General features: G+C 39.0%; 7 protein-coding genes and 1 long non-coding RNA gene across 16 annotated transcripts; 3 read left to right on the forward strand and 5 right to left on the reverse strand.

Moving 5' to 3' along the window:
* The first annotated feature begins 1,642 nt into the window (after positions 1–1,642).
* Positions 1,643–31,712, forward strand: gfra1b (gdnf family receptor alpha 1b). Its single transcript, XM_044338015.1, has 10 exons — positions 1,643–2,847; positions 3,161–3,469; positions 4,480–4,563; positions 15,108–15,286; positions 17,685–17,857; positions 19,955–20,064; positions 22,158–22,292; positions 23,152–23,351; positions 27,277–27,324; positions 28,461–31,712. Exons 1-10 carry the CDS (start codon positions 2,808–2,810, stop codon positions 28,611–28,613), a joined length of 1,431 nt encoding a protein of 476 aa, XP_044193950.1. The 5' UTR covers positions 1,643–2,807; the 3' UTR covers positions 28,614–31,712.
* Positions 31,713–44,217: 12,505 nt separating this feature from the next.
* Positions 44,218–125,425, reverse strand: atrnl1b (attractin-like 1b). Of its 3 annotated transcripts, XM_044337138.1 has the most exons (29): positions 124,240–125,423; positions 120,153–120,236; positions 119,290–119,403; positions 118,790–118,918; positions 118,086–118,294; positions 115,776–115,950; positions 114,885–114,972; positions 114,243–114,504; positions 113,332–113,515; positions 113,052–113,206; positions 112,391–112,475; positions 111,737–111,951; positions 111,052–111,170; positions 110,542–110,674; positions 107,645–107,832; positions 105,774–105,987; positions 105,488–105,679; positions 100,449–100,682; positions 98,344–98,481; positions 95,413–95,506; positions 85,520–85,572; positions 83,788–83,882; positions 82,974–83,052; positions 80,492–80,649; positions 76,552–76,613; positions 65,006–65,084; positions 54,687–54,794; positions 47,231–47,345; positions 44,218–46,295 (listed from the first exon to the last, which is right to left on the reverse strand). In XM_044337138.1, exons 1-29 carry the CDS (start codon positions 124,488–124,490, stop codon positions 46,171–46,173), a joined length of 4,137 nt encoding a protein of 1,378 aa, XP_044193073.1. In that variant the 5' UTR covers positions 124,491–125,423; the 3' UTR covers positions 44,218–46,170. The 3 variants fall into 3 exon arrangements, with proteins under 3 accessions (XP_044193073.1, XP_044193074.1, XP_044193075.1); XM_044337139.1 differs by lacking the exons at positions 44,218–46,295; positions 47,231–47,345; positions 54,687–54,794; ... (6 more) ...; positions 95,413–95,506; positions 98,344–98,481 and adding an exon at positions 101,255–101,374 and having other exon boundaries at positions 100,596–100,682; positions 124,240–125,425; XM_044337140.1 differs by lacking the exons at positions 44,218–46,295; positions 47,231–47,345; positions 54,687–54,794; ... (7 more) ...; positions 98,344–98,481; positions 100,449–100,682 and adding an exon at positions 101,262–101,360 and having other exon boundaries at positions 124,240–125,425.
* Positions 125,426–133,640: 8,215 nt separating this feature from the next.
* On the forward strand, positions 133,641–174,786 carry afap1l2 (actin filament associated protein 1-like 2). Of its 2 annotated transcripts, XM_044337913.1 has the most exons (20): positions 133,641–133,832; positions 149,928–150,056; positions 153,580–153,645; positions 156,493–156,584; positions 165,011–165,122; positions 166,268–166,351; positions 166,840–167,051; positions 168,183–168,362; positions 168,476–168,562; positions 168,712–168,796; positions 168,921–169,025; positions 169,500–169,711; positions 171,285–171,430; positions 171,525–171,636; positions 172,007–172,261; positions 172,472–172,730; positions 173,196–173,369; positions 173,453–173,640; positions 173,820–174,023; positions 174,177–174,786. In XM_044337913.1, the coding sequence occupies exons 1-20, from the start codon at positions 133,817–133,819 to the stop codon at positions 174,201–174,203; spliced, it is 2,745 nt and encodes a 914-aa protein (XP_044193848.1). In that variant the 5' UTR covers positions 133,641–133,816; the 3' UTR covers positions 174,204–174,786. The 2 variants fall into 2 exon arrangements, with proteins under 2 accessions (XP_044193848.1, XP_044193849.1); XM_044337914.1 differs by lacking the exon at positions 166,268–166,351 and having other exon boundaries at positions 133,648–133,832.
* Positions 156,619–164,090, reverse strand: LOC122971323 (kelch repeat and BTB domain-containing protein 13). The gene has a single exon (XM_044337920.1). It carries the CDS (start codon positions 158,998–159,000, stop codon positions 157,483–157,485), a length of 1,518 nt encoding a protein of 505 aa, XP_044193855.1. The 5' UTR covers positions 159,001–164,090; the 3' UTR covers positions 156,619–157,482.
* Positions 174,787–175,291: 505 nt separating the features above from the next.
* vwa2 (von Willebrand factor A domain containing 2) lies at positions 175,292–191,956 on the reverse strand. 4 transcript variants are annotated; one of them, XM_044337917.1, is made up of 15 exons: positions 191,124–191,719; positions 190,191–190,338; positions 188,059–188,123; positions 183,980–184,054; positions 182,901–183,034; positions 182,694–182,803; positions 180,255–180,452; positions 179,955–180,088; positions 179,552–179,681; positions 178,329–178,384; positions 178,130–178,237; positions 177,380–177,961; positions 176,613–177,164; positions 176,217–176,339; positions 175,292–175,976 (listed from the first exon to the last, which is right to left on the reverse strand). In XM_044337917.1, the coding sequence occupies exons 3-15, from the start codon at positions 188,111–188,113 to the stop codon at positions 175,846–175,848; spliced, it is 2,388 nt and encodes a 795-aa protein (XP_044193852.1). In that variant the 5' UTR covers positions 188,114–188,123; positions 190,191–190,338; positions 191,124–191,719; the 3' UTR covers positions 175,292–175,845. The 4 variants fall into 4 exon arrangements, with proteins under 4 accessions (XP_044193852.1, XP_044193851.1, XP_044193850.1 ...); XM_044337916.1 differs by lacking the exons at positions 190,191–190,338; positions 191,124–191,719 and adding an exon at positions 191,733–191,956; XM_044337915.1 differs by lacking the exon at positions 190,191–190,338.
* Positions 191,957–192,152: 196 nt separating this feature from the next.
* Positions 192,153–202,882, reverse strand: tdrd1 (tudor domain containing 1). Of its 2 annotated transcripts, none has more exons than XM_044337909.1 (26): positions 202,773–202,882; positions 202,259–202,423; positions 202,048–202,085; positions 201,894–201,954; positions 201,222–201,336; positions 201,033–201,093; positions 200,824–200,904; positions 200,544–200,723; positions 200,297–200,440; positions 199,992–200,157; positions 199,759–199,842; positions 199,503–199,679; positions 199,069–199,176; positions 198,680–198,850; positions 198,233–198,493; positions 197,713–197,844; positions 197,153–197,260; positions 196,776–196,943; positions 196,030–196,362; positions 195,822–195,938; positions 195,581–195,712; positions 193,800–193,967; positions 193,296–193,703; positions 193,041–193,103; positions 192,865–192,908; positions 192,153–192,692 (listed from the first exon to the last, which is right to left on the reverse strand). In XM_044337909.1, the coding sequence occupies exons 2-26, from the start codon at positions 202,413–202,415 to the stop codon at positions 192,621–192,623; spliced, it is 3,549 nt and encodes a 1,182-aa protein (XP_044193844.1). In that variant the 5' UTR covers positions 202,416–202,423; positions 202,773–202,882; the 3' UTR covers positions 192,153–192,620. The 2 variants fall into 2 exon arrangements, with proteins under 2 accessions (XP_044193844.1, XP_044193843.1); XM_044337908.1 differs by having other exon boundaries at positions 193,041–193,106.
* Positions 202,883–204,368: 1,486 nt separating this feature from the next.
* Positions 204,369–239,055, forward strand: ccdc186 (coiled-coil domain-containing protein 186). 2 transcript variants are annotated; one of them, XM_044337911.1, is made up of 17 exons: positions 204,369–204,574; positions 206,199–207,222; positions 207,662–207,788; positions 209,346–209,474; positions 211,701–211,913; positions 214,108–214,227; positions 214,942–215,046; positions 215,762–215,860; positions 217,757–217,843; positions 217,939–218,081; positions 220,015–220,270; positions 220,726–220,915; positions 224,262–224,342; positions 224,614–224,842; positions 230,815–231,034; positions 234,709–234,738; positions 235,961–239,055. In XM_044337911.1, the coding sequence occupies exons 2-17, from the start codon at positions 206,219–206,221 to the stop codon at positions 236,042–236,044; spliced, it is 3,117 nt and encodes a 1,038-aa protein (XP_044193846.1). In that variant the 5' UTR covers positions 204,369–204,574; positions 206,199–206,218; the 3' UTR covers positions 236,045–239,055. The 2 variants fall into 2 exon arrangements, with proteins under 2 accessions (XP_044193846.1, XP_044193847.1); XM_044337912.1 differs by lacking the exon at positions 234,709–234,738 and having other exon boundaries at positions 204,370–204,574.
* On the reverse strand, positions 224,726–230,970 carry LOC122971324. Its single transcript, XR_006399446.1, has 3 exons — positions 230,891–230,970; positions 227,924–227,985; positions 224,726–224,813 (listed from the first exon to the last, which is right to left on the reverse strand). It is a non-coding gene; the product is annotated as an uncharacterized LOC122971324 (long non-coding RNA).
* Positions 239,056–253,310: the final 14,255 nt, after the last annotated feature.

Below are 253,310 nucleotides of genomic sequence, written 5' to 3' on the forward strand. Positions count from 1 at the left end.
TCCCTGATGAGGTTACCCTTAATTTTTTGCCTTTTTTATATTCTGGGCCATTGAGTCTTTCCAAAATGTTGCTGCTGTTGCTTTTTCACTCACTTTTTGACTTCCGCATGTCATGTGTATCACCTAATCAAAGTTGAGTGGCTAGGAGCAGCAAAGCAAACTAAACAGGCTAAAGAGGATAGTAAATGAAACGTGCTTTGACACTTAAAGGGCTTTGTTCCATAAATTTAACAGCTGGTACATTGTTGTATCAATATTTTCTCCTGAGCAGGATTTCCCCCAGGAAATTATTTAGCAGAGGTGTCAAGTCAGATCCTGACACATTTCATCATGTAAACAATTTAGCTATTTGATGAGTGCTTTAACAAAAGCCACACTCATTAAATGCAGTATATGGTATTTGCTGTGTGAAATGCACCCCTGGTCTTTTCCTTAAGGTTCATGTTTTATTTAATTAGTGTATTAACTAGTTGAGATGTTAGCAGAGGTTTCCCAACACCAATATAAAATATAGTGTGAAATCCTGCAGAGGTGTCTTTAAGCAAGCGCCTGTAACAGCTGGACTAAATTAACTCCTGTATAGACAGACATGAATAGACAGAGTCATGCAAATATAAAAAAAAAAAAAGAAGGAGCTCCCCGGTAGCCGGATAGTTACTGTGCATGCCATCCCAAAAAGATAAAAAAGAAAATGTAGGTATGCATTGAGGGAAGTTCTGTTACAGTAATGTGTTTTCATTGTTTCCTCCCTGCTCGTCACAGACAAAATATACTTATAAATCTTTTCCTATAGATTTTAGGGGTAACTCAGCACAAAAACTGGCACAGTTAAAGTTCTACTTAATGTAAGCATTTGAAAGTAAGCACGACATTTAATCACAGCAGCATAATGTAAGAACATCAGCTTTTAATGTAGAAATCGAACATAATGCAGCACATTTATTACAGCATCCGAACTCAGTTGTAAGGACAGATGTTTCAGGTGGCTCCTAAACAGTTTCTGTTGTTGTGCACACAGTCTCGTCTGCAAAACCAGCTGCAAGGTCCCAAAATTTTCTGTCTCATTTTTCGCTCATTCTCTAAATCTGCATTTTTTTTTTCAGTGCAGAAAAACAATCTTTGATAGAAAAAGTTCTTTCAACAGTTATCAAAATTTATATGGTAACTGCAATTTCAGATAAAGCAATATGATTTTTCTCTCTCCCCCCAATTCCACTTACCATTGTGCTATTCAGTTTGAGGGATTAAAATACCTTGAAACTTTTGAACATCTTACAAAAAACAATTATAGGTTATCCACTCTGTCAAATGTTAGCTGTAAAGAGTTTAAGTCATACCCAAGAGCTGAGCTAAGAGGACAAATTAAGAATTTAATGACCTTCAGTGAGTTATTGAGACACACTGTGACAACTTAGCTGTTCAACATTTTAAATCTATTAGGTTCTCTTGTTGAGCAAGCCTGCAGGTTACATAAATATATAATTAGCTATTATAAATGTTGATTTTACACTGAGTTAAAGGGGACGTATTATGCTCACTTCCAGCTATATATTTTTTATTCTGGGACTCCACTAGATTAGCTTTGCTTGATTCAAAAAACTCCTTATTTATCTTATTCTGGCCCTTTATGCAGCCCCTCAGTTCAGCCTCTGTTATTTTACTTTGCAGTGCTGTGTAATGGAAAACACTTACAGCGTGCCAGCACGACGAGGAAGAGGAAGAGGAGCAGAGCAGTGAACTTGCGCACTGTGCAGATGACCATATAAAGAAATCCGTCACAAGCCGACATCAGTTCGGGCTGAAAGAAGAAAAACCTGAAACTGAGCATTCAGAGCAATCTGAAGCCTGAGCTTTTTGCTAACGGGGATTACTTCTATATACATATACCTCATTGTTTGACACTTTGGCCACGTTTGATATGAATATCTGACTCTGTAACATTATATATATGACAGAAAATAAGGAAAAGCATAACAGGTCCCCTTTAATGAGTGAGCTCAATCCAGCTGAAATATTCTTACAGATGCAACCTGCTCGCCGCTGGCCATCAATTTGTTTCCACCGTCATAATAACTGGATGTAAATTGAGGCTGTTAATGGATTTATTAAGGTTATCGTGCGCACAGTCGCATGACGTCACGCCCTCGCGCGCTACATCCAGAGCCTCGCGATTTCTCATCAGAGCAGTCCGGATCAAACGGCGTTGTTGTCTCTCCATCTGCCAAGCGGGATGTAATTTTTATTTTTCCAGCTTTTGGGATGTATAATTTAAACATGCTTTCAACCCATGACGGGCAGTGAAGGACAATTAAAGTTATATTAATTGTTTCAATCACTTTAACCACTGACTCTTCTTGGTCGTGCCTGTAAAGTTTTGTCCTCAAACCTACTGACAGCTCCTGTGCCGCGCTGTCTGTGTGTGTTTGTGCGTGTGTCTGTTTATCTGTGTGTGCGTGTGTGTGTGTGTGTGTGTGTGTGTGTGTGTGTGTGTGTGTGTGTGTGTTTGGCAGAGCGGCGGACAGACAGAGAGGAGCTGATGGCAGCAGAGTGAAGTGGAAATGCTCCGCCGTCAGCGCGTCTCTGCAAGTCTCACTTTTGTTTACCGAAACTCCGGCAGGTTTGCACGATGTGGTTTTAGCTGTTGGACTCCAGAGTTTGGATTCTCCGTGTTGGATCTACAGGATGCACCACAACACATGATGTGCAACAGGAAGAAAAGCGGATCAGTCTGACAAGTTCTCTTGACACTTTATTATAATCCCCGAAACATCTCTTTAACCCAAACACACGTAACATCCTCAAGCGCGATGATTTTAACAACTTTTGTCATTATATTGTCCTTCCTGGGTAAGTGACATATTCATCTGTTGAATTTCTATAAGGTGTAAATTATAATAGGCTACATGCTATGATATAATTTGAAACATGCACCTGTTCTTTTACTGCTAGCAGCAAAACAATGTGCATTTGTGTGATTTGTTCTGGCACGATTGTGAACATTCATGGCGCAAAAAGTTTGTTAAATGCTCAGTGCATTTAGTATAGGCTATTATTTGTGCTCTCCAATTAAACAGACTACTCTTAGATGACGTTTAATGTCGAAAAATGAGCGTACGCCGACAACACAGCTCGTTTCTGACTGATTTCTTGTGACTCCTAGATTCAGTGTTCACCTTGAAGGGTGACAGCGGCTCAGCCTCCCGGCCCGCCCGCCTGGACTGTGTAAAGGCCAGTGAGCAATGTCTAAAAGAGTACAGCTGCAGCACAAAGTACCGGACGATGAGGCAGTGCGTGGCGGGGAGGGAGAGCAACTTCAGCGCGGTCACCGGTCCCGAGGCGCAGGGCGAGTGCCGCAGCGCTATAGAAGCCATGAAGCAGAGCCCGCTGTATAACTGCAGGTGTAGAAGAGGCATGAAGAAGGAGAAAAACTGTCTCCGGATCTTCTGGAGCATATTTCAGAGTTTACAGGGTAATGCACTGATTCAGGGAAATATTATTGATTATTCGTTGATTGATTAATGAGCTCACAATTAAAATAACTAACATTCAGTGGTGAAAGAAGTATATGCAGATCCCTTACTTGAGTGAAAGTTGCTCCACCATGTACAAAAATTCTCCATTACGAGTAAAAGTAATGCATTTGAAATTGTACTCAAAGAAAAGGTAGTGAAATAATCATCAACAAAATGTACTTAAAATGTCAAATATAAAATTACAGTGCTTATTATGCAGGCTGTCATTGTTAGATCATATTATGAAACTGGATTAATATCACTGATGCATTAATGTGCATTAAGCAGCATTTCAGTGTTGTAGCTGGTCGAGGTGGAGCGAATTTTACCACTTAATAGGTATAGTTTAATTTAAAAATGCATATATTTTATAAAATTATATATTGTGTGTATAAGCTGTAACAGCAAAGCACTTGAGACATTTGTCAGATAAGTGTAAAGGAGTAAAAAGTACAATATTTGTCTGAGAAATGTAGTGGAGCATAAAAATGGGAATAGTCATGTAAAGTACAAGTACCTCAAATTTGTAATCAAGTACAGTACTTTGAACTCATTCTCTTCTTACTGTACATCTTGGACATGCAAATTTAACAGCCTACCATAAAGTCAAGCTGGTAATATGCTCTATGCATGTCATTTATAATCCCCGTAGTGCCCGAAATTAATTAGTGATGCAACCTGTTTCCAAATTGCATATTTGTTCACTGGAACAGTGTAAAACCAATGTTAGACAAGATAACTTGATACAGAGTGAACCTGTAGTACTGTAAGGTTAACCTTCTATTGTGTAATTATATGAAAACGTCATATTACTGATAAAATAAGCACTATGAGTAATTATCAGGGATTACCCAAATATCCATTTAGTATACTTGATATTATGTTAAAGAGAATCACATAGCATCCACCCACACCACATACACACTTTCAAGCACACATTGGTGACAATCATTTTTTCCCCATGCAGGTAATGATTTACTGGAATACTCTCCGTATGAACCAGTCAACAGTCGGCTCTCGGATATCTTCCGCCTGGCCCCCATCATAGCTGGTAAGATGCTGCTTTTACATCCTTGACATTCCTGTAGGTTTAAGTTTGGACACTGCACAGTTGAGTAATTGTACATAGAGCCATTACTTCTCAGATGTGTTTAAACCCAGCTTAAGTCACCACATCGCCCCTACATATCTGTCACTACTTGACAACCACTCCTTTCTATTGCTGTCTGGTTTCAGGCTGCAGCTTTCAACGCCCATTATCCACCACAAAAGCTTTTATCTGCCACTGTGACCCAGCGTACACAAAGCAGAGTAATTTACTATATTTCACATTCAGCTCTCAAAGCAATGATGAGAGGTCTGCATGTTTTTCCACTGTCACAGTACTAATGCTGGAAGAAGCATTTATGTTTGAATTAATCATCCTTTTAGAGTTGAACGTGTGTTGTTTGAGCTGTTTGAGTGTGTTGTTAGCTTGCTGGGGGCTGAATGCCTGCATTAAAAAAGGAAAACTCTAACAGAAATGTTGCTTGCTGAATCTAAATGCCATATACAGTGCATACGGAAAATTTTCAGACCCTTTCAAGTTTTCCACATTTTGTTATTATTCAGACTCATCTTAAAATGGATTGAATTCATTTTTTCTCATCAGTCTACACTCAATACTCCACAATGACAAAGCAAAAACAGGTTTTTGGAGTGTTATGTTAATTTATTGAAAATAAAAGACTGAAATATCCAGTTTACATGAGTATTCAGACCCTTTGTTATGACAGTCGCAATTGACCTCTGGTGCATCCTACTTCTGTCAATGGTCCTTGAGATGCTTCTACAACTTGATTGGAGTCCATCTGCGCCTAACTGAATTCACTGGACATAATTAGGAAAGGCACACACCTATCTATATAAGGTCTCACAGTTGATGGTGTATGTCAGAGTGAAAAGCAAGCCATGAGCCAGAGAATTGTCTGTAGACCTGTGAGACAGGTTTTTGTCAAGTACAGATCTGGGCAAGGATACAAGAACATTTCTGCAGCATTGAAAGTGCCCGAGAGCATGGCAGCCTCCATTACTCTAAAGTGGAAGTTTGAAACCACTAACAGTCTTCCCAGATCTGGCCGCCCAGCCAAACTGTGCGATCGAGGACGAAAGGCCTCAGTCAGACAGGTAATCAAGAACCCAATGGTCACTATGAATGAGATCCAGAGTTCCTTTGTGGAGATGGGCGAACCTTACAGAAGAACGACCGTCAGTGCAGCACTTCACCAATCAGGCCTTTATCATTTTATTGATTTTCGGAGGAGGCCCCTTCCCCCTGCCCCTGCACCATGTGTGATTAAGGGTGAACCACTGGCAGCAGTGCAACAATATAAGTATTTAGGCACTGTCCTAGATGAGAAGCTTAAATTTGATGCAAATACAGATGCTATACGTAAAAGGGCAAATCACCAGTAGTTCTTTTTACGGAAGTTGCAAAGTTTTAATGTGGACATGACATTGATGAAAATGTTTTATTCTTCTTTTATCTGTCTGTCCTTTCTTGTTCTATGATTTGCCAGTTTGGCAGTTTTAGTCTTAAAAATAGGAACAAACTGGAGAAAACTGTCAAGCTGTGCCAAAAGATTACTGGTGCTACCCTTAATGACCTTAAACAACTGTATGAATTGAGGGTTGTCTCAAAGGCACAGACTATTGTTTTGGACCCTCAACATCCTTTAGGCCTACATGTTGAATTCCAGATGCTTCCATCAGGGCAGAGGTTTAGTCTCCCCAAAGGTAGCACTAATAGATACAGATTGTCCTTTGTTCCATCTGCTATTGGTTTCTTAAACAAACTGTAACATAGGATGTCATCGCGTCTTTCTTTCTTTTTCCCATGATTCGTGGTGACAGTGTACGAGATACGGATCTTGTGCTGTGTTGTGTGTGATATATGTATTTCTGTTGGATTATTGTCCGTAAAGCAAATTGCCCCTCTGGGACATTGTGAATCTTGAATCTTTATTGTAGAGTGGCCAGACGGAAGCCATTTCTCACTAATAGGCACATGATAGCCCGCTGGGAGTTTGCCAAAAGGCACCTGAATGACTCTCAGACCATGAGAAGCAAAATCCTCTGGTCTGATGAAGCGAAGATTGAACTATTTGGCCACAATTCCCAATGGCGTGTGTGGAGGAAACTAGGCACGGAGTATCACCTCATTAATGCATCCCTACAGTCAAACATGGTGGTGGCAGCATCATGCTGTAGGGATGTTTTTCTATGACAGGGACAGGGAGACAAGTCAGGATAGAGGGAAAGATGGATGCAGAAAAATATAGAGCAATCCTGAGTGAAAACCTTTTCCAGAGTGCTCAGAGTGCCGGGGCAAAAGTTTACATTTCAACAAGACAACGACCCGAAGCATCCCACCAAGAAAACAAAGGAGTGGCTACGGGAAAAGTCTGTGAAAGTCCTGGAGTGATTTTGGTTCGTCATTGTTTCAGATTCAGATTCAACAAAATGTGGAAAACTTGAAAGGGTCCGAAAACTTTCTGTATGCTCTGTATGTGCTCAAATGTCAATGGGAGTGCAGGTGGATTTGGAAACATACACCTAGACAGGCCCGTATTTAGATCTGCTGAGATCACACACACATGCACAGAGGAGCAATTAACCATCTGTCTGCGTTCTATGGCTCTGACAGAACAAGAGCTGTGTCTGTGACAAGTGCAGCACTCTCTGGCACCCTTCAATGTTGGACTTTCTGGCTGGAGGAGGGCGCCTGCTGCACTGGCCAACTACCATTTCAGTGAAAAAAAATGGTCATTTGATTCTCTTGCTCCCTCTCGTACTCTCTCTCTCTCTCTCTCTGGCTCTCGCTTTGATTGAATCCACATAGTGTATCACAGTGGCTCTGCTCCACATGCAATGACATAATGGTTAACTGTGTTTCAAACATATACAAAAGAGTTGTACTGTTCCAGCAGAGTAAAGAATCATTTCTTGGAATTTGCTCTGGAGTTGTGCAAATGTAGTGCAGACAGATAGGTCTGGCAATCCGAGACTAAGGAGAATTGAAAGAAAATAAATTGAAACTGAAAAAGTGGTTAGGATTTGTGAGGCTTTCAGATAATGGGACTAGCAATAAAACAAACAACAAAACAGAGATTATTAAAAGGCAGAGAAGAAAAAGCTGCTTAAAATACAAAATCATTAGTTTGATGTTGCTAAGATGACCCCCCCCCAAAAAAATCAGAGGAATCCACCTGATCAAATGTTTAAATCTTGATAAGCCATATTTAAAAATCTGATCTGCTAATGTGCTCTTCTATCAAAGTCAGTAACTAAGAATATGGAAGACACGGCAGCTTAACTTGTGTTTTTTTTTTTTTATCATTATCAGGTGCTATTACTGTGTAAGAAATCAGTATGAGAGTATGTGAGCAAGATAAATCGGGATGCAGAGGTAGAGCTGGAGCTCTGTAGCCAGTTTAATATATAGCGCTGGGTAAACAGCCAAAGGCAGTCTAAGAAAAAAATAAATCACTTAATGGGTTAGATATCAGGAATCCATTTGCCATAAGTGACCTCATTCCTGTCTGCAACTAAGCCGGGCCTGAGGCGATCCGCAGGGTAAAATAATGCACATGTGAGCCAGCGTAGAATGATCCATACTGCATCCCAAGGGTCAACTACTAAGACATGATGCTTACTATGGTATAATGGCTGAAAACAGATACCTATTATACACATTTTATCCAATTTTAATCTAAATATGTTTAAGCATATATTTTATAAGACACCTTCCTTTTGCCTAAAACTCTTTATTTAGAAACAACAATCAAAGACACCACAAATTGTATATTTGCAATGAGTTTTGAGTACTACCTTCATTAATTCACTTTTCTTTTCCCGGTTCTGCACAAAGCTTGACTTATGATGTATTTATCACAGTATCCATTCAAATTGAAAGGCATGACCTCCAAGCAAGCAATTGCTAGACTGTAGTCTCCTGGAAAGGCTGAAATTAAATGCTGTGTCACTTATAAATAGATGAATAAGTGGCTTTCAGAGATGTAACACAATGCTGTTGTGCAGACTGGGGGAATGATGGGACCAAATAACTGCCCTTAACAAGAGAAAAAGAGAGCTTCTGTACAACACACCATGTTTATGTCTGTAAAAATAATCTACTGGTGTACTTGAGGGCATCAATAAGTAAAATTCCAAAGAACAATGAGTGTAAGACAACTTTGTGGTGGTGATTCCGGATGCAGCTTCTTTGCAATCCCACAGAGAGAGTTGAGAAAAGCAAGTATTACTGCAGGGCATATCTGCTTGTACGATCACATTCCCAACTCATTATAAGTACGATACTTTTGAAGACAAGATGAACTGATTCTGTATTTCCATAAAAAGTCTGACACCAGTGGTATAAACACAGATTTCTTTCCAACAAGATTTTTGGCATATCACATACTGTACATAAGAATGAGCAAAGGTTTAAAAAAAAAAAACCCTCAAGCCAGTTCCTCAATTAACAAGTAAGCAGCCAATCACAGGGAGGGATTTTCACTAGTACTGGTCATACCACTGAGCCTAGCATCTATCCTCATAGCTCATCAACAGTCTTACTGACAATCGAGTCTGTGAACAAGAGATGAAGCTTAGCACGATGGTTTTCCATTGCAAAGTGCAGATCTCAAGAATAATTGAGTGGGTCTAGTTGCCTGAAGCAACAGATTAATCCTCAGTAGTGTTTGTCCTCTGCCGCCGGCCCAGCATGCCTGTGAACTGTGCATAATATATGAGCAAACATGGCCATCAGCAGAAGAAACGTTTTAAATCTGTTGATCCTTTTTACACAAGACGTATCAGCGAATCATCCAAAGGCATTTCCTTTCACACGCTTCTCCTTTGTTTTCGTTCTGCCCCTCTGTAACCGCAGAATAACACAATTTATTCCAACTGAATTAACAAGATGGAGCTCAAATCCCAATAACAGACTCAAGTTGTGGATTAGAAGTTCACTTATATGCTGTGTAATCAAATATTCAAACTTAGGCATGAAGTGAAAGAAACAAAAAACAAGCATACTTTGTTTTCATTGTAACAGAGAGCCTGATTGTTTAACATGAGATATCTGTACACTGCATAAAGCACAGAGGAGGACACAATAACACCAAAATCTGTGCAATAAAAAGTAATCTAAGATGTTCGAAGGGACAACTCCAACCTGCCACGTGTCTTTAATCAGTTTAGCCACTATAGTCATAAGACTGATATGCTTAAAACTATAGATGATTGGTGATTTATACTAATAAAAGGTCCAGCCATATTCTAGCCTGAATTATTTAGCATGGTAAAACATATTGTAAGTATTCAGTTGTGTTGCGGGCACATGATTTAAAAGGGGACATATCATACTTTTTGTGATTTTCTGTTATTTTTATAGTGTTGTGATGCCAGATGTCTATTTTAAACATGTTCCAAAACTTGAGGTGAACGTTTTTTGCAATGTTACCTCTACTTCCTCCTCATGATGATGTCAGATTGTTCACACATGTCCTTTGTTGATAAGGTTGTTCCATGTACAGATGTATTTGAGAAGTTTCAATTTCAAGTAAAGAGTGCAAACAAGAAGGGGAATCTTACTGCTACTGTGTATTAACCTAGCCTCCCAAGTAACTGGAAGTGGGCCAAGCCACAGCTCCCAGAAACTGGCCAATCAGAACAGAGTGGGCTCATCGGGCGGATGGCCTTAAAGAGACAGGAGCGAAAATAGCCTGTTTCAGACTGGCTGAACTGAGGGGCTGCATAAAGAGCCAGTATAAGTGGTTACATAGTTTTTTGAAATGTAAATCATGCAAAGATAGGCTATACCAGTGAAGCCTCAGAATAAAAATATAGACCTGGAAACATGCATGATACATCCCCTTTAAAATGTTGAAGCGTAACATACCCAGGGGAATGTTATTTTACTTTATTTTACTTTGCCACCAAGTTTTGACACTTTGCCACATCATGCAAATCAAAAATAATACTTGATAACATGCATCATGCCAAGAATGTCAATGAGCAAGTACTATCAGACACATTATCAGTCATCAAAGCCGAGAACACACACACACACATGCACGTCATTCACATACTGACTAACACACTCCCCTCAATGTTCTTTGCCACTCTGACACATATGAGTGTTATTGAATGATGGCGGCTCTGTAAAGCAGCTTGGAGAATAGACATTCCTCACCAAGATGAGTGTACCTGATGGCTTAGCCATGACAAGCTGTGTGCAGGGAGCCAAGTGGATACGCAAGTGATGCAGGCAATGGCTAATCATGGCTTTGAGATAAGAAAATAAAACGCTGTAGGCTACAGGTGACACAGGATAATGTTTTCAGTCAGGCATGGAATTATTTGATGTGAGCTAACCACACCCTACACCCACACGCGCAAACATACATGTACACAAACACACGTTCAGACAAATCTGTGTACGCATTTTTACAGTTTTGTGTGCATACTGTTGTATAGAAACATGCATCATCTACATGCAAAGCACCCTGCACATATACCCATACGCTGACAGTGACATACACAAAACTCAAAATCATCGCAGTGCCCCAGGCTTTTCTTACATATCCCACATTGACATGTACAATAAATATGTAAATATACAGTAAGCTCATGGTTTTAACAACTAATGCTTGACGTAGGAAGATCAAGTGAAGGGAAGGAATTAAGTCCCCTACGGTATTCTTTGGCAACTGCTGCTGATGAGACAATAAATGGACAGCACTTCTAATTAGCCAAGTTGAATCTGAATATAAAACAGATTTCTTGAAAACAGAAAGCAGAAGTGTGACTGGTTCCCTCCATATCTGACTCACTCATTGCATGGACAGGTGCAACCACAATGTTGTGCCCTTGCACTTGATTTCCCTCCACTATCCCACAGTGACAGTGGCGCCATATGTTCAGTCTTCTTACTTAACGTCATTTCCAAAACCAGTGAGTCATATCCACAAGAGACATATCACTTTCATTCCCAACATATAATTTGGTGAACACGTACTGAGTCCTCATGGTCCACATGAGTCTCACAGTCCAACAATATCATCCTTATGAGCTTATATCATAATCATACTGAATATAGCAGATATCTGCAATGCTGAGGGCTTTGCACTCTTTCTGAATGAAAACAGGCTGAATGACTGAGCAGGGGATTATATAAAGGGAAGGAATAGCTGGTGCAGTAGGAACTAAGTGAGATTTTGCTAATTACATGGGTGCACTTAATAAATGGGTCTTGGGTCTGGTCATAAATGCAGAGACACTGGCATGGATTTAGTGATGTTGGCAGGATGCCTGAAGGCAGGGTGCCATGAAGGAGAAGGCTGTGACCACTGCTGTTTTCTTTCCATTACGGGAGATGACAAAGAGTTCCACTAAATGGACAGTTAGGTTAAGAAGGATTAAGTAAAGCAGCGATACTTTGTGAAGGAGTTTGATTTTGAAGTATTATCCGGATTGCAAATGGAGGCTCTGTAATACAATTATTGGTTGGAGTATTTGGACTAGTGAATGAAGTAGAATCAGGTATTGAAAGCAAGTGTTTCCATTCAGCTTTGACCTCTGAGAAACTAAACTCAGGATTTTTTAGCCGCGCTGAGAGCTGCATGAAATTATGTATTATCTGCATAAAAAAGGGTGGCTTATTCATACTTGGAGAAAATGTTACAGAAAGGGAAGATATGAGACTAAACATTTCAAAGACTATGTTTTAGGGAATGCTTAACTGGACCTTATTAAAACCATTTTCATGTGCCAGCAGGCTCTTGAGGTTTGTTTTGGGGGTCACACACTTATGCTTGAGCTCACAGATGTATAAGAACATCTCTGAAAAGGTGTTTTTGTAATTGCATTTCAGAAATGTGTCAAATGGACATTTTGGCAGCTGTACAATAGAGACTTTTGGTTCTCATATTCTCACATTCACTGTATTAGTGAAGACAGCCCCCCCAGGACACCATAATTAACCTCTACTTTGAAATTCCTAGTTTAACTCTACCTGACTGGCAGTCTGTCAGAAGGTATTTTGTATCAACCTATGAGGGGTCAAAGGGTCAGGTTCCAGTGTTTGCTCCATTGGCTTGTCATTTGGTCTACATCAATGGCAACATGGTGGCCTTGCTCAGGGGGTGAAACTTAAGAAGGCTAAGTGAGATTTATATATTTTTTTTTTTCTTAAGACAGCCTTTTAACAAGATAGGATGTTTTATTTTAGGCGGACATTTAGGAGTTCTTGTTGCACTGCAAGGTCAATAGACAAATGATACAAGGACCTAGAACAATGCTTAGTGAAATTAATGAATGTATAGTCTAAGAATACATGCGCACAAAATGTATTTTTCAATAATATGTTACAACAGTATTGTAAGAATCCAGTTTTAAGCGTGCTCACAAATCCCCTTTGTTGTTGATGGACTTTTCGTGTGAAAGATATGAATACAGTACATTTAACATATCATTGCCTTTTACGGTGAAATGTGACAATAGAGACATTGAGACAGTAAGAGGATTACAAAACCAAGCAAAGATTGTTTTTTTATGATTAAAATCACACTGCAGCACACAATTAAATGGCACAAGGAGCATAGAACGAACTGTAGACAACTAATAAAAAACAATCTTCACCATTTTATCCGTTGCCCTGTTTATAGAGCTCATTGGTAATGACATACTGTATGACTTAGTACAAAACCTTGTTGCAGCAATCATTTCTGATGAAAATAATGCTCTTCATGTGCTCTTGTGGCTGAAATTCACAATATCAACGTCATGATTCTCCATTAACTTGAATGTTTTCTTACGGACAATAAAATATGGTGTGCAGTGGAATTACTCTGGAAACAGAGAAAATATGACCTCAAAATTAGCTTATTAAATGCAGAAATGCTCCTGATTGGAAAGGTTTTTTCCTGCTGTGGGGTGTTATATCTATATGAATTCACACTGTGACCTACAGCTTCACCTTCTTACTCACACTTAGCTCGAGCCATTGCGCTACATGAACACAAACACACACATATACACACAGAACCATATTTTAATCTAACTTCTCAAAGTAAGAACTTTTTTAAAAAGTGTGTTTTTAATACAACTAAGGTAAGTGTTTCCCCCTCTGGGTAACAGTAATTGAGGTAAAACTGTCACACCTACGGCCCAAGAGCTACAAACAGCCACTAAAGGATCACATCCCACATCTCTAGGCACTTGTCAGCTATAAGTAATGGGTTTTCTAATATGTGATTAACCCAAGGTTCAAGAATGTATTCGGATTTAATCATGGTTCATTCTGTGGTGCATGAAAGAGTGCAGTGAGCTTCAATTCCACCTCAAAAGGCAGAATTACAGAATTCATTCTTCCGTGCAGAAGCTGAGGATACAGTTTGTGTTACTGTGCAAAGTCAGTCGGGCAGGAAGGAATTTAACTACAACAAATGAGAAAAATGAGATGGGAGAGTGATGATGTTGGCCACATAGGGCTTTAGCTTGGGTTGAAGGAGAAGCATAGTGGGATGGAAGCAAAGATAGGCAGTATGACTTCATGTAACTGAAGGCAGGGGAAAATGCATTGTGTCTGAGCAGGTGTGTGTATCTTAAAAGGCACACATTTCTGTTTTCCGAGGACAACAAAATTACCCTCGAGCTACATGGATGAGATGAGAGAAACAGCAGCAATCACACAAACACAAAATGGGAGATACCACTAAGAGTAGGGTACTTTTTGGTAAAATAAGGGTTTAAGCTTTTGCCCAAATGTCACCTTGGAATGAAAGTGTGGCTGTCTATTGTTAATATGTCTGACAGGGGAATCTGATAACAACCTAGGGGTACACCATTTAGCCAGAGTCCAAACAAGTATGTAACAAAGCAATTGCAAAAATGGAGCAACTCGAGCAACAAATTGGTGCAATGATTTATAATGCGTACCCTGTAAAAGATTTCTCTGTCCATGCTTTTTGTATAATGTGTTTGCAAATACAAGCATGATTTAGTTTAACAAGGCTTGAAGCTCTCATACAGCTTGGTGTAAAATTGTAAAACAACAACGATATACAGTTTTAAATACTTGAAAGATACCTAAGCAACATTATGACAACTTTGGTTTGGCAACAGCTCTGGGAAGGATGCTAACTTGGATAATTAATGTCATTATTGACGTAATAGCTTTTATTTTACCTTCCATATTCATACTATATACAGTAAGATCCCCTCATCCTACGAGGTACTTTGAATTTTCCTCAGGACTATGGATTGAAATGGAGATGTTTAATTTCTCAGGTAAAATATTTAAATAAAATAGATGCAAAATAATACCTTACTTGAAAAAAAATTAGGGACACATGCGTACTGTAGTGGAAATGATGATGGAAATAAGAATTATGAGTGTACATCCCATATGACTCTTTTTTTTTTCTTTCTTCTTTGTTCATTGTTTGAAGTATTGATAATCATTGATGATTAAACAGCAATGTAACCAACAGGCGAAGCAGTAATTCTAAAATGTGGAATATGAATTTATGTGTCCCCCCTCTCTGTCAGTTGAGCCTGCATCCACGAAGGAGAACAACTGTCTGAATGCTGCCAAGGCCTGTAATCTGAACGACACATGTAAGAAATACCGCTCGGCTTACATCAACCCCTGTACTAGCAGGGTGTCTGCTTCTGAGGTCTGCAACAAGCGCAAATGCCACAAAGCCCTACGACAGTTCTTTGACAAGGTAATTAAGCATGTTATTCTTGGGAGCGATCTGCAGCTCTTTTTCTGTTCGTTTGATTTTGTAGTTGGCACTCCAACCAACGCCCAAAACAGGTGTCAAATGCTTTTCTAGATGCAATTCTACAAGGATATGGAGCAGCCAGCCAGTGGGAAAAAGCGCCCCTGGAGAAAAATTTTGACCCTAAATCCCAAATCTTGTGGCCTCTGGCACATTCTACTGCCACTATTCCATCATATACACTGATCTCAATTATTGCATATTTTAATGAGTTTACATACCTGATTGTAAACATGTAGTGAAGTATTGTAAAGGAGAATTAGGCTTCTTGTGCATTTTAGCCCACACACTCTGCAAACAGCTATTAATATTTAAAACCACACCTATTCCTGACTGATCAGAACTTTTTAATTAAGAATCATTAGACCATATTTATTAGTTTTTATTATTTATTGACACCTTCACTGTTAGGTTTATCAAGACATGACACAGTGATGGTTAATTTATTGTTTTACTAGAAACATAAATACAGTCTTATTCTTTGAGAATAAAGTTATTTTAAGGGGGGACATGTCTTATCTAGCCTATGTATTGGTTTTAAATTAAATTATAAAATAAACCTCTGCCAAAAATAACTCTAAAATAACAAAACATGTGAATCACTTGACTCAATTTGATTCAGTAGAATCAGGTGATTCTACTGAATCAACTCAACTATTCATTTTCATCTTCTCTATCATCCAAATCCCTGCCCAGCTCAAAAAGTGCCCTGCTTAGCTTCTTATTGTCTCCTCTGAGTAAGAAATGTCCTTTTTAGAGAGCCAACCATGTTTGAAACTGGTCTTGTCTTTCCCTTACTTAATTCTGGATTCCTCAGTATTTGAAAGGGCAGAGCACACACCTGACCAGGTGTAAGATGAGTGGAAAGTCTTACTCTTCATTGCTTCTAGAAAATACTCTCAACAGCGAGAGGGCTCTTGATGTAGGGACAATGTTCTTTAATCTGCCTGGCTCTGTGGACCTGTCTGGGTCGGCTCAGGACCTTCATGCTTCTAATGTTACTGTCTGGTTCCTCTACCTACTCTATAAAACAAAAACACGTTTGTCTAATTCATGTAGCAAATTATCTGGGATCGAAACTAAATCACATGCAACAGTAAAATGATCAACATTACACATTTCCATTTACGAAGTATCAGTTCTAAATTGAAATATTCTTCACAACAATTAAAATTAAAACCAATTCAAAACTTTGATTAGTAATGTATTCATTCTAATATACTTGATGAACTGACCAACAATTTTCTTCTTTAATGATGTGGAAAAACATTTATACTTGATCACATATATTACTGCAGGAAGTTCCACTACATCATATTTTATTTTTAAAACATGATTTGGCACATCTGACATTAGTTTGCATAATTGGTCAATGACAAAAAATACAAAAATGTTCTACATTTTAAACTGTAAAATTACGGTGTAAGGCTGAGACATAGGCCTCTGTCATTCTCCTCATATGACACAGGCCTGTTACTTTGACAACATTGCCTGTTTCTGTGTGTGTCTGCAATGCATCTTAGAGATGGTTCTGCTGTAAAAAGCACAATGTAAATAAAGATAATTTATTCATTCATTAAGCCAATAAACGTCTGTGTGGTGTATATGGAAAATGCAACACTTTCAGTGGACTTTTTAATACTTAATGCGCAGTCATCAAGTTGCTGCCACCAGCGTTTTCCAAAGCAGGTAATAAGGATGTCCCCTGTCTGTGCAGTCAATGCAATTCTTAATGTCTTTTGTCATCAATTACTTTGATAATATTTGACAAACAGTGAAGACAACTCTCCGCTCTCTATAGCAGGACACAACACATCATGCTCACATTGTTTTGAAGCAGAGGCTAGTGGTTATAAATGTACACGCATAGCGTATCACAACTTGTCAATCAAAACTATTTTACTAGAATCAAAAATGAATATAATAAAGTAGCCGGCTGGACTTAAATGAGTAGTCAGCTGTTTGGCTGGCAGCCGGTGCTTATGGAAAGCTCAGTTTTAAATTGATTTTCACATTAAGCTGGCTTTCTATCCAACTCCTCATTAAAAGTCTCTTTAGTTACTTAGCATGGCACTTAATACATCACTAAAAGCTACTGTTCATGTTGGGTTGCAGCCATAGTGGTTCGGAGGTACCTATGTTCAAATTTTGCCACCATTTAACTATATACAGGAGGAGGCTGCATTAAAAGTTGAAAATGCCATGTGTTTTCTGAGAGAAAATCTTAGCTTTGGTGACATCAATGGATACCTGGAAAGAATGGAAAGTTTTTTGTCCTACAGGTCACAACACTACCTGCATCAACATGTGCTCTTTTTGTCCTTTTCTTCCCAAAATTAAGGTTCCAACTAAATACAGCTATGGGATGCTATTTTGTTCCTGTCCATCGGGGGATCAGACAGCATGCGCAGAACGCCGAAGACAAACCATTGTACCAGTCTGCTCCTATGAGGATAAAGATAAACCTAACTGTCTGTCGCTTCAGAACACATGCAAGACCAACTATATCTGCAGGTAAGAGGGCACAGAGGAATCCTTGAGGTCACCTTTTTTCCAACATACTTTTCTTCAAATGTACAATTGAATGTTCTTTATAGTACTGTGTAGTTATTATAGAAAGCATAATTTCACAACCAAGATTTTTCATTTGGTTGTTAATGTAACTGACCATTTACTTTGCCTGTCCTTATTTCTATGCATTGAAAACCCAAGGCATCTAGTTTCTAAGAGGCAACCATAACCTACAGAGAGCATTTCAGGAGTAATTCAGATGGATTTAAGAGAAGATAACTATTGTTATAGTCTTAACAACAAGGTGAAAACTGAACAGTGGTAATGTTAATGGACAGAAGATTGCAAGCCTGAGTCAGTTTAATTCATTTCTATTATCAAAGGGTGATTACTTAAATGTTTTTCTTCTTGTTCCTACAATTGAATGTTTGAGATTTACTGTACAGAATGATGTATATGTGCAGAATTTGACACTATAAAGTTGTTTTCACATTCATCTGCGGTGGAAACTTTCTCTGTGCTAAATGAAAATCAGATTTTAAGGGAGGAGCCTACAAGCATGATTTGTGACATCACATATACTGTGGAAGCCAATGCTGGTCCAATATTCAACTTACACAAGTGTGATGTGAAAACTTAAAGCCTCCAGTGTTAAAGAAATAATTTAACTTTTCTTGTGGAAAAACCATATTAGACACAAATTTTATACTATGTGACCCAAACAATTACTATCAAAATAGTAATTCACGTTCCACCAGGAACATTTTGGCAGCACACCACTTAGCTGTAACAAGCTCATGGGTGTATGCTAGCCATGGATGTATAAAGAGAACTGGATAAAGCGTCGGAGGCGGGGCCCCGTTCATTCCTATGAAAGTTGCTCAGAGGCGCATTAAGCCAAAAAAAAAAAAAATCGACTTCCCGGTATGAAAGTACCCGAATCTTCCGCATTGTGCGACCCATAGAGCATGCGCACTAGTGACTTTCACTGGCCGAGTCGGCTACTTCCGGTTTAGCCCTCCGGCTAACTTCAATGGGGATAAAACAATTCAATCATGCGGCTCCTCTAGGCTTTTGAAATGTGATCGGACCGAATAGATTTAATTCTGATAGTGAGACAAGTCATTTCGCGGGGGTTGTGACGCTCAGAAAAATTTATCCGCTGATTTACAGACATCTCTTTCACAATGTAAGTCTATGGGAAAAAGTCTTTTTGGGCCAGTGAGCATCACGTGACGTTGTAATTACACGGTTTGGCCGCTATGTCAAATTTGCTTCAAAGCCTGGTGCTCTTCCTGTATCCAGTTCTCTTTATACATCCATGATGCTAGCCAGCACAGCCAAGGTAGCTTGGTTACCCTGTAGTGTCGCTGCTGTCAGAATGACAAACTAGAGACCCATAACACTGACTGAGTGCAACACTATTATTAAAATACGCTGTTATTTCCATAGTAAAATGATACCGTGTTTACCCGCCACCCTCCCCTCTCTGCAGCAGTCGGCTTTTCACTCCACCTTTGAGTGAAGCCTTTCAGAACAACGATAAAAACATTTGATTTTTGACGTGGTCAGACAGCACGTCATAAGAACCAGTTCTGAGAGAGAAAAATGTAGTTAAAAAGCATGAAAGTTAAAGTAGTGGTTTGGTCCCTCTGACTGATATATTATTAATATGACATCATTAGATTATTAATATTGAAGCATCAGTGTGTAAGCAGCATGTTACTGTTGTAGCTGTTGGAAGTGGAGCTAGTTTAAACTACTTTATATACAGTTAGACCATAAATCAGCTTAAAACAGCTGTCAGCAGGTGTCCTGACTCCTTGCAAGAAACAGAAAAGTTGTTTACCTCATCCACTGCAGCAGAACTGTTTCAGTAAGTTTCCACGGCAGCACAACTCAACTGTTTCTTTAATAGTTTTCACTGCAGCACAACTAAACCGTTTCACTGAAAACAGATTTTTAATCATGCTAGTTAAGACTGGCTTGAAATCAGTAAAGGATTTATTGCCTATGAAGCACCTCACCCAGTATAAGCTCGATATCTAATACCAGCTTCAGGAAATTAGCATCTGTTATTTGTATCTCTATTGTTTATAGATCAAGACTGGCAGACTTTATTAGCAACTGTCAGCCAGAGGCTCGCTCCATATCAGGCTGTCTGAGGGAGAACTATGCTGACTGTCTGCTTTCTTACTCAGGACTTATTGGTAAGTTATTTAAAGTATTTTAACAATGAATTTAGTTAGTTATAACTCTGCTTGTTACTGAACCTTAAGCTGTACGTAAACTTATACTCGTCATGTATGTATAATGCCCAGTTGACTTATGTTCTCCTATTTTATCGCATTGTTTCTAAAACCTCTACCTGAAGGTTTTGTACAGTTGTTTTTTGTAATTATGAAGGTGCTTTAATGATTTATGAAAGGTAAGACTGGGCGCTGCTCATGTGGTGACCTGTGGCCTACAGGAGCAAACAAGCTGAACTCTTTATCAATTAATCAGTTTATTACCATTTTAATTAACTATTTTATATACTAGCCCATCCCAAGGTGATACCTTAAAATAGCTTACTTGGTCCAACCAGCAGTCCAAACCTCAAAGGTTTTCAATTTACAGTGATATCAAACACAGTAAAGCAACAAATCATCACACTGAAGAATCTGGAAGACTGATTCTGGAGACGGTTATATATAATAATATTCAAAGTTACGGCATTGGATTTTCTTTTTAACTGAATCTTTGCTTTACAACAGATGAAATCTATTCAGATGCAGCAGAGAGAGAAAATAAGAAGATTTCCTAATAGAAGTAGCACACAAGGCATACATAACCAAGTTCATGGCAGTTTTTATAGATCATAAACATACAGTATTTTGACAGTTTGTCAATCAGTCTTTAAGCTGTAAATTTCCTTTATTACCCTACTGTGCAGCATATAAATAACCTCCAGCCAGCTGTGAAAGTAGGGCTGCAATTAACAACTATTTATATTATTGATTTTTTTCTGTACATTATTTTCACAATAAATTCAAGGTGTTTTATGATGTCTGGTTTTATCCGAACAGTCCAAAAGCCCTAAAATAGTGAATTCACATTATTCACATTGTAGAAGCTAGAAACAGGGAATTTTTGACATTTTTGCTTAAACAATTAATAAAATGATTAATCAGTTATCTAAATAGTTGTCAATTAATGTAAACATGCAATGTTGCAAGCTGTTTAGCAGTCTATTTATAGTCTACTGACTACTCCTGTATTTTCCACAGAAGAGATTAAGGCACAGTCAATATGTAGGGTGTAAATCATCACAGTTCATACACCACAGCATTGTGTAGAAATAGTACTTGTTTTCCTTTGTTCTGTCTTCCATCAGCAAGTTTCATTATGCAGAAAGGAAAAATGATGTCCCACTGAGTTTTAGTAATGAGATTTGAACAGTGACCAATTGCAAACTCAACAGGCAGACATTTTAATCTACACCATTCACATCCTACTTCACACAGGTTACACCCTCTAATGGGGCCCCCCTGGCTTAACCACTCATCTCTGTCTCTGCAAACAGAAATTTGCATGTACTTCCACAGCTAATAAGTATGAGCATAATCAACCCTATGCTCCCTGAAAAAGGACAGTTTTATTCAGTCGAGATGACACCATAGCAAAGAATGGTTTCATTTTACTTTGTGCTCATTGAAGTACAATGTGCCCCAGCTTGGTCACCACGGTTGACTCTCGATCGGCTGTGTTTAAATGCCTCAGCAACAAAGATGTAGCTTCTGAGATAGTGTAACTGCAGTGGTATGCAGATTGCCATGCCTTACTGGTGGTAAGCACCAGCAGTCCTGAATACACTCTTCAGAGCTACAGTTTGCCACCTTTGTTGACATCAGCATTTCTATGAATAATGTACATGTTGTTGAAGAGGCAAGACCACTGGCCACACATAATTACAAGTCAGTGAGGTGAAGTGAGCTTACAGTATAATCACAATGCAGCAGGTTGTTGTGACAGTGTAAAGGCTGAGAGTAGAGTCATTGGGCTCCACTCTTTTAGTTCAATAGAGCCCTATAAAAAGGTTGAAGCCTTTGTGAAACAGAATAATAGTCAAGCATCATACAGTAACACTGCTCCATAAAGAGGTACCTTGCAATTCATGTTTAGTTCTGAAATCTTTGTAAAAGGGGTATATGCTTGTCCTGAATGGTTGAACTGAAGATTAAAACTTCAGTGCACAGTGAATGAAAGAGTAAAATTAGTTTGGTGTGATGGGTTACTAGTTTTCTTCTCTTGTGTTCTGCAGGTACAGTGATGACACCCAATTACGTGCGATCTCTTGGTATTAGCCTGTCACCATGGTGTGACTGCAGCAGTAGTGGGAACAGCAAGACAGACTGTGATAAATTTGCTGAGTTTTTCACCAACAATCGATGCCTTCGTGAGTTCCCATATTCAGCCATCCTGGCTTTTTGAGATAGTCGAATGGGGGATAATGGCTTGAAACAGGAATTTTATGTGATGGTGCAATTTCTCTGAATTTGACACTTAAGCAACAATCTCTTAAGCATGTCTTTTGTTACTTCACTCATATGTAATGAGGGGCATTTTTATGATCAAACTCCAATGAAGAACATATTGTGGTTTACTAGAGGAAGTTTTTTTTTTTTTTTTTGAATTGCAGTATACTAAATTGCCTTGACAATAATGGATTTTACTATGATTAGGAATAGATCAAGAAATCTTCTTGATCAATATAAAACCACATTTTTGCTCATGGAAAAATATCTTAGATTGTGCTTAATGAGTAAATTACACTGCATAAATTATTATGAAGTACATTTTTGTACAGCTTTGTGAATCATTGCTATTAAAGGCACACACTGCTTTTAAAAATGCTCTTGAGAAAGGTCAAGTCATTTCTTTTTCTGAACAATTATCTAAAGTATCAATTATAAGAAGCTTTTAGTTGGACATGAACAAAATGTTTTGGGCCATGCCACTTGCACTTTTTCCCAAGGCAGTGATGGAAGGCACCTGCTAACTTGTTGGTTATGCAGCCTGTATTTTTAAATACGAGGCCTTAGAGGGCACTCTAGTTGATAATACTCATTAAATGAAATTCAAACATTCAATTTAATCTTAGTCATGACATTTGATGCATATTTTCACATATTTACATTAAGTATTTTCTCACTTGTGCTAATTACTCCTGTCAATTTACATTGTCTACTAAAGCATAGATTCTGCATGTGAACAGGATCAATAATGCCACCAATGAATACACTATATCCCTGCAGGTAACGCCATCCAGGCATTTGGCAACGGTACTGATGTTGGAGTTTGGCAACCCCAACCCCCAATTCAGCCTACTGTACTCGAGCCTAGCGTCACTCGGAGGGGTAAAGAGCGAAACAGTAACGCACTGGACACACTGACGGACATGACCAAATTGGATCTTGATACTGACTCACTATATCACATCTGTGGGACCTTACAGGTGAGTTTTTAAAAGTAGAGTGTGTTTCTGTAAGTGTTTCTGCAGATGCAGTTGTCAAGATATTGTTTTCAGAGTAGTCACGCCGAGCCATGACTCGAGTTGGGCTGGCATGCTGTGAGTGTTTTTCCATTACACAGCAGGGCAAAGTAAAATAAGTTGTTTACCTGTTGGTAGACTCATAGGTCAGTCTCTTAATGTTTCACTCATAGAGACTGAGGACTATCTCCTAGGTTTTGTTGTTAAAACTGGGTGGAAACAATTACAGAGTTTAAAAAAAAAAACCCTGCATTGCTACAGAGGAGAATGGGGAGAGAGTAACATTTTCGGTAAGGTGTGTCCTTGACAAATGTTAGTGGCGTAGGTTTGTTAGCGACTATTCTTGCCACCGTTCAAGCAACTACTATGTATTAAGAAATCCCCAGACTTCAGTAGGCAGAGATCTCCAATGTCTGGTATCACTAGACTAACTTGTTGGAGGTGTGCTGGTCATCGCAGCTCCTCATCAAACATCATCATCACTATTCCTTGTACACTGTACTATTCCTCCCGGCATTATTTCTAACCAATCCACTGAACAAGGAGCTCCAAATAGCTCCATATCTTGTTGTTCCAGTTTTTAGTGTCACTAACAAATCTTGGCTAATTCGGTGATTTCCTGTAAATTCATTCATAAATCATTTAAAAGCTTTTAATTTGAAGCAGTAAAACATGGGGTTTTCATTGGCGGTAACTTAACATGACTCTGATACGGCTGCCCCTTGGCAGGCTTCCGGAAAGCTAGCCAATCAGGACAGAGAGGGCTCATCGGGAGAGGGGCCTTAAAGAGACAGAAGCTAAGACTGCCTGTTAAGAGACAGTGGCTGAACTAAAGGCAGCATGAAGGGCCAGTATAAGATAAAAAAGGAGTTTTTTGAACTGTGAATCATCCAAAACTACCCTAGTGGAGTCCAAAAATAAGAATACATAGCTTAAATGAGCATAATAGGTCCACAAATTGTTCATTTTAACCCATTATGCCTCAATATAACCAAACAAGCAACACTCTAATGCCACATCGTGGTCTGCTTAGTATAGGATATTTTATTTGTCTGCATAGTTTACACATGCTTACAGACAATATAAAGTTTTCAGTGTTATAAATCTTCAAATAATGGAGCTAGCCAATTACATTCTATCTGACTCAGAGGGATGACAGTCGGTTTATACCTCCACTGATCTCATTAACTGAGAAACTTTATTGGCCTGCTGAGGAATTCCTCTCTGAAACAAAAGGGCACTGCTACATGGAGAGGCAATTAGTTTCAATTTTCATAATAACCTCTTATCTCAATACAGTAGTTGTTTATGGCAGCACTGCTGCTTGTCAAAACTAAAAGAAAACACTTCTACCAAGCTGTTTATTTACTTCTACCAAGCAGTTTTTCAGGAAAAATAATGAACAAAATCTTTCCACACAAAAACAAATGTCTGGATACATTTCTGCCTTGTTGACTATGGAGTGATGAGAAATCTTTTAAAACTTCTGAGAGAGAGTGCCTGAATCCATTTTGACCTAAACATCAGGTATCCAGAGCTTCTGTCTGAGTGTCAGGCGTCTGGCTCTGTCACCTTGATGGATCAGGGATGGTTTTATGATGGCATGCACAGAATCCCCCCTCCTGGGCAGAAAGATGAGACGTCAGTGTGGAGTCAGAGTTTCCAAAGCTGTCATGTCAAAGCTAATTGGTTGCCACAGTAACATCAGAAATGGCCCACAGGGGTAGTTTGTCTGTGACTGTCTGTGTGTGCACAGGGACACAGTGTCATTGGAAGGATGTACCAAATGTTTTGTCCCCCAATACTAGTTGGATAAGGGTAGGGAAAGATTGAGATTTGTTTATGTATTTCCCTGTTAGCTCTGTTACAACAATGGTTAAATAATAGACATGTTGATTGCTGCCTAGTTCACACTACCTCCTGCACTGGCGTTGAATGTTGCCACTGCACATAAAGTACTCATTTAAAATGGTTGCATATGAATTGTTAAGATTTTATTGATACCAATGCCATTATCAATTCTGCTTATTGGTCAGATTCTTTATTGATTCCTGATAAATTTTCTGTGTGGAAAAAAAGTAGGGCTACACAGGGTTTCAGTGTCAACGCAACTATTTTATTATCTCTGCTGTTTATCAATGACCTTGCATGCTGATGAATATATGAAACATAACTGGTAGATGAAAGAAATGGTCTACAACCAAAAGTTAACTGCATTAATTAATGAATTAACTGTTTGAAAGCATCATGCAGTCTCCTGTCTGTATGAGAATGACAAAATGAGGGGGAGGAGGAGTGCTCCACTGTGTGTGTTGGTCAGCTGGTCTCATTTGTTACTTCTGATCGCTGCTCTGCCCTGCTAATTTTTTACGTTCTCACGTTCATCTGGCAAAGGTAATTATTTGCAACCACTGCCTTTTTAAAGATTACAAGATACCCAAAGATAACTCTACGTATGTGAGCTGTAGAGAGTCCAGAGGCTGCACTGCCCTCGCAGTTTAGTTCTGCCTTTTTCATTCCATCAACATCACATGCCTGGGCATCAATAAGAGGAAATGATAAGCTCAGAGGCATACCATTTCGATGGATTGGACAATTTGGAACTGATTCTCAACTGGAACCAGTTCTCAATTCCCATCCCTAGTAATTACTAGGAAACTCTCATCAAAAATTGAAGTTTTACAACAATAGCCATTTTCCATTGCAGACCAATATTTGATCTCACTCATTTAATCCAACATGTGTCTAACCATGTGCACGGGCGTACAAATCTTAGATATTTCATTTACAAAAATTTCTCTAACTGAAATAAATGCTGTGTAAATTTCCATAATGGTCACAGATAATGATATGCAAATTACTTTTAAAATATCAAATGCAATTGTAGGAAATCAATTAAGTGTGCTGATTTTGACATTTTACATCATACACTACATGTTTTGCTTAAATTTGCTTATGCTGTAGGCACTCGAGCTCCTTTGGAACTTTTTGGCTTCACAAACACATTTCAGACCTCTGCTATTCTCCTCTGATAAATACTATGGGGCTATATTTTTAAATGAGATAATATCACATACTTTAAGTGTGACAATTTATCATATTGGCTTTTAATAGCGATAATATGATTTATCACCAGTAAAAACATCCTCCAGGAGGAAAGACCTCCTATAGAGCAATTAATCATTCTTCTCCCGAATCCTGCTTCTTAGCCTTCTTTCTACTTAAGAACCAATGCATGGAGTGTTTATTATGTTCCCAAACTACTATAGAGTCACTTTACCATTTGCTGTACTCCATCTCTGTATCTACGAGTGTGTATTTGTTTGTGTGTGGCTATGTGCAAATGCATGTGGGTATTTTTATGTGTGGCTAAAAAGGTTTAGAGCAGTCTGGAAAAGAGTTTCAATGTATTGAACTGTCATAACCTTAAGCTGGCACAAACAGGACCGCAGACAAACTTTTACACAAACATACACTCAAATCTTACGCATCTTGCTTGAGGAGGATGATTATACAAAGAGGTCCCTGCAGGTCTAAACTATGGGAATTGGTGTGAACTGAAAGTATTATCATAAATTTTGTTGCTGTGAGTATTTTGCTTCACAACTGTGGCAGTGGGAGTTAGGCTTGATGCAGTAATGGTTTTGCTTGACCTTGTCATACTTTGAAGACTATGCCCGGCCCCTCCCTTAACTGCAGTTCCAACTTCCAGGCCAAGACAATTTCTTCAAGACTGGCTAAATGAATAATATTGTCAGAGAAGCCGGCTGTTGTATATCTCATAGCATTTTTGCACCACCATCAGCCAGTCTGTGATCTTGAAAGATAGGGAAACCCAATTAAAAGAGAATGAAAGTTAATGTTTCTCTGACTTTTTTCTTCCTTCTAGGCTCAAAAACTGGTGTCAAACCTAACAGTGGATACTGCTCAGTGTGTGGTAAGAAACACTATTCTATACATTTCATGCAAGGTCCTACTAGAGCCCAAACAATGATATTTGAGAGTTACAAAAAAATCAGGCAAAACATATTTATTTTTTAACATATACACATAACATATTCAAATATTTTGAAAAGGAAACCTTAAATTGGTTGTTAAAGAACAAAGATATGCTCTGAGCTTGACATTTTTTTAGCCTTTCTGCTCTCTGGTAGACTCACTCTGTAATTGGGACACTGCAAACACACATATCTTTATAGCATTTCTGTACTGCCATTTCATGTTATTTAACAGTTGAATAATATGGCAACACTTAACTGATGTATCTGTGTTTCAAGTTTTAACCAAATTTTTAGAAAAAAGTAGATTCTAATTAGTGTGCCTTTCCGTCCACTATAGTCATTAGGAGATTCAATTAAAGTCAAACCTTAAATGATGGAAAACATGATGGAAATATGGCATTTACCTTTGTTTCATGTATTAATTTGAGGAATGTTACAGTCTCCTCATCGGTCTACACAGATCTGATGTTTTCATCTGCCGTCATTTTCTGTCTCCTCGGTGGAGGGGAAGGTTGAGTGACATTTAATTCAAATGCTTCATGTGCGTCATAATTTAAATTAAATTTATTTCACTAAAGGCGCCTTTAACCCTCTGGGGTCTGAGCCATTTTTTCCAATTACTAGTGCCTCTACTTTCTTAATATATAAACATTTATATAAATTCAATTTATCTTTTTTCTACAGCACAACGGAATTTGAATTTTTCAACATTTTATCCATTTTCCACAAAAAACAACTAAGTGCAAATGAACACTGTGTTAACATTTGCAGCCCAAAGATTTTACCACATTGCTCTGACAACTGTCAACTTTCATCTCAAACAGCCCAAAATGGCAGTGTAAAGGGGCCTTAGGTCAGTTTATCGCATTTTGTTTTTGTTAATACACCAATTATTCCACCTCAGCTGAGTGTAAAACCGATTTTTGCAATATTTCAACTTCTTTTCAAATATCCAGTGTTTCCAATCAGGTTTTTTTTATGCGCAAACTAAATATACACATAAAAACAGGTGGATGGAAATATTTTTTGTCAACTTTCCACTCAACACTAACACTGTGGTCTTTCCCCCCAGAATCATCAACTGGATGAGTCCAGTGACTCAAATGCCATTGCTAGAAGTTCACCAGCTGAACTCACCTGCTTACACCCTTCAAGTTTGCTGCTTGCACTAGCCTTTGCTTTTACACCAACAGCTTTACCACTTGAAGGTTTCCAGCTTTTGTAGAATCTATGGACTGTGGATCAACACACCTCTGCCCTTATCAAGACGTGATTCGACTCATTTTAATTTAGACATTTGCCAAAGTGTGACACCTACATTTTTTCTTGAAGTGGAAAAGAAATGAGACAAAGCAATGTAAAGGCACAGAAATCAGAGACAAAAGTGGATTATATCCGAGGATTCCATGTTGGCTTGTCTGGCTTGGACTGTGCTGCTGCTGGGTTGAAAACAGACCTGCTGAAACTGCTGCAGAGATATCAGCTCACTTGCCTTCCATGCCTTGGAGGGAAATTTGGTGACTTCAAAAAAAAATCAGTTCACACATACTGTAGGATTTCTCAGTTTGTTGGAGTTAAACCCTGTGATCTGATAACCATGTGAATAAATTCACGTCTTTGGAATGTGTGCAAACGCTGCACATTTGACTCAATGGACTGCCAATGTGTGGAACCGTGTTTTGAGGATAGAGTGGATTATTTTCTGCATAACTGTGCTTTGATTCGCCCTGTCAATAAACTTGCTTTAGTTCAACTAAAGGAAATCTAAAAGTGTTGATCTAAAAGAGTTGATCTGTCTCCTGTCATAATGGACAACTAACACTCTTAATAGAATATAATTCATGTAACATTTTTAACATAATTCATGACATTTTGTTAAGAGTATCCTCAAAGGAAGAAAACATATCAGCCGGAAGAAAGTAACACTTTTCTCTTCTATATGTTCAGTACTAGGTATAGCTCCGTTTTGTAGATTCACTTGATCGTTATGGTGGTTTGTGGTTTTCTCACATCGCCTCTAAAAGAACATTTTGTAAATAGGATACATGAAGTGTACACTCTATTGCAGTATGCTGCTGTTAGCTTGTAACATATTGTCTGTAATGTTTTTGAGAGTCTATGTTAGTGACTGATGACTGGGGCCTCTTAGCTTTATCCAGTGTTGCTATGATTTATAAAATGTGACTGGGTATGGTTCTCATGTGGTTACAGATCTGACTTTTGTGTGATTATATTTTGATGGCAAAGTGCATAATGTTATCTTAGACGGTATTTTTTCTTAAGGAATATCAAACGTTATCTGTAACAGCAACAAGAACATAAAGAATTTTAAAAAAATGTCTTTAATGGATAAAATGAAGTGTTATTCTTCTGTTGCTACTGACAGTGAATATGTTTTGCTGGTTTGATCCAGACTCTTCAGATTGCCCCTATTTTGTTTTTTTTTATCACATTATTGTGTCTTGGTAGAGAGCAAGAGGACAGCAATTTGATAAATAAAGAATGTGGACATACCCCACTAGTAGAGCAAATGCCAAAAGACAAAAGCCAGTAGACGTTAAGTGCTAGCAATTACTGCTGATGCAAATGGAGGAAAAGATGAAAACACATACATATTATATATTTAATTACACCCTAATTATCAAAGACACTGAAAGAATGTACAACATAATGACAAGGAACATTGAAACTTGTTTTTAAACATTCCTTACCTTTTCTGAAATGTGTCAATTCACTTCCATGTTATGGTCCCTGTCAACATCTAAACTAAAGCCTGTAATAATGCACTTCTTTATAGATGGTGTATCAGATGTTGTTTTTAAAAGGATCACAAAAAGGTTTTGGTTAGTAACTGCTACATAACTGTTAATCTAATTGGAACTATTGATATTACCAGGAAGACATCTCATTTTCTGTATAATTAGCCATACAACATTTGATCTGTTCAGTTTGCCAAACAGCTGAAATAAAAATGATGAACAGTGACTCATGCTGGTTTCTGCAGTCAATATGCCAATGCTAGTTTATTTGTTCTTTCATATAAAGCAGGGTTATAAGATAGTACCTGGCAGACAAACCGCCATTGTCAGTCAGATCACATCAGTCCCTGTGGGGAGTGACACAGGCAGACAAGGACGCAGCCCTTAAAGGACAGACTGCTCAGTGGACGGGGTGGGGGTGGGGGGGGCACGTCTCGCCAAGAATATGGCCCACCTGTTTTGGCACAGTGATGGAATACTTGACCAAGAGAGACAGTGTAAGATTTATTAGACGTGTCATAGAACCCAAAGGGCCAAAATATCCTCCTCATGTTATGCATGAGATGGAAATGACAACTTTCTGACTGATACAGAAGGGAAGTGAATGAACAGACTCTAACAATGTGTTAATTCTGACTAATTAGAGCTGCAATTTGATACTATACAAAACATGTTTTCAGGAAACATGAGTGCAATTTATCATTTCACCTTTAATGTGAATGCCTGCATGTTAATGTGAAAGTGATTACTTTCCCAAAGGGTCATTAAAGCAATGACTGCAGTCTAATCTAACTACAATCTAAAATGTTAATATCGCCACTGAGTGATGTGTCAGAGACATATTATGCATCTCCAACATCTAATGTGCTCAAACTTGCAAAGAGGAGAACATTGAGGAGAATTTTAGGAGGATCTAGGACTGAAACAATTTGTCAATTAATCGATTAGCTGACAGAAAATTCATCACAAACAATTTCATTTAGGGACCAAACAGGTAAATTGTCACATAAGAAGAAGCGATGCAACCGATGTTGTCACATTAAAACAGCTAAACAAATAAGTGACAGAGTACATGTGTATGGTCTATGAATGTGTGTATGAGTGTATGTATTGTACTTGACTGTACAATCGATAATCGATTAATCATTAAAGCCATTTATCGAGGAAAATATTTAACATTTGATGTGTCTAGCCTCTCAGAATGTGAAGATTCGCTGCTCTAATATAACTACAAATGTAATACCTTTGGGCTTTGGAGTGTTGCTCCGACAAAACTACTTACAGAAGTCAGCTTGGGTTCTGACAAATTATTTTACTGACTATTTTTGGACAAAACAACTCACCAATAATAAAAATAAGCATTAGTTGCAGCCCTAGATACATCCACAGTTTGACATGTGGCACTAATCAAGCAGAGCGATTATCAACAAGGAGTATTACAAAAATAACAGTTTAACAATAATTTCTGTGTCTAGTTTTAGTTTTGCTTGATGTTTATTTATGCCCACATTTGTTTTGTTTCTGTTACTAAAATATGAATTTTAGACATTTTGGAAAGAAAGAAACTCTTGAGCTACCACAGTATATTCAGTTTACCTTGTTCTCCGTCATGGGATTTGACTGTGGTACTGTTACATCCTGAGATGGGAATAACATTACAATTTTAACTGCTAAGGTTTTAAGAATGCAACACTCAGAGCGGATGACTGAAGCCTTGAGACACAAATAGCTGTCATTAAACCTATGATAAATATTATTGCTCTCCAGGTTTACTGTTCCCTTGCCATAAAGCCCTGAGGACTTGGAGATAGTGTTTTGAGACTCCCCCCCCCCCCCCCTCCTACGACTCTATAAAACCACTGCAGGTCTATTCAATCCAAAATGTTCACCCTTGGCATAGATTAAACAGGATACTGATAAAACAGTCCAATCGTTGCAGCACTGCCTGGTAGGGATCACATCTAATTACTGCAACTTTGACCTCCCCAGCAACACTGTTTCAGCACCTTGAAACAACTCCAAGGATTTCACCTTTTCCATTAACCAGGAGAGCAGCAGCAATTTCTCTTTATTACTGTCTTTTTTTGTTGTTGTTGTGCCCAAATGTCAGGGTACGCCTGACTTTTCACGGTAAACACTCCACGGCATCAGTTATTTTGAGATGCTTCCCCTCACATCTTCTCGGGTGCAGTGCAGGGGCAAAGATAAGAGATAATAATGCAGCTGCTTGATTGCGCAGTGAAGCCACAACCATAAGCTCTACTTGACTGAAAAGATGGAAGACTCTGAAAACTTTTTAAATTCCTCAATGGATTGAGAAAATACAAGTAGATGTGAGGGAGCTGAAGATGACCTTTTAGGGGACAAGCTGGAGAGAGATCTATTTCTCTGCTTTGTTCAGATTTGTCAATTAAGTCATCATCTCATTTTAAAAAACGTAGAGGACAAAGTGTTGAGCAATGTGATATGATTAGCTCTTGACATGGCAGATAAACTGTGGCTTTAATACACTACAGTAAGCCTGCATGAACAACTACAACGGCAAAGGAATTTTAGATGAAGAAATGTGTTATTCATAACATTATATAACAGTGATGTAACCTACTGAGACTTCATAGTGCGGTAAACTGATGACGTAGGGTTGCAACTAAGAATTATTTTCCTTATCAATTTTTCTGTCAATTATTTTCTCAATCAATCGATTAGCTGTTTGGACTATAAAATGTCAGAGGCGAATTACCCACTGTAATTACTACTAAGTCTAGAACAAGACTGTGTAAAAAGATTTCCAAATGTCTGTAGAAATGCTAAACACAGCATAGTTTTATCCCAATACAAGTGGTTCTGGACTTCTACAAGCTCTACCACATGCTGTATGAGAGTTACCCGTCATTCCATGTTTTATTGTGCTTGATCTATACTGAAAGAAGGACTTCAAAAAGGTCTGTAGAATAAAATACATACTAAGGGAACTTGGGTCTTTTTCTGAGTAACACTAAGCTCAAAACTGTGGTGCGTCATGCCACTGAACCAGTAGTTCAGCACCATGGAGAGCACCATTTCCACAATGGGCAACCTGGGGTGAAACCGGGTGAAACTAGAGTATCGTACCAGCTGTTCTCAATCAAAGTAATGACTCTCCCGCATGAGAATTTACTCCAGCTTCCCTTTAAATTACTGAGGTTCATTCATTTTCCATGAAAGGGTGATAGTCTCTTTCCTGCCTGTGTGGCTAACCTCGTAGTGGTGTGTTTAGTAAGGCACTGTCTTCACTGTCTAGTCACAAATGGCTGGTTTTATGTCTACATCATCATCAACTTTCTGCTGTTCTCCTTTTCCTCTACTGTGAATGGGTTCAGTCAACAATACATTTGAGGATATTTTTCCAAATGTTTGTTCCCACATTATTTTTTTTGTTTTTTTTAAGTGACATAGATTTAATTTTGAGTGGAGTGTTGCTTATAGCAAGTTCCTCAGAGACCTTGACATAGCAGCTATGTCCTTCATGGCAAGTGGTGTAAAGCCAGCTGATGGCTAATTGTTACAGAAACCTGATACCGTAAATGACAAGTTGGGTAAACCAGGCTAGTTTATATCAGCAGGGTAGTTCAGGCAGCAAACTCACACGCAACATAAAGGCTCAGACACTAGCATGAACTAAACTCAGCATAGCAGAAACTGGGAAATAACAATAAACATAACATAAACATCCTCCTCAAAAACAAATACAGTACATAGTCAGACAGCAGCTATTATGTGGAATGTATGTCTCCTGGCTATGTGACTGACCACAAGTGGAACATACTGTAGGCTACAACTGAGATGGATGAAAAAATGTCAGATATGTAGCAGATAATAATTATTAACTCAAACATATTAAACTCACAAAAAAATAATTGTTTGGAGCAGAGGAACTCATCCTTTGAAATGTTATGTAGCACTGATAAGCAGCAGATGGCCATCAGTACATGGATATAAGCTTAAGGGTGGCAGTGAATGCAGCAGCATGCGGTAATCCCTAGAACAGTTTAGATGTAATTATGATATGAAGAATGGTAAAGCAAGCTGTCATATAAACCCATGAGTTGAAGTATTTTTTTCTAATACTTAGCAGATAGAGTAAGTGTGAGGAGAAATTGTGTGACAATAATAAAATGTAGACTATACCATGAAGGCAATATTAAAAGGAAATAATTATGTGTGTGTGCGCTATATGAAAGACAACAGACATGTTTACATCCCTAAACCCACTTTACACTATTACCCCTTAGGCCTCTACCTCATATCTGAGTTTGCAGTTAAGCCAACAGACATCCAAAAACTATAGCAACAGCCTGGTGAAAATATGCTGCAGTTCAGCCAGCAACACTCATGATACTTTAATAATAGTGCTCATATTTCACTATAATGTAAACCAAAATCCAGTTGCCAAACAACCAAATAAATGAGGTCAGACATAAAAAGAAATGAATTAGCAATTACCAAGCAAATAATAAACATACATACAGTACCAGTCAAAAGTTTGGACATACCTTCCCATTCACTTGAATGAGAAAGTGTGTCCTAACAATTGACTGGTACTGTATATAGGCAGCAGATTAAGGTCAGAAATTGCAAACAGCAGATGCCAAGGCACATATGGCAGACATGAGCAGCTTAACCTGGTATTGCCAAGCACACAAACAATAGCTGAACAAAGCCAGCCATCAAAACACTGCACACATATTAGCATGACCAGGAAGAACTCACCTTGTTGAAGGGAAGCACAGATCCCAGTCATCTCAGCAGGGTAACCCACAGGATTTGCTGTAGTCCCAAGAAAACTCGCCTTCTTAAAAGCAAGTTTGTGGCAAGAGGTCACAGGGAGCATGGTGAGACATGTTTATTCCACAAAGCTGTCCTGAAGTGACATTAACACTAGTCGGTGAACTGTCCTAAATACTAAATGACAGCAAAGTTATTAAAAGGTTAGCTAGCAGCAGCTAATGCAGTAGCCAACAGAACTAGCTAAATACCGGGCATGACAAGTTTAAATAGCCCGCCTTATTGCTGGGAAAATATAAACGAAAGACTTTAAAAGTGAGAGAGAGAGTTGTGCTATGTGATGAACTTAAGACAGCCGCCTTTATCACTTCTCCGCCATTTTGAAACGAAAACGAGGTTCGGCCAGGTAAACCCTATGGGTAAACTGCGTCCTCAACCTGGCGATCGCGGGTAGTTCAATGAAAATAAAATATGATATAAGACTAACAATCGATCATGCAGCTATTTAAAATGGGCTGTGTGGCCAGGTCAGTGTAGTTTCTTTATATCTAGTTAAAAATTGTTAAATTCTACAAATACGTACCACAATAAAATAAAAATAAAAAATAAAAATCCTAAAGGCTATATTTAGCCTTGTGTGTGCAGGTAATAGCGATATTTCCCCTTCTGCTGACATGCCATGAATGCAGCATTAGTTTAACTTGGTGTTTTGACCTGTGGGAAACAGCAATATTTTAGTGCTTTAATAAACACTACACTGGGCAATGTACTGTGCTATATTAATAAGGCACTGAAATAAAGGGAATAGTTTTTAGCTTCACCACACACACATTAGCATAACATCAAGGCTATCTTCTAGAGAGGCTATGACATGATGTCATTAAGACAAAGTCTTTAACAGTGGCAATTAATTTAAAAACAATAACAAGAATAGCAGCAGATGCTTTTACATCTTCCACTACACTTACGAACCTCACACCTTTTACAAAATCGACTCACAGTCTGTCAAATTAGACATGTAGATTGATTGTTAACATGAGAATTTGCTTGTCACCATGAAATTAAATTTAGGCTACTGTAAGATATGTTATTCGTAGATCATTTTTTGCAGCCATTTTTTTCATAAACTTTTGCCATTCTTCATAGACGAAGAAAAGAGCAACAAGGTACAGTAGGCTCTATGTACACAATAGAGCTCTCTGAAGCAGTATTGTGAGAGTTTTTTTGTGAGGCCTCTGCTGAAACACAAGAAGGCGGAAAAGCAAGAACAGTCCCTTTGTGATTGGATGATCTGAGTTATTTCTTCATTATGATATCAAATTTCTCCTTTTTAAATAAATTTGTATAAAAAAGCAAGAATCACTAAATTACAGCAGGATCATCTTGACATTTCCCTGTCATGTATCATGCACTTAACCTGGCTGACACCCTTGATGCAATAGTGGTTTTGCAATAATACAGTACAGTGTATTGTACACACTACAATACACTGTGCCTTACATGTGAGAATGAGACTTTAAATCATTTGCTTCATTATATCATGGCAGATGCATGAAGGACTCTCCTATGCCTCATTAGAGGGTCATATTCTTTGGAGTGAAATAAAAGCATCCCTCTGTGTTATGGAGAAGCTTTGAAATAAAGTTTAATATTTGACAGACTAATGAGAAAATGCAAAGTGGGATCTAAAATACTGAAGGAAATTTGCTTTGCTTCCAAAACCTTTAGGTAAGAACACATGCAGACACACGTCACATCCTACAAGATGTGAATTTCAGTGGCAATGATGATGTGACAGTCATGATCCTCAATAAATAATATACAGTACCTCACAGATATTCATCAATCCATTTCTTTTACCCTCCCCATTATATGTAAATCACACTAACATTAATATCTCCTGCAGTCAAGGCCTGGACAGTTTGATTTACAATGTGCACTGGCATCCAAGAAAAGCCATTAAATTACATGGCATCTCTCAAATACTTCCAGCAAAGGGAGGGAAAAAATCCAACAGGATTATATTGGATGGTGTGGCGAGTTTGTCATCTGACACACCCTCATGAATTATATTGCTGTAAGTGGCAGATTAATCACCATCTCTTGGTAATACTGGATAAGTACCAGGACAAACAGACGTAAAAATCCATACTCTTCCATCATAAAGTGAATCAGGGAACTCATGAGCCTTCATTTCTGCGCTGTCTGACCCAAGATTTGCCCTGAGGCAATCCACCCAATCACATGTTTGTTAACTCTTAACCAGATACATTTGGTGTCATTTACCAAAATCAGACTTTTACAATTAGTACAATCAGATATTTTATGTAGATTTTTTTAATGTAGTGCCCTCTGGTGGTTAAATTAAGTCTATTGTGACAATTTGTAAAGTCAAGGTCTGCCTTATTTTATCCAATTAATTACAGAAACATTTTGACAAGTAGTTAAATAACAAAGACAGAAATAGATCAAATTTTTAAGACATAAGAAACACATATTGACACTGATACATAATTTGTTTTTGTCAGTAGAAGAGAAACAAGTTTTGATGGAGCAAATACATTTGCTAAAAGCAGTCATGAAGAAAAATTAAGTTAAAAAAACAGAATGATTTCAGTTTTGAATGATGTGTTCAAGTAATTCATTCATTCAGGAGGTGTTAGCTAGGAAGGTGAATATATTTTTAAGTCAAATAATGAAACATTTTCAGCCTAAAAAATGTGAATATTCTAAAATGCCGTCATTTCAATTTACCCCTGAATTTGTTTAGTATATTAATTCTGAAAGAAAGCCTCAAGACAAAGATTGTGGATGTGACAATAATGACTATCTCCCAAAAAAGGAAGTTCAATGTAGTATCCAGTATTTACATAAATAATTTTTACATATTTTATGTGGGAGCTGTACTCATAATTTCACATTCCCCTTCCAGTGCTGCACCTGTGGGCATCATGCCATCCTACTTAAACACACCAGGTAGCTGAAATGAAAAGGGCATGTTACACTCTTACATTATTGCATCATGATCAAAAAAACAAAATATAATTGGTAATCTGCCCAAAATGTGAAGAAAAAACAATAAAATGTAAACTAAACGTTAGATTACCAAGTATCGATGGCCTTTGAACATCATCAAAGAGCAGTCTAGGTGAATTAAAAATACAAACCAGTCGTTGCAAAATACACAATACGACCATGAGGGTTGGATCAGACTGGACATCAGTTTGCCAACAGTGACTCGGGTTCAGCACTCAGAATATTTTCAGCACAACCCTCTCCAGTACTTAGCAATGACCTCTATTCACTTAACTGTCATTTTGAAAAATAACAAGCCTGTAACACCTTGGACACAGCCACCAGCATGTTTGGTCAAAAGCCCTCAGGTTTGTCCTCCTGGATCTTTTTCAGACACAATTAGCCTACCAGGGTGTTCTCAAGCAGCTATTATCATCAGTGCATGCATTTAAAACCTTACCAATGTCTACAATACCAAATGTAAATTATATTACAATGGGCTGCATTAAATGCGCATTTTCTTTGAAACATAGGGCCCACTCTATCTGGATGTCAAGGAAACCTCAGCTGATTTACATCATATAGTATGGGGCAACACCCACTCACAATTTGAAATGGAACAAAGACATCTCCTATCTAATTAAAAAGAACAAAAAGAGTATGTTCTTTGTGTGGAAACCTCTCAATATCTGAACCAATCAGCTCTCAGCTTTCCTGAATCAGTAATAAATGCACACTTTCTCAAGCTCCAGCATGTTATCTGCACTGTTGTCGGCACTCCATCTTTTTCAAAAATCTGGTAACACTACGTTAAGTTTTCTTACATTATATTGTCCCATGTTGGATCTTTTACATATATTTTAACTACTGGAACAAGAATGAATCTATTCAAATGCATGACCTCCTCTGTAACCAGGCTTTTCTCCACTACAGGGACTTACCTACCCAGTAACTGAACTTATACATCAGTAAGGACTTCTAAAAATGAAGAACAATGAGAGAATACTAATCGAATTGAATAAATGAGAATACTGACTGGAATAAAAAATGTAAAAAACTTTGTCATTAACATATAAATTCTGTATACCCAATAAGGCTAGATAAATACAGTACATTTAAAAATCCTACATAATATACCCCACAATTTTTTTTTGTATAAAAGAAAATGAATCACTCACTCAATACTTGCTCAATTGTAACCTTACAGCCAAATTTCAGTCAGATTTTAGTTTCCAACATAAACACAATTTTAAACTTTATATTAAAGATGATGTAGCATATTTTAAAGGCAGAGACTGTACGACTGGTTTTATTGTGAATGTAATGGTTATAATGAAAAATCTTAAATTCACAAATTTTGTTTTTCAAAAAGATTACCAACTTTTTCCAATTTTTTCTTAATGATTTTACGTATTTCACAAAACTCTCTAAAATGTCTTCAAAATAAAGAGTGTATGCACAATTAATTATTTTTGAAAAGATAGAACTTACTTTATTTTTTTAATGTATTATTTTATCTACTGTTTTTTTCTGCCTCTTCTTCTTAATGTCATTGATTTTTGTATTTGTCTTTAATTTATAATGTCTAACTTGGACATCCTCCAGGTTCATACAAACACACTGCACAAACAGAAAATATATTGTAGTGAATAGACATACTGTGCATATCGTATACAAAGTACAGAAAATGTATATATTGGGAATTACCTTTTGTAGTCTGTCCCCTTAGCAGGATGGAGGGTGGTCTTTCCTCAGGCCTCATCACTAGCATTTAGTGAGAATTGGACCATACGGCACAGAGAAAATATTCCTTAAATACTACATTGATTGTAATAATGTCAGCCTGACATAAAGCCTCAGTCATGTGCTGAAGACTTTGAACAGTATCCATCAATTATAGTTGGGGAGTTATGTCTGTATCCTGATGTTTTATATAAGGTTTCATTTATTCATCATTTATTAGTCATTATGTGACTAAATTGGGTGGCGCACAAATGGCAAGAAATGTACTAATGTAGCTAGTTTGAAAACAGTGAGTTTTGTGTCTTTTGTCAACATCACTAAAACAGCATGGGAGGATTCATGGGAGTCATACAGCTCTTGACATGTAGCGCTGCTTGCCACAAGCTCCACAAAAATTGCAAATAATGGAGCTTTAAGACTACCTGTCACCTCCAGAGCTGTCACCCTGACTTTAACATGCTGTAAGTGCACACAGGCCATGTAGGTTTTATTTTGTACCTAACATCAACCTAAAAAACCTGTTTATAACCTTAAGTCAAAAGCAACAACTGCAAATGACTGGTTTGAACTGGATAATTTGTAGGAAATCTTCATAAGGGACATTATATATTATACATGATTATACATATGCCCTTCATATGCACAGATCAACCACAACATTAAAACCAATGACAGGTGAAGTGAATAACATTGATTATCTCATTACAATGGCACCTATCAAGGGGTGGGATATATTAGGCAGCAAGTGAACAGTCAGTTCTTGAAGTTGATGTGTTGGAAGCAGGAAAAATGGGCAAGTGTAAGGATCTGAGTGACTTTGACAAGGGCCAAATTGTGATGGCTAAACGACCAGGTCAGATCATCTTCCACAATGGCAGGTCTTGTGGGGTGTTCCTAGTATGCAATGGTCAGTGCTTACCAAAAGTGGTCCAAAGAAGGACAACCAGTGAACCGGCAACAGGGTTATGGGCACCCAAGGCTCATTGATGCACATGGGGAGCAAAGGCTAGTCCATCTGGTCCAATCTCACAGAAGAGCTACTGTAGCACAAATTGCTGACAAAGTTAATGCTGGCTATGATAGACAGGTGTCAGAACACACAATGCATTGGGTCCACTGCCAAAAGCACATGGGCATGGGCACATGAGCATCAGAACTGGACCATGGAATAATAGAAGAAGGTGGCTTGGTCTGATGAATCACATTTTCTTTTACATCATGTGGTCCACCAGGTGTGTGTGCGTCGTTTACCTGGGGAAGAGATGGCACTAGGATGCACTACGGGAAGAAGGCAGGTGGCAGAGGCAGTGTGATGCTCTGGGCAATGTTCTGCTAGGAAACCTTGGGTCCTGGCATCCGTATGGATGTTACTTTGACACTTACCACCTACCTAAACATTGTTGCAGACCAAGTACACCCTGTCATGGCAACAGTATTCCCTGATGGCAGAGGCCTCTTTTGGTAGGATAGTGCACCCTGCCACACTACAAAAATTGTTCAGGAATGGTTTGAGGAACATGACAAAGAGTTCAAGGTGTTGTCTTGGCCTCCAAATTCCCCAGATATAAATCTGATCGAGTATCTGTGGGATGTTCTGGAAAAACAAGTCCAATCCATGGCAATTTACAGGACTTAAAGGATCTGCTGTAAATGTCTTGGTGCCAGATACCAGAGGACACCTTCAGAGGTCCTGTGGAGTCCATGCCTCGACAGGTCAGAACTGTTCTGGTGGCACGAGGGGGACCTACATGATATTAGGCAGGTGGTTTTAATGTTGTGGCTGATTGATGTATACTGTAAAGCAGCACTAAATGGGTTTATCTTGTCAAGTTTGTTGGCATCAAAAGCATTCTAATGTGCTCACATAGTGAAGACTCCTTTAGGGTTCGAGTAGCTTTGCTCCAAGAGTGTGTGAGTGTGTGAATGTGAAGTGCTTGCAGCTAATAAGTATACACTGAGGGTATAAGCGAGGATTATCCAGACTAGCACTGTAGCAGGCCCCATTTATTTTTTCTTTACATCCTTGTTCAAATGCACACTATTGATGTACATTTGAACAAGGATGTAACAAGGATGCATTTGCACAAGCACTCTGAAAACTATTTACACACTGAAAATACAGGTACAAGACAAAATGCAGATATGTGAAATGGTACACCCTATTAAACTATCTTAAGCTTGAGAATAGGGGCCCAGAAACTAAGTAGATAGTATTTAAAATACAGTGCTGCTTGAAAGTTTGTGAACCCTTTAGACTTTACTCTATTTCTGCATAAATATGACCTAAAACATGATCAGATCAGATCAGACCATGCAAGTCCTAAAATTAGATTAAGATTTAGACATCAATTAAACAAATGAGACAAAAACATTATGCTTGTTTGTCTATTTATTGAGGAAAGTGATCCAATGTTACATATTTGTGCATGGCAAAAGTATGTGAACCTCTAGGATTATCAATTCATTTGAAGGGGAAATTAGAGTTCGATGTTTCAGTCAATGGGATGACAATCAAGTGTGAGTCTGGGAGGCCCTGCCTTATTAAAAGAAGGGATATCTGAGTCTTCACTATCAAGGTCTGAGCTTCACAACACAGGTTTGTGGAAGTGTGTCATGGCTCAAACAAAGTAGATGTCCAAGGACCTTGGAAGAAGAGTTGCTGATACTCACCAAGCTGGAAAGGGTTAAGATACCATTTCTAAAGAGTTTGGACTCCAGTTGACTGTCAGGCAGACTGTGTTTAAATGGAGGACATCCAACACCATTGTTACCCTACCCAGGAGTGGTCAAACAACAAAGATCACACCAAGAGCAAGGTGTGTAATAGTCTGGGAGGCCACAAGGGACCCCAGGATAATATCTAGGAAACTAAAGTCCTCTCTTGCAGTGGCTACAGTCAATGTTCATGAGTCCACCGTCAGGAGAACATTGAACATCAATAGTGTACATGGCAGAGTTGCAAGGAGAAAGCCACTACTCTCTAACAAGAACATTGCTGCTGTCTACGGTTTGCTCAAGACCCCATGGATAAGCAAGAGGGTGATTGGAAAAATGTCCTGTGGATGGATAAGACCAAAATCGAACTTTTCAGCTTGAATGAGAAGCGTTATATTTGGTGATGAGCAAACACAGCATTCCAGCATAAGGCCCTTAATATCCCATCTGTGAAACACGGTGGTGGTAGTATCATGGTTTGGGCCTGCTTTACTGTCTGTAATCATTGATGGAGCTATGAATTCTGACTTGTACCAGTAAATTCTATAGGAAAATGTCAAGGTATCCGTCTGTGAACTGAAGCTCAACAGAAAGTGGGTCATGCAGCAAGACAACAACCCTAAACACACAAGTTGTTCTACCAAAGAATGGTTAAAGCAGAAGAAAGTTAATGTTTTGGAATGGCAGAGTCAAAGTCCTGACCTTAATCCAATAGAAATGCTGTGGAAGGACCTGAAGCAGGCAGTTCATGCAAAGAAACTCACCAACATCCCCGAGTTGCTGAGTTATTGCTGCAAAAGGGGGTCACACCAGTTACTGAAAGAAAGGTTCACATACTTTTGCCTCACACAAATATGTAAGATTGGATAATTTTCCTCAATAAATTAATGAATAAGTTTAACATTTCTGTCTCCTTTGTTTAATTTTGTTCCCTTGATCTAGTTCTAGGACTTATGTAGAAAACTGATCACATTTTAGGTCATATTTATGCAGAAATAGAGAAAATTCTAAAGGATTCACAAACGTTCAAGTGGCACTGTATACAACATTATACATTTTACAAGCATTGTGAAAGATATTACATTCAGTAAGATTCAGAAGACTGTAGCTGTGGAAAATAGGGTCAATGGGAACATTTACCTTGGACTTTCTTCTGTAAAATCTGTAGTTTCTCAAGATAACTAGGAAAAATATTGCACCATATAACATTACAGTAATTTATGAGGCTCAAATAAAGACTATCAGATATGTAACCTGATAGAAGATTAAAAGTGCTTTAAGTAGAAGAAAAAGCCACTACACGTACTATGAAGGATTTTCCTAAAAAAAACAATGTATATACTCATACAACAGTAATCCCTCTCAATTATTACTTAAGACTCACTAGAAGTGTGGCGGTGCATTTATCTGCAGAGACCCTGCCCCTTTGTCAGTATTTTATTTTCTTAAGAAATGTAAATAAAATAAAGCTGTTAAGATTCATCCATTTCAACAAAAATGTATACATGTAAAAAGAACCTGTTGTACCATATACATTTATACAGATTTTAAAAATAGTAGACAGTTTATCTTACATAGAAAGACACAAAATACATCGAGATTCAGGTTTGAGTTTTCTCTTTCAGTCCCTTTCAAGAGAGAATAATTATCTTTAGCTCAGACTATCAGCTGGTGCTGAGTAGTGGGCACCAGAATGCAATTACACATTGAAGGTTCAAGCTTAAGAGACAATAACACTAGACAGACAGACAGAAGGAGAGGAACATCAGGAGATATAAAAGAGTTCAATGCTTGTATCAAAACCACATGAAAAAACACCAGTGCACAAAAGAATTTCAGGTCTATTTTTTTATTTTCTGGCATGTTGTCCATCTTTAAAATACACTGAAGATTACTGATATGCAGTTTCTCATCTTTTTTTTCATGTTACAGTGAGACCCTGATTCCTGTGTAATGACACTGTCATAGGATCACTTTACAAACACAAAATAAGAAACATATTAGCTGGCATACTATCCTTATGAAATGCATCATAATGACCACTTTGCAACACAAAGCAAGACAATGCCCATACAGTCCTTAAAGATGCACAATTCAAAAATAGTTGACGTCAAAACAACTGGTTTGAGCCAACGATAAAATCAAGTTAAATGCGCTATTACACAGGAATCTGTTAAATATCAAAACAAAACATATTAACAGAAATGCTCTTTTCACAAGTGTAGCAAAAGACTTACAATTGATCATAGATATAATAGTAACAGGTGACAAGGCCTAAAATAAATGATAATCTCTCGCCATTCTGTCATAAAAACCTGACAAACACATGAAATCTCAAGAGATAAAGAGTGACAAAGACTCACACATTTGTTCCAACAAGACACTGTACAGCTGAGGGGTGGAGTCGGGGCTAAAAATGGTCGACAGCTTTTAAAACTCTGCAGATCAACACGCCCCCTCCTTAAGTTGATGGAAAGCGTCAAGGCATTATAAAAAGGTAACATAACTCCTTGTACTCAAAGATGGAAATAAGGTCATAGCTTCAGAGGACTCTTTAAAAAACTTACAAAACAAACTAGTAAACAGCCAGAGGAGCGTGATGTCCCTGGTCTAATTTTATTACGCAGACGTCTTTTCTCCTAAGCAGCTTCCACCCACCAAACTGATCCAAGGACAAGTTCAAAAAAGCCTAATGTCAAAGTTGCACAGCAAAATGATAAAATAAGAAACTACAGTAAAAGAACTGACCAGAACTTCAGTGTTTCTCCGCGTTATGCAACTACTTCTACAGCTGAGCACGCTGAAAAATTCTGGTTTCTTATAACAAATTAATCTTCCAGTTTGTTAATAAAATGAATCGTACTTTTCTTAGGCTTTGGAGACTTCCATGCTTTCAGTTTTATGATTTGTTCGTGCCTCCTCCGGTTCGCAAGTCTTTACCCACATGCCGCTGGTAGTGATTGCAGTCTCATGTCTCTGCAGCATTTAAATATGTATTTCACAGAAAATACAGACTTTAGCTTCAGCTGGGTGGATGATACATACAGTATGTACAGCAAATGCTAAAACAGATCATTGATGGTAATTGGCAAAGTGGTGTGTCAGAACACTTTCATGTGGTCACGGGGCATTAAAAAGAGTCCTGGCCTAGCGCATAGCTTTTCCCACAAAAAAGGCAGAGTTCATTCAATCCGTAAGAGTCAGGCTTGTCATAAAAACTAAATGCTTTAGCACCATAGAATACCACTTGCTGGCAAGCAAAAAAGAAGGACAAAACCCATAGGCAGCATGTACTGGATGTCTACCAGCAATTTTCAACTGTATGACCTTTGCTTTTCCCTTGTGCTGAGCAAATGGATGATGAGGTGCCACGAAACATTTACGACTGAAGCTTCAATAGGTGCAGATCCTCCCAATTAATCTGTCTCTGATTCACTGCTAGCCACTCATCAGGCAGGTTTCCTCTTAGGGTAGACACTAGACTTTGCCATGAGGTTTGTAGCCCAGAATGTGAATATGTTGTTGCGGAGCTTGGAGAAGGATTTCTGATCACCAGAGGTTGATATATGCGGATTACAGTACAAGGGCAGGAAACGTAAGAATAGTTGTGCTCCTGGGACTTGGCAAGTTTCAGTGAGAACTTGAGTAGTAGCAGCCAAATGAAATCTTTTACATGTAGCCATCTCTTCGTCTCTGAAACGGCTTCCAACCGGGACCTGCGACAGGTTGGAACAATATGACCTCAGATGGTATAAAAAGGGACCCAATGGACTCATGTGTTGAGACTCAGACGCAGGTGCCTTGGTGTGCCGGAGGAAGGGCCTTTCGGTTCTTTAAAGCCTGGGACTTCTCCTTAAAATCAGTTGGTTTCTGCTGTGAAATGTCTATCAGTGCACTGGCAACGATGAGTCCTAAGGAAGAGGAAAAAAGACAAGATAAATATGTGAGGGTGGTGAAAAAGATGAAGCTCCTACAAATTGTCTCTGTCAATTAGAATACCAAATATATCAGGTATGTTGATGTTTTCAATTGAGGCATGAAATCAGCTTTCAAGAGCAAATGTTCCTTTTTCTTGGGATTGTAACCACATTTCTAGCAGCAACATCAGGGATAAAAGGAGAAACTCTTCCACTGTACAAGATAATAATATTTTATTGTAATGTAAATTAATGTTTATGATTTTATGTGTGCTGTACAGTATGTGATGTGTGCTCTGTGTCATATTGTGGGGTGTTTTTATTTTTAAATGTTTGTTATGGATTTCAACAATAATTGACATCCATGCATGTTTAAAATGAAATGGATTGTTAGAAATTTAATGACTCACTGTGTCCTGCTCACTTAGATTTACACAGACAGACCTGTGGTTATGGGGATGTGAGAAATTTGTAGTGTTGGAAGGTTGTGCTCTAATGTTGGTATGTAGTGAAATATAATTGACTAACCAGTGTTCATAGACTTATTTATTTAAGTGATTAAATTAGACACATTTGGCATTGTCAGATAAACAATAGACAACAGCCTGATTAGACATTAATATGAAGAGATGATGAGTATCTTCATCTACAATGTTGTATTATTGGCTTTAAAAAGAATCATGAATCAGATGTACCCACTTAAAAACAAATCATTTAAATTAAAATCTTCAAAATTCAGACATAATATACAATGTTTTTCATTAAACCAACATTTTTTTGCTAATGGTGCTTACTCTAAGACTCACTCACAATACTGTATAGCTGATAAATGTGCGACACTCGTTTCAAATTCATAATGAAAAATCAAAACATGTGAACCACAATAACAAAAACTGGTGACACTGGTTACAGTTTGCGTAGTTTGTTACCTGACTGGCCTGGTGGAGGCAAGCCTGAGGGCCCAGATGGCAGTCGCATGAGGACAGTCAACACAGCAGCTTTCCCTCCTGAACACGGCTCCATCGCAACTGGTTTAGGCGCACCCTGAGAAAAGAGATGGAATAAACAAAAATCACAAATGATTATCTCGACACTATTTAAGGACAACGATGAAAGAATATTTTTAAAATTGCTTTCCAAAAAAAGAAAAATGCTCAGTGGTTGGTTCGTTAGATTGTACAGTAAAAATATTGGACTGTGAAATCCATCAAGAACAGATGAATGCCTTGGGAAATGAACCACTGAAAAACTACAGTATGTATCTGGCATTGAAAAACTGCTACTACTACTACTACTAATAATAATAATAATCTGTGATAAACTGCAACATACAGAAAGCATGAGAACGTATTTAAATGACTTAATAGATGAAGAATTCAGGATTTCTCGAGTGCTTTACCAACCAAGCTTAAAAATGATGCTTAGTCGTGTTTACAGTTTTCTGTAGCAGCCATTTAATTCTACTTTTTGGGGACCAACAGACCAACAGTCACTTATATTAGCTGCATGAGTTGCCGCAGTTAAGATGCGACACCCTCCTCCTGAGACAAATGGTTTGATTGGTCACACAACAAAAACACTTGTGTGTGTGTCCCTGTCAGACAGTCCACGTGTTGAGGCAATGACCTACCCTCTGAGTTAATGGCCAAAACTGCTTGTCTCAAGCGTGAAAAACATGTCATCCTGATAATGAATGTCAAGGGTTTCACAGCATGTTTTGGATGAGGGGGTCGAAATTGGGGAATAATAACATGTCTGAATAGAACTGACTTTTTTCTGCCTGGATTTAAAATGGAGATGAGAGAGACGGCAGAGGCAAAATTGAAGAAAAACAGGGATTCACATGCATATGCATTAAAACATGAGAGTCAGTGAGTGCGATATACAGTTCATATCAACATGTTCCACTGGAATTTGCTGTACATTTATCCCTGTGTTAACAGCAAAAGCAAAACATTATTGCTAATTTGTGTATTTGGAACAAGCACTGACTCTAAAAGCCTTGATATATCACTGAATATATACAGTATATTAAGTACACAAGACACAGCGAGGGTCAAATGTTACATGCAGATTTGTTTTAGCTATCAAGTGAAAAAAAATACTTGACATAAAATTGTGATGTAAATTAACGTCAAAGTACTGTTTCACCTACTCTTTGAAGTGTGGAGTCCTTCAATCAAGAGTAAGTGCAATCTCCCTTCCTATGAAGCATGCAGTGTAATTTCTCTTGCTACTGCCAATTAAGTTTGGCATTTCAAATGCCACAGTTCACAACTATGTTTCTAAGTTAGGGGGTTGTCATATGCATCAGGCTTTTTCTTTGTATTTGCAACCTCAAAGCAGGGCTTTAAAAGCAGTTCATCATGATGAACCTCATAATACAGACAATATGGATAACCATGTCACAGCACACAATGGATAAGTAGAGAAAATTCTGAGCTAAGAAATGGTAAGCAGTTGTGTGACAACAGGCAGCTAGAAACCTTTAAACATGAACTGAAATGAATAACCAGTGCCAAAAGAGACAAGTAGACAGCTAACTACAGTATTTATAAGTAATACTATGTTATGTACTAATATAACATTTGACATGGTTACAATTTCTTAACTAGCTGCTAATAGTAGCTAGTTAGCATTGTTCAGCCAAACCCTCCCCAAATATACTGAATACATGCATTGGCTATTGTATTAGCATGTTTGTTAGCAGGCAAAAAATAGGTGTTAGTTTGTTCAAAAATGGTTTGGGATCTTTAGCTTACTGGTATTTTACTTTTTTTTATTTGGGAATTTAGCTAATTAACACTGAAAAAGGAGGGAAAAGGTATGTGGACAATTTTTTGGGGCACATTTTACTGGAAATTATTTATAGTCCAGATAGAGGGGCTAATTAATGAAGCTAATGATTAGTTAGCTTAACAATGAGTTGATATTAATGTTTAAGACCACTATGTCAAACTTTGCTGAAATGCTAAAAAGTAATAACTATATATTTTGAGAGGTACTGGGTTTGTCCATCAAAAGAGAGCCCTCTTTTGCAGAAGACGAATAATTTGCTGAGGTTATGGATGCTGTCAACATTTGCCCTGGTTGTTTTGCATCTGCTGTACTACTAATCAGCTGGAACTAATAGAGAGAGATGGAAAGATAATGGGAATGGAGAGCAGGACAAAAGTAAGTTTTTTTTGTTCTTTTTAAAGGAAGATAAGACCAAAGAAAATAACATTAACTGTTACTGACACAAACTTTTAATTGTTAATGAATGGTTAAACTATTCTATGAAGACCAACATTTATAGTTTTTACCCTTCATAATGTAATGAGTGCACACATTACGAAGCCTGATGTTCCCTTTCACTGTATTTTTCATTTAAGTATTATGTATATTTAGCTTTAAAACTAATTAACATGCAACCCTGAGTGAACTATAAGGACCTAAATACATTCATTAGTGCAGGGGGCCTCAAGTATCTAGACTACACATCAAGTCTAGTTGTCTCTAACCTACAACTACTAGATACTACATCTAATGCTCTGAATGACTCAAAACCTTGTGTAAACAAAAACAAAGAGGCTAAAATTCCATTTTAAACATGTGAGTCATACTGTACATAAAATACATGTTTCTGTATTACAGGCAGGATGGCATCACAGAATATGACTGTGTGCATTGCTGCTCAACCTAATTAAGCCACATGATCAGAACACAATATTCTCATGCATCTGCCCAGGTACATTCATGATCAAGAGGCACATATTATATCTACCGCTGACATACAAGGGCAATTAAATTGCCAGCCATTTCAAGACCATTCAAGTGATTCTGCTAATGAATAGCTGCTGTATATAAACCACATTCATGCAAGAAAGCTGATATAACCTACGCTGACTTTTGATTAAAGCAGATTCCACTGCGAGCTACATTTACAGTGCACGGATCACTGGGTCAAACATCATTACAGCTGTTCCAAACAAATCAGTAACACTTAGGCGAAACTCTGGTTTGTAAAACCTGTAACAGCAGCAGGATCACTCCTGTATGGCATATTAATTAGAAATACTGTTTCAATCTTTACATTAGCCACTCCAAGGTCATCATGAGATACTCAAATCTCTTCATCTCTGCTCTGCCTTGAACCATGTCCAAATAGTAACCTATAAATTATCTCTTGAATTTACAATATCACTATTATCAGCTCAGTTTTGCTGCTGCTGGGCTGTTTACACTGCCTTAGTACACTGCTAATTTACATATTATATATAAAGTTAACTTAAGGCTGGGCGATATCTTGAATTAATTTGATTAATTAACATTTTTGTTTTTGCATGATGTGTAAAATGTCTAAATTGAAAAAAATCGAGTTATTACAATATGCACAAAAAGATTATTTTTAGTAACATAGCAGTGTATGCACTGTTGGGCCTATTGAAGATGTACAAAGGAAAACATTACAGTGATGGAAACAAACAATGCCTTCTTGCAATGCTGGCTTTAAATGAAATGGCCAAAAGATGGCTATGCTGAGAATTCCACACTACATGGCAATTGTACATTTTTTGGAACTAAACTGAACCAAGCATTGTGCACCAATGTTGTGATTCTTGCAAATAAAGCATAAATAACACTGTTTGTGTAAAAGGGGGCAATAATGGCAACAACCTCCTTTCCATTTGCTCTGTACAGTGCTCATATTAATCTGGGATAAAAGTAGTACTTCATTCCTTTTCAATCATAGGGTTTTGTTTTCTCTCACAGCTTTTTAAAATTGCTCTGTCCATTTTGATATCTTCCAAAGAAGGTTGACACACACACACACACACACTGCATTTCTACTAAGCCTTAATAAAGAGCAAGGACCACATTACGGTCATTCATAAGCATCCAGGCACATAAACATGCATTCACACATTCCCGCATATGTGTATACAGACACATAAAAGCACACACACACACACACACACACACACACATACACACACACACACACACACACACACAATGTATCTGCTTTCTTTTCTCCTGCTGACAGGTGTCATCCATCATACTAGCTGTTCGTTAGTGGTTCCATATGTTAAACGCCGGCCATAGTGAACAGAGACATCTGTGACATCGAGGCCTAGGCCGGCAGTGTTTGGGTCTGATTGGCTCTTTGGCCAACAGCTGCTGACATCTTGGTCACTAAAAGCGATGTCCATCTCTAGGGGGTTTAAGCCTACCAAAGATGGAGGAAACATGCACGATCGCTGTTGTGATCCCCCCCCCCCTCAGTCCAGATGGAGAGTCTACAAACATCTTGTCTCAGGGAGCTGCTACCGACTAATGCAGCGAGATCAGTGCTGACAGTACAGTCAGAGAATCTGTTCTTAAATGTTTTCATGTGTTAAAATGGGAGCATGGGGTTATAATTGTACTGCAAGCCATCTTTGTCATTTTTTTCTGTACACACTGTATCATTACATACTGTATGTATATTTTGTTTTTGGAGTAGTTATGATACTAAAACTTATTTTTAAAGTTGTCCCTTAAATACATTGTCCCTCAGTCATGGACACTGACTTGGAGACTATCACAGTGAGCAAAATGAACAGAGAATGTGTTGATGCACAATATAATCTGTCTCATTTTGTCATCAAATCTAATGTGTGATTTTTAAGATGAATTACTATCTAACCAGCATCTCCTTCCATTATGTACATCATCAATGTTTTGGTATGTTGTTTGTCTTGTCTGCATTGAGTCAGTGACAGAGTGGTCTGAGATAAAAGTAACAACAGAGCCGGTGACACAAATAGGAAGCCACTAATGCTAGCCTGTCATCAGTGTCCTCTTTGACATCAACAAATATTTCGAATAGCTAAGTGATGCCAGATGCTGACCAATTAACGTTTATAAAAGAGAATTAGGTTCGTTTCATATGGTTCACCTTCAGCTGGTCCTATGATGGTATGTGGTATGTGATGGAGCTGTATGTGCTCCGACATATGCATTTGTAGATTTGAAACCATGTAGATTGGATTTTTTCTCTCAAAGAATAAGTCCAAAATACACTGTTACATATTTAAACACCTGGCAAAGGCTATGATGTGCTATAGCTGAATTATGATAATGTGCTTCCACTTTTGTTGTGTTTGAATTTCTATTTTTCTGTGATGTAACTGTTTCATTAGACTAACTAATAAACAGTCAGAGAGATAGCTCCTTAATATGATTAATTTTAATACCTGGGGACTTAAATTAAGAAGAATTTTAGTATATTATAGTAACAAACACTTTAAGAACTTGCATGTGCATATAAATGATACAAAACACATATTTTCAATTTAGAAATATACGTTTTGTAAAGTTATTCCTACAAGGTATATGTTCAGGAAGTGTATTCATGTTATATTTGGCTATTACAGTTCTGGAACTGACATCTCATCAGATGGTGATGCTGCTATCGTTGAATGTCATTTGAGACCATTTTTGTGCCACCAGAAGCTGCTGGTACTGAAGTGGTAAACCAAGCAACACTTGACTAAGTGCTGTTTGATTAATTAGGTTTAAATTAGATTTACCACTAAAACCCTCATCACTCATACGTGTTTTTAAAATACATTTAGGCAATGTACATATATGAGTATTGGACAAGAAAGTTGCTTACTTGTACTTTTGTATGCTGAATTTACCCTGTACTGTATGTTTTGCTAGGTGTCACTGAAAAATGCAGTGTTTTTGTGAAATAAATTTAGGAAACAGGGATGTGAATATTTCTAACACAAAGTTCTCAAGTGCTTTCTGCAACAATATGTTCAAAGGAACTTCCTTAAAAGCTGCACAGACATCTAAGTAAAAGAAAGTCGAGCCTTCATATGTTCATTCAGCATTTTGAAAGGGTCAAGAAACAGAAGACTGAGGATGTGTTTTTTTCCAGTTATCATTTCCAAAACAGCTTGGGACATTGTTTACGGCGATACTCTCCAGTGGGCGCAAAATCTCTACCATAATGCGCTCTATAACAAATACAGCCTCTTTGGTCTTTAGGAAAGGGAGGAACGCTCCTGGAATTAATTATTCGGATAGACACTACGCACATGTCCCACAGACAAGCACCTAATTAACAGTTTACTTAGATCAAGGCTGGTAATATTAAAGCAGTGGTTTCCGACACCATTCAGACTGAGACTGTATCTCACAGGTTTAAAAGTGCGACAGTAAAGTGCACTCTGAAAGCAAAGAAGCATTGTTTTCCTCCTCTTCTGCTCTTTACATTGCCCTTCACAATACCATAATGCATGGTGAGTACCACTCAGCACTACACTAATAACTAATGTAGTGCCTCTTTGCTGGTTGCCACAGTGATTTTATTTCTCTCAGCGGCAGGTGACACTGAGCTGGCGTTGGGTGAGGAAACACTGTTGGTCCTCTGATGTCAATTTGAGGATGTAGCACTCCATATTGCTTTAACCTATGCTTTTATCCCATGTGGCATTGAGCCCTAGACTGTGCTTAGTGCCAGACTTCTTTTTTTACTTTCTATATGTATGGGAGGTATTTACATCATAGGAATAAAGAGGAGAAGCGGCAACTGGATGGTACAGAAAATACTCAAGACATGCAAAAGTGTATGAGCATCTGAGGTATAATAACAAATGAATCAATCAGATTTTAAGTGCAAAAACACCACGCAGCATGATCCCAGTAAAAGAAACCCCAGAAGAATTAGACAAAATGAAAACATGCAACAAAGTTCAGACTGGAGAAGAAAGAACAATAGTACAAGTAAACCATCAATGTTCCAAAAACCGTCCTGACGTCACCATTTTAATATCAAACCTAACATTCTCCAATTCGGATCGTGATCGTCTTTTCTTTGTGAGAAGATAAAAAAAAAACATGAATAAAACTTTTGGCTTCATGACATCACTTCTCATAAAAGATTTGTTTCTCTCTCTCTCTCTCTCTTTTTTTTTTTTTTTTTTTAAATCGATTGAAAATTTTCAGCAAGCCCACAGCAATGATTGCAGCGGACAATTCATCTAAAAGGAGAGGGACATGGGAAGAAAGACCATCACTGGCAGCTTTCTTATTGACGTGGGGAGTGGATAAAAGGCAGACATATTGCGAGTAAAGGACATAAGCTTTTCGAGAACAGTACAATAAGGTCTAATTAATGTAGCAGTACAAAACTATGCAACATTCTGTATACCAGTAGAGGAACTTGCTTGTATCACAAATACAGATTCAAACCTTTGAAAGACTCTAGCAACTGCAAACAGTTCAACCTGAAGACTTTGGCTGGTGAAATATGAGAGCTGCATTTTACAATAATAAAAATGAAAGAAATGTGTTTAAAGACATATTTTTGTCTGTATGTGTGTGTAAACAAGCAAACATAGGACTCACATCAACCATAGGCTGCAACATTTCTGTTTGTTCTCCCCTGGCGTCCAGTGCAACAGCAACTGAGGCGAATGGACGACTGGCCATCTGTTGACGCTCTCTCATCAGTTGCTGTAAAATCAAACACAGGTGAAAGATGAGCACAACATAGAATGTTAGTCTAATTAAACAATACACAATTACATGAAGGAATTTTGAGAAAAATGCTACGTTGAAATAATAACAAAGATACATTTAGTATACATTATTTACATTGAATATACATCATAAATATTAAAAAAAATCAAAGGAAGCAAAAATCATCCAAAGCGTTCCTATTGATGCATAAAAAACAACAAAAAAATGACTAATAGTGAGCTATGCAATGAGATCCAACTCATTATTGTGAGAAATATGTAAGTTTCTCAACACATACAAAAAATAATTGTTTTCAATAAAATTGACGGTCACTAATCCAAATGTCATCAGTATTGTAATCATAATACTGTGCTGAAGATGCCATGAAACATTTTACAAGAATACACTTCAAAGGGTTTGAGGGTGAGAAAGAAAGAGAAATTGAAAATGAACAACTGCGGACCGTCACAGTGTTCCTGCACAGTAATCTACACCCTCTGGGCTATTACAGTATGAAGCTAAAAATCAATAGCAAATATCAATGGGGAAATGCTGAAAGACTATCCATAAACATCCATGCCCTATGAACATGGGGATTTATTTTGTGGCCCACATTTCTCAATGATCCCCAACATAAACTGATAATTTCCAGTTGTGTGATCTTTAATTTTGTGATATAATATTACAAAATTGCAGTAACCCATCCCATTCTCATAAATAAGGTACCATAATATTTCAAACATTTCTTAATATAATGGGAATACTAAGAATCAAGGTGAACCATGACATGTAAAATGTATATATCAACATTAAAAACCTGTAAATGATCAATCCATTGACTACATTCAATCAATCTGATGAGGGCAACCTCTTAAGTGATATTTACTGTAATTTCTTTTTCACACACGGTATACCATCACAGAGAAACTTATAAAAGATTGTCCCAAAGGTTCTGCATAGAAATGCTGTGGTTAGGTTACTGCCTAATGGTTGACACCATTTCTGCTGCTCAGACTGAGCAGAAAATAGCTTCTCTTGTTCCCCACTAATCAATATTGTAAAACAACTAGCGCCACACTTTCATCAACAGCGCAGTGTCTGATCGATATCTAAACGGGCCGCCATTTTAGCGCCAAGGACATCACTGATTGGTATTGGATTTGTGATGAGCTTAAGTGTGCTGCATTAAGATCTAATTGTACTTCAGATTACGAAGCACATCAGGTTGCTGTGATGATCGGCCTCATAACATGCCCTTCCTCTGCACTTTGCCAACGTTCAATAAATGTGTCTCTACATGTGCACAAACATACAAGCAATATCATGAAAAGTAATACCAAAAGTAATACAGTAAATATACACTTAATATAGCACATATATAGTAGGAAAAACCTAAGAATTATAATAATTTTGCTTTCAGATGAGTAAAGCTATTCTTCTCATCATACAAAAGAATAAGAAAATCTATACTTTCTTTTTTGTACACTAGACTGCTTCAGCACTTTCAAATTACCTCACATTGTGCCTTTAATAAAACTGCATGTCTTTTTGGATCAGTTGTATGAGAGTGTTGAGTTTCCTGGTGGTCTCGTTCCTGAATAGGAGTTTGTCCTTGGTGTAGTAATGAACCCTGAGATTCTTGTGTCCAGGACCCCACCCTCACTCACTCAGAATATAATTAAGTATTCATTAGTCCGGCTATTAATTGGCAAAATTCAGATGAGGTCTGGAGAGGTTGATAGCATTGTGAAAGCATAAATGAACAAAATAAAACAAAAAAAAAGTAAAAGATGCTTTGAATCAACGTCTTGTGGTATCACGGACTCCATCTATGTGACAGGTTTATGCATGTCATAACAGTGAATGTACTGTTGGGCCTATTGAAGATGTACACAGGAAAACATTAAAGCGATGGAAACGGTGGTATTCAATTATATGTCAAAAACGTTGATTGGATATTTAGGATCTACCAGTGACTCATCACAGATACTCGCACAGACAGTTCTTCAAAATAATTCTTATACATTTTCCCTTCAATTGACTGTGGCATCGAATTACAAAAAGACTTCACACAAGGAAGCAACAGATCACAACATTACTCTCTCAAGTATTTCTTATGCAAGGGTTAAGGGTTTTAATAAATTTTTAAAAAGTAATCTAACTTGTCTGAAGCACCAGAAATGACTAACAATAACTGAATAAAATTCATGAAATTTTCAATTTTCCCCAACATTTAAGTGATATTAATTTTAACAGTTAGAGTTGAAGAGGGCTGCAACTAACAATTATTTTCATTATCAATTAATCTCTTGATTATTTTCTATATTAATAGTCGTTTGGTCTATAAAATATCAGAGAATGGTTTAAGCCCAAGATGTAACCCAAAATGTCTTCTTCTTTTGTCCCAATCAAAAGTCCATAGCCCAAAAATATTCAGTTTACTATCACAGAGGACTGAAGACATCAGACAATATTCACATTTTAAAAAATAACTAAAAACAATAAATCGATGATCACAATAGTTGCTGATTAATTTTCTGTGTATCGACTACTAGACTAATTTGTTACAGCTGTAGAGCTGACAATGATTTTGGACAAATCCTTAGATATTTTGTCAAATTCAACTGGCAGATTCAACACTGATCATCATTGTGACATCATGCGATAACTGCTGCCTAATGAGTTCTTTGTAAATCATGTTCAAAGTTGTAAATGTTACAAATGTTAAAAAGATTTTTTTACTTTCGGACACGACAGAAGTAGTCAGTATGTGGTCTTTATGAGTGTTCTTCTCAGGCATGCTTTATAAATGCTTGGGTTGTGAAATATCTAATATTTGTTTGATGTGTGTCTTTCAAATGAAGGCAAGTTAAAAGGTTCATAGCATTTGTAGGTTCTGTGTATCATAAATAATGCATTATTTGTTTAGAAGCTGCCCATGTTGAAACATGAACATTAAGCCATTTATTTACTGACTGGCCTTCACTGTTGTACATCAACAGACTCACTGGTGGGGAGTGAATGAGGCGAAAGTTCAGATCTCTTCCATGTAAGCACTGCTGTGTTGAGTCACTGTGAAAAAATCCCCCCGGGGAGGTACAGCTGAGAGAAAAAAAAACAACGGCCATATGAAATTGAGATTGATCACCTGATTGATTTTTCTTGGTCTGTTTTTTGTAGCCCTGATTTTTATACTTGAAATCTGAGGCTCTGTATTAGATTGTTGTACATCTCTACTATTAAACATCTTACAGCAACACCAAACCTATAGATTTGAGCTGCAGGGCCAGCGCAGGTCAAAATGAGAATTTTGCCCTTTTCCAAAAGATAAAAGCAGGATGGAGGTGCCTGGTGGGGTTGTTGCAAAACAAGAAAACAGCTCAGGGCTTATTATGGTTTTCAACAGAAAAACTTCAAAATCCAACAACATTCATCCTAAATGTCAGATAGCAGTAATGTTATTTATCATGTTGCAGAATTCATTTAAAGCACCAAAGCATAAGAAGAGAGCAGAAGCAAAGTCAGGGAATGCTCTGCTCTGTGTCCAGCACATGCATCTAAAATGTGCTGGGAATACAATCATCAAGGGGCCGGCACAATACCAGAGAGATTTTAGAAATGAATACCAAGTTAATGACAAAAGGCAAGAGTGAATTCCGTAAAACCAATTAACGTTTGTGCAATGACAGACTGATTTTGTCAAGAATACAAGCTGGAGCCATTCACTGTTGTGATAAGGTTGGGCATGGGGTGCATTGCTATGCAACTTGATTAATTTAGCAAGTGAGAGCATGAATTATCTGTCTTGTGAATACAGCATTTTGTTCCCTTCATTGGATTCTATAAAAGGGTAGGTGTCATCCCGCCTCTGAGCATATTCTACACCTAAGCAGGTCACTTTGTCCTTTTCAAAGATCACTGGCTGTACCAGCAGGCAAAAAATAAAACTTAAAAATTAGACAAATGCAAAAAAAAAATCAAAGACTTTATGTCAAGTATGACGTAGTCTGTTTCTGGATTTCCTTCTATTGACATTAACATTAAATTCTCCATGTTGATACATACTTTCAAACTCTACATACATACTGTGATTAATGGACTGAAGATATCCAGTCTAATAAACTGCCAGTGCATACCACATTGATGTGATTTCGGTGCAGTTGAGTGGTTGTGTGTAGGCTGAAGAACTCATTAGAAAATATGAATACCATGTATTATCGCAGTTGCATGATTACAAGCATAACATGTTACCTTACTATATTTCTATAATTTGGTTTTGCTTATTACCAGGACAGCTTCTAAGCTTACGAGTTACAACCTAAAGTGAACTCCTAATCACAGTAACACTCCATCCTCTTTAACTTTAGAGGAAGTTATTAGAGTGCAAACTTCAAACTGAACAAGGGACAATCAAGGTGACCAGGGGCTTAAGAGTAGGATAATCTTATTATAGCAATCGATGATTGCTGATTGAGTTCTTCAGTGGAAGAGCACTGGTGTGAAACTATGCCATGTGAGAAGAGGGACATGTGAGAATTATGTGGTTAGTAATGTATTCCTTTCACTTTTATCGATGCAAACTTAATGGCAAATAGCAAATAGCAAATTAGACCACCGAGCTATTTCATTGAAAATGGGTACAAGTATCTTAATAAGTAAGCTTTCGGTAAAGGTGGCTGCAGCCAATGTGTAAAAATGATATTTTGTGCCACAGGAGGTCATCTTTAAAGGAATAGTTTAACATTTTGGGAAACACGTTTATTCACTTTCTTGATGAGTTAGATGAGAAGATTGTTACCACTGTGATGTCTTTACACTAAATATGACACTACAGCCAGCAGCCAGTTAGCTTAGCATAAAGAAAGCTAGCCTGACTCTATCTGAAGGTAACAAAAGCCACTTTCCAGCACCTCTAAAGCTCTAATTAACACTTTACATCTCATTTGTTTCATCAGTACAAGAAATGGAACCCTTCCTTTTACAGTCCCCTAATTAAATATTAATTAATTAAATATTTAACCGGTAAATATATGGTAAATTATATTATATTATTGGGTAATTACCACTGGTAATAAATGGGTAAATACAGAGAAACTACAGCTGAAATACTAAGAAAAACCTCCACTACTACTCATCAACGCAACTAAGTATCGTGTAGTTGTAAACAATTTAGGTTGGTAATAACTCAGATATAATTGTGTACTTCCTAGGAAGTAACCAATTCTTAGGCAACCCATTCTTACAAACACCTCCTCTATTACCCATCAATTCAAGTTACAATTGTAGTTATCCAAGGCATATGTTGGTAACAGCCACCATAATAGTTGATGAGTAATAGTGGAGGTTTTTCTTAGTATTTTAGCTGTAGTTTCACTTTATTTACGTACTTATTACCAGTAGTAATTACTCAATAATATACTATAATTTACCATATATTTACCATATATAAATACAAAGTCATTAGGGGACTGTAAAAGGAAATGTTACCCAAAAAACAAAGTGTAAAAAACAACACGTGTGTTTACGGGGAGTGATGTGTTGGACTATAGTAATCAGATTTTGTTACCTTTGCACAGAGCCAGGCTAGCTGTTTCCAACTGTTTCCAGTCTTTATGCTAAGCTAAGCTAACAGGCTGCTAGCTGTAGCTTCATATTTACTGTACAAACATGAGTGTGGTATCAATCTTGTCATCTAACTCCCAGCAAGAAAGCAAATATGTGTATTTCCCAAAATGTCAAAACTATTCCTTTAATGTGACAGGGAAAAAAAGAATCCACGAATACTCAGAAGAAAATAGGAACTAAACTACATCAGTGACACACCACATGCAACACGTCATTGCCCTTGCACTTAGCCTTTGCAGCCATCACTTTCCTGTCCTTAGCTGACACAACAGTCATCAGCTATAGTCTGGCCACATCCATTACCAACGTCACTGCAATCACAATGTCTATGGGCTGATGATAGCTTTTAATAAACAGATGCTAATTAGTTACTGGTGAATTTAGTAAATGGTACGCTTAAATGTGCTGAGAGAAATAATGGTCCTTTTAGTGGTAACCACTGCTCAATGACAGTTTTGAGTGCTTTTAGAGTGCCAGTAAAATATCACCGCTTCACACCATGGTCAGTATATGTCTCCTGTTTGGATGATGTTTTGCTATAGCAGGGCATATGTTATGTGAGGTGTGTGCTTGTATGAGTGTGTGAGAGAGAGAGATAGCGAGGGGGGCTGCATTAGATACAGCCACATGTTTGTGTGTAAAACATCTCTGTGTTGCAGTCTCGTGAAATGTCAGTGCCCCCTCCCTCCCATTTCCCCCCACAGGTAGCTTCAAAGAGGTCAGCCCTCATCCTCCTCGGTGGCATTTACAGCTGTTGTCTTTTCATGCCTTTGTCTCCGGGCGGGATCCAAGTCTCATCTCCAGCCCTCAACTAAAATTATTCAAATACAACAGCTGCATATTTGTTTATGAGGTCCTTTCAGCTCCCGACAAAAAAGAAAGGCCTTATCCAATTAGCGCATTAGTGTGGTAAAAGATCAGCCTAGTAAGATTAAGTCAATGCCAGGAATTACATGTTTTCAAGTCTGTGAAGCTGTTAGTGATTACCGCTTTTCAACATTACATGTAGACAATGCTTACTTGGTAATATACAAGTATTTATTTTCAGTGTGTTTCTGGTAAAATATACATACACAGTTTTGTAAATCAAGCCCAGAAATACTACCACAGATTTCACATTTAAAAGCCAATAAAAAAAGAGTTCAATCAGGATCATCCATATGCCACTTGGCTGGATCAGTGTCTCATTATTGTCTCTGCCATCTCTGGAAGCCTCATTAAGACTCATTCATTCCATGTCCTTATGTCAGATGGGGGCTTGTGAGCATTAAATGGCCTCCAGCCCAATTCTTCCATCCTGTATTTGGACACGCGCAATAAGTGCATGGGCTGTTCACAAACCCCTTTAAATTAAAAGGACACAATGTTCAGTAAAGAGCCAATCAGTTCACCAATGAGACGAGATTAGCGGAACAGATTTAGTTTCACTAATATCATACAAGTTTTGGCAATGTCTCAACACAAGTCAGCAAACACCAATTCCACTGAAACTCTTGTTATTAGAGATTGTTTAAAGGGTGAGATGGTGATTCTACTGTGGTAAGGAAAATTACTATCACATCATTCATTACATACACCCTCACACTATTAGGAGGGACTATTTCTTTACATTTGGATCAGTTATCACTTTATCAACGGGAGCTATGGTTTTATTATTCAAAGTATCCAAAGAGGACCAATTTAAAACACAGACTCATATTTTTAACGTCCAATATCACCAGTCTGTTTGCAGTCCCAGGGCGTCAAATACCGACGCTTTGTCACACTCCTCAGCGTCTGATACCAACACAAAAGGCGCCCTTTAGAGTCTGTATGAGACGTACCTGGCTTTCAACTAGACTCACAGGTCAGTCTCTTAACGCTTCGCATCATTTCCAGTAAGGCGTGTCCTTGACAAAATGTAAGGGTATGTAAGGCGTAGATTTGTTAGCGGCTGTTCTCGCTGCCATTCAAGCAACTACTCTGTCTGGTATCGCGAGATTAGCTTTCAACTAACTCCAATGTAAACCCCTCTGCATCATTATTGGACGTTTATATAAGGTGACATTTTCCTTTTTAGGAAGAGGTGGGTTGTTGGATGGCTAGATAGTTAGATGGCAGAAAGTGGACTTTGCTGCAGGAGATTTAGGGGGTTGTTCAGTTGATATAAATAATTCAATGTATAGTTATACAACATAAATTAATTTATGTTTAATTTAAATGTGTATGTTTCATTAACTGCAGTATGTGATGTGCAAACTCTGAAATAGCTTTCCTGAAAGAAAGTACTAATGTTAGATCATAAAGATAAAACATGTATTCTTGGTACAGTGATTTCCATGACTGATACACATGATGCCACACTACAAATGATTCTGCTAATTTGGGTATTATTGTGGGCCAGAGTTAACGACTACTTGCATAGCTGGACCACCCAAACAGCACTGAAGAACATCCTCTAGGCGATTACAGCGTTCAACAAAAGGTTACCAGCACAGTTTCTCTTTACGGCTTTTCTTCAAAAGTAGGGCACCTGAAAAATGGCACAGGAACCTTGAGGTATTACCAGTATTTTGGTAATACAAAATACTGGTAATACAGGTTTGTATTCTTTTAAATTGGTAAGGCTGATAAAATCCAAGGACCAGATATCTAAATATTCCACAAAACATTTTTTAGTATGATGGTAGTAAAAGTAACATAAATTATGTGCAAAAACCTTTTCTGCTAACAAGACTCAACTGTATTCAGTGAGGAATATTCAATCAAAATTGTATATTATAGGCTGCTATCATCAAATCCTTAATAATTTTGCTTTTGCAGCTAATAAAAGCTGGTAACAAATCCTAACAGAACCCCAGTGGATTTTAGGGAGTAGAATGGATTAAAAATATTAGCACAATGAGGAATGTAAGGGTCACTTATGGATTGGATCATGTTTCAAAGAAGAAATCTGATCACGTCTTGTTGCTTATGTAATAAAAATGTTCGGCTGGCACTTAAACCGAACTTTACACTGAAGACTCCAACTGAACCTGCACTTGCACACATAGCAATATCAGTATACTGTAGATATACAGCACTAGTCAAACATTTGGACACACTTTCTCATTCTAGTGAATGGGAAGGTGTGTCCAAATTTTTGAGTGGTACTGTATAAAAACTGAGAGATCAATTATTTCCTATATATGAACTGATCTGTCATCTGCGACTAAATATCCCAGTCCCTCTCATAAGTTCTTCTCACAGTGACAAAACTTTTCAATCACCTGAAATTAAGAGATGAAGGTTTTTATTTAACGATTTATTTATTATCATCTGGCAGCTGAAGGGCAATGACAAACAGATGATACGAATGCCAAGAGCAGACCAAAAAAGTGAGCAGAATTTCAATGACGAGAGCCCATCTGCCTGCATTAATTTTCATTGACTTTAATTCTTTGGATAGGCATGATTCTGAGTCACGGTAGCTATCATTCTTGTTTATTTTCAGATATCAATTAGAGGATATAAAATCCAGATCCTATGATTATCATTGTCAACCCCAAAGGGGAAATAAAGTGGGAGCTTTATTAGTCGACTGCAGGTCATAAGGCTGGATGTGCACCAAATTAATCTTCCTGCTATTGAGTATCATATGGCATCTACGAGAATATAGGATTCACTCTGAGGAAATGGAAATGATGCTTGCTCTTATAAACACCAGTAACCACTCCAAGCAGTTCCAGTTAAGGGCAGTGAAGTGAATTTGCATACATTTGCTTTCTTCCTCAGTTTCCTGCAGAGTATCTTTCTGGCCCTCTTCTTTAATTTCTACTGCCAATCATCTCATCTTTTACCCCTTTTTATCCCCATCTTTTCTCAACCCTATATTTCATAGCAACACTGAATATTAATATTTTTTTTCCATCCCCTTTTCCTTAAGTCATTCACAGCATCTTTACTGGCTTTCTTCACCCCCTTTTCCACCGGTCCACTTTAAAATGAATTGTCTTTATTCTTTTCAGCCATTTTCACCATTTTTCTAATAAAAAATTCATCAAGTACTGGAACATCTTTATTTTTTGAAGAAACATTTGAGAGGTGCAGATACAAACCTTCTCTTAATAGTGGTCTAAAAGCTCCTAAAGAACTCAAGTTGGTGTTAAGATATGTGCTGATGTTCCAACTCAGGCATGTGACATCATCAGCCTAATTGAAGCAACTGAGCAATCAGCTGGCGTATCTGGTATGTATTAGCTGTTGTTTCCCCAACAACTCTACATGCTCCCGATGATGGTTTTAAAGTTAAACCAAAAGACTGAAACTGCAAATATGCCTCCGTCCTTCTCAGAGTAACTCTGCCTTTTATAAATGTTCACTGTATTTTATATTCATTTATCAAGATTACGTCAAGTCCATCTTCCTGTAATTATTTCTGGATGCATACTATAAAAAAAGGTGGTGCCAATTGTGCTCTTCTGGTCTTTGTCTCTATCTGTTAAATGCAGTTTGCTGTAGTTTTCAACAGTGTTTCAGAAGAATTGGGGCACCATCATGTTGAGGAAAATAACATATGTCAAGCGTATCTCATGTAAACAGAGTGTATTTCATGGACTTACTTCTCTTCGCCGTGAAGCCCAGCAGGTCTGTTTGATCTTCCACACCACTGCTGCCACCAGGAGAAGCGACAGAAAGCAACTGGGATGACAGAGAAAAAATACTGTCAAACATGATGATGTCAAGAAGACTTTTACTATAACAGCTGTCGTTGGAAAACTGCCCATATTCTTTACACACAGGGAGCAGTCTACCCTTGGGTATTTTAAGTATTTATGGCCCGTAAAGGTAGTTACTGAGAACAAAAAAAGGCTGCCAGCCCTGTTGAGTTTAATTTTACCATGTTGCAAGTTTGACTCTATTAACTCACGGCATATGCTACCACAAAACTAGTTAATTTGGTTTAAAGGAATACCAATAAAATGCTTCCCTGAAACATGACAAGTTCTCTTATCTAAGCAAGAAGATGGTTAAACAACATAAGATTAGCTTGATTTAAAATTTTAAAAGACATAAAGGTGTTATGCCGAGGGCATATGGGGGGTTATGTATGACTATTTCTTGGCCTTTTATTTTAAAATAATTTTCAATGGCTGAAACAGGATGGACTTGAAAATTCAAAGTTTCTGTCTAACTTAAAAAGACAAAACCTGGGAGATGATTTGAGGAGGTAACATATTCATTTTTCAGTAGACTGAATATTTTGGCCGATTACTTCAATTAATAACCCAATGGTAAAACCATTAGTCTTAGGGAAATTCTGCAAGGTCCAAATGATACTGGGATAGAAAAATATGACTGATTGAGAGCTTCCACTTCATTATCCTGCTGACAGATGAGAATGTAAAGATTATTATGTGCTAAAGAGACATTCTGCACTTTTTATTGGCTTGTCTGAGCGACATGTGGGACACTGAATTCTTAACGAACAAATTCTTGCAGATGGCTGATTCTTGATCTCTCTGTGAGCACTATTTAGTATCAAAGAGTGCATATATGGATGCCTTAGATGTTTGTTAAGCTAGCTTGCACTGCATGCACTGTGGTTATGATTAAATATATGGGAAATTAGTGGTTAGCGGCAGAGGTGGGAGTAAGTCACACATGTGCAAGTCACAAGCAAGTCTCAAGTCTTAACCTTCAAGTCTCAAGCAGGTCCCAAGTTAATGCGGTGAGAATCAAGGAAGTCAAGTCAAGTTGAGTCCCTGCTATAAGTCAAGCAAGAAAAGTCAAGTCATTGCTCAGGTCAAGCAAGCCACAAGTCAAGTCATACGAAATTCTGATGATCTACCAGTTTCCACATTTAAATCAGTTAAAAGACTGTAGTCATGAAAAGCTGAGTTTTATTTTCAACATTAATGAAAACTGTTGCAGCCTGCTTACACCTTATAAATCTTACTGATATTTGATATTTTGTGGCAATCAATAACAAGCCTCCTAAATGCATAACAATGTAGAGTGAGGCTAATATAGCCCCATACCTCTAAAGGGCTCTAAAGTGAAAATAGAAGTATGACACAAAAAATTTACATCATAGTGTTAAGCCTCCTGCCCTAGCACCTCTTCAGAAGGGTCACACCGTTTCTCCTTGGCATCATCTTAATATTATATCCTATTATCATTATATTATCAGCATCTGTCTAAGGTGCTTCTCATTGGACTTTTAGCTACTTAAAATAAAAAAGTCCTAACAGCTCTGATGAAGCCCAGGATTTATCCATAAGGGCTGTTTAATAACATTCTGTTTCACTGTATACTGTACACAGTGTACTGTGCAGCAGAACACAGAACATTAATTACCGTCCTGTTAGCGTGCTGCTGAAGTTACCACTGATGTGACACTTGCCATGTGCGTACATGCGCACATCACTCTCTCAATTTAAAGACAGACTTACTGTTTCTGCTGCCTTGTGATGCTGCAGGTATTTGATAAAGTCAAAGGAAAGAATCTGACACACAGCAGCTGTGAGCAACAAACATCAGTACTGATGTTTCTGATACACCTTGGATACAGACACGTGAATGACATTATTTTAAGATTCAGACATTTATCTAACACTTTTCAGACCTGTCTCACAGAAATAGCAGTATTCTGATGGACATTTCAGTAGGTTATGTTATTGATGTGAAATACTAGAAGTAAAAGAAGCTAAATAAATGAAAGTTGATTTGTGATGTTGGAGAGCTCTGTGTGTACGCATCTCTGCTGACTAAAGACACACAAACTGTGGCGTTTGCACTTTCTGCACTTTTCATTATGGACTCTGTGCTGAAATGTGGAGAAAAGCCTGAAACACTGGAAACTACTCAGCTCACTGCAGTGAGCACCGTATTTCTCCCCCTCCCTCCGACACACTTTTATATAAAAATACCAGTTTTGAGGACCAGAAATATGCAGACTTTGGCTCAAAACATTCAGGGCTGGAGCAGTGGCAGCACTCAGGACCTCCAGGATGGAACCAGAGCTTTAGCACCACGTTCACAGCTGTTGTGTTCACTGTTGCTGCTGACATGAACACAAACGAGACTCAGGAGGTTTTCTGTGAATGATAAACATCCAGTATGTTTGGTGTCAGTTGTACACCGAATATTTGGGAACAAATTAGCTTTCTTTCAGCTTCTGGGCGAATATTATTTTTGGACTGGCCCCCTCCATGATAGCTGCCTCCTGCGTTGGCTTCTGCTGGTCTGCCACATCCTAGTGGGTTGCCAGGTTTGCATGCATTACACTAGAAATCACCCTATCATGTTTCAAAAACAATAAGTAACTTCTCATTATCTAGAAAAATGCAAATATTTTACAAAAAAGTCAAGTCCTTTCGAGCAATCTGTCACAAGTCAAAGTCGAGTCTTTTATCAATGTTTGTCATGTAAGTCTCAGGTCCTCAAATTTGCAACTTGAGTGAGGTCATTTGACTCGAGTCCCCCACCTCTGGTTTGTGTCAACTGTATATCTAATAGACTAAGAGTTAATTTACTTTCAGTGCAAGCATTTCAAGAGGGTAATATTTTTCAAATATCCTCATATTAAAAAAACATTAAATGGCTGCATTTATATAGCGCTTTTATCCAAAGCACTTTATAATGTTTCTGCTTCTCAATCACCCATTCACACACACACTCACACACCAATGGAGGCAAGCTACCACGCAGGGTGCTGACAGAAACATCGGGAGCAATTTGGGGTTCAGTCTCTTGCAAACCAAATCAAACCACCAACCTTCTGATTGGTGGACGACCTGCTCTATCTCCTAAGCCACAGCCACCCCACATCCATAAAAATATTAGTGTGTACTAAAAATAAAGAAGGGAAATTCTGAATCATTAACACGTAATTTATCATTTTCTTATATTCGTTATCAACTCACTGAATTACAAGGGAACATGACCCTGTTCCTGATGTCTGGCAACAAGGATAATCATATTTGGATTTGAAACACATGGGGTAATATGAGAATAAATCATTAGGGGCCAGCCATAATCTAAAATAGGCAGTCTTAAACACATGACTAGCTCTAATATCATGAGATTATTTGTTTAATTTTTAAAACTTTTGCAACTGATGCAATTAGCCCACTAGTTTTCAGAGAAAGAGGATAGGAAAGAAGATAAATTCATAAAAAGAGGAAGAAGGGAATTTTAATTCAATTCAGTCCAATTTTTATGAGTTGGGATTCACTCTGTAAGTTAATCAATCCCTCTGTAGTAAGTCTGAAATTTTATATGGTAAATGAACTAAAACTGGTTACTAGATTTTTAAGATATACGTGTTGTTCCCCTTATAAGTAGCAGAGAGGCTTTCCATTGGTAAAACTGTATAATTCTCCCTACCACTGTGTTACTGTTGGGGGTTTGTCTTTAATCCACCGGAACACAGTAGATCCACAAGCTAGCCACAACAGTTTTGTTACAAGAATATACATATGTATACATATATATATGTGAGGGGTTAAGATCAAAACCTTCTGGCAAGAATCCCAACAAAAACAATGCAGGTTCCAATTTAATTTCTATGTGCAAGATTGTGCAAAGCTCTTTTTAAAATATCTTTCCAGAAACTTGCAATCACAGGGCCATATTAATAGGGCTGTAGTTTGCTGGTCGACTGGTCGATTAGTTGGTCGATATGCTCTCGTCCGACTAAATTCTCATTGGTGGAATAATCTCTGTGTTATTTTCATAAGGAGAAAAGTGCTACATCAATAGCTTTCCAAGAGTAATCCAATATTTCCTGCAGCGGGAGGGACAGACTAACAAATTACCTGTGAAAACACCACCAAACACCCCCGTTGTTTTCACAACTTTGAACTCGCCCAACTTAATGGAGAATGCTGGGTCTAACTGTATTTAACATTTACTGAACTTACTGAACGTTTACTGAATCTGTGTTTCTCCATAATGACATAACGAGAACCCCCGCCCGGCCAAAAAAAATATTTTTTAATATTTGATATCCGAATGAATATCCATTCAACGAATGAATATCCATTCAAACGTGCAAAAAAGTGCAAAAAAAGTATGTGGAAGATATTCCCTATATAGCATGGAGTGAGAGGAGGAAGTCTCTGCTTCAAAAAGGTCTCTTTGTTTTAACACCTTTTGCAAACTAATTTTCAATAACACCTTGCCTATGTCCAGGTAGAAAGAAGTTGTTATTAAGTATTGGTTGAAGGGGTGATGAAAAATTTCCATAGCCAGACCATTTAGAAATATCATACTATGATTTTAATGTGTTTGAATACAATTATATTTTTAATATCTGTAGAGAGTTGGACTTTGTTTGACAAATACCTTAGTGAGGAATGTGGGTGACAGCACCAGGAGTCAATGTGGGTTTTTTTGGCTTCTAAGAAATGATGTATCCAATTATAAACTGTTTGAGCATGGAAAGCCAAATTATAATAGAGAAGGTTGGGTAGGGCTATCCCCCCTCTGTCTATGGGAGTCGCAGTGTTTTCGTTTTCACTCTTGCTTTCCTCTCATGCCACAAGTATCTAGAAATAGACTTTTCAATATCATAAACTGTGGTTTTTGTAATACAGAAAGGGCATTTGCATTGGGTCAAGAAGCCTTGGTAGTATGTTCATTTATCTCAAGCTCGGTCTGCCCATTCAAGAAAGGGGTAAGCCCAGCCAGCAATTCAGACCTGTTTTAATTCATGTGATGTTTGTAAAATTTTGTTTATAAAGATGACTGATATTTGCAGATATTCTAATTCCAAGGTAAGTAAATCTAGATGGTGACCACTAAGGGAAATCGGCAGGCTCGTTAAAATTCTCTAAGGGGAGAGCTTCACAAAATCTATTTTGTAATCTGAAATTTTAGAGAATTCATTTATGATGGAGAAGATTATGGGAATTGAAGATTCAGGGGTTTTAACAAAAAGCAAAACATCTGTGTAGAGTGCAATTCTGTGATCCAATCTGGCCAATTCAACTCCATTATTCTTCATGCTTCCTTATCATTTCTTCCAAGGGCTCAAGAGCTAGTGCAAAAAGGAGGGGCTACAGGGGGCAAGCTTTGCACATTCCTCTCTGGAGGTAGAATGGGTCTGAGCAGCATCCATTAACAAGGACCTTAGCCATCTGTGATTTCTACAATATTTTCACCAAATTGATAAATGTGTCCCCTAGCTTAAATCTCTTCATTGCATTGAATAAGTTCTCCCATTGCACCCTGCCTTTTCAACATCTAGTGAAATGGCAAGAATTTTGGTTCTGGTGATCTGAGAGTACTGGATAATATTTAATAATTGTTGCATGTTTGTATGGGAGTTAATATGTTAATAATAAATCTTGTTTGGTTGGGATTGGTCAGGTTTGGAAGAAATCTCTCCAACCTGGTAGCAAGTACCTTGGCCAGTATCTTACAGTCTACTCCTATCAGACTGATCAGTCTATATGAGGAACAGCTCTCAGGTTGTTTGTTCTTTTTAAGTATTAAAGATACATGAGCCTGATTAAGGGTAGGAGAGAGACAGACATTTAGGAATGACTCAGAAAACATTGGTTAAAGGTTCCACTAAGTTAACAAATTGCTTGTAGAACTCTGAATTAGGTCCTGGTGCTTTCCCCCCTTGTAAGTTCCCAATAGCCTCACGTACTTCCTTTTCAGTAATTGGAGAGCATAAGGTCACCCTTGCATCGACAGGCAGAGTTGGCAGTGCTATTTTGTCAAAGAACTATTACTCAGGGTAGAACTGTATTTAAATTCCAATGTGTATAGTTTTCCATAAAAATCCTCCGTAATTTGGATAATATGTTTTGTTTCAAAGTGTCTTACACCATTTTTCTCTAAGAGTAAAGGTATTATATTATCTTCCTTTCGGCCTTTGACTAAACGTGCGAGTAGCTTTTCTGGTTTGTTGCCATACTCCAAAAAAAAATATGTTTTGCATAGAAAATTGCCTTTTCTGCTTTTCCAGTAAGAAGCTGGTCAAGGGAAGAGGGAGCAGTTTCAAGTTTGTGTCGGGTTTTCTTAGTAGGTGGGAATTTAAATTCAATTCCAAATGTACCTTTAAGGTTTTTTTTCTCAGGTAAGCTTTGGCTGTTTCCCATAAAGTTGATGCAGATGTGTCTGGAGTGTGGTTAGCAGATAAAAAAAATACCCCACTGTTCCTTCAGGTATAATATTAATGAGGAATCACTGAGCAAAATAGGATTTAGACGCCAATGTCTGGACAGAGGGTCATAATATGGAGGGTCCAATTCTAGATAAACTGAAAAGTGATCAGAAAGGACACATGAATTAATCCTGCATATGTGGGAACAATCTAAGATAGATCTTGACACAAATAAGTAATCAATTCTTGAATAACTTTTATGTGGATATGAAAAGAATTTATAATCCCTTTCTTTGTGGTTTATTGTCCTCTATGCATCCAGCAATCCTAGTTCACAACATAGTTATTTTTGTTGCCTTTGACACTTTCAGTGGTGCCAGTTGTTTGGGAGGATTATAATCGATTACCATTTTCAGGCCACAGTTGAAGTCATCCCCAGGATTATATTATTAGTGGGTATGGATGAGACAACTGCCAAGAGTCTAGAGTAAAAGGCCCTGTCAAATACATTTGGAGCATAAACAGATCCTATTAACATGAAGTCCCCAAAAATGACTATTAAGGACTAGGCTATTAAAATATATCTTCCATTTTTATCTGATAAGAGTTTTATCAAAGGTGATGTTGAGCTTTTCATGAATTAATATTGCTACTCCCTTACTCTTAAGAGTTATATGAGGAATAAAAGACCTGTCCAATCCATTCCCTCATAGGTTTTAAGTGTTCTGTGTTCGTGAGATGTGTCTCTTGTAACATAGCTATTCCAATGTTAACTTTCTTTATCTCTGACAGAATCTTGTGCCTTTACACTGTACTGTTGATACCCCTAATACTGAGTGTGGTAACTTTGGTAGCACTCATTCTATTCAGTCTTTAGTACATCTGGCTGTGCCTTCAGAGTTTGCTGTGCTCCGCATTGGTCCCATCTAGTCTGCATTGAAACACTGATAGAGCAACCGTGTATCTAATCTAGAACTGGATGTTCTTGCTGACGAGTTGTTGGCGCACTCTGTTGAATTCACAGAATTTCTTCCTCACAGCTGCAGAGAGATCTTGCTGTATAAAGAAAGATTGCCCCTTTTAGTGAAGACTGCATTTAACCTTGATTGCGTCCATTATTTTCAGTTTGTCTCTTGAGTTATGGAGTTTAATTATGATGGATGATTTCGTTGCTCCCTTGGTGCCAGGCTTCTATGGGCTCTGTCGATCTTTATGTGGCCTTTCTCCATCTCCAGACCAAGGACCCTTGGGAGCCAAGCTTCAAAGAATTGCATGGGTTGTCTTCCTTCTATACCCTACTTAAGGTTGGTGATGTGTATATTGTCTCATCTGTTCCTGTTCTCCATATTATCTGCAAGCTCAGTTAGTACTTGTATCTGTATTTGGGATTCTTTGAGTTGTTCTAGATTTGTCACTTTGTCTTCCATGGTGGATACTTTCTCTTCAGCCTCAGTGATACAGTTTGCTTGAGTGTCCAGCTTGTTGCATTAAGACAAACAAATTTCTCATTCATTACTTTGCTGATATTTTTGTATATTCCACTGTGAGTGACTCACTGCTAACCGTAGCCCTGTTAGTTTCAAGTGAAGTTGCTTCTTCTATTAGTTGTTGTCTCATTGTTTTTGGAACTCTTTGTTTCTGAGGCATATTCACATTGCCACTATGCCGTAGCGTGGTGATATATTGCTTGTAATCTTCAGTAAGGAAGAGATTGTTGGTGCAGTGGCAGGAGTTCAATTGAAACTCGTTTACACAGCAGCCATCACGGTGACGTTTGATATTTAAACTTGAGTATGCTTTCTATTTGCTTTGGCACACCTGCCAAATCCATTGGCGGGGATCTCTGAAGAAAGTGATATTGCCTGCCTGTGAGGAACGTAACATTGAAAGTACGGTGGAAGCAAAGAGGAAAAAAGGAAGAAAAGTGGGATTTAAGTGATGAGTAATGGAAAACTCTGTACTTCAAACATCTTGTAATCGCATGTGGAATTTATTTTAGGAGGTAAGCAAGCTGGGATCCCTTTCATTCTTTTAGAAGTACTTGCACCATCTTAGACACCTTTGAAGATAATGGTGGATGGAGAGGGGAGTTGTGAAGGCTTGAATGAGATTTTTTTCATGTAGCAGAAGTGACAAAAATCCCCAGACAGATGTTTGGCTTTCATCATCTGTATTTTAGACAGTAAAGAAGCTTAAATCCCCTTTGCTGTTCCTTCTGCTTCTGCTGTTAATAAAAAGGAGTTCTGCAATCATTCATGTTCTCACTGCCAATACTGAAGAACAAAAATACATTTCTTAACACAAGGAGCTGCTCTGAAGTTTTCCACAAGTAGTTATGGATATGGGATTGGTTGATTTGTAGATCTAGTAACAGTACAGGTAGGTGTGAAATTTCACTCACCCAAGCAGCGCACATTAACTTTAAAAAAAAATGACAGGAAGCTGTCCCACATTATAATAAATTTCCCGTCTCACTATTGAACTGTGTCTTTATCCCATTTTACATTATTATCACCATGTGTTTTTCATTGTATAAAGCCAAACTATTTCTCCCTTTAGATAGTGAATTGTGCAGTGCCCATTTAAAGCATACCTGTTCAGAATGAGCTGACTGATTGGGTTCCAATATGGCTGCTTGCAGCTTTCTCGAGAACTGCTCATCCAAACAACTTCACACTTGACACTGTACTTCCTCGGGTCTTCAGCTATACACCCGCCAAGTGTATATCGGAGTCTATCGGATGAACAGTTGTCGAGAAAAGAGAAGGACAGACAGACCCCTGTCTTTATAGTTAGATAATGAAACACAACGTGTAATGTAAATGCTTTGGACTTTTTCTCGACTCTGATCTTTTTTTTTTTTTGATCTTACACTGAACTCAGCTTTACTCTCTTTTACTTACATGCTCATTTCTGTAACCTCAAGGCTACAGTTACCACGAGGGAAAACAATCAATAAGATCTATACCCACTTTTTAAAGACTTTTCTGAATGCTGAAGTCTATGAGGCCTCAAGAGATGACTGGAGTAGTTTTGCAAATAGCATCTTTAAAATAGCTGTTTTATGAATTAAGTTGGTATTACACAGATGTATTTTTCTTAAAAAGTCTATTGCTTGCACATATATGGTGTAAACACATACTGACGCTAATGTGGACATGTAATTCTGCACGCAAACACACACATACACACACATATATATATATATTATATATATATACACACACACAAATACATGTGACTCGAATGAGGATGATTTTGTTAATTAGTATCAATCAGACCCAGAGGTGCCACTGCTAGTATAGTGGAGCATCCTATTAGAGAATTTCTTCAGCATCTATTCAAAATGCATAAAACAATCAGACTCTAACTAGATTTCAACTCAGGCAGCATTGTGGTGGTAAATATTGTCTATGAAGTCATGAAATCATAAGATGAGGGAGAAAGGAAATTGTCTAAAAGGTTTGTAGTGAAAAAGGTGAACAATATTTGAATAAACAGAGAAACAGTAGGAGAAAATAGAGCTTGCTCCCAGTCATGCCGTCATTTCCTCACTCTCCATCTCATAAAAGGAGGGCTAGAAACCCTGTGGGGCGATTTGACATTTTGTCATCAGGCTGATTATGTTTCCTGCAGGTTCACCCCTCCAAACCTCCCACACACACACACCACTGCTTGAGACTGTATAACAGCCTTTTTGCTGAGTTTATGGGTCAGCAAGAACTGGACAACAAGAATGCAAACAAAGACTTGAGAGAATTAGTATAACCTGCATAGTGATGTAAAAAAACAGAGGCTTAAAAAAAATTCAATTTTGTTGGATTCAAAATGCACCAACCAGTATGAGAATTCAACTACCTTTTAAATTTAAATGCAATTCAACATTCAAAAGAAGTGCATTGCTGATTGAAATATGCTTAACATATTTCATATATGTCATAATTAACTATGAATGCAAATGTTATGGATGTGTTTGCTTAAATGATTGTACGGAATGAAAAGCATTTCAATAAATATGCTGTTCAGATGTAGAGGATGTACTGTAGATCGTTAGAAATCTGTCTCACCATGACTTTCCCCTGCACAGGTGGAAAGTACTCACTCACTTCTTATTTCGAAAAGACTAAAACTTTAGCTTGTTTTGTCCAGTTTTTTCTTTTTTTCTCCATGTCTGTTTTATGACCCTATTCAAAATGGTTACAAATGATGCAAGCGGCAGTCACAGGTATTTCAAATAAAATAAGCCTTGCCTCTCTCTTGCCTTTCCTCCCAAGAATCCCTGAATTTGGCTGTTCAACTGTAATTTGATCGGATGGAGGAAGACGATAACCGATTGTGTGACAGTTTTTCAGGAAAGTTATTGTGGACTGGGCAGTGATGGGCAGGTGCCTTGGGCAATAGCTGTCTTCTATTCCCACCCTGACAGCTACACAGATAATGTGTTACTCTGTCAGCTACTTCGGGCAGCATACCTTCAACTGAAATGAACACACGCATATACAGAAGCTGCACGAAGGTTTATGTCAGCGTCTATCACAGTGTGTATGAAAATGACTGTCCCCGTCATAGACACTGACCTAATGATTAAAACAAACTTACAGGCTGGAAGAAATGTTATTATACTCATTGGCTGTTAATTTATGCAGACTTTGCTGTGCTTTTGAGACAACTCCATTCATTTCAAACATTTCATTGAGGAAAGACTTTCACTGCAGCTTTCTGAAAAATCATTAAGAGCCCTCATATCTTGATCGCCCACGCCTTCTCTTTTGATGGCACTTGCAGAGCAATATACCCCTATTTAAATGGTTACCGTCAGTCCATTTGCCACTTGAAAAAGGAAATTGCTGCCTTGAAGACACAAGAAGCATTTACCGCACATGTACTCTGTTAACATAACTGGGCCAACAAGTTCAAGTAAGTCAATAAGCCCTGGAGGTAAAGTGGAACTTGAAAAGGTGGTGGGTCGAAATCTGGATAATGCTCCTTGACTGCTGAACTGCTAAAACAAATGACTGAGTGGGTGTATTTGAATATTTTCCTTACCTGAAAAATGTCACAAAGAACTGGACAAGGTCCATGATACTGTTGTGTTGGGAAAAGGCAATCTATTTGAGAAAAAGAAAGAAACAAGAAATGACTTAGGACAACAGTTAGTGTAACTACATGATATGAAAACACGCATTCTTTTCAAAAAGGAAATCTGTTGTTCAAATCTAGATGAGGCTTTTGCAGCACTCTGTTGGTCAAAATTCATCTGTAAACTTAACAATAATTTAATTTCAAGGGTCAAAACACTCAGTCTGGCCCTCGAGAACCGTTAGTGTACTCTAGCTGAGCTTTCCCGGTTGATCTGTGACATCGCGAAGGGGTTAACGTGATATGGTGTTGATAGGTCAAGTCCGCATTAAGAGCAGAATGGACCCGCTAAAAGGTCACTGACAAGATTCTCTTGCAGGCTGTGAGAGCTCCTGCTTGTGAAAAATGTCTCTTTGAATGCAGTGAAACAAGATAGAAAAAGGGTAGAAAGATTTTGAAAAATTGCTTTCTGAAAACATATCTGGATAAAAGTGTATCCTACTGTATTCTAAACTAAAGAAAGGCTCTTCTATATAAACCCAAAACCACAGATTAAAAAAATGATTTGGTTTATTTAGATTTTTTAATGGTTTCCTTCCTGCTGCTCCAGTTGCGAAGATAAAAAACAATAAATACAATTCAATATTTTTTTTTAAATGCAGATAAAACAGTACACTTTCATTGTGCTTCAATTCAAAAAGTCAGTCTTCAATCAAGCTAAAGGACAACACGCCAACCAATCTGCTGTTGAGGTGAATTTCATACAGATATTGTATGTCTACATGACCAGTCAAAAGTTTGGACAGACTTTCTAATTCGAGGGAATGGGAAGGTGTGTCCAAACTTTTGACTGGTACTGTATATGTCTAAAAGGCAACATGGCCAATGAATAATGGGTCAGAAATATGTTTTGGCTTCATTAAAAAGAGGGATTACACACACACACTCCTGGCAGCTAAAATATATCAGACAGGCCACATCATTATCTACTGTAGACGCTTTGAAGACATTGTGCCCTGAAAGCATTTAGATACACAGACACAATGTCATCTGCAGCAGGATTGAGCCCCTGGATGATAGCACGTAGGGTTAGGCAATGGGGCACAAATTGTGCTTTTAGAGGTTGATGATTTGCATCGTGTTTGTTGCTTTGAATGCTGATGAGGCACAAATTCAAAAAGGTATTTATTTCGGTAAAAAGTCTATCAGTCAAGATTCAGTCTATCACAGATTAGGCTATTCCCCATTCCCCCATCCCTAATGGCCAGGCAAAGCCTTCACAAGACTTATTGACAACTTCAACACCCTCACAAACCTTGGCCTCCTTTGAGTTTTTCAATCTTTTTAAGTAGAAAATGAGCACCACTGATCTGAAATGAGATGCTCAGTGACATGGCTAACATGACTCAAAAGCACACAATATAGAGATGTTTTGCTGCCTTTGTAATAAGTAGGACAGCAACACTCCTGCACTTTCACATAAGAAGGGGTCAAAGTAATACGTTGAGGGTTAATTTCATTTCAATTCATCAATCCCGGGCTGATCAGTGGAATAAGAACATTCTGTCTATTCTATTGCAGGTGGACTTTTATTGAATTGAACAGTCTGCTAGATAACAATTATACTGACACATGATGTTGCCACAGAAGCTCAAAATAAGGTGTTAAAATGTGCCCATCTTTATCCACTTTCAAATGCTTATTTTATGGGTTAAATACAAAGGCTCATAACTAGATTCTGCTTTATCTCAGCCAGGTCTACTCTCTCACCCCTGCATTATAAAAGGCAAGCAAGGAAAGAGAGACCTTATCCAGTTACAGAAGCTGTTTGCCTTAACAGCTCAGGCTAGTCCATAATAAATAAGTGACTGTTGGCCAGGAAATCTAATAGAAAACTATTACCGGGCCACCTCCACAGATTGGCTGACCCCAAAGATATTATTACCCCACCGTCGTCCACTCATCTACCATGTGAGAGAGAGAGAGGGCCAGAACAAATATAAAAATCGATACTTTGGAAGTGGTCTAATTTGCAAAAAGGATGTTGTATGTTGTCATTAGTAATGATAATTGTATCTATCACATTTCTCGTAAAAGTTTATGCTTTAGAACACCAGCTGACTTTTATTCATTTATAAAAGATAAAATATTATGGAATATTATATAATATATAACATCAGTACTTATTAACATGTGAATTTACAGTCATAGTATGGAGATTAGGACTGCAACTAATGATAATTTTCATTTTCCATTAATCTGACTGTTACTTTCTCAATTAAATGATTCATTATTTGCTCTAAAAAATATCAGAAAATACTGAAGACCAAGTTGACATATTTAGAAAGCTTGTTTTGTCTCACTAACAGTCCAAAACACAAAGATATTCAGTTTACTGTCATAGAAAACTAAGATAGTAGCTCTAACAGAGATGTAATTTATGCATTTCCCTACGCACAATGAACCAGTGACCACTTCAACAGAGATGATGCTATGCAACCACTTCAACCAGTTTTACCTTCAAAATCTGTGAATAAAAACAAGTACCATTGTGCATTAGTTCTGACTTTTGTTTTATAAAATATCAAATATATTTAAAACTTAATGTAACCCTCATTTCAGATTTAATTGGACCACAAACAAACTGACATGAAATCGTTGTTTTACTTTATTTATGGAATTCAACTGCAGTGAAGCATATCTAACAGAACTTTTCTAAGCAAAAGGCCGATGATTTAAAGCATACATTCCTCACAGTTAGAGATTTGTTTAAATTAACAATTTAAATAGATGTAAAATAAAGTAAAATCAACTTAATTGTAACCAGTAATAGTCTACAGTCAATTTGTCTTCATGTGTAGAGATCATATTCGTTTGTCAGCTCAAACAGATAATGACCTGGTGTTTTTCAATGTTTTCATGAACTCACTGCACATCACTTTCAATCTGTCATTTTCTAGCTGTCACTCACATTAGTGCTACATGGCCTTGAGCCCATTTCAATTTCACTGTCTGTAAGGCTAAACCATGAATATTTTGACAATAGCTTAATAGTTATTTTCCTGCAAACTCAAAATAACTAATAGCAAATGGCATTTTTCATGGTGTTGTCCACAACACCAAAGCCTCAATCCCCTCCATTCAGAGGGAGGGCTAGAAAAGGTTAAATGGTGCTTTGCTTTTGCCTGCTAACAAAAAACAGCTGTGCACCTACGCGCGCTAACCATCGCTCATTAAATCTTTAATTAGAATTAAGTGCACTTGAAATCACCCTGAGCAACGATGGAGCTCTGCGTCTGCTAAGATGGCTGCTCCTGCTTGCTTTATGTATGTAGGACTGAGACCTACTGTTTGTAAATGGGTTGTTTTTAGATGATTACACACATACTTTATATCTAATGAGCAATTTGAAAACAAGTACAACATACCATATTTCCTCAAATAGCCTTTATTTACGTGAACTGCAGAGGGTACCAGGCCTTTATTGGAAACAGGCTTATATTAGAAAGAAGCCTTTATTTCTGTTTTCTGCTTATTTCCTTCTGTTTGATAATCATATTTTAGTACAAAGCCTCCTTGTTTTCTTCTATTTAAACAATATTATATCTCCTCCGTCCCCCTCCCCTCTCTGTGACGGCTGGCTGGAGGGCTACACATGTACTCACAGAACTGGAGTTACATCCAGGTAACTACTATTCATGCTTAACTGACATGCACATTATATAACAGGCACCAGGAGTTTATCCACCCTTGTTTTTTCCCCCAGCCTGTTTTTGTGACTGGCCTTTTGTTTGTTCGTGTCAACCATGCCCCCCGCCATTATCGAAGACCCAGCTTTTAATTGACTACTGTCTTTTATTTGAGGAAATACAGTAACTCAATCCAAGGTCACAGGAACAGTCCTTACCTGGATCTTGATGGGCCATGAGAAGTTACTAACGTAGACATAAAAGGTGATATTGGGGTTGCTTCTGAAGGTGAACTTCTCACAGGAGAAGCTGTCTCTGTATTCCTTGATGTTAGTTTTGGAAACAATGGGCACCTCCTCTCCAGAGATGGTTCCAGCTGTTGGAGCAAAGAGTTCACGTTCAGTGCATTGGCATTTGGCATTCAGAGAGCTAACCTACACACATAGATGGCTGCAACATATTATTATGTATCCATTAATGGGTTTACCAAGCCATTTATGACAACAGGAAAGCTGTCATAAGCAATTATTTGTATGTCTTCAGTGCATTAAACTTATTTTTTGGTTGGCCTAAAACAGAGTGGAGCTTTATTGTGTAATTATACGTGCCGGCCATATTTTATTGTTAAATGGACAGACGTGGGAGAAAAGCACAGTTTGAAAGAGGGACTAAAATGCTACTGTCCAAAGGTCATGACTGAGTCATGTTAGAACATATTTATCATTTGAATCCATATCACCACTATCAGCTAATGCATTTGGTATATTTGAAATACAGAGTTTGACATTTTATGCTCTCAGGGTGGATGGTATCCACATGAGGTCAACACAAGTCTGCACAAAGCAGCATTTATCATAAGTACTTGTTTGTGTCCATTTATGTTCAGTGTTCACAAATGGAATTTCTGTTTTCTACTATTTCTGTTTCATTTCTGGGTGAATATTGCAACAGCTCAAAAGCTATTGCTGAAACTTAACGGCTGTTACTATTTAGATTTCATTTGAGTGAATAGTTATGTTACATTTGATGGACAAGAATTCAAGTCAAGATGATGCGATTTTCATAAATTTCCAAAACTTTAGAGAACACATTGTTTTATTTATTATTCTTAATGTCTATCATGAAATAACAATAAATCCATTTCCAATAGAAATGCTTGAAAAATAAGTATTTAACATTTATCTAAAATGTCTCAAGTCATTTTTTATTCTTCCTCATGTCAGCGGCTCCCCAACATTGACATTCCAACCCACAGCTCTGAAACAAAAGAACTGAAAATGACAGCTTGAGTGTGGCTACGTGAGCATGTTTATCTTAATTGAAATCACCCTCCTCCCCCCACCCAAAGGCGATTCACGCTCTTGACGATTGTGAAGAGGCTCCCGTTCCTTCTGAGACACAGTATCTTTGCGGTGGAAAGGGGACCCGACTTCAAATATTAATGACAGTGCTCCGAAAAGGTTAAGGTGGCGGGAGAGGAGCGCGGGAGGTTAACGTGTTTTAGTGGTTGGAAAATGTCAGTGTTTTGTGGGGATAGAGAAAGTGGCAGATGACTTGAGAGGAGGGGAGGGCAGGAGATAAACAGTGGCACTGGACGACTGCAGTGTCCTTGGGTGTCTTTCCTCAGGGGACCTATAATATCCACTCAACGGTGACACAGTACACACTAACAAGAGACGGTGCGTTACTGTTTGTTATATCTGTTGTCACTAGATGATTACTTTAATAAAAAAAAACAGTAAAGAGAAAGCTAAAGCAAATCTTATATATCAAAAACTAAATTTCTGAAGCCTGAGACAACTAAAATAAATGTGTTAACAACCAAACTATATGATATTATTGATGTTTTTTGACTGAGACTGAGAGTATGTGTGTGATTATAGAATATTATATCAATCTGAATGGCGTAGTAATTCAAGTAGAGGGGCAGGGGATGATTTAAGTTCCAGCAGGCACCTTTTTTAGAATTTAAATGATAACAACTAAAGATAGTACATCTTATCAGCCTGAGTTTGTGTTTGATCTGTTTGTATAAATTGATGACTGTGGTAAATTGGGTGTCTGTCATTTTGTATGGGAGTGGCAAACTCTGCAGTAGGAGGGCAGGTCTAAACATCTTTTGAGATTTTAATTAAGTGCTTGGCTGACCTTTCAGTGCTAAAAATGATTATGGATATTTTTGTGTAAATGTTTAACATCGACAAAAACAACATCACTCTCGAGATCCTCAGTTTTACAATTCTGATACATTTTGACCTGAACCACTAATAGCATTTGTGACCTAAGCCATTTGTCAGGGGTGGAATAAAACACTCTGTAAAACTCTCCACATAATTATTTTGCTCTTTTTGACAAGTCCATGCAGAAGACAGTGTTTCAACTGGGAATATGTATTTTCACAGACTAATAGGTGAATTTATAACAGTGAGAAGAGGGAAAGAAAACTCATTAACCAGTGGCCTGTGGACAGTAGCAGGGTTTGGAAAATCCATCTACTTGGTTAACTATGAAACTTGCTTTCAAATGGACTGGATATTTAATTTGCACTCTTGTGATTGGAGCCAACATATCAATTACATGAACAGATGGGCTTTGTACTTAGTGTTGCACTCATCAAGTTGTCTATCAAATAGAAAAACACAAATAAAGTGAGGCATTTACTACACAATAATTTCAAACTAAAGATTTAAGCACAAGTACCTGTTGAGCCCACCGACCAGGTGATGTTGAGGTTAAAGTTGTTGGATGCGTTAATAGACATGTCCAAGTTCTTGTTGGCCTTCAGAAGAAGAACATAAAAACACAAAAATTAATTACTTAAAGAAGTTAAAGGATAAACCGATGATACCACACAAAAACAACCACATTATAGTAATACACATAATAACAGTTGAGATTTTATAGCAAAGTTATGAAACTCAGCAAGGATTCAGGAAGTCTTGACTAATCTGGGGTAATTTGTTTTTAGCAATGGCCATTCAATGTGTTTATTTTCTAAAATGACCTGCATCTGTTATTACCTCTGTAATTATAAGGAAAAACAATGTATTTGTCACCAAGGTTTGCACTGACTGCAACTGTTCATGAAAATTTTTTCCTTAGCGGATCATTTTTAATTTTCGCAAAAGAGTAATCAAACAAGAAGGAACAGTGAGCGAGCTGTTAGATAAAGTCCTGCAGGCGACAGTCTACACATAATTTTTCAGCAAGGTAACTAACTACTGTCACTGTGTCCTGCTATTGCGTGAAAAACTACCAGCGCCATGCATGCCACGAAACAAGGTCACAATTGCAGTTGTTACTGAGTGACTTTTTAAAACAATGTTTGTTTGGCTGCGCTGTAAACAGATACACCTGTTACTCCTCTTCTATTTCTGACAAAGCGGCTGCTCAAGGAGTGTTTGCTGTAGTAAGAAACAGTCACCACAGATGGTGCCAATTTACTGCACCTGAAATCTTCAGCATTACAACTTTAAAGGTGTCAAATTCTGTTGCACGACTGACAACTAATTACCTGCTCAGGTGAGGCCATAAAGTTGATGGCAGTGTAGTGATTATCATCTTCTTGGATGAGACTGAAGGTGAACTGGTAGTCGATCAGCAGATTGTCTGTTTAGAAAATCAGACAGAAAAGAGAGGTGTGTGTTAATGCAAAATTCAGTTTTAACAAGGTTTTATTGTGACTTTATGGAAGGATTTTATTTATTTATTAAACTTTTTCTTTTTAACAAATGACTTCTGGTAAAGGCCTTGTATTTCACTGCTTATTATATGTCTTCTCAACATTATACAGCATGTAGAAATAATTTCCTGAGTTGCCAGCTGTTACTTACACTACTATAGCCTACTATTACAGCATAAATATACTGTATAGGGAGGTGTAGCCTCCCTATACAGATCAAATCAAATTTCCAAGCAAAGAGCCTGACTGATTAAGACAAGTGAAATCAAAATGTCTGTAATCAAATCAATGGCTGCAATCAGGGTGTACAATTTTCTCATGAAGCAGAGTAGGAGTACCTGACCCTGACAGCAAGCTCAAAAACATTCTCCTACAGTGATTAATGAAGTATTTAATTATGTGTTAATTTTGTATTGCCACATGTTAAAATCATTCCTATTTTTATTTTATACCGAAACATATACACAATTTTCAATGCAGTATGTATGCACACAAACTTTAGATAGTTTCTTCAATCCATTTTGTAGCATGGATGTTTATCTTTGCTGTCATGTATCAACTGTGTTCATGTGATTTTTAAGCAGTAAAATCAAAGTTCTAGTCTCAGTTTTTGTTTAATAGCTTCAGTGTCAATGTATGCACTGATAGAAAAAATTGAAAACTCAACTAATAAACTCTGTAAAGTGGCTGAATAACATCACCATGAGTGCAGCATGTTAATCCATGCTCAATGGCCTTTTAGACAGTCATGTTTACAATACATAACCAAGCTCAAGAACAAGTCCCCGTAGTGTGCAGAGGTTAAAACAAGCTTCAGGCTTTAAGTTTCTGTCTTCCCCTCATTGAACTTGGTGTCAGGCTATGGCATTTCAAAAAGGGACAGAACCTTGGCAAAAGCTCTGTTGTGTGTAGCAGAGTAGTGAAAGAGAGATAACAAATCACTAAGTGCTGCGGCACCGTGAAGGACACCACATCATGCAAGTAAATAAGCAAAGCACAAACACCAACATGTACAGTATACACAAGAATACAGGCACATATGTGCTGCTGCTCACCTGCACTGGGTGTCAACTCTTTTTTTTTAATAATGGAGGTTTTGTTTCTTTTTTTTTTCTTTTTGCATCGCTCACCTTGATATACTTTCCTTTTACTTCACACTCAAGTTAAACTAACATTTAGCTAACTTTCTAAATGAATGAATGAGTTGGTGGGTGATTGAGTGAGTAAATGAGTAGACAAGTGGAGAATTTTTACTCCTCCGTCTCCTTCATTAGCTCAATCACTCACTCCTTCTGATGCACTTGACATTTTCACGACAAGCCATTCTGTCACTGAACAAGCGCCCCTGGTGCCAAAGTGCTAAAATGCTCCATCTGCCCTGAGCGGAAGAGTGGAAGTGGAGAAGTAGAGAGAGAGAGAGAGAGAGAGAGAGAGAGAGAGAGAGAGAGAGAACGCAAAGCAGGGAGCGAATAGCCAAGAATAATCAAGGGTGTGTGTTTGTGTATGTGTGAGTGTATACGAGCTGCCTCTCCAGCAAGTAGCTGTCCAGTAGAGAATTACTCACAGTAACAGGTTCCCCTGAGTGGATTGCCAAGGTAACGGTTTTCTGAGTCACATCTGCAGTGAAGAAAACAGAAGAGGAGAGAACAAGATGAAGACGAGTGCTAACAGATGGAGAGCAAGAATGTCTCTTATCAGCCAAGTGCCAGCGCATTAGCTCCTGCTGTTGGCACCTCATCAAGTCGCTTACTTCTGACAAAGAGGAAATAATCTGATAGTTTGTTAAAGTTAATTAGATTTCTTTTTTTAACTTTTGTTTATCAAACCAACGCAGTAACATGCAACAAACTTTATGTACCACCTGATCACAGAGCACAGAGTGTGGCATCTGAAAGTAATGCGCAAAATTAAATCCCTTAAATTCCTTGGAGCAAACAACAGAATTTATGTAAATAATAACAACAATAACTTTATTTATATAGTACTTTTCAAGAACAAGTTACAAAGTGCTTCACAAAGACATAAAAACAAGAGAAATTACCAGATAAATAACAAATAAAAGTAGAATTGATAAAGTAATAATGACTAGTGAAGTATGAATTACAAAAACACAGTAAAAACAAAGTAAAAACAGAAGAATAACCAATTCAAGAGAAAGCAGTTCTAAAAAAGTGCGTTTTTAAGAAACATTTAAAAGAAGACACAGAGTTAGCCTGCCTGATCTCCTCTAGAACAGCCCAGTATCACACCAAAGTGTGTAATACATGAGCCGATCCACTAGAGGATACCGTGTCAGTGTTACGTTTTGCCTTGTCTATGTGTGAAAAGTACCATTTGAGTGACAGATGCCATCTAGTGGCTGTAGTAATTATAACCCAGAGAAGTGAAGCAGTTCAGATGACGTCTACATAACGTGTCAAATGTCCTTATTAGGAGGAGGCGGGTTGCGTGGGTGGCTAGCTGCAGGGGACCATTGTTCGCTTTCCGCCTCCAACCATGAGTGTCACGTTTCTAATTGCGAGTCGGGACCATGATCTTTCCCTAAACCTAACCAAACATCATTATTTTCACTCTTAATGCAGCACAGGCATTCTAAACTGAAATGTTGAGCCAAATCAAAGATAACCACCAACCACAATTAAATTTTTAAGGCATACATCAGATAAGACGATCATGTTTCAGAGATATACAACTAGTGAGTGGAGAATGCAAAGTTCAAAACAGGCTAGACAAAGCCCAGGGTTAAGTTACCCTTGTTTCTCACTCATGGTTATTAACTCAGAGCATTCAGACTTGATCACAGCACATGATTTGCTTACCTTTGATTGGAAAACAATCACTTTTTGACTTGACTCACACTAGTATTCCCAACACGAAAAGGTTGGGAATAACCCTGTTCTTGACTGGAGTTCAGTACCCATTGGGCTACGAAAAGAATATCTAACCAGTGTTAAAATTGTTTTTAAACATAGCATGAAAACAAAACCTAAAAACTACAAAACCCTCAAAATGTTGACTAAAATGAACTGGAATAAAAAGAAAATTGCATGATTTCAAAGGAACAAAACCTCAGGCAACCTTAGGCAAGCATGTGAGCCACAAAACATGCAAGTACTAGTAAGTAAACACATCCTGGATTTTCATTGTGTTGCTAAGCCATGAGTTGTCAAGGTATTTTTAAAAAATCCAGATCAAAGTCAAGACTTTGACCACATTTGGTCAATAAAATCTTTACAAAGCTGATCATAGGTAAGCTCTATTAGTTGTAAACATCCACATGGACCAAGCCTGACCAACAGAAGCCTTGTACGGTAGCAAGTGATCAAGATAATGATCAAGACAATCTACTCTGTAGTACTTTCTTTTTTTGCAATTATGAATTTCCAATTTGAATTCCATTTCTATTCTATGCTATTCAGTCTGTTAGAGGATTACAAGCTGTTGTTTACAGGACTACTAATATTGTACTTCTGTGCTTTGTCAAAGTTCACAGCATTTTCATAAAACTGCTGCCAAGATTGAAGCACAGAAAAAGTCAAAACTTTTTTTCTGTCAAGTATTAAAACCTTGAACACTTGTTTCTGATTTTTTTTTATTATAATCAAACGTGTGTACAGGACTTACACCAACAGTCTTTATGAGGGGAAAAAACAAAAACTGACCATCCTTTTAATCCCATTACAGTGAAACAAACAACTATAAAACTGTAACAAAATAGGACACTAAAACAATTAAAAATAAGATCCTAAAACTGAAGTAGAGATTCAAAATGATTTTAAAAAAAAGCAATAAAACTATAATTATCCTGTACTTAACACGTTGCTTGTGTTTGTTTCAAGTGTGAAATGAGTAAGCGCAGGGCAAATTAATCTATAAACTAATGAGGCTCCTAACTCCGGGCTAAACATGGTGTGAAAAGCCTTCTGGGTGGACAATTACTAGGTTCTATTTGCCTCTAATCCATTGTTGTCATGGACTCTTTCCTTTTAAAGCCTCCGGCGTCTTCACATCAACTCAAATGCATAACAGACAATGGGAAGTTGCGCAACATTACCTTGGTTCACTGCTGCACATACTGTATGAATCAGATTGCCTCAAGGATATAACCACTGGAGATGCAGTTACAGTACTTTTAAAGATGTACTGATTTCAGAGAACATCAGATAACTTTAATGAGGTGATAAAGTACATTAGATCAAATGTTGACACTGGTCTACTAGCAGTTAAATACTATGAAACAAAATCTAGATACAGTTGCACAATGTATGAAACAAGATGCTGAGCTTATATTATGGACAGCACAAAATGTGTTGATATTGACGTTTTATTTGCATTATAACCAATTATATAAAGCTAACCAAACTGTATGTAGTCCTAGAAGAGATTTTCCATTCATGTTCATAAAGGTTTTGCACCTTAAATTTGCTTCGGTCCGGAATATGGCTACTTCAGTTGATATTTCAATAGATTACATTGTTCTCAACACCTTCAAAGTTGGCTTTATACATCTCTAAAGTAAAAGCCTTTCATGGAACTTTTTCCCGTGCATTTGTAAAAACACAAAGATGTGAATGGGTTCTCCTAGGTGCTGTAAGGTCATGCAGTTTAATCAAACCGCTGCAGTTTAACAACGATTTTCACACAACAACAGTAATATCCTGGCATTAGCTAAAATTGTTTGACTTTTAATTTAAGTACTACCAAGCAAAATAATTTGTTAACATCCACAGAGTGCTATCAACTGTTCTGAGGGTACGTGTGTGCGTGAGTGTGTTTTATCAGGCTCATGGCTTTCTGAAGGCCTGTAATGAGGAGGAACATATGGCAGTGTTCACTGGAATGTTGTGTTCTTTATCTCCTTTTAAATGCATCCCTCCTCTCCATATCTCAATCTTTTAGTCTATAATTCACTCTGAACTACATTGCAGTCCCTCTGCTGTACTTTACCTGATAAAAGGGAGTTAATAATAGCACACACGTGGATTAGAACTGCACAAATAAAGTGACAGCGCAATTTAAACATAAAGCACCCATTATCTCTATGACTTTGTTTCACAGTTGTTTTATCTTACAGACAACCAATTAAACTTGTTAAAATGTGAATATCAGAGGCGGTGTCGAGGAGTCAGTGAGGAGACTGAGTGAAGGAGGAGAGGAGCAGACCAACTGAGAGAAGCGAATGCCACTGAGGAGGAGGTGGCTGTTAGTGATGTTACAGTGGAGGAGGATGACTCGGCCTCTAAAAATAATTCAACATCGGTTGTTTTTGCAGCATTTTGGATTTGCAAGACAGACATTATTGCAATCGAAGGTATCAAAAAAAAAAAAAAAAAAAGTGCATGGAGGTAACACATCCGACTTGTTTTGTCACCTTAAGTATCACCAGAGAAAAAATTCTGACTGTTGAGCAAAAAAGTTGCAAAACTGTAACCTGAGCTTATATTTTACAAAACAGCTCTCATTTAGTTTAGTGGAGAGAATGTGCTTCACATTTTACAACAGTTTTATTGTTTATTTATTGCTACGTCTCATGTTACCAACAGCTGTTTTATTTGAGTTACTCTCATGCACAGTAAATGCACGCTTTAACAATATTAATTGACCTGATCAGAAAGGATTTGGACACTCTAATCTAACCAGCAAATCCTGAAGGACAAGCATCAGTGCTCTGAATGATCTAATGGGGGCAGGACACTGAGCTGGGGAGGAGCCAGCTCCGCAGCTCTCACTGTTAAACAGGCAAGGACGGGAAAGAGTGCTCTTTTACCATGGTACAAAGGATGGAGGACAAATGCCGCCACACGCTTTTGAACCTCACAGAACATCACTCCTGGGGCGTTTCAGCTGCCTGGCATTTGCAGATGGCTAAACACACACACATGCACACACACACAAACGTTCATCGCAAAGTGTATAACGCAACTCCCCTCTGCTGTATGTTAATTTAATCTACACCTGCATGCATGCGTGCACACATCTGAACTTCAGGCAATCCCCCTACACTGTATCTTAATTTGATCTACACTCAACTTGAACCTTTGTCTGCGCTAGTGCACACACTGATTTAACAGGCAACATGCACACACAACACATAAACAGAAGAAACGTGCTACTGTGTGAACCTATGCAACGTCCTTCACACACACACACATGCGGGGTGGAGCTCTCAGAGCGACCCCGTTACCTCCAGCGCAAGAAGAATCCTGAATAATGTATGCATCCAAATGAGCATTATAATAAGAAATATTTCCCTCGCCGCTCTTGTTTGACTCATCACTGTAACGCAGCACGGACCTCATCAATTGTTTTCAAAAACAATTCTATTCTGCACTGATGCACCCTTCACTTCATTACTGCAGCTATTATTCTGAGGTCCTAATGGCATCGGTGGCTACGGTGCATGCATGTGTGTGAATGTGCACGCTTGTGTGTGTGTGCTTTTGTGTACGCTGTTGAAAAGACACAGTACCCTTGTGTGGAGGTCTTTGTTTAAGGGTTACTGCTGGGGATGGTGTGAGTGAGTGAGTGGCTGACAGAGGTTGGGGAGGCACTGATTACACGTAATGAGATACCAGAAATTACATTACAAAATGTGAGCAGCAAACACGCCGCCCCAACTGTTAGTCAGTACATATACACACTAATTAGATTACACTTGGAAAAAAAAATGTATTACTTGATTACTCTAACATGTTTGAATGTGAAAATGCATCTTGATTTTGAGATTAAAGACACTTACTATCACTTTATTGATAACGACGACACTAATCTAATTACAGTCTGTGATGGGACTGAATTAACAACATATTCTGGTGCTTTATGTTTATGTTGCTGGCTAAATTTTAAGATGATAATCAATAATGGGCTACAGGAAACTTCCCAAATCTGGCTATGGAGGTGTATGGGCAGATCCTCCCTCTAAATGGCTGATGATGATTGGCCTGCTGGTGCCTGGCCTGTTCTGATGCTCCACTCTGGTTTTGTAGGGTAGAAAATTAGTCGTTTGTATTAACTGTTAGCCACCTGCTATCCGAGTGTTGCTCTGCATTGTATTGCGCTGCATTCCATCTGGAAGCACAAATGAATGTGATATTTTCTCATTTATGCAAAGTGTCATTTATTTACCCTCAAAATATTGAGGGTTTGAAGAGGTCTCACTCTCCTCTATCCTTCATCCTTTTCCTGGGTACTTCCTTCTCCTTTCTTTGTCTCTATCCTCTCTGTCTTTTTTCTTGTACTCACATACACGGCTGTGACATCAACCTCCCCCTTTTTTTTAACAAGGGATGATCTTTGAGTTTTTATAGGTGGTACAGATTCTTTTTCCATTCCAGCATGCTGGATGTCACTGCTCATGACGACTGCCAAGTTCTTGTTCTTTTGGCTCCTGTCAAACAACTGCTCATACCACAGTAAGTGTTACTGGCATTACATCCTATGTGCTTGACAAGTTGACTATATGAATCACCGTTTATATAAACCATCATTCGGCAGGAGTAGTACAACGGACATAGAAATGTTGTCGGGCAATTGCAAACATGTGGTTACTGTTATAGATACAGTATGAATAACTTACTAACTGCATGCATTAACATACAGAGCATGATGGCTCAGACATGTTTGTCAGCTTGACAGTATCTCTTAAAAATCAGAGGTCCAACATGTGAACAGTTCTGACAAAACTTGACCACTACTAGCTACTTTACTTAACACTACTTATCATATATAGTGACCAGTCATTTCACAAAGTACGTACTCATCAAAGCAAGTTTACACTAGGTATTATCAGTACATTATTTAGTTATAATTAAAGCACCACCACATATAAAATTACTATCTTTGAGGTTTAAAGACAAATAATTAAGGACATCATGACTACTGTGTGTTGAAGTTGTAGTCAGGAAGCAAACATCTGACTAAAATCTGACTACATTTAAACTGATAATTTGTCATGCATCAAATTTATTTGATGATGATGATGTTTGTGTACTTCCATACTTCTGTATAGTGAAGGTAGAATAAGTGATGACATCAGGGGCTTTGCAAGCAACAGATTTATATGTATTATGGACATTAGATGAGATTCCTGAGTATTTTATATGGAAGCGTATCGCTGCCACACCAGAAAAAGAAAAACACATCAGTACCACGTTATAATGTGAAAAGTTTAGTACATTGTTATAACAAGAAACTTTTCTTGTTGTAACAATGTATTATTTATCTTGTTATAACATTAAATGTTTCACGTTTCACATTATAACAAGATAAATTGGTCTCTGGTGGAGGTGGGCTCTGTGGTATGCGCTCCATCAGGGTGGTTTATATCCCGGATCTGATGTCGCATGGAGGTCCTTCTCAAATCGAGCAGAGGCTGAATCCCACACACATTCAAATGTTGTGGGACAGGTTCGGGAGAGTGGAGGTGGATCTGTTTGTGGCCCACAGCTCTCCTTTACACTTTTCCCCTGGTTCCCCTGATTCCTCGCCTTTTAGCACACATTCAGGAGGAGGGTTTAGCAGTTATTCTGGTGGCTCAAGAATATGGCTTGACAGTTTCCAGTGATAGGCCAGCATTTGTGGGTTTGGCGGCTGAACAGGAGTGCTGGGTAAGGTAAGGTTTGTCTCCTGAAGTAGTACACACTATTCAGGGAGCCTCTTACTCAGCGAAATGGTACGCTTTTCAGTGCTGATGTGTGGAGAGGGGCACAGATCCCACATCATGCCCTCTATGTCATGTGTTAATTTTCCTAAAGCTGTTAGTAAATAGAAATTTGGATCTATTTATGGTTAAAACATATGCTGCAGCCATTTCGAAGGCTACGGAGAGAGATCTGTTTTTGCATCCGTTGGTTAAACATTTCTTAAAAGGAGTCAAAAGACAGCGATCTGCCGTGCGCTTATTGGCACCGCAGTGGGATTACCCCTGGTTCTACGCGCTCTGGATAAAGCCCCTTTTGAACCACTAACGTAAATCGCTCTCAAACTACTGTCCTTAAAGACAGCACTTCTCTTAGCCTTGACTTCGGCAAAAAGAGTAAGTGATTTATGTGCACTCTCAGTCTCTCCATCTCGTCTCATTATCAGAAATGACGGGAGCTCAGCCATTCTGAGGCCAAAACCTGCGTTCATGCCCAAAGTCACAACCAGCTCTTTTAGATCAAGAGTTATTTCCTTGGATGGTTTTTTCCCTCCTCCTCACAGAAATGAGCTGGAAGAAACACTGCATCGCCTCTGTCCGGTGCTTGTGTTGTTCCATTATGTGGCACACAAAGCAGGCCAGAGCGTTTGACCCCCTTGACTGTGTGAAGCTATCACACAGGCATAAGTCGCAGCAGGGAAGGACCCCCCACCTGGAGTTCGTGCGCACTCTACGAGAGCTTTGTCCTCTTCCACAGCTCTCCTCGGAGGACTGGCAGTGGAAGACATACAGCGGCATCACCGTGTCCTTTTATTCAGTTCTATCTGTGCGATACATCTGCGTTTTCTCTAACTCGTTCAGTATCGAACGTACTTGATAACCAGTGACACGCTGTAAGCTCTGGGCACGTTACACACACACAGTCTTCACTGTAGAGAGCCGATATATGCACACTGTTTACTCATTAAAACATGAGTTTCATGTTATAACAATATAAGTTATCACGTTATAACATGAAACGTTTCACATTATAACAAGGTAAATAGTATATTGTATCAAGAAAAAGTTTCTTTGTAATAATGTGGAAATACCTTGTTATTACTTGAAAAACATCTTGTTATAACAATTAACTCTTCACATTATAACGTGATACTGATCCGTTCTTTTTCTGGTGTGTACCGAGTATTTCAGAATTATGAGTATTTATTGATCTTTATCATTTATCTGGAGTAATTTATTGTAAAACAACTAACAACTAAACAAGTATCTTAAATATTGTTTGAAACTTGTGACTTTGAAATGTATAATTAAAAAAATAGAAATTATGCCATGCAGGCAGATATCAATGTGTGCCAAACAGTGTGCGCAAAACCTGGATGAAGACACAGAGGATCTGATCTAAGCACACAGTGGAGAGATTTTGAGGATGTGATTTTAGAGACAGAGAGAGAGAGAGAGAGAGAGAGAGAGAGACAAAGAGAAAGAGAGAGAGAGGGAGAGAAAGAGAGAGAGAGAGAGAGAGAAATCATGGCATGGTGTGCTGAGTGGGTGTGTATGTGCCCTCATGTTTGTAAGTGACCCTTCCATAACTCTTACTGCATTAGGGGTATTAAAAACATCAGTGTCCATTCTGCTTACAACTGGGAAAGTAGACAGCTAAGTGGAGATGGTCCTCCTACACCCGAGGGGGAATCCACCCAGTCAGCAGAAATCATGCTGGAGGTGGAGTTTCTGGCCAACACCAATTGACGGTTTTCTCTGTTTACACCACCGAAAAATGATAACATCCTAACCTCGACATGAGAGGAAACAGAGCTGCTCTCAGTGGTCAGAAATCAATGCTTATGACTGAGTCATAAAAGTCATGAGTCGCTTATTTGATTTGCAAATTTGCTTTGGTGGTTATGATTTAAATGAACTGTGGTCTCAGCCTATGAAACCCATTATGCAATTAAGAGAAAAAGGTTACTGAAAGTCAGAGTAAGTAATGATTCCAAATCACATAAAGTTAATTTCCATTTAATGTGTATTATGTTTTTGTGTCTTTCTGATCCTTGGCAGCACTCCAATAACAACTAAATTAACTTTGCAATATGACAGACATACAATTAAATAGAAGAGCGTTCCTAATCCAATATTCTTGCAATATCAGGGATTTGTTTTGTAAAAGTTACCAATTCTTCTGGGTTCCCTACCAACCATTACAATATACAATATTTTGAATTAATACCATTTTATCAATCATTATGTCTGATTATATTATATCTAGATATATATTACATATAAAGTAAGAGGCTGACTTCTACTCTCACTGCATTCATCTTCTTTAACAGCTCCAGTTTTCAGGTAACTTTCCACTGTGACTTTGTCTCCATAAACATGTGATTGCCAGAATTACTGAACACAAATTCAGGTTTTTTTTTTTGGGTCACAATTTATGCAAAATATTATAAACGGCACATAGCGCTTTCCCATATGCATCCATCTCACTTGTCAAAATGGGTCTCCCTTAAAATAGCCTGCAGCGTTTCATCAGGGCTCCATCCTAAGTGATTACTGGCGAGTTGACAGGCAGCCCAGATACTCACTTCTGATTGACATTACCTTAAGTCAGTGAATTTCAGTTGGAGCACTGATAGCATATCTCTCATTTGACCTCCCTGTTGTCCATCTCAACTTTTTTGTGGGAAAGAGTCTAGAGATACTGAACTGACCAAACAATTTGAACATGCAAGCCTTTAAAAACACATCATGACTACACTGATCTTCTGTTTTTTTTCACGGTTGTGTGTGTGTGAGCATGTGGTCAGAGTACTCACAGCTGGCACTGATCTCCTTTGATCCCCTTGGTGGTGCAGAAGCACTTGCCAGTTAACACCTGGCACACGCTTGCATGGCCATTACACTTACAGGCTGGAAGGGGCAAAAAACACAGATGGAAAAAAATATGGGTAAGAGAGAAAGAGAGCGTAGCAAAGAAAACAGAAGGATGGACACGTCATTCATTTGCATTAAAGGTGCAATGTGTAGAATTTTGTGGCATACAGCAGAAGGGAAAGGGTTTTAATTGGTATATAATCCTCTGAAAATGAGTTTTTTCAGTTTGTTGCAATCAGCAACCTTTATTCCTTCAGTCAGAGGTTTGAGTTAGACTGTGCAGAATGACGTATGTGCAGAATTTGACACTGGAAAGCTGTTTTCACATTCATCTGTTGAAAAATCTGTGTTTAATGGCATCACAACTAGTTTGGAGCCAATTGAGGGCGAGTATACAATTTTTATCAGTGTGATGTGGAAACTTGAAACCTCCAGTGCACACACACACTGAGAATGGACTTTTCAGTAAAGTAGGACACATTTTGTGTCGAGCAGTTAAACTTTTGAAATGAAGCATGTTTGGATATTCATAGATTCTGGATTTTGAATGAGGTAGAAGCCATTTTAAGGATTTTTTACATGGTAACACAATCTATTATTCCAATCAGAGGATTTTTATATGTGCTAAAACATGTCTGGAGGGGTTCTTTAAACATTGCTAAAAAAGGTTTATAAAGTCAAGGTTTGGTTTGTGTGTCTGCCTACACACACATGCTAGTTAAGCCTCTCCAATCTTAAAAACCTTTGAGTTAAGGATCTGCTGAAGGCACAATATAGTCTACAATTCCCACCATCTGTGCCATAACAGTTGTTTTTCCCTCCACTTTTAAAAGCATGAGGCTAGCAGTTTCCCATTGCTTCCAGCCTTTGTGCTAAGCTAGGCTAACCGCATCCCTTCTGCTGTACTGAAAGCACAGAGAGATGAAATTGATATCAATCTGGGTAAGATGGTAAACAAGTGTATTTCCCAAAAGACTGGCTGAACTTCAAAGATCTGATACATGATGGAGAGAAATATCCCCCCCTGGATAGGACACTACCATACCCACTGGGCATATGTGTGTGTGCGTGTGTGTAGAATATAAACAGTGCAGCAGTGGATGCATGAAAAATGAGTGAATTGGCTCCTTGAACGCTGTGGCACCCTTTCAGGTTTGCATTTGCAAAACAAAAAAAAAAAAACGGACCTATTCCTTTTGGTTCACTAAGCTTTAAAACACTGAGAAGGTGTATTACAGAAGGTCAGTGGGTATTGTTTATCCCTCCGGTGCTAAACCTTCTTCTTAGCACATTTTCCCAAGATGGTACATATGAATATTTCAGGCAACAGGACTTCTTTTAACTGAATCTCCTGCTCTTCCTGTTATTGACGGCTAGCAGGTTAATTGGATGAGGATAAGAAGTTTTTCTACTAATGTATGTAAAAACAAACACTGAAATATGCCTATGTCTTTAAATAAAAGCATGGATTTTTTCACATGTAGTAATAGGACATAACGATTTTAAGTCATTTTGTCCTCGGGCTCTGAAAGAATGAGAAGAATATTCCCTTCACAGATGCTCACCTGTGTAGTTTCACTTTACAGGTTTCAGCTATAGCCTATGCATCTGAGACCATAAAGCTCCCAGGTGTGTATGTGTGTGTGTGTCTCCCCTGTATAGCAATTCAAACAATAGCCTACATGTAATTTCTCAGGAATGCTATTCATGTCTCATCAGGGAAGAGTGTAGAGTAAATCTCCTCTTGACAGATTCAGTCAATTCATTTAATAAAAAGCCGGTTATCAAATACACATACTTACTTTATATTTGATTAAATATCCATTTCTATGCTGACAACTTAATGTTTACACCCGTTCCACACATTAAAATTCAGAAAGTGTTCGGTGCTTTGAAAACAGGAACGCTGTATAAATTATAGGTTGCAGTCAATCAAGAAAATGTGTTCTGCATTGAGCAGGTGACACAGATAATAAATCTGAATCATGTGCTATTCTAAAAACTTATTTTTTATATAGCAAAAATATAGATGAAAAAAAGACATCACATCACTGCATTTATATTTGTTAATATTTGTGTATCTTGCCTTTAACACATTGATGTTTCTTCACCCAGCCGACCGGCCCTGTGTATGTGTGTTCAGTCGAGATACATGAAGTGCACACGTTTTTATTTTCAACAAAGCTTGGTTTGAAGGGCAACAGCCACGGTAACACAAGAAGCGAGTGTTTGACCTTCAGTCTCACCTGCAGTTCCCACAGTGTACACACTTCTGCTCTACAATCACTCCAATGTCAGGAAAACATCTTGATATTTTCTCTAGCTCGTCTCTAGTGAGAGTGGTATTTCAGTGGACTTGCCACGGCCAAACATGAAGCAGCGGAGACCGAACCACTTTCTGTGGCTTTTGTTGTTTTTTTAAGTCTCATGAAACCAACAAACTGAGTAATATTGTCATTAATCAAGTAGGTCAGACAAATTGTCACTGCTCTCAGCGATATACAATAGTGCCCTCTGTTGGATATGATACTGTATTACTGTATGTTCATTACACAGGGCATAACAATGTACTAATTAGAATTCAATAAGTAGATTACATTCATCTACCAGTTTAATTATCATTTACATATACTAGGTCTGCTCCAAATAAAATAAAATGGAGAAGATAAATTGTATTATTGTATCTGTTAAACCTTAATAATGTTTGCTGCTATAAGTTACAACAAATGAGCATAAATGTTTAGAGATGAATGTGAAAAGAGTTGAGGGGTTTCGAGGCTGAAAGGCAAAAGCTTCACCTAAATGATAACAAGTGCATCCATTAAGGCTCATGTGTGCGGAATGACTAATTTCTGTGGCGATGCGGCACTCACCCTGGCATTTGCCACCATTAGTGGGGTCTCCATGGTAACCAGGCATGCAGGTCTGGCAGTGAGGACCGGTGGTGAGGTTGCGACACTGTTCACACACGCTGCCGTTCACGCATGTGCTGTGGCCATTACACTGGCACGCTGCAGAGGAAATAAAGAGGGGTTAAGGATTAATGTGACTGCAGGGTCAGAGGTAAATTTCACTGTTTTAACTTTACTTTCACAGCTGCTTATTAACTAGATATTTAGGAAATAAATGAGTGTGAAATTCAAGGATTTGAAACAGTGGCAAACTTGCATTTACTACGGGTACTGTATCCCTAAAGTGGGGGATACGGGGGGGGCAGGGCTACCATGGATCATTATTTTTAAAATTTGGGGGCAAGAAGGGTGAATTTCTGCAAACATGCATGCTGTCACGTCCTCCACCTGCCTGCGAGTCACACAGGCACCTTTTTGTACAGAGTGATTTTTGAATATTTTGTGTATAAGTCACACAATCATTTTGATTTTCCTCACTGTAGCAAATAAACAGCCCAGCACAACTTACACCCAGGGATGTTGCTGTGATTGCTTCCTAAAAAAAGCAACACAGACCTATTACAGCTGTCAGTAGCTTGTGTCTGCCATGTCATAGTAATTATTATTCAAATCAGACCTGCCTCTTAAAAACAATTTAACATGGCTGCAACTCTAAATGAACATACAGTCAATCCTCCTATTGGAAATACAAATTATAAACCTAATAGAAAAAAAAATGTAATTAATGTGTTTATAGCTGTCATTACTACTCCATTATTCTGACTTTTCAAATATGAATATCTTCTGGTTTTCTTACTGAATAATAAATGAATACCATTTCATACTGTTTGAAGAGATCAAGTTGGACTCTACCTTTAATTATTTTCTGACATTTTAAATATTAAAACAATTAATGGATAAATTGAGAAAATAATAGATTAACCCACAGTGGAAAAGCATTAGCTACAGAGTGTTTATTAGGGCTGAACAGTTTTGAAAAAATATCTAATAGCGATTATTTTGACTGATATTGCATTTGCGATATGATATAAGATATGATATGTGATATAAGAGGGAATATTAATTTTTACATCATTTTTCTCATTTTCATTGAAAAATATATTAAAATGATAATGTTGTGATTTTTGTGGGGATCTGTACCAAAAAAAAAATGTTTTCTTAAGTGTGTAGAGTTAGATGTGTGGGCTAGGACATCTGTAGCACAGCAATATTCAATTTAAAATGGTATTTTGACGCATATTTCTCCTTTGACGAATATTGCGCCTCCTGCGATTTGAAAATTGCAGTAGGTCATATTACGATTTTGATAAAATTTTGATGAATTGTTCAGCCTTAGTGTTTATATTGTGATTTATATCAAGATGAGCTTGTTTTTAGGCCACAGTAAGCTGTGTAGCACTAAGCCTCAATTAATTGTTACAATTGATCGGGTTAGTTATAAATAATCTACCGCTACCACTAAAAAACTATTGTGTGTGTTATGTCTTTTATGATTTATTCACAGTGTATCTGTGCATCAATATGACGTCACAGGTTATAGGATGGAAAATGCCTATTTGTAAAAATAACACTATATGAGAGTAAAGGAATAATATTTTCAAAAAGAAAAAAAATCAATGACACTGAGCTTCAGACCTACAGGTTTTAACCCCTAATAAAGCAAAATATCAGCTAAACCTCTTTATACATGATGTCTTGACTTATATGTTATATTATATTATATGTTTATTGTTATATGGATCTTACAAAATACAATACTTCTCAAGGTTTTACTATTATTGATACCAGCAAGGCACTGAGTACTCATTACATTATCAAATTACAACTTACAGCGAGTATATGATCAGCTTACATGACGTGGTTCATCTGACTACAAGCATAAGGTTACATGGAGTCAGCAGGGAGGGATTGGTTGCATAGAGATGCTGTAACAGGAATCTTTGATAAGAACATCTTTTTAAACTTGAGACATGACCGTCAATATGTAGCAACCACCTCTCAAGTGGATACACTTATGACACGTGATCTGTAATTTCAGTAAGGAGGACAGGAAGTGGATCGCTCACCGGGGCACTGAATGAAGGCCCACTCGTAGCCCTTGTCTTTGGGACAGCTGCCTGGCTCCAGGCTCATGTCCAGGGACTGGCCCTGCTGGCCCTGCTTCGCCGGTCTCTTCATGGGCCCCCGGTACGAGCCCTCCATGCACAGGCCCTTTCCTGTACTGCTGGGGTCTCCACACCAGCCGCACTCGGGCTGCTCCAAGCACTGGGAACATGTCCGCAGGCCTGAACAGTTCTGGGCTGAAGGAGAGACGGAGGGTGAGAGAATTTGTGTCATATTGAAAAGATTTATGTTTTTATGTTTGACTCTATTCCAAACAGATTTAACCTCTTTCAAGAGTCAAAATCTACCTTAGCTCATTTGTTTATATTCTTTTATTAGCCACATTTATTCATTTTTACTTCATCTTAACATTTATTTACCAGGGTCACCTTGAAATAAACAGCAGCATACAACACCAGCAACAAAGAACCAATGCAACAGCAAACTAAATGCTTAAAAGATGTAGCTTTTAGGAACAATTTCAGCCTTTTTATTGGACATCTTCAATAATAAATTCTAAGGCTTGAACAGGACCTGCAGATTAAAGCGCATTTGCACTGACACATAAACTCGTTATCTAGTGAGCTGTCAGGACAACAGATCTGAGAGCAGATAAGAAGATAAGAATCAGAGCATTAAACAGTTGATGGAGAGGAGGGGAAAGCACAGAATGACACAGGGAAATGTGTCAGCAAACCAGAGCTAGGGAAAAGTTTGTGATTCGAGCAAAGTTCACTGAAAGGCTTAAATGTGATGTGTGAAGTGGCACCTCACTCCAAAACTTCAAAACCCAAGGGAGCGATGCTGTTCTGTCAGTTGGGGGATGAACTTTCTGGCCACTGAATTGCTTGACAAGTCTCAGCGTCGCCACTTGCCTGCCAGACAGACACTTTAGGGGAGAAAATGCCACTACTATTTTAAGGAGACAAACACTGAATGCTTTTACCTCAGTTTATGTCAAACACATCTCCAGCTATTCTGCTAATGGATGTGAAACCATGACAACGCAAGAGCAATCAGCACAAAGTAAGGCCATTTAAGTTTGTTTTGACTACAGGACATAAGTGGCAGATTTCTCAGGAACACACCAGTAGAAGAAAAGAAAAGCTGGCTTAGGGCTTTTGTCTTGACACAACACATAAGCATGTTGAAATAAAGAATAAAAACAAAATCCACATATTTCATATGGATTTTGACAGATAAATCAATACGTGTGAACATGAATGACTAACTCTGATGCCTGGAGCTGTTAAATAAAATGGATGGTGATTATGTCTGGGTCTGTACAGCAAAGGAAGTCTTGCTTCATCTGGTGTTAACAGTCCTAAAACTAGCAAATAAGAGAAAAACACTTTTCTGGCCCAGGCTGACATGTCTGCATTTATTTACGGAAGCTTTCAAGTGCATTTTCATGATCTAATTGAGTTAAACTTCAAAAACCTTTCTCAGTTTTATAATCCGTCGCAAATTACATCAAAATGTGACTTTAAAGATTAGGACTCTAAAAGAAGGAATTTTATTAGATCAGGTCATTGTATATCCATCGTGCTGTTGGACATCTCACGGGGTTACACTTGCTTTAATCTGTGTCTTCAGGCTGTTCCCGCTAGACCGCACATTATCAAGATTATTGATTAAAATGACAACCTCACTACTTCAGTTTGAGGTTTTGCATATGTGATGGCAATGTGATGAAAATCAGACTTTTCAGTGATGTGTTTTAATGTACCATGCAATCAACGGATAACAATTGCTGCATTAAATCAACAAAGATCACTGTGAGCCTAATTTGGATTTTTAAAGACCAAAGCATATTTGTGAATATTGTGATACAAGAGATACGTTAAAATTTCCCAGTGGTTACTAATAGTTCATTTTCTATATTAACACTGTAAACAACAACTAACTTCAAGAAGTGAAACAGTGAAGTCGGTGTAGGGAGCATAAAGGTCTGTCCTAATATAAAAGATTAAACCAAAGATGAAGGAAAATACTATGAGGAAAAGGGGAAAGTCAATTCAACCTTGCATGTTTAGAATTCTGTCTGAACTCAACGCAGAGGGAATTCACTTTTTCTGAACTACCTTGATGAAACCCAAAGACTTCGTGTTCATGGCACAGATGACCATGTGTCTGGTTTGGCTGTTTGATCTATAAGATGTAGCTACACAGAAGCTGAAGAGGTATTTTGGATTATCAATTCTGTGAGGTGGATTTCATCATACAGTAACGGCTTTTAAAGGGGAAATATCGTGCATATTTCCAGGTCTATATTTATATTTATATTATATTCTGGGGCTCTACTAGAATACATTTGCATGATTTACAGTTAAAAAAAACTCCTTATTTATCTTATACTGGCCATTTATGCAGCCCCTCAGTTCAGCCTCTGTCTGAAATAGGCTGTTTTAGCTCCTGTCTCTTTAAGGCAACCCCCTCCCACCAATGAGACCACTCTATTCTGATTGGTTAGCTTCTGAAAGCTGCCCCTCTGCAGACTTCAACCGGCTCCGAACGCTACATAAACAAACAGTAGTAGTCGGATTTCACTTATTTTTATCGTTATTTACTCAAAATGGAAACTTCTCAAATATATCCAAATCCGATCTGAAATATGAGAGCCATGCAACCCATAGAACAACCTTAGCAACAAAGGCTACAGCATGGACAGCCATTTGTGGGCATGCATGAACAATATGCTGTCATCACAAGGTACACAGAGGTAACTTAAAGTTCAAGATTCATTTATTATCATATTACAACACAAGATTATATAACAAAATGTAGTTTGTAGTCCCTTAATGCTACTCACAAAACCAGAAATTATATAAATGGATTAATAAATAATAAGTCATAGAAATAAAACTATTTTTTATATTGGAGTGCAGAGGATGAATCGAGGAGTCTCACAGCCTGAGCAAAGAAGCTGCTGGTACGAAAACTAAATGTTCAGAGCAGGCTTGAGCTTTTGACTTGCAGGGAACATTTTTACATACGTTCTCCTCAATAAATAAATAAATAAATAAACAAATAGTCCTTCCCCACAGCAAAGCTACAAACTACTAGCATCTATTAGACCTCTGCTAATGGGAGCATCAAAAATAGAAACAGCGTGCCCTTTGAAAGCGGCCCTGCAGACAATCATACTTCTGAGTATTCTATCCCAGGTTTATGGTTTTCAGTGCATTTATGTGGTGTACTCAGCCTCGAACTCATACTGAAAATGAGGAGTTGAGGACTAAAGTAGCTGAGATAATTAAAGACAGGAGAGGTGATTGAAACTACGAGAGTGAATGTGAAGGAGCAAAGTCAAGCAGAACAAACAGAAAGAAAAGAATAAATTTATAGGACAACCTTCTTTGTCCTTCATGCCGAAAGGGATAAATTCCTCGAGACAAATGTGTGTACAGAGTGTACAGAAACGTCTCTGGGTTACCTAATACTGGCCGACACAAATTATTTTGAGACCGTACCCTTCAGCTCCCTGAATTTGTTACTCACTAAACTGATCTGAGATGTTTTTACGATCTGACACAACTGTGGGCATAATTCATACATCACACAGCACAACAGCACCAACCCAAACAAGACCACTGACCTTCAGGTACAGGAGCGCTTTGATCAACTAACCACTGTGCAAGAGAAAATACTGTTAAGAGTTTCACCTCTGTGTGAACACTTACTTGCATTACTTTTAGACATGATAATAAAAAGAATAACGCTCCGAGATACTGTTTCATTATTGAATCATAGCGACTTTCCTTATCTGTCCAACCATGATGGCTAATGCCTTTTTTTTTTGCTGCTGTCTTCTTCATTACTTGTTTTGTGTGAAGTCTCTTCAAATGGGTCAAACTAAGTCATTCATATCATTTAGATAGCCCCAAAACTGCTCTGATGTAAGTATGCAAGTATGTACTCTAGCAAGTTATGTGCTGGATGATCAAGGATGAAATGACTAAATATGGTAAAATGACAGACTTTGAGTTTTAGCTAACTTTTAATGACAGTTTTACATAAAGATGACACGGACATGTGCAGACATAGAGAGTTTTTTAAGTATTTTTCATCTATAGTACAGGTATCTTCACTTTCTTGGTGAATTGTCTTGAAAGCAGCAAATACCATTTTCAATTAGATATTACTGAGTGTTTCAATAAAGTGGATGTATATTTGTAACCAAAAAGAAAAAGTTTTGTAAAATCTTTGGTATATATTGTTTTAGAAGTATTAATGTTATGAAGATTTTGTTGCAATGGAAGACATAATAAGAAAAATAGCCGCTGAGTGCCTAAAAAAGTGCACTTTCATTGTTTTCATTTCAAATACTTTATTTAAGGGGGGCTTTGGCCAAATACCTTAATAACAAGTTAAATACACATAAATAATGAGCCCAGATAGTATCTAAAATACATTAATCATGGACACTGGTATTCATAATAATATAAAATAACATTAAAGCAGCAGAGGTACATCACTGAAATAACACTTCTGTGGCCTTAAGTTGCCTGACTGAAAAACATTTCAGAGATTCTACTGCTAATTGTTTTTTTTTCTAAAAACATTCACATTAAGCGCAGGCATTCCCATTATGCACTCCTCTCGTTCACGGAGTGAGGTTATTTGTAGCCATCTCTAAAACAGTTTCTTGATGCGTGACTGTCTTTAAACTACTCAAAGCCAGCTAATGGTAAAGAGTCCATCTGCAGCCTGGTCAGCAGGGAAATCTAACAGTTGGGGTGACTATGTGTGGAACTAATTGGCCATTACAAAAGAAAAAACAGCTTTCAAAGCCAATCACAGGAAACTAATACAATTTCCTTCTGACACAAACACGTTCCACGATAAGCCGTTTTTTCTCCCTTAACCTCCTTTCTCTCAGTGATGAATATTGACTGCTTACAGGAGCCAATCTAGGAAAGCTTATTGCTGGCCACCTTAATGCCAGACTATAGACTTTAAAGAAGCCTCATCTCGATTAGTTTCAGTAAAAGACACTTACCCACACAATCACCAGTTTGCCACTCCAGACACTGGCCATAGGGAAAAGAGATGACATAGGCAGTGGAGTCGACGCAGCGCTGTGCACTGCCGCACCACATACACTCCATGGCCTGGCTCGTGCAGTTGGCACAGTTGGTGTGCAGCGAGCAAGGCTTCTTACAGGATGGACGGGCACTCTGATTAGGATTCCCTGGACAGGATGAATAAAGATAATGATTATTTCTTAATTAACTCTGTAATTGCGTTAAAATTTGTGTGTGTGTATGTATGTGTGTGTCTCTCACCAGTAGCTTTTTCGCAGATGAGGCCATGGGCAGTGGCGGTGCATGGATTGGCCCTGAGACCCGACACCTGAGGCTCCTCCAGGTAGGCACAGAAACCCGAGTCACTGGGCTCACCGGGCAGCCAGCGCAGGCTGCTGTTGGTGAAGGGAGACATGTCCTCCCAACCCCAGTACGACACGTTGATTTTCCTCAGGCCCACCCAGGGAGACAGCCGCTGAGGGGACACAGCAGAAAGCTAAATGCCTGAAAAGCCACTGGGTATTTAAATGTAAGATAACATTTCATCAGTGTGCCTCCCTCTCTGCTCCATCATGCCATTTAAAGAAATGAATGGCTACTGCATTTACATCTGGGAACCAAGAATGCCATTAAGAAGTCGACTGAAAATAATTTCACAGATATGATTCCTTTTTTTGCCTTCAGGATTCAACTTTTAATATAATGGGGAAAATGACGGGAAATGACATGTCAAGGTTGTGTTTGGAACAAACAGGCGAGTTTCAACTGAGCAGACTGACGACAAATGATATCGTCATGAATACAGCAGGCATGACCAAACCAAAATCATCAGTAGACTCCATAATTTTCTTTCAGTGCGAGGAGAAGATGAAGAGAGAGAGAGAAGGAGAAGGTGGACGTTCGCCCAAAAGCAAATTTTATCATTTCCATTAAAGATGAAGAGGCTTGAATCAGGATGTTGTTAGGACTATTTAAACATTCTCTGTGAACCAATCATCATTATGAGTTACATTTTATGTGGTAGTCTTGATTTTAGTTCTGGGCAGACTGGACAGTTGAAGAATACCACAGAATGGGCGCAGTGGAAACTCTGGAAATTTGAACTTGAAGATGGTCAAATTTGATTGATTTCTTTTTGATTTTTGAGCATAAATCAGAAAATTTAAATATACACTTTAAAAAAAAGCAATGGAATATGTTCAAAGTGAAAATTACATGTCAAGCAGACTCATCAGTCAATGTTTTAGATACTGTAGGTGTTAGAGCTGCAGCCTGACACGGTATTTATTTTTGCCTTACCGCACAAATTAACAAAGCCGCTCAAATCGTTGCGCTAACCGCCATAAAACTAGATAATTAAAACTCAGGTGTTATGAAAATAATTGGTTCCTCAATACGGTAAAATGCATTTATTCCTGGAGGAGTCTTTTCTTTACAGCCTCTCTAGATTAATTGTCTGTCTTTATTCCAGTGTTGTCGTTAAGAGGCCAACTTTGCAGCAGGGATATTGGTCGGCATTCGTCATTCTTTATGTCCAGCCAGAGAGAATAACTGTTGTCCAAACACTTGAGCCGCTCACTCGGCGGCGAAGCGGTGATTAGTGTAAGTCTGCGGTGGGCATGAGGTGATTGCGTTAAAGTGCTTATGATTGCTCCTACAGACGGTGAATCATGTGGCCCTGGTTCACACTATAAAGCAGACGGAGGAAACTGTGTTTAATAAAATGTTACAAAGGCTTAAAAAAGTTCAAAAAAGGCAAAAGTGAGGTGTGATTATCTCAGTCTGATTCACTGTGTGCCGTATCTCAGAAGCAAGACTATGTACAGCCTGCCTTTGTCTAACTTGTAATAGCTTCACAGTCAAATACAAACCATACAGCTTTTGGCACTGCCTCATAGAAAACAATTAGATGGAAAATTGGCTCAAAGGCAAGAATTACACAACCTTAAAGGAGGGCCGCAATCAGTCAGGAAACTTATAAACTGTATACTCAATCACCCAGCTTTCAAGAAAACATTGACAGAATCTGATATACAGTTTTTATTGTTGGCATGAAGCATCCAACCACTCAACTTAACTCTCAGACTTTCGCAATTCCAGCAGTTTCATTCCATGTATTTTCTTATGTTTACCTTGTCTTGTTGCTGTAGCTTCTTTAGTTCCTCTAGCACAAAGTCCACTTGTTTGGAGGTGGTGAGCGATGCGATGTTTCCGTGGAGGTTCTTGCAGTAGTGTTGGGCGTTGTCGTAACTCTCCCGGCTAGAGTTGATCCTCAAGCAGGCCTCCCCCACCTGGCTCCAACCCTCACTGCACTGCTGGGCTGCAAGAAAGAAACAGTTTGATGACAAGATGATGATACTGGGCCGAGACATGTAAAGAAGTTAAAATGTTACTGAAAACAAAGGCCAACTCTCTACTAGCCTAAAACCCAAGATTTAAGGCCTCCAACTACTGATTATTTTAATTATCGACTACTCTGTTGATTATTTTCTTGATTACTCTAATGTCCAAAAATGATGACAAATGTCCATCACTGTTTCCCAAAGCCTAAGGTGACACCTTCAAAAGTCCATAACAGTTTAACATTTAGTTTACTATCATGGAAGACTAAATAAACCAGAAAATATTCACATTAGAGCTATTTTGACTGACAGGGCCATTCCATATGCACTTAGCACATGTAAACGGGACCCTGTTGGCAGATATAGCCTTGTCCATGGTACAATTTATGGTATACGTGACACTATGATGAACATATATGCTCCTAATCCACTGCCTCCTTAATTTAAGACTAGGGTAGCAGCAGACTTGGAGGAATACAAATGCTCTCTTATAGTGCTGGGTGGTGACTTTAATTGTTGTTAAGACAACAAATTAGACAGGTCTCCAGTAGATACATATGGAAAAACAAATGCAGGTGTTTGAGTGAAGCTACATTGGGTCCACACAGGTGGCAATTTCCATCATATCTACTTAATGACAAGGAATTAAAAAAAAAAAAAGAGATGGAGGCAGAGGTAGATCTATTTTTATATGAATGACAACAGTGAAATAAATCCTGAATTTCTCTGGGACTCTGCAAAGGCTTGCTTTAGAGGATTCATTATCTCATACATGTCACACTGAAAGATAACACTGCTGCTGAAGCAAAACAAATTGGAAGGAGACTTAGAAAAATAAAGGCGGAGTTAGCTCATAAATCTAATCCAACTAAAACAAATCTCATTCAAATCCAAATTATCAGAGGGGTGCTAAATTCAGTTCTGAATGAGAAAGCTTCTATGTCATTATTTTATCAAAGGCAATGACTGTGTGAATATGGTAACAAACCTAGTAAATATCTGGCACGTCTACTTAACCAGAAATAATATCATAATACAATAGCAGGAATTCGAGATACTGGAGGGAAAAGACATTTTGACAGGAAAAACGGTAGTTTCGTCTTCATTGTATCATTTTAAAAGCTATTATATAAATCCAACAATAACAGCACCGAAGAAGAACTGGACAAGTTATTTTCTAAAATTAAATTACCAACACTAACAGCAAAAATTTCTGGGGGAACCCATTCAGGAGAAGCAAATATTAAAGGCAATAGCCCTAATGCGCAGTGGCAAATCCCCGGGCCCAGATGGGATTCTGGTGGAATGGTTTAAGGCTTTTAAAAATAAGCTCACTCCTATAACTATAGCTTCTACATTCCCCACCGTTTACCATGTCATTAGCCAATGTCTGTTTGGTTTTGATTAAAAACAAGTACCCTGAAAACCCAGCGTCTTACAGGCCTGTATCACTTATTAATGTAGATGCAAAGATTTTGGCTTAAGTCTTGACTTTGAGGCTTGAACCACTAATATCAATATCAATAGTAAAACATGATCAAACAGGCTTTATTAAAAGGAAGGAGTTCCTTTAATAACATCAGGAGGCTTCTGAACATAATACAGCTAGCCAGTGTTAATGAAGTACAGGGTTTGGTAGGAGCATTTGTGTTCTGTTCAGGTATTTCAAAAACGATAACTGTTGCAGCCCTGAAGCATTTATTTCATAAAATTTGTGTGAAAATGAATAATAATAGAAATGAATAATTCGAGTCAGATAATTATTTAAACACTGCTCAATAGGGGGGGACTATGCACCAAAAAAAAAAAGACCCCAAGTAGAAAAAGTAGTGGTAGTAGTGCAAGAAATCTGTGTTCATCCAAACCACAGGGGACTTACAACTGAGGGCTTTATGTGTGTTTGGATGTCTCACATTGCACTAATTTGACTTAAAGAAATGAAATGACTTTTGGAGGCCAAATTGCCTGTCACTGCTTCTCATAAAAATATAGTAAATGCACACATGGATGTGTATATAGGCATTTTGTGCATGTCAGCTGTGCAGAGACTCCTTCTCAGGCATCAAGAATACATCACATCCCAGATATGATTTGCGGCTCCCACTGCTGCAATGATCCCTCAAGCGACAAGGCTTTGTGAAATAAGAATTATGGATGAAGTGACAGCAACATTTCTTCAGATACGGCGAGCCTCAACATTTGGAGGGGGAGTTAGCGGGTGAGAGGTAAACTAAACACACCGCCAGACGTGATAAACAACATCAGAGTGACATCATGAAAGTACATCTCTGCAAACACCAGATGCTGTGTTTGAATCAGATGTACAGTGGCAGCCCCCAACTTGGTAAAATCCTTTATATTTTGCAGTGTCTCCCATTCAGGTCTACTGAAAACAACAACCAGATCTGGATAGTAAAAATAAATGAATATCTGCTTAAATATTTACTTGTTTTCTGAATGTCGGTGAAGTCTTATTATGTTTTATGAAGTGCTCGCTCTCATCCATTTTTATCCATGGCAAGTACTACACTTACTAACAGAATAAAAGCTGACTTTTTTCCTTTTGTTTTCCCACAACCTGACACTGTCCTCCTGCAAATCTGAGGAAAAAGACTGAATCCAAAAACTTCAGTAACATGGCATGAGCTCATATGTATGAAAATGTGCTTATGCAGCATCTTTCTTACCAGGCAAAGCGTGGCACTCTGACTGATTTTGGTCCCACTGACAGTTGAGATTCAGCGAGCAGCTCTTGCAGTTGGCAAGCTTGCTGCACACCTGCTCGTTTCGCACCGGACACTCAGTGAAGTTCTTCACGTTCTACGGCAGGAGAGGAGGAGAGAATACAGAAGAAGTGAGGAAGGTTTAACAGAAGGTTTCGTTTTTAGATAGATCAGGGAGTGTTGGATACTTCAGTAAAGCCACATGAGTGAATAAAGCACAGTCCTGTTTTTACAATGACGCAACAGACTGTTGCAAAATGTGCAGCATGCTGTGAGAACTGTAAAATGAGGCATCATCGTCATCAGATTTATTACTTGATTTCTCCACTGATGTTGCTCCAGTAACCCCAGCTCACAAAATCTTGGAAAAAAAAAAAAAAAATGTGTGTGTGTGCTTAAGTGTGCAAGTGAATGTTTCAGGGGAGCTGAGCACAAGAACAGAAGTGCTCCGACGCCCCCTGTTGGACCACTCACAGAGGTACAGTTGCTTGAGGCAGAAATGCACTTCTTGTCGTCACACCATTGGCACCCGTTGGTGTTTGCTGTACAGCTGGCACAGTCCGAGAACCGGTAGCAACGCTCGTCAACTGTGACTACAGAGAGATGAGAGAGAGAGAAAACAGAGTGCAGGAATCAGTGTGTGAATGTGTATATATAGTCAAAATGTGTTTTTTGAGTACATAAAAGAATATTTATTCATATGAAGTAAGAAATTGTTCCTGTGTTTGGGAATCCAGATGATTGAAAACAAGTTTCTTTGTAACATTCAGTTTGCGTGTAACTAGTTGATATCCTGATGGCGTAATGGCAAATTCAAAACTAAAACCATAGTAGTAATTTGGAATAGCTGAGACCAAATTTATGTGTTGTCTCCCACTGAGAGAGGGACGAAGATGAGCAGATGGGTTTGGAAATAATAATTCTACATAAATAGTGGACCATCAGGCATCCTTTGGCAGATTTGGAAAGAAAGACTCAATCAGAAGAGAAGATCTGAGTCCAAAAAGTCTCCTTTGACCCACCAGCCCATTTCAAGTACTATATTATATTATTATTTTTATAAATTATATATAATTATTATTATTGTGTGATATTTCACCTCTCAACCCAGGCACACTTCCAATGTCTAATGTGCTGTCTATCTGGTTGTCTGTCTCACCAGCTTTAGGGGGGCAGAATGGGGCAGGATTGAGGCTTCCATTAGCCATGCTGGGTTCCCAGGGGAGACAGCGGCCTCTGCTCCAGATGCAGCGGACCCCTGGCCCGGCCTTCACACACCCCTCCTCTGCCAAGAAGGCCTGGCAGCTGGGGGGTCGGTATACAAGCACGTCGTTGAGCAACACACCGGAGAAGCCCCCGAACACATACATGGACCTGGTGAAGAAAAGAGAAGATAAACAATAAGGAGCGATATGAAGACATTGGCAGGACCTTTGGAAAACAATTTCTATTTCAAATTCATAGTCAAGGCATTAATTAGCCTGGCAATCAACAACAAGTCTTAACAAACAACAGATGCACTGCTGAGGATACTGTCAGTTATTGGGTTAATGTTATGCAAGAGAACTGTAATTTAAGTATCAGAAAATAAATAAATATGTGTGCGGCACATAAAAAACACGGCTAAATAATGTTTTCTAATGGTGAAAACAGACTTATAATTACATTTTTATTGATGTTTTTGAGTATCTGGATCACAGAATAATTGTTACTTGGTCAAAAAAATGAAATGAGGCTTTACTGAAGACTGAAACTTGACTGGTTGAAGCATCTGTTTGGTGAGTTTTGGTCTGATCTCTTTAGAAAGACTCACCCGTTGCTGACCACAGCAGAGTGTCCAAAGCGGTTGATATCCCTGTGCAAGTCGGGCTTAGGCAGGAGCCTCCACTCATCGCAGGCTGAGAGAAACACGACACCACATGCGAAGGATTATTTGGTCATTTATTCTCAGTATGCTTGCATGTTATGCAACTAACTAAACAGATACATCTAAATGTCCATCTTAATGTACTATCTGGTTCTATCTGTTCTTTTCACTATGATATATTGCTTTTACTCCTTTTTTAAAGGAATTGTTTTTACTAAGTGATTCATTCTGATTTGGGTGATAAGAGAAGATATGTGCAACAATGAAAGAGGGGAGGCAAGAAGATGTTTTAATATTGCCTTAATATTTCTTTAAATCTCTTAATTTAATGATAACCCACAAAATCTCATTAGCTGCTCTTTAAAACTCATCTACCATGACCTCAAAAGCCATTTTAAAAATTCAACACATACATAACAAGTAATAAAGCACTTCAACCACACTTGAGACATTCAGACATTCACTGATAGTATTAGTATTATGTATAAGATACATGTCTTTAAATGAGAAGACAAAGTGAACACGAGTGGGCTTTTGACAAACATTATTCAAGTTAGTGATAACACTGTTCAAAATTGTGGCACGTCAACACCGATATGAGTCCTACCGATGTCATAGGCGAGGAAGTCAGCAGAGAAACACTTGGCCCCGTTGCTGAGTGACGTGTCGTTGTGCGTGTTGCCGCCGAAGATGAGCAGGGTGCCGCTGAGCAGCGCAGCTGAGTGCATGTACCGCGGAAAGCCGCTCTCTCTCAGAATGAACCTGGATGCATGACAAGGGGTGTCAAGGACAAGAGTAGTAAGAAGAGCATGTCATACACAGCAACCTACACACAGACTGGTATACATAATGAATATAGAAAGAAGCATTTGTATGCGCTGATTTACCATGTCCGCGTGTTAACGTCGTAGCGGTAAAGGTCATCGACAAGGCCGTATTTGTTGGCAGGCAGCGCCTTATAGCCTCCGTGAACATACACACTGCCGCTGGCACTGTCGTACGTGCTGCTGTGGCCGTAACCTCCCTGGGGAACGGCACCTTTGGTCTCAGGCACCGACCAAGTGTTGGACCCTGACAAAGAAGTGTAGAGAAAGCTATAAATACAGAAGAAAAGAAAACATCCTCCCATTCAAAAATATTTTTTTATCCAAACAAATGATGGAAAACAGTTTTTTTTTTTTTATCCTTAATCTTTAATCATCATTTGAAGACATCTGTTTTTAATTTGGCAGAAACCAAAAACAAACTGGCAGGGATGGTGAGAAAAATAGGCCCCGATTCTTAGCTTCCTGTATCCAAAAATTCTGGTGTTTTTGGTGCCACGGTTTTTCTGGCAAGTTTTCAATAGAAAGGTGGATTCCAAAGCACTCTAGTAATTATGGTTAGTTATCTGTGCCATTTGAAACCACCATCGCACTCAGTTTGGCTGCTGTGGCTTTGAAACTGAGCTCAGTGTAATCAAAACATTATCCTCCAGTATGAGGAGGGGGTATATACTGTATATTACTGCAAACTGAAGATGAAAGGAATATTCTTCTGGTACTTACAAACCCTACGAGGCAGAGCTGCTCATTAAAAATCGCTATAAAAATTATTTATTTGTAGAATCATTTGAAATTGAAGTCAGTGAAGTTCTTTTTATATCTGAATAATTACTTTCTGTATCAGTTTTATTTCTTTATTTTAAAGTCCCTTGCAGACACCATTTCCCATAATGCAACAAATATCATTCGATGGGAGGGAAGCATATAGAGAACTGACGGAGTGAGCGTCAAGACGTCTGCTTTTGATGACATACTCAGGTTGTACTCTTGAACGTTGCTGACGTAGCTGTAGATGGGGGAGTAGCCAAAAATGACCAGCATGATGGCCTCATCGCCGTCTAGCAGAACACAGTGGGCTGAGTGACCCTCCACTGCGTAAATCTGAGCCTGGGCAGGTGGGCCGACCACAGGGTTTCTGCGTTGCCACGTCCTACTGGGTATGTTGAACACCCACAGCTCGTCCGTAACGTTCCCCCAACCGGCTTCCAGCTTCCCACCGAACATGTAGATGTCATCCTGAGCGGGAGAGGAGAGATTTACTTTGTATGTTTCGTAATGCAGCCATGTCAAAAAAGTATGCAGAGAAGATGATGCTGGTGTAATAAAAGTGAAATAAAAAAGGTACGGTCTGTCAAAACATAATGGTATAAAATGAACAAACAGTTTTTACTTGAAATGATTTCATCTGCTTATATTTCAAACCTCCGGTGCCTTTTTTTCTCTGATATTTATTTAGGGAGACGTGGTCATATCTCAGTGTTTCAGGATATATTACAAACGTTTGTTTACCAATGTAAGAAAATGACCTGTGTTAACACTGAAAATAAGCCATCTTCCTCTTGAAAGCAATAGTTTTTCATCAATTCCTTCTCCACCCAGAGAATGTGTCTGTTTACCTGGTAGGCAGCGAGCGAGTGGCCGTATCTTGGCACGGGGCCACTATTGATGGGCACTGTGTTCCAGATGCCGCTCTCCAGGTTGTAGCTGCAGAGCAAAGCGACAGAACATTACTTTTTAACTACTCAACAAACACACATACACACACACACACCATGAAAACGCGTACAGAACACAAACAGTCATTAACTGCGCGCCAAATTACTGCACATATTTAGCTTGCCCTTCTGTGACTTCACATAAATAGATTTTTACCTCATGATCAACCTCCTCTCACCAGAAGGTACCGCTGAACTCTTTCAGTTGCCAAAAGTGCTTTTTATTAAGCGAGAGGTTTGACACACTCAAGAACACGGGCAAATGAATGTAGGCATTCACAATAAAGCACTGTTCCCGGTAACATCATCACACATTGGTGACCCTACAGTGAGCAGATGGAGCGAGCTTGTCCTAACAACGAACTGGAGGGAAGGGGAAACTTACGAGGGAACAACAAGGACATGACCCTGCGGAGGTGTCAGTTCTGCATTTCATCTGCAGACTCATCAAAATACACCGAGTGACGAATAAATCTTAATTTAGAAAGAATGAATGTATCACAAGATAACCACAAAGCACATCACTGAAACTTCAGCCTTCCCAGTTTTGACAAAGAAGAACAAGAAGTAGTTCTAAAATACATAACCGGTGACAAAGTTGATGCGTTTGGCTGAAGGGCAAAAATGTTGTCCTACGTTTTGGTGTTTGTGAACAAAAAAAATGAAATAACTCTTGTTGTAGGATGAAACGAATGATTGTTTTTCGCTCAAAAATGTAAACAGTATATTGAACAGTGAGAATTCTGCTTGTGGAAAAAAAAAAAAAACAAGCACGCTATTGTTACGGCTTACTTGAGAATCATCTGGAAGGAGCTGAAGTTGAAGGTGTATCCTCCCACCACCCACATGACCTTTTCCTGCACCACAGCCTTATGGGAAGCCCTGGCGAGTGACGTGCCGAAGGGCTTGACGCTGGGTAAGACCCAGAAGGACTCGGTGGAAGGTACGGTCAGAGAGCAGTCTGGGCCTGCGGGGGACAAAAAGAACATGATGTGAAAGAAATTACAGCTAAAGGCAAATGTTAGTAAATGACATTGTTGTGTCATGAGAGCGACGTTTCCGAAGTGATTGCAATTCTTTAACATAAAGACCTACATTTATCTGATTCTGAATCTCCTTTATGATGGATTTCGTTTGGTCTGAGGCATATTTTCATTACTTTACTCACTTTGAAGTGCAAACACACCGCTCTCTAACAATAAGAAAAGCATGACCACTCCTTAAACGAACACGACAGCCAGAGAGGTGTGAATGTGTTTAAACTGTGTGAATGAAGGCCACGCTTAAAAAAAAAAAAAAAACCTAATGCCTCCACTAATGATTCTGTCAAGTTTCATCACTTGAAAGCAGTTGGTCCCCTCCAGCTGGAGGCACATAATAGTGCACTGTCACAGGGCTTATTGACTTGTTACCAATCAGCATTATGACACAACACAACACAGCTGTTCACACTTGTCTGCTAACACATTCTTCATTATGTCTTACTACATAATTGCCACAAACACAGGAGGAGCGACGACGTTTTCGATTGCAAAAGTGTGTTACGTGTGATTCATCGCTCTGTGTTTTGCTTTGTGGAAAACTTTAAGAGAGGGTGAACTGTTACTCCAAGAATATTAATCTATGTTTTTACTATAAGATCATATCAGTGAAGTTGACAGTGAAGATGCAGTGAAGACACCGAACCATGTAATGCTCCAGCAATAAAACTTCACACATATTTGCTTACGCAGTCAGATTCTAGGTGTAAGTTGGGAAAATGTCTGAATTCATTAAGCTCTGAGTTGAACAAATTTGTTATTGAATCTCATCTTGCCTCTCACTGTTAGAACATGAATAACATTTACTTATATCAAAAGTATGTAATCCATCTGGCAAAAGTTTGCTTCTCATAAAGTCGATCTTTGAGTTTCAGTTCTTAAATATTCTATAATGTGTCTCTGTTATTATTTATAACTTATTCAGTAAAATAGATATAGTAGTTGAACGAGTAGAGAGTTCAGCCTAGATTTAATCATACATTTGAGAGAATTTTAGTTTTGATCATCTGATTCAGTCCTGGATTCAGATGAAATAAAATGCTGTTTGGTTGGCTTCCAGAGTATGTCAGATCACATCTGGTCATGCTCCGAATGTTGCTATGAGATTTTGAAAATATCTTAGCCTTTGTGTTTTAAAAATCCTGTTCATGGCTACTTTCCTACTATATTTATCATTACTGCACTGACCCGAATATAAGAAGATATTTTATTCTGGGAATTACATTTGAGAAAGTGGGGATTGTCATATAGTCCAGACTGTTACTTGGTAACAAGATCAGATTTTCTTTAAAACTGCAGAGTTTTTTGGTGTAACATCAGATCCTTAATGTTGCTTGGCTAGTAAGTATATTCAAGTATGTTTATAGTGTCTCTTAGAGTCAGTCAGCCCTATAAGTGTTTTGTAAACACGGTTTAACATGCAGGAGTTTCTGAAGGTTTGTGTCATGTCTTATACTGCCGCAGGTGAAATAAATTCATGACGAGTGAAAACGAATTAAAAAGCGTCTTCCGATGCCTCGGCTGCAGAAATGTTCCTGAAAAACGTGAACTGCTGGAGAAAATAATTTTTACTATTTACAAGAGCTTGACAGGAGTGAGTGGGACTGATTGACAAGCTGCACAAATATGCAATTTACACTCTGCTTTCATGGTATTACTTCACTTTTACCAGAGAAAAGTCTTCAAGGACGACGGCTCTCCCCTCCTTGGATTAATAGTGTCTCAGGGAAACTGTCTCAAAAGGACAATTGTGACAGTGTGTTGTATCTTTAAAAAGTCTTTTTCAAAAAACAGGAGTTGGAAAAGGGAGGTCATCTTATAATCAGGGCCGTCTTATATTTGGTCAAATACGGTATCATTAGCAAGATATTTTAAAAGACTAACCGAAACTAAAAAACTCCTTTAATGTTTCTTAACTGCTCATATTAAAAATGATTTATGTATACATGTGGATATATGGTGAAAAGAAAGGCCCAATCCCACCTGCACTTCTACTTTTACTTTGTTCAAATTAAGATCCTGATGTGGACATTTCCTGTGTTTGGACAGCACTTCCTTTTACCTTGCCAACTGTCATTGCAGACGCACAACTTCTCCCCGGTGAGGTCGCAATATCCGTGGTCGGGGCTGCCGCAGTTGTTCCTGCAGTAGGGGATGTCGCAGGCCTCACCTTTCCAATACTTGTCACATTCACAGTACACTCTGCTAGCAGCAGAGTTCCCAGGGGTGCACTTCCCATGGCCAGAGCAGTTATTGGGACAAGAGTTGATCCTGGACAGAAAGATGTTTTCATTTAGCCAAAACTGTAAGGAGTATTTCCGCCACATGAAGACCTTAGCCTGACTGATGAAGACTGATGAGTATCATTTATTTTTTGGCAAAGGTGAGTGGGATAAAAAGATTGGTAATAAATGAAAAACTATTGAGCGGGTCACTGGTCATTAACAGTGATTGTTGCTGTAGGTTTTAGTCCAGAAAAGCACTTGTAACTGTCTTTTTGTTGCTGAAATATGGGATGCAAAAATATCACCATCCATCAGCAGTTAGAGGAAACAAAAACCAGTTCACTGTAACAAAAATAAAATAAACCAGACAGACCGTTATAAAAATACTGATATACGGCCTACAACACTGTGTGCAAACATACCTCAAGGGTTTGGAATTGGGTTCCTGCTGAGGCACCCGACACTAAAAATATAAACTATGTAAGGTTTTATGTTGTGTTTTTTTTTCTCCCCAAATTCATAACCTAGATACAGTACTTACGAGTAAAATATTTCAAATCCTGTGAGGTTATAGGCAGCATCGCTGAAAAAGTGTAGTAGTGCGTAGCCTGAAGTGGTCTCAACCTCAGGAACCGTCTCATTTCCCCGGACTTCTGGTACGATCAGACCGCTGCGGACAAAAGCAGAAATTTCACTGATGTCACTTTCTGTCAACTCTCACCATTTCCCAGTTGCAGTAACGAGCCTGTAAATCTCTGCTAAAGGAGAAGGACCAAATATATGTGAGAATAAATGAGGAAGAGTAAATTAAACTAAACTGTCAAATCAGAGGAAAATAATCTCTTCTTTGACAAAGTTGCTTGATTCAAGTTATTTCATGATCTTTTTTTTCTTCTCACAAAACACTTAATAATAACGATAGTAATAATAATAATAGAAGCTGACCTCACTGTTATTAGTACACGCTTATGTCATCTGTCAACATTCTGGACCTGTCTCAGTAAAGTAAACTTGCTGCCTCACTACTTTGGAGTTTCTCACCTGAAAACAGCAACCAGAGGAGCATATATCGAGTCTCCATCATAGATGTACATATGGTCCCAACTACATTCTGTGGCAAAATGGTTAAACCTTAACCGAAGAACCGCGTTTGGACTGTAGGAGGAAGAAAACAAGAGGAAAAATGCTTAGGTTTCATAGATAAACATTTGAACGACATACATTTTTAATCACTGCAGGGTCCTGAGAATTGCATCAGTATTCATGGATAATAACACTGACGTATTATTTTTATTTTAGTGTAATTACACTCTTGATGTCCACCCACACATCATGTTCACCATCACATCAAGTCATTTGTGTAGAACTGAACAAAAACATCCTAATTGCTTATTCATTAACATACTTAAGCATCATCAATGAAGTTTAAAAAACATAGCATAGCATGTCATGGACCAAACTACATATGAATTATCATTTCACCAAAACAACAAAAGGAGAACACTGTAAAAGTGACAAATACATCCCCCCCTCCCCCCCCCCCCCCCCCCAGGATATTTTTAGATTTCCCACATGCTGCCCTTCGTTTCCATCCTGGCAATAAAGTTTCCAAACAGCTGTGTCCTCTCAGTGACCGCGGTTGCCATGACAATTAAAAGAATCAACAGGTCCTAGGATTTTACCTTTCTCTGAATCACTGCTGAGTAAAATGCAGCAATCAATTCAAGCTCAACAGACTTTCAGAATGCTATACCTGGCTTTACATCATACTGTGTAAGAAACCTTCCGCAAAGACACTGATCAGCTTGGTTTAATTACATTAATCAGTTTACACTGCATAATCAAATTCAGCTGCACACACGCTCAGCTTCAGCAGAACATATTCATTTATAAACAGCACTTACTAGCCCTCGATAAGCCAGGTACACTTTGTTTTGTACTTGTAGTTGATTGGACCGTCAGTGAGGTATCCTGAGGGCTCTGTCAACCTGAAAGATAACAGACAGATACGACACAGTCAGGACAGTGATGTCTGTCAACACACAGACAGAACGTGTGAAGTCAAATGACAAACACGTTTTAATTAAAATAACAATCAAATCAAAAAGACAGCTGTTCATTGACTAGTATGCATGAATGTAAGATTATTAATTAATGGGAAAACTCTTCAATTTTATCTTCTTGATGTTGATGCCAACTTATTTGTCCCTCATTTCTGTGTTTTTTTTTTTACTTTCATGTACAATCATAAAAGTAAAGGAGACAAGAGCATCTGTCTGACAGACAGGGGATCCTTTCTGGTGAAGGAGTTTCCGTACATAAATGAGATGATGGTGTATTGTTATCTGACCTCTATTATTTCAGAAAGAGCATTGAATAAATTGAAAATAATCTTCAAAAGCAGGTTAGTATCAAAAAAGCAGAAGGAAGAAAGTGGTTCAGCATAAATCTGTGTCACTCATTAAAATCTTCCTACCTCAGATGCTTCTTCAGGCATGAGAAGCTTTCAGAAAATAGTGAAAATGCCTGTTATAATTTCCAGATTTTCCCCAAGATGATGTATCTGAATGACTTGTTTTGTCTGATCAACAGTCTAAAATCCAAAGATATTCAGTTTACTATCATGTGTGACACAGAAAAGTTTGAAATCCTCACATTTGAGAAGCTGAAACCAGCACGTTTGGAGCTTTTCCTTAAAATGATTATTACATTATCAAAATAGATTAATTTTCTGTCAATCAACTAATCAACTAATTGCTGCAGCTGTAGTTGGATGTTCAGAATCAGCAGCAGATCGTTACTAGAAACAGACGTCAAGATGCAACAGCATGAACAATTTCTCCGACTGTGTTTACACGAACGTTTAAGTGGAACAGCTACACAACTGGTTGTCATCTAACATAAAAGCTGCTGCTACGTTCTCTGGTTTCTATTTTTTTTTCAAGAATCTCACTTCTTAAAGAATCTCACTCAAAAATGTATCATATCAAAAAAGGTCTGCTGACTTGAACAATATAGTTTTTATTTAATGGCAGCACAGAGATTCTATTCTTTAAGAAGCAGATCTCTCATCCAGGAACAAAACCTTTTATAAATGTAGACTCACAAGATTCAGCAAATGAAGCCAGAAAACTGGCAGTCAGCCCGACGCGAGTCCCTGTCAAGCAAAAGATTCAAGAAACATCTCTTGAAACGCTTCTTGTGCTCCTTTCTGTGTCTAGTTTGATAGTGGAAACGACTTAGAAACAAAGTATTCCTCACACAAAAAGACCACAGACAATCATAAGAAATTAAGACCCGAAAACCGTGTTCAGAAGAAAACTGAACGATTAGCTAAAAACGTTTTCTCGACACGGTGACGCATTTCATACGACCCGCTTCGGTGTCAAAGTTGAAACAGATATTTCATTTGAGTATCTGTCAGTTGATAACACTCCGGCCTTCCTTTTCTTTATCATAACACACAGACGGACTGCAGCCGTTGTTCTCTGATCTCTACATTTTGAAGCATTCCTCAAGTTTACAAATACGTACTCTGGTCTTGTGGGTGGTCTGAATGACTCATGATCTGAATGGTACTGCCTTTTATGTCCCTAAAAATTGTTTTAGATGCATAACAAGACCTAAGAATTTATTTCAATTTGGATGCTTTGACTGGATAATGGACAAAATGAGGGTTGTAATCTCATTAAGGTGGTATGTGTATCATATGATTCAATTTGGACGTGTAGTTCAAAAACCTTTGCCCAAACATTTTCTGTCCTGTTTAAACACACATCAGATCAACAGCTTCTTTATGCAAAGGCTAGTTGCGGTTACTGCACCTGGATTTGTGTTTTGCTGATTGATCAGATATAAACTCCCAGCAGCAGACAAGCAGCTATGACTTACACATCCGACGATGATGAATTTATCATGCTGCACTTGCACCGGATAGAGAAATACTATCCTGTGCAAGAATCTGTCCCTTAACTACTGTTTTTCTCATCACAGTGATGTTCCAGTTTTCCTGTGTTTAAAAATCACAAACTCTAAACACAGCACAAACATGAAATTAATCTGTGATACTAATTTAAACTTTTAAAACACGGTTTCACACTGGCCGCAGCTTGTTTCATACTGCGCAGGGTGCACGTCTCTATCCCGCTGACTAAAAGGGCGCCAAGATATCACATTTCAGTAGTTTGTCTCTAGGTGATGATGGAGGTTATTCCTTGACACCGTGCCCGATGACAACCCGTACAAACCCTCAGACACATCAGGAGCAATGGTAATTACTGTGATCAAGGCACTTTTGTGCCACAAGAGTGCACCTTAGGTGTACCGAGAGGCCATTAGATGCGTTCAGCTGTCAAGATGAACATAATTATTGTTATTATATAGCAGTTTGAAATGTATTCGTTGGTCGCTTTGCCACTGTTTCCCTTCTTTTTCATACTACTACATCTTTGCACAAAACCCTCAACTCCTACTGCACCTATAAGGGGATTGTCACGGCATCTACCTTTGCTGATTAAAAAGGAACAATAGCTATTAGCTGTATCAATATATAGACAGTGGGGAATGTGCTAAATCAATTGGTTGCAGGTGTTCACTCATCAGGCTCATTTCTCAATATAACAATGTGTGGTAGAGTCTTGGTTGTCTGGTCTATGCTCACATGTGCAGATTTGATTGTACAAAGTAATGCTGCTCATTCATTTACTGCTCTCGCTGACACCCATACAGTTTCAAATCAATGTCTCCTCTTGTGTGGGAGGAGGAATCAAAACATCAAGCATGTGGGTAATTCAGTGAACAGACATTAATCACAGACAGCTAACAGAGGGATGCAACACGCATAAGAGAAACGTTCATCAAATTACAAACTCCCAGGAAACAAGGACTGGAAACATTAGTTGAATAATCAATAAGTTGATCCACATCAATTTAATCTGCTGCTATTTTGATAATGTATTTAATTGTTTATGACAATTTTCAAGCAAAAATGCCAAACATTAACATGTTCCAGCTTCTTAAGTGTGAAGATATGCTGCTTTTCTTCGCCTTTTGTGATACTTAAGTGAATCTCTTTGAGTTTTGAACTACTGGTCAAACACAACAAGCGATGTGAACAAGTCACACAAGTCACCCGGAGTTTTAGAAGACTGTAATGGACATTTTCTGACATTTTATAGATTACCAGATTAATCAAACTAATCTTTAGTTGCAGCCCTGAAATTTAGATGTAATTTAAAATATCAAATTTGTGCTTCCTGTTCCCAAGCTGTACCTCATGCTGTTTTTTTTAATCCTGACATTTTCATGCAGAATAAGAGGTGCATATTACAACCTGTAGAAATAAGCCCTGGACTGAGCTCAACAAATCTACTGAGGCTGCTAACTCATTCAAAAATATAGTTAAATTTTGAGCAACTATCTGTTTATTGTGCATAAATCCCAATATGTTATGATAATAATAAATAATAATGTGTGCATAATGTGTTAAAGAAGGTTTGGTGTCATAGGACTGGGTGACAATACTGTCGGGATGACTAATGGTGCTTTGACAAAATATTTACGCAATGAGATTTCTGATGAATAATCATCAGTAATGTGAATGTGATGACTAAGTGGGTAAAGGCAAACAATAGAACAGTTGGAACAATCTGGTAAGTCCAGAAAAATACATCACCTTACTATAATGTAGCCTTTCATACCAAGGAAAACACCTACTTTTATAGTTTCTGTGAAACCAGGGAAAAAAACCACCCAAAATTTTCTTTTTCATTGTAACCCATTTCCCAAAAAAGCTGAGTACACACAGGTCTGTATGCAAACAAGTGAGTGATGAAAAACAACCACTTCAGGCAACTTCATGATCCCAACCCACTTTTGGGGGGCTCAGAAAATGTGTAAAACTTGTGCAGAAAACAATAACACTATATGGTAATCTGACGTTGTCGCAGATGAAATCCTTGGAGCAAAACATTTTGTACATGGCTCACTTACTTGAACCTCCCCTGGCAGTGCTGGCACTGGTCTCCAACCCATCCTCGATCACAGATGCAGGATCCGTTGATACATTTTCCAGAGAGACAATTCTTGTCGCACGATTTCGCCGGGGATGCGTGAGTGAAGAGTACCAAGTAAAACAAAACACAGACCACCAAGTATCTGTTGATGACCCGCAGATCGCTGTGGGTGGCTACTTTGGGTCCAAAGAGAAAGAGTTTAGTCGTACATCTCCCCCCAGGATCCATTTTTCCCCCCAGGTCGACCGAGCCGAGTGAAAGACCGGGGCCTTTTAGCTCTGCTTTGGGAGAAAGCCTCGGCTACTCAGGCTGTTTTAATCATAACAAACAAGTCCTGCATATTCGTTGAGTGTTATGCATACTCAAATGAAGGCTAAAATAAGCCTGCGTACACAGCTTGAGAGAAAATGGCTAAGAAATGGTTGGCTAAATGTTTTTTTAAAGCTGCTTGGTTAACCGCATGCATAGAGTTGGAGTGGGAGGAATTCCCTTCACCCTACCTCTTGTTGGAAGAGCCTACCAAAAAAGCAGACCATCCATTAAAGCTATTTAAGCCGTTAACTCGTTGAATACTGTCACTGGCTAATACATAATGTGTTAGCCTGTGTGGCTCATTAGCAGTTTGGCCTCTGCTAGGTAATGTAACGTCCTTGCATTGATTCAAGACCATTCTCTTCCAAATGCCATTTCAGCAGCCATTTTAACGCGTAAACAAGCGTCCGGACTGGAGCAGGGATGTACACCGTAACAAGCGGTGGTCCTCCTACAAGCAGTTACAATTCAGCCGGATATTGTCCACTGCCGAACAAAAGGGTCGCGGTGTTTGTATCCCTGAACCCAGCGCGAAGGCTGCCGCAGTCAACATGGATGTGATGTGATGGTGTGGGAACTGGAAGGCTATTGAGCGAACACTTTGAACTGTTGTTGGTCCTACCGGCCTTCTCCCTCAGCACTTTAAACACCTTCAAAGGGAGAGGAGTTGACTTCGTTGACATTACTGAGTCCTGGTGACTCCTTGTATTCCAGTGTGGGAGAAAAGCACCGCTGTTGGTCTCTGAACATGACAAGAAGTGGCAGCGGTGGATTTGCTAGCGCAGCGACAGCAGACAGCTCCTCAGGTTGGAGAAAACTAAACACAAGATGCGCATGCGCACTGGAAGCTGATTCAATTTAAAGGTACAGCGTCAACAAAACTACAGAACTGTCCTATGCGGCATTTAAAAGCTTCATTTTTTCAGGTCAAGGATTACCAAATACTGTATATGCACATAAGACCACAGAGACACATTTAGCGACATTTTGTCCATGCTGGTTTTGTCCTTTGACCTTGAAATTGAAATCTTGCAACCTTGAAATTCACTGCGAATGAAAAGTTCAGTACAAATTAAATGTCATTGTTATTATCATTATTAAGCAAGCATAGCAGAGGTCAGTTATTAATATGATACAGAGGTGATGGCATTCTTTTTCTCAATTGGTTAACATCACATATACCTTAAAGCCCCACAGAGCATATTTACAAAAGACATTCATCTCCTCATAATTAAAAAAATATATCTTATATCATTTAAAAATATCTTTAAAAATGTGTTGTCACTTATATACTGTAGGTATAGGTAATCAATATAAGATTTCCAGCTTTTTCCCCTCTCCTTGCACATTCATTTCCATTTTTTGATGTTAGGTTATATCACGTGTTTGAGTTAAACCTGTTCAAATAGAATAAAAAAAAAACTCAAACAAAGAACAAAACACACAAGTAAAATATTACTAAAATATCTATGTATTGGTGTGTTTAAATATCCAGAAAAAAACATTTTATGGTCAGTCTCCTTTAAATGATAAAATATAATGACTATCCATGACATATTTTTCCTATGAAGAAATATATGGCAAATACATATAGTGTAGAATATAGGGTGATTTTTTTTTACAATATATGAAAATTGCAGAAGGCATAGGTATATTGCAAATGTTGAACATATTAAGCAATGTATTGCAAATACCATATATTTATATGTAAATATTAGATCTCCATATGTGGAAACTCTTCTGCATTTTTGTTACATATGGGCTCTGTTGTACAAGGCATACATGTCCTCTAAATTGCAGTTGAGAGTCAGAAGTATGAAGGTATTTAGTCCATTAGATCAGTTCAAAACCATCACAGATTTTTGCTAATCAGCAAATTAATTAAATCATTTGCTGTGATGTGTTAGTTATAATAAAAATCTGCAACCATCTTATATTTGTACATCTTGTACTCTTGGCTCTTGATGGCACATAATTGAACACTGGGGACTGGGGAGGTGACAATGATGACAGTAAAAGCTTTCAACAAAATTGTGAACAAAATAGTCAATGGTGCTTGGTGATTAAAGCAGTGCAGCTTCTGGTTAGGATCCAAAGAGATGATTTTCACATCTGCAATTGCCCTGCTGGACTAAATTGTGCTGTTACCAGCTGAGGTACATGTGCTGCTGGGTCGATTTTTCTATGAAAATTATGTCCTCTTCCTACCCAAGGTCCTGGCACATCCCATGAAATTTCAATAACTGTCACTAATGGTTGGAAAAAAATATTCAATGACAAGGTCAAGGAGTGACAGGCGCTTTTTAATAAAGTCTCTTATCATTTCCACATGTGAGGAGGCTCTTTTGTGACTGTGCCCTAACATCAGATACAGTACGTCTCTCTGAGAGAGCACATCATTGTTGAAGATGAGGATTATCATCTCTAATAATGACAGATAGGCACTTTGGTGGAGTATGCAGTTATATGAGAGTGCTAAGAGAAATCTATGGTTCTGTTTGTGTCTGTCGTACAGATGGCAATTCACTGCACAGATGGAGCCAGGCATCTTCAGCTGGGCTAGTTTTTTCTGAAGTTCTGAAACAATAACCAGCTGATTATATAAAGCTCTGAACTGAAATCACCCTATAAAAGTGACATTGTGATGTGCAGTTTGATGTGGTCCACACTGGGTTGAGAAATGTACTGAGTGTACATTCTGTCCTTCAGCTTTTCAAAGTGTGCTATCAAACCATGGTAAAAGATAAAACGCCTAATTCTGCTTCTGCATTTCAATACTAGGACTCATGTTTTACTCACCATTATCTACCCTGTATAACTTTCAAGTCCACGAGAACCAAAAAAAAAATTCATTTTAGATTGGTGCATGTTCAACAGATCCATAATATCCGCATAATCACATGTGGAGCTGCATACACTTCTGTGTCTATACCTGCAGATGGCAATGTTGCACAGTGAGTTCATACTACAGTTCATTGTGATACAAATATTACAAACAGCAAAACAACAGAGTGCACACTTTATCACAAACATATAAATAGTGCAGCCATATGTTCTTTAGTTAAAAGTGTAGGACAGGAGTAACGAGCCAAAGTTACTATTCGGTAACTTCAGGTGTCCAGGGAGTCAGTATCAATATGAAACTGCTAATTTAGGGAGTCTTAAGTTGTGACTAATAACTTTATTCATATTTTTTCATTCTATTTTTTCATATGATGAAGACTCTGTTCTTTTCAAGTGTCCCAGTAAGCCATGTCAGTGTAAGAGTGAGCCAGCATCCACGTTACCAGGACCAGAAACCAAAGCAAATAAATGGAATTTAGCTATCATTCATTTTATTATTAACACCTGGGCTTTTACTACTCTGACATGTGTTCTCAGAAAAGGCTCTATGGCTATACAACTGTTTTATCTTATTTAGGCAAAAGTTATGCCATAGTATTTATAGTTTCCTTGTGGCACCACATATTTTCACAAATACCCATCTAATGGCAATATTAATACTGACATTTGACCTTTATTTGACCGGGATGGTCTATTCAGATCGAAGTCTCTTATTTCGATACACCCCTGGCTGAAATGGCAGCATGATTACATTACAAACCAATACTGGCACCATGAAATGAAATGTAAGGGAAGAAGGAGGGAAGGATGGAAATGAAACGTTGTGAAGTTAAAGGGACAGTTTGCCCTAAAATGGAAGTCACATAGATTATTCCATTTATGCAAATTGCACAGCACAGTTTCATTTGTGTAAATTCAAACCAGCCTCTTTATAAGCTGAAGAGAATCTCGAATTGATAAATAAATTCTGGGGTTGCTTTGCAGACAGTGAATAATGGAAGAACTGCAAATGTACTTTGACACAAAATGTCACATGCTGTCATGTCAGCCCTGCTGATTCTGCTGGGATTTCACAGCTTGAAGCCCTCATTTAGATGTAACATGAAAATAAAAATTATATGAGCCCACTGAGTCGGAACATATCATAAATGTAAGTCTTCATGCTGGGTTGTCTGTGTTAGGAAGAAAATTGTCTTTGATGTGGATATTGATGTTTGAATCATAGCAACTCGGCTAAATGAATTCCGTCTTTTTTGTAGATTTTCTGTGAAATACAGACTCTATTAATCTTAACAGCAAAAAACCCCTTAAGTCATAGTATTACTGGCAGAGTAGTGAAATAATCTGTATATTTTGAGCAGGTTATGTGACTGATCATTTTCAAACACTTTAAGACACTAAAATGTAGTGTATTTTGTGAGTCATCTTTAGAAATATCTATCCTCCGCTAAGTCTTCCCAGGAACATGGCGGATATGAAGATAGACTAACAAAATCCCCCTCAGTGTTCCCTAAACAAAACCTTCAGAACCTGCAGGCAAGATTTAAGCTGTCACAAAAAACATTGCCTCAACGTTTTCTCAGCCTTCACATGAGTCTGAAGAACCACTGCACACACTTTGAAATCTGAAGAACCACTGCTTATTTTCCACCGAGGTTAACATGAACCGGATCACACAAGAACTTAAAGCAATATTATTGCACTATGACTTCACACTCTTCTACTTAAGCCGCAGGAGAGTCCGTCGGCGTTTAGTCAGGTGCACGCACCTCTGTGCTTCAGGGAAATAGGCACCATCTTTACAAGGTGTAGTATGTCTGAAGCCAGTGCCCTCTACATTCTTGGTCTAAATGCTCTTAAAACAACAGGGAGGTACCTACGAGAGTACAGCAGAGCCTGTGGATTCGACTTTCTTTGGAAATTCCCAGACGTAACAGTAAGAGGAGGCACATGGTTTAGACTAGATTAGATGAAAATACCTAAATAAATGGGGGGTCTCTTTTCAGAGGATTGGTGGCGCATTATATGTCTGTATATATGTGTGCAAACATGGTAGGGGCCCCTGAATCAAAGAGGGTCCAGTGCTAATTTGGAGTGGAGTCAGTGACCTTTGTCCTCTGATTCACAGCTGAGGAATGCTCTTTGTGCTCCAATCAGAGGCAGAAAAGAGGTTCACAGTTGCACCTTTGACTCAATAATGCATCCTAGCATTGTTCAAGTGTCTGTCTGACCAACTTTTTCAAGATTAAGCAACCACTTTCCACACCTACGTACGAATACCTCACACACATGGACAAGCGTGAGAAATCTAAATCATCTGAATCAAAATGTTCAAGACCTGAAACCTCCCATACAGCCAGGGGCTTCCAAAGGTCTGATGCACAATAGGAATTCCCCTATTGGATTAACAAGACAGTTCTTTTGCTGTGGACAGAGACAAAGACAGTGGTGGTGGAGGAGTGGAGAAGAGAAAGGCCAGACCACCCTTGTTTTCAATTCATGTTGAGCCATCATGCCTGACTCACATTCACACTTTCACCATTCGCTCATGATGGTAAAATGACTGTAACATCACCTGTTGACTTTAAACTGATCTGTTTGAAGTGAAGTGAAGGCTGTACAGAGATTCAAGGCTAAGAACTGAATGAATACGGAACAGTTTCCCTAAAAAAAGGTGAAAAGGTTGTTCAAATGCAGATTTTTAATTAGCATCTCTGTATAACAAAACATAATTTTGAGCAAGAACATTCTTTCTTGACTTTGAAAAAAAAAACAAAAACCTTAACTCAAGGTCCACTTACTGGCTTTTTCTTAGGACAGGTGATGACAGCTAAGCTAGCTCCATGACAACTCAATCCACTGATGAAGAAAGTAAGATGCAGCTGAAAGCTCAGGAAAAAATGAGAAACAGGTTTATTGCCAAATAGGTTTGCACATACAAGGAATTTGGCCTTGGTGTTGTGGTGCAAACAATCAAAAAATGGAAAGTAAGAGAAAACACAACTGCCACAAAAGTCAAGTGATCGTAAAAAATATAAAAAAATAAGTTAAAATATATTATAAGTATCAAGAGCTGTCAGAGTTTAGTAAATGTTGTACAAGATATTGACTGGGAATGTGCAAATGTTCACAGTATAAACAGTACATGTAATGTGGAAATGTAAATTTCCACATTTTATACAATTTAACAGAATCTACTATGTAGGTTTTGAGTCAAGACTTTTTGTTGTCAGAAAACAAAATACACATTTCTTTTTGTCTTTCGCATTCATTTTTCCATCTTAATTGTTATGAGGTTATTTCAACACAATTTAGATACAACAGTTACTGTATAAACACAAGTCTCTGCAAGGTCTACATACAGGTTAGCCTTCTTTCCTGAAGTTGAAGGGCAATGTGCTTGAAATAAATACTGTACCAAGTTTGTGAAGTTTGACATTTAGTTAGAACTTTTTCTAGTTGTCCTCTGGTTGAAACTTAAATCGAATGAGAACTGAATGTTTGCTGTGGTTGTTCCAAGTATTTGGAACAGCCTGAGAGTGAGATGTGCAAACTCAGCTGATTCCTGTCAATAGCATCTCAAAGCTCCACTTTTGTGTGCCAGCCTTCTACACATACTCCCATCTAGCTCATCTCTTTTATTATGTGGTTCTGAATTACTGTACAGTAATTGTTTTGTGTCTTGTTGCTATTTCTTTCATGCATATCTCTTGTCTTGCCATTATTTCTATTTGGTTCCTAACATTTCAGGTCGCACTTAAAGCACAGTGGTAATCATGGCCACATAGTTTGGCTCATTGTATGTATCTATAAAAAGTTTTATATTTCATAACACTGCTTTGGCTGGCTTTCTTAAAAAAAGCCAGTTTAATATGTTATTATTAGAAAACACAGTCTGAATAGAAGGATAAGCCTAGCCGTGAACTAAAAGATTTACACTAATAAAGCTTTTCCTTATAAACACTGTTTCAGGCATTAGGCCACAAATATTCAATAGAGTTTAAGCCACTGGAAAGGAAAATTTATGACAACACACAACATAGTGAAATCTATTTGACCTCAAACATTGTAGTTTCACATGAGAAAATATCCAGTGTCCAGTGGAAATTGTTGCTTTTATAGCCCACATTCATACCCCAAACCCCTCAGACACACACAGGCACACACATACACAATAAAGATAATACCCTTAATGCTCAGTAATTTTGTGTGTTTGTGTGTGTGTGTGTGTTTGTGTGTGTGTGTGTGAGAGGGAAACAAAAGAGGGATTTAAAGTGGTCTGTATCTTTGGAGGAACTAAGGGTCACTGGCTGAAATCACAACTGGGAAAATATATACATTAGAAAGTAACAAGACACTCTTTGCTCTCTTGACATCTAATTCGCTCCATGCAAACTTATCACAGGGCCAGCTGTTGAAAGACTGAGGTAATACGGGGCAGCTCACAGGTAGGATTACAGCACCTGCATTTGAATTAAAAAAAATAGCATTGATGCTCCATTGAATAGAATAAAGAGACTTGTTTCCACAGCGAAGTATGTTTGCCCCTTTTATGACACTGTGTCTCCCCAGCATGAGTGGATCCAAATGTCATTTCTAAAGGCTTTGAGATCTTTCACCCTTGGTTCAAAGAGAAAGCCAAAGAGAAGTAATCACTGATTTATATATGCAGTATATATGACCATCCATCATTGCATTTGAATATACTGGAGCTCCTTTGAAGAACCTCCATTTCTTCACCATTTCTCGGACATGTTGGAAGTCCTTGGTTCTGTTCTAAGCTTCTCTGTGCTTAAGTCAAGGTGGATTGGAAACTCTGACTGTAATTGACAGAAGATGGATGAGTACATCAGGTGTGTTGAAAGGGTGAGACCTATGAAAGCAACCTGTCATGATTAAATGTTGATTTATTGTTAAAACCACCGACACCCATACATCATTTGATCAATCAAACATTTATTTTCTTAACGTGGGATGAAATAAACCAGAGAAATACAAAGAACATTTTCAATTAAAGTCCGTGTTAAATGTCACCTGTGAGTATGTTTGGTGTGATCTTTAGTCCAAGTCATTTGTCAACTTACTGAAATGTGGAGAGATGTCAAAAGTTCAAGCACAGGATCACATAAGGGATGTATGAGGTAGTAATGATTTTCCCTCACCACCTCACTTACTTAGCAGAATCCCCCATTGCCTCATCAGCTGTGTCTCCTTTGTCCCAGCAGTCTCATCAGGAGGAACCTGCCTGTGTCAACCTTTGTGCAACCCCCCCCCCCCCCCCCCCCCCCCCCCCCGTGTCTGCTGCAGTCAGCCTACAGAAAGAGTATCATTAACCAGCATCAGATGACATCACAAAACTACCACCTGCCATTTCCTCGCTGTAGTTTATCTTGTAACTAACCGTGACCTCTGGACTTGCTCTTGTGTAACTCAACCACAAAATCGCCATTATTGTCTGAGCTGCAGCTTGAATGAAATGATCGATTGCGTGCGCGTGCGCCTGTGCCCAAGAAAATACCAAAGCATCAGCAGAGAGGCGACTTTACGCAAAAAAAATATATATATATAAAAAAATCGGGTGCGCGTCATGCGTTTTAATCATCTTCTGGAGTATGTTATGTTACTCCGCTTGACATTCCTCTCATACCTCCACCCGGTCACGGATCTCCCACGGGGGTGCGCGGTTGTTTAGGCAGAGAACTTCCATGAAAAACCAAGGCTGTAAAAGCACACAGTACAGTACACCATCGGTCTTTTTTGAGAAAACTATACTATCTGCATGAATGCGTGATGAGGTTATATCGATGCCATTGTCTTTATGTCTTTATGTTTAAACATGATTCAAACATAATTTCTTGTGTTTCTAGCTGATCTGTGGATGAAATGTAGTTAGACAGACTTTTTATACAATAGACTGAATCCACATTTCTGACAGGATCACCTTTCCAAAGATTGCGAGGTTCCCTGTTGTTTTGAGTTTTTTTGTGTGGCAAAGTTAAGGTTTAGATTAGGAGGCGCCAAAAGTATATTGATGCGACACCTCCCTCTCTCAATGTAACAACTCAAGTCAAACTCTTACGCAATTTATCATAGGACTCACTATGCTGTATGTTTGGAGGAGCAATTAACGCGTGTGGTTTCTTGTCGCTGCAGTCTGGATGCTGCAAACTGGGAGGAGGTGCGGTGTGGAGCAGATTAGGAAGAAGAGGAGAGCGCTGTTGTTCCGTCACAACTCGGCTCTGTCTAGCCCAGTCAGTGTAGGTTATTCGTCGAAAACGGGAGCGCCGGGCTGCATTCCACAGAAGTTGCTGCCCCATCACTCCTGACAGCAAACTTTGGGATTGTTTGATTTTATGAGAGGAGAAAAGCGAGAGATAAGAAGGTGAAACAGCGAGGGAATGGAGAAGCACAAAGGTAAGAGGAGGAATTTCAACTTTGTGTCATTTACAGGAACTTCTAACCCTCGGCTCTCTCCATGATATTGTTGACAACGCATCCTGATGGGCTTTAGTCAAACTCTCTCTGAAAATGCTACTTCAGAATAGCAATTTTCAGAAAAATACTCCCAAAGCAACTGTTTATTTATTTATTTTTTCTACATGCAGATGACACATAAATCCACCCATGACATTCCTTTGATTTTGGATACATGAGATTCATTTGCATGTTGCCAGCAGCCTGGATGTGCTATTTCTGCTTTTTTTTCAGTTTGCCAACACAATAACAAACATGTACATCTTTTGAGACATTTATTCTTGTTCTGGTTGGTCTGTGCTGCAAGAACTCATCGTTTTACTGGTCACCTGACATTAATAATCATTTTTAAAAGTCCCCTGGTGGTGGGTTCCTACTTAAAATGCACAGGCTGTCTTGTCAAATAAGTTGGCTGCCTTTGGGCAACTGTGCTGCATCAAACCGAAACCACTTAGAGTTGAATGCACTCTGTTTCACCACTGAGGATATGAAGATGTGTTGCTTATCCCTGAACCGCCTCCCTTCCAAGTGGGCTCCATAAAATAGTTTACACTGTGGCCACTGATAAATTCCAATAGCAGCAACATTGTTCTCACAGCATACCTCAAATTCCTGTGGTTATTTGTCCATGAGGGATGAGCAAGGCCATTTTAAAACTTCCCGACTGACATAAACAAAGAGCCAAAATGCTGAAATCTTCCTCAGTCAACCATGAGCTGCACCTCACCTTGCTGTCTGAACATCAAAGGCAACATCAGAAGCTACTTAGAGGGGAGGTTCGTTATCTTTGGACCTGATGGAAGAAACATGATTGTTCTACACGTCCTCGCCTTCACTGGTCCGGCTGAGAAAACAATGGCATCTAGTCTAACTGGAATGGAATCACCACAATTTGAAAGATTGCAGTCTTGTTGCAACGTTTCGGTCCTCCAGCTGACTAGACAGCCCAGTTTGTGTACTCCTACACTCTTTCTGGCTCTCTCAGTGTAAATAGACAGTGTTGTAAGCTGCCAAATGCATGCAGAGGTGTTCTGTGTATAATTAACCTGTGAGCGGATTTCATTAGCTATGTGGAGGCCTCAGATTGGTCTGTGCTCAGTTCAATCATTCGTTCGGTCACGTGTCGAGCTGAAACAGCAACAAACAGGTATTTTTCAAACAAAAAATAAAAAATTTCTGGTTTCAGCTTCTCAAATGTGAGGATTTATTGATTTTCTCTGTTTTATATCATTTTAATGTATTTAAAATTGGTATGTGGGTTGGACAACACAAGTTATTTAGATGCCAGTTTTGGCTTTGGTAAATTGTGATGGGCATTTTTATGACATTTTATAGACTTAATGAATGATGAATTAATTGAGGAAATAAAATGAATCAATAATTAGCCCTAAGCTCATGCAATATCTCTGTATACATTGATAAGATTCTGACAAAATTTAAGGGAGTGATATGTCTCACTGTGTTTCAGCATTTATGTGGTTGCACTGATTGTCCACCAGGGTAGCTACACTGTTCACTTGATTTCTGTTTGTTAAAACTAGGTGGGCTGGGGCTGCTTCAGTACGTTTCAGTATTTTAAAACCTAAAGTGCTTAGCAAAGATGAGCATTGATTTGTTTACAATCAACTAATCAGGCTTTGAACCCTACCTGTAAGGAAATGGTTGCACTTTTCAAATTACAATGACTGGATTAAGAGGGGAGGTTCATTTACAAGCCAAAGATATTTTCAGGCTAAGTAGGGAGAAACATGAGTAATGAGGATGTAATTTATTAGAAAAAGGGAGAGCTGAGGACAGGTAGAATGAACCTTGCACCTGAGAGTTACATAGTGCAGAGAATGAGCTGGTATGAAGGGCAGAAATGAAGGCAGGAGTTTACTCTTCTGGCAGCTGTATGCAGCAGCACCAGGACACTGAATTAGATACTAACAGCCACAGGCTGTTAGTGGAGGGGGTACAGTAAGGGGGAACCTGAGAAAATTTTCATGGAGGCCAGTGACAAGGCAAGGCATTGTTTAGTATTCTGGATATGCTCCCTGTTTCTCAGACCTGACTCATGCAGGTTTCATTCCTGCAGCAGCTCATGTCACTGATTCTCACACCTTCTGCCAGAAACGAGGATCAAATTAAGGAAACCACCTGAAGCAGTGTTTTGTTTGAATGACCTTTTGGGTCGTGATGGGACATGTTTGAAAATCATTACAGTAGGGGATGTATTTTGGCAGCATTGCCAAGAGATGATTAGACCACTTTTTTATGCAATTATTGGCCCATTGGTCACTTTGCCCAGCAGCTAATCACCACTCCACATGCTAATGTTTCAACATAGAAAATGTTGAATAGTCAGACTGTCAAAAATATTTATAGCTTTCTCACATGGCTTTGTTTATGCGAACTGTCCCAGTAACTCTTGATTACCCCGAAATATAATGAAAGCATCACATACATTTCAGAATAATATCCTACAATAGAAACCTATATAACACACATATTGTAATAATTAAAAGTATAATTTCCTTAAATATTCCCATAACCTTTGGAATGGAAGCATACTTGTTTATTTTTTTGCAAGAGCTTATCCAGTATTTATTATCTTCCTTTCCTTGTCAATCAGTGCCCTTGCTTGTTTTGCTTTCCATGTTATTATGGATCCCAGCAGTTTCTGAGTAAAGCACTGTGCTGGCTTCACATTTTATACAGCTGGGTTTCACTCAGAAAAGTGTCAGGACCTTTGATGATGGTTCCTTTTCTTTTCCTTCAGCGTCAGCCGTCTTTAACAATAATCTGGTTCTGTGATCAGTGCCAAAATAAAATAGAAGACAAATGGAGGCCGACTGACAGACTTGGTGATGGCCTTTTTTTGAAATAGTGGATAACTGAGTTGACACACATGCAACTAAAAACTGTACAAACTAAAAATGCTACAAAATCACCCATTATTAGCTATGGCTTGTCATGAAATTTGGTACAGACATTCATGTCCCTCAGAAGATGAATTGTAAGAACTTTGGTGATTCCTTAGCTTTTCATCTTGCACCATAATCAGGTCAAAATATTAATCTGTCCAACACTTTGGTTTCTGACCAAATACCTGCAAAACATTCCCATCAACCTCAGCTTTGTGTTTAGTGCTCATAATTGTGCTCATTGCTAATGTTAGCATGCAAACTGTAGGTGAACATGGTAAACATTATACCTAATAAACATCAGCAATTTATGACACAAGAAAAATAAAAATAAATAAATGACCATGATTAATTAAAAATAAATGCTAAATAAATAAATAAAACAAAAATTAATGAAAAAATGTGGAAATAAATACATTTGGAAATAAATAAATGTGGAAATAGATCAATAAATTAGTATGAAAATAAAAAAATAAATAATTTGCACATTTATTTATTCATTCCCTTTGACAAAATTAAAATGTATTCATTTATTTTTAATCAATTAATGAGTTATTTAGTTCCTGTTTTCACTTTTGGGCCCTCACACATGTTAGCATCGTCACTGTGAGAATGTTAGCATGCTGATGTTCAGCTTAAATCAATGCAGTGACTGAGTACAGCCTCATTAAGCTGTTGCTGTTGCTGCAGAAATATAGTCATGTTTTTATTATAAATTGTTTATGCACACTAAATAGTTTGTAATATTTGATGATGCAGTGAAAAACGTAAACTTGTTGCTTTAAAGTTGTTTTCACATTAAGTGGTATTCTAGCTGGTGTTTCAGAGCTTTGGGTTTACTTCAGTGACCATGTCAATTAAAATGAATTCAGTGCAGTCAAAATAAATAATGTTTGACTAATCCAAGCTGAAATGAGAGTAAAGGTGCTTTTGTGACAGTGAGTCAGTCAATGGGTTTAGTGGGTTTGACCTCCCATGAGCTCAGCAAGGACAGGCTAAGATGTAGGCCATCAGGGCTGGCATGAGCTCTGCCGCTTCACTTGTATGTGTGTCATGGGGTGTACTTGCCAACGGGGAGCAAGTGTGAGTGCGGGTAATTCAGGAAGCTGGACTGGGCTATAAAAATGATGAAAAGAAAGACGGTCTTCCTGCTCTGTGGCAGTCGGGTGCTCCATGTGAGTTCAGCCCTTTTCGCCCTCTGGGTCCTGCTCTTGTTCATTTTTCGACACATCAAACGTGGCTTTGTTTATTGGATACAGGAGCTCTGGATCAGACCTGTATTGTGATTTACTTTTTCTCACCAGGTACTCTTTTGAAGGAATACAGGAGAACAGAAGCCTACACACTTGTAATCATGCACATGTGCACACTCACTAGTTCGTACTCTCCCTGCAGCCCTCCTGGCCACTTATCTGTGGGATAATAACTAAGCAGAGAAGCTTTTATGTGGGTGACTCTGAGGCGGCATTGGTAGTTAGTTTTTATTTGTCAGCAGTTGCTTCTAGTCTGTTGCTTTCTTTCTCATCAAGCCAAGACTGTGAAGGCTTGTAAAGCTTCACTTTTACTTGAAACATGAATCAGTTTATCACACATATTATATCCTAATTGAAAAATGACTGATGGTAAATGCCCACACAAAGGGATATATACATGTGTGCGCACACCTCTCACACCTCAGAGCATCTAGGATGCAGTCTTTGACTGTTGGTGTGATCCTGCAGAGCAAGGAAATGTTTTTGGGGAAGAAGAGAGGGATGTAGGCAGTGTGCTGCATTAAGAGGAGATGGCCCCATACAGAGTCTCTTCTGCCTCATGGCCCAGGGCAGACAGATTTTTCATCTTTGTGTCTGTTTGTGAGAAAAAACAGGGAGAGGAAGAGAGTCTTTTGAACAACTAGTCTGGAATCACAATGTTACTATCATTCCCTCATGAAGAAGATAGCCAACTTATCTATACTGTTGAATCGGTCGCATTGAGTTTACGGCATGTACTCTGCTCAGATAATCCTTTTAGGATGCTTTGGTGCAAAAATATCTTTAATCCTGCATTAATTTATTTTTTTGTTTTTTGTCATTTGGGGCAATGCAAAAAGCTTTAAACACAACATTGACATATTATCACATTAAGTTGAACCATGGTGTGGTGTGATATCACCCATTGGTTTGCAATGGAGCTGGTTTGAAGGCCAGAGTTGCTGCTTATTGTCGGCGCCATCTTTTCCGTTTAGAGTCAGGACCTAAATAAGGAGTGCGGGGTGTTGTGTTTCACGCTCTGGAAAAACATCCCGCTACCTCAGACCGAAGCGAACGCTAGCTTACTGGGAACACTGAGCAGTACACAATTGGGCTAACATTAGCTACTTTAGCTGAATTTTGCTAACAGGTGCTAACTTCGAATGAAGCAATCATTTCCAAATCATTTCCTTATTAGAGGTTGATTGAAACCATAATGAGTCATTGAAAAACAATATTTACTTAGTATTTCTAAAGAAAAGATGTGTAAATAGGAGCTAGGGACTTTTTGGAACCAGTATCTGGCAGCCATCCGTGGCCTTGCACTTTAACTTACTTCCGCATTGGCTTCAGCCTCAAGCCAAGGTAGTTGCAGCTTGAGCGAGACTCAACCAAAACTGTAAAGGTTCTGGCTGTAAAACTAAAATAATAAGAAAAAGGCTAAAACTGCAGAGTTTGGTGATAACTCTCTGGGGGTGCATCACTGCGAGCGATTCAACTTTTCATTTTACACATAGTCATTTCATCCGTTGTTAATATGAAAAAAATAAGAGCAGCTTTAAGAGGTCATATTTTAAACTTTCACTTTTCATTTATGTCACCAGCTCACACCCTTCACGAAAAGTCATTGGCTTTCGACATTCTGCTGTCTTGAAAATGCTTTTTTTCAGCATTAACATTCCAGTAAATTAAAACTGTCATGCAAGTTGAGCCAGCAACTCCTCTTCAGTATCTGAAAACATATTTTAATGAAATACCACTTTAATATCATCCATCAAGCTTTGACAGTCTCTCTGTGTCATATCATATTAGTAAATGGCTGATTTTGTTTTTGTGGAAAAGGATTCTAGCATTAACCTCTAGCCTTTATTTTCATTCTGCTCTATAATACTCACTTCCCACATCTCTGTCTTTTTTGCATACATACCCTTTCAAACACCCCCCCCCCCCCCCCCCCCCCCCCCCACACACACACACACACACACACACACACACACACACACACACACACACATACACCTACACACACACACACACATGTTCACTTAGGTCACTTTTGATGACATTACATAGACTTAGATTCATTTCCTGTAGACGTACCCTAACCTTAACCACTGACCCAAAAATCAGCTTTTTCTCAATTGGGGACACAGCTTTGTCCCCAATTGAACAAGCTGTCCCCAATTAACTGGTCTTTAGTCTGAAATGTGTCGTGTGCACCCCCCCCCCCCAACAAACACACACACACATAAACACACGCACACATATTTACCTAGGTCACTTTTGGGAAATTTACCTAGACCATTAATTTCCTGGAGACTTACGCTAACCCCAACCATAACCACTACTTGCCGAGTAACCTTAACCTAACCCCAACCTTAGCCATTGACTGAAAAGCTGCACAACCTGTCACGAATCAGACTTAAGTCCGGTGTGTGAAAGTAAGCTAATTCACAGCCAACCACCACGTACATGCACACACACACACACACACACACACACACACACACACACACACACAAACTTCATGTCATCATGCCTCTAAGCCGGAGTGTTGAATCTGCAGCTCGAGCCTTTATCTTCAGAAACTACAGTAACATGCATTGCATCCTAATCAAGATGAAGTTGCTCAAGTAGACCAAGGCCCCCTCCTATAAAAAAAAAAAGAGATTTACTTGGATTTTGGAGCCCATTAGCATGTTTCGGCTGTAAAACTGCCTGATTTCTCCACGGGCCAAGCTGTAAGTCTGAATATAACAGAGACAGCAGAGATCTAAAGAAAGACTGGAAAAAAGAGAAGAGTGTTCGGAAAGATAAAGCGTGAGAGGAATAAAGGCGAGATTCAATAGTTTGGGCAGAAGGAAGATGAAAGAAGAGCAACTTCATAAAGAAAGTGAAACTACATTTTATAAGTGACTCCGTCTTTACAGCCTCTTTCTGCAGTATTTGTCCTGTATGAAAATTAACACCTTAATCTGTTGATCATCATTTTAGGATGCAACACTGTATGCATCTATGCTCACAGACTCTTTGTGGTCTTTCTTACTGCTACTATTCCCTTTTATCTTTTTCATCATATGACACTGGGGCTTCTGTTTCTTTTCATGTTGTCTCCCTTGTTCTAATCACACTGATGGAACCGGTTTAATAATTAATTGTCATCACAGCATGCCTCAAGCATATTGTACAAGCAGTGTTATTTTTTATCTGCCAAAAAAGAAAAAAAGATACAACATTTACAGTAGCTACAGACCAAAGTATATTAGTGATTCTCTGTCCTGTGCAGTCCTGACAGGATGGCAGGTTTGCATTTCAGTCAAACATAACTAACTCAAATCAATCCAGTGATTAGTTCCTCTTTTCTGGTTGGAGGCATGTTAAAGCTGCTGTACTGTAGTGTTTAACCAGTGTATTCTGTACACTCTCTGGCTAACACCAAACCACTAGACAGCTTCAAACTCCTCCCACAACTAATCAACAAAAAGATTCCCACAGTGTGAAAAAAACAACAAAAAAAACACGCTTACTGTCACTACAGTAGTATACAATCAGCCACAATCATCTCATTTCTCTCCTTTGTGACCTCAATAGACTACAATACTGATACAGCTTTTATTTCCGGACCACTTAAATCAAAATTTGTTCCGTAGTTTTCATAATGGAGGAAATTAAGTCATGTTTGATTCATTAATTGGTAGCTTCAGAAGCTTTTGAATCAGTTTTTCCTCTGCATTGTCTATGTATGAATGAGTGCTTGGATTTAAAGTGCTGTCAGTGTCTATCCTGTCCGCTAGTCAACATTCACCTGGTGTTCCAGGTGTGAATCACCTCTTGACTACGTTAAACCATGCTATAATTCATTCTGCAGTGTTGCTGGAGAGTAAAAACTCAGGAGGATTTTCTATAAACACCACATCCCAGTGGTTTTAAAACCCAACAACCATGAATTTATTTTAATGGTGTGAGTAAAATAATTTGACTTCACATTCTGTTTGTTCCAGATAAATCTATGATAATGATATTTGCTAACTCTCATTCCAAGAACAATATAAAGTATTTTAGCATAATAGATGAGGCTTTTTATTTGCACTTGACATGCCAAAACCATCAACTTCCTTTGCCTTTATGTTGAAACTAAAGGGAAGGTCAACATAATGCTAGAGAAAGGGAACTTTGTGCATTTACCTGTCATGTTTAAGGTCCTATCTTGCTTCCGCCCTCCATTATATTTTTACTTGTCTCTTTTGTCACTTTGTTCACTTCTTTCCAAAGTTCCTTCAGTGCTGCTATCAGACACAGACGGCCCCTTTTCTGAAGTCATCAAGTTGACACTCTCTTTTTTGTATTCAGGTTTCTACGGCAATAACACCAAAACACAGCTTGGATTAATCCAGCCATGTCCATGCAGTCCCTGCCCCACAGCTGAACTGAGCATGCTGAGGGGATACAGACCAGTGCCTGCCAATAATGATAAAATGCTAATCAAATTGGTGTTTTAATATAGGCCTCTGCCATTCTTCTGCCATTCTTACTGAAGCAAGGCCAGGCTGGAAGGAAGCAAGCATACGTGGCTCCTTTCAGTTATACATATTGACCCAAAGGTCAATGTCATTCATGTGTTTAACCCTTGAAGTTTGGTGTGAAACAGTCAAATGATGAGAAAAATTACAAGAAAAAAATCCTTCTGTCTGTCAGTTTGTGACTGTCTACTGAAGCAGAAGCACCTTGAATCTGTAACGGTGTAAAAAAGAACGCTATCATCTAAACATTGTGCTGTTGTGTGTGGCCACTGGTTCCAATTCTGCTTCTTGTCATCACTTCCCTTTGAGGTGGAGCTATAGCTCTTTCATTGGCAGCCATGTGATTCCAATAGATGCTGTGTACTTAGTGCTTTGTATCTTTTGATGTAACCAATCTCACAGATCTACAGTACCAATCATCAGTTTCTTTAAAATGGAATTATGTAAGTTCATTTTCTTATTTATTACAATGAATCTTTTTTTATAAATATCTTTCAAAAAAAATGAATTTGAATGATTAATTGTTTAAGTTAACGTACTTAGATGAGTACGTTCTTATTAAGTAGTTAGACAAGTACAATTTACCTACTCAAGGACTGGACTTTGTCAAGTATGTTTGAGGAGTTAAGGAATCAATGTCTGAGGAATCAACTAGGGAGCTAAACGGCTCACATCACATTCAAATAAACTGCTAATTGATTTCTATCATGAGTGAATGACAATAGTTTTGTTGTAAACAAGTTTTATGAGTTTACAAAATGCTCGCTGCAAGCATGAGGAGTAAACAGAGGGAAGGCTGATTTATTGTCCCTTCTTTACTTAATTGTAAAGTCAACATTTTTGAGTTATTGTAAATTAAACACTTTTCACTGTGTTCTGATTAACGAACAAAGAAATTATTGAAATAATGTAATTGATCAGATTAATCATGATTTCTTAACTGATTAATGTACCAACTGAAGATAGCATGCTATATAAAATAATTCAGTTATTCACTGCACTGGTCATATTGACTTTGTGTGTATGTGTATGTGTGTGTGTGTGTGTGTGTGTATGTGTAAACAAGAATAGAGATAGTCAGGAACAAGCTATTGTCGGTGTTTCATAAAGCACAGTCTGTTGCTGGACATCTCATTGGTAAACTGCTTGGAGTGAGTCTTAGTCATACAATTAGTCAAGAAAAACCGTCTGGCCTAAAGAGAGACAACAGCACCACATCCATATTGTGCCACTGTTCCCCTGCTGCCGCTGTGTCCACTGCGATCAGCATCTGAAATACAAATGCACTAAGGAGATGCACCTCCGTAGAATGAAGTCATTGAATGAATGGGCAAGTGAATGGATTGATGGTTGGTGCTGGGTGCATTAGATAGATATGCAGGCAGACAAACACAAAAGAGCCTGTTATATAAAAGTTCAGCAAGTGTAGCGTGGACTTTTTAGCCAGACGTGAAGACAGCAATGTGAGCACATCTGCAGCTATTTTCAAGCATCTGCACCACATCCCAAAATATGACTGTGATTCAGAGTGAAAAGGAAGTGTCCCAAACAGACCTCAACCAGCAGCTCCAAGCTGAACAAGCAAAAAGGCCCGCTTACATTTCAGTGGACTTTCTTGCATCATCAGATTGAAGCAATATAATAATTTAACATTTCATCTTGTTTTTGTTTTCTTTAATTCTCCACACATTTTACTTTTTTTTTTTGATCAAAGTCGTAAACATGTTTGAAAAGAGCACAAATATTACATCACTGGAAATGCATTTTTCCTTGAGCATGAATAGATATTCTGGGATTTGAGGAGTTGTTTTTAAAGTAGGACAGATGAAGAGAGATGATGTGTTAAGATGGGAGAAACATAACAAGACTGGTGCAAACCCTAGTGTATGGCTGGACTGTGTATGAAACACTAGAAGAAGTATGCCTGGCTTTGACTGAAGCCAATTTGACATAGGGCCTTTCTCAATACCATGTATGCCAAGTTCGGACTTGGCAAGTTCAAGTCGGAAGTCCAAACTTCCAAGGAAGGGAGGACACAGTAAGATCATCCTGCAATTGGAACAGCAGCATACTTGCTGACAGCAGCAGCTCAGCTTCAACAAACCTACCTAACTGTAGCTTAATAAAATTAATTTTACTATATTTATATTTATGTAAATGTGGTGATATCTATACATATAGAGCCCCAGAGGCAGCACTGTTGTTCTGTCCAGTAAAAACATGAAGCCTCACTTTACATTCAGACAAACTAATGTGGCAGCTACAATTGTTTGATTTCATCTGTAAGACAAACATTTATCTTCCAAAAGGAATTACATCATATATCAAAATGCTATGGAGACATTAGAGCCAGTAGAAATTTACCAAAGAACTGCACAGATCAGTTCATCAGGTCATGTTCTCCCCGTGATGACCACGGATGTTGACCGGCCGAAAAGCTGAAGGGTTGGGCTGCTAGCGGCTGAGATGACCAGCCGGTGTCACCCGGTCAGCAGCAAAGTGACTGGGTGAGACCAGCTTTTAGCCTGGCTCAAAATCTCCACCATTGCTGCCGGTTGGTGCAAAATGCATTCTGGGATACTTGGCTGTCCCAAGCTTCAGTGGTCTTTGGTCGCCTTTGACCAACAAATGGTCATCACTCAGTCCATGACTCACTCAATCAGTCAGTCAGTCAGTCAGTCACGGACATTCGTGTTTATAGGACTGGCCCCGCTGTTGCGGTCCAGCCAAAAAAGGAGCCAGTTAAAAGAGAAGAAGAAGTACAAACCAGTCACACAAAAAATACAAAGAGAGGCCAAAAGATCTGAGTTTGTTTCTGCCATTCAGAGGATGTAAGTCATCACTTGATGGTTTGGTGAACATGCAAGCGATATACAATACTCACCATGATTGTCTCAAGTCACCAGTTCAAACCCAACTGAGTCCTTATGGGAGATTGAAAAGAAATTCCAGACAGTTCTCTGCTGCTAACATCGAAATGCCAAATAATAGAAAACTGTCACTTCCCATCTACAGAGCTTTTGACAAGGCACACTGAAGCTGTTTTGGGGACTTCTGTTGTCCCAGTTCCTTTTAACTTTCCTTTTAGGTCTTTGGTTTTTGGTTTTGTTTCTGTGCTTCTTATTTTAGGCACTTCTTTTGGCAGAGACTTGGTGGGAACACTAATTAGATTCATGTCAGCTCATACTCTTCCAGCATCTCTTTGAGAGTTATCCCACAAAGTAGGAGTTTAGTGTGTATCAGCAAATCTGTTTAACCTGGAAGCAGTTGGATTGAAATGAGAGGCCATGCATGCCTTGTTAATTAATAAAGTGAAATTCTTGCGCTCTTCTTTGCTAAAATGTGGCCTTTCAGTGTTGATGCAGGGCCTCAAGCCACTCTGAACAGGAAAAGCTGCCAGGATCCTGACAAGACCCTCTTGTTCTGCAGAAGATCTGTTCAAATTTAACAAGGAGTATGGCAGTACAGAGTCAAGTCCAATTCCTTCTCTCCTTTGAATGAAAACATGACATGGCTTTTTTTGATTACTGATCTATTTTTGTCTACGTACTTTAGCTTGCAGATAGTTTTGTTTTGTTTGGTTATAAATCCCCATATCAGTCAACATTTGATATCACATACATTTTCGACTGTTTAAGATGCATGAACATTTTCTATATATATATATATATATATATATATAGCTAACGTTCAGATGTTTTTTCAGTAAAACCTTGTTAACATTAGTAACCATATCAGACAGGAGCTTACCGGCTGTGCTCGATGGCTGTTAATGATTACAAAGAAGCTGTCATTTGTAGTCCAGATGCACGAACAGACATGCATGCAAAGACGTGCGTAGTTTCTGTTGGTTATTTTTGAAGATGCTAAAAAAAGAAGGCCTTATTCAGTTAAGATTTCAGCGAAATTGAGAGAATGAGCCTTTGTCGACCACAGCCAGGGTCACAAGGTAAACAGACGAGTGCTGATAAAAGCCTACGGTAGGTGACAACTAAAACTACAGGAAACATTTGTTATGTGTAATCTGGGCTCTAATGTAATATGTTAAATCGCTTCAGCAACTGTGGCACCATGTTTCACTGAGATCCGGGAAACAGAACAAAAGACTTTTTAACAATCCCCATAAGGGTTAATCTTCCTTGACAGTTTCATTGTTTCGCCTTAACCTAATCAGACATTACAAATATACCTTAATGATTTGCCAAATTATCAGAGCACCTTTTCAAAAACCATAGAGGTCGATATCTCTAGTGTGGGAGAAATCAAACAAACTAGGTTGTTTATTGTCGTTAATGAGGCAAACAAGGAAGTACAACCTCAGGCAGGAAGAGAAATTCGCCTTGTGATTAGAGTAGGTGTTTGGAAACTTTTACTTACTTTTACTTTTACTTTTACTACTACCTTACTGATTAAAAAAAGAGCTTTATGCTGTAAAATGTACACTATTTCATTCTTACCTGTCCTTTTTATTGTGTTTTTTTATTGGATCAGATTAGTAGAAAACACTGTAGTAGTCTGGCTCTCTGATGGTCTCTCAGATTCCTTTTGGCCATTCTACTGAAGTGAATTGTTTATACTGTGGAGGCTGCGGTCACTCACTGGATGTGCAGTGGGCATCTGGCCAACCCTGCTACAGACCTCCCTGTACTGTCAGCTGACTCCGTTTCCCAGGGTCCCCCAATCCAAAAGGCCATCTGAGTCAATCTCTGCAAACACACAAGGAGGCGAAGCTGGAAAAATGTTTAGATTCATGCTGAGCAGCCAAACATCAGCAGCTAAACAACTTTAAACAACTATTAGAAATGTAATGAAAGTAAATGTGTGTAGTTTTACTCATTTTAGTAATGTTTCAATGCATGCAGCAGAGGAGTCAGTAAACATTTTTGAGGGTCTTTGTCGTTGTTCAAGCTGATTTTAATTACTTTACATCTCCGGTGTGTTTCAGTGTGTGTGTGTGTCTATATGTGTCCAAAGCAGTGATGTTTTCCATCCATGACCACAGGGCCTCTCAGCAGAAGTTGACTCAGCTTGAGTAGGAGTCATTAAAACAACCCAGCTTGCAATAGCTTCAGGAAAGCCTCGCGTCATCTCTGACAGGCAAAGCTTACCCGGATCTGACACCTGATGTTGCAGAAATCTCCCTCTTTCGACGGATCCTTTGATGTGTGTGGGAGTGTAGAAAGGAGGGGAGAGGGCATGAATGTACTCCCCCACAGGGCTCGGTCAGTGATCAGTATGAGCCGGAAGGAGCCACTAGAACAGACTAGCTGACAGTTTTAAAAGAGTTCAAACAGAGATGAGCAGTTTACTATCCTTATATTCCTTAGTTTTTGTTTTTATTTGAAGTGGAGTTCACCTCCTCAGATGATTTTCACGTGAGAATAATATTGTTTCTCTCTAAAAAAATAGTATTCAATTTCAGTTTTAGTTACAGCTTTTTAGTTTCCTTGGGTACAAAGACTCTGACCCGACCCACTATCGATTTGTCCTGTGTTTCAGTTTTAAATATAAGTTTAGTATGTATGTGTACAGGTAAAGTCAGTAAATGTACTTACTGTATAGAGCTACTGTATGTGTAATATGATTATCACAGGCTGTTATCTGCCATTATTGATTTGCTATGACCAAAGGATCTACAATGTGGAGCGTGGATTTCAGCGCACAATTTCAACCACTTTCAAGGTGCATTGAGAAGGGAAATTATCTTGAGCAACACTTTCAAAACACACTAATGGCAACCAGTGAAGAATCCAGGAAGTTACTGGCCGCAACCAAGAAATAGTTTGGCACAAAGCAAGCTGTAAAACTGGGATTTTTTGTTTTTACACTTTGGTTCTTGTACCAATTCTACAAACAAGGTATAATGTTCTATCTAGGTAGCTTTAGAAGTGCTGGTAGGTGCTTTTTGTTACCATTAGATAGAGATAAGCTAGCTGTTCCCTTGTTACCAGTCATTGAGATAAGCTAATGTTAAGATAGCTGGCCGCTCATGGTAGCTTAATAGTTACTGCGCAGACATGAGAGTGGTATCAATCTTCTCATTTAATCTCAGTAAAAAAGTGAATAAACGGATTTTCCAAAATGCCAAACTATTCCTTTCAGTAAAATATTTCATGCTTTAGATTTGGCTTTTTTTAGGTTTAATTTACTGTCATATACTTGTTATTTAAAGAGTAACTTAACAAGAGGCTGAATAACAGTGTTTTGCCGCCTTCTCTGGCTAAAAGTCTGTTTCACCTATGGTTGGGTGTGGTCAATAGTGTGCTCTGCTGAACCTCTAACCACACTCACCAGTGATGTCACAGGGTCCCAGAGTACACCTGTACATTACTGCAGCATGGTGAGAAGTTAAACCAATGGAGGTCAGCAAAAACAAGATTTTTAAGGGATGTTTTTTACTTGATTTTGAGGCTAATTGAGTATATTGCTGCAATACTTACTTACATTATCATAATTACATTTGACCTTGTATACGCTTATAGTCTTCTGGAGGTGAATTTTGTTTCTATTTTTAACATTAGTCAAGTGGAAACAAGCTATGGTAAATCATCAAAAACATCTAAAAATGGCAATGGCACACACTCTTGGGGGGATTTTATACATTCCTGTGTCTAAGAAGAGTATGACACCCCCACCAGTATCTGCCCCACCTTTTCCTTTAATAAAGTCTTTCTTCTTTATACCCCCTCTGCCTCATACACTGAGGCCCACTGTAGCAAGGGGCCTATTCATGAGGCCAAGAGACAGTGAAGGAAACACAAAGAGCTCCCCACACAGTGGAGAGGGCTGTGAGCTCAGCGCTGACCCCTGAAGGATGTGTGTGGGCTGCACCCAGACACTGGGGCCCCGCCGACTCCTGCCCAGGCTCCTCCCTCCTCTTGACTTGACCTTTCACTAAACCCATACAACTCCCAAAACAACCTCAAACAAGGACTGTCAATAGCAACTGTTTGAAGAGAGATGACTGAATGACATAAAGTCTGAATGGTTATCGACTGTTCCCAAAAACCTCTGAAGAGTCTCTACCATGTAAAATGATGGCATGCCACACATTGCTTGAAGCACAAAAGCAAGACAGTGAGAATGAGCAGCTGAAATCAGTATTTTAAGACAAGTCCTTGAGTTGAACTCCCTAATATCAGATATAAATTAAAGTATAATATTCTGAATGCGTCTGCCTGGAAACTTCACAAGCTTTATTAGTCAAGGCTTTTCTTTTTCTTGTGGATAGTAATCGTGACAGCTCTAGGCTAAAGCCATTGTTTTAAAAGTCTCCTAAATGTTTTCACGCCAAGAAATGTGTAATAAAATTTAGCATGAAGGATTTCTTGTTTTGCTATACCTCTGAGACCCTCTTTTCTGTGTGTGTGCTTCCAGTGCTGGACCAGCTCCTGACGGAGCTCCACCGCTTCCTGCTCATCCTGGACAAGGAGACCCTGAGTGGGAATGCCACCATCCAAAAGGGCTTGCTCTCCGATCTCCTCCAATCCTACAGAACTTCAAATGGTATGAAGGAAAAAACTGAGAGTAGAAGTGTAGGTTCTTGAACAGAGAATACTGACCTGCCATTTCAAAGCATAGTGGATATACTGTATATAGAGTAGAGCATTTCATTGCAAAAAATGGTTTTTCAGTCTGGAAATAATCCATTGTGGTTACTTTTATGTTTTTCCCAGGATGTCAGTTATTGATTAAGTCACTGCAAGACAATATTTCTCTCAATAACCACCATTTAGTACTGTGAGTTGACATTTACCTACCATGATGGCTGCTGAGTGTCTTAGAGTTCTTGCTCCAAGACAGTAAATCTATGCATTTAATAACAACATAACAGGGACTCTTAATCAATTAGGTCAGGCATACTGGAGAGGTTAACCAGTTAGCCTATTAGCCTACATGCATTGGCCAGTTATCACCTATAAGACAAACAGGTATATTTTCTGCTAAGATCAAGGCCATCTCCAACTAGAGCTTGGTCATAAGCATTTCTTCAGTATAATTCGTCCTCACTTACATTTCCGAATGTTGTGGTATTTGTGATTACATGACAGTTTCATTGGTTGAAGTTTAACCACAAATGTTTAAATATGGGGTTTTAGCTGGCAGTGGCTTTATGCAGAGCACCTTATGTAACGGGTTGTCATGCCCTGTGGTTCCCACAATTCAATAAGCTTACATCGTCGGCAGTTTGACTAATGAGAAGCTATCAAACGACCCATTGTGGAATTATTTTGCTATTTTAAACTCTCAGTAACCACCATGTAATAATGATACTCTTGCAGGCCTGTATTATCAAGCACATTTGGGGTCTTTTAGCTCATTTTAGTAGTTGAAAACCACATTGTGGTGACTGAATTAAACATTTTTGCCTACATCTCTAATACCACAACATTAGGAATTAAAAGGAAGGTTTCCTGTATCAGATGACCATTTTTTATTTGGTGGATGTTTGCGGTTATTAGTTTTACACTTACAAGCAATCTTAAAGCAAACAAAATGCCTCTTGCTACTATATTAAACGATGCATGACCTGTTAAAGTATTCTGTCAAACAGCTCAAGACAAGTTTATTTTTCTTGCTCACTGGCTATGACACTAAACATGAAAATGGCGCAACTGCTGGTGGGCTGATGGGATTTATTGTGGCTGGAAGTTATGTTATCAGCCTCAGCTCCTAGGTGTGTGATCAATTGGGAATAATGATTGAAATTTTGCTGCTACTTTAGAAACCTGAGCTTCATGTAATGGAGTGAGAACTTGCAGAGTTATGAAACCATTAGACAGTAGTATGTCCAGAACTCATACTGGCCCAAAATCTTTCCTTCATGCTAATCCTTGTAATACCAACTTCTTTTAAATTGACTGTCACTTTTGGATTGAAAAGGCCAATATGGGTTTTTCAACTCCCTCTGTGTCTCTCTCTGTCCGACACACACAAGCAGTCATGCTTTTCCATGTTCAGGTCCTGGACTTGTCTCTCCATACTTCCTCTCCTGGCTCTGAGCTGTATCATTTTTCCGAAGCTACATTTATCCTCTGGGGACGCTCACTTCCTTTGAGCAGCAGTTTATAAATAGCATTTCAAGTCCGTTCCCCCGAAAATCTGTTTTCACTGTACAGGAAAAACATCGTTTCATTCTGCTGCTGTTTGGTTTCACCTTGTGATATCTATTTCAAAGGAGAAACCTTCTCCAGAGTATCACCCAAGGTTAGAGTTTTGTTTGATTTCCTCTCAGGGTATAATCGTAGTCTAAAATATTCAATTCAATTAAACAACCTTCCTCAAAACTGCGCTACAGCTCCGGAATAAATTCCCATGACAGGTTACAGTAACCAGCTGGAGCCTGCTGTGCCAAAACCGCAGGGTTTATTGTTTGAGAAAAGACATTCGTTCAAACTGTTTATGTGGCAAAGTTATGGCAGTGTCTTCGCCAGCTTGTAATTACTCCACCATGTTGAGACCGACATTAAACCAAACACAGTCTTTTTCTCACTAAGCTGTCTTCCACACCGGTGTATGACATGAGGTTTCATCATCTCCCCATGTTGCCTAAATGATCTGATTGCTCGCATCGGCCCATAAATATTTACATTTGAGTGCACAGAGAAGTCAAGTCGAGTCTCTAATAGCTGCCCCAATCATTTGTCCAATAAGATTCAGCTCCTCTCACCATGTGAAACACTTACATCACTGTGCCTTTATTATTGTCATGGGAAAACATAACTCTGACAATAATGACTTTATTCACTAAATTTCAGTTGGATTACACTTTGGGTTGAGAAAACTTTCTGACTGGGTAAAACTGTAGCTTTTGTTTCTTGTAGCAGAATTCTACAAATTCCACACCTAATTTTTCTTTAGTGAATTTGAATTATATGCTGATATGAAGTATAAGTACAATTGTAAATTTCTCTGAAGTGTAGATTGGTCTAAGCAGATGCACAAAGTTCAGGAGCTGCATTGTATATTTAGCTGTGCGATCCTCTAAAACTTCAAAGATAGAAGTGACACAGTGCTCTATCTGTGCAGGCAAGGAGTTTTCTGACTAATGTCTGATGAATGCCCGTCGCAGTAGGAGTGGGTGTCAATAATGGGCTCAACTGTCTGCACAATGGGCCGTTTGTTTGGGTGAAGTCCCCCTTTAATCCCAGACTTTTGACAAACATGATGAAAGTTTGTTTGCTACTCTCCCATCTGTGCTACAAGTGAAAGGGGAAATATGCTTCAGGACACTCCTCATGTGATTGTATACAGATAAATCACATTGTGAATATACAACAGAGCGAGACAACCTCAACAAATGGAGATGAGTGTCAGATTTGTGAGCTGCTCCAGTTACAGTAACTCAAATATCCAGTTCATATCAAAATGAACTTTTATAGCATACAGGTATCTCCAATCTTCTACAATAGTAAAATGAAATTTAATTTCACAACTAATCAGAAAAAAGACAACAACTTTGTCACTGAAAGTATAGTATAGTCAATGTGGACGCATTCATGATAAAACCCAGAGGCTTCTGGGAATCAAGGAATAAATAAATGTGTCTAGGGAGCATCCAGGGTCCTCACCTTACCAAAGATTTTACCGAAATAGCGCTTGTCTTGTGTTCCTTACTGGCACCAATCACATGCTTATTTTCAGTTTGATTAAAGCTAATGTGATTACTGTATTGGAGAGTCATGCACGGAGCTCTGTCCTGTAGAATAACTGTGCAAGGGCTAAAGAGGTGCAACATTTTGGACACTTTCATCCTTCATCCAGTTGTCCTCATCCTATTTTTATTCATCTTAAGTGCATAGAGTGTACCAAAGTATTTGTAGGGATAATGCAACTCTTATCCTGCAGATGCAAATCGTGCATGTGTCACTTTTACAATACATGACCTAGTCTATGTGTCTAGTGTGTCTAATGGGGCTATTTAAACAGCTACTTCTAGTTTATTCAGAGTACCAAGGCAACTTCCAAGAAGACTGTGCTGAACTATTCTGATGTCACCCGTTAACCACCTTTTGCTGTTTCCATGTAGGTGCTGACGAGGAGTACATCTACATGAACAAAGTCATTGTTACGGGGAAGGACAAAGGCGACAAAGGTGTGAGTTTCAAAAGGTTCCTCTCCAAAGTGTGATACTGATATTCGATGGGGATTTTTTTCCCTAAAAGGTAGCTGAAATATAATCTATAGAGAAAAGTATTTTATCTTCTTGTTGGAACCAGGGATTATGGCACAGTATAGCATTTTTAGCCATGCATGGCTCTATGAATTGCAACGTCATTAGATCTAATACTCAGGTTAAAATATATCAACAACTGTCGAGCAGATTTCCATTAAAGTTTTATACACATTCATTTTCAACAGAGGATGAAGCCTACTGACTTTTCCTCTAGCACCACTGCACAAAAACAAAAATGTCAACCTTGACATTTTTGTTTTTGTCCATGAAATATAGTGCATCCATAGTGAATCCTTATGATTTTTTTGATCCCTTATCTTTTCATCCACAACCACCAGCAGGTCAACATTTGTCCAGTATTTTGGTTTATGACCAAATATCTGCAAAACCAATGACATCCCATCAGCCTCAGCTATACTTGGCTGTGCTTGGTGCTAATTAAAAGTAAATGTTAACATCCTAATATGTTAAACTAAGATGGTAGACACAGTATTATACCTGCAAAACATCAACCTCTCAGCAGTGTCACTGTGAGTATGTTAGCATTTACCTCAAACACAGATGTACATCCTCAAAGAGCTGCTGGCATGCTGTAGGCTCTTAATCTTGTTAGAAGACAATAAACCTTTTAGCTAGTACCATATTTCATTGACTTTCATGTTTGATTAGGGTCATTCTTCAACAGTCCTCATACACTGTTTATATTCATAAACAGAATTAGTACACACAAACCCTAAAGTATTAGCTTGGGCAAAGCTTTTTCACATTCAGTGTAAGCACATGATACTTAAAGTATTTAAGTACATGTCCTGATAGGAGTGTGCTGTTACCTACTGCAGTATTCCAGTTATCTCTCCATTTCAGACTAGCCTGGCTTGAGTTTTGGAATGCATTATCTCTGTAAGGGATGTTTCTGCTTGTTTCCAACTTGGAACTAAACTTTTGAAAAAAAAAGTCTCCCATTTTCTAAGATACTCGTATTTTGAGATTGTCCAAGTTGGTCAAACGCCAGTGCATACTTGTTAACTTATTGCACCTCATACTCAAAGGGACATGAGTCAAGTCAATAGCAGACACATGCAGCAGCCCCCCAGCTCCCCACCTCTCACCCACCATTTCCTGTCTGATTCGTCGTAGCTCCTCACAATCTGAAACTGACCTGTTTTGTTTGGACCACGATAAAGAATGTGGTTTGAGCAAGCACAAGACTTAACACACATAGTTTCTGCAGCGACGCTAGCAAAGCTGCAGATTTTCTTTCACAGAGACTGAAAGAAAGTGGGGGCTGAGATGTGAAAATTTATCTTAATTATAGTTATCTCAATGCAATTAGATGCACATTATGTGGAAATACAGGTATACAACTGGAAATTTTGCTTAATGGCCTGAACAACTTACTTTTGTCATGAGCCCCACAGGTCCAAGCCTTTTTTTTCTTTTGGTGTTTTATGCTTAATATGATGTAAATGAGTTCATTTTTAAGACAGAGAAATATACACTGAGAAAATTTTAAAGAGAAAATGTTAAAAGCTGAGTCAAAGTCACTGTGTCAAAGTTCTGCCCTTGTATTTCTATGTAAATTCACATATAAATATTAAAGTAGAAATAGAAAGTAGGTGAAAGGTCTGAGGATAGAGGAAGTGGTAAACAATGGGATACCAAGTAGTCACTTATCTTGGCAGAGATATACAGAACACTATCCCACCCTGGGAGTCAAAAGATTGCAACATAAATCTGAGGGATTGCGGGATAACAGAATGGAAAAGCAGAAAAAATCTTTTTTTTGTTTTGCTTTAATGTGGTTTATTTTTTAAGACTGTCTTCCAATATTGGCTTTTTTGTTATAAATGTGTAATAACTTGACCTCTTCAAGCCTCTTAGAATATTCAAATAAAACAATCTGAGAAGGAATAATCACAACTCACAACATATGCAACCAGTGATGACAGGTCATGAGTACATGGCCTCATTTTAAAGTAATTCCACATTTGGAAAGTACACTTAGTTGTTTTCTTGCCAAGATTTAGATGAGAAGATAGATATCACTCTGTAAGCTGTATGCTAAATATAACACTACAGCCAGTAGCCAGTTAGCTTAGCTTAGCATACAGACTGGAAATGAGCCTGGCTCTGGCCAAATCTGCCTATTAGCACCTCTAAAGCTCACCAATGAACACATTATATCTACATGGTCAGAAAAAAGCCAGCTGTTTCCCCATGTTTCCAGTGTTTATGCTAAGCTAAGCTAACACACAGATATAAGAGTGGTATCAATCTTAAAAGCAAAGCATACATTTCCCAAAAATGTTCCTTTAAGGGGGTCACAAGTCAGAAAGGTTTGGAAGAACTGTGTGCTTCATTGTTAATTAAAGGGTAAATGTACTGAAAACCACAGCTCTTTCATCTCTTAGTCTTTCCCAATTTTCTTGATCCTGAAATGTGGTGCTGTGTGTTTTGTGTAATAGGATTGTTGCTACCCTACAAATGCTCCCCCTTGATTTGAGTTATGTGGTCACTGTAATTTAACAACGAAGGGTCTTGTGCTCACAGTGAGGGTTAGGGATACCAGGAAGCATTGCTATGTATAGGAGACATCTCAACATCTTGAAATAGTGTAGAATGAAAATAGCTTGAATTCTGACTTGCATGATAAACCTTTCATTTATCCATATTTTCCATATGTTCATTTTATAACGCTCAACATAAATGTAAGAGCTCACATTTCTGGTATGCACTGACATCTTACTCTATACTTTTATGGCCTAGATGACAGATCAGATGCCCTGGTCAATGGAAAAGCAGCAAAATATGTCCCTGTCCCACAGAAGAGCCTTCCTGACCTGCCGCCCCCCAGAACAGTAAGTGATTACAAACTCAAGTCCCCGAGTATGGATTAACACGTGAAATGATTTGGCATAAAATACTCCATTTTTTGAGCATCTGCCATGGATGTGGGACCGGTAATAGCATTGTTGACCTCAGTAGGACTGCTGAACTTGCCAAAGTACATGGGAAAATTCAGTGGAAATCATGATGTTGAACTATCTGCAAAAGGAGTCCAAAGACAAATTCCAACAGTGAACATAATTGACAGTGTTTTGGTCTTTTGTTACAGTAAGGATAATACCATCACATAGCACATCAAGTATGCAAAATAGAGTACAATGGATTAATATCACATGTTACCAGTCCATTCTCACTCCATTGGTTTTTAATATCCTGAAAAAATGCAGTCTGTGGCCATACAAGCCAAACACATTTCCCACAACTCTCAAAATCACAAGCTAGAGGCTATGTGAAATGTATTCTCCCACAGAAACAGGTATTTAATCACTCATCAACAAACCTGGTGAAGTGAGGGTTTCAAGAGTGAGTGAGAGAGCTGTGGTGTGTTTTATGTTGACTGACTGGGAGGTTAGTGGCTCCTGAATTGGCCCAGTGTGACTTCAGGAAAAACTGGGGAATGAGAGGTTTAAAACATCCCGTCAGTGCCTTTGAACTTTACACACACTCACACATGCACAGTGGCCTCCCCTAATATAAACTACAGTAGCATCTGTTGCTAATCAGGACAAATGCTTAGTGTCAGCACATGTACGAGTGTGTGTGCATGTGAAAGTGAATGCTTTAAAATGAAGACCATTTCTATTAGAATCTCCAGAATCATGTAGCGTCAGTGTTTTGTTTTTTTTTAATTCTTAGACTTATATTCCAGTTTAGAAACCCTAAAAAACATATTGTTTTTCAGTTGTTATTTCACAGTTGTGGTGTAGCTGTCATGAATTCCTCAGATGTGTCTGGCAAAGGCATTTCTTCTTCCTTCCCTTCTGCACCCAACCGTGGTGAAACTGGTCCTGTCTTGGGAAGCCTGAGTAAACACGTCCACAGTGAACCACTCGTTGGAAATCCCTTCATCTGCCTGCGGGGCTTCCATTCATCTCCGCTGATGGTGTATTCAAGAGTTAACATGTATTTGACTGTGAACACAGAATCCCCCCTTATCATTGCAGTGAACAGCGCCCCCTTGCTGTTTATGTAGTGTCCGGGCATGGCTGTCCACTGGCCTGTTGTAATATTGTAGGAGTCCATTAGACAACGTAGGAAATCGTCGCAAGGCCCGTTGCGCATCACATATAAATTGTCCCTGTGGGCCACCATACAGTGGCCATAACTTTGAGGTCTGATCATGGTGGTGACAAGCTTCCACTCATCTTTCATCGGTATGTATTCATAGATATCTGTAGTATCTGGTGGCTTCCAGAAACAAACAAACATCCGACGTCTTGCAACAGCGCAAGCAGCAGATGCAACCGGTCTTGGTGCGTGTTGTATAAATGTCCACTTTCCCTTCTCAATGTCGTAACTCTCTGCTGAGGAAATTATCCGTTTTTGGACCCCGCCACCAATGGCATAGAGTCGGCCCTCGTGTCCCATCAAGGTGAAGTCACATCTCGGTTGCTGGGGTCCAGGAAGAGTAGTCCAAACCCCTGACTCTGGGTTGTAGCAGAAGCTGCTGTCCACTGTTTCCTTGCCATAACCGTAAACTCCCCCTACAATGTACAACCGATTGTCAAGCACTGCCACTCCAGCCAAGGAGGTGCTACAGAGAGTTGGGAGGTTTGTTAGATGCTTCCATTCTCCCGCTTTTTCATCGAGGTAGCAAACAACCCTGATTGTGCCGTGTAGCAGTTCCATTGAAGGGGAATGAGTACCTATCGCAATACAAGTAGCAGGCGACAATGATTGAGAATATTGGAGCAGGTCTTCAGGGATTGTACTCTCTGCTGCATCCTTCAGATCATCAAAAGCATCACAAAGGAAAAGGGCAGCACTGTGAAAGAGTGTTTGCAACCCAAAGATGGAGGCTGCATGGTAAAGCAAGAGGCAGTTGCTTGTGTCAATAATATCACAGAGATGCTGCTCCAAACATGCGATCTGCAGGAAAGCAGCACATTCAACAGCATCTACAAGCTCATCTGGGTCACTGATAGTGGGACGCTCTCCTCTGCAGACAGTAAGAGCAATAAGGAAACCCCTTGCATGCACTCCTCCTTTCAGGTAAAGCTCGTCCTGCTGGCTTTCTCTCATCCCAGAATGAAAGAGGGCACAGAAGTAGCTGCTGTGCCCCACTAGCAAGTCCCGCTCCACAGTGAACCAGCTCTCCTCCACCCTCACTCTCACCCAGCCCGTCTGGTGCTCTGTTACCTGCAAATCAAGGGTCACATTCTCAGCATGAATATCCTGGTTAGGTCCCAGGCCTTTAGGCACTTCCATGATCTCTTAAACCTGGGTATTTTTTCTTCCTAAAACAGGCTCTCAAATGGCATTGCAGGGACAAGTGTGTGACCTGAGTGTAGTTTAGCCATTTTTTCCCCAGAACTGGACAGTAAATAAAGGTTTGTGAGAGTTCCATTGCGTCCTGTCTGCATGATCTGAAAATAGAGTTGTACTATAGATAGCAGCTGTGCCATTTGTGAGTGTCAGGCCAGGAAAGGGAACGGGTGACATCCACAGTAAGCGGTGCTGTGGCTGCCGGCAACTGGTGATTATCATAACCGCAATATGATTGGCTAGCTTAAGTATTTGTTGAATTATTCATGATTATATTATCTGCCAGCATTACCCGCAAGTTTAATCCAATCAGGATTTACTTGATTATTTCACTTTCATGCACTTTTTGTTTTTCCTTATTCATAGTTATATATTAAAAGTTGGTTACTTGCAAACATTTATGCATACAAATGGAGGGAAAAACAAAATCTGAAACCAAAACTATGAAGGGTGGAGGTCAAATTGTTCCCAAGTAGGCGAAATAATGGAAAAATAAATACAGTATGTGCAAAATCTGTCATGTGATTTTTTTGTTTTTTTTCTTTTTCTCGCTCCTACCATGGAATAAAGCTGACGTTCACTGGCTTTTTTCCATTTTCATTCATGCTACTTCAGAATAGTTTTCATTTTAATTAAGTGTTCCTAACCAAAAATCTAATATGTTACAAGGAGTGGAGAGATAGCAAAGGTCCAGAGAGTTCTCCTGAATTGAGCCTTCCAAATCTGAGCTGCGCTGATTATTTTTATCACTACCTTCTCCTCTTCTCTGAGCTCCCACCACGCTCTCAGATACACTGTGTGTGTGTATGTGTGTGTGTGTTTTCACTGCGCCGGATTCTTGGCATGGGAACCAGGGATTTTCCATGTTCCTCTGACTGTTCATTTTTTGGGCTCTTTTTCCCACTCTTTACTCAAAGCCCCTCCACCTCACCCCTATCCCTCCCTCGCCGCCCCCTCTCCTTGCTTTGTTATTTATGCTCTGACTCCCAGATTCATTCCTTTTGCTCAGTGTTTCTGTGGTGAGGATGTGCATATGTGTCTGCGTGTGAAGTGAAAGGAGGGGACTTAAGTGAAAGCAGAGTGAAAGTCTTCGTTTAGAAAAAAAAAAAAAAAAAAGCTTATATCCAAAGACACACAGACATACACCTGGCATGTTCCCTTCTGTTTTCTGCTTCATGTCAGTCCAGCTGGTCTGTGCAGTGGCTCAACATACTCCTCTTTAGCCTTGGCCAAAACAACAGGCAGATTTAGTTTTTTGGGAGAAATACAGTGGGAGTGAAGGAGAAAAAGAAAGAAGATAGCGATAAGAGTGGGTGGGCGGTCCATGGGGCTGCTGCTGCTGCTCTGGAATGCCTGAGCTCTTTGTTTTAATTAATAACAGATGCTTTAACGGCTGGTTTTTTTTCACTATAGAGCAGTTTGTTGTGTTTGCAAGAGTCGTTTTCTCAAGAATCACTTTTTCTTATTAAGTTCCTGTCAGTTCTTAAGCTTTTGTAGCTGTCTTTCTGTCTTTTGGGGCTGTACAATCTCAAAAGTAATTTCCTTTTAAAGGTCACTCAAATAGATTAAGTATAGTTTCTGGTCACATCAAAACCACAGAAAGACAATATACTGCACTGCAACTTGCACACTAACATCAGTGTTATTGCTTAGCAACAAAATACTGTAAAAAGGGTTTCTGTAATTTGAAAGTTAGTCAGTGACACAAATTTTTATTGGCTTTCCAGATCCAAAGTTTTTGTACATCATTGTGAAACTGGCCTAAATGCATCCTGTTCCTTTATGATTCATGCCATCATCCATCAAGCCAACTCAGGATACTGTTTTCCCCACGATTTATTTGCTGCATTTACGAGACTCATTCATGTCGGTCTCTTATTTTGTTGTGCCAAAAAGTTTATTTTATTGCATTTGAATATCCAAAGGTGATACGTTGTTAACATTTTAGCTGAAACACTTGTAAATTGATAGAGCCAGCACAAATTGTAGAAAGTACACACCTAAATTGAATGCAGTCATTATTAATGTTAATGGTTTCACTGCTTGTTTGTTTGATAAGTCTGTTCTGAGCCAGTAAAACAAGTTTAACAGTTTACAATGTGATTATATCCCTTTTTTTCTATTCTTGTTTTTCCAAGAGAAAACCATGACTCCAATAAAATTCTAACATTTGCATTTGCTGACACTTGCATTATGAAAAATCTTCAACGTCTCCATAATGTATAACTGACGTCAATCTCCTTAAACCACAGTGATAGCATCTCTGTCTCGCTCATTCCTTGAGAGATCCCACACATCCTCCTTTCTGGCATGTGGGCTGATCACACAAACACATCTTCATCACTATGACTGTATAACATGACATGACATGACGCCACTTCACTTATTACGACAGCTTACTGCATCTGCTATGTATTACGGGAAATGAGTTCACAAATGGTGGGAAAACAGCTCATAAGCAGGGGATTCCCTGTTTACTGAGAGCCCACATCACAACTGATGGTGTTGTGATATTTATATAAACAGACAAATATGATTTTTTTCCAGTATTTTGTTGGTCTGTAAATCTGAGCTAAACCAATAACTCTATAATCACTTTACCATGGTATCTGAGGACCCACCACAGATTGGTAACCACCAGCCTCACACATAACAGCATCTTTTTTCTTTTAATTGTATTCATTTCTCCTTTATAGAGAGTAGCTCAGCATTATCAGCCTCTTAAAGTCAATTTGGAAGTCATATTACAAGAAGGCAATAGCTTTTGCTGTATCAAACATCTGATCTCCACCCTTAATTAAACAAACTCTGATCATACAAGATGCTTTAAGATGCTCAACTTTATGAAAGGTCATACTTTTCCATAGAGCCAACCTCCCTTGGGCACGGTTTGCATGATATATGCACCTCCTTTGCTTAAGGGTTATATCTCATATTGCTATGATCTTGTAGAGAATGTGACAGCCTGTTGGGGAAATAAAGTGAAAATGAAGGAATACAGATGGCATGTGCACGTCAGTGGTGGAAGGGGATGTTAGAGTTAAGACATTGCTTATTCTCGTTCAACTGGAAAGGGTTTACAGAGTTCACTTGAGAAAAACTTTGCTTTTAAAAAAAAATATATCAAAGCAAAATCAGACTTGTGCAACATGAATATATGAGCTGTATCCCCACAGGACTTATCCTATATATTTAGCTTGGGTGCTACATTACCAGAATATTTGAAATCCTTTTACAGTAATCTCTTAAATCCAACATGTAAATAGTGTAATATCTTCCTTAATGTTCATCTTTGAAGAAAAATCTTTCTATTTAAGTCTGTCTCCATCAATCTCTTTGCATCAAATATGTAGTTTCTCTGTTTTCGCTTGCACAGAGCACAATACATCATGGTAGATTTTATCTTCATTGGCAGCCAGTGACTTTACAGCTTGTATCTCATCTTGTTTCTAGCATGTACCAAGACAAAACATGTATACAGTGTCTCCCACCATCTGCTATCCACCTTAGATACCTGAGAACTTTAGACTTGTGATCACAGGTCGAGTGTTTTCAAGTGAGGAAATTCCAAACAGTGAGAACATAAGAGTATGAGTCAGAGAGTGGCTATTTAATGTCTGGAAATCTCAACACCTGGCAAGGGAAAAGTTAAATTGTGTAATAAATATTGCAAAACAGGAACAGATACAGTAGGTTGACATTTGTATTAATAAGAGTGTACTGTAGGTGGATTTAAATGAGAGTGATGCATCATTGTTCAGTGGAATACTGTGCAGTTTCACAATTCCAAGGAAACCTGTTTTTGTATACCAAATAACTGTGACCTTCTGCCTGAAACGAATTACGTACTCAATCTTTTTTTCCCCAAAATTCTCCCAAATTCTCAGCAATTGCCAGATGTGTGTAATGTGTGACACCCTAACCCCTTTAACGTTTAAATGAAGACACCAGGGATTGAGTTTAAAGTTAGTGTGTATTCACAGAAATTCCTCAAGATTCTCAACTTTCTCTCTTTGACAAATAAACGATAAAATGAAAGTCCACCAATGACAGACTTTTCCAAAATATATTTTGAATCGTGTAGCTGACTGGCAGACTTTAGTTGAGCATAAAACTAATGGAGGTATTTTGAATGAATTGAGCCAAGCAGCAAGCAGAGAGTTTGGTGCTTTCCAGCAGTATGGGAAGGGGCAGACAGACAGTCTTTACCACACAGGAGACTAAAAGAAAGACAGAAGTGAAGCCAGAGTGCTGATTGATTTCAGGAAAGCCACTGAGCCCACACACACACACACACACAGACACACACACATTTAAATACATGTTCCCCCTTCTCTTTTCCATGCTCACACATACACACACGTACACTCTTCCCTGAAGGCAAACATGTTACTCTCTAGTGCACAGGGTCAGACGAGGATTGGTTACACGAGGAATTCCCTACTTACTTCTAAATGACAGCTGGATTAGCCAAATGTTCAGCCTGGGAGAGGAACACATGTTAGTTATGTGTGTGTGTGTGTCTGTGTAATCCCTTTCTACTGACATCAGTTAGCCTATGTCATATCTGTGTGCACACAAGGGTGGTCTGCATGTTTAGTGTGCACCTGAGTGTGCGTGAATTGCTGTTGTTCTTAACCTGGACATTTTTCTGTTATGAACACACTAGTACTTATTAATTGAGGTATTTCTATATAGGATCAATCCTTTTTCCTTAATTTGTCTTATGAATACACCTGATATAATTGGGATCTGAGGCTATAATGCTTGGCCAATTTTTGACTTTCAGGAAGAATTTCTTTTGACTGATTTTCCTGGTGGACTTTATCTCCTAAGCAGAATCATCTGCATTGTCAGGTCATGCTGTACAGTTTTATGATATTTTATTTATTTATTTATATATTAATCTCACACTCTATACTACATTCCCAAGTGTCATATCTGAAGGTTGGACAACAACAGCTGGAAAAGCTTGAAATTTAAAGGTGCAATATATGACATTCAGCCCCACTAGATGTCAGCAAACAGCTATTTGCTATATAGTGGAGTAATGGCGTCCTGAGCAGAGAACGAAGTCACACTCCCTCTGTGTGTGTTGTTATCCGAACGTCTCTGTTCTTTGTTTTGGAAGCTGGTCATGTTAGTGCATGTGAGTACCTCCCTGTCCTCCCCACATCCGTCTTCAACATGGACACCAGGTCACAAACTTTCTCATTTTACTAAAAACTAAACAGTATACTAAAATATGTTTCTGAAAACATTTGCGGAGAGAAATAGGCAATGCAGTAACAGAATCTTGATCCATATTTGATCAGCACTGCCTAGTTTGACAGTTTGATCTGAGTTTCGTGAACCGTGTGTTCAGTTGCCACTTGCTTTTTCCCCCCCAACTTTATTGAGTAAATGACGCATGCATTTGTTTTGGTCTCAGATGCTGGTGCTCTAGTCGGCCTGAATGTTGTATATTGCACCTTTAAGTGTATAAGGGTTATAGAAGATAGATCAATTTGATCCATTCTCACTGCTTTATTTGAGTCGACTGCTTCTTATTATTCTGAGAAAAAAAACATTTGTTTATTTTTGCCTTGCCAAATCTTTCCTTTGCTTCCATCCCTCAGATCTGATTCACTATTTCTGTCACAAGTCATTTGCTCATTATGGTTTTTTTCAGGAATTTCCATCTAATAATAAAAACAAGTACTTTTTTATTTGCCTCACTAGCCTGTAAAGCCAAGGGGAAATGATAGTTTATCCTTATAAGTATATCCTTATAACACCCAGGTTGGGGGCTGTTATAATGACAATGATTACAATGAATGTCACTGGAATTAAGTTGATGAATAAAATGCTTTGAGATTCACAATATCCCACTCCTCTCTGTCTCTCTTTTCATCTTTTTCTTTTCTACTTCCTCAAAATTTTCCCCATTTTTCTCTCTGTGTCTGTCTGTCAGGGTGTGGTGGGTCGGGAACCATTTCCCTTACCTGCCATTCCAGCTCCAGCCTGTATAGACACTTCGGAGAGCTACTATGAGGAGGCTCAGCCCTATGAGGAGACTGTCAATGGTAAGACCCATGGTTCAATGTCATATTTGTATTTCTCTTATATGTGTTTGATCTTATGAAAATGTTGCAATTTTTATACAGATTAGCATTACTCATGGCAAGAGTGTTAGTGAGACTTAATTTGAGGGTGTTACTTCAAGGCAATACATTTTTTTGCAGCTTACCACTGTGAGTTGATCCCCAGTAAACGTTTTACTTTTTGAAATGTACGATCAATGAAATTTGCTGTTAATATATGTTTTAACTATTTTCCAATCCAAACCCTTGAGTTGTTGGAGTTGTGAACTGATCGGAGTGATCATCTGCTTTGTAGTATCTGTTGTTCTTCAGGAAACATCAGCGTCTGAGCTGTTAACCATTATGGAAACAGGGTGACACAGTAGCGACAGTACTGCCAACAAGAAAATATCTGTTCTTGAGAATGTGGTTTCACATGCTGCAAGACCTAGGGTGTTATTATCATGCACCGTGAGACCACGACCATTGTCTATTACAAGCTTTTCTCTGCTGTTAGGACGCAGTAGCTTGGTTTACATGTTTGGCTGCGGTAAATGAGTCACATGTGAAAGTTTTATGCAATGCTAAAATCTAAAATGCTTAAGGTATTATTTAAGAATTGCCATGTTTATTAATAATCATTATATAATAGCTACTGAGTAAACTCGACTCTGATTGGGCAGAGCGTGCATGTTATTTTCAGACAACTATCTCTGATGGCCCACACTTCATGCATCATTTCTCAATAACCACAAGGTCATGGATGTGCCCTGATGTGACATGGGACAACTTTGTTTTCCTATTGCTGAAAATGTTACGTATATAGGTCGATGTAAAAAAAAGAAAAGAAAAAAAAAGCAAAATAAGTTGGTGAGTAAGTGATTGCTGTTGTGTAATGCAGTGTCTTTACTTTTTTGAATATATTATGTTTTCTACATTTTCAAACAACTTTTCTAAATGCATTTCCCCCCACAATTTTCCTCCAATCTTGCTATTTTCTTCTTCTTCTTCTTCTTCTTCTTCTTCTCCTTCTTCTTCTTCTTCTTCTTCTTCTTCTTCTTCTTCTTCTTCTTCTTCTTCTTCTTCTTCTTCTTCTTCTTCTTCTTTTTCTTCTCCTCCTCCTCTCCGTTTTCTCTGATGTTGTGTAGATCTGGACTGTTTTGGCCTCCTCTCAGGGCCCTGGATGCGAGTGCAGAGCTCTGACAGTGTGGTGTATGCCGTTATCACCAGGGGTAGCTACCTCTTTGTCACAGGACCTGTGTGTGTTTGCATGTCTTGGTCTTTGCCCTTGTTTGAGGCATAAGCCATAATGTGCATGGGCCAATCAGCATGCCCTCCAGTCCTCATTGTCCAGCATGAGCAGCATCCTGCATGTGAAGGAACAACTTCAAGTCAAGACTTGACAAGAGCCATGAGTCCATCTTATCAATTTTCTCATTTAATTATTTTCCCTTTCATCATAATCTTTTTCCTGTCAACATTTTCCATCATTGCTTTATCAGCTGATTTGCAGTCTGACTGCCGCAAGGAAATCCTCCATTCCATTGAAGAAAGTCATCAAGGTCAAGAGTTCAGGCGCTGACATCCTTCATCCCACAGTGCAATCTAAACTCAGTCATCTTTTTTATCTTTGCTACTCATGCCTTTACGTGTTTCTCCCCTTGTGACTGTTTTTGTTCTTTCAGTTATGGCATTAGTGTGTCTGATTTCTGTTTTTCAGATGACGGAGAGGCAGTTAGCAGTTCCTATGAGTCCTATGATGAGGAGGAAGTGACTAGAGGAAAGTCACCGTCAGCGCAGCACCAGTGGCCATCGGCGGAGGCATCCATCGAGCTCATGAAGGATGCTCGGATCTGTGCCTTCCTGTGGAGGAAGAAGTGGCTTGGCCAGTGGGCTAAGCAGCTGTGTGTCATCAAAGACCATCGCCTGCTGGTAAAATCAGAATTGAATCCCCAGTGAGGCTTTGTGTACAATAATTATGGTTATGAGCAAAGAGGGTTTTATAAAGGTCAGGGTTTGTTTATATTCTCTTTGTATTTATGACAACTCATTGTAACTCAACATGGAAAAAGATAAAGTTAGAATGAAAATATATTTAAAGCTCCATGTTAAGCTGTCACAAGCAGTTCTTGTTTTGCCTCTTATTTTTAGGATGGAAAAATACCAATCCGTACACAAACATAGTAATAGTACAATCTATTTCCTCGTGGGCTGAGAATGATGAAAAATCCCCAGCAGACCCTTTCACTTTGAATGATTAAAGCAGAGAAGGAACAGGTGTAACTGCAAGAATGCAGCATGTTATTAATTACTTCCTGCTTTTTTTCTGCTGTGAAAACAATTCGTTCTGGATAGACGTCACAGTTTAAAATGTCTCAAACAAGGAAGGAAATACAATGGATTGCTTCACCATTGTCAACAGTCTTTCAATAACCAATAATAAAACTTCTTACACTACACTACAATATTACCAGTAACTGGTGACTCACTGGTTTAAGATGTGGTCCATGACTAGACTTATCGCTTGGTGAAAACAAAGACAAAATATAAATCAATAAATCTTTTTCTGTCATTTATTAGAAGTACTTTTGTGTGATTGACAAATACTTTTTATGTGAGAACATAATGTTCATAAGAAAGTCATGTTGTGCAGAGTTGTACATCATCCTACAAAAGCACATGAGGGTCATGTTAGAATCACTTGACTTGTGATTCACAAGTCTGCTGTCTGTCTTTTGTACTAAATCATAACAGGATTATGAGTCCTTTAAAAAAAACTTTTAAAAATGTAGACAAACATATTATGAAATAAACATAATAATGATAACACATATTAGAATGGAAGCATTTTTAGCGGCTAACCTCAAACTAAACACCAGACATTTGAGTGACAAACATTTGCCTTTCGCTAACTGTCAGAATTCATTCTAAAGATGCTTTACAATACCACAAATATACCAAACACGCTTTTTAGTTGAAATACATATAAAACAGTTTCGCTGTTGCCTACTGTCAGCCCGTACAACCACAAATTTAAGTCAGTGTTATCTCTGCTTCTCTCAGTGCTATAAGAGCTCCAAGGAGCAGACGCCCCTGCTAGATGTGAGCCTGCTGGGCTGCAGCGTGGTCTACAAGGAGAAGCAACTGAAGAGAAAGGAGCACAAGCTGAAGATCGTTCCAGCTGGAGGGGAGGCCATTGTACTGGGCCTACAGAGCAAGGAGCAGACCGAGCAATGGCTGAAGGTGACAAATATCACAGAGATATGCTTTTAAACAAATCCTGCAATTTTGATAGTGATTTCATTTTTCAATTTATGAATATGATGACATTAATTATGTCTCTTCTTGCTTTTTAGGTGATCCAGGAGATCAGTCCTAAGCCAGCTGAAAACTATGACCACCAGCACTCTGGCTCTGACTCTCCCAGGCTCATTTGTACTAAGGTACACTTATTTCAAACATTTATCTATAGGATTCATCCCAGGTGATCAGACATGTCTGAAAGAGACCTGAGAACCAGAAGTAGTGTTGTTTTTTTCTACTGGTGTCCTAAGTAGCTACCTAAATGACTAAAATTTAAACATCCTTGCAGGGGGACCTGAGTGAGAGATACTCGGTGGCTTCAGAAAGCGGGAGCAGCACTGACAGCCACGCCGAAACTCCTGAAAACAAAGATGGTGAGTCATTCCTTAACTTTTTAGTTTTCAGTTTTCACACAGGCTTGTGTCTCGGTCAATTTCCTCTTAGTCTTTGGTGTTGACATGTCTGAGTAATTCTTTCCTTTTCTTATCTCCTCCACAGTGAAGAAAAAATGCAGTGGAGGTTTGAAGTTTAGCAACCTCATGAACATTGGCAAGAAAAAACCCTCCGCATTGGAGAGCTCAGAGAAATGTGTCGACACCTCAGGTGAGCACAGATCTATATGTCAGGCCAAATTGTAAAATCGCAAAGCATGTCAGCTGCAGTTACTATCCTGTGACATAGTCCTCTTCCTGCTCTGTAGCTCTTGGTGGATTTTATTTGTACAAGCAAGTGAGGTCTAGTGAAAGTCTACGTTATATGTGCGTTCTTGTTATTTGCTAGACTAAACATGAGAGTGTTTCTCATATGTTGCATTCTGATTTTAAAACACAATTTTAAACTCTTAGTACTTTATACGATGTGGAGAACAATTTAATGGTATATTTGAGCATTTTCAGCCACCAAGACGGCACCACAACAATATGTTAATGTGATTTAAACTATAAGAATCAATAGATTTGTGTCATTACACACAACTAGACAACCATGGGTGAGGTGTTATTGGCAAAGGAACTTCAAAGCATTCATGTACAATCAGCTAGCAGGAAAGAAACCAGACACCTTTTCCTCGTCTGTCAGGCTACCTCAATGTGCTGGTGAACAGCCAGTGGCGAACCTGCTGGTGTCTTATCAAGAATGGCCAGCTGTGGTTTTACCAGGACAAGGGCAAGTACAAAGTGAGCCAGCCAGCTGTGACCCTAGGGGGCTGCAATGTTTTGCCCGACCCCAGCCCTGAGCACCTGTACTCCTTCAGGATCGACATGGACGGGACACAGCTGGCGACCCTAGAGGTAGGTAGACCTTTTCTGCTACTTCAAACTACTAAATGTTAGAGCTGAATTCAACTGTTTCACTGAGCTGTGAGTGTGTGAAAACCGGATAAAAATGACAAGAAGTTGTTTAGTGGTGCGAATGTTTTTCCAACTGCTGCGGAATAAATGGTTTGGTGTACAATGATTTGACACGTCAACCAAAGTGAGGTGTGTCATTTAGTTAAAGGTGTCAAAGTTGGTGTCTTGAGATGTTGTTTGGTTACAAGCTAGACTGTTCACCAAAAGTGCCATTCTTCAAACTCATTGCACTACCTTTTATACTTTTGTGTACTTGTGTGTATTTATATAATTCCTTTACTTATGTTTCTGAAACTTTCTTAATATACTTGCTAAGTATATATTTAGGAATAGTTATATTTTAGTAGTTAAGTCTGTTTAAATCATTTATTCTGTAAGTGCACTCTTTTTGGTGGAGAAACAGAATTTCATGTCAATGTGTGCAAGTACTGAGAAATGGCAATAAAGTAACCATGAATCTTTAAAATAGACCACGGTGTCTGTGTACATGCTGCACATTTCCTTTGCTCAGTTCAAATGTGGCTCAGCTGAGACCTTACTTACTCTATAGAAGACGGTGGGTCAGAGGAAGAACAACAAGTCAAGCAATGAGAGTTCTGTGTGAAAACCACACGTTAGCACTTCTGAAAGAGACTGGTGCTACTTATATGAGCCAAACACCAACATGTCCTCATGTGGAAACCTCTTTCTGCTGACATCAGTTAGCCTATGTGTGCACACAAGGGTGGTCTTAACATTTAGTGTGCATATGAGTGTGTGTGTGTGTGTGTGATGGGTGGGGATGTACTGGGATTTTGAGGCACTAATGCAACGCCCTTTTTTTCTTAAGGCTTCCAGTACCACCCTGCCGCAGTGCATATTTGGCCATAGCCAATGGAATTTAATGTTTAGTCTTTAGTCTAATGTTTATGGTTTGTTTCTTTTCTTGTGTTTCTTTTTTTTTTTAAATTTCACCTTCACATTTCATATTTCATTTACCAAAGTTCACAAAACAACTCTATATAGCTATAGATGAGCTTTTTGCATCTCCAATAACAGGGTGTGAACATGTTGTATCTCCTGTTAAACTGTCCCATCACATGTGTCTCAAAATGTTACAACAACTCGTGCGGCATTGCTGATTTACAGTATTGCTTGTTGCACAGGAGGCCTTATTGTAACTGACAACACTGAAAACACATTCTTAATGGTCACAAAACAGCAAAATTTAACCTAAATAGCTTTAATAGACATGCAGATCACTAAATCAAATCAGTACTGTGTCTCACTGCTTCTTGCAACACATCTAAGTTGAGTGGCACTGCTCAGCTGGGGGGTAGACAGTTCACATCTTTAAAGGTTTTGTATATTGAAATACTGCTGGGAAATGATACTGTAGCAATCGTTTTGTTAATACAAAGTGACGGATGGCCATGAGCTGGATTTAAGCTTGTGATGTTGCAAGTGCATGGTATGCACTGAATGCACTTTGTTTGACTCTTTCCTTTTCTCCCCGTCTCCCATCCCCTCCCAGGCCAAGACGTCAGCAGACATGGGCCACTGGCTGGGCCTCTTGCTGTCACAAACGGGGAGTAAAACCGACCCCGAAGAGCTGACGTACGATTATGTCAACGCTGAGAGGATCTCCAGTATCGTCAATGCAGCCAAGACTTCCTTATAGTAAGACCCTCAATTCTGCCATCTTCAAGGGACATTGTTGTGGAGGTTCATACAGGTATTAAATTAAACACTGTGTGTTTGTGTCTCTCTCCAGCTTGATGCAGAGGGGGTATTCAGAGCCAAACACCTACATAGATACCCCACCTTCCATCCCTCTCAACTCTGATGAACTGTATGATGATGTGGCATCTATAGCTGATCCAGAGGTATGTTCACGATTAAAATGCAATATCAAGTTATCGAGGTGTACCTTTTATCGAAAAAGAAACTGAAAAACCTTATGCACTTGATCTTCTAATATGTTTATCACACTGACCTCCAAGAATCTGTTGAGGAAATGTGGCTTTCTACTTTTCTTTGTTGAATTAATTAGTGTGAGTGTAGGTTTCTATTTTAGTCAAACACAACACAAGACATTCTTGCTGATTAATATAGCATACCTTTAAACTCAGAGGACAATGGAGGGAAAACAACTGCTGTGATGTTTTTGGAAAGCCAACTTGCAACCTCTCAGTCCTATTGTTTTGTAATCGAGTTTCACTTTCAGTTCTCTCTTCCTATTCCCATGTCATACAGGATGCTGAAGAGAGCGGCCTGCCAGAAAGTGAGGACAACAACCTTCAACAACATAATGAAATATGTACACAGGGCACCAAGGAGCCAGTGGTTACAGAGGAGGACATTGACAGCAGAGTTTACTTGGACCTTGTCCCTGTGCGCTCCTTCCTCCATACATCTGGTGGAGGAAAAGTTATCCCTGCCAAAGAAACTTCTAGACATTCCCCGGTTACCTTAGAGGAACAGAAGGACCCCTCATGTCAAGTTAAAGAGGTAGGTAAATAGGGATATATTAAAGTCTATTTGTCATATTTGGTGTATAAAAGATCACTTCTTAACATATCCAATATACTAAATCAGATGTAACATTATACTAAATTTAATCCCTAATCTTTGTGTGAAAAAGCAAGTGAATAATTGCCTCTAATAATACTATGTACTTGCATTCAAACTTATACTCTGTATTTTGTGTGTTTACGCCAGGTCACTTCAGCAAACCCCTCTGAGCCAGAGCCAACACCTGTTTTAAATGGCACCAGTTCAACATCTGCTATCAGCAAAGCAGAACAAGAGCGCCCCCTGACTCCTACTCCGCCACAGACCCAAACTCAAGTACCCAAACCCTCATCCCAAAGCCAGGAGACCCCTAAGAGGACCTTCAACCCCAAAAGCCCGATGGTTCAGACTGCTGCTGGACTCCCTCACAGTCCTCAACCCCCGCGACCCAAGGCATTTACCATCGGTGAGGACAAAATACATACAGCAGGTTTTCTGGGTACTGTGTTACATGAGAGGAATACAGGAAAATACTGTATATTAGTGTTTAAAACTACAATATACTTACAATGTTACGAACACACATTATTTTTAAAGATAGATTGAAAGTACATTTTCAAGATGAAGCAGAAATATCAGAAAATGGTCTCAAAAGAATGAAGTTTTAGTGGGTAAATGTAGTCATTGCTGTTGTCCTATGCATTGAGTCAGATTAACCGCTTTTCTCTGTAATCTTACAATAACATGGCTCCCTCTAGTGAAAGGCTGCACCCTCTGAGAGCACAGATTTATAGTGGAATGTAGATTTGTATTTGAATAGAAATAATTGCTCCTCCTTAAGTAGTGCATCTTTTTTTATTTCTCTTTGCACTCTCAGCAATTTGTGTAGGTTTGTGTAAAATGTTTCAATAATTCAATCTTTAATTCCCAGGGTGTACCGGCGCAGTTGAGGGGAAACTGGGCAAAAACCGCACAGAGGCCGACATGCGCCGCTACACTGATGATCGTGACCGTCTGGAGAAGGAAAGGGAGGAGGTGAGGAGCAGTCTGGCAAACCTGAAAAAGGAGAGGAGGGAGACCAAAGAGGAGCTCAGCGCCTGCCAAGGTAGACCTGCACTTCCTGTGGCCACGATGCGATTATGAAGTTGACAGCGATCTGTATGACTGACAGCTGTCTGTTTCCCTCAGATCCCAAGCAGCAGGCCTCACTAGAAGCCCGGCTGAAGCAGAGGGAGGAGGCGTGTCGGGAAGCAGAGCGTCGCAGGGTAGAAGTGGAGCTCCAGTTGGTAGAAGTGAAGGAGAGTCTGAAGAAGGTGGAGTCAGGGCCTTTCACACTGGGAACCACACTGGACAGCAGCCTCCAGGACTCACCCATGGTTAGTGTGCTGGCTCAATCAGCCACGAAGGTGCTTGAAGTTGATGCACACAGGCTTAGTCGTAAAGATGAACGCAGGAATTAACAGATTTAAATGAAATATTTGACATCCAAGCCAGATCTGATGTGCTGTTTGTTTCATTCCTTAACTACAATACCTCTCTGTCATTTTACCCTCAGCCTAAAACAGCGACCCTGCCTACTCCTCAGACTTCATTATCATCACCACCACCGCCATCATCATCATCATCATCATCATCATCCCAACCCTCCAGCAGCAACGTCAGTGCAGACACAGCCTCTCCTGTCAACTCTGCCTCCGCGCTAAAGAACAGACCTGCCTCCATCATGGCCACGAAAGGCAAAGTCCTGCAGAAAGCTAAAGTGAGACTATAGATTTACATTTGTTATACAAGGTTTCAGTGGAATAATTTTTTTCTGAAGTCTAAAAACATGGATCAAGAATTCTGGTACATGTATATTTCAGGAAGTTGTAGCCTAAAGTACCCTAACTTACCTCTTTTTTTGTATTTGCAGGAGTGGGAAAAGAAATCCACCACCTAAGAGAAAATATGAATGTCCTCTGACCTCCTGTGACCTTGAAGGTCAACCCATTTCTCTCAGTCTGGTCGGCTGTCTACAACTTGTCCTGCTTTAGCAAGGAAGTGCCGGTTTAACAGCCCAGACAATTAAATAAATATCCTCCCTTCCCCGGATCTTTCATCCTCTGCACCTCCTTGCCAAGACTATATAGAGCCCATCAGAGAGAGGCACAAGCCGTCTTCTCCAATACCACTGGATAATCTTTATAAATCTTTAAAAGTTCCAATGACTTTTCAAGCTATTTTTCTCCATTTGCTAAAGGAAGGAAATTGACGCAGTAGCATTTTGGCCAGTCTAATAACTATTCTTGATAATGATGCACAAATAGGATGTTTCAACACTGCAAACAACCTAAAGTTTGATACCACTGAAGAAAGAAAGACGCCCCTCTACTTAATTGGCCACTTTGTACACTCTAGATTGTAGCTTGGTTCATATATGCTGGTAGCCAAGATGTAAATATATTTACACCATTATTCAGCCTTTTGGCTTGTATTGCTAGCTAAAAATGCACTTTTTATTCAAATAAAAATGTACTGACAACTCCGGCTTGACAATTGTCTCTTTTTGCCTTTAACCTAATGTTCATTTAGCTTTTCTGATCTTTGCAGTTTGAACCCAATCAAACTTGCAAAGGACACTGAAGACAGCATTAAAATTTACAGGGTAATTAGAGTAAATACAGTCAATCACTAGTTTAAGGTGTTTTTTTAAAATGTTTTCTTTTACCTACTGAACTGAGTGGCCGTTACAAATCTACCATTTGCATTTTTAGAGCTTATTATCTGTTGTACATGTGTGGTAAATTTGTGGATAATCCGATGATAAACAATTTGTCAGTAAAGCTTTAGTGAAAAATTGGTTTTATGAAAAACAAACAAACATAATATATAGCCACTTTTCACTAGAAGCCTTATTGACAAATATCCCCATAAGTACTTATCTCTTCCAAAATGTGATATTAGTGAGGTACGGGGTAGAAAAAAAGCACAAAAAGTAAAAAGTTCAAATTGTTATATAGCACTTATCTAACTAATCATAAAAAAAAATCAATATATACAGTATATTTATCAAATATTTTTGTTCATTACAGAGGACAAACAAGCATAAATTGTCTCTCAATTCAGTGGATCTATTCATACACCCATTATAACAAAGCTAAAAATGTGCATGACCTTTCTTATTAAATCAAAATGTGAAAATATAACACTTGGTATATGACATTTTTTGGCACAACATTGTCGCTTTAGTCTTGGTTGGAAGGAGAGAAGAAGGTTGTGATTATACATTGACAAAATAACATACAGTCATGACACAGATATACATTATCGTATCATTTAAAAGTTTACATCTTTGCATAGACAAGAGAACCATGTTGACAGTGATGGCTGGTCAATACAACAAGTAAAGACACAAATGGACACAGCAGTAGGAATACATACAGTTTGAAGGCACTTGTTGAAGTTCGATTGCAAGTTTAAATATTGAAACAGTAACATTGGTTTTCCCTTTACTCTAGTGTGTACCCGCAAACGTCCTTGGCTCTGAAGTGTCCATAGGAGATTTGTGTCTGTGTGTATGTGCAGTATGTGTGTGTGGTGCATCAGGCTACATGTCTCCTGCGGTGCAGTTTGTAGTGATGCAGAAGCTCCTGGTGACTCTTCTTCTGCCTGCTCCTCCTCCTGAGACCAGCGGGTCTTGGAAGATCTCCTCTGGATGAAGGTCTGCTGCTTCCTACAAATAAACCACAGAATACATCATGACTCAGCATATGCAAACAATGTTTGTTGCTGTAATGATTTCTTTTTTTTGGCCACTGTGACTGACAATGACAACTGCAGTTTTAAGACTGAGTCCAGAAGGTCAGTGTAGGTTTTTGAGGAAGGAGAAAGTATAGTGACATTATTTTTTAAAAAAGGAAGGCAAATGAAGAAATGAAGCTATGAGGAAAGAAAACTCATTAGTTCCACTGACTTGTTTCACAGTGTGGTCCTTCAAAACCTCGGCACTGACAGCGGTAGCTCCCTCCTGATAGGATGCAGATCCCATCATTCATACAAGGGTTGGGCTTGCACAGGTTTACCTGCTTTTTCACCTCTGATAGAAAGAAAATGACATAAAACAGCTAATTACCTAAATGTAAAGCTCATAAATTCATATTTTGTACATGCCATGTACATGGGAATCTATTTATATGTTTTCTAATTTATAAACGGCTGCTAGAAGTCTTTGTCTGGAAATACAAAATAACAGAAATCATAAAAAATGAAGATTTTATTTTTTCCTTAGCTGCTTATTTCTATCCATATCAATCATAAGCTTCCTAGAAAGGCTTTTTAAGATCAGATAAGTACTTCCCTGCACTCTCACCTGCACACACCATCTGCACCAGCACATCCTCAAAGTACTTGAGATCCTCGTAAGATGGCACCGAGATCATGTGCTCCTCTGAACCAGCGATCTGCAGCAGTCTCTCTCTCTGTATATCCCCGATACCAATCACAAACAGTGACACTCCATTGTCTCTTATCTTTTGAGCTGGCACAGCAGCATCGTCCCCGCCTGAGCCATCCGTCACCACCACCACGGCCTTGTTGACTCCGGGCCGTGCACCTCCGGCTACCGTGAGGACTTTGGACTGGATGTGGAGTAAGGCTGCACCTGTCGAAGCTACTCCACCCATGTAGTTGGCGTCGGCGACTGCCTTGAGGACAGCAGAACCCGTCTCGTGGGTGTCCAGATTGAAGACGGTCGTGGCTCTCCGGCTGTAGGCCACAAGTGCCACTTGGGCCACGTCACGGTTGATATCAAACTGGACGGTGAGGCTGCGCACAAAGTCACGCAGGGTGGCAAAGTTGTCGCTGCCAACGCCACCTGAGGCATCCAGGGCAAACACCAGGTCTGCTGCTTGGCCCAGGCAACCTGGAAAACAACAAAGACAAAGAATTATGTTTGTTTTTTTAATACAGACAATAAGCATTGGTTGAAACACACAAAACATGATGTAGAAGCTAGAAACATTGTTTTTCTGCTAAATCTGCTATTAAGTTTACATTCAGTATTAACTTATAAACAGGAAAAATATACCACATCCTGTGCAGAATATTTTGCGTATGCACTGAATGTTAAGATACTACCTTGGGTATCTACACTGCAAATCTTGGCCTTGAGTTCAGGGATCTTGGCACTGAACCTATCAGGTGATGTGTAGGTAAGAGTCCTTTGGGGGTTTCCTGTGATGTTATTCAGTTGTCCCTTTAAGTAGTCTGGTCCCACCCCTATGAGGAAGATCTCTCTGTCCCGTGCATATTTAGATGGTTCGACCACTTCATCCGCAGAAGGTGTGGCAGTGAGCAGCACCACCACGCGGGGCAGATCGTCCGTGACGTCAGCAAACACCGGTGCACTCACAAAGCCGTGGCGTGTGACGTAGCGAAGCGCCTGGCCTGTCAGGGTCTCACTGCCGATTGGTTGAAGCGCCTCCACAGCCTTGAGCAGACCCCTCAGGTCCCCTTTGAACTTGCCGACCTGAGCCTCGACCCGAGTCTCTCCCCCAAACACCGCCAGGCCGACTTTGCTGGGCGTGTCAGACCCAATCACCGTTTGCAGAAAGCGTTTTAAGAAGGACTTGAGGCGGAGGAAGCCTTCCAAGGTCAGAGTAGCTGAGCCCTCCAGCAGGAAGAGCAAGTCCACTGCACAGTCTAGTGATAACGCAGGAGCTGAGAAGGGATGGAGGGTTGAGTTAGTTTGTTCTCTGCATTGAAAAGTTAGGATAAGACATAATCTCAACATGGGTAGGGTTAGGTCTGGGTTTGGGGATTAGGGTTAGGGTTAGGAGGAGTGAGGAGTGTCTAATATCTCAGTGAGTATACAGAAAGTATACAGACCACAGTGTGGGTCTCCTCCATAGCCAGGCGGACACACACAGTGGTAGCCCTCCGGACCCTCTGATACACATGTTCCACCATTCAGACAGGGCTCAGAGTCACACGGATCTACAGAGGGAGAGAAATGTAGGAAGTATGTATCTGCACAGGCATATACACAAATACAGAAAGAATCAAAGAGAAAGAACAACAATGTTACCTGGACAGATGGTTCGATGGCAGACTGTCTGGTGTCTCTTGTAAGACTTGTTGTATCTGCAACACACACATTTGGACCGACTGAAAACTCACTTGTTTTGTCAGTTTGAAGGGGAATCATAGAACATGCTTTACAGAGACAAACCTTCATTTTTTAATATGCACGCAAATGAAGATTACAGTATGAATGTCTCTCCTAATGTAAATTCAATTTCCATCTTCATCATCTATAATGTAAGTACAAACAATGAGTCTTGCCTATCAGTTATTAAACCTCAAAATATGATAAATTACATTTAAGGCAGTTTATATCTTAGATTACAATCTGTTCAACTGCCATGAATGTGATTCTTTATTTACATGGACATTATAAATGATCATATAGACAAATTTTAAACAGCATTACTGCTTTTTTGTGATGTTCCTTATATGCTTAATTTCAATGTCAGCTTTTGTGAGAAGTTGCAAGTTTAGTGTGTTGACAAATAAGAAATACTCAACTGCCTTTCAGCTATTTCACTGCGGTAAAGTTGCAATTTAGTCTACTGTGAAATCAGTTTTGTCAAAGGCCGTTTTAATTTACCCCCAGGGGGGTCTGACATGTTCACACTAACTTGTTTTCATTAACACCCTCACACTGACACAGCACATTATCACATGGGAGTTTCCCTGTCCCACCACAGTCTTGCGGCTCATTGAGCAATGAGAGAAAAATGTTACAGATTCAGTTCCAATGCACAGATTTTATTTCCAGTCCAGTCTCCTTTATCATAAACTTGCTTCTCTTCCTAGATTGATTCCCAAGCCATATTCTGTATATTAAATGAATTTATTTAAACTACTAACCATAGTTCTTATAGATGAGCAAATTCCTTTTTTTTATATGTGAATTTTGTTTTTCTTTCTTTTCTCTTTTCTCTGCCCTGTTTTATTTAAAATCTGAATTTAAGAACAACATGCTTCTTTTTATGTATTATCTATTTGGAAATTCAATAAATAAAGTTAGGGAAAATTAATAAATGAAAAACTGGCATTTTTATACTTTATACAGTATGTGATATTTATACACTTTATCATTTAAGCAGAAATCAAAGTTCAAGGAGTGCTACAGAAACTCAATTTAGAGAATTCAAAATCCACCTGTCTTAAAAAGATTGTATTTGGGACGTCAGATGAAAAAAGACAACAAGAATGTTTTATAGCTTTGCATCCATGTGCACTTGCCTGTAGTATGGACAGAGAGATGTGTATGGGGAATACCCCTTTGAGCCTTTCCAACACATGAAATTCCCCTGCAGCTCTTTCACTGTCTCCAGAGTCTTTCTCTCACAGGGAAACGACTCCACCTGACACCCTGGACGGGAACAGGACGGGAGGATCCGGGAGGGACAGGTGTTAGAAAGAGAGGGGATATAGAGGGATATGATATGAGGGAGAAGAGAATGGGAAAGAGTTAGAGCAAGCGACACAAAAGAAGGGCTTAAAGCTTAAAAGTTAGGATAAGTTAAAGATTCTCACGCACAAAAGGTTGTAAGATTTCTCAAGTTTACGGCTGATTGCTTCTAAATTGACTCAAGTGATTTATAAGCTTGTGTAGCACTATAAAAGTCATGACATGCAATTCTACCTGCAGGTGTGGCATTGCAGACAGAGAAGGTGGTCAGTGTGGTGTACAGGCCGTTGACAGCATCATAGAAATGCTCGGCGAAGAAAACATGGTTCTCCATCGGCTCACTGGCCAGAGCATGTAGCTCCTCCCACCTAGAGACCAGATACAGGAAGAAAACAGTAATCTATAATCTATTAAAAAATCCCCCCCCCCTCGATTACTCTCAGTCTCCTTTTCCTGTAAACACAGCACAAAAGAATGTATTAAGTAATATATTATACCTGGCAATGATTATTATTTTCCACCCATCAAACATACCTGGGGAAGCGCAGGCCCACAGCAAACAAGACAACACCTGTCTCTTTGAGCTGTGCTGCCGCCTGAACCACATTGCCCTGAGACCTCCCATCTGATAAGAGGATGATGATCTGGGCCACAGTGGAGGAGTTGCGGCTGCCTGGGAAACCCTTCCTCAGCACATACTTCAGAGCCAGGCCTGTCTGGGTGCTGCCTCCCCTGCGAGTTCAGAGTTTGGAATAGTGGTGAGAACTAAAAGGATTTGTGAGTTATTATTAAAACAATACTGAATATGAAACAGTTACAATTATAAAAAAGAATTTGTGCAGTTCAGCACAGTCAATAATTTACAGCATATTACTGCCAAAGTAAACCACAGTTCAGCTTTGGTTGAATTCCTTGTCTGAGTGTTGGCTAACTTTCATCACCCCAGAGCTCATGAAACACATTTAAAGCCTATTATACTTTTTTTAAAAAGGCATAAATGTCAGTCTTCCCACTGAGAAACACATTCACATGTCTCACAGTTGTTAGAAGACAAAGCTGCCGGAAACAAAAGCTGAGCAGCTCGTGATTTGTTTAGGCGCCATCATATCATCTTTCACATTTAGGCCCTTTTTATAGCTGTGAAAACAATGCTACAGTATGTCTGCTTGGAACGCTGAAACTACAACACAACACAGTAAAAAGCACAAAGGCCTTTAGGCATGATTTAACGATCTTTGCTCCCTTGTGTCAACAAAACAAAGCATAAGTTCACAGTGTGCAAATGTAGATTTAAATCAGATTGTCTTCTTTATGCTCACATCTTGGACAAGCTGGATCTTAGACACTGGGGATTACTTGTTTAAAGTGCAGTAGGCTTTAACAACAATACTGCATAAAATATCGTCTTAAGTAAGAAATGATCATTATTATTATTAGATGATAAGCTTTTGCAGCTGTTGTTTTTTTTTATCCCATTTAAGACTTAGCATTGCTGTAACAATACTGGGTTTGTCTGTGTATCCGTCTTTTTAAAAAGCTCACACACTAAATCCTTGACAATAAAATAGTTCTCGGGCAAAAAATCTGTCATACATAACTTGCTCATATGTTTGGTCATATAAAGAATTACAAATTGCAAAGTAGAGTACTAAAGAGTATTGTTAAGAATGCAAAAATGCAGTACCAGTAATGCATGAATAAACACGAGGCATTGTGACAGCTAATAAGTTCAAAACATGAGTAGCCATTTCACATCAGAGGGCAAGTCAAAAGGTTGCTTTCAAACTGTGAACCACACACACACACACACACACACACACACACACGCACACACAAACACACACACACACACACAAACACACACACACACACACACACACACAAACACACACACACACACACAGCCAAATTATCTTCTTCTTCCTCGGCTTATCCAATATCCAGTGACCACCTGTGGTGTGCCTCTAATCTGAAATTAATTTGTTTTCCTTCCCAGGGAGCACTTTACTTAACCTCTGAATGTGTGTGTGTGCTTGTCTTTCTGCCTTTGTGAGGACTCATGTAAGTTTGACACCATCATAGTGAGGACTTTTCTGCATTGTGAGGACATTTTGGCCTGTCCTCGCTCCTTTAAAGGGCTGTTTGAGGGTTGGTTTTCAGGTTAAGGGTATAGTTAGGTTTAGGTTAGGGATTTAGTTGTAATGGTTAGGGTTAGGTGCTAGGGAATGCATTATGTCAAAAGTGTGTAGAAAGACAAAAGTATGTGTGTGTGTTGCTTTCAGCGTAAGTTTTAACTGAAGTCCAGATTCAGATCATGTAACTTGTCAGCCATGTACATAAGCATATGTCAGTTGTATTACTTTTCTAGTTAATTCATTAAGTTACCACACTGAAAGATTGATTATGGTTAAGATTATTTGCATATTTATGTATATAAGATTTTTTTGTGAGTTTTTTCTGTGTTGAACCCTGTTTATATAAACCAGCACATATAAAAATGAACAATTTTCCCATTGATTTTGTTTCGACAAAGTTCCTTGGAAGACATCTCTGTAACAGATGACTTTTTGTTTTCATGGAGAGATCGGCAGATGACCTTACAATCATCTGCTTATCTCTCTATGCAAACAAAAAACAAAGCTGCTTCTTTCCGAATGAAATCAATTTCATTATCAAAGATGACTTAAGCGATATCATTTGTGGTTTCATGTCATGCTTACACTACAGTTACTTTATTTCTGAAAAACAAACACATCCCAGTTCAAGTCCAGCTTGTTTTTTAGTATTAAAAAATTAAGAGCTAAATGTTTGCTTTAATATGACTTTATGAGCTGCATTTGTGCTTTTATATGATCTTACATTCTTTTTATTCATGATTATGATGATTCTTTCAGACATATTCATTCAGAAGTGGTAAAACCAGGTCCACTAAACTATTGTTTGTCTGAGAGTGAGATGAAAGGAGACACACACCTGTAAGAAACCTTCTTCATGTGCTTCTTCAGCTCTTGTTTGGTGGTGTATGAGTCCAGAGCGAACTCCAGTCGAGGAGTGGAGCCAAACTGAATCAAGCCGACTCGCACCTGGAACAAAGGTGGGTTTATGTGAATACTGATTGACATGAGAGACAGACTGAGGGAAGGAGAGAGAGAGAGAGAAAAGAACAAAGACAAACCAAACCTTTTCAGGTCCGATGTCTAGTGCTTGACAGAGTTTGATTGCGTAGTGTTTGGACCTCTCAAAACTGCCCTTCCCCACGCTGTAAGAACCATCCATGAGGAAGAGGATATCCATGGCTGCCGAGCACTGCATCACTTCCCATGGAAACACACACACACAGAATAAAAAAGCTAAACATACTGGATGTCTAGAGAAAGAAGTAGGTTCAAACTCATTCAACGTCTAATCTGATGCATTTTGGCAAAGAGCTCAGATTCTCTTGTTGAATATGGGCATTAGGGGACTATCCTTGTTAGAGATCAAATGTGCCATTGTGAATGAAAATAATACCTTGACATAATAAGAGAAAAACAACTTAGCTTGCCAAAGCTCCATTTTCCTCCCCAGCAGCACACTCGCAAAACCATTACTGAGCAAAACCTCTCTCTCTTATACATGTTTACACTCGCCTGAGGCATAAATAATCTGCTCTCCTTTTACAATGTGCAGCTGATCATGAAAACAGACATTAGAGACAGCGAGAGTGTGCGGTCCGTCTGTCTGTCACTCATTCTGTATGCTCATGAGAGTCACCCGCAAACACTTTCCTTTGTGACACAGACACCAGGCTGATAAGACCACCCACCACTTTTAAGACTAATTCCTACAGTAAGTGCTGTCCTCCTTCAATTTATTAACTTTTTCCTATTACTTAAGTGCACAGCACTTTAAAATGTTTGTACAAACCTGTCTATACTGTATCATACCCTGCGTACTATATCAGTCTTGAAGCTCCTTGCTGCAGTATAATGTGGAGCATAACATTAGTTCAAGCAGAGCACTGAAGTTGTGATTGTGTGATTTGTTCTTGTATGTGTTTATTAAAGAGGAATTATTTCACCAAGAATCCTCATTGCTGCTCAGATACTTCAACTAAAGTATTTAATCTAACTGTGTGAGAATTGGCAATAAATAGTAAATTTCTTGCCAGAAGCATCTCTAACTGAACTGTATGTTATTCATTGTGGTGCACTAGACCAGCTTACCATTTGGTAAACATTTTTGCCGTGATAAACGTGTTTTTTTCATCATGTACTCACTTTCCCCTGCTGAGTTGATCTTCATTATGTTCTCATGGCTGGTTTGGATCTCCTGCACTGAGGTGCCCTGCTGAACTAGGAGGGAGAAACAACATGGAGGTCAGTCAAATGTCCATACATGTTTACACAATGTTATGCACATGCATGGCAACAACTTCCGTTATTTGGGGGGACACTTGGGCCAACCATTATCATGAATGCATGTAAAAAAAAATGCACAAATTACACAGTTCATACTTTTTTTTTAAAAATTAAAATGATAGAAATGTCATCTATCATGCAAAAGCAAGTTGAAGAGCCTGTATCTATCTGTCCATAAACACATAGATAACTATACACTAAGCAGTGGCATGGCTAGTGATTTACAGTACAGTGTGTCTAGGGTCACCAAAGATATGTTCTGCAACAAACAATTATTTTCATTATCAATTAATCTCTTGACCATTTATACAGTTAATCATTTAGCATATAAAAATAGTGGAAAATGGTGTAAAATGTCTGTTCCCAGAGCCCAATGCGACATCTTCCCATTGCTCGATCAACAGTCCAAAACCCCAAAGATATTCACTTTTCAATGACATACGAAAGATAAAAGCAGAAAATTCTCACAATGGAGAAGCTGAAACAAGAGAATCAATGCTGTTTAAAAAAAATTACTTAAATAATTATTCGATCATCAAAATAGCTGCAGATTCATTTCCGTTCAACTGACTAACTGTTCCAGCTCCACAAAAGATACATTCAGATACACACACACCTTTTCTATTCAGTGTAATTCAAACATATCACTGGAAAAGTAAAATGAGATGAGATGCAGTCACTGAAGCCAGTACAGTTCACTGACTCCCACTTGACCCCTTCTGTGATGGATAATTGAGTATTCAAAGCTAATGTGAATGGACAAGTGAAGAAAAACCATTCTTTCATTTCCATTCACTGAAAGGACATCGCTCTTTTCAGGCACACGTACAGTCCAGAAAGGGGGGAGGGACATGTGATTTCCTGTTCAGAAACCATGTGAACATGCCATGTTGTCCCTGGTAACCCCACCGGGTCACAGAGGCATGTATCCAGTGTCTCCGCTCTCTGCAAGGCACAGTCTGTGTCTTTAATAAGAATACAGAGAGAAATTGTGAGTTTGTTCTCGTCAACTTTGCTCTAATGCTTCGGGCTGTCCGCCTCATGTTGATTTAGCACCTGCTAATTTGCTGAAATAGGTGATTTGTCTTGTGCTGACTCCTTCGAGTGTCAAACGAGCAAAACCGCAAAGAAACAGGACAGGAAACATCAAAGAAAAGTTCCATGTACAAAAGTTCAATAGCAGCAGGACTAACATTGACTGTGTCCTCATCTTTCTATCACTGATGATGTGCAGTGAGGCTTGCAGAGAAAAAAAATGAATGAGAAAAAATGGCATGGTAAAATAAACGAAAATGACAGTTTTGACATTTAAGGATAAATTATGAAAAACATTAGCTCCTACTAAACAGGTACTACTCTTAATAGTAATTTTTGGGGGATTACTGAGTTAACAAATATCAACAAAAAACATAATTTTACTAAGATTGAAATGAGTGTGATTAGAAGAGGGGGATCAGCTGGCTCGAATCACCTCTGAAGTTTCTCCCCTTCATGACTGGAGTCCTCTATCTTAGTTAACAGTTAACAGTTAACAATACTCCACAGTTTATGTCCAATCGTTGAGGCAACTGCTGCTGGCAAGAGTGAAGGAGCTGCAACAGAATGCCAAATTTCACTTAAAAAATACAACTTTTGAAAGAAGTTATCATATTCATATGCGCGGACAAATAATACGCTAAAAAAGCACAAAAAAACAAGCTATAGTCATGTAAAACAGCGAGGAAAGAGAACCAAACATGGTCCTGCTCTTCTGGCATTGAGGCTGATGAAGACCTTCTTTGGTGGAGTTAATTGATAATTAATAGTGGTAATTACTCTGGATAGTTTCTGGGCAACCAGCTTTTCCAGTCTGAGGGCTCCTTCCCCATATTTACCTCTCCTCTAAAATGTCCAGACAGGCTTCTTGATGGACACCATTGATGTTGATATACTTTGTATGAAAAGACATTTTATATGAATCAGAATCCTCTTTATTGGCCGAGTATGTTTACACATACAAGACTCTAGTTTAGTGTCTCTCAATGTACTAACAAAAAATAACAATACAACAATCTTAAGAAATATAATGACAATATACAGAAGAAACCGTTTCTGTGAACTGTAAACGGGGTACAAAGAGTGCAAGGGATGATTATTTCAGGGAAAATGGAGCCGATGACTTCGCATTTCTCTTTAAATATTGATGAAAGAGTTTCATTATGGACTCTTCTATCATCAATTAATAAGTGGAAAGGAGCAAATGATATGAAGTTGGGAAATATTTAAGTGCAAAAACCAATAGAACACTATTCATTAAAGAAAAATAACACCTGCAGCCGAGAGACCTCATCTCCCACCCCCCTAACAGTCCCGACCCTTTCATCTGCCTCTAATACCAACGTCATTCCAGGCCCAAAGCCCTCCTGACAGTGAAAGTTTAGGGTCTTGGCGAGCAGCTTTCTCATGGTCAGCGGGGCCTCACTGCTCTGAACAAAAAGTCTGTCTGTTCAGTCAAGTGCCTCAGGCTAAATGACTAGTGTATCTTTAATGTCTGTGAATGAAAAACATAGCAGGGAAATCCAGACCGAGATAATGAGCAAGAATCCTCAGGCCGAGGGGTTGATGTCTAATTGGCATTAATCCCACCACAGTCTGGGAAATGGAAGAAATATCCCCTTGAAATCTGTGATAAAAACAAGAATCTGTGAAATTTAATTTGACAGGTTGGATTACACGGATATCTAGCGGGTCAGAGACTGTAACATGTTATCTGTGTTGTCAGCACAAGAGAAAAGGGGAGGGGGGAGGGGGTGAAACAGTCTGGTTTGCTCAAGTTCAAAGTCTTAAAATGGCCAGTAATAAATACTTCAGATGGTGCTAAAGCTGTCATTTTTGAAAACAACTCAAAGATTATATTGCCCCACGACTCCCCGTCTCTCCCCGCAGGGCAAATACCAACACTCAGGTCCAAGAGAACAACTGACGATACGCAATAAAAGCGATGCAAAATTTGACTTGCCTGGAAATAAGCAGCATTTTAAGCATGAGAGACAGGAAATCACTTTGAAGAGAAGATAATGGGAATTCTTCAGCGCTGGGGACTTGACAGGTTTCAGCAATAAAATATCTTGTAAAGAATCTCAGGATGACCCGAAAAGCATCAGCATCACACGTTATCCACCACGCCTCCCAAACGCCAACACGCTCTGAAGCTTTATCTACTCTAACCTCTGAAATCTATCCCCACCAATATACTGTATGCTTGATTTTAATTTATCAGCACTTATTTAATCAAATTCTAACCCTGAAACAGGCCATTTAAAAGGATTTTTTTCTTGATATTGGATATGTCTGTGTGGGCTCTACATGGATGGAATTATTTTCCTTATGTTACACCAAATAGCAGAGTCACTCCCCATCTTCTGTTGTGAGCTGTATAATTAATACAACTTTCTAAATGTCCCTCTCCTTTTTTCTCATATCATAGGAATGTTGTCAGGACACTTTAATACAGTTTTTGGGAAATTCGCTGATTTGCTTTCTTGCTGAGAGTTACATGAGAAGATTAATACCACTCTCACGCATGAAAGAACTCTGAAAAAAACAAGCAAACAAGCCTATTCCCCAAAATGTCGAAATGTTCTTTTATGTAATTCTGGAAACAAGCTGAATGTTTAAATATGGATGTATAAAAGGTGTCAGCACATAACAGGAAATGCTATCTAGCAGCTTTAGAAGATGAGTGAAGAGAGTAAAGGTTGTATATCGGCTCATTTTGTATATTTGCGGTATGAGACTTTGAGCAGCCAAACAATTATAATGGTAAAGGTTGATGTAAAACAGTCCAAAACTGTATTTAAAACATTCTTTGATCTGAAGGCTCCAAATTCCAGAGAAGCACAGGAGACACTCCTCAACCGAAACTGAATGCAAAACAGTAATAAAATCAATCAACCGACCTTGAAGAAGCAGCAGCGTTAAGAGGAAGGAGAGGCGGATGATATCAGGGTGCATGTTGGGACACCTGGAATGATAAACATAAGGCACACGCTGAGCAAGCAGAGGGAAGAAAATACACCAAAGAGCAGAGGAGACGTGGGAAAGATTGTATAAAAGCTAAATGAGATGAGAAATACAGTAGAATATGAGCATGTTGAGTATTCAACACTAAATAACCTGTCACATCTTTAAAGTTATTTCTATCTCTTGAGAATGACAAGCATGACGTGTGCAGCTGCAGCCCACCCTTACTATTTTACCAGGGAAGTCATGTGACCTCCCTCGAGGACCCTCAGTGCACCCTTACTATGTTTTCACCGCTGACTGTAAAAGTTGAGTCCTGACCTTTCAAAGAAAACTGAATAAAGGGATGCTTGATAACTGACAGACATCATGGAGGAACACCATGATGCTGCTTTAATAAACCTGCCCATCTTGTGCTCTATCTGCATTTCAACTACACTATTCCCCAGACTTTTTTAATATGAAATTTGCAAGCAAGTTTAACAAAAACACCTGCTATGAAACACATGTGTGTCTCAGTTTTAACAGTACCATAAGAGGTCCATTTATAGAAAACGAAGCAACTGATAAAGAGTTAACTCTGTGGTTTACATGTTTGAACAGGTCAGCGTTTGTGAGGCAGCATACGAAAAGGAACCAACTCAGCAACTCAGCCCGATAACGTCCGCTAACACACTCTGTATTTTGCCTGAATCAGAACAATCACAGCAGCTCTCACTGCAGTTCTTGAAGCAATATCAAGATTTCATGTGGTTTTAAAGTGTTAACAGGGATGTGTCCGACCATGCGTTTTTCAATGAGGGCTGTGTGTTGCCTCTTATGTTTACTGTGTGATCGTCAGTGTGGGAAGTGGGTTGCCAGGTAAAAGCTTGAATCATTGAAAGGGCAGAACAGAATGGATCATAAAGATAGCCCGCTAACAAACACCTCCCTCTTCAAAATTCAGACTTTCAAGCAGTCAGCTACTTGGAAAATTATGGAAACAATTACTTGATTATCAAAAAAAAAAAAAGAAAAAAGATTCACATTAGTTTTTTGTCAATTGATTAATCAACTGATTATGCTCTATCAGGACCTTCTTGCCTTTCAAAGTCACTGTACTTAAGATTGTGACCCATGAACATTTTGGGAAGATGCAAAAAAAATCTGCTGGAACATTGGATTTCTATCTTATATTTAAGGATGAATTTGATATGAGTTTATTGGATACAACTCTACAATCTAATGGAACTCAATATCCCTGCAATAAAACCTCCTGTTAAATTCATAATGTTCAGATTTAGTTTGGCTGCGGTTAGTTATGGTGTAGTACTGGATTGTACTGAGATATTTCAAATAATCCATCCTCCTCCTGTATGTGAATAAAGGTGGACAAACACATTTAGAGGCACCTTACAGTCTGATAACTATGGCCTCAAAATGAAACATTCTGTCAGTGCCAACAAAAACTAAACATATTATATTGACTTGCAATGGACTACAGACTGTAGGTGTACCTAATAAACTGTAAATTGAGTGTACACTAAAGCTTCATGTGTTTAAAAATCCCACCTGCCTTCTTCTGTATGTTCATTGTTGGGTACACATTAGAAGTTGAGGGGCTGCAGATAAGCTTTGATTAACTCTGGCTGCTGATAAGCTTGGTCATAATATCCTGTCTGTGGCTGAAGCGTGTGTGTGTGTGTGTGTGTTGGGGTGGGCAAAGGAGACGGACGTGCTAGAGAAACCCTTCCTATAGGTAAAACTGTGTGTTTCTGAGACAGAGATAGAATTGTGTGCAGGACGGAGCCTCTCTTTAAGAGGAGTCTGTGTGTCTGCGATACAGATCTGAGGAGCTGACATGCGGTGGCTGTCTGAGAAGCCCCGGGCTGATAAACATCACCGGGGGGCTATTGATGCTGTATGTGTGCTCTCGCTGGTACGCCTCGAGGACAAGAGATTTTATTACTACCAGGAGGGGCGCAGCTTTGAATGTATGCACTGCGCACACACACGCTTGTATTAGGAAGCAGTCATGCATGCCTACATATAAAACACACACATACACACACACGTGCACTGCACACACCTGTCTCAAAATTGGCAGCCTCTTCACAAGCATTCTTCTGGATCCCTCCACCCTTCATCTTTCTGTCTTCCTCACTCTGTGCCTGTCAGTGAACACCTTTCTGCTCTGTCTGCACTGCAAATTTGGTTCCAGCTAAATTGAAAAATCTCTACAGATTGTAAAGAGTTGTATCAAGATGCTGCTATGTGCCTTTGTTGCTGTCAGGACTCAAAATGTGTCACTGAAAGTCAAAATCAGAGATGAGAATATTGGCAGAGTAGGATAAGACCATTTCTTTCACATTTCTGACCTGAATTGAACAGTTAACCTGATACTTCGGGGAATGAGTTCTCATATAGGGATTAAACTAAACAGCTAATTGGGACATTCCTAAAGACAGTAAAGACCTAAACCATGGATGTGCCGTCTGTTTTGAATTGGTTTGCAGGTTGGAAAGTGCCTCCAGTCTGTAGTCTATAATTAGGAAGGAGTGCTAGTTTTTGGACCGGCTTCATACAAAATCCTGAGATCTCCTAACCTGTAGTTGATGTGTGAAACATCCTAACAGTTTAAATGATTTCAGAGTGAGTCACCAGAAATGGCCACGTTTAAAACAACAGAAGAACAAATGTGGAAACTTTTTTCCCCCCCAACAATGTGACATGTGTCCCATTAAGAGCCACAACTATGTATAATTCAAAGTGTCTTGCATTTAAGCATTCAGTGCAAGATCAAGCTGGCAGCCACACACAGCATGCAAAGGCTCAATCTTCTGTGCAATTACCCTTTTTAATTTCACAAACAAGGAAACAATCCCACTAAATGCAATAAGGGAAATGGATGTGATTTCACTCTGTTCCCTAAGTGAATTAATAGCTTACGAGATTCCTATCTGCAATTATTCAAGTAGAACACAGAGAAAAATCAATTAAAGCTGTTCGTTTTGTAACTTACCTTCTAGTAAGCTGGTCTGTCAACATCTGGTCACTCTGAAATGTGTCATGGGTCAAAGCGGTCTTAAGACGGGGTCAGAGGTTATGACCCTGACACGTAACAGTAGTCGAGGTTTACTCAAGAACGTAAACAAATTGAAGCGTGTCAGCCTACTTAAGTACAAAGTAGGCGCAAGGAATTCAAGAAATGTATTTTAGTTTTTAAGCCCACAGGTGGCTGTTGGTCTGGTTACCTGCTCGCTTTCTCATAGACTTGTATTATCGAGCAGCTTGAGGTTACAATTATATTCACATATGGTGGGAATGTGACTATTTCTTGTAGTGCATCACATCAGATGACTTTTATCACATAATTTCCTTCTATATAGAAATGTATGAAATCTGTGTTTACAGCTCTGACGTGTGCTACTGCGTTGTTACTTTACGCATCTCCAAAACTGTACTGAAACACTTCCACCTGTTTTAATAAAAGCTGCTTTGGATTCACGAGGAAAATCGATAGTAGTTATCCTCAACCTTTCAGACCGCAGGTTCCGCACTCAGCCTCCGGACGAGCGAAATAAACACACTCCCATTTTTCCTCAATGAGCGACAAAATGTTTCTACTTACCCCGAGCTTTTTAATATTCACTATCCTTGAAGTATGTCTTTCAGAAAGCAGTCCTCTCAGCGTCTCCACACAAACACACACACCTCTTAGTTTCCGCACTGGTCTGATCTACATGGCTTTCTGCTTCGGACAGGAGAGCAGCGACCCCACCTCCTCACCAAGCCCACCTGTGATGTACCTGCACCGGAGGAGTCTAATGTGTCCTCTCCTCATTCCGCACCGGGTAATTATAAGAGGGAGGCGCCGAGACGCATTTTAAACGTCTCCCCATTAATACTTATTATAATTCTCTTTTCCAAACTAATCTACATAAGTATGTATTTGATTAAAATGATTCAGACAAGATGATTTTCAAGAGTCAAGCCAAATAAATTAAGCAGTCGAAACAAAATAACTTCACTGCATACATTTTCCTGTCATTGTCACAGAACCTTTATGTAAAAACTGAAACACATGTCAAACACAAAATCAATCAGGCTGGACATCCCACCTGAACAGGTGATTAGGACTGAACAAAGGAACAGATGGCAGCACAGCATGCACGACAGCACACTTACAGGAGACAAATACACACTTGGATAATTGAGTTTCAACACCTCTTGCTGCTGATTTTTCTGCCAACTTTAACAGGCAAACCTAATAAGTGCATTCAACATTTTAAAACCTAAAAAGTGAAGTAGTGACTGAAATTAAACCACAGGTTAAAAACATAAAAGCCCTGAACATAGTGCAAGATCTGTAATGAGGGCACACAAATAAAAATAAATTAAATTACAAGCTGGGTGGCGGTTTCTGGAGGCCACATTCAGAGTGAACTTGTGTTAAAGAAATATGGTCCGAAAAAAACAACCAACTTGATTTGAACAAATTGGCGAAGAGGAGTAGAAATCATTTTGTCTGTCCCACTAACTGCTTGACGAGAGAAAGCTGCAGCTGAATCAACTGTTCCAGGTGGTCAATCTGTGAAAGGCAAGAAAAGTCACAGCTATTATCCGTTTGCAGTTTCAATTTTTTTTTTGCCAGGTGTTAGCTACTGATACAATAAAATCTTTTAACAAGTATAACAAAACAATGTATGTCAATGAACATGATTAAGATCTATCAACAGTGAAACAGTGAAACCAGCTCTGACCTTAGTCTTCAGGCTCAGACAGCAGCAGCCAGACGTCTGAGGGTCTGGAGTTCAAACAAAGAGCCAGTGAATGAAAGTCAATGCTACAACACCGTGAAAAGTCACAAACTGATCATAGTGTGACAAAGCCTGAAGTGCAACAAAATATAAAAACATGATCTTAAAAACAAACATACCATTAGTCTTTGTATTGATTCTGCATGGTGGCTCCATTTGTTCAATAATCTTCTGTACTGGATCTTCTGGAAAACATGCATAATGTCATTCCAATTCCATAAATTGCACCAGTATCAGAAAACGCTGGGCTAATATTTAGCTCATGTTGTGCCTTCACCTAAAAAGGCTAAAAATAAATAATATTTTACAGACTTATTAGTCAAAACTAGAAACTGACTTCTACAATCGCACTGTGAAATTCTGACTTGACCAACCATTGACAGACTCTGCAGAAGTGTTTTTCTTCTGCTGTGGAGTCCGGGGCGTCGGCTCTGAGGTTATGTTTGGGCCGCTGGTAGCCGTTGTTGTTTCCAGCACCTTTTGGGTTTCAGGTGTCGACCTGGGCTGGGGGCAGTCAGGGCCGGCTGTAGTGTTGGTAGTGGATGTGCTGCTGTCAGTCTTCACCGTGCTGGATGGGCAAGGATTACTCTTGGTGTCGGCCTGTAGTGCACCCAAGATCATGGAAGTGACGTGTCCCCCGCCGCTCTCAGCGGGCAGAGTGAGTGAAAGGATGTTAGCAGAGCCATCGAAGGACTGGACGGTGGCGAGGACGCCATCCGTTAGCAGGCTTTTAAACATCTGCTGCACCTCCTCTGGCCACTCAGCAGGAAAGAGTTCTTTACCTGAGAGTGAAGGAGAAGGTTCAGAGACAATTACAAAAGTTAATTGTGGTTAAGTTTTAATTCTAGAGAGAAAGAATAACAGCGCTATTATCTTACCAGTGAGGGTGCAGCGGGTGATCTGAAAGGGGAGCTGCAGCAGGTGCATGGGGATGGGCAAGATTCGGGAGACTGGCACCTTCTCTGTGTTGCCGTAGTCTGCGTAGATGACGCTCATCTCATTCTCACCCACTTCCAGGACCACAGCACGATACCAGTTATTATCAGCTGGAAAAATAATGATTAATTGAATATTACTGTTTAAGAATTAAAACATTTTAAAATATTAGTGTACCTTCATGTCACAACCTCAAGAGGGTATTTTTTGTTCATTTCACTGCTTGTGTATTCATGTAATGTGCTTTAGTAATTCACTAAATGTGCATTTTTTCCATTAAATGTTTTACTGAAAACTGGAACTATACAGTTAAACTATTGGAAAACAAGCAAATCCTCCCTAAGAATTTCCATGCAGTTTTGGAGGAAATGTCTGCTCAGTGTGCTCAGAGGGCAAAACAAATTTTCACCTTGCATCTTAGTTTATTTGACCGAATTAGCCAATGTACTGACAATACAGATGTTAGATGTAAGCTAGCTAGCAACAGATGCAGAAACTGCGTATATGGGAGTGTGACTGTGTCTTACATTTATAAGCCCTGGGATGAGCTTGAATTTTTCACTCAAGTTGAAACATTTTCAACGAGGCATATTTGCATCTTCTTGAGTCTTTCCATTGACTTTTATACAATTACACCACCATTGCTTTACTTTTCGCAATATTTGCTTTGTGTTCCGTTTGGACACACGGTAAGGTCAACAACGTGCACAAACAGTAAAAAAAATGTTTCGTATTTGGTAAACATTCAAATAGGCTTCCAAAAAAGCCTTGAACCCAGCATTTAAGAGATGATTTTACCCACAGAGCTGCCCTTAAAACTTGATGCACCATTACCAGCTAAGAACCTACAGACAGCACTGAAAACTCCATTAAAAACAGACCAGACCCTGTTGTTAGCTGGGCTGCGGAATGTATGCCAGGCTATAGTCTCATACTTGTATACTGTGTTTAAAGAAGAGCCGCTCCTACGCTCGGCTGCACACGCGCTGTGTAATTATACCTACTAGCAGACACCAAATTACCAGCTTAGGTCTGCGGGGGCAACGGCTGCAGGTGGGGTCCTGAGACAAGTCGGAGAGCAAACATGTAAACTGGGTAAGAGAATGAAAGAAAAAGAGATTGATGGCGACAGATTTGTGTTCATGAGAGAGAGAGTACAGCTCACTGATGAATCAGCTGGTCTGTCCTCACAGGGTCTACTTGCCTGTAGTCATTAAAGGATGTGTGGCGGTAATACTGCCTGAGCAAAGACGGGGTTTTCCCCAAGCTAACAGTATTTATTAAACTCTGAATGCAACTTCCTCGTAAACCATGACGTGATGTAAAAACTTATCTACCTCACTGTGAAAGTCTGGTCGTAAGGTGTGTTTGAGTAAAAGAAAGCATTTACTAAAAGTCTAGATATGTCAATATAATGATACAGCATTAATATACATAGTGATTATGTGTGGCTAGATTTAGAAGGAGTTGCATTGATGACCCATTTGCATATGTTCAGGTTTAACAGATGCCGGTTACTTCTAGTTATGGTATCAAATTAGACGCTTCATAAAATGTTTTGGAGAAAACTTGACAAACAGAAAGGGCATTGTGAGTGTAGGGCTAAAAATGCACTTTGCTGCTGCAGCGTGTTTGGCAACGTGACAGAAAGACCACATGTTAAGGTTACATGAGCACTTGCCCGGTGACAATGTATTAAATGAATAATAAGTATATTCCTCACCGGAGAACTGGGCACAACAGGCAGCCCCTGGGGCGAGTTTGCTCTGGACAGTGGAGGAGGATAAAGAGGCCTGGTTGTTGCTGCAGTAGGCAGCCAGCTCCATCATCACCTCCTGAAGCTTCTGCTGGTCCACTAATACAACCACAGCACAGCAATTACAACAGCAAAGCATAGCCGAATTTCATCATTCATGCATCTTCTCATTAGAGAGAGAGAGAGAGAAGTGAGTGAGTGTTCTGACCCCGGCTGGGAGCGATCAGGTAGAACAGGGAAGGGCTAGTGACGGCTGCGATGCAAGGTTGAAAGGTCTCGTTGAGAGGCAGCTCCTCTGTCTTCCAGTCCGCTGGAAAAGACGGAGCTGAAAAAAAGAATTACGCACTGTTTCAATCAGGCTCCTCAAATGATCAACCGATGCATTTCGTCTTAAGGATGCCGGTGGTCTAGCTGACCTGATGGTGCTGCCACAGTAAGCTCTTTAGTTGGCATCTCCTTCGAACTGCCTGTCTGGTTGGAGGCTTGCACCGGTATTTGGCTTTCGCTCTCTTGCTGTTTTACTCCAGAGGTTGTGTTTGCATGTGTCTCTTTGGGAATCTCTCCGGGGGCTTTGGCTAGTTGCTCAGAAATGAGGGCAGCTGCCACGTTCTGCCCTCTGCTCTCCAGCTCTACGCCGTAGCCTTCTTCAGTGATGGAGCGGACACATGCGGAGAGCTTCTCGCCATCCACAAGAGCCTGGAACCAGAGTAGGGCTTCACTGCTCCACTCTGAACCTAGGGGCTCCACACCTGAATACAAACATACACACATTTAAAAACAAACAAACATTTATTTAATGCAAATTACAGGATCACCTCCAAACTGCCCTTTTTTTAGCCATCTTTTATGAAAAAGTGTAACCATTCATCTTTAATTGTGCAAAATTTGTCTGGTTTTCAGGCTCAAGCTCTAAATATGCCAAGAAATACTGTATTTTGATCTCATTTGATGCCACATTTGGTATCATATATCATTTGATTCCCCTTTGATACCACAGATTTCTGCCACATATTTAACATAGGGCCACATGTGGAGGACAGAGTTATGCAATAAAAACTTGCGCTAAATAAGAAAGCAATTTTCAGAAATTGCTTTTATGTCATATTAACTTTCACTCTCTTTATCATACTGACAGTCTCTCGCTCTCATACACACACACAACCTGTGAGCCAGCAGCGAATGGCCTGGAAGGGGAGTGTCAGGAGTTGGGGTGTAATGGATCTAAGGTGGCTCTTTTCCACTTTCATGCTATAACCGTAGTCCACAAAGTTCACCACCACATCATCTTCAGACTGCTCCTTTACCGTCGCACGATACCAGGCTCCATCACCTGGGGAGCAAAAAGCACATCATGTAAAAAAAAAAATCACCCAAAACAAATAAGAAAAAAGATCATTCCATATGTCATCTGATTAAAGTCATTAGGACACTGTACCATGTGTTTGAAAATGTGTTTGAACCAAAGAATAACTTGCCACAGTAACAGTCTTAGGAGCTGACAGTGTTTATCAAAACCAGTGGTGCATTAGATGGTCTCACCAGGAAACATGGCACAACAGGGCTCTCCCACTTTGGGCACGCAAGGTGAGACATCTGCCTCACAATGCAGCTTCAGTTCAATCCCCAGCTCTATCAGCCGCTCGTGGTCTGACGGAGACATAAAAATATTAAATAAACTAAAGTGAAATCTTGTGTGGACGTCTGAAATAATTAGAAACTTGGTACATCATAATACACTGCAGTGCTTTCCGTAGTTTTTAAAGATATTTGAAGCGTTCTGGAAGAGCGAGAAATAATTTGCTGCATTAAAGGAAACATTAGTCCACTTGTCCTTGTAATTTTGTGGGGCCAATATAAATTTGTGTCCATAAAATATATGACAGAAGACAAAGTGAAGCATACAGTATGTCACTGATGACCAGCTGTAATATTTGGATGATTAAAGATTAACATTCTCTGAAATGTAGGAGAGAAAAGCAATAATAACAGTCAGCATTGTTTCTGGACATGAACTCTTACTAACACTCATCAGCCAGTCCAACTTTTTTGTAGTCAAAAACCAGTAACAACGGCTCTCTAGACTGAAGAAACATCAATACCTGTAGGATTGTCAATGCGGCAGAAAAACTCTCCTGGGTTCTCCACGACGCTGGCTAACAGCGCCACTGTCTGGCCTTCACTGGGAAGCTCAGCACAAGACCACGACAGGGGCTCACGGACTGGAGTAGACACTGAAGAGCACATTTCAACACAAAACATGCATCACACACATACAGATGTCTGTCCAATTACATTTTGTGCTTTATAACCAAGGTGATGGCTGAGACAGCTGCAAGCTTACATCACTGAGTGAAGAAAACTGTGACTAAACTTGAGATTTATGATGTAACAGCCACAGAGAGCATCAACTGACATTTCAATTAACTAACAGTAGCCTAATATTAAATATCTTGTAAAATCCACACACTTCCCAGAAGAGGAACAACCATTCACTTCAAGACAATGATCATTTCTGATGTTTTAGATCAAATTTGATATTTTCATTCCCAGTTTAAAAAAAAAAACCTGCAACTGGGACTGCATGTAAATTTTGTAAGATTTATTCCAGACATTTCCCACCATGTGGTTCTGCAGGAGCAGCAGTTGCCTGGTCAGCCTGCTGGTCACCGCTGGTGTTAACAGGAGCAGGAGCCGCGTAACCAGCAGAGATCAACAGCTCGGCTACGTTGGCCTGAGGATCACTGGCCTCATCAATCATAGCCACCAAGGCCTTGCAATCGTGCGCTCCCTGGATCTCAATGCGCAGTATTCTGTTTGATACCCTTCGTTGCAGGGCCAACAGGCAGTCCTCTGACCAGCTCTCCCCAACGGGCTGCACCCCTGGAAAGGACCCCGATGACAGATGTTTGAGTGAGTGTATAAGACAACTTGTTTAAGAGAGACTGAAAGGCGTGAGTTTCAATACATACATGTTTTCAATATAGAGCCACCAAATACATACAGTAATTTAACAACCAAAAAAAACTTTCTAAACATTAAAAATGTGCGTCACAGTATAGATACTACCTGCTAGACCACAAGGCATAGCTTGCATGGGAAGGGCCAGGAGTGAAGTGCTGATAGGTCGCAACTGGCCTAAATCCACCTCCTCAGAGTTACCAAAGTCGAGGTATCCGACACACACACGCTCCTCTGAGGAATACGCCAGCACTTTAGCTCTGTACCACTGCTTGTCCTCTGGAGGAATCACACAGAGGTCAGAGGATGGATTAAACAATCTTATGTGTCTTGTATTGACTTGTTTAGCTGCAATACTGTCACCAAGCTTGTTAAGTAATTATTTGAAACAATAAACTGCAAAAAAATCTTATTTTAACTGAATAAACTCTCATATTGTACTCTACCGCGATGTGTTACAGGGTGATATATTCTCCAAGTGTTCATGTGTGATGTACCTGAGAACTGGGCACAGCAAACAGTGCCAGGAGCTGGTCTGAAGTTCTGGGGGTCCGGCACCTGACAGCAGTGTTCCCTCAGCTTCAACTGCAACTCCTGAATCACTCCTGTTAATGAATGGATGTGTTATTGCGAGTGTGTCGTTCTTAAGTTGTAAAAAAATGCCAGGATAAAATATTTTTAAGGGAAATTTTAGAGGAAGCTGTATGTACAAAAGACTAAAGCAATGTTCAGACATTAGTGTCTCTCATAAAGTGAGAATATATTTTGTGGTAGTTGACCATCAGAGGAGGGAATACTTCAAAAAAGGCAGTGAACAAGTGATTTATTGGCTTTCTGCATTTTTACTCACCAAAATCCTTAAAATGGATTTGGTAAATAATTCTGACTCTTAATATCATCCAATTTGTCGAGGTCCAGAGATGCTACTTACCAGCGTTCTCCACCTTCTGCACGACAATTTCATTTGGTGACTGGAAGTGGGTGACCACAACGGTGAAGGAGTCGCCCACTGCCTGTGTCAGTGGCTCCGGCGGCTGAGCCCAGGTGTTGGCATCCTTCCCATCGGAGAGACGCTTGAAGTTTTCCAAGGATGCGCTCACCATGGCATCTGAGGAAGCCAAAATAGATGACTGAAACCGCAGACCGATTTGAGATAAGCTGGGAAAGTACATATGAAGCTGGCTTACTTATTTCCTGCTCAGTTGGTGTGACACTGACTGTTTCCTCTGCTGCATAGCCCTGCTCAAGCAGGAACGTACTTAACTGCTTTCCTAAAAAAAAAAAACAGCAAGAACGTCGCTGACTTTGACTCCAGACTTTAATTAGCAATTCTTTTAACTGTGCATTCATATCACAAATCATACTTCACCTCTCAAAAATGAATCGTGATTATTAGCAATCCAAACTCTATATAACCTACCCATGGAAAGCAGGATGTCCACAACATGGATGCGACCATTCTCTTGAGTTTCCACCACTGTCGCGGTCACAGCCTTACCGGTCAACAGCTGCCTCACTGCAATACAACACTCGCCTGACCAGTTGCCAGTCACTGGTACCACCCCAGCAATACAGCACTCAATTGCCTAAAGGGAACAGATTCAAGAGCTAGTGTCATCATGCCAGCTATAAGAGACCATAGACTGTTAAAGTCAATGTTATATCAAGACACACTGGGCACATGATAAAATGCAACCAATATGTATGGTGTGAATTTGCACTCACACATGGACAAAATGGCTGCAAATTGGCAGCCAGGGGTCTGATCCTGTCCACAGGGACATCTTCCTCATTGCCAAAGTCAATGTAAAGGACATTGGCTGTCTTCTGGTCGGCAGCCAGAGTTTTGACCAGGCCTCGGTACCAGTTCTACACATTAAAAAAAATACAGGAAGTGCAGAAGAGCAAAAAACGTGACACGGTGTGCATACTACAACTTGTGTCTCTTGTCATGTTGTTTGAAAAAGCTCACCAGATCACAGGAGAACTGTACTGCGCAAACCTCCCCGACACAAGGTACATGTGTCGTCACTGAGGGGCAACTGTAGGTTTTCTGAAGCTCTGTGCTGATGCTTTGCAGAGCTTCAAGCAGCTCAGGGGTTTGGGCGAGGAGAAAAAACCTGCTGGGACTGTAGAACTCCACAACTGTTGCCTGAAACCACACACAGTTACAACAAACACATGTTGGATTTTGATATTTAACGACACAAAAAAGATCAGTCTTTCAGATTTAAGGCAATCTGGGTGTGTACCTGCATGTCTGCTTCCTTAATGACTTTAGTCTTATGCAAGTCCTTCAAATAGACCCTCTGGAGGCTGGATGCATCACCGTGCTTAAATAAACAGGTAACCCAATGATTACGATACCTACTTTTCTTTCACAAGACTTTTTCGAATTATGTAAATGGAGAGCTTGAAACTTTTACTTCCATATGGGGGATCGTCATAGTATTCCAATTACCTTTGACTCCACCAGGCTATCTGCTATCACTGACGAAGCAGTGGCGTCCTTTGATTTCTCTCTACAATTTAATAAAAACAAGAGATTACACACCATTTATTGGATATATATTGTACCAATTCCACTCTAGGCTTTTTTTGTTAGTACTATACAGCACAAAGACGGCTAACAGTCACTGAATCAGCTTACTTTGCAGGTTCTGGATCAACGGGCTTGCACAAGTGTCTGTGTGCCTTCCAGTCTTCCGTCTGGCACACCACAGAGCAGTAAGGCGTCTTCTTGCAGCGCTTGCACCGAAAATTCCCTGTCAAGTGAACACTGGTTAGTTAGAAACTGCTTACTGCACCAACTTTGAATACAAAGCAACAAGTGGCCCCTAATCTGCATTGATAAGACTGCTGACGCTGACAAAATAACCACAAGAAAATGTGTGATATGACATGTACAATAATGTCATGTCTTAATTAAAATCTATACATATATATGGTAACTTTTCTTTTTTCACTGACCCATCTGTATCATCATACATTAAACAGTTCACATCGATACACATAAAGCACCAGAAAACATCTTGCCGTAGCTGGAATAGCAGCACATGAGCTGAAGACAAAATCCTCACATGCGTGTATTATTACTGTATTATTGTATGACACTCATTCAATTGTACATCCGCAGGTACACGAGCACTGAGGTACCCCAATAATATGCCACAGACCTGTGAAACCTATTGCCAGTTACGGCCAAGAGCATCATCTTTTAATCAGTGAATTTACCAGGTGTGGAGCCTCTGGCTGGAATAAAAAAGTGTAACTTTATGTACCACTTCATGCAGTATTGTGACTTTAATGTTGACAGTACTACCTTGTTGACCACAGTAGTTGCAGAAGTATACAGTCAGTGCTGGTGGCATTGATCCTAACACCTGTTAAGACAAGAAAAAAAAAAGCACTGAGGAGAGGGCTTTCATTTTTTACAGAACACACTCATTTTGCAAAAGATGAAGTTTGATACATACTGCAGCTTTATCCATAATGGTTGGTGAATTAATGGGACCTGCAAAAAAGAAAAAAAGGGAAATTAAACTGTTGAAATAAATGGTCTAACGTACATTTAGTTGCAAACAAAATCTTCATTGATTAAAATACTGCTTTTAATTAAAAGTTTGTTGGGTATAGCCATGCAAAATTTCGCAGGCTAGTTATCTGATAATGGCGGCATTGATTTACCGTCTCCAATGGCGCTTAACGCCAGCCGCTCAGGTGTTGCAGCGGGCATGATGAGCTGTCTCGGAAGCGATGCGGCGCAGAGAGACACGGGGCTCGATGATGGTTTCCTCAAGGGCAGGTTAGGCCGAACCAAGTTGGGGGAAAATGAACTTTTCATAGCTGCAGCTGTCAATATCATTCAAATTATATAAGATCAGACAGTTTATTAAAATATGAATAACATTAATGACGGCATGCAAAGTGCTAAAAGTTTTGTTTACACTGAAAAAAGCTGCATTTTTATCATATTAACTTATAGCTAATGGTAATGAAACAGCTACGTCATGTAAAGTTACGCTTCAGGCTAGCTCGTTAACTAGCTAGCTAATAAAAACGGTTATAATTTAGCAAAAATTGCTGCAAGAAACTTAAGTAATTGTGTACTACGGAGCACAACTAGATGCCGACCAAAATAAGAATCTATAGATGTATATTTTATGGTTTTAAAATTCATGTTACACGGTCAACGTTTTACCTGAGTGCACGTGTTGGTAGAAGAGATGAAAGTGTTGCACATGCGCAGTGGCCTCAACCGCAGAAAGGTCAAAAGGTCAGGATGATTTTAATTGACATGTTTGTGCTTTTTTTTGTTCAGACATTGACCTCTGATAGTATGTTTTATATTTCATTTGCTTTTATTGCTAATCGTTTCCAGTAACATAAAAATTGCTGAGCATTTTCTGTCCTTACTGTAGCGAATATATTTATATATCTATCTTAGTAGGCTACATGTTAGTGTTATTAATGTTTGCAATTACCGCAAGGTAAAGTGACTGTAGACGAAATTAAGGGCGTTTTCCTCAAGCAGTCAATGAGGTGCGTTCAACGTTAATCGGAGTTTATAGCGTCAAATTGATCTGCATTAACTGTGGTCAGCAAGGATGTTGTCATTGTGTTTGTATTATTAATGTCAGACAAAGTATAGTAAGCTACACTTACTATTAAGGTCGTACAAAACTAAAATAAATTAATTGATGTGAAACTAGAAAGGCAAATAATGGCATATTTACCTTCAAGACCTTAGTGACACCTTAGTGTCTTAAGATTAAATGAGATAAATTGATCTCACACAGACAAACTGAAGTGTCAAAGCAGCAGGAGTAAGCACAAATGTATATATACATATACACACAGTATAGATAAGTAACCTTATTAAGTTAGAATACTAGACATTATGTTCATTTGCTATAAACAGGATGAATCATTAAATAAATGAAATTAGAGGAAATTAAAATTGTAATTTTCCTTTTGCTGTAAAAATAAATTTCTTACATGTTTATTTGTACATTTGACTTTTAATATTTATTCTGTTAACAAAGAAGGTTCAAGTGCCTGTAACTCTTACCTCTCAGAGTGGCATTTCATTAGCTGAAGGATTCCACCAGGAATAGCATTTATTACCATTTGATATTCTTTATAAGTGACTGTAAAGGTTTTCATATCTGAGAAATTCCTCATAAATGAGAATTTGAGCTTCATCATCTTGTAAATCTGCAAGATAAATTATATTCCTGTCAATCCAATGTTGCAAATTTATTCTTTCTGGTTGTGTACTCATCAAGGCTGTTTCTTGTTATATGCAGACTACCCATGTGCATAGGGCCCCCATCACCGCTAGGGGGCCCCCACTGCGCCATTTTTTTTTTTTTTTCTCTCCCCAAATAGTATAAATTGACACTTTGGGTAACCATGTGTCCTCAATCATGAGATTGGCCAGCAGCTGTCCTATGATGATGATGATGATGATGATTGAAAGTCTTCTGTTTTATTCTTCATAGTGATAATTGTGTGTAATTTGTTATTTGTTCATAGTTCATGTGCACCTTTCTCTTTATGCCACTTTCATTAGGCCCTATAAATAACACTTAAGTTGTCTGATTTGCGAAATCGTTTTGGCACTTTTATCTTGATCTTTTTAGTGTCACTTTATAATTTATAATACTTAATTTTATGTTCATTCTTGTATATAAATGTATAGTAAGTCATAGGACCCCCAAAAAGCTAGAAACAGCCCTGGTACTCATTGCTTCTCATCTGTTTTTTTTAAAAAACAGGTGGAGGAGTACCTGCCGTTTGCCTACGTCACACCTACGTCACTCAACACAGGGCTATCATTGGTTCATATCAATTCATCTCTTCTCCCACAGTGGCCATATTTGTTGATGTGTCACATCAAAGTGACTTGTTGGGGCGATCAGCTGGGCGGACAGCAGGCTCAAAGTTCACCATTACCCCGATTAACGGCAAATTGAAATACACATGGATTTATCGCAATCGGTAGGTGAAGATAATAACTTCATTTGTGGTAGATGCTAGTGTTAGCGACGCTAGCTGAAGTGTTAGCTGACTGCACTTGAAGCGAGCTAGCGCCTCTCATATCAACGTTAGCTTCGCAAGCTAAAGCAAGCACTGCCTCCATGCAATATGTCAGTGTGCAGGGTAAATCCAGTTGTACCAGCTATTGTTAGTTTGATATGTTTTACGATAGGTATGGCTAGCACGCCTGCAGGCTAAAACCAACATAATTCGGTTGGGCTAACGTCAAAAAATGAACCGAAGTGCTAGTAAAACGGCAGTAAATGCAAATGGTGCACCGGCCTGCTGCTTGCTAACTACACAGTAACCATCCCGGTGCATGGGCACCTACAGGGTCTCTTAAATAAGGCTATTACCTTAACTTATTTGGCAGTGTTATGGCATGACACCATAGCATGTGTTAGCTGTTTTGCATCCACTGTTTAAGTGTGTTTCTGTATGCAGCTGTTTCCCACATTTCGATTTTAAGTTGTGTGATATGGCAAAAGGGTGACAACTATAGTGAATATAGATAAGATGGCATTGAAAGAGGTAGGACAAATGGTACTGTAGGGGGTACTTGTTGTTGCAGAGACAGGGGTCTTCTTAATTATTACACATCATCTTCCAAGACAACAATACAGAGAGATGTTCAAATATTTACTATACACGGCTTCAAGTTATTCTGTTATCTTTCAGCAGTTAATAACACAGCAGATGCTGACAGAGCTGTCCTCAGTTAAAGTGAATAATGTGTAACTGTGTTTTAAGAGGTTCAAGCCAAGACTATAAATCAAACTGAGGCAGGGCTACTTTGTTTATTAAGCTTTTCAGTTTCTGTTTCAGTGAGCACAGGGTTAGTAGCTGGTTAAATTCCTAATATCTCCAAGTTAAAGTGAAATAGAAACTTGTACCATCAAGGTATTGAGAGTGACCATGTGGGCTGTCATTTACAAGCCCTTATGAGACGCTTTGTATGGTTTAACATCTTGCATCCTATTGATTTTAATACCTATAGGCCAATAGACATAGTTAATAGTAATATATTTCAAAACTTAATTCACACATCATAAAAGCCCCTCTCTTTTAGACTGACTTAGTGTGTTTCACCATGATCTCTGAATGGATTGCCCAAACATTTTGATGATGCAGTAAATGCAATGCAGCTATGTAGTAATCTAGAAAACTGTCTAGGTTGTATTACGTTCTGCACCGCATACCTACAGGTGTAACTACGTCACAAGTGTTGACAGGACCACACCTCCTAGTGTGAGTCAAAGCAAAAGAGTGTGTGTATGTGGGGCATGTCTTTGAGTTATTTTTGATAAGAGGTAAACTTGCAAGTCACAAGAGAAGTAACATGAGGAAATATCATGTTTGTTGTTTGCCTTGTCAGGGCTTTTCCTGGCACAACACAAGGCCAAGATTGTACCTAAAGACCAGGAAGCCACAGCATGCAAATATTATGGACATGCAGGAATTTAAGGCTGTTCTGTTGCACTAAATGTTACACTATTTATGAAAACCCAAACAGTATATCAGTCATTCCTCCCACTCAGTCTCCCTCTCCTGTGTGTGTGCTTCTCCCTCTCTCTCTCTCTGACAGATTTAAACCAGAGAGGGCCCATGGAGGAACCTGGTCCTGCCTCAGATGCGCACATGATGGAAGGATCTGAGGCTGAATCTATTTCAGAGGGATCACCCCCGCTGAATCAGCTTCACAACAGCACATCTAATGTAGAACAGGAGGAGCAGATCTCCGACAGCGGCGCAGATGAGACAGAGAAGTGCAGTCAGGCAAAGGATGAAGTGCAGCTTGACAGTGAATTAATCAAGACTACAACAGATGTTCAGATGGACACAAAGACGGAGCTAGATGCTCAAACATACAATCAGGAACAGGTAGAGGGGAGTGAGCTGGCGGCTGATAACGATTGTGATAGCAGTACAGTTTCCATTGAAGAAGGAAAACCTCCTTTTAGTCTTTCAAATGAGGCAGGTGGCGCTTCGGTAGCCCCAGTCACCACTTTAGATGAAGTGGTAGAAAGCTCTCCCGCTGTTCTTGAAGGAACAATAGAAACCTTATTGACTTTTGATGAAGTGAAGGATTCTGATCCCACCGCTCAAAACAGCAATGAGCAGCCATCAGTCTTGGTTACAAATTGTTACACAGAGCCCCCACCTGCTGATGACAGCGGATTAGTTAAGAGCCTGTCATCCTCCTCCGTCCAAAGGGCTTCCAAAAACTCACCCACCGACTCCACAACCACCTCCGGGATCTCTAACGGCCCCTCCACTCCCAGTTCCGACACCGTCAGCTCCTCGCTCGCTTCCAGCCCTCAAACCAGTGCCAACACCTCAGCCCCCTCGCATTCCTCATCAAGCCCGTACGACACAGATTGCAGCCGAAAGCTTATTTCCCAGATCCAGCGCTCGCTGTCGCAGGAGTCGCTGCTGGATGAGCTAGAGTCGGAGCTGTTGGCGTGTCAGCTGCCTGAGGGTGAGAGCGAAGGCGAGAGGAAAGGTAACCCACCTGTCAATGGACTCCCCGCAGACCAGGAGGGCTGCATGGTGGTGTTCGAGAAGTGTGTCCAATACAAGTACGCACAACAGGAAAAAGCTATTCAGAGGTAAACGACTATGTTGTGTGTTAAAATCGCTGAACTAATGATGCCAGTTATTAGATTATAGATTATTAGAAGTGTCTGCTGCTGAGAGCAGATAATGATGTTGTAGGCCACCTTCTTCACATTAGTGCAGCACTTAGCTTCCACTGTAATGGGCCAGATTAGTAAGAGATTAACCTACTTGCTAATAGCTATTGTTTTTTTCTCTCACTTTACTTGTATGAAATCTGTCTTGATTAAGCTGGCTCAGGAGGAAATTAGTTTTAAGCCCTTTTTGCTGTAATGAAACTAGACTTTTTGGATGAATTACGCAGAGGGCAGCCTGCATATTTTCCTGTCCAGCCCTATATTTCGGCCTTAATAACAATAGTCTAAATTCTTCAGTACTTTGTATGGACTTGACCTGAATTAGTATTGTGTGTGTGTGTGTGTGTGTGTATAGGTTGCTCGAGGAGAACAAGAGACATCAGGAGCTGATTCTGGGTATCTGTTCAGAAAAAGACACCATGAAGGAAGAGCTGAAAAAGAGGGCAGAGACAGAAAAGCAGCACATGGCCACCATTAAAAAGGTTGGTTTCATTTTCTTATGGCCTCTCCATGCTCAGGTTATTAATTATCACACGTGGAATCGACTGGTTTATGATGTTGTCTGTGTCCCGTGGTCTGTAACGCGTTTATAATCTAATCTGATGAACTGTGTTCATCATTACAGCAGCACGTCTCTGCGAGCTATTTTTAATAGATTTTCAAGAACAATGGAAGCCTATCCACCTTATGTTTCCCATCAGCAAGGAAGCGCTCCACTGCAGTGTTTTGTCTGACATCCTGTCCTTTCCCCGGATCTTGATTTCTGCTAATTGTGATCACAAAACACCTGCGCTTTTGTCATTTTTTTTTTCATGTTTGCTATATAATGTTCAGTCGTTGGGGACCGTCACAGCTTAACGGAGGGAGAGACACAGCAACCTCAAAAGTTGATAAAACTCTGATCACTTATTAGATTATTGCTCTTGACCATCGCTAAATCGGCTTTTCATTTTATTATCTGTGAATATTTAGATGCCTGCTTATAGTTGTTTGTTTTTTCTTTTTCTTTTGGTTGAGTACTGGTGTTCAAAAATGTTTAATGAAATATCCGCATCTAAAATACAAAAATTGCACGCTCCACATTAATTTGCTTTTAATTGGGTAAGCTATTGGATAGGTAATAGGACGGATTATCGTTCAATGTTGAAATGATGACATTCAGAAAAAAAATGAAGGGGAAAAAAATTGAGAACAGGTTATATCTCCATTAAGAGTTAAAGTTTGGCTTCTGCCGACTGTTGTACAATTAGAGGACAATCCAGAGGACAAACAGTGTTTAGCAGCACAGGTCACAGTGACAATCCAATTCAATTAAATCTGAAGGCTAGCTCCATATAGCTTGTAATTAAAGAAGTCAAACAAAGCAGCCTGGTGGGAAGAAGGAAAGGACACCGAGTCCTGATTACAAGCATTCAACAGACCACATGTGCATCAAAGGCTGTATTCATTTGTGTGAATTCTGTGCCTTTTTTTAAACATTGTCTTGTGTCTTTTTTTGTGTGTGTGTGTGTGTGTGTGTGTGTGTGTGTGTGTGTGCGTCTCCTACCCTTTCATTTACAACACTTACATCTAGCTACATCTATTACAAACATAATTACAGCTCTATTCATTGGGCTGGGTATAGCATCACTGTTGCCATAGGAGGAACAGTAATTGATTCATGCTGTCGAGGTAGTGGCATTTGTTTAAGCATTGTGCAAGCAATGGAAGAGTGTAGGAGGGATTTTGTGGCATACACCCAATGTATGCGTATGAGCCTTTTTATTTTTTTTTCCAACCTTTAGATTTGGATTGGTAATTAAATGTCTATTATTAATGTCCATGTTGCATTTTTCCAGAAAATTTATTTTTAAAAAAAAGTATGGTTTCCTTCCTCTTCCTCTGCTGTCTCAATTTATTTTGCCTCCAACATTTTGTGTGTCAAGTGTCATCCTGTGTAGCAGGTTAGCCCAGGTGTGGCCCAGGCGTAGATGTCGCCCAACAAGTTGCTCACCTTGTGTGTGTTTTTGCGTCTCTTTTTTTGTTTTGTGTGTCTGCAGTTGGAGGGCAGGGTGGAGGAGCTGCTGAAAGAACTGAAGGAGTCTAGGGACAAACTGATTCATCAGGACCAGGCTGCTAAGGCTGCCCTCCAGCAGATGCAGAAGGAAATGACCTACCGGCTTGAACAGGTATAACTGTGGGGCCTAGATACACTCTGACTCCTTGATCAGCTGGTCACATAATACTTCTGCCACTGTTTGCCCCTATTTTGCATGTCCGGCTAGTGCTGCTACTATACCTCTATTATGCTGAACTAAGGCTAAAGAGTTTTCCACTCAGCTTGCAATGATTTCACTTTTAAAAAATGAACAAAATGCCAATTGAAATCTTTATTTGCTCAGGATCCCTTACATATCTTCACAGTCAAATGTGTAAAAAAGATAAAATAACAGCCGTAGTTACTTGGCAGAGGCTACAGTGAAGATGAGAAAGGAGCTTAACAAAATGAAAATGCACAAAATCTTTTTTAGGGATAGTTCAGTGTTTTTTTTTTTTTTACCTCAGGTGATATGAGTTAATCATTAGTAGTGTTACTGATATATGTATTGATGACATGAGCTCAGGCTACAGTTCCTGTGCTCAGAGATACTCTTGTGAGCCAGCGGCTTGTCAGAGAGAGAAATGAACAGCAGCAAATTGCGACAGTTAATGAAAACATTTCAAACCACAACACAGCACTCGGCTCTCAAAAGCTTTCCATCACCCGTCGCGCAAACAACAGAAATGAAGTGTATTTGTATAAATCGCACATTTATGGGAAAGTGGATTTCTGTCTGGAAGACTGTAAAGATGGTGCGTTCTCTTGAGCTGTTTTGCATGCTGTGTGGTGGTTTAATATGTTGACAGACTGCAGCCTGTGATATCTCTGTCTACAGTATCTGTATAGTATGTGTAGACTGAGTTCAAACCTACACTATACACTAACATCACTGCCTGTGAGTAGCTCAAACCACCTTGCATAAAAAAAAGTCTGAACTACTAATCTAACACACTCGTTAAATCACCGTGACAATCCACAACAAGAATTACAGTTGCTCACAGCTGCTTCATTATTTGTGCCGCATACTGTATCGCACATATCATCCCGACGTTTGGACAAAACTAGCAGCGGAGCGGTCAAGGTCTTTGCACGCAAAACTCTTGTTATTGCAGATTTAATCACTTGTTAAGCGAATAGTGGAGGCAAGCATATTTTTTCATCCAGTAGTTTGCACACCTGGTTGAAAATGTGTCGGGCACTTTTGCTCTTGACAGTTTTGTCACACCTCACAATTTTTAATTTCACTGTTCAGTGAGCAACATGAGATAGATTTTGCACTCAGTAGGCTCTCCCCTTCTATCAGTCCTAGCTTGTATTAAGATGGTGACCCAGTCCTAATCAGCTGATGCCCCAAAGGCTTGAAACAGTTGGTCATATTATGGACTAGAAGCTTTATGCCACCTAACTGATCATTTTTTCCTTTTTTTTTTTTAACGTATTGCTTTTAAAAAAAAAAAAAAAAAAAAAAAATGCACATTGTGACACCTGGCGAATAAAATGTGACTCACAAAGGCACAAACAGCATCTCGTTTGGACACTGTCTACCTTTTTCCTCTTGCTCTCCTGAAACACCGGCTTGTTAGAGCGAACAGTGCACACTGGGAATTGGAGCATAACGCATTTATCTGACAAACTGAGAAATGGCACATGAGAGCATCTCGTTGGCATGAGGAATGAACACACAAGTGTTAGACCAGTGGGGAAAGCAGTGAGTGAACTACCAGGTCGAGAATGAGGTGTCAGTGCAGCAGGTATACTGGCTACTGGTCTTGAGAAGGACTGGGCTGATCAAGGATGCCGATGTCACTACACGAGCCTCGTCATTGATAATATGATCCCTTTTTAAAATGTCTTTTTTTTCCATGTGTCGGCAGTAATATTTAGTCTGCAATGCTTTTAGCAGTGCTTCTTGACATTTTTGGATTTCTATCAGACATTAAGAAAGACTGGCAGCATTACTGACCTTGCACTAAATAATTAAGTAATAATACACCACATTATTACACTGAACGGTGAAATAAGGAAGCTGAATGTCTGCCCTATTTGTAAATGTTTGACAAGCTGTAAATCAGCAGTTTTGCCTTCTATTCACAACGCGATCCGAGACCTTCCATCCATCTTCCACCACTTACGTTTGCAGTTGCAGCAGGAAAAGCAGCTCATAAATACTTCTCCCCAGCCATCTCATTATAGAGATTCCTGAAGAAAACAACAATTTCTTAAAATCTCAGATCCAACAATACAAGCAGCTTAGTGGCTAAAGTGTGGGGGGGATTGATACAAACCTATCTCATGATATAAACTACCCTCCCAGGTCAACAAGAAGTGTGACGAGGCACGCCAAGAGAAGGAGGCTATGGTGATGAAATACGTGCGGGGGGAGAAGGAGGCCCTCGACCTGAGGCGGGATAAGGAGAGTTTGGAGAAGAGGCTGAGGGAGGCTACCAAGGAGGTGGACCGCCAGGCCCTCCGAGGGAACCAGCTGGCCCAGGAGAAAGGCCGGCTGCAGCAGCTTTATGATGCTAAGGTGATTATTGTCTCAAAGTGCGGCTGTGTTGTAACATTGTCATTTTGAAAACCATTAGGAAATAAAAACTCAGCTAAACTTACATTAGCTGGATTAAATTAGCATTTACTGTAGTAAAGTAAACTTCTGACATAAGTCAAATATTTTGCCTACAAAGACATCACAAAATGTATTTGATGTATCCATTTCAACTTGGTTTATGTGGTATTGAATATAGCATAATTTGCCACTAGAGACATTGAAAATGTTCATTAGTTTGTCATTAACTTACAAACTTTACAACGAAAATGACTTTTGATGTAACGAACATTGGAAACTCTCACCGACATTGTGCCCCACATGAAACCCTCATCCAGTCATCTGGATATCATTCCAGCTAAATTCTTCAGAGAACTGATGGGAGAAATAGGCCTTAGTCTGCTCCAAATTTAAAACACCCCCCCTTTGCTCTGGATGTGTCCCAGATTATTTTAAAATAACCTGTATTCAACCACTGATAAAAGCACCAGACCTTGATCCATCAGTTTTTAAAATTTTTTAAACCAATCTCAAAATTACCCTACATTTCCAAAATTCTTGAGAAACTGATTTTAGAACAACTTCTGGAAACACTTAATAACAACAGCATTTTTGAGAAATTTCTATGTGGATTTTGCAAGCTACATAGCACCGAATCAGCTCTTCTAAGGGTTACAAATGACACATTAATGGCTGCAGACTCTGGATGCTGCTCTGGTTGGTGCTGCATTGACCTTAGCGCAGCATCCGACACCATCAATCACACTACACTAATTAATAGACTTAAGGATTGGGTGGGCATTTCTGGAACAGCCTTGGAGTAGTTCTCCTCCTGTCTGTCAAATAGAAAATTTTATGTCTCAATTGATTTATTCATCTCTTCAACTGCACAGACAACGTGCAGCATCCCTCAAGGATCAATGCAACACTCCGAATGCAACAAGCTGGCAACGTTTCAGAGCTACTTAGCTGATGTGAGAGACTGGATGTCACAAAACTTTTTGCAGTTAAACTCTAACAAAACAGAGGCGCTTATCATCAAGCCCTGAGCACCTCTGTGATCAAGTCCAGCCACTGCTCAGTCCCCTTATCCTGAATATTAAGAACACTGCTAAGAACCTGGGTGTTATCTTCAACAGTGAGCTAAGCTTTGAGCAAAACACAAAAAAAACTGGTACAATCATGTTCCTACCAACTCTGCTTTGATCTTTCCAAGATCAGAGCAATGTTATCTTTTAGCAATGCAGAGAAAATTATTCATGCTTTCATTTCCTCACGCCTGGACTATTGTAACGCCTTGTTTACCTGCCTCAGTGGTCCGAGCTGTAGCTCAGCTTCAGACTGTGCAGGACTGAAGCCAAACACTCTTCTCACATCACCACACTTTAAGCTTCTTTGCACTGATTACCAATATCTTTTAGAATCCATTTTAAAATCATGACTTACAAGGCTTTACATGCCAAGTCTTAACTCCTTACTGTCCAAAAAGGCCTCTTAGATCTGTAGGGTTAGGCCTGCCAGCTGTTCCAGAGTCCAGGTTAAGGTCAAAGGGAGATTTTTCCTGTACAGGCACTTCAGCTTAGGAACAGTCTTCCAGTTAGTATTCGATCTGCTGACACTGTTTCTGCTTTCAAATCCTGTCTTAAGACACATTTTTACAGAGTTGACTTTTTCACCTGACAACTAGTCTTAGTCTTGTTTCCATTATACAGCCCTGATGTGCTGATTTTAAGTTAATTTTAATAATAAATAAATGTCTTTTATACGGTCTTTTAATCGTATGCTTGTGTTTTGCTGTTCTCGTGTTTTTCTTTTTTATATTTATAACGTACACAGATTTAATCTTGCTAGTGTTTTGTTACTTTGGTTTGAGTCTTATCTCAGCTGTGCGACTGAACGTGTGTGTTTTGTGTGAATGTTGTGAAATCAGCAGGGGTGAAACATCAGCCATGACAAGCTGTTAAGTATCTCGTAATCCTTGAACAACAACAACAAGTAATATGTTCTCTGATATGCTCCTTCTACAGCTGTTATGTGTGTGTGTGTGTGCGCATGTTATTTGACTTTCTGAGTAGATCATTTTGCAAAACACATTTAACAGCGAAACAACTGTACCATTTAAATGTATAAACTTGTTATAACAGGTTAGTGAATCACATCTGTCTTGTCTTCTCAGGAAGGGGAGGTCAGTAGGTTTACTCGAGAGGTGGAAAAGTTGAAGGAAGAGATCAACTCGCATCTTATCAAGGTCAAATGGGCTCAGAACAAGCTTAAGAGTGAGGCGGATGCCCACAAGGTAAGTGCGATATAGATATAAAGATTTTGTCTTAAACTTATTTTAGTCAAATCTTTTCTTACTAAAGCAGTTGTGTTGAGATTAAGCAGACATTTCTTTCAATAGAACAGGGTCAAACAACATTACCTGTATCATTTTTAAATGACGTATATAAATTTTAGGTTAATGTTGTTTTTCTTCATTTAGTCTAGAAAACATCCTTGTGCCCGCTAAGTATTTCCAGTAAACAAATGACATCCCCTTCAGTCATTTTTATTCGCAGCTGCCTCATAAAAAAAAAAAAAAGATTAGATGTGTCTTTTGATTCAGGGGCTAAATGAAATGGGGTGCAAATGCCACAGTAATGATCCTGCGAGGAAATCATTATTAACATTGTAGCTATTTTTGAAAATGTCTATTACAAAGTAATGGTTTTATTTTTAACTGCCCCCAAGCAAATACACGGAGAAACGGAGGGGAAAAAAGCAACATCTCAGTAGTTTCTCAAGCCCACAGGAACCATTTTTGGTTTGATTTGTGTGGCTGATGTGTGTATAAATCAATCTGTCCATACAAGTGTGTGTGTACACAGTATATATATGTATATACTGGGTATATCTGCCAGAACTCACAAAGAGCAACCTGTAACAATCAATTGTTATGGCTTTCCAGTGGCTTTGCTCTGAAGTGATATGCCCATATATTTTAAACTCACAAAAGCATATTTATGTGCAGGAAACTAAAGACAAGCTGAGGGAGACCACGTCCAAATTGGCCCAGGCTAAAGAAGAGACTGAGCAGATCCGCAAGAACTGCCAGGACATGATCCGAACATACCAGGTCTGTGATATTTATCACATAGACGTATTAGTTTGACCAAGAATGTGAGCAAATTTGAAGTATCTGTCCTAGAAACACAGTGCATGTTCGAGTTTGTATGCATGACATGGATGTAGATGTAGATTCATGTGTATTTTGGAGATGTAACATCTTGAGAGTCTTTGTTCTTTTAGTCTACTCCCATATCAACCAACCAATTGGTCAAAAAAGTGCATTTATCAAATCTGTTTAGTCAGTGACAGATGAGAAAATGTTTAGCTATATTATATACTGTACTCTCTTATACATGGTCTGTTTGCATGTAAATTTTTTTTAAATAGAATACGAAATGATGCTACTCGATGAGGAAAATCTAATCCTAGGAACGGTAGTTTTCATTTATACCTTAGGATGGTGGCAAAGAGCTGCCGGAGTTTTCTCTCTGTGGTGGGAAGATTAGTCTGAGTTGCTGTATTTTTTCACCAGCAGTGTGTTATTACAATGTGAACAATGCCAGCATAAAACAAGATCTAAAAATGTAAAAGATAAGCTATCTTATTGTAGGTGTAGAAATAAGTAGTTGCTTCCTTTCTCCCATGTCTGATCTTTTAAAAATCTTTCTTTCTACTAAGCTAGTATTCTCTTCATCAGTCCCTCTATTTCGGTTAGGTTTTTTTTTCTCCCTCGCTCTGCTTCTTCCTCTTGTTTTTAAATCAGTAACCTCTCTGTCCTCCAGGAATCGGAGGAGCTCAAGTCCAATGAACTGGATGCTAAACTGAGAGAGACCAAAGGAGAGCTGGAGAAACACAAGCAGGAACAAACAGACCAATTAGAGGTGACACAGCTTCGCACACAGAGACACATGTATACTCATGAATTCAACCACTCGCTCTCTCATACAGCGCCCACTTTGGCCGCCCATTTTTAATAATGGACCAAACTGAAGCTAAGGCAAAAATAACATTTGTAGATTATATGTTTGCTTCATGTCTGCAGAAATACTTGTCTGTGAATTTTGTTTCTATTTTAATCTACGTGACAGACCATTACATATACAAAATGATCAGTTATGCAGGTTTGCCATTAATTCTGCAATGCCTGGCCATTATTCAGTCTGTTATTGATGGGCTCGATGCCAGCTGTTGAAGTAAAAATGTTTATTTTCAGCTGTTTTCATCAGTTTGAGAGGTGAAATTGCCTTAACTAGGAATGAGTAACAAACTGGCACATAAGCTCTGCATGCATGCAAGCACAGACATGGACTCAATCCAAACACAATGGCCTGTTTTTCCTCCTCTGCCCCATTCTAAGGGGAATCACACTTTAAAAATAAATGGCCTAGAAACATGTATTTGCTGATTAGAAATCAATATGAAGTTGCTCGTTTGAACAACAACCCAGTGAGCATCACCCATGTCTTGCCGTCACTCCACAGTCTTGTTGGTTTATCCAGGGTGTTTATAAGCTTTTCAGATGTCTTAAAATGTTTAAAATTTCACAAATATATGACCTTTTTAAAAGTTGTCTTAAATGCAAAGGATTTGAATTTAGAGGTCTTAATTTCAGTTAACTTAATCGCCATTACAACCAACGTTGTTAGGAATTTCCTCTGGTGAGCTTGTTCAACACAATATACTAATAATACTACTATGTTGAAATTAGTAATAATTTCAACTTAAATATTTTATCTTATTAAATCTGATTGCCCATAAAACAGACAGCCTAACGTTTTACCTCTGTGCTGAAGCTTATACATTTACCTTCATAGACACAAACCAATACTTGTATTTTTCACCTTATTCATAAAAAGTAAACATTTATATTTAGTTAAAATCAGTCCATCTTAACAGATTATAGCATTAGTGAAGTTCCCATGTTTAAAAATACAGCAACCTGGAATTAGCTATGTTCCACCTGTTGACTGACACCATCACATTTTTATCCAAAAATCTCATATTTAGATATAAAAACTCATAATATTTTAACTTTAGGTCTGTTATGTCAGATTTCCTGTTATCCAATTAAAATTTCCAATGATTATATACAGTACATTGCTGATCAATATCTGATACTTTTGTTTGACAGTTTTTATCATATAGTACCTCCGTTCTGGCCCTGCTGATGAGTAAATTGGTCCAAGCCTACGTTAGTTTCTGTGATGTGTGTCGTGCTCAAGTGGTGACGCAGCTCAGTTATGAATAATGTAAACGAAACAGTTGAGTTTCCATTACTGTTTGGGTTTTAACATTGAAATGAGATGGGAACGGATAAATGAATGAGGGGGGGAGATGTATTTGCTGCCATCTCCATTACCGACATGTTGTCTTGGATACCTAATAGCTTCTTGGAAAAGTTGACTAGCACTGGTACCATTAATGTGCTTAATGAGTGCATAACAAAATTAATTTAATGAATGCAACACTCAGATTGCCCAGAAATGTATTTGCAATTAAATGATGCAAATGTAAGATTTTTCTTTCATTTCTCTGTTTTCATTAAGTGTGATTGAGGTTCAAGTTGAAGTTTAAAACCACTGAACTGAATTGGTAATATACTGTATATTAACTCTTAGTCATCACAATTAGCATTGGCGGTGAAGGACCCTTTTTAGCATTAGGTATCCTTTTACAAGTAGGATTCAGAAGTTGAGAGACAGAAACCCCTTTTATGAGTAGACTCAACGTAGGAACTATAGATTAATATCTAATTTATAACTTAATGCATCCGGCAGGTCCACCGAGTAAAGGCCAAAGAGCTGGAGGACCTGAAGAGGAGTTACAAAGAGGGCATGGATGAGCTCAATACTCTACGCACCAAGGTTTGACATACCGCTCAGTGTTTTAACATCTGTGTGTGTACGTGATATCCACTCCTCATTAGCTGAATGAGTTTGTGTTGCGTTTTGCTCCGTAGTTAAAGTGTCTGGAGGACGAGCGTCCACGCTGGGAGGACGAACTGTCAAAGTACAGAGAGATCATCAACAGGCAGAAAGCTGAGATTGGTCGCCAGAGAGAAAAGCTGGAAGAGATCACTGCACTCCAGGATCAGCAAGAACGGTAGAAACGCACACACACTCGCACTACTTACAGTAAAAGCTCAAGCACAGACGCACTGCAGCAGTAAGCGTAATGGTATACACTAACACACGCTGAAGAGCAAAATTAATGATACGCATGGGATCAGTATCTAAAGGAAATGACTAATGGACTGTAAATTTGCGCTTTCACGCATATTAACAAAGGCTTTTTTTGTACTTTGTTCTAATGTAAATCATTGAATGGAAAACAAGACATGATGACCTCATCATTTAGTGCTGTTATCAGAAGATGGAGAAAAGTGTTAAACAAATTAAGTGACACTTTAACAAGATATTTACTACATAAATAAGTGACATTTGTAATTTCCTTCAAGCAAGTTTGCTGCAGTGTGAGCACAGCCTTCGCTGCCTGTAAATGTCAACATTCACTGGCAGAAAGTCTCAGTAAAACTCACTGTAATGTAATAACCAGACGCTAATGTGAGACATTAGTTCGGCATGTTTATTATTATTGACGTTATTATGAATTTCAGCATCACTGGTCTGAAATCATAGTCCTATATCCTGTCTTCCAGAAATGTTGAGTCTACTGAAAGCTCCGGAAGTTGTGACTTTTTCATGTCGCTTGTAAACTTTTCTGATGCTTTACAAAGAATGAATACAGCAAATTCATTCTGCAGGCTACAGTGAACTATTTTGGGCTGTTCCAATCCCAGTCTTTTTTTGGAAAGGTAATATAAGTTGGAAATAGTTGTCATGATCAAATATCATAATTAACTGCACTGTGAAGTTGTATAAGCAAAATATACACGTGTATTTTAAAATGACTGATTGCGTTTGTCAGAAAAAGGAATACAATACATATATCTCAGATGTACAGTGGGATCTTGTTACTAAACTTCAGTAGGAAAGACAGGATGTTTAAGGAAATAAAAACAAAATGATTGTTATCATTTGAAGTACTGAATGGAAGTATAATTTCAGCGATATGAGCAAACTTTTAGAAGTATTTAGGTCTCGACAAGCTAATTCCTCAAGATGATGTAAGAGGTGTCGTATTCTTAAATAAGTCCAGCCGTGCATGCCATACTGTAGGTTAACTTACAGGCCCGTTTCCATCTTGACTTATGCACCTGTACTGCCATTCAGGCATAGTTGGTTTGATAGTCCTATCAAACCAACTATGCCTGAATGGCAGATGATAGGACTGCACAGGTTGTAATATAGTTCATGTCTCTTTTTTATTTTTTTTATGTACCTTATCAGAGCGTTCAAAGATAGGCCAAGGACAGATATAGCACACGGAGCAGAAAGGGACTCGGGTCCCTCTGTGGGTGTACGGCTCTGTCGGCCATGTGCAGATGACTTGATAGAGAAACTTCTACTTTTCCACTTATTGAAATGCTGCTGTGTGTGTGTGCCAGAGTGCCATAAGTGGGTGGCGCCAACCCAAATTGATTTATGCAAAAAGCAAACTTTACTTTTTTTTCAGTATTTCTGAGTGTCACTCAGGGAGTTTTTCCAACCCCCCCCGCACCAACATTTTTTAGCTGTTTGGCAAGAGCAAATAATTTGATGCCACCGATTTTGGTGCAGTGACAACTTCACTACCAGTGAGGATTGTGACCTTCATCCTGACACATGATGGCTGATTTTTTGACAGTTAATTTGGAGATTAGAATCAAACTGTTATTAGTCATTTCAGCAAGCCTTTAACTTCAGTGTCTATGCAAAAGATTTGACTCATTTGAATGAATAATCCATTACATATAATTGAAATAAGATTGAAATCTAACATGTCATATTTCATGTCATATCATCCCTAATAGTATGCATTGCACACTCACACAGTGGAAAATTCACAGTGATATTAATTTCATTTAAGCTTCTCTCTTTGTTAACACTCTGTCAATATATATATATATATATATTTTTTTTTTTTTTCCATGCAGCGACAAACAAGAGATCACATCTCTTCGTGAGGAAGTGGACGGCTTGACCAACCAGATGGCTGACCTCCACCGTGACGTACAAGGCAGCAGGGAGCGTGAGGCCGAGTTATTGGGCTTCACTGAAAAACTGAGCAGCAAGAACGCTCAGCTCCAGTCAGAGAGCAACGCGCTGCAGTCTCAGCTGGATCAGCTCTCCAGTAGCTTCACGGAGCTCCAAGCAAGGCTGGAGGAGACGAACAGGCTGCTAGATGATAAGGTCAGGAACTTCGGAGCATACAGAGTGAAATGTAGAGGTGATGCACGACTGAATGTTACTTGGTTGTAATGGCTAAATTGAATTTGCTAAAACCCCTGTCTCGCTGAAAGCCTTCACAAAAGTCAGGTTTTTAAGATATGGTGATTGTAATGTCTGTTGTCAGTCTCCATTTAAAGATATTTTTTAATCTTTTTTTTAATTACATCTCACATAGGAACAGATGTACTAGAGTGTGAGTGAGTTGTCCTTTGACATTGTCATAAGAGATGAGTTTTCTGACTTTAGAACACACATTGTGCCTGAATAGTGATATTATCTGGCGTGACATTCAGGAAGAAATCTCCGTGTATTTTGTTTTTTGGAACAAGCCACCATTGTCACAATATCGTACCATCATTCATGACTGTTATTGCATTATTCCTAACATTTTTCTTCTGTCTCTATTACTCCTGCAGTCACGACAGCTGAAACGGGAAGAAGTGCTGAGGCAGCAGGAGGTGCAGGGCCTGCAGGAGGAGCGGACAGCGCTGCAAACAGAAGTGGCCCAACTGAAAACGCGAGTAGAAGAGCTGAGAGATGAGCTGGTGACTCAGAAAAGAAAACAAGCTGCCAACATCAAGGACCTGACGAAACAGCTAACTCAGGGTTAGGAAACAACCTAACAATATATTTCTACACAGTGGCGGCATCATGCAGCTAACCTATTATGGTTCAACTTAATGTGACTATGTCATAAACAGACAAGGAAGACTCCTGTTAAACCTGCTGACAGAATATAGTGAAGCTTTAAGAACCACTGATTCTATTTAACTGTCAGTGCAGACACACAGTCATTTTAAAAGTGTCAGATTTTTAAGAAAAGCAGATGACATTTTTGCTACTAGAAATTGGATTTTATTTCAGTTTATTTAGTTTTTTATTTTGCGAGGAATCAAAAGGAGTTTTATTAACACTCAGCCCTGCCAAAGCGGCCATTGTGTTCATGTTATTCATATTCAGATATAGTTTTAGTTATATGTCACAAGTCAAAGTAACAGATTTCTTTTTTCACATCATCTAATTTTAGGCAGTACACAGACTAAATCAGGCGGTGTGGCGAAAATGCTAGTCCTCCCATTCGTTTGAATGTGGGTAGTGAGTTTAGGCTGCGGGGGTTTTGGCTGCACTGGCCTGTGGTGAGAAAGTTGATCCAACTTTTGGAGAAACGCAACCTGACGTCACGCTGCGGTGGCCAATCACGGCAAGAGACAGATGTTGGATGTAAACTGCAACTTGACTGGTTGGTGGAGGCATACAACTTGCAAAGCAGTATTTCTAGTTAACTTTAATATAAAATGGCTGAGCTGAGAGACTTTACAGGCTTTAGTGTCAGGTCATACTTGCAGATAAAGAGAGAATACAGGGTGATTAGAGGTAAGGGAGATGGGAGTGTACAGATGGGTGCTGTGCTTAGAGAGCTAATGTTCCCCTCATGCAGGGATTATAAAGAACCTGCTTCTCCTACTTGGTTCTCAGGGCACACACGGTTACCTTAAGGCGTGAACTTCAGTGCAATTATCTTTTATGCACAAGCTTTTCAAGAAGCTGGCATGTGGGACGGACAGGACATTTTCCTTAGGAGAGCCTGTGATCATTCATCAAAGTTTCATTCAGACTTTATGACTACTGTGTAGTAATTTGGAAGCCTTTGTAAGGTTTGCTGAGCATGCACTCCTCCTCAAAACCAACCTGCATCACTTTAATTCAGATTCTTCAGACTCAATCACTGAGTTCAGTCAAGTAATAATGTTTAGCTCTGACTTTGCATTTGCTTCCGTTTGGGCATCTGCTTCTATTAATTTGTAAGACTTCATACACGGTTCACTTGGCTGTTTTTAAGTTATTATTCCAGTCATTTTAGTCTGTTAGTTTGTTCACACAAGGCTGGTGTTTAAATAACTAGTTGAGGAATCAGTTAGTTGATCTAGAGAAAATTAATTTAATTTGAAAATCCTGTTTAAGTTGATCATCAAGTGAAAATATCATATAATTCCTCATTACAGCCTTATAAATGCAAAGATTTGCTTGCTTGTCTTTATTTAATACATTGGAACTGAATATTTGGTCTTTATTTTACTGTTGGTCAAACAAGCAGTAACAAATTTGCAGTTACAAGAGCATAAAGCTCAGAAAAATGTGACTTTTTTGTAAACAATATGCTCAATTCAGCTACTTTTGTAACAATAATAATAATAATAATAAACTTTATTTATATAGCATACAAGAAATGCAGCTCAAAGTGCTTTTTCACATGGGACAGAATGCCATAATTAATATAACATAAGATGGAAAATAAAACCCACTGAATAATAATAATGATAATAAAGTTAAAAATAGAATAAATAGAATGCAGAAAATCAAGTAAAATACAACATTTTTAAAGAAGTGCAGCAGTGCGAAGCAAAGTAGGAAAAATAATTTATGGCTGTATTAGGAAAGTTGCAGCTAGTTAAAAACTAAAGTGAAGAAATAAGTTTTTAGCTTTTTAAAAAGAAAAATATCTAGCTTCCCTGATATCTATTGGTAGTGCGTTCCATAGCTTTGGGGCATAATTGACAAAGACTACATGCCTGATTTTTTTCGACTCTTGCTGGGAATCTCAAATATACCAGCAGCAGATGATTGCAGTGTTCTTGAAGGCAAATAGTTAACAAGGGAGTAAGCAATGTAGCTTGGTCCTAGTCCATTAAGGGCTTTATAAGGAGGAGGACCATAAAATCAATTCTAAATGTAACAGGAAGCCAGTGCAGAGCAGCTAAAACTGGACTAATGTGTTCTCTCCTCTTGGTTCTGGTTAATAGCCGAGCTGCAGAGTTTTGAATGAACTGAAGTCTCTCAGTGGTTTCTTATCAGGAGGCCAGTAATAAGTGTATTACAGTTATCAAGTCGGCTTGAAATTAAGGCATGGATCAGTTTTTCTGCATCTTTTTGATTTAGAAATGGTTGTACTTTAGCTATGTTTCTAGAGTGGAAAGGTTATGTTTTCATCACCTTGTTAATGTGGGACTTGAAGCTTAGATCTGAATCTAAGATAACACCAAGATTTATAACCTCAGATTTAATCCAGGGAGTTAATTTCCCCAGATTATTAAACAGCATTTTTTTTAGGGCTGATTAGTAAGATTTCAGTTTTGTCCTTCTTTAACTTTAAGAAATTATTGTTCATCCATTTATTTATTGCCAAACGACAGATAGTAATGGGGTTTATAGCTGCAGCATCATTTGGTTCAGCAGAAATGTACAGTAGTGTGTCATTCACATAACTGTGGAAACATGCATTGTGTTCTCTAATGATGTCTCCAAGTTGCAGCATGTATAGTGAGAATAATAATGGGCCAAGGCAGCTTCCTTGTGGAACCCCAAAGCATGTTTCTCAGACACATGATGTCCAAGACTGACGTAAAATTTTCTGTCTTTGATGTATGTTTTGAACCAGTTTTACACACAGCAACTGATTTTTCGAGACGACTGATTAGAATATCATGGTCAGTTGTATCAAATGTTGCTCTTAGGTCTAACAGGACAAGAATTGAGACCTTATTTTCATCAGAGTTCAGTCTGAGGTTGCTAATTATTTTAGTAAGAGCAGTTTCAGTGCTGTGGTATGTTCTAAAGCCTGACTGAAACTCCTCCAGCATATTGTTTTCTTTAAGAGAGGAGAGAGAAGAGAGGTTTATTTATATATTATTTATTATAATATTCAAGAGTTTTCAGCATTCTTTGTATTAATCTTGGAAAACGAATCCTTTCTTGCCAGACGTATTACTTTGTTTTAGGCAGTCATGGCTTCTTTGATTATTACAGTGAACTGTGAGCCTAGTTTTCCTCCCTTGTCTTTCAGCTTCCTGACAGATTCTCTTAATCTCATCAACAATAGTTAGAAATGTCAACAATCAATTTGTCAGGGCAGGTATGGTAACTTTTTCTGTTTTTACTTTTTCTTCTTCCGCAGCCCGTAAGAGACTGGAGCAGGTTGAAAATGGAGGCTGCGACCGGGATGTCAGCAGTATGGGGAGTCGGTCCAGTTCCTCAGGTACAACCTCTGGAATTTCAAAATCATGAATGTATTTAATACATTGTATTGTAGGATCATAAAAGAGGTTTATTTATTTATTTTGCATTAGTGTGGTAGTCTAATGAGGCAATTTTTTGGGTCTGTACTTAATGAAATCCCAGTGAAAAGGCAAGGCAATTTGTTCCTTTTATTACAGAAAATAACAGGTCATTGCTAGTTCTTACATGACCAAAGCCACATCAATAGTTTTCTAAGTTAATCTTGAACCTCCATCCCCTTTACTCCTCAGGCTCCTTGAATGCACGTCATGGTGGGAGCAGTGGTGTTGAAGAGCGGTCACCAGAGAGCCAGTCAGGTCCTTCAGTGGTGGTTGTGGACAGCTTCCCAGAGGTCGACAAAGCTGTGCTAGTGGAGCGCATCGTCCGTCTGCAGAAGGCCCTGGCTCGCAAGCAAGAAAAAATTGAGTTCATGGAGGATCACATCAAGCAGCTGGTGGAGGAGATCCGTAAAAAGACCAAGTGAGTGGCACGGACCAAAGTGCAGGAAGCAGAGAAAGAGAGATGATGAGAACCTTTTGGTATTTTTTTTTTTCAGTGCAAATAGAGTGCCGCATTGGATTTCGGTGAGCAGTTTGAGCAGTGGTGAAGTGGAGCTAATATTTCTAACTGCAACTAAAGACTGTATAGTGCTTGAAACTCAGCAGTGGTACAATGGTAGTGCAGTTCAGCTAAAGGTCTCAGCACTTTGACTTTTTTAATAAATACAAAAAACAAGCCACAACCAGCAACCATTAAACTACACAAGAGGAGACAGCAAAATATTAGAAACTGCTCACTAATGGCAGCAGTACCTAACTATGATGGGAAGTAAGAAATGCGCTGATCCAATTCTCAGTATATTGATACACTGATACATCCTATGCATATTTGTACACACAACATTTTACCTTAAAGAAAAGTAGCAGCATGTCATGTGATAACATAAGGACTCGAGTGAAGCTGTGCAATGTGTTATTAAGGTGATTAAGCTGATTATTACTATTATTATTACTATATTTGACATTTTCTTTCTGACATTGGACATTTTCTTTCCATTTGGAAAAACTATTTAGACACATCATACTTCACTCTTCTCTGTACCGGTGCTTCTACTGACCTTGACAGACAGTATATATGCTTACTCACACGCTTTATGACCCCTCCACCTCCCTCTGTGTCTCTCTCATCTTTAAATTCTTACCTATGCAAACACTGCACTTCTAATTCGTGACAAACTTCATCCGAAGCTATTTATAGTTGAGTTGATCAGGGGGGAAGAATTTATTATTATGGATCCATCCATATTCATGGCCATCACCTAAGCTAAATAGACAGCGTGAAGGACGTTAGGGCTATCTTCATCACATCGCCACTTTTTATATGGTTTAGTGGACTGTGGACTAATGCCAAGATACTGTTAAATGGGGTATGGGGATGAGTTTTCCACAGAGATTGAAGGATTTCTCTTGAATGATTAAAATCGGTGAAGTCGTCATTGATCAGTAAAGATCGCTGAAGGCTTGCATCAGATTCTCTCAATGACATTTACATTGTGCTGAGATATCCAGCAAACTTACTTGATTCTACTCGGATAATCTCTTCTTTCCCACTTCTCATTTGTTTCCCAGCTATACACTTGGATTAAATCATTAGCCTCAACCTACATTCAAGAGTTAAAATTGAGGACGATTCCCACGGTTGCTGTGCTAAATTTAACTACTGTAAAATCTCATCTAAGCGGGGGATGTTACACTGTACAGAATGTGGATATGAATTTGTCCTTTTTGCCTTTCTGTCCCTATCCCCCCAGGACAGCCTGGTGAACACTCGGCTAACAGTAAGCCTGAAGCGTGTGGTGAATAAAGAGGCAGAGATGTGGAATCAGAAGCTTAGGGGGTCCCTTACAAAGGACAGTTAGTGGCAGAAAGTCAATGTGCTCATTTGGTTCACATTACCACATCCATACAAAACATTAATGACCAGCTACTCTGTTGTGTTGTCATACTTTATCAGTGTTTTCGCATCTTTTATCTCATTTACTACTAACTATTGCGTAAGCACAATTTCCCAAAGGATATATAGTTGCGAAGTGGAAGGAGATATGTCAGGTTCAACGCATTTTTCCCAAAGAAAATGTTAACATGACTCACAGTTGTATTATCAGTGTAAAAGATGAACTGCATCATAAAATATCTGGTTCTCTAATAAAACGTCAGAGGTACTAGCTTGTATACATAAAAAAGTAAGGTGAGAAGTTAACTATGACTCCCAAGGTGCATTCTGGTAGGAAAACATCCAATCACAGAGCTTACATTTCTGTTATGTGCACCACAAACAGCACACGAAAGCCTAATATTACACTGTTGAGAAAGCTAATAATGCTTCTGGGATAATTCCGAATCATTTCAGCAACTATGGTACTGTGTTTTCTTCCAAATTGCTACATCAAAGTGTTTTGAATTCGCTGCAGCTCGGATTCAAGCCTCAGACTGGCTTTTGCACTGCTGCTGTGGCTCTTGGGTATTGTAGTGTTTAGAGTGGTCCATCATGCAAAACTGATGGGGAAAAAAACAGGATTTCTGGGAAACAAAGTGAAAATAATTATAGGTAGCCACAATATAAATATATAGGATTGTAACATTATTTGGGAGACTCACCCTCTTTGTATGTTGAATAGCATTGAGGATATCATTAAAATAAAAATGTGAAATGGGAATGCACAGTGGGAAAAGGTATTTCTGGAACTAACAGCTCTTCCTGCTTTGCAACTCTAGTGCTGCATTGCTATAGTACGAAGTCAGAGGCTGGTCGTTGGCTGGCTGCACTGTCCATATATCTGGTTTGTAGTAAATGAGCTAAAACATGCAGAAACAGCAGCATCGTCCTACAAGGGCAATGATGTCTGTCCTTCACCCCCCCACCTCGCTATTATGACCATTAAGTCTAAATGAGCCATTCATGTGACTTGAATTAAAATGCAGCTGATACAAACCAGATGAGAACAAAGCAGGAGGAAGCCTCTGTTTGGGAGGTGTAGTTGGCCGCTCATCCAGAGTGTACAGTGTTTTTTGACAAGCCTCCAGTGTCAAACTCAGAATTGCCTTTTAGATTAAGAAAGGTCTTCAGACCTACATCTTTCTAACCTTATGCACCAGATGGTTTGTTATACAGAACCATCTGAGAAGTCGTCCTTGGAAACTGGACAGGTAAAAGGACAGGTACTTTCAAAAGATAGTTGGCAGGTGATTGGATGAACTCTCTGTCTGTCACCGCCTGTCACATGCTATCGCTCCACCCAAACCACACCCGTAGCTGCCAGTAATTCTAAGTAGCTGATTTGTCCAAACTACTGGTGCTTTGGAGACAAGCGCATAACTTGAAGCCTGACCAAATAGATTCTCGCGTGATCTTGTGAATCCGGCTGCCTCGCAAGGTAAACATCTTTCTTTCTCTGCCTCCTCTTTTTCCTCTCTTGCCACTTTTGAGGAACAGGGTTTAGTCACCCTAAGAACTGGGCTTTGTTGCGCGTCCGATGCAACATATCCGACAGCTGTACTTTACCCAGAATTGTCGCCTTCACTTCGTGCATGCTTGACTTGCTGCCCTCATTCCTCACACTTCCACTGTTGAGGGGAAAAAAAGAGAAAATATTACTAATAAACTCAAAAATAAGTCATTGTCTGGCTTATTTTCAACCCAATGCTCACCTCCCTGCTCCTCCGCCGACCCGTGCATGCCATTCAGCACACCATGTGGCCACATCTTTAATTTCTGTCACTTTTTTGTTTTTACTAAACACTGTCGTGATGGAACTGGAGTCCAAATATGGACCCTTGCAAGTCTAGTCAGAGGTAAGTCTCATTTTATGTCTGTGCAAGCCCAGGTGTTTGTGTGTGTCAGTGTGGGACAGGGGCGATTTATGATGTTGGCTTCTTTGTAGTGCTTACATAGCTACTGTATCATTTCAGTTTTTTTTGCACCATAGATTTAGTTGGTTTCTTAGTTTGCAATGCATACACTACACCATACAGTTTTTTAGGTTTATGTAGTGCATAATTGTTTGGTTGACTTCTGTGAAAGATTTTTTACAAAGAAAGAAAACACAGTAATCATTGTATATAATATAATACATATATAATGTATAAAGGATAGTTGTGCACCAATTCTTTTTCTCCACAAAGTACAAGCAAGAGCCAGTGCCGAGAACCGGTATGAGTGCTCAAAATGCATGTTAAAAATTATATCAGATTTGATCCTCCCTTTTTCAGTGTACACTCTCAGTCAGCATATTTAATATCTTCATTCAAGGTAAAATGCTGATAAATGCTTTCGCATTTTAAGGAGGTCTGAGACTCAAGTGTCCCAGTCTTCTGCATACACAGTAGTAGCTATTTATATCAATGCATAGTCTATTGTGAAATGTCTTTAACAGAAGTCGCTGGCATGTTTTCAATCCTCCCAAGACCTCTTTCACAACATATTCACTTGAATAAAATGCCTCCCTGAACAGGAAAGTGAAACAGCATGCTCTTTTTCAGTCACTTGAAAAATCCAATCCACAATGAATGACTATCCCAAGTCAAATCTTGGTGCCTAACATGAGTCACCACTTTAAAATCAGTATAATTGCCTAGATTAGTTCCATAAAGTTATTAACTCGTTATGGAGCGGGATATTATGTAACTGCACACAGCAGTTCTGTCTGCCGCACCTTAAAGAATAACTTAACACCAGGCTGAAAAGTTGTGGTGTTTTCCTGTCGGGAACACCCAGCAGCAAGGTGTGGTCTGTTTCACTTGTAACCACACCCAACAGTGATGATATGCCGTATACTTTTACATCGTGCTGCAAGACGAGAAGTGAAACCATTGGAAGTCAGCAACAAGAAGATTTTCAGAGGGTGTTAAGTCGCTCTTTAAGACGCAAGACTCAAAGCGCAGAAAGGGGGACAATTGTGGAAGATTTCATTTTTGGTATTTATGGTCGTGTTTTAATTGCCTCGCATTGTTGATAGCTTGATGATTGGTAGTAGTAGCAGTAGTAGTAGTAGTTGTTGTACCTCCAAGCAATCTACATTTGAGTTGTTTTTCAGCTCTGGCTAGCGAAATATTGATTTTTACTTGGTGGAAAGTCAGAATCTCACTACGGTGAGGAACGTCCCTCTGATCAGAGCTCATCCTGTGCACTTAATCAGCTCCACAAACTCACTCTCAGACACTCCCTGAATTTTAAAATGAACATAACTATGCGAGTGAGTGTTGCTTTGTCTTTGTTTCCGTGCTTTGGGTATAGTTTCAGGGGTTGTGAGCAGCATAAAAATATTGCATACTGACCCATCCTAAGAGATTTTCAGAATGTTCACCTTTTCTGTGAAGCAACAACACAGCCTTCTCCACCTGCCCACGCACTTAGAGTCTGTAAAAGAACAAGACTTAGGGCTAGAGGGCTTTTATACAGGAAGTGGTGACACTCGGCAGAGGCAGCTGAGTCACTCAGTTGACCAGTGAAGTTACTTCGGTCGACCGATGGTGCAACTTCATAACTCAGTCAGTCAGTCACGGACTTTTGCGTTTATAGGGCTGGCCCTTGCAGTCCAGCCAAAAATAAGTACAATTCCAATAGTTTTGTTGTTCATATTAACCACCTTCATGCTTCTTTTATCTTTGATACCTGGAGTGTAGCCCAAGCATCCTCACTCTTACAGCAGAAAAGATATCATGAATGTGTTTCGCACACTAAAGTCCCTAACCATCTCCTTTAGCTTGAATAGTGCTTTGTATTATTTTCCCTTCTCTTTTGTCTCACAGTAAGAAAAAGATTATAATGTAGGAGGCGGTAATGAATTTGAATGACAGTGGCAGCTCTCTGGATCAGTTTTCCTTTTTAATGGAAACACACTTGCTTGTCAGTGTTCTCTTGGCTTCGCTGGGAATATTGGACAACAGGAAGTTAAGAGCTGTTAAGCTAATGAATTCTCCTCTCTACCTCCTCTCTGACACAAACATAGCTTAAACGCAACACTATATTGTTATTTAGATGAAAATGTATAATGAACATGAAGATTTATCTCACTTTCGCTCTCGTACACTCACACACAAGCATGCAGTTGATTAATAGATTCCTTGCAGCCCTTTCTAATGCAGCCGTTTCATTACCTTTCCTTCTCTGACTCGCACAATAATAATCTTTCTAACTATGGCTGATTGTGTCCCATGCGTATGAGTTCAAGAAGCCATCCCACTGGAATTACTATTCAAGTAACGTCTGCCACCTTTGCCGCTGGAGACGTTTTTATTGCTCTGTCGGAGCTCTCCACGCTCCCACCTATAAATCCCGCTTCCTCAATTTTCTTTGCTCAACAGTCTCCAGCCGAGGACACGCATTCACTCCGTTTCTCCTCCTTTTTTTTGAAGCACAGCGTTTGACTCATCTCCTCACTTTCCTCCCCACAGAATTATCCAGAGCTACGTGCTAAGAGAAGAAACAGGGGCCCTCTCATCAGAGGCGTCAGACATTAACAAAGCCCACCTGAGCCGGCGGGGAGGCATCATGGCTTCGCTTTACACCTCCCACCCGGCGGACAGCGGGCTGACCCTGGATTTGTCACTGGAGATCAACAGGAAGCTCCAGGCTGTGTTGGAGGACACACTGCTGAAGAACATCACTCTCAAGGTAAGTTCTCCCCCAGCAGACAGCACACCATGCTGATACTGAACTGTATTTATATAACCTGATATTATTAACGATGCATGCGCAGTGTTATTCAAGCCTCTTAATGAGAAGCGAGTGTGTCGTTTTTTTTTAAACTTAGATGACTCAAGTAGGTCAATGTCACGCTCTGCCTTTGCAGCCTCACAGCCTGATGTGACACGACTATTAAAGTGCAGAAGGTGCACCATAAAGAACCCGTTTAGTCAAACCCTAATACAGAAAGTTCGTCTTGGGCCAGTCGAATATGGAAATACACATAAATTACAAATATTATGCACTTCTAATTCACATTGCTCTCATAGCATTCTGTTGTCTTAGCAGTTTAGTTTGCCCTTGTGTCTTGCTGATCCTGTTCTTTTTTGTCAAGTTGTTTTATTGCCCTTCAGTGCCTTTTTAAAAATGCTCGTTCATGCTCTTTGACTCAGTCATCATAAAACGATGTTTCTAATTATAGTCTGGATCTTACGTTTTACTGTAATTTGGCATTTACTGGCTTATTAGCGTCCCATGCAGTCACTTACGTAATAGTTATCACTTTTTTGTGTGTGTGTGTGTGTTTTTCATACTGAAAACTTACCTGACTTCCTTTAAGCCCTCACACCTACACCTGCACAGGAGACAGGATCACTGGATTAGAGCTGCAATCAATCAATCAATTTTTATGTATATAGCGCCATATCACAACAAAAGTCATCTCAAGGCACTTTTCACATAGAGCAGGTCAAGACCGTACTCTTAAATTTACAGAGACCCAACAATTCCCCCATGAGCAAGCACTTGGCGACAGCGGTAAGGGAAAAACTCCCCTTTAACGGGTAGAAACCTCAAGCAGAACCCGGCTCTTGGTGGGCGGCCATCTGCTTTGACCGGTTGGGCTGAGAGAGAGAAGAGAGAGAAAGAAACAACAACAATCATAACAATAATGACAATGACATAGCAGAGCCAGAGAAGGATGCCAACAGGACTGTGAAGGACTGCGAAGGCTCGGCCCAGAACCCAGGGTTTCCTGTGAGATGAGAAAGCACAAAAAAAAAAAAAAAAAAACTCCGGGGAAGAAGCCAAGTTAGTGACATGCATTGATGTTACATGAATGCATACAGATGGAGAGGAGGAGGAAGAGGAGAGAGGAGCTCAGTGCATCATGAGAAGTCCCCTAGCAGTCTAGGCCTATAGCAGCATAACTAAGGGCTGATCCAAGGCGAGCCTGGCTGGCCCTAACCATAAGCTTTATCAAAAAGGAAAGTTTTAAGCCTATTCTTAAACATAGAGATGTGGTGAGGGTGTCTGCACCCCGGACCCAATCTGGTAGATGGTTCCACAAGAGAGGAGCCTGATAACTGAGGGCTCTGCCTCCCATTCTACTTTTAAAGACTGTAGGGACCACCAGTAAGCCTGCATTCTGGGAGCGCAGTGTTCTTGTGGGATAATACGGTACTATGAGCTCTTCAAGATATGATGGTGCCTGACCATTAAGGGCTTTGTAAGTTAGGAGAAGGATTTTAAATTCTATTCTAGATTTTACAGGAAGCCAATGTAGCAAAGCTAAAATGGGAGAAATGTGATCTCTTTTTCTAGTTTTAGTCAATACACGTGCAGCTGCATTCTGGACCAGCTGGAGAGTCTTTAGAGACTTGTTAGGGCAGCCTGATAGCTGCAACTAACCATCATCATCTTTATTGATTAATCTGTAGATTATTTTCTTGATGAATGGATTAGTCATCTGGTCTAAAACATGTAACGTCCTGCTCAGATATCACATAGCAGCCAACCCGGCCTCATGCAGAGGCAGTAGCTAATCTTCCTCTCAGATCCATTAACTGTACATCAGAGAGCAAAGCTGTATACTCTGTGCAGAGAATCTCATGCTGGGATAATCTGCACTTTCTTACCCAGGCATGTGACAAATTTCTCCATGATTGAGTATCTTATTTCTGCTGAAACATTTAGATATCTTCTCAAAACTTACCAGTAAATTGCACTGGTCTGAAGCAAATACTGTCAACAAATAATCTTGTAAACAACTACTTTCTAAAAATTGACACCACCGTTTAAGTTTAACTTGTGTGATGGTGTAGATCTTTGTTAATAAAGTCACAAAGTGCTTAAGAATATAAAACATGAAACATTTAGACCGGTTTTGCTGGCATAAGTTCTACATTCTGTACAACAGAAATAGCACAATTAAAAATGAGACATGAAAATCATCTTAACAGCTTCACTTAAGCAAAAACACAGAGACTGTAATAAAATATGACACTGCTGGCGTCCTGATGGCCTACAAGTTTAAAAGCAACTTCCTCGAAGTCCAGAAGAGGACCTTTGTTGCATGTCCTTCCTGATTTCTCTCTCTCTTTCCTCATCTCATCTCTCAAATGTTGTCTCAGTAATAATAAAATGCCCAAAAGATATTACAAAATAGATAAATAAAATAAAATACTACACTTAAGTTTGACAATATAAGTGTGGAAAAAGTTAAATTACACAAGGAATGTCAAATCAGCTGCTACTTTTCGTTCATTGAGGCGGACTTACATTAGTGTCAAGATGACGCAGCCGTGGCCTGTATGGTTGTCTGTACCTGTCTGTTACTGTGATCTGACAGGCTGACTGCGCTGTCAGGACAGCGCTCGCCAGGTTGTCTCTCAGCCGTCTCAGTTTTAGGAGAGATAACGTCAAAAATCATGGTCTAATTACGCCCCTGTATTACTGATGCTTACGCTAAGTAAGGAAACTGTGCCTCGCTGTAACTGTGTGTGTTTTTCCTCCTTACTAATTCCCGACCTGAAGTAGTTGATTTAGCTGATATTCATAGTAATCCATCCTGCAGCCCGTGTGTATGTGAGCTTTGCCCAGCTTCCATTCCTCCACCTGAGGTTTTTTTTTTTTTTTTTTTTCCATTGATGAATTAAATGAATCAGGATTTCAACTGAGCCAATTTTCTGATGTGTTAGTGGTAAATGAATGAATCCGTTCCACTTCTCAGCTCTCGGTGCACAACAGCAGTCAGTTCTCAAGAAGTGATTTGGCCAGATGGTGCGTTCTACCCATAAGAAAATGTGGCACCAGGAGTGAGGCAGCCTGTTGTGATTTGTTTATTTCAACTCAATGAAATATGTAAATTTCCCTGATTTACCTCCCATTTACCACCCAGCTGCTCTATGTATGGCTTAACCATAATGTTCCATTTGTGCCACATTCTCCTTGGATTTGATGTACTTATATTTACATGTATTTTCTCACTGCATGGAAATTTTAACATCAAATCTTGGGTTGATTTTGATTAATATAACCGCTAGTGTCCATTATTTGACACTGAAGTGTTTTAATTTCAGCTCAGGTTATTAAGAGGCATCTGGAAAACATGGCACAGTTTTTGGCATTTGCTCCTTGATAAATGTGAAGTTGACAGGAAGTTCTGTACTGATTTCACTTTACGTCTGCTGTCCATCATTTTTGGGCCACTTTGTGACAACAAATGAACACACTGGCATATTATCAACTTCTATAAAATCATTATGGCTTACATGTTAGCATCCAGCAGATACGGAGCAACGTTAGCATTCATTTTGAGTCGTGTTTCTGGCCTCACCTGATGAATGAAAGTCCAATATTACTCTTAATATGCTCTCCTTTAGCTCTGTTCTTGGTCTCCACCAACTCCTGAGGTAAATATCTGACTCTTTAGCTGCTAAATGCTCCACTATGTTCACCGGCTAGTTGCTAACTTTGTCTATCTGCCATTTGGTGTTCTGCAAGTAGCTTACACTGGGTTTTTAGAGCTTTTTTTTTCTGAAAATGGCTGCCTGCTGCTGCTGAAATCAACACTGATGGATGAGAGTAGTGAAAGCAGTGGAACACCAAAACAACGAGCTGAAGTGCTGAACGGAACTGCAGAGTCTGATTTTTTTATTTGCGAGTTTGTCACTACAAGCAACCCATTTCACATGACACATTTGATCTATTGTTCATAGGTATACAGTCACTGTACAACACCTGCTTTATGTACCGTAACATTAACCATTTCTACATATTCGAAGGTGTCCAAATTAAAGCGGGTGAAAAACTGCATCCAAATGGGCCATGGTTGCTACAACATTCATTAAAGCTTCTAATGCACCCATATAAACAAAAAGAGCACTGAAGAAGAGCATGCGTCACCATCCTGTCTGCACAGCCTCTTTGATGTTTGTCTTTTTTTCTTCATTTGCATGTGTCTTTACATGCGCGCATAGATGCTTTATTAAATATTTTGCAAACAAGCATCTTCCTATTGTCTTTCTGATGTGTCAAATTAATCTTAAAGACACTCTATATAAAAACTTACATGAGACAATAAATTGTAATGTGGGAGTATTTTCTGGCAGCAGCTTTTTGTTCTGTGGATGAAGGATGATTGTCAGAAAGCAGGAAGTAATGATATATGATATATGACTCAACATGGGCGCGATTAAAGGACAATAAAACAAAACACTCTGACAAAGCCAAATTAAGGCTTCACTTTTGCTGTGATGGATTATTTAGCTCTGGCAATTTTCAAGTCCGTGAGGATTTTTTTTTTTTTTTTCATACTTTATAAGAATTAATGGCCGCTATTTTCAACTACACAGAAAATAAAAAATAAAAAAGCCAGGGGCAAACTTTTAAATACAGCATTATGTTAATGTCTTTGCTTATTTTTGAAATGCATATTTATGAAATCACTTACTTTTCTATGCAATTTTTGAAACTTTCCAAAAACTTTTCTCCTTAGAGACAAATGGCATTAAAACAAAAACATATTTTTACTACTTTTAATGTTGATATACAGCTTTACAGGCAGACACACCAATCCCTCTCATGTATTCAATCTCATTACATTTGAGTCATAAAATCTTTTCTGATTCCCAGGAGAATCTGCAGACGCTGGGCGCAGAGATCGAGAGGCTCATAAAACAGCAGAGAGACCCCGGGGACGAAGTAAGGAGGAAGTGACACGACGCACAGCGCAGGAAAGAGGAAATAAAGGACCAAGAACTATTCGAGGGATCTCCAACCCACCAATTTTTTTGAATCGGACAACAAAAATGCGACACTCACTCGCGCGTCTGAAGGAGCGATATAAATGTGTCAGTAGCACCTAAGGTTGCTTTTTGGAGGATCTCTTGAACTCCGTTTGGAGAAAGTGTCTCATATTAATTGAACTGTCACTATTCCATCCACATTGTGCCACCTTCTGTTTCCTCCTTTGACACAACAAATCTTCCTCTGGCAAACGTCCGTCTCCCCTGAGCCATGCCAAGATAAAAATTTGTTGCTTCAAGCTTGAAACTCTGACTTGCCTTGTAAATGAATCCGATTGAAGATGCCATAATTCTGAATGTATAGCAAATTCTGTCTGGGAAATTAGAAAACATGATTTGCCAGTGATTGTTCGCATAAGAAAACGGAAAAAGGCGAAGAATTTGTATCTTCTGGTGCATTTCTCTCCTCACGGCGACTCACATCTCTGTCCACCGTAAGTAAACTGAGGTGAGGTGATCATCACCCAGCATGCTCTTTCGACTCCTCTCCCGACGTCCATCTGCCAATAAGCCAAATGTATTATTGAAAGGCTGCTTCTTCAGCTTGACATCATTACACAGCACTCCATTTGTGAAGCAAAAGTGGAGAAAAAAAAAAAAAAACCCAACAGATACCAGTACCACCTGCGTCTTTTCATCTGCTTTTGCTCTGCACAGCACCTGCAACCAAGCTGGTGAAGCAAGGTGCCTCATATCAGCAGACCCATCCATCTGTGTGACACTGGTGCTACGACTTCAGGAAACACTGTTTCTCTGCAGTGTTTCACACAGCCAACAGCACTATGCCATCCTACTCTAAAGATGTTTAAAAATGAAGAAAAATCTATGAGGAATATAAATATCATGCTATCAAGGTTGAAATGTAGAGCTGGTCTTTAGTTTGGCCATTTTGAATGTGATTTGTAATTTATTAATTTTTGTTGAAATAGATTTTTTTTTTAGTGTCTGATTCCCTTTGTATTTTTTTATTATCTTGTGTTTTCACTTGAGAGAATTATCTTTTAGAATGTTTCGTCTTTGCTCTTAATTTAAAATAATCCTGTAATGAATACCTCAGACATTTCTTGCTTTTTCCTCACACGGCTAATCTAATTAGCACCAACTTGCAACAACTACAGACGTTTCAGCTTCCCAAAAAGTAGCTCGCTGCTGTAGCAGTTATTTGCATTCCTCTTTTCAGCTAATGGCTTGTAGAAACTTTCTTTGCACCGTGTGCACAACATGATCAGGTGGGGAAAAGACTTAAATGTTAAGGTATTTCTATCACACTCCTCTTTTTCTTTTCTTTTTTTTTAATTTGTAGTGTCACTGAGTCAGTTGAGGTAAACCAAGTGTAGAAGAATCTGAAGGAGAACAGGGGATCTGTAGCTGTAGCTCAGGAAAGCCTACAGAACCTACAGAAATATATCCAGGGACAAAGTGCAATGCTGTTCCTTTCATTGATTTTTTTTTTTTTCCCTGAATGTATTTGTGTGCCAGTAAACTGTTTGTACGTCTGGTTTTATGCTTGTGTATGTACAACATACAGTACTGTACGACTGTGCCGGTGTGTTGCATATTTAGAAACGTCCAAATCGTGTGTGTTAATGCGCGTGCATGGCTGCATGTGTGCCTTTTTTTTCTTTTTTAATAACCTCTCAAGCTTTTGTGTTTACACCTTCTGTACATGCTTGAGCTGTCGGGGCTTACAGGCAGGTTGACCATGAAGTTTGTTCCATCCAGAGGCGTAAACATGATTTGCATTTAGACCAGAGTCTGACAGCCACACGAACACACGCACACACACCTGCAGCTCCGTACCTGTCCGCTATGCTGCTCACAGGGATAATGCTTCTGTTACTCATTCACAGCTGCTTAAGACTGTGTGTGTTTGCACTACAAACACACAAGATGAAGGGTATTCAGAGCTAGATCATCTTATCTATATAGAGTGTCTTTATTTCATCTGATTGCAGAAGCTGTCACAACAGATAAGTTTCCATCTCATTTCCCCCCCCCCTAGTCAGAAACAGGCTTTTATGGGTCATGAATGGTTGCAGACCGATCCCCTTCCCGTGCACCCTGAGGCTATGTTGACATGGCCCACTATGTGAATAAAGATGAAAGTTTCCAGGATTGAGGTCACGGAGTCCTTAAAGCCTCACTGTTGCTGCAGAGGGTGCTCAGTGTTTGATGTAGCAAACTCATTTCTTTGTAACATGGAGATCAGTAAATAAAGGTACAAGCGGCAAGCCTGGAGATTACATCTCGATTCTCCTTGATACTGAAATTTGCAACAACAACAACAAAAAAAAATCCAACATTGGTTCAGTATGTTTGCAGTTTTACTCGCATTACATCACTTCACAGCTTTCTTTTTCCTTTCAGTCAACTGATAAATTAAATTCTTTTCAGTCTTTAGATGCTAAAAAAAAATTGTAGCAGTCTGTTTACAGAGGGAAAAAGTCAAATCTGGCCTATGCAAACACTTGCATGGGCTTTTCTAATTAATTTCCTCTTGAGGTATGTTAATACACTTCCTCTGATTTGATCGCAGTGTGTCACCCGTAAGAGACGGAGCACTTGCTGATCTGAGATTTTCCACATTTCCACGGCCTTGAAATGAAGCCATGCCGCAGCACCGTGTGAGTGCATGAACAGAACCTCACTATACGGATATGAAGAAATGATGTTCAGTATGTGCGAGTGTCGAAATGTGACGTTAAATGAGAAGTTTGTCTCTTTTTTTGTGTGTGTTTTCTCTTTTCTGTGCAATGATTCTCTTCTTCGCTCGATTTTGTGGAATATTCAAACTGTGATCATGATATACATTTGTAGATATGTCATTCTGTAAAATGATGCTGAGATGTTTTTAAAAATACTGATTCTGGATTATGTTTGTACATATGGTGTTTCCAGGGAATAAAAGGAGATGCGTCTTAACATGATTCTCTTTTTTTTTTCCCCCACCATCACGTTGACACTTGCATTTTTGTTCACATCTGTTGTCCTCGTTACTGTTTCTTCAGGTGAAAGGGTGAGAGATAACAGCACACAGATAACTTCTCACACCCTGACTCTGTAGGATACACAGCCTTAGGTCACGCTTCAAAAGCAGCAGCGTAAGCAGTGTTGGAGGTCATGCACACCACTGCACCGCTGTCAGTCAAACCAGACGGCCTCTCAGATGATTTACAAGCAGCACTGTGGGAAGACTCCCAAAATCCAAATGAAAACAAGCATGAACTCTGCGACCTGACATTTTAACTGAATGCATCATTCTTGTGTAACTAACCGAGTTTGTTAAAGAGAACTTGGACAGAGTTTCATAAAATTATACATTCATAGATATAAAAGAGGTTCACGTGTAGAGTTTTGTGTATCAACGTGTCCTTTGGTTTCAATCAAAATCATGAGTCATAAAAGCAGTTTTGTAAAAGAATATCCTTAGTCACCCTGTCAGTCTGCACATCAAAATGTAACATCCTGCGTTAGCTTTCTCTACTTCCCACGCACACACATGTGCAGACATTCAAAACCACCTACAGACCAGCTGATAGCAACTGTCATCAAAACAATGCATAATTTAGCGGAGGAAATTCATTCCTCTCACATATAGGTGAACTTTCCCATTTTCTCTACAGGCACAGTGATGCACAGCAGGTTCAGATATCTAATTCAGGCCAATGGCTGCTGAGAGGCTATTTTTAGCTCGCTGATAACGGATTCTCCTATCAGCTTAGATGACCACCCTTGAATTCATAAAGCATTGCATTGTCCTTTAGACAAGGCGGCAACCAAGACAGTAGCTCTCAAGGTGTAGAGATAACAAGCCTGTCCTTGTCAGTCTATGATAGTTACAGCTGCAACATGAAGATAAAAATAGTTTAATATGAATAATTAGTAATGCTCTTAAGTATTATTATTATTATTATTATTATTTATTGTGTGATTTGAATTTTCAAAGTTGTACTCTGTGTTGTGATATCTTTTGTACTTTTGGAGCAATTTAAGTCCAAAGTGAAGGCTTTTACAGCAGTTTTGAGATCTCACCAGTGTGTCATGTGATCCGCCAGTGGGGAGAGCAGAGATTTTTTAGATCAGAAAAAAATTCTAAACACATCTCACTCCCACAGTTTTAACTCTCCGAGCACATATCATACCTTAAAATGTTGCCACAAGCCTCCTCTCTCTCAAAACCTTAAAACCTTAAACCTTAATTGATAGAAAGAACACTGTCCGGCTCTCACTGACTCCAATACAAACTGCAGGTGGTCCCTCCTGTTTCTTAAACTTACAGATTCTCTCTTCCTTCAAAAACTGTGCTTTTTCAGAGGCTTTAACAATAATTATCAGAGACTGAAACATCTCTGGTAGAAACTACAGTATTTTTCCACAGGAGCAACCACATTTTTCACACTGATGTGCATTTCCAACATCAGGCTGAAAACAGGAGAGGCACATTTTACATAGAGCTGAAATGATAAGTTGGTTGTAGGAAAATTAATCAGCAACTATTCTGATAATCGATTGATTGTTTTTAGTTACTCTTAAGCAATCATTTCAAACATTCCCAAGTTAAAGCTTCTCAATTGTGAGATTTGCTGCTTATCTTGTCTGTGATAGCAAATTGAATACTTGAGGGTTTAGACTGTTGGTCTGACAAACAAGCAATCTGAGGATGTTACCTTGGGCTTTAGAAATTGCAGTTGCCATTTTATAGATCAAACAATTAATTGATCAATCAGGAAAAATAATCGTCAGATTAATCAATACTAAACATGGAACGAGGACTGTGGATTTGTCCCTAATTTTTTGCAGTTTGATCATGTTAGGAAGGGATTGGTTTATAGCTATTATGGAGAACTTTGTCATCATACATTTGATATTGGAATATTGTATTGAGAGTTTAGTTAGTTAGTTAGTTGCAGCCTTAGTTTGAAGATGTGAGCAATTGAATTTCTTTGGTCTCTAAAATAGATGTGAAACTGAAAAACTGAAGAACCAAAATCCCTCACCTGTGAAAAAGTTTGAAGTTAAAGGCCAGTAGGCAACCAGTTACTGCAGTAGTAGCACTGGGGATGAAGGACTTACCATACAAACATAGAGTATGTTCAATAGTAACACAGTTCAATATTTATTAAGCTATTTATATCCAAAACCAGAGTATTTCCTGATTCTTTCCTGGTTTAAAAAAGCTCAGTTTTGACTATTTCAGTATCAAATAATATACAATCTTAAGATCAGAGGAAGAAAGAAGTTATAGGATTGTTTTATTTGAATAGATTTTAGAGGATGTGAAAAAGTGGCCACACCATTTTGTCTCTATTATACTTTGTATTTCTTTCCATACTTGTCATTTGTTTGTTTAACCAGTTTAACATCTATATTTGTTAGCATTGTGGTCACATACTTTCCTGGATTTTGTTTGCGTTTAGCATTGTTTAGTTACATTTACATCTGCATTAATGGTTTAATCGAGATGGACAAGTATTTAAGTTTATTTATTGTTTAATGATTTAAGTCCTGAGTTAATTGAGTTATAGATTAGCTTAAGTTGTAATTTACCATGTACCCACCATGCTTTCAGGAGATAAAATGGGGAGGCAATGAACCAATTCCTGCTTTTAAGCTTTCACTGACATCACCACTGATGTCATGGATTAGACCAAGCATGGGGGGATTTATTTTATTTATTTAAATGTTTGGTCTTGTATTTATGTTATTTGTACTTATTTTGGTTTATGGTAAGGAATATCCTGTAGTTTATGTATGTGTAAACAATGTTAACTGATACAAGTGACATTGTCATATAGCAGTTGTTGGTATAAGAGAAAGGACACCCCTGCTAGAAATATATTTCTGCCTAGAAAGACTGGAGGGCCTATTTAAGGGGAGGAAGAGCAGAACAGAAAGAGGATGTCGTTCAACAAACCTCTGAGTCTGTCTTATCACTATCCTTGACACTCTGGCAAAGCTCCCTCACAGGTAAAACAGCAAATAATTGTAAAAAGCCAGATTGTTGCAGAAATTTTATCATTTAGAAACTTTGTTTGAACACCATAGCATGCATCTTCTTCAGGAGATGTATGCTATTAATTTTCTTTTTTCTAGCACAATCCAGTGATTTTATCTATTTTTTTAAATATTAAGATTTATAATGGCAATCTATGCTGGGAATGATCCATCTCAGATGGCACAGGTGTGTAACATTTCACACAATTCTACCCACAGTCAGAGCTACAGTAAGAATATAACATGATATTTGTACAATTCTGTCGTCTTTAATGAAATGAAACTTGGTTCACAAGTTTTCCATGAGAATGTGCATATTGAAGCATGGCCCCAATAGCCCCACCTTGTGATCCTTAATAAAACACCACCATGCTACCTAACTGCCATATCTCTTAAATGTTATATTTCATGACAACCAAATTCAGTAAAATTGTACACATGAGGATGCTGAACAAGTCTGTAGCATTTGATACAATTTCACCTGTAGGTGGCGCTACAAGATTTAAAAATTTGCTGCTGGAGCAGTAGCAGTAGCAGCACCTCTCTACAACAGTAGAGAGTTAGCACATGTCTGCCTGGAGAATGGGAGTATGATTGTTCACCCATCTTCATCCAGCAAATCAAAAGGTGCCATATTACCATACCACACCATGTATCATATTTCAAAGGTGAGTTTCCTTTTTTGTCCTTCTTTTCCAGTCAGTTTGGATTGTGCTATATGCCCTTACTTCTGTCATGATAATGACTTTACACTATGTCATCTGATCACAAAATCAAACAAAATAAGTGAGTTCAGTATATAGTTTTTTTTCTTTAAGCCTGAGATCTATTCTTTGAGATTCTTTCTGACTTATTAACCAATCTTGATGTTTTGGAGTTTTTGCTCAAATTGTTTTCTTGAAGTGAATTTTATTCCAATTAAATGTGAAAAGCATTTGACTTGAATTAAGTTTTGAAATCAGAGTCTTGCTAATTAGCTACATCTGTACTGTTGCTAAAACAATCTCTTGTTTCAGTGGCAAGTCAACATTTCTGAGGGTGGAGCTGGACTTGTGATTCTGATGCTCCAAATTACATGGTGAGTTTCATTTTGCTTTGTTTTATATGCCAACATCTCCAAATTACTTAATTATATTCAGATGATGTCCCATTGATGTCTGTGTATTAGCGTCCCCCACTTTGTGACTGATATTGTTTTCTTTCATGCCTAAGTACTAGTAGATTTAGTATTATAGAGGCCTGTATGAAACACATCATAATTTACAGCAATATCCCTAATTTAGTCCTTCAGTGTTCAATGCATTGCTGGATGGATGCAACACTGAAGAATGGATGTGCTACATAAATTAAGTATTATTATTATTACTACTACTATTTTTAATAAATAAAACATTTTTTCACACCCTCTTTGAACACACTTTTTGTTTTTCAGGAGGTTCATAGGGATAAACTCTGAGAGAGACATATCCCCCCTAGGTCACAGAAGACAGAAAGTCACACAGAAAAAGATGAGTCCAAGGAGTATGCTAATATTTTTTTTATAATGTTTTATTTCTGTACAATATTCAGACAGACTGCATTACTTGTTTAAGTAGTTACTTTTTATATGACTGAAATATAAGTTTAATTACCTGAATGAGCTCCATGCTTTGTTTTTTCTATTACTTTCTAATTTTGTACAAATGCCAATAGTTTAAATGAAGATGCTAAAGTGAGACATGGTTTGAAAGAAACACCTTGAAGTGTTGTATCACTTGTCTCAACATTTTAAGTCACAACTCAAATGGCTGTTTATTCATTGTTGTAAATACTGTCAATGAGTAATCATATCAAGTCACAAGGTTTAGGGAAAAGGCATAGGCAAGGCAAGTCTTCACTTCAGTCTCTATAAATGTCACACCCTCCATTCTTCACAGAATGCTTTCTATTCTCTGTCATGGCTCTTTACCACCTACGCAGATTCACTTCTCACTTCTCATCTATTTTTGTTGGCTGTTCTGGGTTTCTAAGGTGTGGTGATTTAACCGTCTCTTCTAATTCATTCAGTCCCAAAATCAATGTTTCATTTTCTGACTTAACCTTTCATCCCAAATTCTTCTGTTTTATTTCTTCAGCATTCCAAACAAAATGTGCTTGTTCCATTATTCTTGCTCACACTGACTCTCCTTTCTGTCCTTATATTTCCATGTTGACATTTTTTAAAGCTCAGAAAATTCTGACCCATCATCTCCCCTCTTTTTAACGCCTGATAGTTATCCCATGACTAAACCCTGGGCTTATTCATAACTCAAGGCAAGTGCCTCTTAAATGTGGTCTAAGCCTTCTGCAGTACTCAGGCCTATCCCTCAGGATCGATGCTGCTACTCCTGCGGCTATGCAGGGAATTTCATCCTCTTCTCTCCAACAAATGGGCCGCCGATCATCTTCAGCACGCTCCACATACATTCTACCTGACTCAGACATCATCCTCTCTGCTCAAAAAATCCCTCAAGCCCTAAGACTCACGGGGTAAATCGTGCATATAGCTGGTGGTCGTTGCTCATTTATGATTTCATAACATTAATTAATTCCTCATCCATGTTTGGCCTTTAGCCTCCTTCACAGAATTTCTATCTCTCCCCTTTCTTCCATATCTTAATTCCTAACAACTGTTCATGTAGATGAATCACTCCTCAGGAAATATATTAAGAATATAATTTTAATACTGATGGTTATTGTTTTATCTCCTCTCAGCTGTTACAGGCTTCACTTATAATTATTATTATTATTATTGTTGTTGTTGTTGTTGTTGTTGTTATTGTTATTGTTATTGTTAATTATAATAATATTAATCAGAGGTGTCTTTGGGCTTTGGGCTTCAGTTCCATCAGAATGAACCTGAGAACAAAAATAAACATTACTTTTGTATGATTTTTTAAAATAAAGACTTACATAGACCGATCGGTCGATCGGTCGATCGATCGATCGATGCGCCTACACTTTGAAACTCCGAAATGGGACCAAACCTCCTCCAAACTATCCAAAACTAGAGCTAGGTATCAGTACTCGATACATTTAAGGTATCGACCAAAATAACCTAAATCCATATGTTGCAGCAGCTGGCAGCAGCTGGAAACAGCAGCAGCAGCTAGCAGTCTAATCAGCTAGCAGAAATCCAGCAGCTTCCAGTTCTCACATGCATTTTCCTCAGGAAATGTACATTCAAGTTCCATTCTAATATTTTTCCTTTAATTCATTGTTATTCTACATCACCGTTGGCCTGTTTAACGAATATTTTTTCCTGTCACCTGTGTACAGAAATAGACCTTTGTTAATTGGGAATATTCATGTATCCATCTGGTCTGTCCCATTAGAAAGATTAGCCCTCTTATGTGTGGAACGTCTCTGTAATGCTTTGATTGTATGCCTCTCTCCTGCCCTGCCTCTTAACGTGCTGCCTCACTTCAGGCTTAAAGATGGAAATTGAGAGGATTCGTTTTCTCCAAGAGGGCTGCAGTTCATTAACAAACTCAAACCAGAATGTTGTCTTGTTCATTCAGATTTCTGATGAATAAGGTGTCAAGCTGCTGTTTATGAATGGGTCCATGAATTAAATGTAAGGTGTGTACAGTTACATGCTCTCACAACATTATGTCGGGACATTGTCTTCTGAATCTTTATGCTAGATGTAGACAAGAGTAAAGTCAAAGTCTTTAGGTCAGTTTAACACAAAGAGTCAGTATGAAAGGTAGCAAGTTGAGCTGAGTCTTCAGTGTGATGATGACTTTTGAACATTTTATCAAATAGTGCACTTTAATACAAATCTGAGGTAATATACTTGAATACTTCTATTTGTTACTTTAACACTTTAACATCTGCAGTTACTATTTATTTTTCTGAATAAGATTTTATATAATAACATGCATTTTTAACCCAACCTTTTTGGCTTGTGACTGCATACACCAGAGTGATTACTCCACTTAACATCTCAGATGGTTTAATTTCTAGGCCCATATCAAGATGGTCAAAGTATAGGATATTTCACAAAAATGGAAAGATTAGACGAAAAATTAAAGTCTGTAAAATGCATACAAATTCGTGTAGAACTTTGTTCTTTTTCATCACACAATCACAGATTTATCTTGTGACTGACTGGAGGGGTCCGACACTTTGTTTGGGAACCACTGGACTAAACTACAGAGCTATATATAAAATAATTAAAACTAACTCCACCTCAACCAGCAACAGTAAAATGCTGCGTACATATTAACGCATCTGTATTAACAATCTGATAATGTCATACATAACAATGTTTCAGTCACAGAGGATGTTTTTTTCTGCAGAATTAGTACTTTGATACTTTAAATACATTTCGCTGATAATACTTATACTTAAGTAAGATTTTGAAAAAGGTTTTTTACTTGTAATGAAGTATTTTTATATTCTTGTGTTGGTACTTTTACTCGTAGTACAGAATGTGATATGTAGCCTTTCCGCTACATATCCAGTTGTTAAAAATGAAAAGGGCTTATAGAAGTCAGGTTTGGACTTTTTAAAAAAAAAAATTTTTATTTAAATTGTGACGATATGTTTTTGAATTTCAGGATTTTGTTGAATGTCTTTATGTTTGTCTTTTAACATCTCAGGACCATGTTGAAAATAAGTGTTTTCACTTTAACATGTTATCCCTTTTTGTTTTTGTTTTGTGTCTGTAATCCATTAATAAATCATATCATATATATTTCTCTCACCAACAACATCGAGTGTTACAGTCTGGCGGAGGAACCTGAACTGGTCAGCGGAGGTCCAGAGGAACAGTTGAGAAGCTGGGGAGGGTTTGGGGAACTAATGCACTACTGTCATGTTTAGCAGGTGTGACACATTGGCCTTTACTGTGAGGGGAGAAAAAAGTCAGTTGGCGGGCTTGCTAAAGGGCACTTTTCCCCTTTTTAGACTGCAGGTTGGCCTCTGAGAAGGCTTTGAACACTCTGTGAAGCCACTCATCATGGGTGTGCATGTCCACCTCTTGAACCACAATGTTTTTGTGAGAGACTGTTAATCCAGCCAGAGCGGTTAATGCTGTACTTTGAAAGCAAAGGCTTTGTAAAGGATTAGGTGCAGCACAAAGACTTAACAGCAAACATCTGTATCTGAAGACACTTGCATATGTGATGATGGTGGTCAGATCTCTGCACTGAGAATGGGATCTAACTAACATTTCTTCTTTTCTCAGTAGATTAGAGACCCAGGGATGATAAAAGACTCAACAATACTTGCTTTAATCAGTGTTGTCGCTTCTTTGGAAACAGCTGCCACGTTATCGTACACACACAGTCATCCTGGACACAAAATCTCAAGACATCAAAAGAGGACCCCTGGACCATCCGACGATGAATCATCAGCTTATTGGGATTCAAGTGTCGGATTTAGTAAAAGGTCAAGGCCTATGAGGTTGGCACTCCTAACGTACAATTGAGAAGAAAGTCAGAGTAGGCTTTTGGAGCCACAGTGCATCAATATACAGACTGTGCCAAAAGTTTCTCATTTGGAGTCATTGGAAGCAAAAACAGTTGAAGCACTCACCAGTGAGAAAATATAGATACTGCATATCCAGGTGCTATATAACACTCCATGGTAAAGTGGTTCATCTATAGCATAAGCATCTTTGTATACATGCACCTTTGGGTGGGAGTTGGACCCTAAAGAGAGAGAGTGGTACAGTACCCAGTCATTAAATCACAGCACTCCAAGGTTGCTTTTTGTAGCTGCTCCAGCTTAATTTATGGTCAACTTCTAATATTGAAAAGTAGTTTTTCCCCTGAACTTTCCAAGTTCTGCAGCCACTCTCTGCTGTTCTTATTGCAAATGTTTGTAAAAGCAGTCATGTTGTCACAACTGTGCTATGCTCACTTTCACAGTTCATATTTCCAAAAGTGCAGCATCAGTTTACATTATAAAAGGTGAGCACAAACGCTGAACATGACTGACTTCATTCGCCCAATCGTTACGTGAGCCACAGTTAAAGCGAGCCAAAGCGCAGCAGATGGAGGCTACGAGGCGCCAAGTTAACACGGGAATCCAAACAGATGGACACATGAAGAGTAGCACCTGCTTTTGGCACCACACCTCGACACTCTCAGCGTGATTTAGAGTGGAAAAAATCACAGGGGAATTTAGTCTTGCAGGGTTACGAGGTGTTTATTAGCAAGTGGAAGCTGAGTTTTACCAGGGTTCCGCATCGGAAATGCACGCCAACTGTAAGGTTTCTGTGAGTTCAGGCATGCCATTTAGCTATGGTACATTCATAAATAAGATTATGCCAAAGGAATACAATTACTAATTACTATAACTACATTTTAACTACATTCAATATGAACAAATGAAAGATTAAAATGCTTTAAAGGCGAATAAGGGGAGCACTTTTATGCTTCCATAGAGTTTTAGCATATCTGTTGCGGTTTGATTTGGGATCATCAGCGATAATTATCTCCAGGTGCTGACATTTCAGTCTTTCAAAAATTACTGTTTTGTTTCTGTTATTCTGTGGTTTGGAACAACCTCCCGCCCCCTCCCAAAGATAATGACAGTATTTGCATAGTATTATACAGTATTGGGTTTAATCAAGATGGTCCTGTTGTATATCTGCTCTGATTAGCTGTAGTGCTCGTCTCTGCTGTTAAAAATCCTATTTTTTTGTATCAGTCACAGGCGGAGCGATGCCAAAGACCTTTCATTGATGTTTCAGACCCTTGGTCCCCAAACAAGGCCAGTGAAATTTAATCACCCTTCCACTCATTTTTATTGAGTGTTATTTCCTTTCTGTTGCTTTTGAATTAGTATTTGTACACAGTGAATCACTAATCAAAAGCCATAGAAAAATATGTTTTGAAGCAAAAGTGTCTTTGCATTAATTTTACAGTAGCATTTGAGAAAAGAGGAGATTATTAAGATTCACAAGGACACCCTGGTTTTCTGGATGTTTTTAATTCTCTTTGATGATTATAGTGTTTGTGTTGGTCTCTAATCAAGTACAGATGGCAGTAGGAGGTGGTTGGCAGAGACACTATTAATGATCTGGACGAGAGGAGACACGGGCCATATAATCACTGAATGAAAGCCCACACCTGTTGCCTGAGAGCATCTGAAAGAACTCCAGACACTCCCTTCAAGTTTCAACTCAGTGGACTTCATTCTGCTGTGAAACAAGTTTTGAATTAGTTTGTGGGTGTATTAACATTTGGGTGTATTGGGATTACATAGAAGAAATAGTTGCACCAGCTGTTCCTTAGTTCAAACTTAGCCTAGTTATAACGTAAGAGTAAGAACTTAGTGAAGATTTACACATCACTGAATTAAAACTGGTTGCACCACACTAGTTCTTATGTAGAGATTAGTAGTTACTAAATATTTACATCTACTAACTGAATCAACTGACAAATCTAACATTAGCCTGCTAATATCCGACCTTTTTAGAGTGAAAAATAAAAGGTAATATGGGATATAGTTGACATATCTGACCTAACACTCTAAATTTCACAGAAATGAACCCAATATTCCTCAAATTACAAAACATTTTGCCAATAACATCAGACTAAATGACCAAATAAGGTTGGTTAGCTTAGCATAGTCTGATATTTCCCTCTAAACTGCATAACACATCATCATCTCCTCCTGCCCTCAACCTGCAGTGATTTATCCTCAAACACAGGAACCTTAGAAGCAGCTGTAAAACCTGATACATATTTAGACTGTTTTTCTCCAAACGACCTTCCTGAACTAACTTCAACAATCTCTTCATCTAAACCATCAACCTGTCTCTTAGACTCCATCCCAACTAGGCTGCTTAAGAAAGTTTTACCCATAGTTAGCACTTCTTTACTAGATATGATCAATCTTTCTTTATTAACAGGCTACATACCACAGTCCTTTAAAGTAGCTGCATAAACCTCTTCTTAAAAATTCTTGTTTCAGGCATTTTAGCCAACTATAAACCTATATCTACCTTTCCCTCTCTCTCTAAGATCCTTGAGAAAGCAGTGGCCAATCAGGTGTATGACCTTCTACATAATTCCTTATTATCAGGCTGCCCCATCAAATCTCTGAAAACTCTCCAGCTGGTCCAGAATGCAGCTGCACAAGTGCTGACAAAAACTAGAAAAAGTGATCATATTTATCCCATATGAGCTTCTCTGCACTGGTTTCCTGTAAAATCCAGAAGAGAATTTAAAATCCTTCTCCTCACCTACAAAGCCCTTAATGGTCAGGCACCATCATATCTTAAAGATCTCATAGTACCCTATAACCCCATCATAATACTGTGCTCCCAGAATGCAGGTTTACTTGTGGTTCCTAGAGTCTCCAAAAGTAGAATGGGAGTCAAAGCCTTCAGCTCCTCTCCTGTGGAACCATCTTCCATTTTGGGCCCGGGAGGCAGACACTCTCTCTACGTTTAAGAGTAGGCTTAAAACTTTCCTCTCTGGATAAAGCTTATAGTTAGGGATGACCAGGCTTGCTCTGGACCAGTCCCTAGTTATGCTGCTATAGGCCAAGACTGCCGGGGGACTTCCCATGATGCACTGAACTCCTCTCTTCTCCTCTTCCTCTCCATCTGTACGCATTCATGTACCATTAATGCATGTTACTAACTCAGCATCTTCTCTCCCCCATAGCTTTGTGCTTTCTCTTCTATCTCCTCTCTCCGGAGCTGCAGAATCCAGATCTGTGATTGCAAGCCACCAACTACCCCTGTGATCCTGCTCAACACCCACTGCTACAATTATTATTATACTTATAATTATTATTATTACTATACATTTCTATGTGGCACTTGCATTGTGCTACGCTGTATTTCCTCCTGGTCTCTCTCTTTCCTCTCTCCCCCATCCCCCTCTCTCCTTCTTTCTCTCTCAACCCAACCGGTCAAGGCAGATGGTCGCCCACCTAGAGTCTGGTTCTGCTCGAGGTTTCTTCCCGTTAAAGGGGAGTTTTTCTTTGCCACTGTCACTGAGTGCTTGCTCATGGGGGGAATGTTGGCTCTCTGTAAGTTAAAGACTACGGTCTGGACCTGCTCTATCTGAAAAGTTCCCTGAGATAACTGCTATTATTTGGCGCCATATAAATAAAATTAACTTGACTTGAAACTACTAATTCAAAAGCACACATATTTCTTCAGGTATGCAGATATAAATAGAACAAAGTCATACCTACATTCCCAAAGGACTGGCAGTTAAGTTTTTGTTTTAATCTTTTGTTATTTTTGGAAGTTGCGTTACAGCTTGTGATTCTACAGTGACTTTTTGTTCACATTGTTGGCTGCTTCATATTGGACAGCTATAAATGTTTCCTAGCAATCAATCAGTGTTTACTAGCTACGACATTTCTTAAGTTTTAGTGGTGCAACCTGATGTAGTGAATCAGTTTGAAACTAGTTAGTTACTAATAACTTAAGAAGGAATTTATGCGCAAACTTAGTGATCGATTTACAAACAGCTGGTGCACATCAGTCCTGGTCTTGGAAAATGTTCTTTTATTCCTTGGCTATGAAATAAATAAGAAATTCTTTGAACAGAAACAAATACAATAAAGGCAAAAGAATGATTAGATATTCTGGGAAATATGTTCATTCTTGACAGGAGTTAAATGAGAAACTGATAAATTGATACCAAAATCTTCTCATGTCTTGGCAAGAAAATGAATAACCATATGACCTAAAATGTCAAATTATTCCTTTAACATTTGGAAAAATAGGAACTGGTCTTGTAAAATGGTCTCATATTCCATAGACATTCAGTAAATATGAGCAAGATAGCATCAAATACAATACAGTTAATAAAATGTAGGGATATTATTCAGTGTCTGAACATTGTTTGACATGTTTTCTCGGCCTGTAACAGTTAAAGAAATGTTTAGTCGTCAGTAGCAGTGTTTCTGAATGTTGGTCAGTGGTAACCTCAATTGTTGGAGAGGTCCTTTTTCATCTACTTTTTGAGCCGGAGCACTCAAAATGTCTACTGACACACACATACAATTTGAAACAATTATTCTTAAAACTGCTAATTAGCTCCTCCATCTGTGAGCCCACTGCTAATCCGCCCAAATACAAACTTCCTGCCAAACAAACAATGCTTAATAACGAAGTGGGTCTTTGCCAGGAGGCCATCAATGATACTGGCTGCACTGTTGTTGTTGTTTTTTTTTTTTGTTTTTTTTTACCCCCACACACATTAGTTCAGCCAATCATATCTAAACAACTTTCATTACCTAAAACAGCTGAGCTCAGTTCCATTCAGTTTTTTCTGGTCAAATTGAAATGTACGGCTCGACCCTTCTGGGAGAGCATCATTAGCAGAACACATCATGTTAATGCATTTTAAAAACGTCCAGCTTAAGGGCTAATTAATATTCCCCAGAAAGAGCTGGAAATCACTCCTGCAAGAGCCACTTCATAACACCAGCTGTCATGATATTCACTAAAACATTTTTATTGGCTTTCAGAGTGAGGCTCGTGGAAAATGGAAGATCAAACGGCATATTTGAGAAGCATGTAACCTCCTTAATGAGACTGTATACAACCAAGAGCTTAAAAAAACATGAGGGTCTTATTGGATTTTAGACCATTTCAACAGGTTTAACAAAGCAAAGCTAAATGTTGATAATGATAAACAGGATGTTTGAAATGTTTAGCCTTCTGGTAAATGTTTCACCGTAATTATTTGAAAGGAGCACCCCACCAATTTTACAGATGAGGTTCAGCTTACTCATCTCGTGCGCCTATAGCCTGTGAAAACAGCTGCTGAATGTCTTCTGTGGTTGTGAGGGAGCTTTTTAAAGTCTGCGAAAATAACCCATGCAGATGATGTCACACAAATGAAAGATGTTTTAATCGAATTTGTAGGATCCAGCATTCTCAGAGCTTGAAAGTCAGGATACTCGGCCTCTGCTGCTTCAATTTTGACCAGTTTTTAATCTGTCTCTCACAAGTACCCCAACTTTATGAAAGTGCAATACAAAATTGCTGGAGTACCCCTTTAAATGAGCATACTGGCTTGAAGTGCTGAAAATCACAGTGACCTGCAACTTGTATGTTTTGCACTTTGCAGACTGGGGCAAAATGCACTTAAATATACAGATGTAAAACAAATACATTCATCTAGCAGTGCAATGTAATTTCAATTTTTAACAAAGGAAAACTGATTCATCGTTAT

The sequence above is a fragment of the Thunnus albacares genome, chromosome 20 (assembly GCF_914725855.1).
Source record: "Thunnus albacares chromosome 20, fThuAlb1.1, whole genome shotgun sequence".
Classification (NCBI taxonomy): Eukaryota; Metazoa; Chordata; class Actinopteri; order Scombriformes; family Scombridae; genus Thunnus; species Thunnus albacares.

Bases quoted from the DNA above. Each gene is read 5' to 3' on its own strand.
- gfra1b (XM_044338015.1), top strand. From the start codon at position 2,808: ATGATTTTAACAACTTTTGTCATTATATTGTCCTTCCTGG. The intron at 3,470-4,479 runs GTAATGCACTGA...TTCCCCATGCAG, and splicing joins CATATTTCAGAGTTTACAGG to GTAATGATTTACTGGAATAC. The intron at 23,352-27,276 runs GTGAGTTTTTAA...TCTTCCTTCTAG, and splicing joins ACATCTGTGGGACCTTACAG to GCTCAAAAACTGGTGTCAAA.
- atrnl1b (XM_044337138.1), bottom strand. From the start codon at position 124,490: ATGGATCCTGGGGGGAGATGTACGACTAAACTCTTTCTCTTTGGACCC. The intron at 107,833-110,541 runs GTAAGAAAGATG...TCTTTCTTGCAG, and splicing joins AGAGTGCCACGCTTTGCCTG to CCCAGCAGTGCAGTGAGGGT. The intron at 65,085-76,551 runs GTAAGGAAAATA...CTGTCATCCCAG, and splicing joins TTCTTTGTGACATTTTTCAG to TTGCTTTCTGTCGCTTCTCC.
- afap1l2 (XM_044337913.1), top strand. The intron at 153,646-156,492 runs GTGTGAGTTTCA...TTTATGGCCTAG, and splicing joins GAAGGACAAAGGCGACAAAG to ATGACAGATCAGATGCCCTG. The intron at 168,797-168,920 runs GTGAGTCATTCC...TCTCCTCCACAG, and splicing joins AACTCCTGAAAACAAAGATG to TGAAGAAAAAATGCAGTGGA.
- LOC122971323 (XM_044337920.1), bottom strand. From the start codon at position 159,000: ATGGAAGTGCCTAAAGGCCTGGGACCTAACCAGGATATTCATGCTGAG.
- vwa2 (XM_044337915.1), bottom strand. From the start codon at position 191,149: ATGTTGACAGACCAGCTTACTAGAAG. The intron at 182,804-182,900 runs GTTTGGTTTGTC...CCTTTGTTCCAG, and splicing joins TAGACATCGGACCTGAAAAG to GTGCGAGTCGGCTTGATTCA. The intron at 179,682-179,954 runs GTAGAATTGCAT...GTTCCCGTCCAG, and splicing joins CTGCAATGCCACACCTGCAG to GGTGTCAGGTGGAGTCGTTT.
- tdrd1 (XM_044337908.1), bottom strand. From the start codon at position 202,415: ATGAAAAGTTCATTTTCCCCCAACTTGGTTCGGCCTAACCTGCCCTTG. The intron at 200,158-200,296 runs GTGAGTGCAAAT...TGTTCCCTTTAG, and splicing joins TGCAGCCATTTTGTCCATGT to GCAATTGAGTGCTGTATTGC. The intron at 192,693-192,864 runs GTCAGAGCTGGT...TGCCTTTCACAG, and splicing joins GTCTGAGCCTGAAGACTAAG to ATTGACCACCTGGAACAGTT.
- ccdc186 (XM_044337911.1), top strand. From the start codon at position 206,219: ATGGAGGAACCTGGTCCTGCCTCAGATGCGCACATGATGGAAGGATCT. The intron at 207,223-207,661 runs GTAAACGACTAT...GTGTGTGTATAG, and splicing joins CAGGAAAAAGCTATTCAGAG to GTTGCTCGAGGAGAACAAGA. The intron at 231,035-234,708 runs GTAAGTTCTCCC...GCTCTCCTTTAG, and splicing joins TGAAGAACATCACTCTCAAG to CTCTGTTCTTGGTCTCCACC.